The 288358-nt window shown below is 43.6% G+C and overlaps 2 protein-coding genes across 2 annotated transcripts; one reads left to right on the forward strand and one right to left on the reverse strand.

Annotated features, from left to right (window-relative positions):
• Nucleotides 1-28009: 28009 nt before the first annotated feature.
• Nucleotides 28010-153959, reverse strand: LRRC1 (leucine rich repeat containing 1). Its single transcript, XM_068558983.1, has 14 exons — nt 153744-153959; nt 109788-109905; nt 81661-81739; nt 78733-78822; nt 56942-56998; nt 56589-56652; nt 56125-56199; nt 53286-53430; nt 50698-50816; nt 48911-48994; nt 39567-39682; nt 32410-32582; nt 31449-31585; nt 28010-29505 (listed from the first exon to the last, which is right to left on the reverse strand). The coding sequence occupies exons 1-14, from the start codon at nt 153900-153902 to the stop codon at nt 29347-29349; spliced, it is 1575 nt and encodes a 524-aa protein (XP_068415084.1). The 5' UTR covers nt 153903-153959; the 3' UTR covers nt 28010-29346.
• A 98597-nt stretch (nt 153960-252556) lies between these two features.
• KLHL31 (kelch like family member 31) lies at nt 252557-265974 on the forward strand. Its single transcript, XM_068559235.1, has 3 exons — nt 252557-252633; nt 262332-263528; nt 265242-265974. The coding sequence occupies exons 2-3, from the start codon at nt 262357-262359 to the stop codon at nt 265972-265974; spliced, it is 1905 nt and encodes a 634-aa protein (XP_068415336.1). The 5' UTR covers nt 252557-252633; nt 262332-262356.
• The last annotated feature ends 22384 nt before the right edge of the window (nt 265975-288358 follow it).

Consider the following 288358-nt stretch of genomic DNA (forward strand, 5'->3'; position numbering starts at 1 on the left):
TTAATACCCGTGTGTAGTAAAATGCTTTTTGTTTTCGATTTTTTTTTGGTGATACTTTCATCTTCATAAAGATAAAAATCATGAAATAGACCCGTGTTCTTCAAAGTGGAGTGCACACACCCTGGGGAGATGCACACAACCCAAAAACAATCCACCAGAGTGCAGGAAAGATATGTATGTCTAATGATGGACATAGTGTATTAGTGCAGTATTAGGTATATATATATACGTCTAAATAAATAGACACATATGTATCGGGTTTGCATGTTCAAAAGTGATAGAAGTACTCTTGAAAGATTTAGGCCACTGAGACAGCCAAGAAATCTCCACTTTTCCTGACCTGTCGGCTTTTCAGTCCTAGAGCACAGTGCCATCTAGGGGTGCCTGAGGTAATACAGTCATGCTATTTGAGTAATTTTTCTAAGAAAAATAGTCTTGTCACTCAGATGGCAAGACAAGTAATAATGTTCTAAATAAGAGACACACAATTTTAACTATATTATGGGAAGCTTTGAAAACAGTATTTCTATAGTTTCCTGCTGCTGCCCCGAGGCTTTTTCCTCTGTCCCCCTAAAGGTAGATGCTTTCCTAAAGCTGCCACACTTTCTTCCCTGCCTTATGCATTCTTCTCTCTCTCCCTGGCTTACCCTCCTTCCCCCCTTGAATCTGTTTCTGATCACACCAGCGAAAGGGCTGCACCCTCCTCTACGCTTCATACCTCTTTCCCTTAGAGCACTTGTCCTGGTGACTTCCAATGATTTGTTTCCTTGCCTGTCTCTCTAGTCTATTATCTTCTAAAGCAGCAATGTCCAGCAGAAAGATAATAGAAGACACAAATGTAAGTCACACTTAATAACTGTAAATATTCTAGTAACCACATTTTAAGAAGTAAAATGAAACAGGTAAAGTTTACCTTAATAGATTATATTTAATGTATTCAAAATATTATCATTTCAATATGTAATCAATATAAAAAATTACTAATGAGATATTTTTCACTTTTTTCATATTAAGTCTTCAAAATCCAGGGTCTGTTTTACATTTATAGCACATCTCGATTTGAACTAGCTACATTTCAAGGACAGAGTAGCTACATGTGTCTAGTACACTGTATTGAGCAGTGATTTCTAACGGCAGGGTCTGGTATCTCCTTACATTTAGTAAATGTTCAATAAATGCTTCAAAGATAAATAACTTTAAGCTGATAATGCTGCTAGCTGTTCTCTGGGAAAATCTGTGCTTTTTGTATCATGCATTGGGTCTCTGTAAATAGACACCACAAAAAATCTACAAACAAGCTTCTCTTCCAGGAGAAAAGGAGTCTAGCAAATCTTATCAATCGCTCATTTTGTTCTAAAAACTCCTTTTAGAGGTAAGTTATGCACATGGATTTCAATGTGTTTAATAATCGTAAAATTAGCAATTGTCAGACTCCTAATGATGCACCTAGATTTCTCCTTATAATATGAAATATATTGTTAATCACTTTTTACAAGTCTTCTCACCCTGCCAGCACAGCACACCTTTTAAAGGCAAAGACTGCCCTGTTTTGTGCGTTGCTATACAATCAGGGCCTATTTATGGCTGGCACACAGTAAGCATTCTAAAAAGATATTTGTTGATTTGGAAAATTTGAGAGCTTGGATCCATGTGTGTTCCACTTTTCTCTGGATTTGTGAGTTTCATCTATTTTTTTCCATTCATCTCGAAAACAAGGAGTTCCTCACTCTGTGCTAAGTGTTGGAGGCAGGGAGGGTTAGGAACACTGCTCCTTCCTTCAGTCTGAGCACAACCAATGCAAAATGTAATCCCTTCTCAGGACTCACCTTCGCAGACCACTCCCACATCCCTACTCACAGCGAGGACTGGGCCTTACCCATACCCATAGCATTTCTGTCTGCCACTGTCTCCGGCAGCTCTTGTGAGCTTCCTACAGCCCAGGGAAGCGGGTAGGCCCTTCTTAGAGGCTCCAAGAAGTTAAATAACGCCCCCCATCAAGGGTCAACATGTTAATAAATTGAACCCGTAGTAGAAGCCAAACACTTAAACCATGTTTCCACTATAATGGCTCCACCTCTGAAGTTTGAGAATGCATCTTCCAAGTCATCTAATCTGTAGTTTATTGTTGTCTTGTATTTAAAATGAACTTCTGCTTTTTCTTTTCTGTCATTTGTGTCTTATAGGGTTAGTCCATGGGGATAAAAGTTAAGGCGACCTCCTCCAGAACGCTGAGTATGAAACCAGTGATACCAATACAAAATAAATAAGATTGGCGATCTGCAAAAATCATCTAGACACAGTGTTCAGGGCCGCCATGTGCTGATGTGCAGGCTGGGCACTGCACAACTGTGCAAAGTGCCAATCGGGTGCACGGCTTGCAAACCACAACCGGCAGCCTTGCGGGTGGTTACCTCCCAGGTCCACAGGGAAAACAACCCCAGAAATCAAATCTAGGTCCGGCAGAGTGTAAACAAAGGTTGAATATTATCAAGGGTACTGAGACATCTGAGGAAAAACGTGTGGCTGACAGGTGGGCCTCAGGCCTAGTCTGGCCTTCACACCCAGAGGGCAAATGCCTCCAGGGCAGGAACCAGGCCCAGGTTTGTTTAGACCCAACTCTGTACCCAATAGGTCTAGTTCATGACCCAAAATAAACAATCATTTATTTCTTTCAAAGTGTACGTGTGTCTCTAAGGGCTTTGCAAAAGGCAAATTTTATGCAGGTTAATAATAATCACAAAGTAACTACAGGTCATTCTTTTCACTTATAAAGTCCTTGAAGAATACCAGAAAATGCTATTCAACACTAAGTTGGCACATAACTTGAGATCCATATCCACTTTTTAAAAGTGAATGGCTCCTACTGTACAGCACAGGGAACTATATTCAATATCCTGTGACAAGCCACAATGGAAAAGAATATGGAAAAGAATACATATATGTATAACTGAGTCACTTTACTGTACAGAAGAAATTAACATAACATTGTAAATCAACTATACTTCAATAAAATCTTTTAAAAATTAAAAAAAAATATTTTTAAGAAAATGGCTCTTAAGAAAGACGGTTTTGCCTAAACTTATAAATAATTTAAAGTAATCTGAAAACGCTTCGGAAGACGTTTCATTCTAGGAAGAGGAAACAATCAAAAACCACAATTTGTGATGCAGCTTTAAGTAAGCCTGTGACACAATTCAGTGGGTTAAGTCATATCTTCTCCATCATCCCTCCAGCTGTTTGCCTCTTCCTGGTACACCAGGCATTTTGGTGGAATTTTTCTTGAGCAGTCCATCAGCCAGGGCCCCCCTGAGAACACAGAAAAATTGTATCAAACCTTTCTGCCCACAGCTCACACTTGGCTTCAAAAGAAGAAGAAGTAGAAGAAGAAGAAAAAAAAAAAAAAAAAGTGGAAAAGAGTAATTGCATTTTCAATGATGGACATTCAGCTGCAACTTCTAGAGTCAAGGTGAATTATTTGCTGACATGCAGGCCTTAGCCAAGTTCACTTTCCAGCCACTGCAAAACGCAGGGAGAGGTGTGCAGGCTCGTTAAGCCCTCATTACTCTTCAGACTTCAGGTGTCATTTGTGAAATGATCAGACTCCACTGAACCCAAGCCCTGAGGCCAGGACACTGGCTTACTCCTTGGTTTTTTTACCTTTCCTTTGGGCATGACTTAGATCTGATTTTGAGACTATCTTTTCAATTCATGAAAATGAGCTAGATCATCTCAGGAATAAAAAAAGTCTCCATAAACCATTCAATGGAAACATTTAATGTTTACGGAAGCACACAGCTTTCTGCTGGGCCTTCTGGAGCATGCATGTGAGTTGTGGCCCCTGCCTTCAAGGGGCATGCAATTTAAATGGGAAGGCAACACACATACAAATGTGCACACACAAGCAGTGTGCAACAGCAGTGGAAGGCAGTGCCTACAGGGAGGCAGTGATGGGTAGATAAGAGGTCAGATTCTAAGCCACCGTTTGGATTCAAATCCTGGTTCTACCATCCTGTGACCTTGGGTAAGTTACTTCACCTGTCCATGTCTGTTTCCTCACCTGTTAAATGGAGGTGATAACTGGACTTACTCCACTCATTGTGTGATGAATAAGTGAATTATAACAGCTTAGAACAGTGCTGGGGGCATAATAGGGACTCAGCTCCATAGAAAGAAGCTATAATTTTATAATTAGGAACCAAATACATGGGATAGGAAGGGCTTTCAAAGTTGAAACAAGGGGAAAATTGCTGTGGGTTGGTTGGTTGATTAGAAAAGGTTTTACAAAGAAAATATTGCATCTGAAGTAAAACTGGAAGGGAAAACGTGAGCCAGAGGAAGAGGGGGATTCAGAGGAGTGGATATAGGACATCCTAGTTAGAGGGATGTTTTTTCATTGGAAAATAGGGGAAGATGAGGTTGAAGGATGGCTGGCCCATTGTGGGAGGGCCAGGCACCAGGACGAGCATGGTGGATTTTATCCGTTGGACAATAGGAAGCTCCTGAAGTTTCCTGAACAAGAGAATGATGGATAAGAGTAATGTCTTTATGAAGGTTAATTCTGCAGCGCTTGGAAGTGAGGCTTGAAGGGGAAGCCATCCATGAGACAACTGCAGTAATTTAAGCGCAAAAGGGTGAGAAACAAAAAGAGTTAAGAGTCAGCACAGGGGACTTCCCTGGCGGTTCAGTGGTTAAGACTCAGCACTTCCACTGCAGGGGGGCTGGGTTCGATCTCTAGTCAGGGAACTAAGATCCTGCAAGCTGTGCAGCACGGCCAAAAAAAAAAAAGAGTCAGTACAGATGCTTTCATGCAAGAACTACCAACTGACAGAGGTTCCAGAACAGAGATGAGAGAAGGAGTTGGTTGACAGCATTAGTGACAAAAAGAACGATGAAGCCAGTGACATAAACAGGTAAATCCGGAGAGTTGACCTTAATTTTCTTTTTTTTTTTGAGTTCAGAGGAGGAAACCAGAATTCCCTTCTAGACATAATGACTTAGAGGAAACAGAGTGAAAAGAAGTCTCATAAAGGCAGATGGAGACGTGAAATTATTACAGAAAAGAGAGCTGAGATCAAAAAACCGGTAGGGGAGCCTCAGATCATGGGAGCCAGAAGAATGGATGGATTCACAGAGCAGGATTCATGGATACTAAGAATTAATGGATAGTAAAGAAAAAGACACACTTGGAAGAAAGAGCACAACTTCTTCAAGGAAGGAGTTTTGACCTTTTTTTCATCCACAGTGGCCATGATGGAGAAGTACTCAAAATGGTAAAGGATGACAATTGATGCTGGAGCTTTGGTCTAAATCAATAAACAAGAGTGTGCAGGGCAAGACCCTGAGCTGGCAGTCAGGAGAGCAGGGGGTTCAGGGAAGTGGGGGGGGGGGGGTGCCAACCACGGGGGCTCTCGGCCCTAAAACTCCACAGGATTCTGTTCACCTCAAGGTGTGGTGCTGTGGATACCTTCAGTCGTTCTTCTTTGCATTATTTTTATTTTCCAGTATTCCCTAATTAGAATGTTTAACTTTGTTAAAGTACAGGGGAAACTATCCTAGAAGCTTATAAGACATCTGTCTACCGGGGTAGGCTTCATTTTAACAATTTTCAAGGAAAATGTAGATGCTTTGGACTACTTCTATAGGTATTTATAGATATAGGTATATTCTATTTAAGAGGAATTTACATATCACCTTTATGGAGGAAAATCAAATGCATGCCAATTATCTTTTATTTCTATTTTTAATATAGAAGATGCCTACAGCAACAAATTAATTTAAATTTTTTTCTTTTTTTTTTTTAAAGGAAATTTTTCTTTTTTTTAAAATTTATTTATTTATGGCTGTGTTGGGTCTTCGTTTCTGTGCGAGGGCTTTCTCTAGTTGTGGCAAGCGGGGACCACTCTTCATCGCGGTGTGCGGGCCTCTCACTATCGCGGCCTCTCTTGTTGCGGAGCACAGGCTCCAGACGCGCAGCCTCAGTAATTGTGGCTCACGGGCCCAGTTGCTTCACGGCATGTGGGATCCTCCCAGACCAGGGCGCGAACCCGTGTCCCCTGCATTGGCAGGCAGATTCTCAACCACTGCGCCACCAGGGAAGCCCTACATTTTTTTCTAACTATCCATCTACATATGTATGCCTAGGTCCTTGCCATAAATTCTAAAAATACTCAGACACCTCATTTATTTAGTCAGTGGATACTGAATGCATTGGGGAACACAATGGTAAGGAAAAATAAAAAATATGTACCCTCTCTGTGGAGAACAGGGAACCCTCCTACACTGTTGGTGGGAATGTAAATTGGTGCAGCCACTATGGAAAACAGTATGGAGGTTCCTCAAAATACTAAAAATAGACTTGCCATAAAATCCTGCAATCCCACTCCTGTGCATATATCCAGACAAAACTATAATTCAAAAAGATACATGCACTCCTACATTCATAGCAGTACTATTCACAATAGCCAAGACATGGAAACAACCTAAATGCCCATCGACAGATGAATGGATAAATAAGATGTGGTACATATATACAATGGAATACTACTCAGCCATAAAAAAGAATGAAATAATGCCATTTGCAGCAACATGGATGGACCTAGAGATTATCATACTAAGTGAAGTCAGAAAGAGAAAGACAAACACCATATGATATCACTTATATGTGGAATCTAAAATATGGCACAAATGAACTTATTTACAAAACAGAAACAGACTCACAGACATAAAGAACAGACTTCTGGTTGCCAGGGGGTGGTGGAGGTGGAGGAGGGAAGGATTGGGAGTTTGGGGTTAGGAGATGCAAACTATTATATAGCACAGGGAACTATATTCAATATCCTGTGACTAAACCATAATGGAAAAGAATATGAAAAAGAATGACTATATTATGTATAACTGAGTCACTTTGCTGTACACCTGAAACTAACACAACATTGTAAATCAGCTATACTTCAATAAAATAATTTTTTTAATTACCCTCTTTACACAGAGTATGATGGATTTTTTCCCTTTGGCGTCTTCCCCTTCCTTCCCCACTGCACCACACAAGTTGGTCATGTAAAACTGACGTAAACTTACAGCAGAGTATCACACATCACCACTCTTAAGAGTTCTTTGGTCATCCCTACCTGTTGGAAATTCTTACCAACTCTCTTCCCCCTCAGACCCTCGCCTCTGCCACATGGCTGGGCTCCTCTCCCCTCTGCAAACACTTCCCCTCCGCCTGCCCTTCTCAGGGACCTGTTTTTTTCCACCTTCCAGTGGAAAATTTTAAAGTCCTATTTCTTCATGATGCTGTGCCATTTAGCTGTTTCCCGGACTTGTCTTCACTTGTAAACTCTCCATCTGTGGTTCTCAGTTGGAGCGTGTGTTGGCCTCACCTGGAAGGCTTGTTAAAACAGAGGGTGCAGGCCTCACCCACAGAGTTTCAGAGTCAGTAGGTCGGGGTGGCGCCTGGGAATTTGCATTTGTTAACAGGAGCCGCTGCCATTGCTGGTGACTGGCCACGCTCTGCAAACCATGACTTGGAAGGCTTCTGAACAAGTTCTCCTAACAACAGCATCACCTCTGAGCTCCTGGCTTCGGTACCGGCCCCACAAAGGGAGAACTGGACTTTTAAATAAGTTGTTCTCTCTCTTGGGCCTGGGCAGGACCATCTCCCCTAGGAACATTTTCTGTATCATCCTTAAAACATTTGTTCTGCCCTCTGTTCAGAGCTGTAAGGAGGATTCTGACGCCATCGTTGGACGTCAGACTGCTGGCAGCTCTCTGATGATGAAAATAATCAATAAGTAATCAATAATAAGAATAGAAAAATATATATATGTATAACTGAATCACTTTGCTGTACATCTGAAACTAACACAACATTGTAAAGCAACCATACTTCAATAAAAAAAAATTTTTTAAGAAAAAAAAGGATATATCCAAAGCAATGGACAGCATATCTAAAGTATCCCATCAATGCATAATCATTTTTTAATGAATGAACTTAACCTTTATTTATCAGCATATTTGAATCTTGAAAATATATTTACTGAGAAAAAACAAGTTGCAGTGAACAACCACAATATGATGCCATTAGTATAAATTTTAAACCACAGATCCATACTATATACTAATGCATATTTGTTTTTGAGGTCTATCAATATCAACTACATCTCCTTTTCCTAGTAGAACTCTCTGCACCTGCAAACATGTAAAACATGCTATGAAAAAGTGGAGGTTGCTTTTTCCTGTGTTTATTTCAATAAAAGTTAATGAACTCTGAAAAAAAAAAAAAAAAAGAATAGAAAAGAGTTTTATTTGAGTCAAACTGAGGACTATAGCCCAGAAGCCCACTTCCCAGATTACTCTGAGAAACTGCTCCCGAGAAGCAGGGTTTTCAGCACAGTTTTATATCTTGTCAGAACAAAGAACATTAAACAAGTCAGGGAAACATTTCTCCAAGGTTTCAAAAAAAAAAAAAAACAAACAGACCAGCACGTGCACATACAGCATGTCCAGCATGGCCTTGGTACCTGGGAAGGGAGTCTTATCATCCAAGGAGGACCAGCATTGGCATCCCAGGAAAAGGGGCATTTAAACATTATTTTTAACATGGACTTTCTTTACTTTTCTTTAATAATTAAGGCAGACGTACAATGTATGTTTGATAGGCCACAAACAGGCTATTTTAGTTGGCATCAAATTCAAGTTAACTCATGTATAAGCCAGAATGACTTCCCTATAATCTCAATATGTGAAAATTTCGTTTATCATCTCAAACCTCACCCTTCCCTCTTCCCCTTGTGCCAGCATCTGAGGAAGCAGGTAAGAAAGCCAGGGAGCTCCCTGCTTTGGTGTGGGGGGAAGATTCAAACCACAGCATCCTCTCTGCACGTGAACCCTTGCCCCAGCCCACCCCCCTGACCACAAAAGGCCAGGCTCCTTCCCTTGCTAGCTCAAGCCATTCTGGACCTGCATGAGAGGGCTGCCTGCTCACCCTCAGAAATCCCCATTATGTAACTAACAAACCATTTCACACCCCTTTCGTGTGTTTATGATGTCATCAGCCTCAACACCTGAACCAAACTCTGAGTGAGGGTCCCTCCTGCTTTTGTAGGATGACCATAGAAATTCCCCCAGGGCTTAGAGGCTTTTTCCTTTTCTCTTTACATCTAAAGAAACCAAAAAAAAATCATTCTATGCAACCGTATAGGTAGAATTAAGCAAAAGTTAACGTGGAATTTGAGATACCTTCCTCCTCCTTCCCCACCAGCTACTGGAAACTGGGTACAGACATTTCAGGAAAAAAATTAGAGGAAACCACTCTGGTAATTCACACCAGCCCAGTAGAAAAGTTCTAAAGATACTGATATGACCAGACTGCCTTACAGGGCAGACCATGGCAACCAGTCCCATTCACAGACATAGAGCTTCCAGCCAGCTTAATGCCCCACTTAAAAATGAGCAGACCGAGGTTCAGTCCCTGATCAGGGAACTAAGATCCCCCAAGCCATGCAGCGTGGCCAGAAAAAAAGAAAATAAGCACCCAAATAAGGATCACCAGATATTTAAGGATAGTGTCTCATATGAAAGACAGAGACCAGAGCAAATAACAGAAAAAAAGTAACTTATAGGAGACAGATACAATGCAGGAAGAAAAAAAAATTCTTCACAAAATATCATTAATATCCTCAAAAAGATAAGAGAACATATTGCAACTATGAAGAACAGGACACTGTTTTTTTAAGTGAGCAAAAAAATACTTCAAAAAAAGGAGCTCCAAGAAATCAAAAATATAACAGCAGAAATAAAAAACTTCGAAGGAAGAAGAAATCTTCCAGAAAGTAAAACAAAAATATGGAAAATAGAAATTAAAAGATAGAGAATTAGAAAGTCCAATAGCTCAAAGATCCAAATAATAGAAAAATCCAGAGGGACCTCCCTGGTGGTCCAGTGATAAAGAATCTGCCTTCCAATGCAGGGGATATGGATTCGATCCCTGGTCGGGGAACTAAGATCCCACATGCTGTGGGGCAACTAAGCCCACTCCCTGCAACTACTGAGCCCCTGCGCCACAGCTAGAGAGAAGCCCACGCACAGCAGCAGAGGATCCCGCATGCCACAATGAAGATCCCTCGTGCCGCAACTAAAACCTGATGCAGCCAAAAATAAAATAAATAAATAAATATTAAAAAAGAAAAAAGAAAATCCAGAAAGAGAGAACAGAGAAAAAAGAGAGTAAATAGTCAAGATAATAATTTTTTTCAATTCCCCATATTTGAAGAAAATTAATTTTCACCTTGAAAGGTACACAAAATTCTAATATAATAGATGAATATAGACCTACATGAAGCAACAGCATTGTGAAATTTCAAATCAACGGGAAGATCCTGAAAGCTTCAATTTTTTTTTTTTTTCCTTGCAAAAGATCAAGAATCAGAACGCCATTGGAAAACCCAACAGAAACTGTGGAAACTAGAAGTCAAAATTACAAGGGAAAATAATTTCCAACCTAGAATTATATACCCAAACTATTGATTAAAAGTTACAGTGAAATAAAAAATATTTTTTGATAAGGTAAGTCTGAAAAACCTTTTCTCAGATATACTTTTCTCAGAAAACTACCAGAGATTATGTCTCACCAAAACAAGGAAGTAATGCAAGAAACAGGAAGACAAAGGAAGCAAAAAACAGGTAATCCAACATAAGAGCAAAAAAAATCACCAGGAAGATGGTGCAGGAAGCTCCCAAGTAGATGATTCTGAAGCAGGTCTTGAGAGAAACTAGGAGAGTTTAGAGCAAGTTAGGAAACACCATGGGGGATTTCTTCAAGAAGATGAATAGACAGGACTTAATGCAGCTGATCAAATCTGGATAACTGACAGAGTATGGGATTGAATTGGTGACAAGCATAATAAATAATGAAGCAAACAATTATTAACTCCAAGGAAAATAAAGCATTTTACAAAAGAGAAAAAGTAACCATTGTATGTCACTTGCCTTATCTGTAAAATAGCATTTTTAATTTTTTAAATTTATTGTATTGAAGTATAGTTGATTTACAATGTTAATTTCTGCTGTACAGCAAAGTCATTCAGTTATACATATGTATACATTCTTTTTCATATTCTTTTCCATTATTGTTTGTCACAGGATATTAAATAAAATTCCCTGTGCTATACAGTAGGACCTTGTTGTTTATCCATTCTATATATAATAGTTTGCATCTGCTAATCCCAAGCTCCCAATACATCCCTCCCCTACTCCCAAATAGCATTTTTATAGCAAAAATAATAGCATTGAATAATAGCATTGAATATTCCTCTAACCAAAATTCTTGTATATCTGTATTAGGAGGGAGGGGAGAAGGCAGACTATCAATCAATACATGATGACTAAAACTGCAAAACTTTAGTAATAATAAAGTTGTAGTAAAGAAGTAACAACAGAAATCTGCCATATAGGGATATGGAAATAAATCTCAATAAAACAGCTCGCTTGGTTGGAAGCGGTTGTTGCCAAGGAGTGGAAATTTGGGAGATACCCAGTGGAATGCTGCGTTTTTTATTGGAAGCCCTGTATACTTGTCTGACTTCTTAAGCTCTGTGCATGTGCAGTTTTAAATAGTTTAAATGTAAACTACTCCTAAGTTTACAAAGTAACTTACCCTATAAAAAATTCCTAAATTAATTTTCTTTTTTAATACATATACTCTTCCCACAAAGAATCTGAGGTGGCATATCAAAATACATATGTAACTAAAAAGTCGATACGAATACAGAAGAAAAACAAGGGAAAGGAGAAAAAGGAATACAAGTTTCTTGAAGAATTACCAAATTCATAGTAACTTTTTTATTGCTTTATTTACTCAACTGAAAGAAATAAAAATATAATGGCTACCAGCATTTTGTGTGGGGTTTCTTGTTTTATTTTGCTTTGTTTTGTGGGACGGAGATGTCTGTCGCTCTTTTTAGATGTGAAAAAGGTGTTCCCAACCCATGGTAAAGCTGAGAGCCACTCAGCTAGAAAATTGTTTCTGACTCACAATTTGGAGCTGAGCTACTTTTCAAAAGTGAATCTATGCCATTAATGTTCACATATCAGCTCTGCTTCTCCTCCAGGGACAAGCACACAAAATAGGGGCAGTTATTTTTCCTGTAGGCCCCGGGGTGTTTTTAAAATATTTATATGTAAGTGGAATGTCTGAGCCAATACTTCTGATCTCAGGCAAATTTCTGCAAATGGGAATATCTGTGAATGCGTTCCTCTGCAAAATAACTGTGTTCACAACTGGGCTGCTTTCTGTTTGTCTACATTGTAGATGCAAAAGCCTAGGAAACTGTCCAGGAGTTGCTTTTGTTTCTTAAAAATAATATTCAGATTACCATTAGGGACACGATTAGCTCTTAATCAATAGTCTTCCATGTTTTGTATTTTCTAACATTTGCATTTTAATAACTTCTAGTTTAATAACTAGAAGCTTAATAAACTGCAAACCACCCAGGTCATGAGTTTAGATATAAGAAAGTTCTCGGGTTTTTTTGGTTCTAAGTTGTTATGTTTTATTTTCTAACACTTGTATTTTTCTTCACAAATAGCTATAATTTACCTAGAAGGAAATTCACCAAAATATTAAGAAAGTGTTCATTTTCTTTGTGTGGATCAGCATTTTCTAAAAGAAGAGAGGAAGGGAAGGGGGTGCCAAGAGAGGAGAAAACACCCCTGACAGAAATGAAGCAACCGTGTGCATCAGCCCAGGCATGACTTTCTGAAAAGTTTTTATAAAACTCATTGAGATAGTGGCGTTCTCTATGTCTCTATGCTACTCCTGTAAATGCCTGACTGTTCAAGAGCTTGAAAAACCTAAGAGAAAGATCTTTGTTTCCCACAGATTCTGTATGGGGGACTTCGATCTAAATCTCTTAAAGATTTAGAGACTGATGTCCAGAGCAGGTAAGCTACCTACTTCGGGACACACAGCCAGTCAGTAATAGGTCTCAGACCAAGACAGAGCCACCATCTCCTGAGCCAGTTCTGCCCTTGAAACCCCACTTCAGATGTCAGAGTGCAAGGTAAACTTTTTTATATTATACTATCAAACTAAGAAAATTTTATTTTATTTTTCAAGCCTGAAAATAACTTGTGGTTTCTAAATTTGTGGGTCCAGAGAAATCGACTGCAATGGATAAATACACTGTGTATTTCAACTCACACACCACAGCACATGCATGTGTGTGCATACACACACGTGTACACGCACACGCATACACCAACACCCAATGAGGCCATTTGCCATCTAGCAGAATGCTTCCAAGTGGCAAGATGGCAACATATTCCTGCATGGATAGCTTTACCTTGAAGGATTGCTATATCTGTGTGTCATTCCTAGAATGTGAGTAACCTTGAGCGTCTCCAGAGACGTGGCCGGAAACTTGATGCAAACTGCTGAAAGCAGAATCAGAGAAATCACCCTCTTCTTCTTGGTCACAACCAAATCCTCACTGTGCATGTAACTTCTTCGATTTCTCATGAAAACTTTCCAGGGATTTCTTTGGTCACTGCTGTTGACTCTAATAATCAAGAGGTTGCCAAAGGACTGGCTCCTGCTTCGGATTTCAAGAAGAAAAATAAATGTTCTGCAGCCTCTAAAAAGGTGATAAAGCAGAGTGATAACATTCATCTAAAAATATATTGCTCACTCTGTTGGTGAACAATATTCTAAGGCATAGAGAGCATCTTTAATAGATTATTTTCACTCTTTGCCATATTTTATTCCTGCACTTTCTTCAGACATTCTAAAGCTAGCAGCACTTTAACCCTCCCAAGTGGTCCTCCTTTCCGCGTCTTCACCTTGTCTTAAGAGAGATGCCTGGGCAAAGCCACATCTTTAGTACATTCAAGTTTAAAGGCTTAACATTTTTTTAATATAAATACAGAGGGGAAAAAAGTAAAGTGCTTAAAAATAGAATTAATTATTTCATTAAGCCATTCAAAGAGACAGTGATTTGGAGGGATTTTGCTGACTCTGTCTGTAAAATTTTTAAACCTGGAGTTACCGAAATGAGAGACAACCTACTAAAAGAATCAGTAAACAGCCTTAAAAGCTAGGTAATGCTGCCAACAATGAATAATTGTAGCAAAAAAACTTGTTTAGGATACACAGAAAAAATTTTAAATCACTATAGAGGAAGCACCTTCATTTGCAAAAGTGATGTCCTATAAGAAACAATACAATGTCAACTGACTGTTAAGATATAATAAGAAGATGATCTTCTAAGTCCTCTGAGGCAAACTCCAGTATTGGGTCAAGCATTGGAAAGTTCAAACCAAACTTAAAAAAATAAAAAGATAATTTTTAAATGCACAATTGGAGCACACTGTGCATGAACAGTATTTTGCTGAGGGATTATTTTTAACTCTTCTGCATACAGATATGTTCACCATTATTTCACTGACATTCATGAGACTTATTCAATTAATTCGAGTCATTAAATGATATTCTTCTCCCTCCCCACTCCCTTCCTGATCCTGAGAACAGAAAAGTCCATTAACAGGTCACGGCAGGAAAGTGCTTCTTGATGGTACCATGGCAACATGCCACCAAACACAAAGGGGACCGGTGCTGAGAGGATGGGGAGAATCGAGGCAACCCACACTAGCCGGGGGGAAAGAATCACCCAAAATGGCAATATTATCATCTCCATTCAGAGCACACTTTTTGGGGGCTATTAAGTAGAAGCATATTTCTTTAGTTAATATTTCATTTTATAGCTTCAAAAATAAAGGCCTAAAACTAATTTTTTAAAAACCTAGTATGTTCTATTTCCAAGGACCTATTCTCTCACGTTCGCAGGTGGAAGCTCTACCTCCTCAGCTTCTTGCACTGGACTGACTCTTCCTTCCATTTTTCATTAGCTGAGCTGAGCATGTCCAAAAAACCACCTTTCCCTGTAATGAGCCCCAATGGGAACCTGGCAAAGGAGCTCTTAGGAGGTTTCAGGAGCCTCTTACCCACATCCTGGGAGGCAAGACGGGACCAGGTGATTGACTTCCCCACTAATTTTATCCTACATGGAGGGCATTGGCACCAGTCCAGCTAGGCTGGGGCCGGAAAGGTTTAGGATGCTTACCAAGAAGTGCCTATTAAAACAGAAATGCAGGTATCCATGCCCCTTACTCTGAGAAGGGGAAAAAGGAAAAGAACTCACTGATTTTACACACACACACACACACACACACACACACACACACACACGCACACATCATCCTGCCATTTTTCAGAAGCCATCTGTTAGAAAGTTTCCTTAGCTCATTGCTTTGTCTCTTGACTTTCTTTCCTTTAATTATGGCAGAGATCACGAGGAATAATAAACATTTCCCATACTATACAAGTTAAAAAATAGGCAGGAAAATTTGAATTATTAAACAAGTCTGACATGGGGAAATAGAAGCAGAAAATCATTTTCGTCCCCTAGCTTCTCCAGGCCCTTTGAAAATCCAGGCTGTCCCTCTGATTTTTCTAGTCTCTTATAACTAAGGCAAATATCCCTGATCCAGAAGTGTGAAACCCAGGCCCCTGTCCGATGGGCGTGAGATGGGAACCTTCCTCGAGGGAGGCCATGCTCCGGGCAGGATGCCAGCCCTGCAGAACTGCCCCCTGTAGTGGTGAAGAAAAATCTGTGAGAAGAAGAGGATGAGGTCAGGAGGAAGGAAAGTACTCCCCTGACTGGCACTGACGTCTGGCTTCATGCCCTCTGGGCCGGGCCATGGGGAGAGCTGACTGTCCCCCTCCCTGGTGCTTGTGTATGTGTTTTGGGAACCCTCATCATCAATGTGGACCTTCCCCTGTAGTTCTCTCCACCCCAACACAAGCGTCTCCATCCTCAAGCTCCTAGGAGCCCCTCCCATCCTTAGCTTCTCTCTGCTGAGCCGTGTCAGCCCCTCCAGGTGGCCCATTGGGTCCCTTCAAGGGGACCTCTCACACTCGCACCCCCATCTCAGCAGGAGAAAACTAATGACAAGCTCTGGGAAGTCTGGTCCATCCCTACCCCGAAGTAGCTCTCTTTAACTCAGCTGTCCAGCTGGTTTCTTTCTCAGGAGGGTCCCTCTTCCACCTACTTAGACTTTGAGACTGAGAGGCCCAGACCTAGAAGTCTGGAGTGGGTCCCTTTGAAGACCCTCCTGCAGGCCTTGAGGAGGGGGCAGACACCTGGGTGGGGGCTACTGGGAGAGGGGAGAGTCCCAGCAAATTCCAACTCTTTCTAAGGATAACTGGGGCTCCCTGAGTCAGGGCCGTGTCTCCCCTCAGACGGGGGCTCCCTGAGGGCGGGGCTGTGTCTCCCCTCAGACTGGGGCTCCCTGAGGCAATTTTTTTGTGTTTGCATAAAGTGAGACAATTTTGTATAGTATTTTTTGAAATGCACATAAAATATAACTGTATATTGGATAAAAATCAAAGTGGCCATTGGCGCTTTTAAACCTTTTTAGCGGAGTAATAAGGAGCCTTTGTTTCTCCTGGCCAATCTCTCACTGGATGCTGAGCACCCACATTGACTTTGGATTTTTTCGGTTGATGATGGAGAAACGGAGACTTCAGCAAATCAAGGAAACAGGAGATCATGGACTATTTGCCATTTTGTACAACTACTTTTTTAAATATTCCCTAAGAAAAAAGTAAAAGAATCCAACCTCTCCAGCCCTTTGATTAGCTAAAACCATTACTGACAAATTGTATCCTGAGTGGTTTAGTCCTAATTCACGATGTAGAAGACAGTGAAGGCTCTCCTGGAATTAACAACCGGAAAGAGGAGAAAAAAAATATAAACTATGTGCTTCAGGTTCAGAAGACAATTTAGGGCATTTGGAGTCAGGATACAGTGTTGTTTAAGAAGTCAATAATTTCCTAATCTCTTGCCACAAGATACAATAAATAATATTTTTTTTAAAAAATGAATCCCAGGAGAAAGTTTGAAATTGAACAAATACCCAGACAATAACCAGATATTTAAGATCGCTGGCGTGGACACAACATCTGCAGAGAGGGCGGCACAGATGCTCATTCATAGGTGGGGTGCTGCCAGCCCAGCTGTCCAGTGCGTTGGCCACTGATGTCTGCCCGTGGGTCCCCACCCCAACCCAGGAGCTGACCTCCACTGAAGGCCACATTAATTACTGGTCATGGGTGCAAAGGCCACCTTCCTGCTTCACTTGGGCTCCCAAGCACCCATCGGACGGGCTGAAGCCTCTGCCCCAGTGGCCTTGCTGTTTGGCTTCCCCAGATGCCCAGTCCTGCTTTTCACACCCCCTTCAGCGGTTGCCACGGAGAACATTTCCCAGCAAACCTCCTGCACGCAAATCTCCATCTCAGAGCCAGTGACCCAGGGACTCACAACAACAGTAAAGCAAACCAGAAGTAAAGTGGTTTCTAGTTTGTCTTCACGCGGTCATCTACAGTTTCCCTGTTTGCCATTCCAAGATGGTAAAGAAACGACTTCAGACAGTAAAAGTCAGAGTACCAGGCGCCCACAGGAATAGAAACAGTGCCTACACGCTGTGCAACTCTCAAAAGATGGGCTGTGTCTAGAAAGTGAACGGGGGAGTTTATCTCAGCCGTAGCTCTGGAAAATCCTCAATTTCTTAGGCTGAAATACTGTCAGACTGAGAGGCAGGCAGAGATTAACTCGATACGATGCATAAACGTAACGGGGAAGCCTGGCCCAACAGAGCGTCCAGTGGTGGGGAAAATGGGGGTCGCCACTGAAAATGCCCATTTCGGGTAGGCTTTTCCCTGGCATCTTCAACATGCGGGGAACACCCGCCTGCGATTCTTATTCCATGATAACATCGTATCTCTCTTCCAAAAGTTCACTAGATACCAGGAAACTACATTTCCGCTTCAGAAGTTTTCACAACAGGCCTGTCAAGTAGGCAAATGCCTTTCCTCTTCTTCTGGAACCAATCTCTGTACCTCCCCCACGTGTTCTATTTCCAAGCCCAATCTCCTCTCATCACCGCCCCTTCCTCACCACACCCACGTCACAAACACCCACTACACCTCACCTTCCCCTTCTTTCCTCCACCCCTCCTTACAACACAACTTCCTACCAGTTGAACCACAGATGCCAATCAAGTGTAAGAAGCTTCCGGGGGCTTCATCACCCTCCGCCATTTTTATTCAACTGGACTCCCCCGGCCCCCCCCCCGCCCCGCCCCCGCCGCAGTTGATTGGCCTGGAGCCTGACCTGGGGGACCAATCAAGAGGCGGCGCTGGAGTAGCTTGTATTTCTGCGTCTCTCTCTGACTTTCTGTCAGCACCAACCCCAATTTGGCTTTTGAGCTGAAGAGTTTTGCAAACACTGGGGCTGGTACTGCCTTTGCAAGTGACCGTTGGAGGAGTCGAACAGGCCTGGTTCAAGCACGAGAGCTGCCACTGTGAGCAAGTCAGTTATCTGTTTACGCCTCAATGTCTTAGTCGTTCAAATGTGGATAAGACCACCAAGCTCCGAGTGTTGTGGGAATTAAAACTGCATTGAACTAGTGTGTGTTCTGCAGCCTGGATAGTGCCTGAAACATAATGGCGGTCACTCAGTAGAGGAGAGGTATTATCTCTTCTACTGATGATAAAGCCAGACGAGTCCCCTAGAGTGTGGGCTGGGCTTAGCGGCTTACTTCTAACAAAAGAGCAGGAAATGAGAAACATAGGGAAGAGAAACTCGGGAACTCTACAATGAGAACACTGGTTCTGTCTAAGGTCCATGCAGAAAAACCCAGATGGCTTTTTTTATTTTGGTTTTGCTGGTGGCTTTGCCCTAGATCAGCCCCAGGTTGTTTCAACCCGATGACCAGTCTCCCCTGACCTGACCCAGGGCAGGGCTCTGGGAATCGAATCTGGGGCCGACATCATTTCCTGCAGGAGCACAGTGTGTGGGTCTGGAGTGGAGACGGATTTTGCAGGCTGCAGCATGAAGAGGAAAGATGGGACCACCTAGGGAAAATGCATACGTAAGGAACAGAAAGCTGAAGGCAGAATGCTGGGAATATCAGAAAACACCAAGGAGGGACCAAGGGACCCCTCCAAGGGACCAAGGAGGATGGTAAGAGATATGTGAGGAGAAGCAGAGAAAAGAGAGTCAGGGGCGGCAAAGGCACGGGCTTCAAGCTACAGAATTGGACCCATTACTGGGTTATGAAATCAATTACTTGGTTGTGACCAGCACTGAAGAAGAAGGAAACTGGAATTAGAGTTCTTGCATATAGTTAAGGATAAGGACTCTGTTGGGAAAGGTTAGTTTCAGCTGAGTAACCCATACTGGGTTACTACGTAGAAGTTTCCTTCGTAAGTTGATTTGCAATAAAAATAATTGGAAGAAGCATGGATGGGAGTTCCGAGGAGGCGGGGGCTGTCCACAGAGCCAAATCCAGCAGACCAGACGGGGCTAGAAACACAAGAGCCGAATCAAAGTGTCCACCGGCGTGGGAGCTAATGCTACGGTGGTCATTATTTTGCAAATATAAATGTATCACATCAACACATGCTACACCTTAAACTTACACAATATGTCAGTTATATCTCAATAAAGCTGGGGAAAATGTCCATTGAATATGGCAACACGGAGGTCTGGTGAGCTGATCAGAGCACTTTCCACAGCGTGTTGGAGGAAGTGCCCACGGAGCTGGGTGGAGACGGGTCGGGGGGTTAGAAGGAGAGAGAGCAAGGCTAGACCTCTTTTTCAAGAAACTTGGCAGAGAAAAGAGGAAACGGGTAGTTATGGAGGGGACTTAAGTTCAAGGTTTATTGCTTACTTAGGATACGATTTAAATAAGTTTATAGAAGTAGCTGAAGTTAAGGGGCAAAGTGGGTCATTGATGGAGCAAAGTCAGGAGAGAGGCTAAGGAGAGCAGGTTGTGACCAGGAAGTGGGGTCTGGGGAAAGGAGAGCCCGGCATGGATGCCCAGTGGGCGCCCCTAGTGGGGGATGGGAAAGCCTGCCTTTTCCCCCATAAAATAAGGCGGGCATTCGGGTATCTAAATATGCTGCCTTTCCAATTTTTTAAATATTGTAACTCTTCCCGAAGGATGCTAAATAATTTCAATTATGGAGACGACAAGTCACAGAAAACGATATTGTTCAGCCAGGCCTAGGATGGTCATGAGGCCCAGGAAGGGCACCAAGGGTTTGTCCTAGCCCCTGAGCATTCTGAGAAGGGGTGGCCCTGGGACGCATGTCCCAGAGCATCCCATGTTGGCAGAGCAAGTGGCAGGCAGGCTGTACTGTCAGAGGCGGGGACCAAGGTGCAGGCTCTCTGAGTTCAGCCCCTGCCGGAAGCCGGTGTGTCCAGATGGGCCTCTGGCTGTGATAAGCAAACAGGACACTTAGCGCCCTCTGGTGGCAAAAGTACCACATGGGACCTATGACTAGAAGCAGAATCGCCTGTAAACTTTATCCGTAAAGGGTCAAATAATATTTGAAAAGGCTTTGAGGGCCAATCTCTGTACATAAATAAGTACACACAGCTGTGTGACGACATATTTACAAAAAAAGGCAGTGAGCCACAGTTTAAGAACCCCCCACACTTAAATATTTTGGTAGGAATATTGTCCAAAAAAAGTTTGTTATTGTTCCCAAAGCAAATCATGGCTCAGAGAAACGCATCATTTAGTGACCGCTACATTAAACAAGTCTTAAAAATGCACAACTTATTTGGAAATTATATGATAAATGATTAGCGCCACCAGTCAGATCTCTGTGAAAGTATTGGCTTGGCCAAAAAGTTCGTTTGGGTTTTTCCACCAATAGTTTTAATGATATATATAATTTTGTTTTAGATAATAACGAGGCATATAATTTAATTTATGTATTGATTTTTTTTTTCCCATACCAGATACTCATTTTGAAGATCATCTTTGCAATAACAAGGAGGAGGATAATGGATTTGGGGAGAAAAATGAAACCTTGGGACACTCCACTAAAGCAACATGACTTTAGTTTCTTAAGACACTAAAATGAGCGCATGAAGAACACAGGTGAGGTTTAGGACCCTGAAATGTTTAGAGACATCGCGGTTGGGAGATTTCCTCCAACAGCCCAGGTGTAAGAGAGGTTATGGGTTTGGAGATTTGGGGCTGCAGTGTCAGGCACAGACACACAAACGAATAGGACACAGTTCCCGCCATCGGGCAAGTGAGGAAGTGTTGATCTATCCTAGCCCCATCTGGCCATGAGCATTCCCAGGCTTCCTCTGGGGTGCTGCCCCACAGGTAAGCAGAGTGTCTAATTCTGGTGGCACCTCCTCGACTCCCATTAGCTTGGTTATGTTCACAGAAGCCTCAAGCCCAGCCCTTGGCTAAAGAGACCAGATGCCCTTCTGCCCACCTGTGGGACCACTGCGCACACACTTCAGGTTAGCCGAGGAGCTGGCAGTTCCTGAAAGCCTACTCTGTGCCAGCTTTGTCCCCTAATTCTCTAAAACAAATCTTCCACTAGGTATTATTCCCATTTTAAAACTGAGTCAACTAAGACTTGGGGAAATTAAGAAAAACCTCTCAAGCTCTCAAAATTAAGTAAGTGCTGTAGCTTTTAAACCCAGCTCTGCTTAACTCTAAGGCTTCTGCTCCTCCCAATACACAGAGCAGTGATTCTCTTAGTGTGGGCGCTGGGCCAGCCATTACACTGGGAACTTGGGAATTTGGGAACTTGTTAGACATGCAACCTAGCCCTCCCCAATCAGACTCTGGGGGTGGGACCCAGCAATCCAATTTAACACGGCCACCAAGCGGCTCTGGTGCACGTTGCCTCCAAGACAGACAGAATGTTGTAGTGGTCCCAGGTCACGGGATGGTGAGCAGGAACGGGTTCGCCCCCGCACCCCACCCTGAGCACCGAGGGGGGAGACGGGGCTGCAGGCACTGATTTTTCTGGCCGCCCCATGCCAGCTCCTTAAAGAGCAATGCGACCCTATCACCAGCAGCTGTGATTAGAGGGAAAGAACCAGGCCAGAGCTTCAGCGTAGTTTGTTGACATGTTTCTTCTAACAACCTATGTGCTACACGGAATTGTACACCAAGATGAGGAAGAGGAGGTTGGGTAGCTGGCTTAGAGTCAATCACCACAGGTGACAAACGCTGGGTTTCCAAAGGTCTGCTTCCATCCAGGCCCTGGGCACACCACCTTCATCCGATGGCAACATCAACACGGGGTGTCGGCTGGAGAGGGATGAAGATGCGGAGACAGGCAGCCGCTGATGGGAGGGGGTCACCATCAAGCAGGGACCCCATCCAGCTGGTGATTTTTCAGGTGTCCAGGTGAGAATACAACCCAGATGAGGGTTCCCTCCCATCCAGCAGGGATAGGGCTAGGATTAGGGTAAATGCCTATCCAGGTGTGTCCGCCCTCATGGGAGAAAGAGGCAGGGCCAGAACCTAACGACCCCACAGTCATCTATGGGGGATGCTCCCTGACCCTCAGACGTTCCAGAATGACAAAGCCAAGAGCGACCCCCACCTGACAGACCCAGCCCACAGCCCATTCCCGAAACTCCCCAAACCAACCCCGAAACTCGCCCCACCCAGAGTGCCTCTGGGCCAATGGGCAGGACAACAATTCAGGAAGAATATTCTATGCCCAGACAAGTGAGTGTGTTGTTTTGTTTTTCCAAGCAGTGCTCATCAAGATTTAAACAAACAAGCCCTCACACCTACGGCCGGGAAGGATGGGAGGCCGCAGCCAGGTGTGTTAACACAGGATGCTGGGGTCCAGACAGGAGCAAACCTGTGTGCAAACAGCCAGCCCTTAGCTTGAGAAAGCCCATCTAGAGAAGCTTCTGTGGAGTCTATTTACATGGTATCAGGTGTCCATCAGGCCCCGATGCTCCCGGTTTCCTGCCACGTGAAGACTGCCCAAGGCTGTCTCTTCCTACAACCAGGATGATCGAGCCAGTTTCCAACAAAATTAAATGCTGCTCAGTCACACAAGTTTTCTATTCTTCTGCTTTGCTGCGTCTATGATTAAACGAAAATTCCTAAAGGGGAGTAATCACTATTTGTCAAATCTTTCACAACACGTTTTAAGGGGAGGATCTGAAATAATAAATCACGAGTCACCTTTCCTATTTCCCCTCAAACTGCATCGAGATCAAGCTGCAGCACTCTTGATCTCCAAGTCTTCCTTATCTGTCTTTTCTCCAAGGGGAGGCTGTGAAAGGCAGTGAGGATGAAGATCGTAGCTGATTAACTAGCTCACGCCAGGGCCAACTGCCAATTTTTGAAACATGTTAGAGCTCTCTCAAGAGCCAGTTCCCCAACTGTCACTTCAGTCAATATTAAAAATATATATATCAATTTTTTTCTGGTCACCCACTAACCAAATACTTTTTCTCCCAAGTTTCTCGAGGATTGCACACAGTCTGAGGTGGTAGAACAGAGATCCCATGAACGTTTTCATAGCCCTTGCCATAGGACATGATGTGGGGTGGGCAGGGGGACGGGTGGAGGGGAGGCGTGGAGGGGAGTGGGGGGCATAGCATTTGCTACCCAAACTGGGCACAGAGGAAGATCCAGGTCTGCAGAGATGGTGCTAAATTTCACTGAGTTCTATGCCAGTCTTTGCCCATAACCTAGGCCTAAATGATCCCAGAAAATTAAAACAGAACCATCACGTCTACAATAAATACAACTCTGAATATAGTTTCAGCTTCACAGTGTTTTGGCTGAGGGAGGGATGGGGGCAAAGGAAAATAAGGGAGTAATGGAGATGAGAGTCTAGTCAACGGAGATGTGAATCAAATTCCAACTTTGTCATTTACTGTTTGATCTTGGAAAAGTCGTGAAAACTATCTGAATCTTGCGGGGAGAGATCAAGATGATGGCATAGAAGGACATGGAGCTCCCCTCCTCCCACAAATACATCAAAACTAGCTGAACCCTAATTCTCTCCTTTGCAAAACGGAAACGCCACAACCTACAAATACATCAAAACTAGCTGCATCCTAATTCTCTCCTTTGCAAAATGGAAATGCCACAACCTACCTCATGGGCTGTTCTGGAAAACTGAGACTGTGTTCAGTCAGCCTGGGCTGTGGCACATAGTAAGTGCTCAGTAAACAGCTGCCATCATAACTGCCATTTCACCATACCAAGGGGCAGCTCGTCATTTGCTTAGAAATTAAACTCTTGATGCCCTTGGAAGGCCCTTGGAGGATCAACCCAATTAGATTCTCACCCAGTCAGAGCTCAGGGGTCTGTCACAGGGAGGGACTGCCCACTCGCACAGTTTACACTGTCGATGCCAATTGTGAGACACAAAAGCTCGTCTCGAACCTTCCCCACAGCCTACTGAATGAAGGTAACCAGATCAGGCTCTTCTGGTCGGTCTCCCCTTCCCACCAGCTGTCAGCTTTTTCAAAAAGAAAACACTCCAGCAAGATGGGAGTGGACCGCACGTGCACCAGCTCAGGCTGCATTGATTTCTTCTATCCAGTAGGTTTTTTCCCCACTGCTGCTCCATGTCTTAAGTCTACTTGCCCGTCCTGGTGCAGAAAAGCCTCAGAGGTCTCCCTTGGAGAGAGAAGAGACAGAACACAGCAAGAGGGGAAGAAGGAGGGAGTTATGAAAATCAAAGGTGAAATACAGTTAAGATACTAAATGGGCACAACAGACCAAAGCCTAGAACACTGAGGACTTGGCAGAGAGGGGAACGTGGCCTGGAAACCCAGGGACCCTTTTCTCAATTAGGCGTTTAATGGTTTCTTGGTAGAAACTAGCTTTCCCTTGAGGACAGCTAGCTTAGTAAAGTCCAGTTACAATGAAGGGGTTACCGGGGCACCACTGCCAACCTTACCATTAAGTGAGCTGACCAGACAAAACTGCCCTCGCCCATTACATAACTCATGGGTCTCTAGAGAATATCGTAGAAGAGAGAGTTTTCAGATGAAGTTTCCTTCACCGGAGAACCAGCATGTGTCCTCATTTCCGGTGAACAAGACACTGGTGATCACACACTGCTGAGTCCGTGGTAGGAAGTGCAGAGCCGCTAATAACACCATTATAATAACAACAACAGCAAAGACCTGTAATAGTTGCAGCCACACACTTCCTGAGAGCTTGTGTCCTATGCAACCCATTTCATACTCACTCTGAGCCTGTAAGAGGTATCACTGCCCCATTTTAGAGACGAAGGACTGGGGAGGTTAAGTCGCTTATCCAAAGTCACATGGCAGGGCTGGGATTCAAACCCACGTCCATATGATTGCGACGGCTGTGCTGTGCTGACTCTCAAAATTTTGAACTCCAAAGTGCTACTTTAAAAGTTACACTTGCTCTCTGCTCCCCCCAAGTTTTTTAATTATTTCATTGTACAGTCTTCTCCTTATGGATGTATTTTAAAACATAACTTGGTTCCTTTAAAATGGCTTAGCATTTGCAGCAACATGGGTGGACCTGGACATTGTCATACTAAGTGAAGTAAGTCAGACAGAGAAAGACAAATATCATATGATATCGCTTGTATGTGGAATCTAAAAAAAAAAAAAACTTATTTACAAGGCAGAAATACAGACACAGAAAACAAACTTATGGTTACCAAAGGGGAAGTGGGGGAGGGATAAATTGGGAGGTTGGGATTGATACTACTGTATATAAAATAGATAAACAACAAGGACCTACCAAATAGCACAGGGAACTCTACTCAATATCTTGTAAAATGGCTTAGCATGGTCTCGTGTTGGTAATTGCTGACTCTGGGGGACAGGTATATGGGGGTACACTACATAATTCTACTTTTGTATGGTTTTGATTACCCATATTTTAAAGTTTTTTTAATTGGCTCTTTGGAAGGTTGGGTGAAGTCAACACTAAAGGCTGATGTGAGATTTTAACTCTCACCCAGCTGCAAGGTCTCTGCTTGCCTCCCATTAACAAGCAGCTCCAAGGCCGTCCCTGGTCAGACTGGTCAGACTGTGTGTGTTTGTGCAGCCTTGCCGCCCGCCAGCCAGCATGCCGCTAGCAGGGGTGTCAGTCATCTTGTAAGATTAGAACTGGCTGCTCAGAGTAACTTTCCGACAAAGAAGGAATTTTCCCAGCCTCCACCCCATCCATTATGCGTGCCTTCTTGGGTGTGGTCCATTTCACAAGCGATGGCAGGATGGCTGTCAAAGGCTGGTGCAAACGACTTACCTGTGCTTCTTTACCCCGGGAAGTTTTTAGGTAGAAAGATTGGGTTGGTCAGGACCATTGCTCCAAACTCTCCAGAAAAAAACAGAAGATCCAGGCAAACTGTTCTATCACTAGTTTTCTCACCTGCCCCTCTTTTCATCATCAATGATTTCATGATTTTATCCCCTCTACATTTTGAAGGTTTTATCCGCTTAGGTATAATTTCCTTGCTAAAAAAGAGGAACTAGGGGCTACGAACAAGTGGATGAACAGGTCATACTAGTCTTCCCTGCTTTTACCTGTCACTCCCCCCAAGACAAACAGTCAGGCCTTACAGCTACTCCTCCCTTTCCTAAAGGAAGGGCCAGACAGGGGGTAGAGGCTGACAGGGCTGTGGAGCAGGATTCCTCAGGAAAAGGTCAGGAACTTCCGGCACTGGCCTCACAAGGCATCCTTTCACGTTTAAATTTTCCTTATAACGACAAGAAACTTGGCTCCCTTATCTGTGGGCACCCCTTTCCTTTTCTCCATTTTAAGATTCTGGCACACTCGGTTTTATTTTATAAATATGATGCTTATGCCTGTTGCCTGACACACCTGATGGCTTTAACACTTTGATGGCCCTTGAAATCGCTTTGTAGAATCACTCTGTTTTCTACCAATAAAGGAAGAATTTTTTTAAATGAAAAAAAACCATGATGCTTAGGCTCATGGGCTGACAGAGAAGCAGATTGGCTTTATTTAAGGAGAAATCTTGACCCTGAAGAACAGAGAGAACTTCCATGGTGGTTTTTGTTTGTTTTCATATAAAGCCCACCCTTTACTATTCAGTACACCATGGCTTTGGTGGAACAGAGGTGGACAGAACAGTGTGTGTGTTTAAATTTTTCTAGGAATTTCTATGTACCTAATTATTTGTTTCATTTTCCTTGGAAAAGGCTGGCATGTTCTTGGGTTGGGTCTGACTGGTGGGTGCTGTTTCCATCATGACGCCTACACCTGCCCCAGCATCTGGAGGGTAAGAGCATCGTAGTGTCACCCAGAATAAACGACTAAGGTGAAGGTGACTTTTCCTGCTCAAGGAAGGGGGAGGAAACTAATCCCAAGACTGAAAACTAAAAGCAAAACAAAGCAAAAAACCCCAAGTGAATGTAAAGTAGAAGAGACAGGCCAAAGGAAACAAGTAATTAGGTACGTAGAATTTTCTAGAAAAATTCAAACACACACACTATTCTGTCCACCTCTATTCCACCAAAGCCATGGTGAACTGAGTAGTAAAGGGTGGGCTTCTGATGAAGACAAACAAACAAAATACCAGGGAAGTTGTATCCGTTCCTCAGGGTCAAGAAAACTCTCCTTAAATAAAGCCGATCTGCTGCTCTTATCAGTCTTATGAGTCTGTGGCATCATCTGTGCAAAACAAAACCGGAATCTTAAGATGGAGAAAAGGAAAGGGGTGCCCACAGATAAGGGAAGGAGAGAGAAAACTGAGCAGCCGAAAACCACTTATGTGCCATGTGCTTTCAGGTCAACAGTCTTAGAAATGTACACGTACATACAAACCACCGAAAAAGCAAAGTGAAACTCCTGGTAGTAAAAGAAGGTATCCAGTTGGTTGGTTGAACGCAGGTTTCTAAGGAATCTGACTGGCCAGACAGCCCCAACCCAAGGTGAGGAGCCAGACTTGAAGGCGATGCTGGGCTTCGCCTCGCGTGGGAGGAAGGGGTACTCAGACCCACAGGAGGTTAGCATAAAACCACCGGCGGCTCAGGTATTTGAGGAAAGGGAGGGCATTCTTAAAGAACTCGGCTGCCTTCTATCATTTGAACATACGAGGAGAAATCAGCTTTAAAAAGCTGCAACGGCTCATGTCCAGGGTGACTTTATTTCATGGAAAGAATAAAAAGACAACACCAACAGCATGATTTTCCTAAACACCACACAGGGACAGGCGCTTTTCATTCCTCTTTTATCACATCATACAAAATTTAAAAAAAGAAACCAACAGAAATACACCAAAACATACCCCCAGACCCCTTAAATTAGCAGACTTAAAATTAAAACTTGAAGCAATATTTTGTTATACTTTGATCCAAACTCTATTTACAAATTAAATTGCACTTATAAAGACAGCAACATTTCTAACGGGGTTGTAGGTTATTCTGCTTTATTGTGGTTTTATATCTCAATATAAAACTTTTAAAGCTTTCTTCAGTAAAAACCGTACTTTCTTTAATAGTACATAATGTATTTCCCCACTGAATTTCTGAACCGGTTTTCTCTTTTTGTGCTTTTCTGCTCTGTTTTATTTTACAAATGGCACATACCTTCTGAGCAGGTACAAGCAGACACAACACTCATCCTAAGAGACTCATTCATGAAAAAGTCGGACTGTAAAAGAAATGAAATATTAGCAGTCTAATCCTTTGGTTCATCTTTTAAAAAAAAAAAAGTCAACTGGTATAATTTACAAATTGGTGGTAACTCTTCTTTTTGGTTAAAAACAAATCCACCTGGTAGATTACTGATTAAAATCCAACACTGCTTTCAAAGTACCACCTTTCCAGCCTCCTCTCTGCTCAAAGATGCCATTGTGACAACTGGTTTGACAGGACACGGGCTACAGTAAGGCACAAGTGGATGGTACAAATAAAAACAAATACTTTAGGACTGGTGGTTGTTTTCTTTCCTGCACGTACCGTTTCCAAGATAAAATCACAAAAAGAAATACATATTTTTTGTTATGAAATACCTATACAAAACGTTTAAATGTACACCATCTGAGCTGCCAAAAAGGGTTTAAAAAAGTATCAATTTTTTCCCCCATACATAAAACTCTCTCTCGTCAGTAGGTCCAAGAGAACTTGGGTTCACAATGTCCCAGCACTTTATGGGAGGGAAGAGGATCAAAATTCCCCTTCCTGCTCTCCCTGATCCCAACACAAGACAAAAACAAAGGTCAGATGTTGTCAGTAGTGTATTCTACTTATTACAAACAACTGAAATTTAGGAAAAAAAAAAAACAAAAATCAGGCCGGAGACCACGGGTGGGTGCTGGATCAGAGTAAGGCACTTCGCAGGGTCGCAGCATCCCGACGCGTGGGTGGGGACCGGTGCGGGGTCCGCTGGAGGCCAGAGCCTCTGGGGGCTCCACGCGGGGAAAGGCTGGCTCCGCAGCAGGATGACTCGGGAGGTATGACGTGGACGCGCCATCTACACCGACGTGGTCACGCGGTCAATGGTGTGGTTGACCTCGTTTTTGTTGGAATCCAGTCCTTTAGCAGCGTTCCTGTCGTTCCGTAAATTTTCCACCGTCTTTTTCATGTTCTTGAGCTCGCCTGGGTGGGGCGTGGCTCGTCTCAGGAGTGTTCTCTGAAAAGCAAAGAGCGGGGTGAGCGTCTGGGTCTTACTCCAACACTCCTTCAAATGCGAAGCTTCCCGGGTAGCTTTCCAACACAGGTCTCCCCTTCCTGGAGGTTAAGAGGCAGAGTGGGCGAAAAGCTTGCTTTGGAGGTAACGTGCATTTATCAACTGCTCCCTCGCGGTTAAGGGAAGATGAAAGTGTTGAGTATAACTTACCTAGTCAAGATGGAAGGGCTCCTTTCAGAATAAAAGAATACTTTGTAAAATACGAAATGAGTGTTACAATAAGAACAAAGTTCCATGTACAGTAAGAAAAAGTAAAAGATTTGTGAGATAGAATTGTGGGGGGGGGGGGGGGCGGGGAGGAAGAAGAGAAAGGAGTCAAAAAGAATTCTAAAATTAAAATCCCTAGAATGTTCCACTATTATCTGAAGCGGTTCTGGCTTTCTTCAACCCATGAGGCATGGGAGGTGAAGGAAAAGGGAAGCGAGAAAGGACTTCTTTTCTAATTTTGCTGCTGTGTTTTATTTATGACCTACTGAAGAAAGTTCACATTTTTCTAATAAAGACCACAGGGTGGGAAGTGAAGTGACAGGGTATGGGCAATGTTTTTAAAATTATATTATTTAACATGTTATGTGTTCTTTTGCTCCTAAAACAGCATTTACATCTTATAAATGGCCAGTCCGGGAGTTTCAGGAGGAGCTATGATAGGTTAACAAAGGAGGAGCAGTACTAAGGCAACGAGTAACTGGTGAAATAATCATGCTCCAAGAAGTCATGAGATACGGTGCTTTGTGACCACCTAGAGGGATGGGATAGGGAGGGTGGGAGGGACGGAGACGCAAGAGGGAAGAGATCTGGGAACATATGTATAACGGATTCACTTTGTTATAAAGCAGAAACTAACAGACAATTGTAAAGCAATTATACTCCAATAAAGATGTTAAAAAAAAAAAAAAGGAAAAAAAAAAAGAATGAAGAGTGCTGAAAAGGGTAAATATGTGGGTAACTATAAAAGATAGTGTTTACTTATTGATAAATATTTTAAAATAAAATTTAAAAGCACAAAATTAAAAAAAAAAAGAAGTCATTAGATAAAGTCATTTACATTGGAGTCATTTTGTCATGCCTAATTCCTACTTTGCCCTCTACTACTGTAAGTGAATAAAAGCCCACTTGGGGACAGCTGGAATAACAAAAACTCCAGGCAGTAATTGAAAAACTGCCCTTTGTCTTGGGGGCTGCAAGTACTCCCTCTGAGTTCTGCTTATGAAAATCTCAATTAGTGCAAGGAGTTTAAGAAGCCAAAGCCAAATTGCAGGAAGACTCCAAGAGTTGTCCCTGACTCAACTGAATGGCTGAGACACATATGGAGGATGGAGGCAAGTAGGGCTGAGTGGTCCTTTCAAACCTATTCCTGATTTCTGAATGAAAACCCATAAGGGAATCCTACTAAGATCACAAGCTCTCTGCATGAAGGTGAAGGCTCCCGGTTACGTGAAGGTGAGCAAGAAGTCCAGGAGGACAGCAGGCAAGCTAAGCCACGTGGTGAAACATGGATGAATCCACATGGTACGGCTATAAAGGGGGGTGGAGGGCAGGGAGAGACTCAGTTCACTGGGAACAGCAGAAAAGAAAAAATTCCCAACCAATTTTAAGAAAGCAGTGGGGGCAGGAGGGGTAACTATCACAAATAAAGAAAAAGAAGCACCCACAAACTATTCAAACAAACAAACAGAAAAAGTCTCATTTGCCTTATACACATCTGGTGAATCAGAACCTTAGAAACTCCCAGTTTTGCCTTCTAAAAAAAATTCTTAAATGCTGAAGGCAGAACAGAGAAAAGACTATTTGAAAATAAGAGAGATCTTTATCAGGTGTCACTTTCAATCTCGGAAGGCTTTTAAATTTTGAACGTCTGTGGAAGCCAAGAAGCTCGAATCCCATACCGTTTCATTATCGTCCTCATCCTTTTCATCTTCCAGAAATCGGATTGCGCTGACTCTGTTCACTGCCCGCTCGTTCCAGGCCTCATCGGACACATCGTTCACCAAGCTCTCCAGGGCACCACAGCGAGGCAGGTTCTCTGTTGGACAAAGACCACGTCAGCAGGGTTCCTGTGACTGGCAAGGTTGCCCTTTCTTTTCAAGGATGCGTAATTCTGTTTGAGATCATAAGATATCTGCTAAATCAATATTTACTATTTCATTCCAGAATGTCACCATGATTCATAGAGTTGTCTTTCATGATTCTTTTTTACACGCTCACTTCAGAAACTTCCTCTTGACCGTGATTTGGCCGCACATGTTGGATCTAGTACTTTGCTTGGCAGCGCAATCTACTGCATGGTTCTCTTGGGGTCTTAAATGCTCCTCTAACGAGGCTGGGATAGGCAAGGTGGCTCCGTTCGCCTAGACCCTTCTCCCTTTTTTCTATCGAAACCAGCTCCCAGAAGAGGATTTATGACAGTCATGTGATATGAGTGTGAATGCTTCTTTAAACCACACATAATTTACAAAACAAAGGTACAGTCACTCAAAACAACTCCCTGCCTTAGAAACAGTTTGCTGGAGATGTTCAATTCTAATCCTCCAAACTGTCTGTTTGGATTTTAAGGGACTCTCACCTCTTTTGGGAGTATGTATTTGCATTTTCAGCCTTAGCTTGAACTCAAAACCAGAAGGCTGTTTAAAGAATATCACATGTGATACACGGGTATGAGCAGCACGTTTTTTTCTGCAGAGATCCAGGGGAAGCTTCCCAGAAAAGACCCACAATGACCTCACACCTGGGCTGGCTCTGCAGGCAGATAAGACACAATGCAGTCCCGTGTGGGAGTGAGAGGCCTTAAGGACAGGCATTAGCTGCTGCTAATTCTCGGGGCCAAGGGAACCTGGTCCTTCAATTTACCTTGGCAGGCAGGTTCAGAAGGCAGCTGAGGAAGTAAGACACAGGTGAGAACCTTCTCCCCGGTGGTGTGGTCAGTGTCCGTCTGGAACGTGAGCAGCGGCTGGGACTGGTTGTCTGATAACCACAGAGCCTTCAACTTCAAAGCGGTCAGGGATAAAGGCAGGTGCGACAGCCTCGATGAAAACAAAGGGAGACATGGGGAGCTTACAGTCTGTGATTAAATCAAGTCTCGTCCAAAACAAAACAGGAAAAAAAAATAAAAACCGCTTCCTGGGATTGGGTTCAATATGTGAAAAGGTATTATGTTTATAATAAGATACTCGATTCACCCTTTGCCAGTGGACGCTTCAGTGGGTGACTGTGCTTCCCTTTTCTGTCATCACCTCTCTCATTAGCACCTCCAGGCCACGGGGCAAAAAAGTGAGGAAATTACAGCACACGCTGTTTACTCTTGGGAAGTTTCCATTTAAAGGCCGGGGTGGGGCGGGGGCGTGGGGAAGCCAGTGTAATTGTGGAAGAACCCAGAAGCCAAGTTCTTCCTAAGTCAATGGGGACAGCCTCACCGGCAGGGCTGGAATAAGATCATGGCATCACCTGCTCCCAGTAGTACCTGGCAAATCGGGATGTGAGGAAGGTGAGGCCTTGGGTGCTGCAAAGTTTAAATTGCAGTTAAAATAAAGATTAAAAGTGTTTCTTTATGGACTCCACTTGCTCTCTCTGGGGAGATTATTTTAGGTATTCCATTTTAGACTTTTAAGTTTCTGAAAGCTCCCACTTCTCAGACACCTACGTGATAATTAATTTCCACCTCAGATTGCTTCAGTTTCGAAGGAGATAAAGCATTTTAAAAATTGTAATGTGATGCCTAAAGATTAGTTTTCTATCTATATTTGTACAAGTATTTGACCAGTTACATCCATTTAGTGACGACCGTCACCAGAAATCATATGCACTTGGTACTTGGAGAAGATTACTTGGAGCAGAGGATCTCAACTAGGGGCAATTTAGCCCCCGGGGACACACCTGGCAATGTCTATAGACATTTTTTGGGGTGCTATTGATATCTAGTGGGTCAAGGCCCGGATGTTGCTAAATACCCTACAATGCATAGGACAGCCGCGCAACAAAGAACTATCCAGCCCCAAATGGAACACTGCCAAGGGTGAAACGCTGCTCTAGTAAAAACCAAGGCTTTACAAAAGTTTTAATTCACTCTGAAAACACCCGAACCCCTACAGATACCAGGAATTTAAGTTTTAAAGAACTTAAGGTTATATTTGATCAAGTATTTTCACTCTAAGGATGGCTCCATGGATTAAAGGATAGCTCCATCTTAGAAATGACTTCATACGTTAGCTAAAAATAAGCTAATCACAGTCTGTTACCTACAATAGGAGGCACATTTTCTTAAAAGAAATCTCTGGCCCATTAATTCTATAAGAAACTATGTGACAGCGTGTATTCCTGGGGTTCTTTCTTCTATGAAATGGTACCTCTATCTCCATTTAACATACATGGGAGAGGTGCCTAAATGTCTCACCAACAGATTAATGCAGACTTATCAGACGTATTTTGACCTCACAGACTTACGGGAAATAAACTAGAACTCTAGGAAAAGCAGTTATACTCCAATATTATACAACTAATCCAAGTAAAACGTAAGCACAGACCAACTAAGTTACTTTAACAGATGAAGTTAGAAATGATCAAAGAATGCAGACAGCATATTAACAAACTTTCTATAAGAACAATGAATACATTTCACAAAAGCCTTCCCATGTCCTAGTTATGGAGGTGAGAAAATATTTTCTTTTCCTAAAAGTTAGTCCAGTCAAGGCTGACCCATCCCATACACACGCAGTGGGTGCAGTATTGGTTAAATACAGGGAACTGTGCCCACGTGGGAGTGAGGTTCTCAAGTCGATGCCATGAGAAGTGCCTACGTGAAAGGACCCTTGAAAAGACTCCGTGTGTTGTACACGCCACTATTTCACCAATGACAGCCAAACTGGGTGGGAAATACGTGTTTTTAAATCCCAGAATCCACCCAGTGCAGTGACATGCACATACCAGAAGGATGCCCGGAGGGGTCTGAGGGCACAGCAACTCACAGCCCCACTTCCCCTGATTCTGAGCTATTGGTTCTTTGAGGGGGCTAGAAAGTGAAATCTCTGTGCTTATTTGTATAAGCGTACAAATGATCTCTCCCTCTGCCCAAAGGCTGTCACACACATACTCAAATGCAAGGAAGTTAAAGACACAAGGCAGGTATCTGCCAGACACTGTGACAGGACTTTTTAAAAAAAATATCCTAATACACTGGGGGGGGGGGGGGTGGTGCTTAAAAGACATCAAACCCTTTTTCATTTTATTGAACCAAAGGGTAATTTCTTTTGAAAGTGTGTCCCTATTTCTTTTTTAAAAAGGAATTAAGCTAATATCCTCCAGAATGTTTCAAGTTTCAACGTCTTGGGCAAGAAATCTCTACCTTCGAGAGAGTAAAGAAAAAATAAGTCAAGATTTGAAAGCTGGCATGGCACACAGATACTAAAAACACGGTCATCGTGCCTTCTCAGACTAATAACTGGCTTCCCAGATAAATGCTAAAGCAAAGGTATAGACAAAAGTTTAAACAGAGCATCAATAATAAATAACAGCTGCTAAGGATGCAAATCATGTCATAAAAGCTAAAATAAATTACTAGACTCCATAACAACAGGTCTTAAAATCACACGCCACCAAGCCAGGTAAGACGGATGCATGGTCTAGAACACTGGTTTTCCTGCAAAGAATCAACGTGCCAGCTTGGATTCGGCTGCTGCCGGCCAAGCACACACCACACACGAGCTCCTTCACACATGTCTTATGGACAGAGGTGTTCCCAGTGTAAAAGAGGAAAAAAGCCCCTGCTCCCTGCCCAGTCTGCAAACAGAGACTCTGCGGGCTGGGCCGACCCTGTTGCTGACTCACTGCGGCCTGGGGGAGAAAGACACACACTCCTGTGTTTCTCTTGGGTGAACCATCCCAGATACAAGCCAGAAAACAGATTTTTTTTAAAAATCTGCTTTCCAGGGGAGTTAGTAACACACTTTTGGTTTATTCTGGTACCTTCTGTTCACTACAGGATCAACACAAGAAGCCGCAGCCCCATTTGTACACATCTCTGTGCTACATTTAGGACCACATTGTCCCAGAAATAAAAAGCCCGTGATTACTATTTACATCAACAGTACAAGGAATAAAGCAAATGAACAACCAAACCGTGAGCTTCTCGTTTCCAGATACATCGGTGACCAGCCCGCTGAAGTGAACTTCCCCACCTCTGGCTATGATAGCAGTTGCTTTATCAAATTTATTTAGCAACTAAACGTGGCCTACTGATTAACGTAATACTAACTAATAAACCTATGGCTGAATGCTTCTTACAATTGAATATTTCATCTGTTTGTTACCTCCTAGTAGAATTGTTAGTTTTAAGCACAGTTTTCAAAAATGTTTAAAGAGATACACAGAGAGAACATAATCAGTGAAAAAATGTACACAATACCAAAATATCTAAAGTGAAAGCCACCTGTAACCTCAAGTTTCCAGCCCTCCTCTAGGGGAACCACTTAATATTTTGGTGTTCTCTATAGGTAAGACTTTTTAAAAACAAAAACAGGAATGAGAGCACCAGGTACCGTCCACACTTGCTCTCTGCCCTGGGCATCGTGGGTCACAATGCAGAGAAATAGATCATTCTCTAGCTGCTCAGTATTCCCCAGTCTGGCTACACTGTTGTGTTGTGTTTTGTCTTTTAATATTTTTTCCAGCTTTATTGAGATATAATTGACATATACCACAGTGTAAATCTGAGGTGGACAATGTGATGATTTGATACATAAAGTTGGTTCTCAGTGTCTGAGGATGCAGGACCCGCGGATGCGGAGGGCCAACTATGCTGCGGCATCTTATATAAGGGGCTGGGGCGTCTGCCCGTGTTGGTACCCTCGGGGGTGCTGGAACCAATCCCCCCAGGGATACGGAGGGATGACTGTTTCGGGAAATGATTACCTCAGGAGGCTTAGTATCTCCATCTCCTCAAATAATCACCATAGTGTGTGTGTGTGTGTGTGTGTGTGTGTGTGTGTGTATGTGTCTGTGTGTTGGAAACGTTTAAGATCTACTCTCTTAGCACCTTTAGAGGATATAATACAGTGTTGTTAACTACAGTCATCATGCTGTATGTTAGATCCCCAGAACTTATTCATCTGCTAACTGGAAATTTGTACCCTTTGACTGGCATCTCCTAATTTCCCCCAGCCGCTGGCCCCTGGCAACCACCACTCCCCTCTCTGTTTCTATGAGTGCAGCTTGTTTAGATTTCACATAAAAGTGAGATCACACAGTATCTGTCTTTCTCTGTCTAACTTATTTCACTTAGCAAAAGGCCCTCAAGGTCCATCCTTGTTGTCGTAAATGGCAGGATTTCCGACTTTCTCATGGCTGAATAATATTCCATTTCATATATACGTATATATGTGTGTACACACTCACACACACACACATCTTTATTCATTCACCTGTTAGATGCTTAGGCAATTTCCATATCTTAGCTACTGTGAATAAAGCTGCAATGAACATGAGAGTGCAGATACCTCTTGGATAGCCTGTTTTCTTTTCCTTTGGGTATATATATACCCAGAAGTTGAACTGCTGGATCATATGGTGGTTCTATTTATAATTTCTTGAGGACACTCCATACTGTTTTCCATTGTGGATGCAGCAACTTACATTCCCACCAGCACTGCACAAGGGTTCCCTTTTTGCTGCGTCATCACGAACACGTGTTACCCCTTGTCTTTTTGATAAAAAGCCATCCTAATAGGTATAAGGTGATACCTTTTAGACTTTTTAATTTATTTTTTGGATCATGAAATTCCAAGTTACAAACTATTTCTCCGTTGACAGCCATGGTTTGCAGTATTTGGTACTAGTAATATTGCGAGGAAGATTGCTCCAATACCCGATTTTGTGTACTTGGTGGATAGTCATATGGGAAAGAACCTAAGAGTTAAGGACATCTGTATTCTGGGCCCATAGCTGGTTGCTGATACAAGGCACCTCCTCTATTACTGTACCAAAAGGCTTGGTGCTTTAGTCTCCCAAGTGGCATTTTAGCGTTATCCCTGCTATAATTTTCCTATCAAACGTGTCCAAAAAAGTTTCTGGGAACCGACATGCAGTCTCCCTGTGCCGTTTGCTATTTTTATATGCTTGGGGGGAGAGGCAGAAACTTCTGTTGTATTTGGTAGGACTTCCCATGGTGTGGCATTTCTGCAAGCTGGAAAGCTAACATGGTAGCCTCTTTTCACCTGGAGGGTATCAGTTTCTCTACTGATACTTTAAGTAAGTAGTAATTAAATATTTTAATAAGCTTAAAATCTGGTTATGCATCTATATATACAATGGACTAAATCACACACCTAACTGACTCAGATGACAGCTATGGCACTCGACTTTTTAATTGGTTTTTTTCCACCCTGGCCCAGGCATAATAAATATCGAACTTTCCCTTCTCCTGAGAACTTGAGAATGGGGGGGTCTTCACTCGTGTGAAAAACAGTTTTTAGAGGTCAGAGCCATCTTTCTGCTCGAGAATTAGCGATGCAAATCCGTGCTCCCCAAAGTGGCAAGAACTGGGGCGGGTGTGGAATCACTGAGCTTCTACTGCTGTAGGGAGAGGTTAGGAGGGAAGGGCCCTTCCCAAGCTGCATGTCTCCTGTTGGGCTTTAATCCAAGCGGAAATTCAACATCCAGCTCAAATTAATTCTGAGTTTCCAGTCACCAGTGAATGGCCTTAAGAATCTATCAGGATGTCCTGAAAGCATCAGCTTTAAAACGGTGAGGGTTTCCTGAGGCCATAACTCATCACCAGGTTCCCCCGAGTCCTGCTGTTTGTTTAGCACTACTGTCCACGATCCATTAGCAGGAGTGAAAAATGGTGGCTCGTGCCTGACCTGTGAGCAGCGGATCACGTGGCACACAATCCCCCAGACACTCTTTGCATGGCTGGCCTTTACCATTTTGAAGCATTGATCATCTTCCCCTGGTCCAGCGCGTTTTCTCCCATCTAACTATATAACACCCAAAAGCATTTTTTAAATTCCTTTTGGCAACATAGCCTGTGATATCAGGCCCCCTGCAGTGGCCTGCCAGCCATTCTGCAAAAAATGAACATTTTTCACATTTCCATTCAGTCGACAAATATTCACCAGGCACCTACTGAAGGGACAAATCACAATGACACACAAACCATCACATCTAACTTTAGGGAACTTTAATTTCAGGAGGGTTGCATGCAGGTAAACAAGCAATTATCATCAGGGTAATTCAGAAAGGCAGACCCAGAGAGGAGGCTTCCTGGAGAAAAGAAGAGCATGAGTGCCAAAGGATATAAGTGGGGAAACAGAGAAGGTGTCAGAGGTGGAAAGAAGAGCCTGGGTAGGCGGGCTCAGGGGAAGGAAACTGCGGTGACATTCGCAGTGACGAAATTGGTTCAGAATGGCTGAAATGACTCTAGTCCACATTCCAGAGTCTGGCAAGCAGCCCACGGGCCTCTGACCCAGAACTCGAGAGATGGCGCTGCTGTGACCTTGGGGACACAGACTGGTGGCTCGTCAGGTTTTTTAGACTATGAAACACCTGGCAATTCTGACATTAGCTGTGGATCTTCTCACCAGCAAAGTGTCCCTGAATACAATTTTGCTCACAATGTCAGGGGGTTCAGAGTCACGGGCAGGACACATCAAGACCCCTGGCTAAAATCTAGCTCAGACTCATGGGAGCTCTTTTTTCAGATGAGGAAACCAAGGTCCACAATGACATACGGAAGCCAGTTATAAAAGCCAAGACCTAGGTCTCCCTCCCCCTTCCATCGCAGTACCGCCATCTGGGAAGCAGGTGTCCGGCCGTGCCCGCCGTAACCTCAAAGGACTCCACGCTCTGGCCGCCCTTGACCTTGTCCACTCCATCCGGCTCCATCACTCCAGCTCCCAGACTGGGAGCTTCCAGGCCTGGCTAATGCGACCAATCAGTATATATTTTACAAGGTGGAGCAAAGGTACAAGGTACAGCCAAGGCTGGGGTGGATGACCGTTTGCTTGTCTCGGGCTTACCTGTTCCCTGCCACGTCCAGGACGTGCAGCTCAGCGGCCCGTGACACCTCCGCAGGGATCCGAGTCAGCCTGTTGTCGCGCACGCAGAACACAGTGAGGCTGCTGCACCCGCCGATCTATGATGGGAAAGAAAACATGACTGTTTTCCAGGTTTTTCTGGGAGATGGGGGTGGGACTGGAGGGTCTTGTTCATCAAATGGCATGAAAAGGATGCACAAAATAACATCACACGATTTTAAGTCTCACTGATGACCAACTATGATTGATTTAAATCATATAAAACACTGAGTCATCCAGTAAGCTTAAAAATCTCTGCAAAACATTAAACACGTATGTTCTAAATTAAGTCAAGAAAATAAACAATCCAGTTCAAAAACTGCATTCTGAACAGAAAGTCATTTTCTACTGCTACCTAATGCAACTGCATCTTTTAAATATGTTAACCAGACAACACATGTCCAGACATATAGTATCTGGTAATACGGGAGTTTAAGAATTCTAGGTTGGAAAAGAATATGAAAAGAATATGAAAAAGGAGATGTTATATATATACATATATATATATATACATATATATATATGTATATATATATATGTATATATATAGCTGAATCACTTTGCTGCACACCAGAAACTAACACAACATTGTAAATCAACTATACTTTAATAAAAAATTAAATTTAAAGAAAAGAATTCTAGGTTTCAAAAGTCAGGCCAAAGGTGATACACACACACACACACACACACGCACATACACACACCCCTCTGAAGACCTGCCCATTATGTTAACTTCAGTGTTCCAGTTTCTTTAAAAAAAAAAAAAGAAAAAGAGGAACATCTGAGAGGTGATACATTGATTTCTACCATACATCTTTTAATAGCCTTTGGTCATTCACAACTTAATTTGATAAATTCATTGCCCTTTGACAAATGCAAAATGAACCATCTTTTAGCAAAAAGTGAATTTGGTCGGCTATGACCTACTGCTGAAAGCACACGTCGATATCTGCGTCCACACCAAATTTGATTCCCCTTTTATTTTAAGTAACCGATTCAAAGGTGATTGAGCTTAGTATGAGTCTAGTCTTCACAAAAGAATTCAAGGACTCTCTTGAATAAGCTGTCTGTGGTTTCTACAGTCAGGAAAGCTGAACGAAGGGGTTGCAAAACCAGCTGGGTCCCAGACACAACATCCCGCAGGCCTGCGTCCACGTTACACTCTCCGCACATGCGCTGTTCTGACTCAGGGCGGCTGGGGAAAAGGGCTGATGAAGGGACCTATTGATTCTGATACATGGAAAAGTACCCCAGAGCCTCCGCCAGAGGAGAAGCAAGACACCCGGCTCTTCATCAGTATCTGAATATACCTTCTGCCCTTTTCTATTTATCTCTGTGTTAAATGTGACGACTCTATCTTAAAAAGCGGAATGCACATTTATGAAACTGCTACTTAATTACCTGTGTGCACAATCTTTTTATGTCTTCCCTTAGGAGTTAATATAAGGATTTTGAAATAATATAATTAACCACAGCATGTAACCATAATGAATGTAAAAGAAAACTAAACACACAAGAAAACACAGACTAACATTCCTCTCTGGTCACCTGGAAAACACCCAGAGATGTACTGTTCCCCTCGTTTCTCAGTATTCACATTTCCCAGCCCAGAAAAACTGGTTTGCTCACTGTCCTCTAAGAGACATCCTGCATTTTCGGTCGCACTGTTTCTTATAGATACACCCTTCTTCTTTCTGTCTTTTTTAAATCTGACCATCACCCCCAATTAGCTAAACATCCTCTACCCCGAAAAGCCTTCCCAGAACCTCTGGTCCACATCAATCCGTTTCCTTCCCAATTATGGTCCATACAAACCCTCTGACAGATCGTTTGATGGGGCTGTTTAATTTGCACGCTTACATGTCATCAGGTTGCTTGGCATCCCCTCTGCCCAAAGGTGAAGCCCAGCTACCTGCCAACATTCCTCATGAAGGTATGTCTACACGCTTGTATTTGTTTACTTACTACTGAAAGGCTGCTACTTAAAGTTGTCATCTGCTTCTATGTGTAACAATGGAGACCACAAAACTCTTTTCCCTGGTAAGAATTACTAGGGCGGCCTCTCATGTTTTGTAAATATCATGTCCTAAGAGGCATATCTTCTGTGGGGCCTGGCATTCTTCCCTCCCTTGAGGAAGGGGATCAGTTTAATCCAGGTGCCCAGGCACCTCCCAGAAGGAAAGGAATCAAAACCCTGGACACCCTGGATCGTGTGAGGACCGACACGATTAGATTCTCTCTGATGAATTTAGGTGACAAAGATCGACCCATGGGGAGGTCCCCGTGGGGCCCGGCCCCGCTCCATGTGGACGGGGATCCTCACTGGGTCTGCGAGCCAGGAGGGGGGCCTTCTGGGTCAGCACGTGGCTGAGGCCGGTCACGCCTCATGCCGGCCTGGCTTTGAGGAGACAGGGCTTATCTGGACTCCGGGGAGGCAAAGCAGGTATCGGTTATTTACACACAGAGCCGAGGCTGCATCGTGATTTGGGGCTTCGCTTTGTCAGGAAGCCGCCCACTGCCCCGGCCACCGGTGGGGTCTTTGTTTGGGGGGCCTACTGTTGCATACACCGTGTGAACATTTTCAATTTGTACCGTGTGCCTATACCATCTACTCCTAAAAATTAATTAACTAACGAAAGTGGGCCAGAGAGGTCTCTGAAAGTCGTCCGTGCAATAAAAGTTCCGGACAAGTTCACACCGCTTACGTACTTTGGGGGAAAGAACGGGAACTCCCGGTGGAGGGTGTGCACTGCCTACGTGTTTACAGCCTGCGATTTATTGTTTTCTCTTTCCTTCCCCGCTCTACTCTCACACCATTTGAGAGGTCAAGGGGAGGAAGGCAGTGTATCCAAGAGCCTCAGGCGCTCTGGGTGGACAAGGCCGTGAGTGGCCTCTGCGCACCACTGGCCATGTTTTCAGGAAACAATGAGGACAAAGAGCCCGTCTGGGCTGAATGTGTGAGGGCTGCCTAACGGGGCAGAAAGCAAAGGACACGCTCACGCCAAGCCAGCCGGGAGGGCATGGCGCAAAGCTCTGGCTTTCGGAAAAGATGATCGAGCAGCCAAAACCATGATTCAAAAGACAGAGTCCTTCACAGACGTCAGAGGGGGATGCGGGGTGACGGAGAGGGGGGGGCTCTGCGATCTCACAGACCAGGGGTGGAACTTAGGCTCTGTCCTAGGTTCTGTGGATTTGGATATGTTACTTTAGCAAAAGTAACAATAAGCATTAGATTGAACGAAACCACCTATCACAGCCCCTATCCTAGGACCTGGCCTATTGCTGCTGCCAAATAAACGTAGCTGTGGTTTTTCCAAGAAGTGAAAGTCCCAGGTCCCAGTGACAGGCTGTCCACACCTGAGCCCCTGCCATGTTGCTGGAACTGTGCTGAGGTTGCCCACCTCTGCCCTGGATGCCCCCAGAACCTCCTAAAACACTGTCCCCCTGACGGTGCATCACAGTGACATTCTGTGTTCATAGGAGTGAAGAACTGGCCTGAGTTCAGTATTGCATTCTGCATCATTCGCATGTATTTCTGCTTTCTCTTTTGGGTTCAGGAGGCAGAGTTTACAGGCTCCTTAGGGGTCAACAGGATAAAATGTCTCCATCACTTAGAAATTCTGGGAAGCAGAGCCACTGTTTAAATAACTTATTACCAGTTACGTAGGAAGCTGATATTTTCAAACTCCCTTTAACCACAAAGTAGCACACAAGGATAGCAGCACCAGAGAAAAGAATATGAGGGCTTGGACTTGGATTCTCTGAGAATTACAGAACGTAGCTAAGGACCCTTGTTAAGCTGTTCTGTGTTCTCCTAATTCAAGACAATACTGTCCTTAACTCTTTGGCACTGATCTGATCCATCTCAAGGATATGGGACCTGCAGATCACAGAGCAAACCTTCAGTCAGGTCAACTTTCCCTGAGTATTAACTGCCTGCAGGCGACAGCTTAAAGGAGATAATCAGACAGATTGCATGACTCAAAGAGGAAGCCTGTATTGGTCACCTTCGCCTATAGCCTGCCTTGTGAATACCTGCCCCGAGTGGAAAGGAACTTTCATTTTCCTTCGGCATCTTCCTTTTGATATTATTTGTAACAGAACTGAACCCACATTTCACTGGCAAGAGGGAAAATGTACAATAAGCAAAATCTGGTCAAAATCCTATTTGAACAGAAATAACATGAGGTATAATTTTAGAAACCAAAGACTATTTTTTGCCTTTCCCATGATCATCTGTGGCATATTATTCAAATGTTCCCTGCTCCAGAAATATTTTGGAAATCATGTGCTTTTGGGACTCCCTGAATTGTTGGGCCACTGACATCAAAATATCCACTAACAGCGACAGCATTCTTCTAATTATAAGAAAGTAACTTAGTTGACTGGAAAATAAAAACCACATACACACACGCACGAAAGCACAAGGAGAAAATAACTCAAACCAAATCCTGCCACGAAGGGATAATCAGTCGTAACATTTTGAGGTTCAAATGCCATGCGTTTGGGATTATAAGAATTGCACTTCAACAGAATTAGGACCAGCCCTATCATCTTTAGCACCTTTGTTTGCATACGGAATCAAGAATGTCTTCCCATGTCATTTTGCTTCTAACAGGATTTTTACTGACCACATAGTTATTTCCTTCTACGTATGTATCACAGATTACTTAGCAGATCACCACTGTAGACACTGCTGATTAGTTCTACCATTTCTTTGCTGTGTGATCCTGGGCAAGTTACTTAACCTCTCTGAGTCTTAGCTTAGAAATCAGTATCTGTTGGATGCTGATGATTATTTACCTATACCTTATTGAATTGTTGTGAAAATCAGACCAGAATTAGCCTGAAGGCACTTGGCACAGGGCCTGGCACATGTCAGCTCCCTCCGGACATGTTTGGCATGGTGCCTGGAACACGTTAGACCCTCCTGCATCCACTGGGAGAAATAATCTCGTGCATGATTCTCAGTGTACATCCATAATTGTTCTCCTAGGATAAATTCCTAGAAGTGGAATTACAGAATCAAAGGGTATGCATATTTTTCAGATTTTTAATACTACTACCAAATTCCCTTCCAGAGAAGCCATAATAATTTATATTTCCATGATAACAGGCACTTTCCTGTACTCTCACCAATATTTGGTATATTATTATATTTTTTAAATCTTGAAAATTTGATAGGTGAAAATGCTTCAATTAACATTTTGTGAATAATGATTTCACATTAAAAGTCATTTCTATTTTTTTCTCCTGTGAATCACTTACTGGTTTTTGTGGGGGGTTCTTTGCTTTTCTTTCTGTCCACTTTTCTAGAGTGGGTACATCTCTTTTCTCAATGATGTGAAAGAATTTCTAACAGAGTAAGGAAAGACAGCCTTCACGTGTGATGCTGTAAACGTCACCTTGCCCCCAGCCTGTGTTTATTTTCTTGAAGGTCAGAAATCTCATTTTCACGTAGACAAGTCCATCAACTGTTTCTTTTATGAGTTATTTCCTCTTTCAAGTTTAGGAATGCCTTCTCTATCCTGAAACCCAACGGTCAGCTTTTTTTTTTTTTTTTTTGTAATTCTAGCATTTTTAGGTTTTGTCGTATCTCTTTTATTTATCAGTAATTCACTTTAGAACATCATGGGAACTTACTCTAGAAGAATTTTAAATTGTACTAATAAGAAGGCAGAAAGCTATCCACAAAATGAATACTCTATCACCATGGGCATTTCTGAATAGCACAATAATATCTGTGGGTGATCCGTGTTTACAGATTGCCTGATAAAGGAAAGCTTTGACGAATGATCTGCAAATCCTCCCTTGTCCCATCTGACTGGACAGGTATGATGTAGGTAGAGTCACTTCCATTTTGACTTAATGGAGACAAGAGACTAAGCCCTAAACTTGGATATATACTCCATTTCTTCCAGCCAGAAACTCTCCGTGGTCTAGGTTATTTAACGATAAGATGTGGCTGGAAATACTATAAAGTTTGTGTCTATCTTCATACCCATGATCACGCATACACCGACTTCCTGTCTATCCACGAATCAGAGTCTCTTCCCCTTAACTCTTCCCTCCACCAAAAACAGGGTTTTTTAGGGAACTTCCTTATCACAGAAACATACATACTTGAGCAACGGGATGAGAAATAAAAAACGCAAGTAAGTGGTTTGAAAAATCAGAAGCATGCCACATGTAGCAAATAAAGCGAATCTAGCCTGTCCCTCAGAGACAGAATCGTGCCAACAAAGTAGAATTTGGTGAAGGCAGATGAGCCCCCAAGGTATGCCTTTCAGAATTTCTGAATAACTTAAGATGTAATTCACAGAAAAGCATTCTTTTGAGAGAGAATAGTCGGAACAAATCTGACAAACACATAGCAAAACCAGGTTCCAGGCCATGCAGTCATTTAAAGAAACAAAAAAAAAACTGAGTTTCGAGGAAAATGTCCAATGTTTTACAATGAAGAGCACACAAAGCTGTCAGCCGATCTGAATCTTCATGCATTTGAGAAGCAGAATGGAAGTCAGAGATGCAACTGTGGTCTGAACAATACTTACAAGACTGCAAGTTTACCTGACTTTTCTAAATTTCCAAGCAGCTAACAATTAAGAAAACAAGAGACATTCATTGATTTGCAAATGTTTACTACACATAACACCACACAACACAAACAGAATCTATTATTGTGACCCACACAGTGCAAACATTTTCCCCTCAACCATTTGGGGAAAAAATGCAAATAAATGCTGCTATAGACGAAGGAACTGTGCTGTAAAACTGACAATATGTGATACTATCAAATGGGGGGAAAAAAAGACAAAGAAGAGGAAGAACTACACAGCACACCAGACCAATGGCCATTAATACAACTATGGATTGGGGGCATATAAATGGAATTGGTCAGCATTTCAGTTTAGATGTGTCATGCGTGCAACTTAATTGTTCAAGAGGAAGTAATCACGTTTGGAAAGAAAAGAATCCAATCAGGAGAGTGCAGGATTTGATGGGATGGTATCAAGCTTGGAGGCAGAGTGTATGCACACACGTGGCATTCCCCCTACACACACACTCACACTCACACTAGACCAACAAACAAGACCCCGTTCAAGGTGAGGGGCCCATCGATGATTTGGCAGCTCAGCCTGAGGGTCAGAGGCCAGCACTGCCCGTTTCTGCAGGATCACCAAGCTGGGACCCACAGCAGAACTGGGACACGTCCTAGCCTGGGAGCTCAGAGTATGTGAGTCGGAGTGAAATGGGCTAGAAAAGACCCCGTCCCTGGGGTCCTAAACAGCTTTCTCGGGCAGCTGAAGGAAAAGGCACAAACTTCATTCCTTGATGAAACTCCAAATGCCAGGAAAGCGATCATATCAATAATTTCATTCTCTCAGAGTGAAAACAGGGCTGATGCTAATATGATGGGGACAGTTTACAAGAAGAAACTCCTCACATTCTTGTCTAAAATGTGTTCCTTTGAAAGAGCAGATCCAAAGAGAGGGATGGGGACATGGCAGGTGGGTGGTGACCTTGCTGGGGATTAACATCATACTCAGAAGCCCTCTCTTTGGCATTTACTGATACTATTCCTCAAATGTATTAATTTTCTAATGTGTCCAAACTAAAGATGATTCGACCTTCCTTTACCCAATCAAGGTCCTGCCTTACGTCAAGGTCACAGCGATGAAAAGGTAGGTTCAATCTGCTTTTATGGGCTTGGCCATCTGGGGACACGTCTGGAACCCATTCTCCCGACTCCCAGCTGTGTGAGCCCCGGTGGGGAAAGCTTCTCACCAGCCTCAGTTTCCTCATCTGTAAATTGAGAAAATCCTCACGGCCTCAAAAGCTGTTGTGACGATTCAATGAACATACACAACAGCACCTAGTGTAGTGCAGGGCATTGAGAAAGGAAGTCATGAATCTTTTCTACTTCTCTCTGCATGTGTTTATGTGTCCAATCTACACCCATCCACACGTGCTCTCCAACAAGAGTTCAATTAAATACTCAGAACACCAGCTCTGTGTTTCGGTTTATTGCTTTGAGACTGGAACCAAAACATTTGGATGAGCAGATTCTCTCGTGTCCCAGTTTAGCTGAGATGGAGGTTTAGGTCTTTCTGCTGGAAACAGAACGGAGTCACATTTATAACAAACATCCTTATGCTTCCACTCAGGAAGGCTGGCCGTCCTCACCCAGGGACAAGCCTGGGCTGCCGAGAGTAGAACACCCAGATGGGGAAGGGATAGAAGAGACCAAGCCAAGTCGGACACCCAGAGAAGCGGCCCTGGGAGCGTAAGAACCCCTCGAGCTCTGGCTGGTTGGAGGGCAGCTTTGAAACTATTCCAAAACAGATGTTAGAAAGGGTCAAACAGAGAAATAAGGAGGAAACCGCGCCTGGCCAGTGGTCATCACATCAGAGGACACAGCACCTTTTCATATGAGGCCTTGGCCAGGGGGAGGGGCTCACTTGACGGGTGGAGGAGGGGGCGGGGGGGAGAGTGGAGAAACGGCATCTTAAACTTTATTTTAGGCTCTATTGTTAATAAAAAATCAAGCTCAGTACAACCCATTTCCAATCAGGTTCTCCTGGTTCCAAATAGAAAGCGAGCCTTCCTTTTAAACAATGGCCCATTCGCCTCCCTGTGTGATCTGTCTCAGGTTTCCTCCCCATTCTCAGTACTGGCACCTCTTTTGCCAGAACTGAAATGCCACTAAGCTGCACAGCTATGCCTGCAAACGATGGTGACTGTCTCCTTTCTCCTGCTTGGAGCACTGACCAAAAAAATCCTAAGAACCTGGCCCGACCTTCCCGGGCGTCCTCCTCTACTTGGACGGCTCACTCCCTCTCTCCCGGAGGCGAGCCTCTGCCCAGGAAGACACTCCATCAAGATCCGTTTTTACGACTCCAACGGCTATGGGACGGTTTAACTCCTCATTAAACCCAGTCAAACCCAAAGTCATCCCCTTCCGCTGCCCAACTCCCAGATCACCCCTTCCTGTCCGTGGTGTCACTGTTCTCCTAGGTCAACCCCAAAATGTCATTCTCTCTGTCCACCTACGAATTCACCTTTCCCAACTCTGCTCACAGCCATCTGGACCCACCTACTCTCCTTCATGTTACTGATGGTCATTCTTTGATACAATTCCTCCAACCATCCCTGAATCCACAGACGAGAGTTTACACCTTTAAAAAGCATCACATAAGTCTTTTAAAGTAGTTGACATCTTTGACCCCTTATGTGTTATTATATCTTTATAACTATTATTATATTATTTTCTTAAAAGCACGTACCTCTTTTGGTAAAGACACTAATTTATTTCTGTCTGCATTCAAGTTGCTCAGCTTCTTAAGTTTTCCAATGCTCTTAGGTAAAGTCTGTTAAAGTAACATTTTTGTTATTAACTTAATGCATACTTTTCACATGGCTCAGAGTAAAACAGATCTTTTCAAGAACTGAGAGAATCTAATCTCATCCAGTAAGAGAAGTGACGGTTCTTCCTGAATATCAGGTGCTTATAACACTCACTTGGGGGATGTGGCATCTAATATTTTGTATTTTTGTAGAAATGAGAGTATGTTCAATGAAATGAGGTCAAAGGCACAGGCCTGGGAACAGAGAAACACCTGCTAAAAGAGATAATGAAGGCTCTTCAAGTCAACAAAGTGAAATTTGCAACCTCGAGATTCATCCCTTCCCCGCCTGCACCTCTGAGAACCCCAAGAGATGGTGGCTTAGATGCCTGTGGAGGCCAGAGAGCTCAGCAGGCAGTGAGAACCCGAGCGGGGGTGCCATGAGGCTGGGGGAAGGAGGGGGGCCACCCGGGCTGGTGTGGGAGCCCACGGGGTGGGGGGGGGTCTTGAACCCTGATGGAATCAGGGATGAATATTATTTTTCTAACTGTTATGACTACCATCTGCAATTCTTTTTTTTTTTTTTTTTTGACGTGGACCATTTTTTAAGTCTTTATTGAATTTGTTACAATATTGCTTCTGTTCTATGTTTCGGTCTTTTGCCCGTGAGGCATGTGGAATCCCAGCTCCCCGACCGGGGATGGAACCCACACCCCCTGCATTGGAAGGCGAAGTCTTAACCACTGGACCACCAGGGAAGTCCCTACCATCTGTAATTCTAAACCCGGAAACAAGGAAGGAGAGCCTAGTCCCTCCCACCCAACCTGCCCGAGGAGGCCGCTGTCCTGTCTGAGGGGAGATGCTCCCGGCACACCCCGCACTACCAACGCTACACCCTTCACCCACTCTTGCTGTCTTCTTCTGATCTTTTCACCTAAAGAGCATTACTTACTCTGTTTATAAAGAAAGGAGAAAAGGGAAGAAAAGAGGAAAAAGGAAAGTAGAGTAAAAGCTAAAGTGACAAAATATAGAGAAAAGAGAATGGCAGGAAAATAAACTAAAGAAAACAGCGGCTACAAGACAACGACAAGAGGAGAAGGGGGAGCAGCTGGAGTGGGAGGTGAAGGACGATGGGCGGAGAGGAAGCAGCAGGAGACGAGAAGCAGCTGAGGTTTGCCGTCGCCCTGGGAACCCGCCCCAGCAGGTGCTGTCCCGGGAGGATGCGGAGGCCTGGTCCAAGCCCGGGGAACCTGCACCGCCTCACCCAGCTTCTCAGATGGGGTGAGATCAAGGTCAAAGCTGTGCTCTGGCTCCTCCGAAAGAGCATCCCCCCAGCCCCAGCGCTCCCAAGGCTTCCCGGGCCAACCACCATTCCCTCCCCCTCTGGCCCGTCCTCGGACTCCCCGATGGAGGCATCAGCACTTCCACCGACAGCGCCGGTCCCCCCCCACCCCGCCCCCACCTCCCTGGGCCCCCTAGTGTCCAGCTCAGTCCCTGTACCCTAAGCATCACAATGGGGACACACTCTCTGATGGGGGACCTGGACACGTCAAAACGGATGACCTTTATGTCACATGCTTGCTTCTCAGCTCCCTTTGTTAGTTACAACGTAAGGCAATTTCCATCTGGTCTACCCAAATTACAAATAAGTAGAAGCGAACCTAAGGAGCCTTTGTGATACAGAACCCACATCGTAAGTCTCCCTCTGACCCTGGAACCACACTCACCAGGAGCCGGTTTTCCGTAAGAACCAATTCCGTGAGGCTTTCACAGTCCCCAACCGCCTCGGGTAACTGGGTGAGTCTGTTCTGATCCACCTTCAAGATCGACAGTTTCTTTAGTTTTCCTGTAAAAGCGTTATTCAAACTCATTAGTTATCACTGTTTTCCTGATCACCACCTGGTATTTCCTATGGGCTATCCTTGCTCATTTGATTTCCTCACCCAGCTTTTCAGATTATGAAACTGTACCATTCTCACTTCGACCACGAACAGTTGAGAGTTAAAATTGTTTGTTCAGGATGTCAAAAACAGTCAACAATTAGCAGCAAATCCTTTGGAAAGTCACTACCTAAAACTATGTCAAAGCCCAAAGATTTCAGGAAAAAACAAACAGCTGGCTCTTGATGGATCTTTAAGAACAAGAAATGTCTCGCGTACAGAGGAGAGACTTTAATGTTACTCTAACAATCATCCTCACTAAAAACAAAAGACAGCACAGTGCAGTTTATTCTATCACCTGTGAATGACAATGACTCAGTGAAGATCCCTACAATGAAGTATTTCTATCAATGCAGAGTCAGATGGTAATCTTTGGGCTTCCCTGGTGGCGCAGTGATTAAGAATCCGCCTGCCAATGCAGGGGACACAGGTTTGAGCCCTGGTCCAGGAAGATCTCACATAACGCGGAGCAACTAAGCCCGTGAGCCACAACTACTGAGCCTGTGCTCTAGAGCCCGTGAGCCACAACTACTGAGCCCTTACTCTACAGTCCGTGAGCCACAACTACTGAGCCCATGCGCCACAACTGCTGAAGCCCACGCACCTAGAGCCTGTGCTCCACAGCAAGAGAAGCCACCGCAATGAGAAGCCCACGCACCGCAACGAAGAGAAATCCCCGCTCGCCGCAACTAGAGAAAGCCCGCGCACAGCAACGAAGACCCAACGCAGCCAAAAATAAATACATTTTTGAAAAAAAGATGGTAATCTTTGAAAAGCCACATTAAGACTGATCTATTTCACTCTGGGCGGGGAAAACAGACTCACGGGCAATGCCCTCAGCCCCCGCGGGATGGAGGAGACCCTGCATCACCAGATTCTCACTTTCAACTACTACTTCGTCAGGGGCTGAGCCTACAGAGCAGAGGTCCTTGTTATCCACAGAGAGTGGCCGGCATGATGATGCTGTCCCCAGGAAAATCGGAGAACAGCCTCTATCATAAAAGAGACATAAAGCTGGAGACGTGGAGATGCTGAAAGGATGAACTCGCTTTGCGTGCGGTCACGGGGCAAGGCAGGGGAACTCACCGATTGCTAGGCTCCTTGTGTAGCATAATCAGTACCAACTAACACTGTCCCCAGGGAGTCCCCCCCAGTCCTCAGGCCAGGAGACCCATATCCTCTGCGGGGCATGGAACCCTACAGCTGACAGAGCTCACTCCAAGAGTCTCCTCAACAACATCACTGACAAGTGGTCCGACAGCCTTTCCTCGAATACTTCTAGTGACAGGAGGCTCATTTCTTCACTAAGCAGCCCAAACTGATTCATAACAGATGTATTTTAAGCTCTTTCTTGAATCAAATTGAGATTCGCAACCCTTTCCTTTCACCCACTTGAACTAGAAGACGGAATAAATCTCCTTCTACCTGACAGCCTTTCAAAGGCTTGACATCAACCGTCTCATGCCTCCTATTTCTCCCTTTTCCCAACGACAAAACATCCCCAGTCCCTACAACTGCTTTCCGATGCCATATATGATTCTCAGCAAACGTTTCTACCTGGAGTCAAAGTCCCCATCAATTTCCCAACCAGCCTCAACCAAAAGGCAGAGTCTGTATTTCCACCAGGTCGCTATTATCGTCTGGACCAAATACCAGAAAGAAAGGGGTCCTCTGTCACACAGCTTCTCCAACTACTGAAAATCTTTCCCAAACTCCCTTTGACGTTCTGAATCCAAGTTAAGTGAAGGTCAAAGACAGCTATCCTATGACAACCACACAGTTAAATATAGTTTCTTATAATTTCTAGGCAGCTTGGCTATGGTGGAGCTGACAGCCTATGTCTGTTTATACCTTCTCTGTTTGCATTTATTTTCTCACCCTGGGCTGTGTTCCTTTATGGTAAAGGAAAGGTCTAGACTGTTTTTTAAAGGAAATGGCAAAGAATGGTTCAAGGAAAAGATGATTCTCGATAGACCAGAAAAGGCTCCATACAACACCCACTCTCCCTGTAACAGCCCTTACCTGGGTCGCACCATAAGGTCAAAGGTCGTTTCGCATAAACTATTTACGACGCTCAATTAGAAATGTCTCAGCGGTTGTTCATATATCCGAAACACATTCTGTGATTTGGGCTAATCCCTTCCGAAATCATGGAAACAAGATGCAGAGGAAGTAGACAGGGGCCAACACTTAAAAGTAACAACACGTATAACTGCTACCAGACCAGGGCGACAGAAACGCTTGCATATGGAGAAACTTTCATTGTATTAAATATTCCTTGCTTTCCTTCTTTAAAAACAAATGACTGAAGGAATCACGTCCCCAGCACCTGAGAAGAGCCAGCACCTTGGTAGTTAGTTATTTTCAGTACTCACCAATGCCATCTGGGAGTGTTTCTAACAAGTTCTGGGAAATGACTAAATCCGTTAACGAAGTCAGGCCACTGATTTCTTCGGGAAGTCTTTCCAACCTGTTTTCAGAGACATCTAAGCAGAGCAGGTTCTTCAGATTTCCTATTTCCTACATCAACGACACAGGAAAAGAAAGCCATGCCTGAACCTGCCACGGTATGGAGGAATTTGTTACAGCGATTTTTCAAAATCGAATCCCAGAGTGGTCCTAAGGATGTTTCCTTAGCGCCGGTGTGAGTGTGAAGGCAGGGGTAAGTTTCCAGACCCCCTTCCAATGAAAACCGAAAGCGGTGTGAATCACACACACGGAGCTGGGAGGGACGCCAAGCCCTCCGACGTCACGCAGGTGAGGAATCACTCCCTTAATATGATGATGAGGTTGGCACCAAGAGAAGATGAGTCATTTTAAGGTCCCACAAATTAGGGGAGGAAAAAAAAAAAAGGAGGCTAGAATCCAGTTCTCCAAGTTTGGAATCAATCACTCAGAAGGCAGCTCGCACTTGAGAGTGAGCCTGAGATGTCCTGGGAGGAAACCGTCCACTTTCTGTCTCCCATGACAGACAGCGCTTGTTACGACATCGGTGTGTCTGCTCCCCAGCCAAACCGGAGCACACAGACCCGCCGACACCATTAACACCCGAGACAAGAAAGGCAGACTGCTTTGAAGCAGAAGAGCCAACCCAGGAGTGAGGGAGGTGCCTCTATGAGTCTCACATTCCATTCAAGAGAGATCGTACCCTTCCGCTCTCCAAGGGCATAGTTTCTCTCTGATAACCGCCTCCACTGTTCCGTGCCATTGCCAGTCTGTTACGTTCCCACTCACAGTACCCTCCCACCCGGACTGGTCTGGGCATCCTCTGCCCACGTCTGTTCACAAACCATGCCTCCATCTTTCCCTCCTGGAAACGTCGCTCCGGTCACGGAATCAGACCCCTCCTCTAACTCCAGTGGCTCCCTGATGGCTACATAAGCACAAACTCCTCAACCGGCATTGAACTGGGTCTGATCGATCCTTCCAAGTTTATCTCCCACCTAATATACATCCTGTGAGCCCCACCCCTGCATTTCCTGCCTGTAGGAAATCAGACTACATTTCTACTAATTTCATGCCAGGCCCCTGAGGTTCTTCTACTTTTTCGTTCATTCCTTTTAACAATGGCTTTGTCTCCTTTTCTTTCTGTCATCTGTGAAGACAGGAAAATAATTCTGATTATCTGGGACTGTCTGATGTGTTTAGTCCTGGCTTAATAGAAGGTTATACAAGCGGGCAAACGAGATGGTGAAATAACCATTAATAACATGACCAGTGGCGTGTTAATTTCTTTGTGTTTGGGACATGGCATTTTGCACATAATTGTTTATGTACATCTGTCCACACATATACTCTCCCCCTGCATGTCTAAGAGCTGATATTTTCAATTTTATTAAAGTATAGTTGATTTACAATGTTGTGTTAATTTCTGCTGTACAGCAAAGTGATGCAGTTATACACATATATATATATATATATATATATATATATATATATATATATATATATATATATTCTTTTTCATATTCTTTTCCATTCTGGTTTATCACAGGGTATTGAATACAGTTCCCTGTGCTATACAGTAGGACCTTGTTTATCCATCCTATATAGCTGATATTTTATTACTTTCTTAATAACTTCCTGGGATCTTCCCCCAGCCTTTGACTCTTAAGTAACTAGAATCCTCTCAATCAAGATTTCTCATAATTTCCTAGAGAAATCTAAGTGTTAATCAAACCCTTGCCCACATCAGTTACTGTTCTGTCCTATCCTTTTCCCAAATGCAGCCAAGACCTCAGAAATAGACTCAGATTAGTTCCTTAGCTGCATTAGTCGTGGGTGATGTCAATGGTAATTCCAGCACTATTAACTACAACAATTAGAATTTTACTTAAGTGCTTTTTTCTAGTGTTAGGCTTCCCTGCACCGATACACATTCCCCACCCGAAGTGCACGGTCCCATCACGGCAGGTTCACACGGCCCAGCAGACAGCTTCTGAATTACAGTAAAATACACACACCTAGACCATCATGAAATATATTCTGACTTTAAACCCTGGCTGTAAGAGACACCACAGAGTAAAATTCAGTAATAGTTGGAGAAAAACAAAGTAAGGGGAAAATGCCCGTGTGTTGTTTCTTAGTTCAAGTTTCTCTTTCAACTGACCAGAAAGTGGGTCCTGCTTGCTGGGACCCACAAGGTGACCACGACGTACTCAGAAGCCCACACGAGACTCCATTTCATTCCGAACATGGTTCTCACACTTGGTAACAGCAGGAAAAACATGAACAGTGTGTGACATTCCAGCTAAACCATAGCAACACTTGGAAAAAATATGAAATAAAAGCTTTTTGCATTGCTTTTACATCAACTATTACAGGGCAAACTGGGGTCAACTTATCCCAAAGCACTAGGCACATCACAAACAGTGGCAGAAACTTCTACCATCACAATCGGGCATCCTGGTAACTTCCAAATTTGCTGGGCTTCGAGCAGGCAAGCCAAGCATAAAGCAAGGATGAAGTAAAATGCAGACTTCACACACTAAAGGATATATTTACTATCTTTAGAAACGGTGGGTTGAGGCTTTCAGTTTTTCTACAGCAATGCAGCACAATGAATGCTCAATATATTTTTCCAAATCTGCTTTTTCAACCGCTGTTTTGGTTTTCAAGATCCCTCCTACAGAAAATCTCATGTAGAGGCAGGAAACACATGAAGGTGGTGGTGGTTTTACATTTTGGGGGAGACAGTGTGAAATTACCGCTCACCTGAGGTAATTCTGACAGTTGATTTCCATCCAACCAGAGATCCTTTAGATGTAAGAGAGCGCCAATCGATTCTGGCTAAAACAAAAAGCAATGTTATGGCAACAAAGCTCCAATTTCCAGCCTTCCATTAAGAAAGAACCCTAATTCAACAGTTAGTAATGGGGTACTGTAGAGGTCGTTTGTTGGTACTTCTCCAATATCAGCCCTCCCTTCCTAAAAGCATCCCCAACGCTCCCCAAGAATGCCAGCTGTTTCCACTGATGCCCATCATCTCTAGCCGTGACCCTCCACCCCTGAATCATAACTCTTAACCTGTGTGAACTGAAGCACATTCTCTAATGCTGCCAAGCTGTATCCATGGAAACACTGGCTTACAAGCATCCCTACAGATCTCCCCCAAAATATTTTGTGATCGTGACTAAGGTACAAGGTGAAATTCAAATCTCTCTTCAGTACAGACTTACCAAATTATATATTTCATTGTTTCCTAAATCAAGTTCTTCTAGTCTCCGTAGCTGGGTTAGAGAGCTATTAAAAAAAAACAAAAAACAAAGGGAGGGAGCGCTTAGGACTTAGAAATGCTGAGCAATATGGCATTCCTCACTTGGACTAGTTCCCCAAAATAAGATTCATCTGGATTTTATGGTCATAATTATTGCACAGGAAGGACTATTGAGAGAAGGCTGGCATCTCTCAAATTTTCCAAAAGACACAGAATTTCTTTTTGACAAGATACTGTAGTACTTTTTTTTTTTTTTAATGCTTCAAGAAGTTCATTCAGTACATAACCCCCCTCTCCTTTTCCCCAGAGACTCACTCAGGGAGATACGTAAGAAGATTCTCTCTCAGTTCCAGTGAAGCCAGGTTATAAAGACTAGAAATGAACAGAAGGAAAAAGTATAAGGAAAGTTCCTGAGATTCTTCCTACTCCACCCCCCCAAAGTACACACCCCACAAGGAGCAACTCTTTATTTTTTTTTTTTTTATAGACTAGTGTTTTGGGGGGAGGGTTTTTTTTTTTTTTTTTAATTTATTTTTTGGCTGTGTTGGGTCTTCGTTTCTGTGCAAGGGCTTTCTCTAGTTGCAGCAAGTGGGCGCCACACTTCATCGCGGTGCACGGGCCTCTCACTATCTCGGCCTCTCTTGTTGCAGAGCACAGGCTCCAGACGCGCTTGCTCAGTAGTTGTGGCTCACGGGCCTAGTTGCTCCGCGGCATCTGGGATCTTCCCAGACCAGGGCTCGAACCCGTGTTCCCTGCATTGGCAGGCAGATTCTCAACCACTGTGCCACCAGGGAAGCCCAAGGAGCAACGCTTAATAAGACCTTGTACGTCACTTCCCAGGGGAAAACATCTATGACCACCCCCACCCCCACTGAAAACAGCATCATCTCCACTTCCCAAGTTTTAATATTAAAATAAAAAGAGCAGTGTCATCACAGTAAGGCACCCTCATGCATATACTTTGTACAGTTGATATGTGAAAATAACTCTCTAGCCCTTGAAAGACAACCACTCCCAGAACCAAGATAGCAGCCGAATATGTGCTTCTAGGCTTTAGAATGTCGAAAATGTGCTGTTGCCATAAAAACAGGAAAGCCTTTAATCTCACGGAGCTCTTCTTACAAACATCAGTGAGAAACCATGCCCGTTTGAAAGCAGTGGGCCTGTCGGTCCAGAAAGTCCATGTGCTCTACTTAAGATCACAAGTTTACAGGGCGAGGGAGCACTGAGATGCAGGAGGACTCAAGTAATAACACACTCCAAGCGGTGCCCACGATGCGAGACTGATTCAATAAGCAGCGACTGTGGTAATGTTGCTTTTATTCTTAATAAACCCCGAATGGCACTCCTTTCAGCAGCTTCTCCTGCCTCTCGGCTGTAATCCATGCCTATTAGGAACACGGTGCAAGGAGACAGATGGTCTCCCCAGATGCCGACGATCTGGGTGGCAGTGGCAATTCTGAATCAGCAGACACCACACACGTCCAAGTATGTCAGCACTGGCACAACGTACTGATTCAGTAGATCACCGGTTGGTCTATTTCTCCAGCAGGCACTGTGCTAAGCTCTAACCAATAGAGAACTCCAGCTTTTGCTAATGTCACCAGAGTAACGACCAGATGTGGAGGGCATTGACGTGTGAGCGCACAGAACACGGGGAGTCAGACATCATCCCAACTCTCTCATCTGCCTTAATCCTCTGTACTCCTTCCAACATCAAAGCCAGAATCACGGGCACTGACAAAGCCAGTTTCATAATACCAGAAAATGTAAATTTGATTTTCAGGAACAATACAATACACACGTAAAGCCCATGGGCTTGAAAGTGTATTTGAACTATACCAGGAAATGCACAGATAGGTATCTCCTCCTCCAATTTTAGAGAACTAAAACTAGTTTTAGAAATTTAGAAACTGAGTAACGGTTTTCACAATTAAAGCAAGAGCAAACAAATACAACTCTTTATAACATACTTTTTTTTAAAAAAGTCAATATCTCTGCTAATAAGTAATTGTGAATTTAATATCAATTAGTCTTTCCCCAAAATGCACCCAGGTGGGAGTCGCAGCTACCCAGTTCTACTGCCTCTGGGCCAAGCCTTTACGTAGAAGAAATAGAACATGGGAGGGAGAGGGTGCAGTATCTGCCCCCAAAAGCAACCTGTAGATAAGGGGGAGACTGACATTAACTCACTGTAAAAGTAAAAACGTAAAAACGAAGGGCTTTGTTTTCAATTTTAAATGTTCCTGGAACCGCTAGCCAGTTTTATGGGGAAGGTGATCATCATTTGGCTGTTTTCACATTTCTATTTTAAAAACCACTGATAGAATTGTCATTTTATCTACTTAATGTTCATTACTTTCATGCCTCTTTTGACCCACTAAAGACATCCACTAATGAAAGAAGGGAAAAAGTCCTTCTTTGCTTCAAAATCTTTACTCCCTGGGCATCATCAAAAGCAACTTGCAAAGAAGCAGTGTCACCCAGGTCCAGATACTGAGTGTTGCACCAAGGTCTGCAGCCCTGGTCTGAGGCCTCCTGCCTGAAACAGAACAGAGCTGGGACCCGCCCGCCACCTGGGACACCACCTGGGGCAGGAGACGCTGGGTGGGGCACCCTACCTGTGTCATCTCCGGACCAGGAACAACCAGCACATTGTCAATACCACTGGGACGACACCATTAGGAAAGTGAGGTCCATCAGACAGCGGCAAAGCCACAATTCAAATCTGGTGAAAGCCAAGACTCCGCCCTCGCCCTGGGGAACGCCATTCTCTGGAACTCTCTATACTTTACATTTTAAAAACACCTGTCAGGGACCTCCCTGGTGGTCCAGTGGCTAAGACTCCGCGCTCCCGATGCAGGGGGCCCGGGTTCGATCCCTGGTCAGGAAACTAGATCCCACATGCCGCAACTAAGAGTTCGCATGCTGCAACTAAAGATCCCGCACACCACAACAAAGATCCCGCATGCTGATCCCATGTGCCACAACTAGGACCCGGTGCAGCCGAATAAATAAATAAATAAATATTAAAAATAAAATAAAAACACCTGTCAATTTAGGGCAAATACAGAAATCTTACCTCCTCAACCACACCAAGGACATTGGGGTTTTTGTAGATTTATGTCACTTTAAAAATATGATCACACATTTTGAAATTATCTCTAAATTTTGTCTTAAGGGGGAAAGGCACAGGCCACAGTTACTGAAAGCAAATCATTCTTGAGCAAAAATGCTGCAAAAACGCCAACAGGCTTGTGAATATACAGAACTTATAATAACAACATCACCTATCGTGCTAACACCCAAATATAACACCCTGTTATGTAAGAAGGTCCTGACTATAAAACCTCTTAGTTTCTATCATTTTGGGATAGTAGGGAAATGTGGATGCATGGGTGTTAGTTACAGTGACAACAAAAAATATCCTATTTTTGTAACCTTTCAAAACTCAAAAATTAATTTAAAATAAAGTGTATAAAATAATATCCTTTCTGGGGTGATGCTTCCCCGTTATCTTAAACTATTTAAACTGAAGAAACTGGGATATTATAATCAGACTCTAGGGACCCACTGATGAAAGGTTATCTAAAAAGAGTCTGAGAGGAATGAGGGCCATCCCTCACAACTACTTGGATTTGCTTGGCTGAAGTGTGTCACCACAGCGCCTCAATTCCCCTAAAATGAATACAATCATATCTATTGCAGCAAATAAGGCATGATATATATTCCCTTCAAGTTAACAGAGCCAGTTTGGTACCTTGGTTCCTTGAGATAGCCCTGTGCCCAAGCACAATCAGGGGCCTCACAAATACGTGTGCCCCAAGTCAGGGTCTCTGAAAAGATTGCTGTAAGATGCTATCAACCACAGGAGTCATCCTCTCTGCCCAAAACCTCCTCAAAGGACAGGCTTACAGATGGGGAGCGGCTGGCACTGGCCAATTTTGAAGGATACATCATCCATAATTGGTGACTTGAGGGACAACAATGAATAAAAAGCAAAGACAGTGGTTTGACTACAGACACCCACCTCCCATGTAAGCCCAAACCTCGGAGTGTAACCTGGGCTGGTCGTTCTCAGTTCGGTCATTAACTGATTCTCGAATGAAACCATGGGTTTGGTTCTCATCAGTAACTTGCCCTGGACAGTCCTGGACCAAACACAGAATCCTACCAGCCCCTCCAGAACGTGGCTCTCCTAGGCCGTTCTACGAAGAACTGACATAAAACAGGGTCTGCTTGAATGCAGGTTTAGACCAGAGACATTAAGACCAAAATGAATGGACGAATGATCTCCTCTCCTGGCTTTTCCAAATACGGCATCTTCAATCAAGACTTCAGGATGGGAAGACGCTGGGGAGGTCGTGAAGGAAGAGCCGGCTGCCGCCAAGAAGGTTCTGCTACAGCTCCTGAGTTTACCGCTACCTAACCTGAGGTCGGGACTGGTCTGAAGGTGCCAGGTGCCATCTGTGCCCTTTCAGCAGTTCCCTTCTGAGACTGGAGCCCTCAGCCGGCCCTGAAGACGGGTCCACAGCTTCCACTGCTCAGGCCTCCGACAGTGTAAGGAATATAGAGATGGAACTCCCATTGTAATACATAGCACGTAAAAAATGGATAATTGCCTATTCTACTAAGAAGATGTCTTATGGAATTTTAAAAAGTGATTTAACTGCATGACTAGAAGACTTTCTAATGAAGATGTTCTTCCAGAAAATATTTTTTTGAGACAGGCAATATACCTGTAACTGCCATGTGGATGACAGGCTCTTGGTGCTCCAGCCAGGCGTCAGGGCTGTGGCTCTGTGGTGGGAGAGCCAAGTTCAGGACATTGGCCCACAAGAGACATCCCAGCTCCACGTAATATCAAACAGCGAAAATCTCCCAGAGATCTCCATCGCAATGCCAAGACCCAGCTCCACTCAACGACCAGCAAGCTCCAGTGCTGGACACCCTATGCCAAACAACTAGGAAGACAGGAACGCAACCCCGCCCATTAGCAGAGAGGCTGCCTAAAATCATAATAAGGCCACAGACATCCCAAAACACACCACCAGACGTGGACCTTCCCACCAGAAAGACAAGATCCAGCCTCATCCACCAGAACACAGGCACTAGTCCCCCCCACCAGGAAGCCTACACAACCCACTGAACCAACCTTAGCCACTGGGGGAAGACACCAAAAACAATGGGAACTACGAACCTGCAGCCTGTGAAAGGAGACCCCAAACACAGTAAGTTAAGCAAAATGAGAAGACAGAGAAACACAGCAGATGAAGGAGCAAGGCAAAAACCCACCAGACCAAACAAATGAAGAGGAACTAGGCAGTCTACCTGAAAAAGAATTCAGAGTAATGATAGTAAAGAGGATCCAAAATCTTGGAAATAGAATGGAGAAAATACAAGAAACGTTTAAAAAGGACCTAGAAGAACTAAAGAGCAAACAAACAGAGATGGACAACACAATAAATGAAATTAAAAATTCTCTAGAAGGGATCAATAGCAGAATAACCAAGGCAGAAGAACGGATAAGTGACCTGGAAGATAAAATAGTGGAAATAACTACTGCAGAGCAGACTAAAGAAAAAAAAAAAATGAAAAGAATTGAGGACAGTCTCAGAGACCTCTGGTACAACATTAAACTCATCAACATTCAAATTATAGGGGTCCCAGAAGAAGAAGAGAAAAAGAAAGGGACTGAGAAAATATTTGAAGAGATTATAGTTGAAAACTTCCCTAATATGGGAAAGGAAATAGTTAATCAAGTCCTGGAAGCACAGAGAGTCCCATACAGGATAAATCCAAGGAGAATCACGCCAAGACACATATTAATCAAACTATCAAAAATTAATTACGAAGAAAAAATATTAAAAGCAGCAAGGGAAAAACAACAAATAACATACAAGGGAATCCCCATAAGGTTAACAGCTGATCTTTCAGCAGACACTCTCCAAGCCAGAAGGGAGTAGCAGGACATATTTAAAGTGATGAAGGGTAAAAACCTACAACCAAGATTACTCTACCCATCAGGATCTCATTCAGATTTGACAGAGACATTAAAACCTTTACAGACAAGCAAGAGCTAAGAGAATTCAGCACCACCAAACGAGCTTTACAACACATCCTAAAGGAACTTCTCTAGGCAGGAAACACAAGAGAAGGAAAAGACCTACAATAACAAACCCAAAACAATTAAGAAAATGGTAATAGGAACATACATATCGATAATTACCTTAAATGTAAATGGATTAAATGCTCCAACCAAAAGACATAGACTGGCTGAATGGATACAAAAACAAGACCCGCATATATGCTGTCTACAAGAGACCCACTTCAGACCGAAAAATACGTACAGACTGAAAGTGGGGGGATGGAAAAAGATATTCCATGCAAATGGAAATCAAACGAAAGCTGGAGTAGCAATTCTCATATGAGACAAAATAGACTTTAAAACAAAGACTATACAACAGACAAAGAAGGACACTACATAATGATCAAGGGATCAATCCAAGAAGAAGATATAAGAATTGTAAATATTTATGCACCCAACATAGGAGCGCCTTACTACATAAGGCAAATACTAACAGCCATAAAAGGGGAAACCGACAGTAACACAATCATAGTAGGGGACTTTAACACCCCACTTTCACCAATGGACAGATCATCCAAAATGAAAATAAATAAGGAAACACAAGCTTTAAATGATACATTAAACAAGATGGACTTAATTGATATTTATAGGACATTCCATCGAAAAACAACAGAATACACTTTCTTCTCAAGGGCTCATGGAACATTCTCCAGGATAGATCATATACTGGGTCACAAATCAAGCCTTGGTAAATTTAAGAAAATTGAAATCGTATCAAGTATCTTTTCCAACCACAACGCTATGAGACTAGATATCAATTACAGGAAAAAATCTGTTAAAAATATAAACACATGGAGGCTAAACAATACACTACTTAATAACCAAGAGATCACGGAAGAAATCAAAGAGGAAATCAAAAAATACCTACAAACAAATGACCATGAAAACACGACGACCCAAAACCTATGGGATGCAGCAAAAGCAGTTCTAAGAGGGAAGTTTATAGCACTACAATCCTACCTTAAGAAACAAGAAACATCTCAAATAAACAACCTAACCTTACACCTAAAGCAATTACAGAAAGAAGATTAAAAAATCCCCAAAGTTAGCAGAAGGAAAGAAATCATAAAGATCAGATCAGAAATAAATGAAAAAGAAATGAAGGAAACAATAGCAAAGATCAATAAAACTAAAAGCTGGTTCTTTGAGAAGATAAACAAAATTGATAAACCATTAGCCAGACTTATCAAGAAAATAAGGGAGAAGACTCAAATCAATAGAATTAGAAATGAAAAAGGAGAAGTAGCAACGGACCCTGTAGAAATACAAAGGATCATGAGAGATTACTACAAGCAACTATATGCCAATAAGACGGACAAGCTGGAAGAAACAGACAAATTCTTAGAAAAGTACAACCTTCCGGGACTGAACCAGGAAGAAATAGAAAATATAAACAGACCAATCACAAGCACTGAAATTGAAACTGTGATTAAAAACCTTCCAACAAACAAACGTCCAGGACCAGATGGCTTCACAGGCAAATTCTATCAAACATTTAGAGAAGAGCTAACACCTATCCTTCTCAAACTCTTCCAAAATATAGCAGAGGGAGGAGCACTCCCAAGCTCATTCTGTGAGGCCACCACCACTCTGATACCAAAACCAGACAAAGATATCACAAAAAAAGAAAACTACAGGCCAATATCACTGATGAACATAGATGCGAAAATCCTCAACAAAATACTAGCAAACAGAATCCAACAGCACATTAAAAGGATCATACACCATGATCAACTGGGGCTTATCCCAGGAATACAAGGATTCCTCAATATATGCAAATCAATCAATGTGATACACCACATTAACAAATTGAAGGAGAAAAACCATACGATCATCTCAATAGATGCAGAAAAAGCTTTCAACAAAATTCAACACCAATTTATGATAAAAAATCCTCCAGAAAGTAGGCATAGAGGGAACTTACCTCAACATAATAAAGGCCATATATGACAAACCCACAGCCAACATCATCCTCAATGGTGAAAAGCTGAAACCATTTCCACTAAGATCAGGAACAACATAAGGGTGTCCACTCTCACCACTATTATTCAACATAGTTTTGGAAGTTTTAGCCACAGCAATCACAGAAGAAAAAGAAATAAAAGGAATCCAAATAGGAAAAGAAGAAGCAAAGCTGTCCCTGTTTGCAGATGACATAATACTATACATAGAGAATCCTAAAGATGCTACCAGAAAACTACTAGAGCTAATCAATGAATTTGGTAAAGTAGCAGGATACAAAATTAATGCAGAGAAATCTCTTGCATTCCTATACACTAATGCTGAAAAAACTGAAAGTGAAATTAAGAAAACACTCCTATTTACCATTGCAACAAAAAGAATAAAATATCTAGGAATGAACATACCTAAGGAGACAAAAGACCTGTATGCAGAAAATTATAAGACACTGATGAAAGAAATTAAAGATAATACAAATAGATGGAGAGATATACCATGTTCTTGGATTGGAAGAATCAACATTGTGAAAATGACTATACTACCCAAAGCAATCTACAGATTCAATGCAATCCCTATCAAACTACCAGTGGCATTTTTCACAGAACTAGAACAAAAAATCTCACAATTTGTATGGAAACACAAAAGACCCCAAATAGCCAAAACAATCTCGAGGCAGAAAAACAGAGCTGGAGGAATCAGGCTCCCTGACTTCAGACTATACTACAAAGCTGCCGTAATCAAGACAGTATGGTACTGGCACAAAAAAAAAAAGAAATATAGATCAATGGAACAGGATAGATAGCCCAGAGATAAACCCACGCACATATGGTCACCTTATCTTTGATAAAGGAGGCAAGAATATACAGTGGAGAAAAGACAGCCTCTTCAATAAGTGGTGCTGGGAAAACTGGACAGCTATAGGTAAAAGAATGAAATTAGGACGCTTCCTAACACCATACACAAAAATAAACTCAAAATGGATTAAAGACCTAAATGTAAGGTCAGACACTATCAAACTCTTAGAGGAAAACATAGGCAGAACATTCTATGACATAAATCACAGCAAGATCCTTTTTGACCCACCTCCTACAGAAATCGAAATAAAAACAAAAATAAACAAATGGTTTTTTTTGTTTGTTTGTTTATTTTTGTTTTTACAAATGGGACCTAATGAAACTTAAAAGCTTTTGCACAGCAAAGGAAACCATAAACAAGACGAAAAGACAACACTCAGAATGGGAGAAAATATTTGCAAATGAAGCAACTGACAAAGGATTAATCTCCAAAATTTACAAGCAGCTCATGTAGCTCAATATGAAAACAACAAACAACCCAATCCAAAAATGGGCAGAAGACCTAAATAGACATTTCTCCAAAGAAGATATACAGATGGCCAACAAACACACGAAAGAATGCTCAACATCATTAATCATTAGAGAAATGCAAATCAAAGCTACAATGAGATATCAACTCACACCAGTCAGAATGGCCATCATCAAAAAATCTACAAACAATAAATGCTGGAGAGGGTGTGGAGAAAAGGGAACCCTCTTGCACTGTTGGTGGGAATGTAAATTGATACAGCCACTATGGAGAACAGTACGAAGGTTCCTTAAAAAACTAAAAATAGAACTACCATACGACCCTGCAATCCCACTACTGGGCATATACCCTGAGAAAACCATAATTCAAAGAGTCATGTACCACAATGTTCATTGCAGCTCTATTTACAATAGCCAGGACATGGAAGCAACCTAAGTGTCCATCAACAGATGAATGGATAAAGAAGATGTGGCACATATATACAATGGAATATTACTCAGCCATAAAAGGAAACGAAACTGAGTTATTTGTAGTGAGGTGGATGGACCTAGAATCTGTCACACAGAGTAAAGTAAGTCAGAAAGAGAAAAACCAATACCGTATGCTAACACATATATACGGAATCTAAGAAAAAAAAATGGTCATGAAGAACCTAGGGGCAAGATGGGAATAAAGACGCAGACCTAGTAGAGAATGGACTTGAGGACATGGGGAGGGGGAAGGGTAAGCTGGGACGAAGTGAGAGAGTGGCAAGGACATATATACACTACCAAATGTAAAATAGCTAGCTAATGGGAAGCAGCCGCATAGCACAGGGAGATCAGCTCGGTGCTTTGTGACCACCTAGAGGGGTGGGATAGGGAGGGTGGGAGGAAGGGAGATGCAAGAGGGAAGAGATATGGGGATATATGTTTATGTATAACTGATTCACTTTGTTATAAAGCAGAAAGTAACACACCATTGTAAAGCAATTATACTCCAATAAAGATGTCTAAAAAAAAAAAAAAAAGACTTCAGGATGGAGCCTTCCCCATCAAGGCAACCTGGTCAATTCCACTCCAGCATCTCTGCATATTTTTCAGCAGTACCGAGTAAAGGACACGCTGCTGAGAACTGACGCATTCGGGGGACCTGAATGCAATTCTGTCTACTTCAGAGGCCAGGCTCTTAACCACAGGCCAAGAGAAATTCCACATGCATTTATCAGCTGCTTCAGTCAACACGTGGTATTATAGAGATGAAAGAAAGCATCCGGTACTTCTAATACTTTTACAAATGTGACCAAAGATTAGACACTGAGATGCAAAATGAGAATGACTAGTCATTAATCCTCTGACTTCTAATAATGGTATCAGCAGATTACTATACAACAGATACTAGTGCAAGCGCTTTCCAAGAATTAACTTTTATGGATGAGAAAATGGAGGCACACAGAGGGGACCTGAACAAGGTCTTCCACAACTGGGAAGGGGCAGAGCCAAGATTCACCAGGGAATCTGCATTTTTAATCACCATCTTCTGCCATCTCTCACCCTTGAGTTTGTGAAGTCAACTTTGTGAATAGGTAATACATGAACCTACATGTATGTAAAACAAAGTATCCAGTAATAAGTTTCCTCCTACTTCTGTGTTTCATCTATCTGGTTTCCTACCACCTAGACCCTCTCACTAGAAATAACCCTTTTTGTTAGATATTTATGTGTCCACCCAGAGTTGCCTTTTATGCAGAGACAAACAGGTATGAATATATAGGCTTATCCTCCTTTCTTTTCACACGAAAGGTAGCATCCTATACAGAGCAGATATTTGTCTCCTTTCTTATCTGTACACCCCAGTATTTTTTTAATTGCATAGTATCTATCTATATAGACCCTAATTTTTTTAACCACTCCCCTAGTAACAGATATTTTACCCTTCAATTTTAATTTCTGGCAAATTAAATTTCTGTGTGATACCATCAGGAGGACCTCATCCTCCTCCTACAAAAACCACTATTTTCTATCCTCCCTTCACACCCACCATTTTTATCACCAAATGGGGCTTAAAAAAAGAAAAGAAAGACGAACACCTAACAAGCTCCTGCAGAAAGAGTGTGCACAGAAGCCTTTCTTTCCAGAACACTGATCTTAATGTTCTACACGGTCCCTGAGAGCAGGCACAAGAGTTATACTCTTCTGTAAGCCAGAATGTAGGCCAACTATATTTTTAGGATTCTATTTCAGGGACTGGATGAGGGGTTACTTTAAAAAAATTTACATCTGTTCTCCACTATATTTCAAAAATTCCTTTCTAAACCACTTGGATTTTTTTTCCACTTCGGTGGCCAACATCATTAAGAAAGTAAAGAATAAAATAAATTAAGGTGCCCCAAGCAAACAAATGGCAGTGCAATATTAAACCATTAAAATATAAAATCTGTAAACATTTACAGCAATAACATTTGACTGGAATGGGGGAGAAACACACACTCATAGTGTTTCTGCTTTTTTAATACCAGATTAGTATTTAAGAAATCTCTAGTTACAAACTTCCTTATGGTGGCTTTGCTCTAGAAATTTTTCTAAAAATTGTTCATTTGGTTTTTGGAACAACAAATATTTTACAGAAATTTCCGGGCCTCAAAAAAAAAAAAAAAAAAAAAAAGACCATTATATACAGCAACAGTTTTCAAAAAGATTTATTCCTCTCAGGCAGCACATACTAACAGGTTACCATTCCCAAGGGCAGCAGACACAAAATCACAACCACACACTTGACTTCAATCTGCCAGAGAACCCAGGGCTTATCTGCTTCTTCCACTTCTATTAGCAAACGGTCACAATCAAATCTTTATTGATAATAACCATTTAGTGACTGACCACTGGGTTTTGGGCACCATGCCAGTCCATTGCTTATATTTCTTCTTCTTAAAGAATGCTCTTTCTCGAGGAGAAAATTTAATTAAACAGAGTAGAGATGTCTAGACATACTGAGGCTAACTTAACTTTTTTTTTTTTTCCTGATGGCACCAGTTTCTTTAATGGCAAAGGATATGGAATCTCATGGAGCCAGATATACAAAGTCGAGACACAGCAGCTCCCGATGGAGGCAGAGCCTCCCCAGATTCTCAAAATCCTCCACAAGTTCCCGATGGGGCTTCTGTATCCTCCCTACCCCACCCCCACCCCTCCACAACACCTGGACCTTTGGGAGGCTCTGGCTGTGCAGACCTGCTGATCAACAGGTGCCAGTAACTGAGACAAAACGACCTCAGCACATTGCCTGTAAGGCTACCTTAGGGAGGAGTTCCTGTAAGAATAAACCTAGGTCCATTTCCCGGGTGTAGCATAATCCTTCAGCAGCACCAGGCTCAAGTTTGCCTAACGTCCACTCTTTTTATTTTTTTCATTGAGATACATTTCACATACTGTAATATCCACCTTTACAATGTGTACTATTCAGTGGTTTTCAGTATATTCATAAGGCTGTACAAACATCACCACTACCTAATTCCAGAAAATTTCCATCATACAAAAAGAAACTTCAGACCCATCAGATGCCATTCCTTATCCGCACCCTGTTCCCCTCACCCTGGCCCACCCAACCCCTGGCCCTGGCAACCACTAATTTAATTTCTGTCTCTACGGATTTACCTATACTGGACACTTCATATAAATGGAATCATACAATATGTGGCCTTTTCTGTCTGACTTCCTTACTTAACATGTTTTCTAGGTTTATCCACATTGTAGCATGTGTCAGTACCTCACTACTTTTTATGGCTGAATAATATTCCGTTACATAGACATAAGCACATTTTGTTTATCAGTTCATCACTGATGAAAATTTGAGCTGTTTCTGCCTTTTGGCTATTATGAATGATGCTGCTATGAACATCCGTGCACACATTTTTATTTATTTATGTATTTATTTTTGGCTGCGTTGGGTCTTCGTTGCTGCGTGTGGGCTTCCTCTAGTTGCGGCGAGAGGGGGCTACTCTTTGTTGCGGTGCACGGGCTTCTCATGTTGCAGAGCAAGGGCTCTAGGCCCGCAGGCTTCAGTAGTTGTGGCACACGGGCTTAGTTGCTCCGTGGCATGCGGGAATCTTCCCGGACCAGGGCTCGAACCCATGTCCCCTGCATTGGCAGGCGGATTCTTAATCAATGCGCCACTGGGGAAGTCCCCGTGCACACATTTTTTTATAGACGTACGTTTTCTTTTTTTTAATATAAATTTATTTATTTATTTATTTATTTTTGGCTGCACTGGGTCTTTGTTGCTGCACTCGGGTTTTCTCTAGTTGCGTCGAGCGGGGGCTACTCTTTGTTGCGGTGCGCGGGCTTCTCAATGCGGTAGCTTCTCTTGTTGTGGATCACGGGCTCTAGGCGTGCGGGTTTCAGTACTTGTGGCACATGGGCTCCAGTCGTTGTGGCACGCAGGCTCAGTAGTTGTGGCACACGGGCTTAGCTGCTCCGTGGCATGTGGGATCTTCCTGGACCAGGGCTCAAACCCGTGTCCCCTGCATGGGCAGGCAGATTCTTAACCACTGCACCACCAGGGAAGTCCCTAGACATATGTTTTCAATTCTCTTGGGTAAACATAACAAGGAGTGGAACTGCTGGGTCATATAGTAACTATGTTGACCTTTTTGAGGAAGGACCTGCTCCCTCAAATGAGGGGCTGCATCTTTTTTATTGAAGTATAGTTGATTTACAATGTTGTGTTCATTTCAGGTGTAGAGCAAAATGATTCAGTTATATATATATATATACATTTTTTTCAGATTCTTTTCCATTATAGGTTATTACAAGATATTGAATATAGTTCCCTGGGCTATACAGTAGGTCCTTGTTGTTTATCTATTTTATATATAGTAGTGTGTATCTGTTAATCCCAATCCCCTAATTTATCCCTCACCACCTTTCCCCTTTGGTAACCATGAGTTTGTTTTCTATGCCTGCAAGAGTGTTTCTGTTTTGTAAATAAGTTCATTCGCATTGTTTTTTAGATTCCACATAAAAGTGATATCATATGATATTTGTCTTTCCCTGTCTGACTTACTTCACTTTGATAATCTCTAGGTCCATCCATGTTGCTATAAATGGCATTATTTCATTCTTTTTTACGGCTGAGTAATATCCCATTGTATACATATATACCTCATCTTCTTTATCCATTTATCTGTCAATGGACACTTAGGTTACTTCCATGTCTTGGCTATTGTATTAAATAGTGCTGCTATGAACACTGGGGTGCATGTATCTTTTCAAATTAAGAGTTTTCTCCAGATTCATACCCAGGAGTGGGACTGCTGGATCATACAGTAACCCTTTTTTTGTTTTTTAAGGAGCCTCCATACTGTTTTCCATAGTGGCTCCACCAATTTACATTCCCAAGGCTGCATCGTTTTAAATTCCCACCAATAATGTATGGGGGTTTCAATATTTCCACCAACATTCATTCATCTTTTTGATGACAGTCATCTAATGGGTGTGAAGTGGTATATCATTGTGGTTTTGATTTGCATCTATCTGATGACTAATGATGTTGAGCATCTTTACATGTGCTTATTGGCCATCTGTATATCTTCTTTGGACAAATTATTCAAATTATTTGCCTCTTTTTAATTGGGTTATTTGTCTTTTTAGTGTTGAGTGGTAAGAGTTCTTTATGTATTCTAGATATATGATTTGCAAATATTTTCTCTCACTTGTAAGTTGTCTTTTCACTTTGTTGGTAGTACCCTTTGATGCACGAAAGTCTTTGATTTTGATGAAATCCAATTTACCCATGTTTTCTTTTGTTGTTCAGACTTTTCATGTCATATCTAAGAAACCACTGACTAATCCAATGTCACAAAGATTTACCCCTGTGTTTTCCTATCAAAGTTTTAACTCTTACATTTAGGTCTCTGCTCTATTTAGAGTTAATTTTTGTATGTGGTGTGAGGTAGGGGTGTGACTTCATTCTTTTGCACGTGGATGGATATTTAGTTGTCCCAAGAACATGTGTTGAAAAGACTATTTGTCCTCATTGAATTGTTTTGGCACTCTTGTCAAAATTGGTTAACCATAAATGCAAGGGTTTATTTCTGAATTTCCAGTTCTATTCCATTGATCTGTATGTCTATTCTTATGCCAGTACCACATAGTCTTGATTGCTGTAGCTTTGCAGTTAAGTTTTGAAATCTGGAAGCATGACTCCTCCAACTTCACTCTTCTTCTTTAAGACTGCTTTGGCTATCCTGAGTCTCTCATATTTCCGTATGAATTTTAGGATCAACTCATCAATTCCTACAGAAAAGCCAGCTAGAATTTTGATGGGGATTGAGTTGATCTGTAGATCAATTTGGGGAGTACTGTTATCTTAACAATATTAAGTCTTCTAATCCATAAACACAGGGTGTCTTCCCATTTATTTAGGTCATTTTTAACTTGTTTGAACAATGTTTTGTAGTTTGCAGTGCACATGTCTTACATTTCTTCTGTTAAATTTATTCCTAAGTATTCTATTCATTTTGGTTCTTTATAAGTGGCATTGTTTTCTTAATTTCATTCTGGATTGTTCAATGCTATTATATAGAAATACAACTGATTTTTGTACATTCATCTTGTATCCTATAACCTTGCTGAATTCATTTATTAGCTCTAATAGTTTCCTGTGGATTCCTTAGGATTCTCTATATACAAGATCATGTCTGTCTGCAGGCTACCTCTTTTGATAAGCAAAAAAATGCAGTTTGTGATTTACTTGAGTAGAAATTGATACAACTGGTCTCAAGAAAAATATTTTCACTATCAACAAGCTCTTTTGAGAGAAAAATTCATTCACACTTCATACCAACGTTTGAAAACTCTTTAAAGCAAAATTATCCTTTTGGGCTTGACCAGTAGAATCTTCCAGGTGTGTTTAGCGATAGTAAAAAGTCATTGGCACTTGGCACTGTTTTCAAGGGCCTATCTGAAAAATCCGTTCTATTCGGACAGTTTTCTTAAAGCCCATCCCGGACTTGGAACTCTACTCTCAAAGGTCCTATGAAGGTCTCCCTCCTCCTCCACCGCTGCCCTTCTGTGCTAAGTGGCACCTTCGATGATAAAGTCCTTTATTTAACTTTACCCCAACTTTTTCTAAGAGGGATTTAAAGAGGTCTTTAAAAAGTGCAAATATGCAAAAAGTTTCATAAATGAGGGCCGGGGAAGGGAGGAGGAAATTAGTGTGCTCAGTGGGGCACCTGCAGCAAAGGAAATGCAGCTTCTTGCAGGGAGAAATCAAGTTCAAACCCCCCACTCTACCACCCACCAGCGACACACACACACACGGGCAGATTACTTACCCCATTTTACAGACAAAGCTAATGAAGCTAGGGATGGTTCATGCTAACCTGTGAGTAGGGTGCTGTAACAGGACAGGTGTGCCCATCAGAGCACCACCCCGCCCGCCCCCCCCCCCCCACTGTGCATGCTACGCAGCACCTCTGCCCCCAGGTCTCCGGGTCCCTTCATCCCATGGAAACTAACACAGCTGCTCCCGCTGATCGTGGGAACCAGCTCTGAGCTTTCTGGCAACAAAAGCAGAAAGGGAAATGTGATAAATGTCAGAACTGTTATTAAAAGGAAGACGCTTACAGTTCTCCCGGTGAGGCATTTTTCCCCCTAAAAATAAATATTTTAAAAATCTCTCCCTAGTGGCTCCTTATATGGGGGAAATTAAGCAATACTGATGGATAATAATTATTCTTCAGTAGAAGATTTCAGGGCAATGGAAGCAGGTTCTTTTCATAGTTGTTTCTTTATGTCAACCTTTTACAGAAACTATATAGCATTTAGCCCAAAAAGTGACCGTGGAGGAACAGGCTAACGAGGTCCCAGCACAAAGCTTCTAGAACCTAACTGGATCATCTATGATGTCAGCTTGGAAACCAGCAGCATGCAGGAGGTAACACTGTGCACCTCGTCCCACGAACTTGTTCAGTGTGTCAGAGCCACGGCAGGGTCAGTAGAGACACAAAGAGGGTCTCAGACCCAGAGCCCCATGGCTACAGGAGACAAGGCGGCCTGGGTGCACACGCTAACAGACACACACACACACACACACACACACACACACACACAAACACTGAACTAGCCTTCTGTGTGCAGACAAAGCACTCAAGGGCTGATTGTGTGCGCGATGGGGGCGGGGGAGGGGCGGTCAGGGAATCTGAGTCTGGGATCTATTTCACCTCTTCCAATCACTGGAGAAGGTTTCATGAAAGAGGCAGAATTTCAACCATTAGGTGGGGGAAAACCTCAGCCAGTTTGGAAAGAGAGGAGGCAGGTAAAGAACTTTGAAGTTCACTTTCATAAAAGGCTTTGAAGCTCTCTGCTTGGTTTGAGCAGAGCTCAGCGGGATCTATAACCCAGGGGAAACTCCCCGGTGCATGCTGCTATAATAATCAAGCACCACCAAGCATCTGAAACAGGGGTCTCCAAACTTCGAGTGAAACACACATACAGCAGACTTTTTAAATGAAAATATTATATGTAACGCCAATACAAAAAAAAAAAAAACTTTAAAGCTAATAGCAGAGCTGCGCTAGTGCAAACAGGGACCAGCAGAGACCACCCACCAGGGCACTGGTCCACACTCTCCACAACTCCCGGCAGAGACTTCCCGGGAACACCTGGGGGCCCAACAAGGCAGAGTTTGAGAACCACTGGTCTCTGGCTTAAGGGACTCCCCAAAAGTCTGCTCTAGAGTGGTGGTCCCCACACGTTTAAGAGTAAACCTTCATAATCCTTCTATTTATTTTAAAAATATATATAGATGCACTATGCGCCATTATATTGTACACATTATAAAATATATAAAAACAAAAAATTTTAAGTAGAAGATAAAACAAAAGAAAAAATATTTTTAAATATTTTACTAAAGATACAAAAATCTTTCTGGCTCTCATTAGTGAAAGCAATGAGACTGAAAATACTGTATTATGTAGTAAATCTTTTGTTTTACATTTGGGAACAAAACTGATTCTAAATGATTTGTTTTGATACTTGTTTAATGGCTGTAACAGGTGAAAAAGACACCTCACAAAGTTACACTGATCCAAGGGCTGTGTCATCAGCTGCACTTATTAAATCACCCTATGACAAATTTTTTAAAATTTCTTCTGATTATGGAAAGGTCTTTGCTGAAATTCAGCTGATAAATTCCCATCTTCCCCAACATCAAACACTTGCTCGTAAAGACTAATAAGAACGTGTACTTTTCTATCTTAACAAAGGGGTTTTAAAACACCCATTGAAGGTGAGTTCGTTTCCCGCTCTTTGTTAGGTATCACCTTTCCTCTGAAGGACCAAGTAATGTACTCACGGGCCATCACAGAAAAGAGTCAGCAAATTTGAGACACTTTTATTCTAGTGAAAGAAAAATGTGTGCTTTTGCACGAAGTAGCCCGTATAACTCTCTGTGGTTCAGAAGATTTTCCTGATCATTTCTCATCTCACCACAAGTATTATAAAGATTCTACTACTTGAGAGACTTGCTTTATCGAGGTAACTGCACTGATGGTTACCTGGCGTGTAGTCGCGCCCTGTAGGACATGAACCACCTGGGCGATGCTGGCTGCTGCTCGTCACCAACAGCTGATGCTGCAGACTCCCAAGCACCCAAACAGTGCACTCAGCAATTCCGACGGCGGCAAGCTACTGTGCACTGAGGCAAACTCACGGGAGCCCCGCAGAACGTCCTGCATTAGGGAGACACACAGCCAAACGCCACCACGTGAAATGGCAGCTCAGGCGGCTCCGCTCCAGTACTGGACAGCTCTGCACGCCTGTCGAGGACAGTGCATCTCTGCAAAGCGGTGACGAACGCCGAGGACGTGGAAAAGGAAATGCCGTGGTATTTTGAGAAGCTGGGCAGGTGCCCATCGGGTACCCACCTCCCACAGCACAGACTTGGGGATGTTTAAGAATGAAATACAAATATTCAGTCTTTCAATGTATACTGCTACTTTTTCGAACAGCTGCTAGGTTGTTAGGACAAAAATGCTTATTGAGTTGTTTGGACCTGACTACTTAAAAAATGGACTGTTAGGTGTCGCTAGGGGAATGAGGAGAAAGTCGCTGAGCCCCTCAGGGCCGCGGGAGGCGGCTGTCCGACGGTGATGGGGGTGGAGTGGGGGAAAAGTAGGCCTGGGGCCAGGAGAGCCGGACCCCAGCTCCAACTCTGCCATCAACGCCCGAACGCTCTTCAAACTGCCGTCAGCAAATCACACGGGATGGGACAGTGTGCTCTCAGCTCCGAGGCCCTGCAAGGCTGCCTGTCCTAAAGGCTGTGCTCTCTCCTCCAGGCGGGACACGCCCACCCGATCCTGGAGAAACCCACAGCTCTCCCAGTTAAGGCCACGTGCCGTGCCAGGTGCCGAATCGTCAACTGAGGCTCAAAAGGCCAACGCTGAGGTGGCTGTCCCATCTGACCAAACAGGCAGGGTTAATTTATGCCCAAACCTCCACTTCAGAATCCACAGAGACAACAGTGAGTATCCGTCATGCAAGTGGCCATTCGATGTCACTTTCGTATTTTTTGTAATACCCGATCTTTGTGCCTTGTTTACAATACCATACTGTCTCTGAGAAGTATTCTGGTTACTAAATATTTGGTTAAATGCTCCAGAGCAACCATGTGGGAATCTTCGGGAAACTGAAGAGTCCCTCCCAAGAGGAAAGTTGGTAAGTGTCAAATAACAATTTGTTTAAAGAACATTATGCTTATGCAAACAGGAGATCTCCTGGACAGTCACCGACTCAGCCGTTTCAAGTGCCTTTTCAGCACCGTCCAGGGCACCAAGGGGTCCAGTCTTCCCCAGGGAGGATTCTGCTCTCCATTTCTTTCTACTAAGTGAGAACGGACACATAAATCCTAAGTCCAACAGGAAGAAACCATGGAGTCTCTTGCTACGGTAACAAAACCAGGAATAGGAAACTTCCCGTTTCCCATTAATTTTCCCCAGCTGACCTAATAAAAATCAGTTGATTCACTCATCCGCCCAATATTCTTACTTTCTGGGTGATTATTCTCCACAGGGTTCAAGTTCAAAGTGGCATTTTATTTTGGAAACAAGCGGTATATATGAGGCTGTAATAATAGCACAAGCTGATTAAATCTAAACTTGGAACAAAACAAAAAACTGCCCTTATTACTGATCAAAAAAGCAGATACACAAGAAATGCTGAACGTTGACAAAAACAAGCATAGATATTAACAGAAAAGTGGCATAAAGACTATTGTAAATTATCCTGAAAGGATTGTTAAGTAACATTTTCCATAAAAACAATTCAGTAGGGAGTGAGAGGGAACCCTGGTTTAATAAGAACATATTTTCTCTCAAAGCATGAAACATGTTTAAAAAGACATGAATGAGGGGATGGAAGGGGCAGCCATCAGGCCAGTGGGAGGCCAGGGAGAGTGGAGGAGGGTCTCTAGGGAATTAGATTCCAGAGACCCCGAGGGGCAGGAGGAGGGCAGCAGCAGTATTTCAGTGGCTATTATATTAATTAGAAATATATGAAACTTGACACAGCAAGAGTGCAGTGCATGAAATCCATGGCAAAACACTGTTAATTTCCTCCACAACGGGTACCATGAACTCAGGGACCCTCTTGTCTCTGTCCCCTCCCGAGAGCTAAGGGGCGCAGTTCTTAATCAGCACGTGTGCTGGCCCAGTGTCCAAGCATCAGCGTGAACCTCAGAGGAACACAGACCTGCAGGCGGAAACAGGGCAGCCAGCCGTCCTCCTCCTGCAAGGAGGGGACGCAGGGGGCTTCAGATGTCTGGCAAGAGAACCTTTGCAGAACAGACCCAGATACACTGCAGTTCCCCAAAAGGCGAGCTTCTGTTTTATCTTAGAACTTAGGCAGGATGGGTAAGGCCGAGGGAAATCCTTTATGACAGTAGGACACACCGGTCCACCAGTGTCGGCTGGCCACAGTGGGCTTTTAAGTGGTCAAGCATGAGCCACCAGGCAGCTTTAAGCCAATGTCTGTCCTGAAGGGATGGAGAAGACGAGAAGACCTACTAAGATAATTCCATCAATCAGTTCATCTGTGGGAATGTGCAAAAGAACACTGATTCACCAGCGTACAGTTTCTCCACAGGATTTTATTTCTTGCCATGGCTGTCCTCCCCGACCTCCGAGCCAGCATCGTGGACACGTGCCCGTCCCATCCCACCCCTCTCCCCAGCCCACCCCCCCCACACACATACACACCACGCCTGCTCTCCAGACACACCGCCCTAACTCCCTGTTCCCAGGTCCACGGCACACAAACGCTGTCAGACAGAGCTGCTGTTTAGGCACATGCCCTATGTTTTCAATGAAATTACTAGGAGTAGTCGTTTCTAACAGTATTTGATAACCACCTATATGACACATGCTACTTCGCTTCAATTAACTACTCTGGAATCCATCGGTTTAGAGAAAACTTCAAAACAAATTAGGTTTTTCACTAGTAACAAGCAGCAGCATTAAAATTTAGGGGCAACTGGATGCACAAACGCAGAGGCTGGCTATGATCTTTCTTGAGGGAGATATTGAAGACTGGCTGAACGGCTTTCTGAGTAGAAAAACAAGACCTGTAAAAGCGAAGGAAGTGGAGTTGATGATATAAACGCTCTTTCACCCTGTATACGCAAACGTCACATAAAAACTTACTTGCCAATATTTTCAGGCAGAGACTGCAGTGAGATGTCATTTACAGAAAGACATGTCAAATTCTGCAATTCGGGAAAGCTTTCTGGCAATCTAAAACAAAAAAAAATGTTGTTATAGTTGAAAAAGAGAAGTGCATATATGGTGTATACTAACATAAATATAAAGAATTCTTCTGTACGCTGACTGAAATAACCTCCTAAAATTACATTATATATGGCACATTTGTCTTGTCTTTCTATTTATAAGGAAAAAAAGTAAGGACTTGGTCTACCTAGCAGTACAGGGGTATGATAAATACTTGTTGACAGGGCGATCCAGAAATAATTAGAGAGGAAAGATATTCAAGCTGTAAGAATAAAGGAGAAACAATGTTGTGAGCCTACTGAGTGTATGGCTATGAAAGAAAATGATAAATAGTTCCTGCAGCTGAAAGTGCCTAAGAGTGAAAATACTTTATTAACAGAAAATAGAAATTTTAGTCCACAATATTATAATAAAACACAAGACAGTTGCTTGATTTTTTTTTTTTTTCCTGTAGCTTATAATACCCAGAGCAAAGCTACGGATTACTTACAATTGATCAGCTGACAGCCAGTTGCTACTTTCTTAATATTTTTCTTTTGATTTGATTTAATATGCCAATCATGTGAGATGATTATATGTTTCACAATGTTCTACACAAAGAGAAATTCTGTATACTTCCCTTAGACGACTGAAGAGGGAGGATTCAAAATAAAAGTATTATTTAAATACCTGCAAAGAAAGTTTACTTTCAATATTTCTATGGTTACTAGTATTTGGAGAGGAAAAAAACACAAACTGAAAGCAAAAACAAATCTCATTGCATCTAAAATGCTGAAGGTCCTTATACATAAATCTGCTAAGATGGAGAAAAGAACACATAACATATTTTTGCAGGGGGTGGTGAGGACTTCTTGCCTTAGTGATAGTCTCTAGATTAGAATCTTTCATTTCTTTCCTCTTTCTAGGTTCCTTTTTTAAAAAACAATTCCTATGCTGTTTGACATCTAATACAGGTAATTCCAAACTTCAAAACCAAATCCAGGCCCCGAAAGACGAGAGTATTAACTAGGATTTTCATAATCGATGAAATACATTCTCAGGAATGGTTTTTACGAAGTTGCAACCTCTTCCATAGTGTAATAGAGCTAAGATTTTTTAAATTTATATTTCAAAAGATGCAACTTAACTGTTCTGAGTGTTTACCAGAAACTATATATAATTTTAAAACTAGCTAAAATGATCGTAAATATAAGGAAATTGTATCTTTAAATGGCTGATTTGCTTTTTCCACTGGCTCTTAACATTAAGAGCCAAACTAGTGATGTGACCCGATGAGGAAGGCCAGACTTAAGGTCGGGAGAGAGGAAAGCTAGTCTGAGTTGCTGCTCAGAGGCTGCATGATCTTGAAAGGTCATTTCACCTCTTGGAGCCTCAGTTTCTTCAGCCAAAAAATCACTAGGCCACGCTGAATAATTTTTAAGGTCCCTTCAACTCACAGACATCGTCTGAATTCTTAGAAGAGCACACCTGCCAGATTAAAACGGCTTTCCTTTAAGAAACCTGCCAAAAACGAGTCCAGGGTGAAAGCTGAGTAAGGCCTCATACGATGCAGTGTGTTCTGGTCGAGAGAGTTTTGAAATGATGATAAAGTCACATATCAGCAGACATTAGGGGGAAAACACTAAAGAAGTAGACAAGGGGGTTAAGCAACCGAAGAGTTAACAAAAAAACTCCAGAGCAGCATAATATTTCCCAGCTGCCCAACCCTACGAGCTGCCTTGAGCACAAATAGCTCAGCTCAGTTCAACAAACACTGAGGGCTCACTCCATTCCAGAAAGTACAGTAGGGCTGCAGATAGAACCGTAAATGACAGAGGCATACATCTCGTTGGGGGGCCTTGGTCAAAGTGACCATTTACGTGTAGGTTTCGAGTGTTATGAGAAAAGTACGCAGAGAGCATTACGGGGCCCAGAGGAGGGGCCGCGGGGAGTCATCAGGAAAGGCCCCCTGAAGAAATGTGATGCTCAGGCTGCATCTTAAAGGAGAGCGAAAGGGTTGGCACAGTCAAAACAGAGGGGGAGTGAAATCAGAGACCTGGAGCCCTTTATTACAGAGGACGCAACATCAGACAAGGCAATTGAGGGCCATGCAGGTGGAAAGGCCGGCCAAGGTCAGACAGAGGGCGGGGGGAAGGCTGCACAGCACACCAGGAGCTCCCACTTGATCTTACAGGGATGGGGAGCTACAGAAAGGTTTGAGAAAGAGGGACAACCGTATGGATGATGGTTAAGAAAGAGGACGAGATGTGACAACGGTGGTGAGTTAGAAAGCTATCAGGCTAGAGCTTACTAGAGTACTATTTTTCATAAAAATAAACATTACTAGTAACATAATAACTAAAATTCAAAAGACAAGAACCAGAATTGTTTTTAAGACATACTTATACCTCTTAAAAATAAGCAGATGTGGGAAAAACAAAACGAAATAGGGCATTCCCCAGCACTCCATACCCAAGAAGATCCAAGCAATTTTGAGACAGATGAGATGAATCCCAAATTTTAGCTCAATCTCAATTTTTCTAGACACTTTAAAAAAAAAAAAAAAAAAGGAATGGAAAGGAAAGGAAGAGTACTTTCCTTTCTTCGAGGTTGCTTAAAGAGTCTTGAGAAATTTTATAAATGGGCCCACCTGGCCCAGAGAGACAGCTAGAATGGACTCTGGAGGGCTGTCCCTGCATTGCTGTTTGGGCATCAACTCGGTTACCCTGGCAACGCAGGCGCCTGGAATCCACTGGTCAGTGGGCTCATGACTGAGCCAGGAGCCACAGGAGGGGCTCCCGACGTCCCCGTGTTCAAAAAGGGTACCCTTAGTACTATGGACAGAAAAGCAAGCAGAAAGGTTACCTAGTCAGTGGGTTTCCGCTGAAGTCAGCGATCTGTAGTGCTTTACAGAATGAGATGCTCTCTGGAATTTCAGGAATATCTGCAGAAGGAAAGAAAATGTCTATCACTGACCACCACTGTTAACAGTTTTCATCATCCTCAAGCAAGGGAATATCTACAAAGTACTAACTCTGCTCAAACATGGCATGGATTCCTAAAGTACTTTTCTACATTTATTTTACATTTGCTTTCCTAATATAAGATATATTCTAAACAGAAGCACGTTCAAGAAAAACACAAAAAACAACCACCCCACCAAGTCCCATCACCTCACCAAAAGTCACTGAGGGCGTTCGGTTGTAATTCCCTCTAGGCTTTATTTCCCCTATGTTTTCATATGGTTATATCAGTACAAAGTATTCTAAAGTATGCATTTTAAAATTATGGAATTTCTTCTGATTATAAGCATAATTTGGAAAATACAGAAAACTCCAGTGAAGAATAAAAAACCACCAACATTCCCATCACCCAGAGAAAATATTTTATTCTGATGTATGTTTTTAATTGTCAGACACACATACAGAGTGTGTGTATAAACAGATCATATTTCAAAATACTAGGTTCATGCTTTACTTTATGTTGTTTTGCAAACTTTTTCCCCTGTCATTATTTTTCCAAATAGTTTCCCATTCTTAGTGGCAGAAAAGCCCACTGCACACATTTTCATACCTCATGTAACCAATCCCCAGTTGTTGGACATTTAGGTTGTTTCCAAGTTCCTAACGTTATAATTACATTTATGTCCATTTCTGGTTATTTCCTTAGGCTAAGCTCCCAGAGCGTAATCACTGTGTCAAAGGCGCTAACACCTCTGCAGCACTTGACAAATACTGCTAAGTTGCCTTCGAGGGGGCAAGGTACACCTTTATACTTCCCCCACCCGATTCAACATCTTTCCCTTCTTCCTTTCTCTCTCTTACATTTGAAAAACTGCCCATGTTATTGGTAAAACAGTCTGGCAACATTTTCTTTTATATTCCTTTGATTACTAATGAGGCTGAATATTTTTCCCCATGTTTACCTGCCACTAAACATTGCGATTCTTGAAATGACCAAAAATGCTATTTTAAATTCCTCCTTCTCTTGGTTTAAACCCTGAGGTTACAGCTTTCAGGGCTGGAAAAGGTTAGTTCATAGCATTTAATTTCAAGAATACATTTAGTTTGGACATACTAATGTTAAGAAGGACTAAAATAGAAAAGGCTCTCTTGACCCCATTCCGTTTCTTCCACCAGCTCGACAAAGGCAAGCAGAGCCAAAACATACCTAATATTTCTAAATTGGGGGTGAAAAGGAGATGGGAGAAATAAAGGGAAAAATGGATGCCCTGTTCCAACACCACAAAATAATCAGAAGCTACATAAAAGCTCTAAGTACAAATTTAAAAGCTGCAAATATTTAAATTTGTGGTAACATTTGCCTCACACAATTCTCTGCCTTGCATGGTCATATAAGGTAGTGAAGAATACATACTATTCATGATCCTAGTTTCATAAATATGATAGCAGTATATATATATACACGCACACACACATACACACACACATACATACATATATACACACAATACATACATATGTACACATACATGTGTGCGTGTATGTGTGTACATACATGTGTGTGTATATGTACACATACACACATACATACACACATATATACACACACGATATATATATATATATATATATATATGGCTTATCCACATTAAGAATAAACAAACTAGCGAATATAACAAAAAAGAGGCGGACTCACAGATACAGAGAACAAGCTAGTGGTCACCAGTTGGGTGGGGGGAAGTATAGAGGGAGGGGAGCAGGAGGTACAAACTATTAGGTATAAAATAAGCTACAAGGATATATTGTACAACACAGGGAATATAGCCAATATTTTATAATAACTATCAGTGGAGCATAAGCTTTAAAAACTGTCAATAACTATATTTGTACACCTATAACTTATACGGTATTGTACATCAACTAGACTTCAATTTTAAAAAAAAGGAAAAGACCAAAAAAAAAAAGAAGGAACGAACAATGGTACATCCATCCATCATTACAGGACCAGCACGGCTATCCAGGGTGTGAGGCCTGCCCAGGTAAAAGGTGCTGGTCAGCCCTGCCCTCCTGACTGTCCCTCCTCAGCCACCACTTCAGGTCCTAGTGAGCGGTTTTTATAAGGCTGAAAAAAGAGGTGCAAGGGCTGCACCCGTCACCTCACAAGTGCTAGGGAAGATCAAGCTGACACCCACACACACACTGTACAGCAGCTTTCTGCTTGATCTGAGGAAAAGATCAAGGAAACAGAGAAAGAGGAAAGGCACGTCAATTTGGTAGAAGTCTTTAATATTTCTCAGAGCATCACAAACATCCCTGAAGCTCAGGAAGATGGGCCTACCAAGGAACACATGAACTCTGGTCGGGGCTGGTCTGGAGTCAGGGTATCTGAGGGTAACAACAGCAACTGCCAGAGAACACAGCTGGACCCAGTCCAGACAGAGCTGCCTTGTAGGAAGACATTCCATCCCTAGGCAAACCTGCTTGTACACAAGATCAGCAACCAGAACATAGGTCTCAACTCCAAAGACCATTTCTTTCTACCATATGCATGTTGCTAATTTAACTGAAAAGAAGGTATTTGCCTGTAAAAATAAGAGCTTTAGACAAGGAAGGCAACAGTGTGGCTAGAACAGTCCTGCTTACTGGTTTGCTTTAAATTACTAAAAATATCAGAGCAGAAAACTAAGGAAGGGAACGTCTGTTCCTTCTTAAACACTTAGCTAAAATATCACACCCTCAGGGACACCTCCTTTGGGCCCCAAGATTCGGCTGGATCCCCCTGCTCTCAGGTTCCTGAAATCTGTTACAGTTTTAATTAAATAATTGTTTGGTGATGGTCAATCTCCCTTATTAAACTCTAGGCTCACTGGGAAGAAAGACCATGTGGGCCTTGTCTGTTGCTGTTTCCCCAAAGCTGACATAGTACAGTCGGCCTACAGGTTCCACATCTGGGAATTCAACCAACTGCGGATCAAAATATTAAAAAAATATTCCAGAAATGTCCAAAGAAAGCAAAACTTCAATTTGCCTCATCGGGCAGCTATTTACATAGTATTTAAACTGTATTTACAACTATTTACATTGTAATAGGTATTATAAGTAATCCAGAGATGATTTAAAGTATATGGGAAGATACGCAAAGTTATATGCAAATACTATGCCATTTTATAGAAGGGATTTGAGCATCCTCGGATTTTGGTATTTTGTCCTCCACGGAGGCCGAGGGGTGACTGTACTAAGCTTAAACAGCCCATGGGCACCGAATGAATAACTGAGAAACTCACATTGCTAAATCTCTGCAAAGACAGTTGCTCTCTAATCTGAGTCATGAAATATCCCCTGTAGGGTGGGTATTACTCTCTGTTTTACTAGTAAGAAAACTGCTTGGTCCCAGATCTCTTACAAGAGATAGTATAAAGCCTGCAGGTTATTCCCAGCTGAAATCCCCTTTAACTGTCTTCTAAGTGTTTTGCTCTGGACAAACGTGAGGGTTAAGACTAAACATATGAAAAACTATAGACAAAAGCCACTTCTCAATGAGGCCAAGGCTGACCACCGACCTTTTCCGCATTTATGAGGTCTGCACCCTCGGACAAACTATTTAACCTACCTGTGCCTAATTTCCTTATCTGTAAAATGGGTCATCAACAGATATTTTCAAATAATGCCAGTATATCATGCCTTAAGTGCTGCAGAAGTTCAGAGAAGGGAGAAAATGAAACAAAGAAGGACACAACGCTTTGAACCAAATAAATAAGAGTAGAGGAGCAGCACAGGCAGGAATGTGACACTGGATGCAAAGTGGGGAGAGGGTAGGCCCTGGGCACAGTTTGCCTGAACTTCAGGATATCAGTTTGGGGGTATCTGGAGAGAAGGCCAGAGAGATCTCTTGACAGAAGGTTACCAATGCCAGGCTGAGCTGTTTACAATTAATTTGCCAGACGAGGAGTTTCCTCTTCTCTGAAAGAGGGATAATCACAGCTCCAGCTTAGGGTTGCACAAGAATAAAGGAGAGTCACACAAATAAAAGCACATGGTACACTCTACGGGACCTCTTTTTTATACTGGGTGGGGGATCAGTAGAGAGGACCACTATTTTCCATTCAAAGCCAGATAATTTTTTGATTGAAATATAACTGACTTACAATGTTGTATTAATTACTGCTGTACAGCAAAGTGACTCAGCTATACATATATATATATATTCTTTTTTTATATTCTTTTCCATTATGGTTTATCACAGGATATTGAATATAGTTCCCTGTGCTCTACAGTAGGACCTTGTTGTTTATCCATCCTATGTATAAAAGCTTACATCTGCTAACCCCAGCCTCCCATTCCATCCCTCCCCCAACCCCCTGCCCCTTGGCAACCACCAGTCTGTTCTCTATGTCTGTGATTCTGTTTCTGTTTCATAGATATGTTCATTTGTGTCATATTTTAGATTCCACGTATAAGTGATATCATATGATATTTGTCTTTCTCTGTCTGACTTACTGCACCCTAGTATGATAATCTCTAGGTCCATCCATGTTGCTGCAAATGAATGCTGAATAATTTGAAGAAGAGTGGCGTTATTAATAGAGATGAGAAGCCTGAGAGGGCTTTTGCTTCTATCTGAGAAGGAATAAAACCCTGAATGAACATCTATTTACATACAAATATTAGATATAACTCATGAGGTTTTTCCTCTCATTAAAGAAGGTACCCCCAAACTTATAACTGCCAACATTCAGCTTAGTTCAAGCTTCTATATAAGGTGAAACAAAAAAAAAATCTTTACTCATACTTTTCATGTATTTAAACTGGCTTTGTCTTATATACATCCAAGAATAAAAGCATAAAATTTGATATTTACGAAATGTCTGAAAGTGATTGTAAAATTAAGTAATCTCTTCCCTACAATTTTCATAACATAACCTTCAGTTCAGACCCACTCTAAACTACCATCATTTCTGAATCAGAACTGCTTTGAGTTAGTGAGATGTGGTTGTACTTAAAAACTAAAAATACTGAATCTGTTGTTTACCAATACAACCATTACTACCACCTGTATACAGGCGACTGATAATCAGTCCTAAACTCTGCAGTGCCAAAAATCTTCACCACCACCAAGCAGACAACCATCCTGGCACCATGAGCCCAAGGGCTTCTGAGAGAGAATACACTTTTCACCGCAGATACTGTCATTTAGAAAGTGATTTAGAAGGACAGTTCTTGCCCTTCCTGGCCCTCCTGCTATTTTCTCAGCATCCATTTTTAACACATCAGGCTGGGGTTCCACCTTCCCCAGCCCCCTAACTCACAGAAGTAATACAGAGCCTTAGCCTGAAATCCTCTATAAGGAATCAGATGCCCAGAAGCCTCAAGGTGGACCACGCTCTTTCCTGAAAAGCTATCACCATCTCAGGGCCCCCCTTGGGATAGACACAGGCTGGACTGTGTGACCTTCCTTCTGACTCCTTCTAAGGAGTTTAGAACCTTCCAGGGCATTTCCTGTCACAGAGAACGGTGCACAAACGGCCTGTCCAGTCCATGATCGCAGCCCCCGTGCGCAGCAGAATAAGTTCTTTCTGAATAACTGAATTACTCACTGGCATTTCTTCTGGTTCTATATAAACAGCATCTCTTCTCCTGGGTTCAAGACCTATCTGATGTCCGCAGTCTGATGTACTGTCTGATGTTACAGTACGAGGCTCTCTCCACCAAGAGACCATGAAATGCGAAGCAGAACGAAAGTCTGCAGGCCCGCAGCAGGCGTGCAACACTACTGAATTACCAACTGCGCTGGGCCTGGGGTCCGGAGACAGACTCCAGGCCCTGCACACGGGGATGACTACATTGCCGGGCGCCCCTGCTCTTCGCAAAGGGCTGCTGGCCTTCTCTGCCGCGTCCACCACCCCAGGCTACTGAGAGGTACGATGAGATGATGTACAGGGTAACGTGGTAAAGTACACAAATGTAAAGGACTAGGCGGGGGGAGGTGTTCCCCCCCGAGGGGCACAGGCTGGCTTTGTCACTTTTTCTATCAACGTGTGGGGTCTGGGGCACATGGTCCCCCCCTCCTCTCACCCCGACACACTCAGACCAGAGGGGAAACTGTCCTCAAGACCTCTGTCAGCACAGAGGGAACTGAGTCTTTACCTGAGCATTTTGTTATCAGTATCCCATCTCAGAGAAATGTGCAGCTGCACGAGCCATCAGGAGCTGAGGGCAGTACCTCAACGCATCACTGATACTAAACCACATCAGAAACAAACAAAAAATAAGACAGCACAAGCAAACAGCGCCATGGCAACGACAGCCACCCCTGAACTGCCCTCAGAGATCCAGGGGCAGAGGTGACCCAACAGCAACCTGGCCGTCCCAGAGGCACCCGGGTACTAGACTCTAACCTCCCCTGACCTCTGCGGTGACATTCAACAAGCCACCTCGAGACTTGTCCTGGGAATAAATGTGCATCAGGGCCCACCAGCCAGTGCTGGTCGCCATGGAGACGTGCGCACACACACCTCCCTTCAACCACATGTACACCTATACTTTTTAGCACAATACCTCTACTTTAGAGGAAGATTTGAAATTGCTCCCCACTGTCTGGAGCTCAGAGAAGCCCCCTTTGGAATCGGTCACCTGGCAGTTGTTGTCACCGCCACCCTGGACACAAGTAGCAGGTCTCAGGCACTGAGAGGACAGCAGGGGACAGACTCAAGGTCAGGAAGTGACAGGTACAGGTCTGAAAGAGGAACTCCTCCGAGCCCTGTTACACCACTTGACTGTGTGGCCCCAGATAAGAAGAGACGCCTTTCTGAGGGTCTTCATGCATCACCTAATCCCAAAAACAAACAGTGGGATGGATGGTGGTTGCCCCGCAAGCAGATGCAGAAGCAGGCCTGGAAACATTAACTGAACAGCCCAAGGTCACTGTGCTCACGTGTGGAGGAGCAGAGCTTTGAAATTCGGGTCCATCTGCTTCACGGCGAGGAAGAGGACAGTCAGATTCCATCGGCTCCAAACGTGCTGGAGAAAGAGATGCTGGAGGAAATGCACCTGGGGAGACAGACGAGGTGGGAACACAGGCCCGCGGTTCCGAGAGAGGCCTGGGCAGTCATCTCACCCAGAGACAGGGTGGGTGAACTCTGTTGTGAGGGCCCCCGACAGGCAGCTGGAGGCAGAGCCAAGAGGTCGAGGGAGCAAAGGGGTCCCCGAGAGGGTGGGTCTACGGGGCGGCCAGCAGGTAGGGGACGTGGGCTGAGCCTTAGGGGTCTGCTGCCACGTTCCAGAGGCGCCAACAGAGAGAGTGGTTTGAGGGGAATCAAACCGCAAAGGTGGAGAAGCCAGGTCGCCCGCCAGTTCCTGCGGACTGAGAGGAGCGGAGGGCACACGGCAGCTGCCCGACTCCAGTCTCAGACACGGGGCTCCTGGCCAGCAAAATCGGGAAACGGGGAGACGGTGACACGACTTTCTGACCATGAAGCCAGATGTGTGTATTTACAAGGGTCACTGTCCTCTGGGCTCTGTTTAATCAGAGATTATAGCCTGACTGGGGCCTCGAAATCTCCTGGCTTTTTACTCAATGACAATGAGTTCTTCTTATCAAAATAAAGACTTAGCAATCCTGTGTCACAATCCCTCTAAAATAAATCCTGCTGCTCCATTAAATCTGAAAGTCTGCGAGCCTGGAGCCTTTGGAGTGTGCCGTCAGAAAGCCTGGCGATTCAGGGGAAAGAGGAGGGAGGGGCTTATGGCTTGAGGAGAAAACCAAGGTCAAGGGGAAAGTTCACTGTAGCGAGTTTGGGTCTGATCTTTTTGTCTGGGACATCTGCGGGGTGGGCGGGGAGGCAGACAGAAGTAGGATGAAGGAGCGTGGATGCTCATGGCCGTCTTTGCTCAGAAGGCAGCACGGAGGGGACGCAGGGCCGAGGGGAGGCTGAGGGCGGAGGCTTCAGAACGCCGTCCCTGTCCACATCCACAGGGAAAGACGGAAGGGGCACCTGGAGGCGCGGGTGCAGACGAGGGAGAAGCCCACAGGCTGGGAGATGCCCCTTCCCACAGCAGAGGCAAGTGACAAAACCCCCAACATGAAACATCCTCAGCAAACAATGGACCCCGCATCCACGAGGCGATGCAGCCTGCAGTGGGCAAGGAAGACGGGAGGGTCACCCTGGCATGGAGAGGGGGATCCCGTCACGTATAAACACCATGAATGCAGGCCTGGCCAAAGACAGGATTCAAACACGACAAGGACTAAACAACCAGCCGTGAACAGAATGAGCGCGTGAAAAGAGATGCTGCCGGGCCGTGGTGAAATACTGAATGCTGTGACTTCAGGCTCGCTCTGTACATCATGCTGCTTCATTGAGGACTATTTACTGCTCAGGTAAAACAGGGCCCTGTGTGCCAAATGGGCTGGCTGACTGCCGGCTGCCTGATACCGTCCTGCTTAAAAATACCTGGGATTGTCAAGAAAGGCTCAGTATGAACGCGTGATCCCAGTCTGCATTTGCTGCCCCAACTGTTCCTCAGGGTGTGCAGGGAAAAAAATAATAATGTGAAGTGGACATTTTTTGTTTTCAAAGGCACCATCTCATTTATCACATTATTCCAACACCCAGGGACTCGCCCAGGAGGCAGCCGGCCTTTGTAGACAAAAGACGTGATTCCTGCCCCGGCAGCTTTTCCAGCGTCTGGAAGGAAAAATGGGAACACACAGTGCAGGGCAGAAAGGCTGGCATGGCCTCTGAGTGGTGCATGGGGAAGGTGGGACACCGGCCCTTTGTCAAAGTCTTATTTTGAGTCTTGGTAACTTGTGCTGGGAAAAAATTTTCCCAGCCCAGAGGGTTTTCACCTAATTCCAGCCACAAGTACAAAAATAACCTTTACGCCTCAGCTTTTCCTCCCCAGCAGAGTTGGCTCAATAAACACAAATATGCCCCGAGATATAAGATCTCCTGTTTTGGAAAAAAAAAAAAAAAAATTCACCAGAAAGAAAGAATTACAGAAAAGTAAATGTTAGGTTTCATACAGAATGAGAAGGGGGGGTGGAGGGAATGTGGACAGTTTGGCATTCTTTCTACTTGCCCTCCTCCCAAAATAAAATATATAGGATTTTGAAATGTCTACTTAAACCTCAAGATAACAGCAACTAAATATCGAAACCAAAAAACAGTATTTGTATTCATCAGCTATTTTAACAGTCACTCAAAATTACCGCTCATTTTAATTACTCCCATTTAATATGGACAAAATCACAACTCCTGGTATTTATGCACAAAAATTCTCTAGGGAAATGAGGTCTTCCAATGGATCCAGGATGCTGTGATCCAGAAATGAAGGCTTCTGCTCTCCCCCAAGCTCCTCCATCTTCTGAGACCACAGACCCTTTCCCTCCCCTGAACTGCAGATAAGCACCTGGGGTCAGGGTCCCCCTGCATGTGGATTCTGTGGGTCTGGCCCCGTGCTGCTCGTGACACCTTTATAAGTGTACTTCACCTTTCCAATTAGCATCTGTGACCGTCAGCTGAGATAAACATCCTCTCACACCACCACTCCACACACGGTGTCTGCCAACTGACAGACCACAGGCTGGGGTGAGTCATTCAGACTCCTAAAGCCACGCTCTGTGGAACACAGACAACAGAGGACAGGGCGCAGGGCCGGGGGGGACAATGTGTTCTCCACAAGTGCAGGGAGAAGCCTCCTGGCCCAGATGAACTCGCCAGAACGCTGACGGTCAAGAGTTCCCACCAGCCCCTCCCAGGGCACATCCCTAACCCGGGGCCAAAAAAAACACTGAGGAGCCCAGAGGCTGGGGATTACCAAATTTCACAGAACAGAAGAATCACTCGGAGTGCTTATTTGCTGAAAGGGCTGGGCCCACTCCGAGCCAATGGATTCACAGGGTCTAGGGTCTGGAGAAGGCATCTGCATTTTAATCCAACTCTCCTGGAGATGCAGAGTAAAAGGGTCTTCAAGCCCCCAAGAAACACTGAGGCGTTTAACCTAATTGGTTCTCAGCCCTGAATGCACATCAGAATCACCTGGTGCCATCATCGCCCGAGATTCCAGTAAGTCAGCCTGGGTGGGATCCAGGAAGAAAGACAAATATCATATGATATCACTTCTATGTAGAATCTAAGAAAAATGATACAGATGAACTTATTTACAAAACAGAAGCAGACTCACAGACACAGAAAGCAAACTTACAGTTAGCAAAGGGGAAAGGGTGGGGTGAGGAGAGGGATAAATTAGGAGCTTGGGATTAATAGATACACACTCCTATATATAAAATAAATAAACAACAAGGTCCTACGGTATAGCACAGGGAACTATATTCAATACCTTGTAATAACCTATAATGGAAAAGAATCTGAAAAAGAATATATATTTTTTTATATTTATTTACATATATATTTTTATAACTGAATATATATTTATATAACTGAACCACTTTGCTGTACACCAGAAACTAACACAACACTGTAAATCAACTATATGGCATTAGAAAAAAAACAAAACACAACAGGGCCTTCCCTGGTGGCACAGTGGTTGAGAATCTGCCTGCCAATGCAGGGGACACAGGTTCGAGCCCTGGTCTGGGAAGATCCCACATGCCGCGGAGCAACTAGGCCCGTGAGCCACAATTACTGAGCAAGCGCGTCTGGAGCCTGTGCTCCGCCATAAGAGAGGCCGCGATAGTGAGAGGCCCGCGCATCGTGATGAAGAGTGGCCCCCGCTTGCCGCAACTGGAGAAAGCCCTCGCACAGAAACGAAGACCCAACACAGCCATAAATAAATAAATTTAAAAAACAAAAACAAAAACAAACAAACAAAAAAACCCTACCTCAGGTGAATATAAGATGCAGCCAGGTCAGGGCCCGCTGATGATGAGGCCCTGGGCTGTGCTGGTGTGGTACCCAACTTACCCGACAATCACTCACAGCTCCTGTCCACTATCCACCTCCAGAGTAAAGCTATTTCTGCTCTTAGACGGAAGCCCAGCCTACAACACGTAAGGCTGCGTGTGCTGAGGGCTTGCTTGATCAGACTGCTTCAAAGGGAGCCAGAACAGTGATGGGAGGTAAAGTAAAGCTGTCTTGTTGTTTGGAAGAAGATGGGGACAAGAGTAGGGGAAAGAGGCAGGGTAAAGATGGAAAGGGGGTCTGTTTGAATCTAATTAGCAGCCTCCTTCCCATTTTTAGATAAAATCAATTTTTAAGAACTCCCTCTACCTGTAATACAAGTACACTTTTTCAACATTAACCCTAAAAAGAAAAGAGGTTAAACTAGAAAACGGAGTGCAAAAGTATTCTAAAAAGGGCTCAAAAACATGTTTATGCTATTCCAAAAAATACTGTAGAAAAAGAGCTTAAGGGCTTAAATATATAAGCTGTCAACTCACAGATGAAAAGGTATATTAGTAACAATTTCAGGTGTACAGCAAAGTGATTCAGATATATAGATATATACAGACAGATTCTTTTTCAGATTCTTTTCTCTTATAGGTTATTACAGAATATTAAGTAGAGTTCCCTGTACTATACAGTAGGTCCTTGTTTGTTATCTATTTTATATACGGTAGTGTGTACCTGTTAATCACAAACTCCTAATTCATCCCTCCCCCCGTTTCCCTTTGGTAACCATAAGTTTGTTTTCTATGTCCATGGGTCTATTTCTGTTTTCTATATAAGGTCATTTGTATCTTTTGTTTTTCAGATTCCACATATAAGTGATATCATATATTTGTCTTTCTCTAACTTACTTCACTTAGTATGATTATCTCTAGGTCCATCCATGTTGCTGCAAATGGCATTATTTCATTCTTTTTATGGCTGAGTAGTATTCCATTGTATATATGTGTATGTGTGTGGGGGGGGGTATATATATATACATCTGTGTATCTGTGAGATAGATAGACAGATATATCAATCACATCTTCTTTATCCATTCATCTGTCAATGGACATTTAAGTCGCTTCCATGTCTTGGCTATTGTAAATAGTGCTGCCATGAACACTGGGGTGCATGTATCTTTTCAAATTATGGTTATGGTTAGGTTCTTAAATGAGTGGCTCCTGGCCTCAATTTAATTTACATGAGTTTCCCCGGAGATTAAAATGCAGACTCTGGGGATCCTGCTCTGGGAATTCTGAACGTGTAGTCCTTGGGGAGGGTGGGAAGTATGCAATTTTAACAAAGATTCTGACGTAGGCGGCCCCAGAGCCCACCTGGAGAAACACTGCTCCAAGAGAAGGAAGGAAGACCAAAATCCAAAGTCTAAATTTCCGGGTAGAAAGAATTCTTGCTCCCATCATACCTGAAATCCCCTTTCTCTGTGGTCTGATGGTCAGCAGGATATTCTGATTTGCTGGACTTTGTCATCTTTTTCTCCATCCTCCCTTTTAAACCTACAAGCATGGTTTTGCCCACATGGTTTGTAGGCCTCTGGGGAGAGACTGTAGCTTGTCGTTTCTTGGACAGGATTCTTCCTTCTGCTCTATCTGTGATAACATCCCAGTTCCTGACGTGCAGAGAAAGCACAATAAAAGTTTCTCGAAGTTCCTATGTGCTTCTTTTCAAGAACTTAAAATCCGTTATAAAGATCACACCTTATGATGCCATGGAAGTGCTAAACCTCACATTTCATTGATTCTCTGCCAGCCATCTACCAGTTTCTGAACTGATTAATTCACATAATTCAAGAAATCTGCACCTAAGGCTGGATAGAGGGGCTGCAGACCCTGCACCTTGTTACAAAGCACCATTCAGAGAATAAGCGCTCCTACAAATCAAAAAGTGACAAAAACAGGGGCTCTCCTCTTGTATCCAGTTTCTCTCTGAAGTTAAAACGGAAGCAATGGCCCCAAGGGCAAAGCCTAAGACAGCACCCTATTCATTCACGTGCCCATATATCAGACTATTTATGCAGCTAACACTTGGTGAACCCTGGTGACTTATGTCAGGCTGTGTGGCAGAAGCTAAGGAGGCAAAGGTGAGTAACAGAGGCACGCCCTTTGCCCACAGTGATCTCAAAATGCAGTGGGGAAAAGAGGTGTCATAAAAATAAGCCCCGTGTAGTGTGACACCCAACACGGGCAACCTCACCAGGGCGGGGAGAGTCTGCGAGTGGGAAGGGCAGGTTGATGACTTAAACTTTGCCTCCATTGACTTTTTTTTTTTTTTTTAACATCTTTATTGGAGTATAATTGCTTTACAGTGGTGTGTTAGTTTCTGCTTGATAACAAAGTGCATCAGTTATACGTATACATATGTTCCCATATCTCTTCCCTCTTGCGTCTCCCTCCCTCCCACCCTCCCTATCTCATCCCTCTAGGTGGTCACAAAGCACCGAGCTGATCTCCCTGTGCTATGCGGCTGCTTCCCACTAGCTATCTATTTTACGTTTGGTAGTGTATATATGTCCATGCCACTCTCTCACTTTGTCACAGCTTACCCTTCCCCCTCCCCATATCCTCAAGTCCATTCTCTAGTAGGTCTGTGTCTTCACTGACGTTTTATAATGAACCATATGCTGCTTTCCTAATTATAAAAAAAAAAAAAAATCCCAAGGTGAAATAAACTTGGAAATACAATGGGTAAATGCAACCATTAAAGGATCTTAGAAGGAGGAACACTGTCTGTGGTCCTCAACACTTAACATGGAATAACCAGGCTTAAAATGCCAGAGTCCACTCTCGTCCCAACCATCGCTGACGACGAGACTCCAGAAAAAAGAATATTGGTGACTGGTTCCCCCCACCTTTTGCCTTCTGGGTGTGCCTGAGACGGCTCATTCCCATGCCAGACACCCATCAAACCCATACACATTATGACCCAACTTATGAAACTCCCCCATTAATTATATCATGGTCAGCCATCCAAGACACACATCACGTCAGGGTCGCTCCCGTGCCTTAGAACTGGCAGATCCAGCAGGAAATCGTGATGGCTGTTGTCTCCTCCCGGAATTGGGGGCTGCAGGTGTTTTTCAAGCACTTCTCTGATCTCGCAAAGAGAGTCCGGAGAAACGCACAAAACAACAAGCAATGAATGCCATAAACCACTCTGGCGTCGCTTCTCCGGTCACAGATGACCTCCCAGATGCCAAATCAGCCCACGTTTACTGCCCATCCAGCCCCTTTTTCCAGGCAGCCTTCCCGGATGTGCTTCCCGCATCTGGCTCCCAGGCAAGGTCTTGGGATGCTCCCGTTTCTCCGCCTGCTCCTTCCCAGCCTCTGTCTCAGGTTCCTTTTCATCAGTCCTTTCACAATGGTGCTCCCCAAGGTCCTGCCTTCCCGCAGCCGTGCCTGGACCGTCTCATCTGTGGTGACAACTTCATCCATGATCTGCAAGCGTTAGCTCCACCCGTGAGGTCAGTCCTCTGGGGAGCCTGACGTGGTGGCAGTTGGCCACGCTCTCACTCGGCTTGTCTACGACACCAGCCAGCACTGCTGAGCAGCCCTCCCGCCGCTCCTTCTTGGATCTTCCTCTGCTCTGCCTTCAACAGTGACATCCTGCGCTCACCTGCCCTTCATTCCCACAGCCCCGACCATCCCCTCCGCAAGGATGCCTCCCAAACCTTCACCTCCCCTGAGCCTCAGACCCTGATACTCAGCTGCCCACCGAACACCTCCACGGGGATCTTCCAAAGGCATCTCCCCCTCATCTTTGCCCTCAGTCCTGTCCTGTCTTGCGTCTCCCGTCTCCCCACGGTGGGAAGTGGGAGTTTATCCCAGTCGCAGACCTCTCACTCGCCCTTCCCTCCACATCCAACACATCCCCTCCCCATCTGTCACCCACACGCCTGGTCCAGTATCTCCCTTTTTCCTGCTCCCCCTCCAGTCTCTCCATTACCCACATGGAGGCCTAGCCTCCTGCCTCCAGGCTGCCCCCATTCAACCCCATGCTCCCTGCTGGTGCCGGGTGACCTGGGAGTCACTCCCCGGCTGGACACCCTTTCACAGCGCCAACCCTACCCCCACCCCCCGGGTTTCAAGAAAACACTCCCTAGCCGAGCCCACAGGCCCCCGTGATCCCGCCGCCATCCACCTCTCTCCAGCCTCATCTCTTGCCATGCGCTACAGTAATATCTTGCATTTCCCAAATTTCAGACCTTCAGACACACACACACACGCTGTATCATCTGCCCAGGCACATCCTTCTTGCATTTCTTTGTCTCTACCTGCAACTTGTTCCTCAGAGCTTGAGTAAATGTCATCTTTCCCAGGAAGCCTTCTTAATACTCTTCCCTTCCCCAGGAATGATGGAGACCCCACCCCACCCTGGGCTCCTTCAGGCACACCTCTGACACCGTCCTGTCATCACAGATGGACCTGGTCCTTTCATTCCTGTCCCCTAAATCCCTTGAGAGCCATCACCAATCTACCACTAGCCAGCTACCACTGGCTCCTAGCACAGAACTCGAATACCTGGTGCTAGTTAAAAAATTCAGGAAATGAATACAACTCATTGTAAAACTCTGTTCCTGCTCCCTTGTCCCTTATCTCAGTGAAGTGTGCGTTCCAGCCAAGACTTCACCAGTGCTTTGTTGGGCCTTTCACAAGGAAATACTCTGCCGTTATTTAGAACACTTATTTGAGTTACTCTCTTCCCATCTGGATCCCTGAGGAAGGTCAGAACAGTTGCCAGCACAGTCAAGAGGCATTTTAGAAATAAGAATAACTTCAGCTGGCTGCAGGGAAGGTCTCCAGAAGACCAGAGCATCTGCTTAGGAAATGCCAACGAGCTACAGGGAGACCTCCTTGCCATGGTCCAGTGGGTCACACATAAAGGCTGAATGGTCCACGACAAAAGCCCAAGGCAGGGACCTTGATAAGAAGGTCTGACTTATGGATAAAAAAGATGTGGTACCTACATATAATGGAATATTAGCCATTAAAAAGAATGAAAGAATGCCATTAGCAGCAACATGGATGGACCTAGAGATTATCATACTAAGTGAATTAAGTCAGATGGAGAAAGACAAATATCATATGATATCACTTACATGTGGAATCTAAAAAAAAAAAAAGATATAAATGAACTTACAAAACAGAATCAGACTCACAGACATAGAAAACAAATGTATGGTTACCAAAGAGGAAAAGTGGCAGGGGGAGGGATACATTAGGAGCTTAGGATTAACATATGCACACTACCATATATAAAAATAGACAACCAACGAGGACCTACTGTATAGCACAAGGAACTCTACTCAGTATTCTGTAATAACTTACACGGGTAAAGACTCTGAAAAAGAATGGATGTATGTATACGTGTAACTGAATCACTTAGCTGTACACCTAAAACTAATACAACATGGTAAATCAACTGTAGTCCAATACAAGATAAAAATTAAATTTGAAAAAAGTTTCGAAGGCCCGAGTTAGGTGAGGGAGGGAGGAACACCCATGACCCACTCAGTTCCCGGGGTGCCTGCTGCCACCCCGACTTAGTTGAGGCCTCTGTGGTGTTACTTGGGGCTCCCCCACCCCACTCCCCAGCTCCAGGCCGCCTTTTGCTGGGGACGCGTGTGGAGTCATTGGCACCTGGCCCTCCCATGTTTGTCTACCTTGCTCAGGCCCCCTTGTTCCTCTTGGTCCACCACTCATCCACCCCACTGAATGGAGGAAGCCTATGCTTTCACATCCTGCAACGCCATCAAACAAAGGGTGAAGAGCAAAGTTAAACACTCCAGGGCATCAACCCTTAACGTGCAATGGCACTTCCACTGAGCACCTTCACAAACAAAACATATGTTAGGTAAACACGGAGCTGATTGCTTCACAGAACCTTAAAAGCAGCGGAGCACTAGGGCTCGGTCTGCTTCTGCCCACGTTCTTTCCCGTGGACCTCTCTCTGCAGCCGCATGGCCCTGGGGGTGGCTGTGTCTCCCTGACTGATTTCAGCACGAGAATCCTAAGTCAGGTAGAGACTTCTAAACTGCTTACTCACCTCTTACCTCACTCTGTCTGGCTGCCTTTAACTTATCACATCCTCTGGAAATGTCTCCATCTTGTTGGTTATCTACACCAATCCTACCTTTGAAACCTAAAGCTAGCTTCCTGTTGGTATTAAAGTTACAGATCAATTCGTGTTTTCTCCAGAAAGAAGACAAAAAGGCAAGAGTTATTGATGAATCTGCCTTGTTAAAACAGTTAAATGTTTAACAATAAAGGTTTGGGAAATGTTCGCAAACCTATGTGAAGTGAACGAAAGCAAGACAGAAATATCTATGTGGTGCATAACCCCAATTTTTGTGAAGCAGGTTATGAAAAGGAAAAAGATAAAGAGAATACATAAAAACATTAATGATGACTATTTCTGGGTAGTAAGATATACAATTTTTCTACTGAGGAGACAGAATTGTGATTTGGAATCTAACAAACCTGGATCCACTGCTCACTCACCCTGCCACCAAAGACAAGGTTTTTAAACCTGAGACTCGGTTTTCTCACCTGTTAAAAAGGGGGATGCAAATTTCCTTCTTGGAGGTGGTTTGACGGTTAAAGGCGATAACACACGATGCGCTTGCTTGGCCTCACAGCTCGTACACAGTAAGCCCTCAGTAAGTATTCTGAGGATAAAGATTCACACTGTTCTCTTGGTTTTTCAACAGTGTTTCTTTACATTTCCTTATTATGAATTCTCAACAAGCAACATGTGCTTTAAAAAACATAAGCTGGAAAAGAAATGATCCTGATAATTCCTTGCTCTACCCTTCCCCAGTCTTCTCAAGGACAGGTCAAATGGAATTCACTTTAAGTACAGCGAGAAAAAAGAAAAAAAAAGGACACCAGCTAAATTGGGGCTACTCTATGTTGCAAAGAAGAATTTCCCAGAGGGAAGCCTGCTGGCTAGCCCAGGCAGAGCCTCAGGTGTACTCCATGGGTGAGATGAATGCCGGTGGGTTAAGCCGGTGAGTCACCCAGTTGCCAGGTCAGTGACAGTGTGCTCAGAGAAGATATGGTTATGAAAATGTGTGCCACGCTAAGAAAATTCACGTGGGACCAGTGATCAATCTGTATGCCGATGGAGCCGGGTACTAATGTCAACGAGTCAGCGTATCACCTGTCTTCAGCATCCTTATCGAGAATTAAATGCCCCATCACAGTGCTTGCAGAATATTCACACTCTGAGAAAAGAACATGGGATGATCTTAGCCACTGGCAGTTAGAGACAAAGTCCTCTCCATAGGAGAGGGCCACACCTACTTCCAAGGGACCTGGGACCTTCACGTTGTCTAATCTCTTTACTCTTCTTTCAAAGGTAAAGCCCCATACAGTCTTCATTTTTGGCTTTCCTTGTTCTACGCTTCCGGCAACACATCGGTCTTTTGCCAAGACGGCACAACGATGACCTTAGAAGGGTCAAATCAGAGCATCCCAAGAAAGCCCTACTTTCTTTCGTTAGATGATATTTCCTTTTTGGCCATAAAAGATGGACAAATCACCTCATAGGGTGGACCACTTCTACTGGTGGTTGAATTCATTCACTAGGTAGAATTTCATGAGTTTAAATCTCTTAGGATGACTTTCTCCTATTTTCATCTCCAAATGCAAAGAGTACTTAGTCATAAATATTGCCTATATTCTTTCTCTCAAAATAGACTACAGCTATCAGCCCTACCTTTATCATGCTCAATGTTCCCCAAGTAATGAAAAGTGCCACCCCTCTGGGTTTCTTATTTCAGCTCCATCACTAACTGGAAATACAACTTGGAGGCATACCACAACTTCTTCAAGCCCCAGCTTCCTCATCCTCATCAGTCATCCTGAGATGCTTCTACCCAGCTCCCAAGGTTGGTGTGTGGATTAGATAAAATACAGGTGTGATGAAACAGCACAATGCCTAGCATAAGGCACACAGTATCTAGACATCACTTCAGGTAGAAACCTCCCTCACCTGTGTCACTCTAGCCTTCAGACGTGCTCGTGTCCTCACCCCTGCCCTGCATACTTATTCTCACAGCCCTAGTGCAGATCCTCATGACCCAAAACAAAGGACAATAATAGGGTTAATTCCAGCAGCCAACACTGAGTGTTCATTACGTGCAAGACACGGTTTTAAGCCCTTTACACACACAGCCTCTATTAAGAGTCACAATACCATTTCCCAGATGAAGAAACTGAGGCACAGAGAACTGAAATAACTTGTCCAAGATGGTGACCCCTGTCCTGAAAATCTTTCAGGACCCCATGTTCCCCAGAGCAAGTGCCTCAAACATCCTTCATACATAAAACTCTCATTTTCAAAATATACTTTAAACCACTTTCTAAAAATTCAAATTAAAAAAAATCATGCGTACTTGCACAGGTTTTATGCTAACTGTTAGCAAATGGGTGGCCAGGCATCATGTCGATCCGTGTCTGGGTTTACACATTTCTGTGCAGATGTGGAAAGGAGGCTACCCTTCCTCTTTGGGGGCACACATCTGAATTTCCTACAAATGGGTCACTCACTGGAAGGTTGTGACAGTGCAACAGAATCGTGTGTGTGTCTGTGTGTGTGTGTGTGTTTACTAGGCCTGTATGTGATCAGTGACATAAAACCGTACAATTCCAGGATTCAATTAAATGCCAGTTGGGGCAGCTGCTGCTCACGCCTTACCAACAGCTGGATTTCTCTTTTTCTTGTGTAAATAGCTAACTGCACTTCCCACCTCCTTTCAGTTAAGTTGGGGACATGAAACTGGCCAACAGAACATGGATGGGGATGATGTAGGCCACTTCTCAACACAGCCCATAAAAGTCACCCAGGCACAAACCCTGCTTTCCCCTCCCACAAGGACCCTGGTGGCCGCTAGTTGAAGCGACATGTGCATCCAAGGAGGAAGATATATATATCCCTGAATATGTAGAACAGAGCCTCTCACAACCCACCTCCCCATTCCACACACCCCCACCAAACACACCCCCCCCCCACACACACACACACACACACACACGGGAAGGGACTGTAAATTGATCAGCAATAAAATTTCTCATTCTGTTGAGCCCTTGAGAATTTTTTAGCCGCGCAGCACGGCTTGTGGGATCTTAGTTCCCCAACCAGGGATTGAACCCAGGGCCACGGCGGTGAAAGCGCCAAGTCCTAACCACTGGACAGCAAGGGAATTCCCTCTTCTCTGATTTTGGATGAATCTTAAAATTTTCAGTGAGTCCAACAGACAAGCACTGAGATATTTGCATTTGTAATGATATCATTGACTCCATAAATGTATAACAAACATTTGAAAAAATTTTCCAACAAACAACAACTCAGCTGAGGAATCCACTCGTTAACTCCCTCCAAATTTGCAACTCAAGTATGAGAATTGTTAAAGACTGCATGATTTCAACTTCAAACCAAAAATCCCCATTATGCTCTCAAGTCTCTTTCAAATCAGTTACACTGTAACTGACACCTCTCTGTGTGCCCTGAGCACTTTATTTGTATAACTGTATAAGCCATTAATGTTAAATTACTTACATATGTCTGTTGTGCCTGTAGAATTACCTCCTTAAGGGATAGAAGAATTCAGCAAAGAGCCTTACACAAACACAGTAAGTACTCAATAAATGTTGCTTGAACTAAAAAAAATAATAATTATGAGCTATAGTTGATAACCACAAACAGTAAAAAAAAAAAAAAAATGGCCTGGATCCAAGGCTTTTTCAAACTGAAAAGATGTAAGAATCAAAATTTATTATTAGCTTGGAGCAGGTGTGTTAGATTGAGGATATATTCAATACTTAGAAAGCCAATTTGAAAACCAAATCATTTCTGGGCTTCCCTGGTGGCGCAGTGGTTAAGAATCCGCCTGCCAATGCAGGGGACACGAGCCAGGGTTCGAGCCCTGGTCCAGGAAGACCCCACATGCTGTGGAGCAACTAAGCCCGTGCGCCACAACTACTGAGCCTGCACTCTAGAGCCCGCAAGCCACAACTACTGAAGCCCGTGTGCCTAGAGCCTGTGCTCCGCAACAAGAGAAGCCACCGCAAAGAGAAGTCCGCACACTGCAAGGAAAAGTAGCCCCCGCCCGCCACAACTAAAGAAAGCCTGCACACAGCAAAGAAGACCCAACGCAGCCAGTTAATTAATTAATTAATTTAAAAATAAATAAATAAATAATAAAATAAAATAAAATAAAAACCAAATCATTTCTATATATAACCCTGTAGTTTCAGTTCTCAGTCCTGCTCCTCAGTCCCCCTTTCCTCCTCGGCTTCTTCATCCTTTTCTAAGACGTGTCTTTTCTAGCTTAATAAGCTCAGAGCATTGTTTCTGGTCATGGCAGCATATTGCTGTCACCATTCTTACGGAGAGATGCCATCCAGCCCTCAGCTGACTGGAGGCTTAGCATCTCTTGGCTCCAGCCCAAGTCACGTGACAAAACAGGTGACCTCAAAATCAAAAATGAAGCGCCATGGCCACTCACCCTCAACCACTTTTACAGCTGGAAACTGTCAACCTGATACCAAGGAAAACTGCCTAATTAGAAAGTGAGCAGAGACTGTCATTCCACATGTTGGGTTTTTTTTTTTTATTACTGAAGTACAGTTGATTTACAATGTGTTAATTTCTGCTGTACAGCAACGTGAATTCTGTTATGCATATCTATACATTCTTTTTCATATTCTTTTCCATTATGGTTTATCAGAGGATACTGACTATAGTTCCCTGTGCTCTACAGCAGGACCTTGTTGTTTATCCATCCTGTATAAGTAGTTTGCATCTGCTCATCCCAAACTCCCAATCCATCCCTCCTCCACCTCTATCCCCCTTGGTAACCACAACTCTGTTCTCTATGTCTGTGAGTCTGTTTCTATTTCATAGATAAGTTCATTTGTGTCATATTTTAGATTCCACATATAAGTGATATCGTACGGTATATGTCTTTCTCTGTCTGGCTTACTTCAATTAGTATGATCATCTCTAGGTCCATTCATGTTGCTGCTAATGGCATTCTTTCATTCTTTTTATGGCTGAGTAATATTCCCTGTGTGTATATATGTATATATACACATACCACATCTTCTTTATCCATTCATCCATCGATGGACACTTATGTTGCTTCTATGTCTTGGCTACTGTGAATAGTGCTGCTATGAACATAGGGGTGCATGTATCTTTTCCAATTAAGAGTTTTCTCTGGATATATGCCCAGGGTTTTGTTTTACTTCAGGAGAAACCACTACAATGATGTGCCTTCATCTTAGCCCATTCTGTGTAAATCCAACACTGTTTTGGCAAATTCATCACCCAGCCACAGAGCAGTGCAGGACTGAGTGAATGACTGAATGGGGGAGGGGTGGAGGGAGGATGGGTAGCTACTGAAAATCTCTAAGCATTTAGAGAACCCAGGACTGACTGAAGTTCGTACTGACCTAAAAAATATATTCAGAGGTGTTGACCTCAAACTCAGGGCACCATCTCTATTACAAACCTGCTAATTAAAGAGAAGACAAGAGAGAGGAAGTTACATAAACCTACAACTTATTCAGCACAGCCACAATTTTTCTGGTAAGAGGAAGAGAACCATATGAATTAATAAAGAGTAACAATAGTTTACTCTTTTATACTTTTTTTGAAATTGCCATCTGAGGCAGATTTTGAGTACTATAAAATTATCAGTGTCCTGGTTTATTTACCTAAGTTGGCCTTAAGTAATGCATGGCTGTTTTTGAAAACTGATCCACTTGAAAACGTGAAACCACTGGTCTGAGGATACACAAAATGACAAATTCTGAAAGAGTTCCAAAATCATTTTGAGCAGAGGCATTGCTGTCAAAATTTCCCTTCGGACTTAACAATTTGCATCATTAATTTGTGATAGATTTTCAGGTTTATCTGATAAAATATCATGGATGTTTCTTTATGGTACAAAAAAAAAAGGAAGGAAGGATCTGTTTGCATAATTTATTCCAACTCTTTCAGTGTTTAAAATGATTCTCATACATCCTCATATCTAAACAAGGCTCCTCGAAAAAAACTGTTTGTAGCATGGAAAGGTGATTAGAAAATGTCACAGACGCCAAATTTCTTTCCACCTCCACTTTGAAAATAATCATTATTATCTGTAATTAAAATGTGAGTGGAAGGCAATTATATGTTTTCTGTGATTAACCCCTCTCCCTCACAAGAGAACAGGTAAAAAGTTAAGACAGAGAAAGGTCCTGTGTTAGGAAAGTGGCAGTACTTGTAAAGGCAACCAAGCCAGGTCTGGGGTAGAAACCGTCAGCTCTCCACCCACAAGGCAGAGTGGCACTGCGGGGCTTCTCTTTGAGGGGTGTCTCCTGTACCATTTTCACAGTGACTGTGACAAAGAAACTCACCGACTGATAACACAGATTAAGTCTAGCACTGGAGCGGTGTGCTAGGCAGAGCACTAAGCCTGGGCCCGAATTAGGCAGAGACAGAGAAGGGAACAATGGCCTGACTGTGGAAAGTCTCAAGTCTGCGTGGGCGAGAACTGGCCTCTGCCACACTTCTGCTGTGGGTGTATGTAGTTATTACCCCCCAAAAAACACTAACTGTTCATAACCAAGAAGGAGGACTTCTAGGCACACTGGATGCCTTGCTTGCCAGAAACAGCTGTTTTTCAGGGCACACTCAGAAGCACCAAGACTTGCTGTAATACAAGGGCATTTCAGCAGGCTTCAAAATTGATCTTAGATTTCATTAAACAAACCCACTGACACAGACCACAGACACTGATCCCCATCTTGCAGCTGTACAGAGGGCGACTAACCCAAACATTTAATCCAAGTCTAGCCTCTCGACTTTGTGGAACGATGATCCTGCTGGTGGATTGGATAAGCTGTCCCTCTGCTAACTCTGAAGCTCTGCCCCAGTGCCAGTGAGGGTTTTGTACTAAAACTATCTTTTAGTTTCTTGTTCACTCAAGTTTGCAAAGTAATTCGCCAGAATGTGCAGTCTCTGGCCATGTTTGTTCCGCATGCAGTATTATTTGCCCCATAAGAGAAATAAACTCATGACCTCTTTGGCTGTGCTAATACTGAGAGCGTTTCCTTAACTTCATCCATCCCTGTTCTACCTTCACAATTTTTGTCATCCTGGTAGAGCACCTATGTTCTTTATTATTTACCTCACTCTTTTAAATCAACTTTGTTGAGTAAGATTTATTTTTAAATCACTAACATGAATAGAAAGCTATTATCATCACCAGATATAAAAGATAAATATAACAATCAATACAATATAGTGCTATTAAGTTTTACAGAAAGCAACCTAAAGGGAGTAAAAATTTTTTAAATAAAAAGGAAAGAGGATAACTTCCTCACTCTGATTCAATATTAAAAATTGCTGTTTTGCAGTACCACTTAAAATCTTCTCTAGCGGTGCTGGTGGCGTATGCCTTACACTTTGGGGGAAAAAAAAACTGAACTAAACAGATAATGATACAGTACTGTGATGTAAGTCGAATTACAGCATAGACTATAAAATTCAAATTACTAACCCTCTGGGCAGGACTCATGATGCACTAAGAAAGTCTGCCCTAGATTTGTGGACAGCAAGATAGTACTCTGGGGTAGTACCTCTTCTCGCATATCCGGAAAGCATTTGTCTCCAAGAGCTAAGAATCAGCGAGCAGAGAAAACAGACAAAAAGTCCGGGCATGAAAGCGGATGCGCTTCACCACAGAAAACTGCATCAGACCTTAACTTGAAGCCTATAGTACTATCTCCCTCCCTTGAGCAGGGAACATTAGGAAACGTCTAATTTTGCTCCTGGAATCAAAGCCAACTTGAACTTCAGTCAGCTCTAGCCTCTTACCCTTTCGCCAGGAATATCCTGGAGGTTTCCCACCTTCCACATGGGCAGGTGCGGGACCAAGAGAAACAGCCAATCTGGGCTCAAAACCACAGGAAGCTGCTGAGGGGCTGTTGGGAGCAGGCTTGGGGGTGGGGACGGCTAAGATCTCGCCCCTCGTGGCATCCCTGGGGAGCTTCTTAGCAATGCAGCATCTCCAGACCCACCCCAGACCTACTGCATCAGAATCTACATTTTAACAAAACCCAACGGTAATTCATGGCACGGTCAAGTTTGACAAGCACTGATCCAAAGGGCTTGAGTGGTCTGACACCCAACATCTCGCTTGCCTCCCTCCTCCATGGGCAAGCGACACTCTCTGGAAAATCAGGAACTGAGGAAGCCAACAAAGGTCCTACCACAACAGTGGCCAGCACTGGCCGTGGCCCTGCTACAACCCAGGGACTGGGCAGGAACAGCCTCTGATCACAGAGAGGGCCGTCTCCGCTGGGGCTGCAGAAGACACACGGGGCTCCAGACATGAGCCCCAAACCTTTACAAACACCTGCATCCACGCAAAGTGCGGGTCCTCCCACTGTCTCTCAGGCTGCAGACACTGTAACTTTGATTCACCTACTCAGCTGCCTAGGAAACTCACATTAATGGGATTTTATCGGCCAAAAGAATGAGCCAGGAGACATAGGGAGATTTGCCTGACCTGGAAACAGCTCAAGACCCACGTTCCTGTTGGTTATAGTAAAACCATGACCTTGTTCTGCTCTGTCATCTGTGCAGTTTTTTCACAACCACAAAGAAAGCCCCCTCTACCACCACCACCCCCATTCCCACCACACACACGAGCCAGAGCAAGGCTTTGCCAATAGGCGAAGGGGGAGGTTAACTCCCCCAGCATTTCTACAAGAGCCTGATTAAAAGGGAGCAGATCTGCAGGATCCGTCACAAAAGTCCAACACCTGCAGAAGGAGAGGTTGAAAATGAGGGGGGGGAGAAAAGGAGGGTAGGCAGCCCAGGGAGATAAAACACTGTGTGGCCTGACGCGACTACAGTGAAAGCTCACCTCCTCTTATCAACATGCTGGAAGGTATAAATGGACACATGGAAAGAGGCACGTAGCCCTTCTCTCTTCCTCTGAATATTTGAAAAGACACAGCTGATGTGGAATCTGGTAAAACTGGCCGCTGACCATGCTGAATTCCCACAGAGCATCTCTTCCCATCAGAGTCAATAATAGGACTGCAACCTTCAAGCTCTATGCGTTCTCTGCTCCCAGATAATTAAAGCCAATACTTCTCCTCTTTCTCAAGTATTTCTGGACCCCTGCTTCTCTTCCCTGCTAATGCCAATTTCAAAATGACTACTTGATTTCTTGGGATTGTGTGATTTCAGCGACCATTTTTCAAAGTCACTGCTTCCTTGCAGAGTTCATAGCCAGCCAGTCTTTACAACTGAGATCATCGCTAAGACAAGAGAGAGCAGTTTCAATCACATACGCCTTAGGTAAGGGAGATGCAGGACAGCCTTAGAGGCAAGGCTGGCCTCAGAGGCCCGGCCCCTGCCACACTGCAGTGTGAGGGGACGCTGCCTATCAACAACTTCTGCACTGAGGGTAGGGCCGCGCTCTGTACTGCTTGCCACCCCTGTACCAGGGCAGCCAATACCTAGAGTGCCCAGTGACCGGGAGCTATGGCTTACGGTTGGCTTAAAAAGATGAGTTGGGTCAACCAGGCCTCATTTAGAAATGGCAGCCAGATGCCACAGCAAGGGCAGAGGCCCAGAAGTGCATGGTGAGAAACCACAACAAAACAGGTCTGCAGAGGCCAGTTCCAAAAAAACAGAGCACCCATAAACAGAAGAGAGAGGCCAAGAAACCACTAAAATGGTGTCAGATGCGGACTCCGGGGCAATGCTTTTAGCAAGTCAGCTCCACCCCACCCACCATCCTTACCATCAAATCCCTTTTACTTAAGCAGAGCTGACCCCCCTGCAACCAAATAAGCCATTGTAAACAAGCCTCCCAAACTAATTTTTTCACTCTTTCTAGGACCTGCAAGGGAAGAAATAATTCTCATGACAAACAAAAGTAGACGCTATATCAAGAGCATATGGCTTGGCCTAAAGACAGTTTCCAATGGATGGGATCTGAGAGGTGGTAGCAATTTAAAAAGTGGGGGGTAAAATCATTCTTTCTTCACCACGTTTTCAATCAAGTACTGATTATTATTGCTGCCTTATAACAATGACCCACAGGAAAATACTGTTATCTGGGCTTTGGGGTTTCTGCAGAGGACATCAGATTGAAAGAGCCAGACCTGAGGGTCATTGAGAAGGAACCTACAGATTTTTGTAGGAAAGCAAAACAAAACACAAAGCAGGTGTGTAATAGGAGAGACAGAAAAGGATTATCATTTTTATAAACAATAGATTACATATGGGCTTATCCTCAGGACATTAAACCGGAGTTCTTGCAAGAACTGAATTCCATCACTAAAGACAGGACCCCTGGGAGCTGCCACTTTAACTTGAAGTAATTAATCAAACATGCTCCAACAAGCCATGGGACCAGCCCGCCCGGGGAATGCTCTAAGGGCTATAAAACCCAAGGTAAAAACCAGGGTACCCATTTAAAAGTAAAAGGTTAAACAGGATATAAACACCCTGCTAGGGCGTTCAGTTAAAAGGAAGCAACATTACAGTGAAATCTGAAAATCAAAATAAACTCACAAATATGCCACACAAATAATTCAAGTGGGCAGACCTACCCGGGGCCTAATCAGAACTGAATGAAACTGACAGAAATGCCTGGACGGCAAGCAGGTCCGTTCACTGCAGCAGGGAGACAGATTCTCAGGGGAGCAGCCCAGGCAGCCAGGCCATAGCCAGGAGAAACCAACCCTTCCCTAGGGCGCTTTCCCCGCCACAGCAGTCCCCCGAGATCTGGACAAATGACCATACTAGCAGCCCTCAATGTCACCTCCAATCAAACGAGGGGGCAAGCTGCGGATTTGCCAGTCCGCAGCTCCACCGCTGTGAATCAGACTGAACCAACTTTGAGAAAGTTATCGCCTAAAAACTGTGTCATGACATTTTGGGTAAATACCTACGAGGTGACTAAACTATTCAATAACGGCATTAATTTCATCCCAAAACATATACATAGCTTTCCTCCAAGAACATTTATCCAGCCATATTTACTAAAAATTGTAAGCATCAGCATCAGAAGAGACAAATGAACAATTCAAGTGGAATCATTTTTTCTTACCATTTCGGGACACATCAAGCTCCACCAGCTGCATGAAGTTTGCTATTTCTGGAGGGAGCCGCTGAATTTCATTATCGCTAAGTCCAAGCTTTCGTAACTTGACTAGCTGGAAAAATTGCTGAAAGACAAAATAGTTTCATGTAGGTCTCACATCTACTTGCAGTGTAAACTTTTTGCCCAATATGAAATTTAAAACAATAGGTCTTTTAAAAATTAGTGACGATTGCACCAATGTCAATTTCCTGATTTTGATATTGTACCAAAGTAATGTGGCAATGTCACCAACAGGGTAAACTGGGTACACAGGCCATCTCTGTGTACCATCTACAATTATTTCAAAATTAAAATGTTTTAAACAATGAATAACTCCATGAGAATAGTAATGACTCCTTTAAATTATCCAGTAGGTGGTCACATTTTCTACTTATGGAAACTGATATGAAATCTGCAATGTTAAATAAAGATATTTGAAAATTAGAGTAAAATATTTCTTAAACATTTTTAAAAGAAATTACTGTGCATCAGAAAATATATAAATATCCCACAAATGTGTGGAGGAGAAAAAAATTATTTTTGGCCAATCTAAAAAAGAGCCTGCACTGGATCCTTCCATTAACCACAGTACACAGAGGTGCCTTTTGCGCCACACCCTTTAAAAACTGTACTAAAATAGCATTAAAGGAATTTATAGGGAGATAGATATAGCTATAAAAATATGAAATAAAGGCATGAAGACAATTCAAGATGAGAGAGAACGAGAAGCAAACTAGACATGCAACAAAATCCTTGAAGCTAGAAAACAGATAAATAAATGACAGCTAACGAAAGAATCGATACAAAGCTGAAATTTAAGCCTATGGAGTGAGTAGCCAATAGGAGATTAGGTCCAGGTACCTCTGAAGGAAGGAGAACTGTTTGAAAATGGATATAAAGACAGTTAGGCCCCCATAACCCCTCCTCTCCCCTGCACAACCAGGCAGGGGACTGGAAATTTCCCCCAGAAGAGCTGACTGTAAGCACAGCTAAGGGCAAGGGTGAGGCACCCAACTGGAAACAGGGGGAGGGGGTCAGAGCCTGCTCACTGAGATCCACCCCCTTCTCCCTGCAGCCAGGCTCCCAGGTGGGAAAACAGACAGACTTACAGACACGGATTATACAATAGGGAAGCCCCAGGTTACAAGCCCCACCCATGCACTCAGAGCTTCAATTCTCTTCTTTTTTACTTCAAGTGCCTGGATCTCATTTACACAGAGCCAAGCTTCTCCAGACACTTGAGGAAAGCCCTTTCCATGCAAGAGAGTGGGCACCCACACACATCTCAGAAGAAACAAATGTGATGTTGATGTAGGGAGCAGGAAAAACTTCCCCAACCAAAAAAAATATAATTAATACCCACGGAGAAATAAGAGGAAGTGAAGCAGCATGATGCCATAAAAGGCAAGCTTCAAAGAATAAACTCTCAGAAATTAAAAACTAGTGCAGCATCAATATAAGAATCCAATAAAAGAGATGAAAAATAAAGTTAACAGAAATCCCTCAGAAAGTAGAAAAGAAAGACAATGAGGTGGAGAACCAGGACAGAAAAAAATAGGAAAATTAGAGGATCAGTCCTCAAGGTACTACATCCAATGAATAGGTATTCCAAAGAGAAAGAAAACACAGGGACTGCAGAGCATGAGTTTCCAGTCTGAAAGGGCCCAACACGTGGCCAATAAAATGAATGACACAAAACACATAGGGATACCAAGGAATATTATAAAAGTTCATAACTCTAGAAATAAGACGATTCTAAAAGCTTCCAGAGACCAAGGGGTTGGCGGGGAAGGGAGGTCATAACAAAGGACTGGGAATCAGAATGGTGCTGGACTCAACAGCAACCTTGAAGGTAAGAAGGCAATGGAGCAATGCCTTCAAAATTCCAAGAAAACATTATTCTCAACCTAAAATCACATACCCAGCCAAACTATCAATCAGGTATGTGACAGAATAAAGACATTCTCAGACACGGCATGGTCTCAAAAAATTTATCTTCCTTGGACCTTTCTCAAGAATCCATCGAGGGACTTCCCTGGTGGCACAGTGGTAAAGAATCTGCCTGCCAATGCAGGGGACACGGGTTCGAGCCCTGGTCCGGGAAGATCCCACATGCCGTGGGGCAACTAAGCCCGCGAGCCACAACTACTGAAACCTGCACGTCTAGAGCCCATGCTCCGCAACGAGAGAAGCCACCACAATGAGAAGCCCGCACACCACAACGAAGAGTAGCCCCCACTCGCCGCAACTAGAGAAAGCCCACACGCAGCAATGAAGACCCAATGCAGTCAAAAATAAATAAATAAAATAAACAAATTTATTTAAAAAAAAAAGAATCCATCAAAATGTGGAAGTATTGGGTTGGCCAAAAAGTTCATTTGGTTAGTGACTATGTTGTTCAATAAAATTCTTGGTGAAAATGAAAAACGTATCTCTTATTTTCACTTAAAACTGAATGAACTTTTTGGTCAACCCAATAAATCTAAAAGGAGGAAGATCTGAGATCCAGAAATCAGAGAATCAACAAAACAGAGAGAGACAAAGGACAGAACAGTGAAGGAATTCCAAGATGGCAACCAAGCAGCAGGTCCCAAGAGCAACCTGTCTACACTGAAGAAAATATGAGGGCTCCCATAAAAAAGAATAAAAATAAAAACACACGTGAGGGATTATCTGACATGTTTGGAAGTATCAGGAAGATTTACTTGGTGACAAATTAGAAACTGAAATAGAGAAAACAAAGCAAGCAAAGAAGGAGGGAGTTATTAACTCCAGAAAAAATACAGAGTAAAAGAAGATATAGTCATAATATAAATATAAAATTTGGTTATGATCAATACTTATACAGTCATAATATTTTAATATTTATATACTGTTAAAAACAAAATTTATATTATGTCAATACTGAGAGGATGGGAAAGAAACTGTAAGTGCTAAAGACTCATCTTCCATAGAAGGAAATCAATAAATAACTAAAAAGTGTGTGTGTGTGTGTGGGGGGGGGGGGGGCGGAATCAAACAGTAAAAGCAAGCCATTTAGCAATGTGGAAGCTAATGTCAATAGAAATATCCCAGAGCTGGGGGTTCACAAAAGCCAGAAATTGAAGTGGGAGGGGGGGGGCAAGAGGCTTATTGGATTTTTAAAAAATTATTTGCATATATTACCTTGCTAAAAATAGAAATTGAATTTACAAAGGAGAAAGTCTCTACTAAGATGACAGGGTGCTCCACACGATAGTTGCGAAGGATGCTAACATTTAATAAGCTTCATCATTTCTTTTCCTTTGGTAAAAGGGATTATAACTTATACAATCAAAAAGAAGGCATCGTCTTTGGAAACCAGTTGGGCAATACACAAAACGTAAAAAGTTTTTCAAGTCCATTGACATCGTAACAATACTTTTGGGCATCTATTCTCCTAACATAATTGAAAATAAGAAAAACCAGCTACGGTGCACAATATGTCTTTGCATTCTTATCACTACAAATGAAAAGCATGTCAAATAAGGGAAATGTTTAGCATGTTATTAATAACTCAATACCAAGCAAACAACAAAAATAATTACTGTAAAGACCAGAGAACTTGAAAAAGATTGACGATGCAAATATAATTTAAAAAGAAGACAAAATGGCAGGTACTCTATGGAAAAAAGCACGCATGCATGTTGAGAAGGGAACAGGGGGAAAAAAATGTTATGCTAGGCAACAAGGGAAATGCATGAACAACTTTATTTTTTAACAAAAAAGAAAGATGTTTTAAAATAAAACGAACTATGAATCTCAGCAAATGAATGCTACCAATTAGCTATATATGACAATGAGCGTGCTCAACAAAAGGACTAATCCTCTGGAGTTCTTTAATCATAGGGATGAAATTTAATTTCTTAAGGAAAGGTATTGAAATTTCTTTATGTGGGTTATACTAAAGCATTAGCTGACACAAAAGCCATTCAAAAGAGTCACATTTGAATAACTGAGCTTATGCCAGTTGTTCAAAGAGTCTGACAGTTTAATAATGCATCGATGTGTTTACTCAGGCATGAAAAGCTCACTTTGTTTTCCAGGAAAGGCATAACAGCAACAGCACAAAAACCATCACCAAATCCATACATTCAAGGACCGTTCAGAAATAATACAAGAAACCAAGTCAACCAAGGACTTAGATCTACAGTGAATAATAAGCTAGTTTTATGTCTGTGGAAATGACAACCTGCAAATCCCAACGTCCAATAGAAATCCTAATTTAATCCTAATCCGAATTTTAAATCCTAATTTAAAGCAAGCAAATTTAAGTTTTGTTCTGCATATTAAAAGCATCCTCAGAACCTGTCACAAATACTACTTTATTCAACTAGGGATGCACATACCAGATGGAAAAACAACCCTGTCTGACAGCATCCCACAACGAAAACAGTGATTCCTCAATCCTTCCCTTATTATCCTGATGGGATCTTAGTTTGGTGTCCAAATGCTTTAAATTAACTACATTCTATAAGATAGACACAATGCCACTAAGACTGATTAAATCTTCAAGTTTTCAACTTCCGCAGATCGTCATGGAAGAAAACTCCACAAGCTTATAAACCCTTCTGCCTTCTCTCTGAGATGAGCCAGGGCACATGAGGAACAATTCCTGTGGCCCTCTTGGCAGGATGCCTCAGCAGGGTGATCATGTGACGGGCTACACAGACACCATTCTTCAACCACACCATGTTGATTACAGCGCACTGGCCCACTTAGAGCACATTTTGTACAACGACATGCAAAGAAACCCAAATTGCCTTGGCTTGCTTTGCTACGCCACAGTCTTCTTATAGCCACCATTGTTTTTAGTAGATACAGAGTCTCTAATCTGGTTGAACAGAATGTTTCTTTTTCCCATTCTCCATTTCTGGCAAGATTCTTTTTCCTTCTCTTGATAGTGTGAGTTCCTCTCCCTTCTTCTTAGGAATACTCAATCCTAAGAGAGCTATGTCCTTTGCTATCACTATATGGCCAATGATCAATTGTCCCCCACTGCCCAAATGTCCCCATAAGGTGGAGGAAACATAAACCACTGTTACAGATCCACCTGGGGGATGACAATATAAAGAATGTTATTAAACTCCTGAAAAAACTGTTTGAGCTGTCATGACACCAAATTTACTCGCAGACTTCCTTCTGGGGGTCTTCTAACCCTTCAACTAAATTTGACCCCTTTCCATCCTACGTAACTCTCATCACATCCCTACTCCTGTCCCCAAAGACCTGAACTGCCTTTGTGGTCAACCTCCTTGGTAAAGATGCTGTAAACCAATGGTTCTAATCTCCACGTGAGAATAACACTTGCTACAGTATTTATCATTCGTATCATCTGGCAATGTTCTTTTCTACGAGACTTACAAAAAGTAACTGTGACTCTATTACCCAGAAATTCTACTCCTAGGTATATACCTTATAATTCTTTTTTAAAACTCTCACATATTCTATTCCAGAATATATACAAGAACGTGCTTGATAGAATTGTTCGTAATTGCCCAAAACTGTAAATAACCCAAATACCCATCAATAGTAGATCTGACAGAGGTATATTCTTGTAATAAAATTTTTCACAGCAATGAAAATGGAAGCTTACTCTTAGTCATAGCATGGAGAAATCTAGAAATAATATTCAGCAAATGAAGCCAGACACAAAAGAAGGCATACTATATTATTCCATTTATATAATGTTGAAAAATCACCAAAACTAAACTGCTTTGTTAGAGATGCATACAGGGGCGGTAAAAAATATTTTTAAAAAAGGCAAAGATGTGATTACTATTAAGTCAAGTTAGTGGCTACCTCTAGGTGTGAGGGAAATATTATGATCAGGAAGGTCATGCAATGGGCATTAGGAGGCCTGCCAATGTTAAACCTTCTAAGCTGAGTGGCAGTTACGAGTATTCATTTTATAATTTGTTATATACTGTAAGCTGTACATTTATGCTTTATGCACTTTTCAGTATACATGAAATGTTTTTATTTCACAATAAGAAAAGTCTTTTTAAAGCTTTAAACTACTTACTAATCAGGAAGAAAAAATACCAGACAATTAGCACCATGACATCAAATTCTTTAACTCATCAGCGTTAATGATAATGAAAAGCAATGGCATTATGTCTGGAGGAGGAAGAGAAATAAAACAACCAACAGCAACCAAAACAACAACGTTAGAATGATCATTCTGTAGCCGTTATGATATAGCTGTCAACCTTTACTGAGGGATTCTCTGTGCTCGGCAGTGAGCTAAGGACTTTACCTGGATCACATACTCTAGTCGTCTCAATGTCACCACAGTGCTAACACCTACATGTATCAGTCAGCCACTGCTGCGTAACAGACCATCCCAAACTTAGTGACTCAAAAGCAACATGATTTTTTGAAATTTCTCACATTTCTGTGGGTTTGCTGGGAGGTTCCTCTGCTGTTTTCACCCGAGCTCACTCATGCAATTACAAGCAGCTGGAGGGCCGGAAGGGCTGGAAGACCACCCTGGCCTCACGCTTATGGTCTGGCAATTAGTGCCAGCACCCAGCTGGAGTGCCTCTGTTCTCCACAGGTCTCTTTCCTCTCCCTTACGATCGAGTGGCTTCTTGCCTGAAGCTCTCTGAGTACCATTTAAAAGGGACAAAGAGTCTGGGAGGACTCCTGGGGCCAAGACCTTGAAATTTGCACCATGTCATTTCAGTCCATAGTCAGGGGAGTGGAGAAATAGTCTCCACTGGCAGATGGAAAGAGCAGCAAAAATCACACTGAAAAGAAGCATGGGAGGGGAGAAATCTGGTAGATTAAATGGTCTACCGCAAAATGAGGTAGGGGCCTCAGGGGTGCCACAGAAGAACACGTATAAAAACTGCACAGATTATCCTAGAAAACGCTATGGTTGATCACAGAGTAATGATTTTTCCAAAGGAAATTTAAACAGAAAATATAATAACATACTGAATAAACTTTGGTTAAGACATGACTTTTGATACACAAGAAAGTTAGGGATAAAAGGAAAAGCCCAAGAAATAGTCACAGAATAGTTAAGAGATCCATTGGCTAAAGCAGAGAATTCAAATAATCATATCCCACGTCCAGAATTTGAATTTGAAAGGGTTTCAGCAAACACTCAAAAATAAGAACTATTGATGAAATAAGCGTCAATAAGATACTTTTTCTAGTATGTTTTAGTAAAGAGGGATGAAATGGGAATGTCCCCAGATGAATCACTTGACTTCCCTGGTCCTCTGTTTCCCTGTGTAAAAAATAAGCATTAAGTGATCGAAGGGCTGTTTTTAGTGCTAAAAATATTAGGACTGCATTTCAAAATACCTTCAATGTACCATAAGAAACATGAAAATCCTATTAACGTGCAATACAATAAGCATGCAGTTAAAGATGCATAAAATTACAGAAAGTAGATTAGTGGTTGCCTAGGAAACGGGAAATGACTGCTAATGGGTATGGGGTTCCTTCTGGGGCGATGAAAACATTCTAAAATTAATTGTGGTAATGGCCGCACAACCCTGCGAATATACTAAAACCACTGAATCATTCACTTTAAATGGGGGAACTGTACAGCCCGTGAATTACATCTCAATAAAGATGTCAAATCATGCACAGAATTGGTAGACAATAAAGAAGGAATCCCCTTTGGTAATGAAAGACTAAGCTAGGAACACACAGACATTTTATTTTAAATTGAAGTACAGTTGATTTACAATGTTGTGTTAGTTTCAGGTGTACAGCAAAGTGATTCAGTTATATTTACATATATATACACATATATATATATGTTCTTTCTCAGATTTTTTTCCATTATAGGTTATTACAAGATATTGAATATAGCTCCCTGTGCTATACAGTAGGTCCTTGTTGGTTATCTACTTTATATACAGTACTGTGTATCTTTTAATCCCAAACTCCTAATTTATCCCTCCCCTCCACCCCACTTTCCCCTTTGGTAACCATAAGTTGGTTTTCTATGTCTGTGGGTCTATTTCTGTTTTGTAAGTAAGTACAATTGTCTCATTTTTTTAGATTCCACATATAAGTGGTATCATTTGGTATTTGTCTTTCTCTGACTGACTTCACCTAGTATGATAATCTCTAGGTCCACCCACGGTGCTGCAAATGGCACTATTTCATGCTTTTTTTTATGGCTGAGTAATATTCCATTGTATATACGTACCACATCTTCTTTATCCATTCATCTGTCAGTGGACATTTATAGTAGGTTGCTTCCATGTCTTGGCTATTGTGAATAGTGCTGCAATGAACATTGTGCATATATCTTTTCATATTAGAATTTTCCTAGACACTTTTATTTAATCAAATCCCTATATGCACCAGTGAGGTAAAGTTTCTTATCTTCAGTTCACAGATGAGGAAACTGAGGTTTCAGAAACATTTCACGGATCCCTGATACTGCTGCTAGTTAATAACATTCTTTCAGGCATAACAGCATTGGAGGATCACAGAATAATAAATTCTCAAGTAACTGGCAAACAAAAAACATTTGTGAAACTATATTCTAAAGAGCTAAGTGAAACAAAGTCATGGGAAGGGGGAATTGGGGCTAGGATAGGTGTTACACTAAAATGTTGCCAGCGCTGTAGGAAAGAAAAGAACATGCTAACAAGCCCGCATGGCAGGGGCGCTGTGACCAACTCAATCCAGGCAGAGAGAGCAGACGTGAAAGAGAAGAAATCTAGACAGATAAGAAAGTGAGTAACTTCTAGAGGATCCTGGGCCTGGAGAGGTAACTCCAGATAAAGCCTAAGGCCAGGGGAAAGGCTGAAAGAGACAGGAAACCAGGAGACAGAATGTGATACAAGTTTATAATATGACAGAGCAAAAGGGGCACATCAAGAAGAAAGGCTTGGTCTACTTTTGGAGGCAAAGTAGGAAACATCACCCAGCAGCAGGGCAGCCCTGGTGGAATTCAAAAAAGACTGGCTACACTGTCTATTCAACTGGCAATTCGAATTTTCTGAATGATTTTCAGATAGATATAGAATGGAATTCAAAAGAGAGTCACAAATACTAAAGAATTTGAAACGCTGGTTCACAAAATGGGAAGCTTATATCCACACACTACTGCGTGGGCCAGGGTACAGATAATAAACATGAAATGAGATAAAAGGTTCAATCCCTTCAGTAAAACTAACCGCTTCCTCTATAATGCAAAGCAGGGAGAAATATATTTCCTTGCCCACTGATTTGCCCATAAGACAAATAAATGAAATAGACCACACGGAAAAAAGTCTCCTGTTCGAAAATACAATGTTTAATCGGTTCCTGATTGAGCAGCACAGGTAGTACCTTTTCTTTTGGCAACAAAAAGAGTGTGGATTCTTTTCCTTGCGTGGCCCAGAAAGTCACAGGCAAATCAAAGTTCAGAGAAGCAAATGAGTTTCCCACTGAGTGCTGACATGTATACTTGAGCATTTATAATAAGGATGTTCACTTTGCTTGGAATATTTCTCTTCCCAATTTTTCTGTCTCTGGTCTCCACTAATCATTTTACCCTCTCTCATTTGCTAATTATGTTCACAGTTTCATGGTGTTTTCATTACATTATCAAGCTGGCATCATGAATGAACACTAACGAGGATATGAATGCCTCAAGGGTGCACCCCTGGTAATTAAAACAGCTCAGGTGTGAATCACTTTGAAAAATCATAAAACCAGGAATGCATCATTTATGGTGCTATGATCAGAAGCCTGGATGAGGCTGGGACTGGTATTGCAATGGCCTGGAAAAGAGAAACCTTCACTGAAAGTATGATGGATTAGGACAGCGTTCCTTTACTGAGAACCTGAATGAGGGGAAAGCCAGGGCAGGCTGATGGCACAGAGGGAGAAGGGACAGATTTGGACTGAGCAGGAGTGGTCCAGCATGGGAAGGGTCAAACATGCCATGGTGAGAACAAGGTATCAACCTGAAACACTAACAAAGGGGAAGGATTAAACACAGGCTGGTAAAGTCAAACAATGAACTATTGTATGGCCATTGAAAATGTTTCTGGAGAATGTTTAATAATACGATAAATCCAAGTGTTCTAGGATTATGAAAAAACAATGTAAAAGTGTATAAACTATACAATCCCTATTATGTTAAAAAATATAATATAGTTTTAGGGAAAAAACTACTTTAAGGGCTTCCCTGGTGGCTCAGTGGTTGAGAATCCGCCTGCCAATGCAGGGGACACGGGTTCGATCCCTGGTCCAGGAAGATCCCACATGCCGTGGAGCAACTAAGCCCGTGTGCCACAGCTACTGAGCCCGCGCTCTAGAGTCCACAAGCCACAGCTACTGAGCCCGTGTGCCACAGCTACTGAAGCCCGCACGGCCTAGAGCCCACACACCGCAATGAAGAGTAGCCCCCGCTCTCTGCAACTAGAGAAAGCCCACGTGCAGCAACGAAGACTCAATGCAGCCAAACATAAATAAAATTTAAAAATTTAAAAATTTTTTTTAAAAAACTACTTTAAAAAGGTAAATCTGCTGAGAAAAAAAGAACTTAAATTCAATGATTAAGGATCACTCAACTTTGGGGTATTGATATTTTGTACCACAGAAAACTAAAGACCATTTATCTGAAGAAAGAGTTGTTTTTCCTTCAAACTTGAACCGACTTCAAGCAAAACTTGAAAGGAAGGAGCTAAAACCAGCTTACACACCAAAAAACAGCTCTTCCAGCAAGAAGGCAAACAGATATTCAATTCAGGTTATTAAAGTGGTTTTTTCTATTATATTTTGACACAGGATTTTTGAATAAGGTTGAATTTTTCACACATTGTACTCACGAAGGCATTACATGACTCAAATGGAATAAAACTGTGTTTGGGGGACGTTTTGGCTTAGATTCAATACAACTTATCCAAGCTAACAAGCAGTAGCAAGCACTACATAGAAAATGTGCCTACCACGTGCAGGGTTTTGAAGTGGAGGAAAAGATGATCAAACAGGTGTAGTCCTTAATCTCAAGGGACACCCAGGGGCTGACACAAACAGGTAGATCAAGAAGTTAAGATACAAGAGAGAAAGTACAAATCATCACAAGTGAGGCTCAAAATACTAAGAAAGGATAATAAACGTCTTGTCAGAAACTACATCTATTATGCTCCTTCAGGTTTAAAAAAAAAAAAAATGGTCAATTAGGCTATTTTATGGTCAATCACACCACACCAATAAGATCAAAGATTCCTATGAGACATCACTTAAGAATGGATTATTCAGAGAAACTGTTAAGAAGGTTGTTTCTGAATTTTCTCAGGAAATTCACCAACATTTAGATCAATGTTCTGAGTTCTTCCAGGCTCAGCTAAGAAAAAAGATATGGGCAACACTAATGAACGCATATCTTGTATGAAGAGAATACGGCCAACTGCCTATTCGTTAATGTTTTCCATCTTCTATAGTAATAAATCGATAGCACCCCTAGCCAAGGATTGATCTTTCTAGAGAGAGAGCAAGAAATGGAGGAACTCAGTCACTGACACAGCATTTAAAAAAGTAATCTGAGTTACCAGATCACAATCACTCAAGAAACTGGTAGAGACTCTCTTTTGGTAACCAGAAAGCTCATCAATACCTCTTTGGCTTTACATTTTTAGAGTAATGACAGGCCTAATTTGTGAGTCTTCTTCTATATAATCTGAACAAATCAGATTGTACTGTGTCATTTCCCCCTGAATATTCTGCAACGTCCCCAGTCAAATCACACTACCAACTCCACGATGCCCCAAATCAGCCTGAGTCCGAAGACGGAGGAAGTGTCCATTAGAGAAACTTCACGAAGACTCCAAGCCCTTCCACAAGGGAACACTTTGTTTGGAGATACCACATTGTGAAAACGGTCACTGTGTGACTTTTTGTTATAACGTATGCAGAATATCTTAGAATTGTTCATATGAATGTCAATATAAAACCATGTCAGGGTCTGCCGTGGATTTGAAGCCTGAAGAAGTGTGAAGGTCAACACAGCACATCCCGGGCTATCGTATACTACTTGCCCAGTGCCCTTCATGCCACACTTACCTTTAACTGAGAAAGGCAGCACTGGCTTTACTCTCTGGTTGGCATGAGAGCCCGTGTTTGATCCGATGCTGACAGAGGATGTAAGGTGCTGGGGCAAGATTCAAGGCCCTTAATAGAGAAGGGGTTGGGATACCCAAAGGAGGAGATGCACTGAAAACAATGCACAGGACGTTTGATTGTAAGGGAGGAATTTTATTTTTTATCTTTTTTTTGTTTTAATCTATTTTTGGCTGCATTGGGTCTTCGTTGCTGCAGGCGGTCTTTCTCTAGTTGCGGCGAGCAGGGGCTACTCTTTGTTGCGGTGCACGGGCTTCTCATTGCAGTGGCTTCTCCTGTTGCAGAGCATGGGCTCTAGGTGCGCGAGCTTCAGTAGTTGTGGTGCGTGGGCTCAGCAGTTGTGGCTCCCAGGCTCTAGAGCACGGGCTCAACAGCTGCGGTGCGTGGGCTTAGTTGCTCCGCGGCATGTGGGATCTTCCTGGACCGGGGCTCGAACCCATGTCCCCGGCATTGGCAGGCGGATTCTTAAACCGCTGCACCACCAGGGAAGTCCCAGGGAGGAATTTTAAAACGCCCATCAATGTGATTTGAAATAAATTAAATCAAAACAAGACAAAAGGATGGCTCCTAATCTTCTAAAGTGACATATAATGGCACTTTTGGTGCATACTCATTATAAGTGAAGGGAAAGAAAAGCACTTTATCTCTTATCCTCAATAACACTTAAGATGACCAAACTGTTATAGACCACTATCGCGAGATTTCTGAAGGGTGGGGGAGGGACCTGAGTCACCAGTGAATTTGACGTATTTCCACCCAGAATCTGTGTCCAACAAACTGCTGCAGGGGCTGAGCCCTGCGGTGCTAGTCATCACAGTACCATATTTATTGTGGAGAGTTTGTTTCGAGCAATTGCCAAAGGACTTTTCCACAAGAAGAGGGGGCGCATCATCGAGCAACAGAGTAAACTCAAGAGAAGAAATAACCCAAGCACGGGACGCACATCTGCTGAGGCCCCACAAGACTCCAGACAATTTAAATATTGCAATTCGGTCGTTGCATAGATGAAGAAGTCACTGTTAGGCCCCAGCCAGATTTCAGGCATTTAGAAACATAGTGATCACTGTCAAATTTAATAGTGCAGAAGGGCTTACCTTGCCCCCAAACATTTTCTAATATATTCTAAATATGCATGAGCTACAACATGTACTTTGGCATCTGTAATCACAATTTAAGATTAAAATTGCATAATTCAGGAACTTTAGGAAGAGCGTGTCTCTCCACCTAGAGAGGCTTGGGTTCCAAAGTGTTTCTAGCTCCTATGAGGGCGGCCTTGCATCTTCAAAAGCGATCATCTCTCGTGTTCAAGCTTCTCACGCACACTCAATGCATACTGTTTCCTACCGGCTGCCCCAGACAGCTGAGTGCAAAGCAAGATGGAAAGACCCGAGAGTAGATTCCCTGGCAACTCCCACACAGTTATGCAAAAACACAACGGAGCACCTGCCAATCCTTGCATTTTCGCTCCACGAGCTGAACGAGATATTAAATTCTAACATTAATCCAGATGAAGAAACACAAGGCCTAATTCTGAAAACTTTCTGAACTGCCTACCGCGTAAGGAACAAGAGAAACCATCAGGGTCTCCCAGAAATGCTGCACCCCCATGGTCTCCATCCGAGTAAATGCTTTGTGTGTGGAGAGGACAGGCAAAGCTCTCCCCCAGCCACTTCTTTAAGCTGCTCTTTTGGACATTCTTTAGATGTTATTGCTACTGTTTGCCAACAACCTTGGTCAGAGGCCACACAGACATTCCTGGTGTTCGTTCAACATTGGCACGTACAGCGGTGCTGGGTGGGGACCCGAGGCTGCCGCACCAGCCACTCCACTTGCTCAGCTCAGCAGCTGAGGACTCAGCTCTTCCATCGTCACCAAGCTCTACAGAGAGGTCCCCGCAGTGTGCTCGAGCCGCTGACCAGCCGCCTCCTTGGGATAAGTGCTTACTCAGTTCATCACCTCAAGAGCTCTGAGTCGAAAACCTCTCTTTTCGGCATGTGACCAAAAAGAACATTCGAGAAAAAGGGAACTCCTGGATGAATCCCAAAGCGAAGTAGGAGAGACAGCCACCTTCCTTCAGCTCCTGGACCCCAGGAAACAAGCAAGACCTCCCAGGTGTCCGGACACAATGGCATGGACCATCCCCCGTAAGTTCTTGGGGCAATTTTCTGAAGTAGCTCCAGGGTCCCAGTAGCTTCCATGCTACCACTTCCCCAGCCCCCCAGCCTCCAACTCCCAACCCTGAGTCCAGCTTTTTACCCAGATGCGTCTAATAAAAGGACATCAGGTCATCCCTTCATCCCTGTCATGGAATCCCATCAGCACCAACAGGGGCTGACCCCGACCCAGCACCGCTTTCTCTCTGGAAAGCATCTTCCACAGCCTGGCACTGCGGCTGACTATGCATCAAAGACTTGGGAAGAGCATCAAGTATGCATAGGTCCAAGCAATTTAAAATTAAAATGCTACATGACCAGAGTAGACTTTGAAAGTCTAATTTCAAAAAGTTTCAGCACTTCACTTTTCACCAAAGTAGCTCTAAACTAAATAAGAGATGCCTCTAAAGTGCCAGGTACTAGGCTAGGGGCTCTGTAAACATCACCCCACTTAATCTTAAAAACCACCCTGAGCCTGACAGCTACCAGGATTTCACAAATAATGAAAGTGCAGCACAGGGAGGGTACACACCTGGGACCCATTTACACAGGTGTGTCAGTGCCAGGATTCAAACTCAGGTCCAAAGTCCCTACCTGTTCACTATAAACAGCAAGGCCAAGAAGCATTGTGGAGTCCAAGGTCTGTAGACCCGGCTCCCCAAGTTACTGGCTGGCTGTGTGACCTCATGCAAGCTGCTTAACTGCTCTATGCCTCAGTTTCTCCATCTGTAAAAGGGGGTCATAATAGTACCCATCCCCCACAGAAGTGCAGTGACAATTATATGAGTGAATCGAGGTCAAATATGTAGAACAGTGCCTGGCGTATAAGAAATGGTTAATAAATGTTAGCTATAATTATTACTATTATCTCACCATAAAGCACTCCCTCCTATATATCCAAGCTACTAAAACTTTTCAAGTGTAAGAAATGTAGATCCAGTTATAACACCTTGCTGCCCTTGGATTATACTGTTAGGATGAAGCTAAGTGCTAAACGAGAACCATGCCCATTCATTTCAAGACTTCTGTTATTTTCAAAAGCAGAGAAAGACCACAAACAAAAAGACATTATTACACATAAATCAACAGACTGCTGAGACCAAATGCTGACAGGACCTGGAGAGGTCCTTACACGTTAGTTAACATTACATGTTAGTTAACAAGTCCAGTCATCCCCGTCTACCCAGTACTCGAGCTACTATCCAAACACAGCAAGTAAATTCAAAAGCAGTATTTCCTACTCATCAAATCATCGAAAACAAAATAAAGCAAGAGTGAACTAAAACATACATGAAAGGGCTGGAAGGATTTGGGGGAAGCTCAGTGACCTGGCAAGGGCAAAGTCAGTCAAGACTTCAGGGTGGGCCAAGCCCGGTCCTGAGAGGCACACAAGTGGGAGGGGAGGCCAGGAGGCCTGCCCACGAGGAGGGCTGAGCCCACGCAGGTGGAGACGGGTTCTGGGAAGCAGCCCCTCCAGGGCTGCCTGGCTCAGGCCCGCGGGTGCTGCCCTGGGGCCCGACTCCTCCAGGCCTGGCCCTGTGATGACCAGCAGCAGAGGCCTGGGCACTCCAGATGCCAAAGGGACTCCATTAGGGCTCCGGGCTCTCTTCCAGGGCCCACAGCCTGGGAGTCTAATTATGAGAAAGGAAGGCGAGCGGGTGATGCAACTGCCCACGTCTCTCCCCCTTGGCCTTGAACCAAGAGCCTCCACCTCTCAAGCGGGTCAGCTTCCAAACATGTACTTGCCGGTCAGGGGTGGAGCATCTCTGCACACACGGGGGCAACACTGCACATGTGGCCGAGTCTCCAGGTCACCCCACGAGTCTGCTCGACCCCCAGCCCCTGGATGTGTCTTCCTGAAGCCTCCAGCAGCCGGCCACTGCTTACAGAACGAGGCACAGGCCCCGGAGGGGCACAACTGGGGCTCTCCTAACCTGGGCATCTTCTACTAACAGCATCAACATTTTCTATAGGTTTTGGCAGCTTGCGAAGTGCTGCCTCGTATCTCACGCCACCAACAGAACCGCCCAGGGAGCAATCAGTCATTCGAGCTGAACTTGAGAAGGACAATATGGTACGTAAGGTATCCGAGCCGCAGCTCACACCCAGCCTCCCTGGCTGCAAGTCTGGTGTCTGGTCTGACCTCTGCCCTCAACTGCCCAGTGGCCTTTCTGACCTCAGTCCCCACACCCACAGCCCCAGGGAACTATCTGCTCCGCACCAGGCCCTGACTGTCTCCAGCACCTCTCTCCGGCTAGCAACAGCTCACTCACCCCAAATGTCACAACCTCTCGGAAGCCTTTTTACCCAATCAATATCCTACAATGAACCTTAGTGGAAAAGAATATGAAAAAGAATATGCATTTATGCATATGTATGTATAACTGAACCACTTCGCTGTACACCAGAAACTAACACAACATTGTAAAGCAACGATACTTCAATTTAAAAAAAACAAAGTGCATTCCTCTCCCACCACATATGCAAGATTTGGAACTGACTGCCATTATGAAGTATCAATATATCTAAGAACCATACAGACCAAAGGTCTAAGGACAATGTCACACTCTTTCCCATGCATGCTTGCCAGGCAAAAACGAGAACTGCACAAGATACTGGAACAAGCTCAGTACAGAGCAACCAGAACAGCAAGGCTGGTGATGAGCCCTGATCACACCCCATGAAGAACCGAAAGGGAGTCAGATTTGCAGGGATTGTCAAATAGCTTATGAGTATCTGAAGACCTATCACGTGGTAAAAAAAATCAGACTTGCTCAGTATGGCCCAACCAAAGAAAGAAAAAAGTCCCTCTATATATTCAACTAAAATGTGATGGGGTCCTCTGGGGATACAGTGAATTCCCTGCTCAAGCACAGGGCAGATGACTGCTTAGTGTGGTTTCCTGACGGGAACTGATGGATTAGATGGGAAGTGGATCTAGAAAGTGCCTTTCTGGCCCCGAGATTCTGCAAGTTCAATTTCCCTCGGCATGCTCTTCCTCCCACTCAAAATCTACCGAGGTTCTTAGATAACAGCTTGTGACACATGCTTTGGCCTGTAATTAGCTAGCACCAAGTACAGTATCTGCAAGAAGCAGCAAAGCAATCTCTCGTTATCTGGGGTCAGAATTCAGCATCCAAAATTCAAGTCAGAATGTGATGTCACATCCCCTGGTGAATGGGAAGAAAAATAAGGAAGCACTGACCAAGTCAGGTGGCAAAAACACAGCACGACTTTTCACAGGTATCGGAAGGAAGGAGAAAAGAAAGAGTTTGGCAAGACAGAATCACCAACTTGGCTTCTTCACAAGGACGCGGGCGTCAATATATTAAGTTCTTCACGAAAGGATCGTGTCCTCCCTCAGGAGTTACAAAGAACTTTGAAAATACGGAATTTTAATTGATTCCTATCAATACTTTCCATGCTAACAGAAGGTTTCTGTTCTGCTTTGAAATCCAAAGATCTGACCTCATAGATGAAACTAGCATTAAGAGTGGGAATTGTTACTGAGTCCAAGCTCGCACTGCTTGCCGCACAACAGGCCAATAAATCGAGAGATGAAGTGTTGGGGCAAGGAATGGTGACTTTATTCGGAAAGCCGGCAGACCGAGAAGATGGTGGACTCGTGTCCCAAAGAACCATCTTGCCTGAGTCAGAATTCAGGCTTCTTTTATACTAAAAAGGGAGGGGTCAAGTCAAGCATTTCCTGGTTCCGGTCAGTCTCCGGAGGGGGTGTGTTAATTCCTCCCTTCCTGCAGTCATTCACAGGTGGGCCTGGTCAGGACGTTTCCTGTGAGCTAAACAAAGGTATTTTAGCTTGACGCTCATTACCGGGGAGGCAGGGTTCCCAGACATGGGCCATTATGTAGAATTTAAGCTTATAGGCAACATCCCTTTAGTGATTAACTTGTAATGGAATACTACGGTCCTTCCCTAGTACAGAACAGCAGGTCCAGGTGAGGCGCTGTGATGCCTCAGACCAGGAGCAGGCGGGCCACAGCCTTAAGGCTGGCGTGATAACCCCAAGGATCACGGGAGCGGAGAATTCGGAATCTGACCTTGGGAGATGCATCCTGGCATCCAATCACCATCCTTACACTGGTGATGGCTGAGCTGGAGGAGCCAGAGAGTACCTCACACAACCGCACCTGCTCAAGCCCTTTCTAGCGCCCAGAGGCTCCCACCTAAACTGGGCTCAACCTTCCCCACTGCCGGGAACAACACTCACGTCTCCCAAGAATACACACGTGGATTACACGTCTGCAAGGACAAGAACAAGAAGAAGAGAGAATGAATTCTTTGTGTAGCCATTCTTCCCACCCATTATAAAGAAGCACATTCCACTAGGACCTAGGATGCAAATAAGAAGTGAAAGGGCATTTAGTTCCAGTCAATGAGATTTTGGTACTTGGCCAGGTGGCCATTTGTCTACTAATCCTGAGTGAACCACAGAAAACTGAACCAAGCCCTCCGCCGTCCACGAGCCCGGCAGGACCTGGATGGTGCCCAGCAACCACCCGAGCGCTGGCCGCTCGCCCTCCCCAGCGCCCTTAGGAAGACACGCTTTCACTGCTCCAGGTCGCTTACCTGAGAGCACAATGGAGATGCCAACAGTGTTTCTGGCTCTCAAAATGCCAAAGTCACCTTCCTGATTAGGCCACAGCGAGACACAGAATAAGCCTCGTCCTATTTCTCCCTGACCTCTTCCAGTCCGAGGGTGGACTTCTTCATTCAAGGGTACTTGCTCTAGCTTTTTGCTAGAGCCTTTATTTTAGTGTCGCCCATTTGTTTAAACACTCAACAAGCAAGTTTAAACCACGTTCCCTGGTCTCTCACCGGTGTCTGAGTCTTTGCTGCTGCTGCGTCTTCCCCAACTCCTCTGCAATTTTCCTCCCTCAATTGCTATGTTCTACTTGTCAAGGAGCCGTACCCCTCACCAGCCATCTGACACTTGAATGGTGGATGCACTGTTCCTAACAGGGTCTAGAAGTATACAGCTGGGTTAAGAACCAAGAGCAAACGGTCTCTCAATCCATGACAAGTGCAGTGATGATATTTTCTTTCACGGGTTTTAGTTCAAAATAATTATTGACGAAAACCTAAATATGTTTGACGCGCTCCATTCAAAAAGGAAAAGAACAGAATGGTCTCACAACATTGAAAAGAAATTTTTTTTAATGTTTTAAAAGCCTAGCATTAGAAGGCAAAGCATTAACCTTAGAGTCTTTCCAAAGTCAGCCTCGCAATGGGCCAGAACGGTTACTGAAAAAAATGCCCCCTTTACAGCCGTCTTTAATAGCGCAGAGGTCTGCACAAAATCTGAGAAAGGCAGCCAGGGCCCGACAACCTGGAAAAGAGCAGAGAGAGAAAATGAAGATGGGAAAAGCAAGTGGTGACTTCTCAGATGGTCATCGGGACCATCCAGTATTCTCAGAGTAAATGAGGATACGAAATGGACAGGCACAGCCACCAGAAATCGCGTGGCCCTCAGGGTGGAGGGGGCACTGCTGAGCCTTTCAGCCTAGGAGGCCCGGTGCCGAGGGCCCAGGATACTCTGAGGGGCTCAAAAAAATTTTCATTTAAGATCAAAAGAAAAGAAATGAATATAAGATTATATATCACACTCATAAAATATAGCTGGTAATATTTTTATGAAGGAAGGGGCCCATGAAGGAAAAGTGTCTGCAGCGGGGCCCAGAACAGTCATGCCCGGCTCCGTCCGCAGAGGAAAAGCAGATGCCAGTGAGGCTGGTTACCCAGGGCCCGCGGCAGACACATGGGGACCCAGGGGACGGTGACACAAATGACTTTCTGCAGTGAGGGCTCAACTCTGCAGATTACAACAGGCACAGAGGAGAGGAAAAAAATCATTTTGCTTTCAGTTGTTCAAAGAAAGTTTGGTGCTGGTGACAGATGCTCAAGTGCTCCCTGAACAGCAGAGAGAAAACAAGCTCTGGCACCTGAAGAAAGAGCAAAGAAGCCAACAAGCCCTTAAGGAGCTGCTCTGTGTGGCCGCCACCCTGGACATGGAAGCACAGCCGACGTGCCCGTAACATCAGTGCTGATGTTGAGTGTGTTGCCTCATACTTCTCTCCCCTGGTCATATCTACTCCACTTTGAAATTTTTTGTTTCATCAAACTGTGATTTGTACACTCCAACATCTTGCCTTTTTCCTGTAAGATTGCATCCTGAATCACCTCCTATGTCTCCAAATAGAGCATCTGGAATTCACCAACGTATGTGGGAACACCTCGTAGGGTGCCCTGGACCAATGGAGGGATGAGTTGAAGAGAAAACGGGGGTGATTGGAAACTGGCGGAACAATCTAGGTCAACTCAGAGATGGCTGGCCGGTGGGCATGTCATCCAACTGCAGGAGTGACCACAGCGCACCAGTCAGGCTTCACGCTGCGCAGTGCTGTAATGAATGAGTATGAGACACGGATGTTCCTCCACAGGGAGCCTACGACGTGCAAAGCTCCATTCTAGATGCTTGCCGTGCGTGGACTCACCGCACCCTTATTTGTAACAAGCCTGGGAGAGACAGAGGTTTCCATTTCATACCAAGGGTAGCGTATAGGATGGAAGTTCACAGGCCTGAGTAATCTGCTGAAGGTCAGACAACCAGCAAACAGCTGAAATCTAAGTTCAGCCCCCAGCTCCACCTTCTTTCCATTTGATGACACATTTTTCTTTCATTTTCAGGGTCCCTGAAACTAGCTGGTAAGTTGTTAGAAAATCCGGTGGAAAAAAGATCTCTCGAAAGGCAGCTACAGTAGAGCTAATGTGCTGACCTAATGAGATTAAATTTAGCCCCAAGAAATGTGAAGTCTTGCATTCGGATCCATTAAAAACTAAAATCCTGTACAGAATTATGGAGACTCAGCCTGAAAGAAGCAACATGCATGAGCAAGACTTGGGGATGGTGTTAACCAAGCATTTTATAACCCAAACTATACATATTAACTAAGCCATAAACACAATACTAGGGACTTCCCTCGTGGTCCAGTGAGTAAGACTCCACGCTCCCAGTGCAGGGGGCTCGGGTTCTACCCCTGGTCAGGGAACTAGATATCGCACGCATGCTGCAACTAAAAAGATCCCACATGCCGCAATGAAGATCCCGCGTGCCGCAACTAAGACCCAACGCAGCCAGAATAAATAAAATTAAAAAATAAATATTTTTTTAAAACGTTTCAAAAAATAAACACAATACAAATTCAATAGTTAGGAATGCACTGATATGCTCTCAGACTGCATTTATGAGCATGTTATGCCCAGAACGAGGAAAGCAGCCCTTCTCTGCGCTGGCTGGTAAATCTCACTTGGGCACCGTGTTTTAAAAAGGTCTCTGGTGAAATGCAACATCTCCTCTAGGAGCATAACGAGGCAAAATAAAGGAACTAGAAAGTTTAAATCGAAGACCAAATTCTATAGAAGGGGATGGGGAAAATCACGGCAGAGGGGATGCTGGTATATATCCCTTCACACACAGGCAGAGCCCCCGCTGCCCACATCCCTTCCATCTGACATTTACACTACTTTGGTCCAGAGCAGAGGTTCTAGACTCCTTTACAGATGTCTGAGCAGATAAGGTACCTCCTCAACGAAAGACTCAATAATTTAGGGTCCCGCTGATAGCAATTTAGACTTTTTCCCAGGCCTTAATACACAGTCACTCAGGAAGCATGTAGGAACTTCTGTGAGGGCGGGGGAGGGACACGATGTCTTCAAGCACTTTCCAAGTCTCCCCTGAACGACACCTACCTCCCACTCTTCCCAGTTCTACCTGCCCCAAGCATAAATCCAGGCAAGGCTAACAAGATAAATGTGAAAGGCCACAAAGGGATGTGTTGAGATGCAAAGCCAGCGGAGACCCCCAAACCCCCTTTTTCTCCCCGACGCCTTTCCATTCGTTGCCTTCATCATCGGGTCACTATGCCACTTAACTCACCTTTCTGGCAAGACCCTCCAGTGACCATCGGACCCTCAATTATCTCTGGCTCTTCCACAGCCTCAGCAATTCTTTTTTCTGGTCCCACAGAGCTTTCATGCAGGCTCTGAGCATCTCCAGCCGCTCAGCCCGCAGGGCAGGACCCACCACCTGCGGTGCCAGGGCAGTTAGCACTCCATGGGTGTCCCTGGGCTCTGCTCCCTGGGCTCCCTGGTGACTCGGACCCCAAAAGATAAAAGCACTCGTGAAATGAGATTAAGTGAGGATTTAAGTACCCACGGCCATCTCCTAGAAGTGAAAGGAAGGAGGTTTGGCAAATCACTTCAATGACCAGGACGCCTCCTATTCCAGGAAACGTTCAGGGCATATTTTAAGAAGACGAAGAAAAAGAAATTTAATTTAGAAAGCGTTTTTTGACTTGACTCGCCCCTCCCTCATCTTTCTCCACGCTCGTAACGTCACACGTAAACATACAGACACACAGCCACATTCAGAGTTTCTCATTATTTTGTAAAAAGGAGATATTGTACGATCTTCTCTGCATCTTTCCTTTCTTAGATAAAAATATATCAAGAAAGGTCCTCCATAACAACTACTTAATAAAGCGCTACCTCATCTTTGCAAGGACGGCAACGTAGCCATGCTGTGTGTGCATCACAATTCATTCAATCATTTCCCTGACAAGCATTCACTTTATTTCCTTTCCCTTTTTTTTTTTTTTTCTGTTCCTTTTCCCTTTCTTTGGCCACCACAAAAATGCATTAATAAAAATCCTTCAATCTCCATCCTGACACACTGGTATTTCTATATTTAAAACAGGATGTCAGAGCTGGAATTGCTGGGCTGGGCTTCCAATTTTCATCGATAGTGCAGGAACAGCTTCCAGAAGGGCCCTATCACTCACATGTCCACCCCTGCCCTGCATCCCAAAGGCAGGTTGCTTAGAAGATAATTGGCATTGGTGTTTGTATATGCACAGACTACCTCTAGAAAGATACAAAGTAATAAAAGAGTGGCTTTCTCCTGCTAAAGGGAAGTGCAGGCCTGGGACTCAGGAAGGGGCACTGCTTTTTGCTTTTCGCTCTACACGTTTTTGGTGCTGTCTTAATGTTTTACCACGTCCATACACTACATATTCAAAATATAAAATGCTCTCTAAAATATCTCTAGACATTCCAAAAAAAAAAATAAGTACTGACGGTAGAGCACTGGCCGTGTGTAATTCAATGGTGTGAACTTAAAATGCATGGAATTTCATTTCAACTTTACCATTTTTGAGTGCCTCCATTACTCTAGATTCTAGGGATACAAAAACTAAGGCAGCCCTTCCCTCAAGGAGCTCCGAGTCCAGTAGAGAGAAAGATATCCACAATGCCAGGTGGCAGCCAGGATGCTGGAGGGTGAAGGATGGCCCCCTGGGCTCCTTGGGGAGCTGGCTGGATGCCCTGCAGTGGAGCTCTAGACAATCGCCACCTCTCACTGAAGTCAGGGACTCAAATCTTAGGTGCGATTATGGGGGACTTTCTTCTGCCTCGTTAAACATTTCTGCATTTGTCAAGGTTCCCAAAATGGGCATCAGTATCACTTCTGTAATCAGAGGCAGGGGGAAAAATACTACCCCCCAAAATCAATTGCCAGCATCAAAAATATCAACCCAACTGAATTTTTTTAGCTTAAAAGTTGAAGCACTAATTAAAATTCTGGCTATCTTTTCTCTGCCTTACCATGAAACTAATGTGATGAAATGTTTGTAAAGAGGAAGAGAGCTGGGTTTTTAGCGAGCCCTCACACTGTTTCAGATTGTTTGGCACCTAGGAAAGCATTCACAAGATGCGTGAGTCAGAAAGAACAGGAAAGAAGGGCTGGTACATATCCATCACCCTTCCCTTTAGTCCCCATGAGCTGACTTTCAAAGAAATATTTAGTTTACAAAGAATCCTAGAAAATTATTAAAATCTTGAATAAGGAACTGTAACATACTATTTAAATATTCTATGGAAATAAGCTATATTCAAAAGCATTGACTACAAATTTAGCTCTATTTTGATTTTGGTAACTCAAAATGAACACCAAAAAAAGGCTTTTGACTGATTGCTATAGGCGCCAGGCACTTAGAATTTCCACCTCCATGATTTCTCTCTCCCCACGTGTTTCTTTTGCTTAAGATTCAAGAGCCTGTTGGGAGAGAGATGAAGGGGTTCGATTCCTAAAATACATTTGGATAGTCCATCAGGTAATGAATGCAGAAGTATTAGTATATAACAATCAGCGAACACAGACCCAACATCTATTTTGTAGTCCAAGCCTAAATTATACCGAATATAATTAGCAAGCCAAGAATGAGGAAATATACCAAACAAGAAACAAAAACGTGCCCTTTGGTACTGTGCTCACCGTAATTTGTATCCTCAAAATATCTAATGAACAGCCCAGTGACAAAGGCATTGAAGATTAAAGCCTCTTTTACTTAAAAACTGCTTCTGAGACTGGAATTACATCAGACACACCTTCATGCATTTGCCAAAAGAGCTCACGTTATGAAAACCAAACTTTCAGTTAAGATTTTAAATGATTAGCGAGAAAAGAATGCGGAGTTATTCAAAAGTCACAAAGGGGAGATGGAAACTCAACAGCAACATGCTCAGGTCCTCGGCAAACCTCCTTCTATCCTGGATATGGGAAGGGTTTTGTTTTGACAGCAACCTGGGCCAAAACCAAGGCATTCTTTTTGGGGGCTAGCATTAAAAACCAATAAAAACAAAACATTTTGTAAAAGCTGGCCTGCCTGTCTTCCAGGAAGATCAAGGTCACGTTGGCTGAGACGAAGTTTCATGGAGACGGCTGTCTGTGCGTTGAGCCTGCTTCACTAGCCTGTGGACGCAGGGGATGGAGAAGAGAACCCAGGTCTGTCCCTGAAAACTGGAGCCTGAGTTCCCTGCAGGCCCAGCAGGCAGAAGCCAGCTCTGACAGGCTGCAGAGTTCCCCTGGCAGGCCAGGCCCACAGACAACTGTCACCATGTTTCAGGGACCTGGGGGGAGAGGACTGGGCCTGAGCCAGGCCTCAGATACAGCTCCTTGGGACCAGCTCAGCTGTGCGTGCATGTGTGTGTGTACATGCGTGTGTGCACACGTGCAAGCACGCAAGAGGAAGGGCCCAGTGGGAGAGCAGAATAGAAAACGAGAGAAGGGCACATCTCAAGCTGTGGCCACTAAGGGCCCCATGGCACACCTGGACCTATAGGCTGAGCCACAAACACCAGGGACAACAGGACAGGGGGCCCATCATCAGTGGGCCCCACAGAGGAAGGGACTCTAGGCCAGAGGAGAAAGCAGCTATCCACTCCCTCTGACAAATACACCAGAAGTTCAGAGTATGATGGAGACCCTTGACTTCCAACCCCAGGTGATGAGCACCATGGCACGTGCCAAGCAGAGCAGGTGCCCTGTGTATACGGACTGCACTCCTCACAACGCCCTCCCCGGATGGCATCACCAGCCTCACTTAAAGGACGAGAGAGAGTGGCATGGGCATATATACACTATGTAAATGTAAAATAGATAGCTAGTGGGAAGCAGCCACATAGCACAGGGAGATCAGCTCGTGCTTTGTGACCACCTAGAGGGGTGGGATAGGAAGGGTGGGAGGGAGACGCAAGAGGGAGGGGATATGGGGATATATGTATACATATAGCTGATTCACTTTGTTATACAGCAGAAACTAACACACCATTGTAAAGCAATTATACTCCAATAAAGATGTTAAAAAAAAAGGCTAAACAAAACAAAAACAAACAAACAAAAAGGACGAGAGAACGAGGCTCAAAGATGGCGAAGTAACTTGGCGAGACCACGGAACCAGTACAGAGGAGGCCGGGCAGGAACCTGACCCATTCGACCCAAAGCCCACCGCACCCGTGGTTCTCAGGGTGTGGCTGCGGGACCCCGAGCACCACTCACCTGGGGCGCCCCCCCCCGGGCCCCCCCCTCCCCGCCCCGGGCACATAATGCATCAGAATGTCTGGAAATGCAGCTCCGGAATCCATAGGCTTCCAAAGAACTCCGCAGGTGCTTCTGATAAAGAACCAAGTCTGAACCCCTGTGGTGCCTGCCCGGGAGCAGCCAGAGGAGGCAGCCCGGTCCCCAGCAGACACAGGAGAGGCGCGGTCGCAAGCCTGCTTCGAGAGGCGTGGCCGCAAGCCTGCTTCGTGCATGTGCTGGTCACCAACCAACCGCGCCGGCGTGTGGCCACATGCACATCATTCTTTACAGTCCCCACTGAGGGAGCCCAGACCCCAGGGGCTCCCAACCTACAGCCTAGAGCCCAAAGGGCCCATGAAGACAGTAACACCGGTCTCAGAGTCCACTGCAGTATTTCAAAGGCCAAGAGAAATCATACCTTCGTTACCTGACTCCAGGTCTAAGTAAAATGTCTTTGGAAGAGGGAAAATTTAGCGGTTCATCACTTCACAAATACAATGTGTCTGGACTCAAAGCGTTCACAGCCAGGCTGAAAACGGAACAGAGAAGTGGCACAGACCCCAGGCAGGCGCCATTGCTCCAACGTCTGGGCACTTCCCCACTGGAGCCACCTCAGGGACCACCTTGGGGCCCCTCCCCCCACCCAGCAAGACAGAAGACCTGGGTCAGTGCTTCAGGGAACTACGGTATTTCCCAGACAGATCCATAACCTTATTCTCTAGACTTGGTCCCAGCCTGTCCCAAACATCAAATGTCCCTTCAAAGGAACAAAGACCTGCAAACTCCAGGCATGGTCAAAGGTATGTGTGGGTGGCCTGAGGATAAACAGTGTTTTTGAAATTTGAGTAAAAGCAGCAGGGTGATTAATCTGAAGGGCAAACCATGCCTTTGGATGCACACGTGCCTACGTTACAGCTCATTCGCCAAGTTTGAAAACTAAGAAAATAGAATATAAAATCTTACTGAATCAACACCCAAAAAAATTGATCTACACGTTGCTTTAGCCAACTAACTGGAGCCGAACTCTGTGAGAAAATGAACTGGGGAGAAAGTAAATATGGAAAGAAGAGATGGGCAAAAGGGTAAGGAAAGAAAATGCTGTAAGGAAGCAAAAGAGGAAAGACAAGTCAAGAAGCAAACTAGAAAAAAGGAAAAAGAAACAGGATTGCCAAAGAGGGACACTCCGTCCAGAGGAAAGGAGCAGGACTGCTCACACATTTTTATCAGGATCTGCGGTTCGCTTGAGCCAAAGGCTTCAGATTACTATCACCCCCCTATTAGCTCCCACTGGGAAACTAATTAGCTAGTTAGGTCTTTATCTTTAAAACCTCCATCCTCCAAACAGAAGGAGATGCCCAGGAAGGCGCGGAGCTACCGAGACAGTGGGCTCCAGCTCACAGTCACCCCCCAACCCCTGCAAAGCCCTAGTGTCTGCAGAGCAGAGGGGACGACAGGAGCCCAGCCAAACCCAACCTGTGCACTTGATACACGGTGTGGTTTTTAAATTGTTTAATAAGATGTCAACAATGAGAAATCAGGAGACTTCACATAGAAAATCTTGTTTTCCAGCAAAAGAAAAAACAAAGCACTGAGTGAGGCAGTAGCAGGAGGCCCTCATCCCCACCTTGGGTTGGTCAGGTGGGGGCATCCCCTCCAGATGGGGCGTGGGTGCCTCCTGCCCACGGGCCTGTCTCAGGCTAGACCTCCCCATCCCACGCCCCCCACCTGCCCCTGCACAGCTGATCCTGAGACAGGCGAGCCTTGCAGCACCCCCGGCTTCCTTGAGGTTAGTGACCGCCACACCCTGGGCATCACCATCCTCACCTGGTCACACCCTGGAACGCTGACCCCGCTCCGAGCTGCTTCCCGTCACTCACCTCGACTCCGATATTCCAGACCTGCCACGACCTCTCCCACAACCTCTCCCACGACCTCCACCTCTGCTTCTCCTGGACCCTCTCCCCTTGCGGGAACCGCCCCCTCGCTCCACCGAAACAGCATCCCAAACCTTACGCATCAGAAACCTCAGGGGCCTCACACCCTCTCATCCTGCCAGCCTCCCCCGCAGGTGGACGGGGCACCCACATCCCACCCTCCTCTATCCCAGGCCAGTAGAGCTGAGCCTTCTGGAGGAAAACAGAACTACCCACGAAGGCCAACGGCACCCCCGGGAATTCACACCCACCCAGGAATGCCCTGAGCCCCCCCCTCCGCCCCCTCCTCCCTCACCTTGCAGGTGCCCCACCCCATCCTCCACTGAGAATACTGAAGCCCCCAGCCCTGATCTTTTATTAACCACACGCACCCTTCCCCTCGGTCCTCAAATTCTGAGGGCGGTACCCAGTTCCTCAAGCTGAAAACTCAGCTGTTATCCTTGAGCCCAGACCCTCCAAGCCAGTCAGTCACCAAACCCTGCCCCCGTCTGCCTCCAAAGTATCCCCCCTGCCCCTGTCCCTGTCCCGCTCCCCTGAAAATCCATGCACAAGCTGCCAACAGACTGAGCTGTCTCCACACAAGTCTGATCAGAGCCCCGAGGCTTACTGAAACTCCACTGATGATATGCCTCCACGACAAAATAAGGACCAGCCTCCTGAACCTGGCTTTCACAGCCACTCACAGCGGGGCTCCGGCTGTCCTGACCCCTCTCCTTAAAAAGGTGGCTGGGGGCTTCCCTGGTGGCGCAGTGGTTGAGAATCTGCCTGCCAATGCAGGGGACACAGGTTCGAGCCCTGGTCTGGGAAGATCCCACATGCCACGGAGCAACTAGGCCCGTGAGCCACAACTACTGAGCCTGTGCGTCTGGAGCCCGTGCTCCCAACAAGAGAGGCCGCGATAGTGAGAGGCCCGCGCACCGCGATGAAGAGTGGCCCCCACTTGCCGCAACTAGAGAAAGCCCTCGCACAGAAACGAAGACCCAACACAGCCAAAAATAAATAAATAAATAAATAAATTTTTTTAAAAAATAAAAAATATAAACAAGGAGGCCTTTCAAAATAAATTAAAAAAAAAAAAATGTGGCTGGGTTGTACACCCCTCCCTCCACCCCTAGGAAGCCTGTGCCACCAGCTCCACAGGCTTGGCACAACGTGCCCAGGTGTCAGATGCCACTGCTCATTTTTGCACGCCCAGTACCTAATAAATGCACTGGCCTTTCAGTGCACGTGAGCTGCGTGTTGATCTCAGGGCCCCCGGCCTGGCTCTGCCAAATGAGAACATGGCATGAAAAAGCAAGGCCTCTGGAGCCCCCGGACCTGGACTTCCCACCAGGTTGTTTCCCACGTGGGTGACCTCAGGCAAGGGCTCAGCTTCTGTGTTCTCATCTGTAAAATGGGGCCTTTAAAAACCCTCCCATATAAGGCTGACCTGAGGACCAGGCAAATCTTGTGTACGTGCCTAGCTGTGCGTCTGAAACACCGTAGGCGGTCAGCAAAGAGCTCCACTGGGTGTTTTCAAAACCGTAGCTGAGGTTTCCCTCCGCTCTTCCAAGGCGAGGGCAGGCGGTCCAGCACGTGGGCAGACCTTCCGCACCACCTGGCCATCTCACTCCTCATCCACGCCTCTGCAAAGACACAGGCCTGAGCAGGACCAATGCTATGTTCTCCCTGGACCCTGCGCCAGCAGGATGCGCTGCCTCAGCCCTAGCCTCCCACCCGAGTGCACAGCAAAGCCCCACCACACGCCCCGTTGGCTGCCGGCTGGTCCCTCCAGGGATGCCGGGCGCAGGCTGAACTTGACTGAGGCTGGGCTGCGGCACCGCCGGCCCCTCGGAGTAACTCACCACACTGTGGCACCACAGGGAAATGTCCGAGGGTTTATGTATCTCAGCTACCCCATAAAAAACTTTTTCAATGCAACAGACATTTTTTGAACATTTCCTGTGAATAAAGCACTGAGTTCCCCGCTGCCTGAGACAGAGATGCATAAAACAAGTCCCTGATGACAAACCGAGAGAAACAAACAGATGCACAGCTAAGTCTAACCCTGAGGAACAGAAGGAGAGAGGTGAGCCAAGAGGGACTGTGGCGGGGACATGGGGTCATGGGTATGGCTGCAGAGCTGGGAGGGCTTCTCAGAGGAGGCAGCATCTGCCCTGGAGAAGAGGCTTCTGAGCGGAGCGCACAGCGACCGACAGGCACGGAGGTCTGGAAGACGCGAGACCACTGAGTCACAGAAATTTAACCATTAAAGACCACAGTCAGAAAGTACTAAAAAGTACTCAGCATGTTAGAATTTAACAACTTAGAAAATAAGTATATCTGGTAATTTAATCTTTATAATATCTTCTTGACTTATTTTTTCTTCTCTCACAAATTTTCTCTCACGCATAGTGAGAAGGAAACCTAGGGAAAACATCGACATGTCCAAGCTCTTCTTTTTCTTAAGAATACCTTGGAACAGAAATCAATCCTGCCGGAGACTTTTCCTGAGCAGACGGTCCCTGTGTTTCTGGCAGAAGACACAGGGTTAAACTAGAGAGACGTCACAAAAGGAGGGCATCTGCAAGGGCCAGCAGGCGGGCACTGTCTCTGGCCCTCCTCCTTTCAGGAGCACTGCAGCCACACCCATCCCCACCCCGTATTCCTACTCCTCACCTTCCCTGCCTCCCTGCCTCCCACTAGAGGCCAGAAAAAGAGTCCAGGGTCCACCCGTGACTCTGCATATGCCCATCCCCGGGTGCCACCATACGAGGAGCTGCAGGTCACTCAGGAGTCCCCTCAGTGCCCGGCACTGCCGACCTGCTAAACCAACCCTAACTTTCCTTCGGGCCTCCTGACACGTGAGGGCCCTAAGTGCCTCTGTCACTTAAGGCATCTTAGGTTGAGATGTTTGTTACTTGCAGTCAAGAATATTCCAAAGGCGCTCCTGTTTCTTCAAGGCTGAAACCCTCTATGAGGGGAAATGACCAGTGAGCTGAAACCACAGAAGTTACCTGACTTACTTTGGACCTAAACCTGAATGTCGAAATCAAACATTTTAGAATACAGAAATTTTTAAAGACTATAGGGACTACACCTCACAAGCAATTACCCCCTGCTCTATTTGCCTGACAAAGACATCTTGAGACAGATTTTCTTTTTGAACAGTAAGTTCTAAAGAGGGGTGGGCACGGGTGAGGTTGAAGAGTGGGGGTAGGGCTTGCTTTCTCCTGGCCTCTGTGTAACTTCAGTGAATCACCACCATTATCAGAGAGAACGTGACACTTTCCCCTACCGCCTCTTGCCATTATAGAACCAAGTTATCGCAAATCAAGGTAGGTGAATTACTGTCATATGCTACTAGGTAAGGTGCATCTCCTATAAGATGCATAGCTTCTATTAACCTAACCTTATTAGCGTCCATGTGTAGCAGTACTGGAATGTGTATACTTCCAGAAAGTACATTAGAACCTCTTTATGATTCTGACCTTTACAGTCAAGACTCATAACTTGCCTCATCTAGTCACTTGATATCATGCTTTGAGAACAGAGATCAATAGTATAATAGCTGAATCATTGGCAGCAGAATTATAATGGAGACACTCCTAGGATAAAACCAGCGCTCATTTTCTCTCCTGAAGGTAAAAAAAATCCAGTCCCCAAAAATGGGTGCCACTAATCTTCTTTGAAAGATTATGCGTGAATAAGCACATTAATATTTGGTGACCTAATTTTTAAAATATTTCAGCTCAGTGCTCTTTTTCTTAACAATGCAAAAATAACCCAGGGGGCACAGGTGTCTCTGTCCCCTTTCCCAGAGTGGACGCAACCCCAGGCCCATCAGGTGGCTTTTGGTGCCAAAGACGTGGTCTCTGTGCATGTGACCTTGAGGAAAGACGGTCCAGTGGTTAGGAATACTGGCTCTTGAACCAGACAGCCCCAGTGTGACCCCCAGCCCTGCTCGTACTAGCTGTGTGACTTTAGCAAGTTAAGTCATGTCTCCGTGTCCTGGTGTCCTCAAGAGGATAATAAAGCTATTTATGTTTGTTGTGAGGACTGAATGAGTTCATCATGGGAAGTGTTTAGGCAAAGCACAGCTCAGGGCACATTGCTCAAAAAATGTCTGCTGTCTTTATTATAATTATCGATACCCAGGCTTCCACCCCTAAGTTCTGGGTCTCATAAACACTTCACCACACCCCAACTCAAGGACTTACCAGGTCCTATGCCACTATACTCCCTTTCCTGGTCCTCCCAAACCCCATAAAGGCTCTGCCAGCGCCCCAGTTGAGAAACCCAAAAACGTACATCCAGTACATCAGCAGGTCCTGTTGACTTTACCCCCAAGACAAATCTCATCACTCACTGCTACCACCCCGGTCCGAGTCCCCATCAGTTCTCCAGGTCTCTCTGCTCTGTGAACCCTTCCTCCCTCGAGACTAAACTCTCACCTGCCAGCAGAATGAACTTTCTAAAACACAAATCAGATATCTATAGACTTACGATCTGCCATACTTTCAATTGGTGAAAAAAAATCCAAACTCCTCACCGGGGTCTCTGAGCTCTGACATACATTAACCCCACCAACATCTTCACCTCATACCAGCCACACTGACCTTCGTTCTGCCCACAAACACCCCAGACTCATCCCGAGCCTTTGCAAGGAGCTCTGTACTGTTCACACAGCTGCCTCACCGCATCAGGGCAAGGGTCACCTCCTGGGAGAGGTATTCTCGGAGTAAACAGAAACCTCTCCATGGCTCTCAACCACATTTCCCCATTTGGTTTGCTTTATAGCTCTGATCACTATCTGAAATTCTTATTTGCTTATCCATTTACCAGCGGTCTCCCTTACCTGGAATGGAAGCTCCGTTAGGACAAGGCAAGATAGCCACCTTGCCAGACGGAAGGATGCCTGTAGCACAGCAGGCACTCAGTAAAGAGGCAGGGTGCATAGGGGAAGGGGGAGGGAGGGTCTGCCAGGACCCAGCAGAGATCGACCCCCCCAAACCCCCACTCCTGAATCACACTGCCTGGGAAGCCTGACACCAACATCGAGTCAGGAAAGCAAATTTCAGCAGAAGAGTAGAAGGCTGTAGCTTTTGATCCTAATATACTCCTCGAAAAGCCACCTCAGTCTGATTTTAACCCATAGCTATTCCTTAATCATCAGTCCCCAAATTGGGTTTCCCAAAATACAGTCTCTCGGGTGCTCAAATCAACCCAGAGTGAACTTTCAAACAACCGCCTCTGAACTCTGCTTGAGTTCATTTAAAAAGGAGACAAAAAGCCCCAGCCAAGTTGCCTATTTTACCTCACTTCTAAAAGCTGGGAGAATGCAACTGACACAGGGGAAAAAAATTCAGTGTTCAAAGGTTGTTGGTGTGTGTGTGTGTCTGTGTGTGTCTGTGTGTGTGTGTGTCTGTGTGTGTGTGTTTTAACCAAAGAAAATCTGCTGATCTTTTTCCCTTAATTGGTTCTGGGAATCAACAACTGACCACAGGCGGGTAAGCGTTTGGAACAGCTTCTCCTTATTATCAAATCCTTGATTATAATGATTAAGCCTGGACTTGTGGTTCTACTAAACCTCACTGAGCAACCTCACGGGTCACGTGCACAAGTGGGGACCACTCCCCTCAGGTTAGCACTGTGGCATCGAGTCATAAAATGTCATAAAATTAGCATCCAGGGAGGTCAGAACTCAAAGAGACCTTGAACATCACTAACACCACCTCTTCAAGACAAACAAGGAAACTGAGGCTCGAGAGATTATGTGAATTGCCCAAGGTCAGTGCTAGTGTCAGTCAGAGCACGGACACAAGCCCAGGGCTATCCAACTGCAAGACCAGTGCCACCACCATGACGCCATCCATACAAGCAAGGATGGCAGAGAGCCCGGCTCTTCATGGAGTAATCGGTAAGCTCGATTTACAGTCTGCCCCCAACCCATTTCTAAATCCACTTGCCAAAAGGGCTGAAAACGTCCCCAAGAATGCTGCTCGAATATGTCTCCAATGTCTGCTCTGTGACGCAGCAGGAAAGCAAAGAAGAAAAGGTGTGTTGTGGCTTCGATGGGGGACAGAGATCATTTCAAAGAGGTAACAGTAAGGACACAGGTGTCCCCAGAAACCAGAGAAGAGGGAAGGGAAGTGTTCCCAGAGGAACGTGATCGCCTGAGCTGTGTCCCACGGGATGACCAGCAGGGAGGCAGACAAAGAAGCCAACAAAGAGGAACTCCCAGGAGACAGAGCACAAAAATGAAGACTCTGAGGCATGAAAAGACTGGTAACCAAGGGCAGCTAAGTGCTGCTGAAACGCAAGGTTCAAGCAGGGAAGAGATGGGAGATAAGGTAGAAGAGCCAGGCTGTATCCTGCAGGCGAGGAGCCACTGCAGCAGGAAGTCACCCATCACATCTGTGTTTTAGAAAGATCTCTCCCGCCAAGAATTGAGACAGGATTTGAAGAAGACAGGACGAAGGAGTTTGAATCCTCTCTCACAAAACAGCCAAGAATGATGACAACAACCAGCAGATTTGACTGGGTGCTGTCTATGTAACAGACACTGTTCGCAGCACACATGGTAACCCATTTACTCTTCACACACATGAGGTGGGGTCTGTTAGTACCTTTTTACAGATGAGCAAACTGAGGCCCAGTGAGGCTCAGTTACTTGTCCCAGGTGTCACAGCTAAGGGGTCGATCTCCTAACCACGCTACACACTTTCCCGACAAGCAAGAGATCCAGGCCAGAAGCAACACATCAGTAGAAGGGACGGAGGGAGGGGCTGACCGGCCCCCCACACCCTGCACGCTGCCCTGCCCCCCTGCTCCAGAAACCAAATCAACCCACATTAGGAATTCCGTGACACCAACCTCTCTGCCCGACTAAACAGCATAAGCCGCCTGAATGCAAGCATTAGATGTCAGTCTTCCAAAGAGCCGGAACGAATATCGGATTGACGGAAGCCCACCCAAGGGTCTTCCCAGGTCTCTGGGAAACAGCCCCAGTCGAGGAGAGAGGGGACAGAGATGACAGAACCCGTCTCCCCACCTATTTCTCCAGCCCCCAGAAAGAGCACAGGACCTGGAGCCAGGAGTGGGAGAGGACCGCCCACATGTTCATTTTGCTCTGATCCATCACTTTACCTCACTCGTCTTGCACTTCTTTAGTTGTAAGGTGGGTAGATGTCTCCTATCACTAGGCCTCCATCCAACTCGGATTTAAAAAGTAATCATCTTTGACAAGCTAGCAACATCTACTGAAATTTGTAAAGTATGTACCCTTTCATCCTGTGATTATGCGCCTTGAACCCACGCAAAGAAACGTTCGCATATGTGTACAAAGTAATATGAACAAGAACATTCAATCTAGCGTAGTTCATCGCTGCAAAAATTTGGAGCAATTTAGATGTCCAGCGATAGGAGAATGGTGAAATAAATAAATCATGGCATATCCTATATAAGGGAACCTACAGCACCAGCACTGATGTTAACATACTGACACAGAAGACATCCAGGATACAGAGTTAAGTACAAAACAGCAAGTGGTGAAACAAGTTATATAGTAACTTATATAGAAGTAATTTACATAGGAGTCCCCTTTTCCTTTTAACAATGATAAACATATGGTGGTATGTGAAGAGGAAAAGTCTATAAAGATACGTTCTAAAATTGTTCATGTCTGGTATCACTTGGAGGGAATCAAGGAAAATGTCACATTTTTTATTCTTTGAATTCTTCTCTGCATCCAACACATAATAACAAGACAAAACAAGGCCACATCATAGTCAAATTCAGGCAGGTTGCACTAACAGCATGAGCCTCAGAGGCCTCAGTATCTTCCACATCAGGTCAGGCAGTCAGAGCCCAAGTCACAGTATCTTCTACATCAGGTCAGGCGGTCAGAGCCCAAGTCACAGAATCTTCTACATCAGGTCAGGCAGTCAGAGCCCAGGTCACCTCCTCAGAGGTTTGGCAGCTCCTTTCCGGGCTTCACAGCTGCTCATCTGACTCAAGCTCCCCACGTCCACCACAAGTCAGCTGATAGTGCCTCCGACTATCTTTCCCCCAGAAGTGGGTGTGGATTGTGGAAAGAAAGGTGACCAGAGCGGTCAGGGTGGAGAGGCCACGCTATCCAGGAATCAGTCTGGAACACACTGCAATTAGGTGTACCACCTTCCACCCACCACATGACAAATCCATGCCTTGTGGTTCTCGGAAACAGAAATGCCAAATGTCTCCCAACTGAGTCAAATTCTCTGGAATCTAGAAGTTACAGCCTAGATAAGGAAATTCTTCCAAACAGTGATAAGCAAAAAAAAAAAAAAAAAATTAGTATTCCATCTTACTTCTAGAAATTCAAAGTATTTTACACTGCAGGCACATACACACACACACACACACACACACACACTCGATTAGATCTTCTAAATTACCACATGCAATAGGAAATTACCATCCCTGTCCACTAAATAATACCCAAGAGAAAGTAAATGGACATCCAGCAGTTTCCCCTGTGCATTTACTAAGATCTGGCCCATGATCTCATCGCCCCTCATAACTATCCCGTGAAGTGGAGGACAAACATCTAGCCCCGTGTTCCGGGGAAAATCCTAAAATAGGCAAACTTCCTTTAGACTTCTGTGAGCAAAGAGAGAAGCCTGCAGCCTCACTGGATCCACACCCAGAAGAGCCCAACGCCTCCGTTCATGGCTCGGCAAGACCATGGTTGGGATTTTTGTCATCACTGCTGAGAAATGTTTACACTGCTATTTCTGACCCTCTTGTGTAAATATCAGCTATGCTTTACCCCCCAAATTTCAAGCCTGTGTAAAGGGTCCTTTTTAAGGAAATCCCAAGTACCCAAGTATCAGAGTTACAGAAGTTGCAATTTTTGGCAGAGAGGTTAACGCTCCAGAAGCTGTGAGGAGGGGCCGAAGTGGCCCCTTCTCTCTGGAAGCCCCTGGGAAGAGGGGAGGGGGGCTGGGGAAATGGGTTCATTTTTCTGTTACCAACATGACTCAACTTTCTCAACTCTAGGAAAGGTTTATTAAGTGAATAGTTTTACTTTTTCTCAAAGAACTGAGCAATTTTTTTTTGAAAGATTTCAGCAACGAGTCGACTTCAAGTGACTCTGGAAATCAAAAGGCTCCAAGCATCAGTGTTTTAAAGCATCAGCAGAGGACAGAGGAAACTGAGGTCCGTGGTCCGGTACACACATAGCACATACTCACGTTACTTGGGAAAAAAGAACCCACAGGATCTCCAGTGTTACTATGGCTGCAATTTTATCAACTTGATGACCCAATTCAACTGAAACCAAAAAAAAACAAACAAACTCTTCCCACCCCCAGCACCTCTGGCTGTCCATCTCTCCCCTAAGCCAATGCCTACATACACAGCTTAGCGAGCAATTTACAAGTTCAATGCCGACATGCCCCACAATCGCGGAAAATGTATCCACAACAAGGAGGTAAACGCTTTGTGTTTAGTGTACCCCGAGCCCTGATGAAGGGCCTCAGGCAGTCAGCACAACACGGCAGGGGGAAGAGGAGAAACGGTGCTGGACCAGAGGGCAGGAAACCCCCCGCCTGAACGTCCTTGATGACATGATCCATCCCACCTTGCCCACCCCACAGGTGCCGAATGGTTTCCTCCCACCCAGACCACCACAGCGGCTCCTGACAGCATCCTCTGCTCGTCCCAGGACCACCTTCCCAGAAGAGAGGTCCACCTGTGCGGCGCCTCTCCTGACACACCGTCCAGACCCGGCCTGGCCCCTCTCCAGTCCCGCGACCACTTGGGCAGCCTCGCTCGAGCCACCTGGCGAGGACGGGCTTTGGCGACCACGACAGGTTTTTCCTTCCTTCTAACGTGAATGTCACCCCCTCTGAAGTCTTCCCTCAGCTCCCCAAAGAGGGAGATGCCTCAGAGCTGTCACAGGGCCAGGCCCCGTCCCCAGGGGCAAGTGACACGGAGCTGGAGGCACGCCCTGGCTCCACAGCTGACCTTGGCCAAGTTCCTTACACGAGCCTCCGAAACAACTCCCTAAGTAAGTCTCGGTGCCCACACTGGCAAAACTGGAATTATAAGGGCTAAAGTGAGTGGTGATTCCATTTAAGGGAAATAATTTCTAGAGAGAACTTAACGCAATGTTTGGAGCTCAGTAAAATCTCAGAAAGTGGCATCTAGTAGAATATTATTAATAAGTAGCAGATGCTCAAAGTTAATCAAAGACACTCCAATGTCCACTAACCTGGGGCAAATGACATCTTCCCCAGGCCTCAGTTTCCTCACCTGTAAAGTGGGGGTGGGGGGGGGAGAGGGAGCAGGAGATGAGGGAGGGGCACTGGACTAACACGGAACAGAACAGGAAAACAACCAAGAGCTAAACTGTGTAACAGCAGCAGGCTCTCTGAGAAAGCAGAGCTGAAGTTAGTTTCCCTAACTTGAGAAACGTGCAGGTCACGGCTCTAAGGGGCAAGTGCTCTCTTGGACGCCCTTCCTCCTGGGCTTTGCCTTAAATTATTTTCATTATGATGCTACTTAAGTCTGTCCAAATATAAAGCTTCATATGCTTTAGCCCTTATAAAACTGTAAGGTGAGACAATGTAAAACTTGGATAAAAACCAATAAAAGAGCTCAGCTTTCACTGAACGTGACGTATGACAATGATGCAATTTTGTTCCGTGTGCTCAAACGCTCACAGCGTGTTAAGTACAAGACTACCTGGAGCGAGTTCCTGGCAACTCTGTGTGGCTCTACCACCGCGGGGCTGGGATCCCCTCAGCCAGCCAGCCACCGCTCTTCTCTAACGGACTGTCGTGAAACCTTTGTTCATGAACTTCCAGCCCTCATCTGACCCAAAAACACAATTTCTGCGATAAGTCCATATCTGTCCCTTCCCCTTCGCTACAGACAATCAAAGGGGTGCGCAATCTAACACTGGCAGGAAATCTTTATGACGTGCCTCATTTGGAAGGTCATCTAGGTGTTACAGAATCTATGATTTTTTTAATTATTATTGAAAAGAATGTTAAAAATTTACTTTCGGTTTTAAAAAATAACTTGCAAATTCCCAGGAAAATGTCTTTAAACTCTAGTTTAAAACACATTGTTCCCTCAAAAACCAAGAAAATATTATATTTTGGTGAAAGAATTGGGGAACTGTATAAATATTATAAGTTTGTTATATGGGGGAAAAAACATTGTTTCCTAATAAAAGCGTCTTGCCATAGTATCCAGAAAGACCTTAGACATCGCAGACCTAACTGTAAGTGCTCTGCGTGCATTCTCTCTTCAATCCCAAGAACCACCGTATAAAGTAGGTGCTACTGTGACACGTGAGGAAAGCGAGGCTTGAAGAAAGAATGAAAGTGACAGAGCAGCACCTGAACTGATTCCAGCAGCCTTGCCCCCTGCTCCTTCCAGACCAGCCCTGAGAGCCTCCGCAGAGGACAGCCAGCCACGCACAGCAGGGATCCAGGGGAAACCGGCTGGGGGAGAGAGAGACACAGAGGGAAGGTGGCATCCTCAAGGAAGAAATGACAGCATCTAGTGACAGGAGGGACGGAGACAAGAACGTAAGTCCCTGAACCTGTGAGCCAGGAAGAACGGCTGGCCCGGCCTCCAGAAGTGGAACTGCTGGGGAGAGAAGCCAGTGCAGGGGGCCAGACCTAAACTGAAACACGGTGGGTTTAAGACAAAAGGGACTCATTCCAAGTGGGGATGGATATCCTCTCAACAGATCACAGGTGAAGAAGTTGAAGTCTCGTTACACAGGAATTATGTTTACAAGGCATGAAGATTATTTCAAAAAGACAAGGCGGTCAAAAGTGTCCAGCACGAGGGAATTCCCTGGTGGTCCAGAGGTTAGGATTTGGTGCTTTCACTGCCGGGGGCCCAGATTCAATCCCTGGTTGGGGAACTAAGATCCCACAAGCCTCACGCACGGCCAAAATAAAAAAGCGTCCAGCATAGAAGAGATGGAGAACAAAGATAGGCAGGACAGGACCACTGAATCCTGAACATCTGTGTCTTTACTTATTCCAATAGACCAGTGCACAGTTCAAGTCAGGCGTGGGACAGGCAATCACGATGGCGAAGAAACAGGGCTGTCTCCCCGTGACAGCACGTAAGGACTCATCCAGGCAACAGGCATGCCCACTGTGTCCCAGATACTGTCCTAGGTTCAGCCACAGACAAAAACCCCCCTGCTGGCATGGAGCTTAAGTTCTGGCTGAGGAGACAAAGAACGAGCAAGCAAGGACACAGTCTGGAATCAGGGGGTGATGAACCTTCTAAGGGCTAGGGAAAAAAAAAAAAGCAGGATACGAGAAAGAAGGAAGGGCAGGGGCAGGTATCTGAGATAATGTCATCTGGCAATCACGGAAGGACTGACTGAACTCTAAGAGGAGGTGACAGGATGAAACTCAACTTTTTAACCTAGAGAGGCTTGAGAGCATTCACTCCAAGTGTCTGCTGCCTAGTAGACCAGGCCCTGCAATGGTCTAGAGAGACCACAGCAAACACATGTTCGAAGGTATCTGAGCATCGTGCACATTGAGGGGAAAACTGATGTCATCAGGAACACAGAGAGGAAGGCAGGAGAGGAAGACAAAACAACCGCACCAGGTGGATGACCTTCACTTCTGAAGACCTGGATTATTCTCTGACTCCATTAGAGAAAGACAGATGCTGGAGCAGTGATGAGCTTCAAGGGACAAGAAAGCAGCAGAGGAGAAAGATCTGCATCAGACTCAGCAGCCTTCATTCAACAGATAAACAGGGGTTTACTCAGCAGGACCCACTGGACGCCGAGCTCGTGCTCCCAAGGGGGCACCTCGAGGTGTCTCTGTTAACACACACCCCAAAGGGATGGGGCTGGGGGAGGGGACCAGCTGGAGGATGGGAAGGGGTGGTGAGGCCAAAGGTGAGGGCTCTAAGTCCCCTGCAGCCATGAGAGGCTCACAGGGTGATGCGGGTTCAGCAAAAGGTCGGCAGATTAGGTCAGTAACCACAGTGGCGTCTGATAACTGCAGTGCCGCTCCAACCACACCCACCACACCTGTACTAAAGTCACTGTCTCCCCACAAAGCTGCTGATTAAACCTTCTTTAATCTCTGTATCCCCCACAACTAGCAAATCCTGGAGGGTCAATAAAGGCTCTACTGAGGCCAAGCTTTCATGACAGGGGTAAACCAGGAGGGGCTAAACAACTGAGGGTCTGATGGAGGTGAGAAGCCCAATAGTCCAGATTCCTGCTCAGTTGGCAGATGCATGAAAGGGGAGAGCTGGGGGGGGGGCGGGGGGAGGGGGAGGGCGGGCAGGGGCCGGCCATAGCAACTGCATCACACCAGCTGGACAGCCCTGAAAGTCACTTCAATCCTGAGTCTCAATGTGGAAAACAAGGGGATTGGAGCAAATCAGAGGCTGCAGACTTTCAGGGAGAGGAGATGCTTTTCTCAGTGCTGAAGGCTGGGGAGCATGTGTACTTTTGCTATTGGGGTTGGGGGATGCAGGCTTCCCCTTTGGCTGCAAATGAATCGCGGAGACGAGAACATAATGCAGGTATGGCCACCACCACGAGGACCTTGGAGGTTTGTCCGCAGAAGAGGCCCACTGGTGACGTGGCAGGTAAGAAGACAGGGGCTGGGGGAGGGGGCCAGGACTGCAGTGAGCAGCGGTAATGAGTTATGCAGAACTCAAGACGGGAGACAACGGATGCCCAAGCAAAGACTGTGAATGAAACATCCGTGTTTTGAAGGCGGTTGCTGGAGTCTGGCTTGTACACACCTAGGCACACAAAAAGTCAGGGAGAAAGAGATTTTACACAACTTGAAAACTATGAAACTACTTTAAGAGCTGTAAGAGCAATTACCCATACGCAAGACCACTTCTAGCCTTTGAAAAGCTTGTTTATTACCATATTTACTGAGGGTGATCAGACTGTATTTTGAGCTTCTGAGAAGTTTCCATTTAGAATCAGTAGAAATACCTGACACATCCAAACCCCACAATTTCCCATACCAAGCTGAATCCCCCAACATTACAGAAAAACCCACAAACTTTGCAGAAGGGAGTGAAAAGCCAATCCAGTCACAGGAAATCTTCCAGCTCTACAAAAGAAAACAAACAAACAAAAACACCACAAAGAGCACTGAAACATTTCTAGTCCAACAGCTTTTCACTCAAGCTTTAATAACTTCATGCTGAAGCCCTTGAAAAGTATTAAATTACATACAGTATTCTATATTCGTGGCAGTAGCAGTGCCTAAAACTTATTATAACTTAAAGCAGTAAGTGAGCTCATGACTTTTAAGTCAAATTTAAGGAAGCTAAACGCCAGATAAAACCATGTGTTTGAAAATGCCCGCAAAATAATAAATGCCGGAGGGAACTGGATGGCTTTTCTGCTTCTAAGCTAAATAAAGCCTGGGGGGCTTTGCAAAGATCCTAGTGAGGATAATCACCGCCCCCCCCCCCGCATTGCACACAGCAAACCATCCAATCAATTCTACGCAGACCAAGGAAAGTTAATCCAAGAAGAATAACAACACTTGAAATGTTGAGAAAAACACAGTTCTGCTGTTTAAAACACTCTATCGGGCTGGAGGACAAATCGGGTCATTCTAACATGCCAGAACATTTGACTCGTGAGCGTTTCTGTGAGCACGTCTTGGCTTTGCGTTAACAAAGGGTCCAGCAAGACGTCTGAGTTCCAACGCTCGGGCCTTCAGGTCCTCTCTCGCCTGCCAGCAGCCTCCCTACTTCCTGCACACCTTCGGATTAACTGCCCCGACTTCCTGCACAGCCCTAGATTTGGGCTACCTTCCTCCTTCAGGCTTACTCAAACTAAGTTCCCCGGGCAAGCTCGAAGGGTAAAAGTTCGCAGTCCCCGACCCTCCATTAAAGCACAATCAGCTTGTGTCGCTTGACAAGTCTGGCCGCGGCAGGGTGATTAATTTACATAAACAACTCGGAAGAGGTAACTCATCACTGCAAGGGCAGAAGTCAGCAGGCTGAACCTGGCCGCTCTGGGAGCGGCGGCGGCTGCAAGGCTGGCCCACCCGGCAGAGCCTCTGCTGACGTTCACCGCGGCTCCTTCCACGCAACAGGTCCACGCAGGCAGGGCACCGGGGCACTTGCCCACAGCTCCGCGGGCGCAGCCCGCCTCCTGCCCCGCCCCCCACGGCCGGTCCCGGAGCCCGGGCAGCTACGGCTCTTCCCGGCACGGCCCACCCGCGATAAGGCCCGGAGCACATTCTTCGGAAGATGCCGAGATAGCGCGGCTTGCTAGCGCGCTGCCCACCTCCTCCCGGCCCAGTCCAGGCCGAAGGGAAAAGGCGCCCCGGCCAGCGATCGGGGAATGCGAGACAAGGAGACCGCCCCGAGAGCCGAATGCCGCGCTCGGTCCTTCCAGCCGGGAACGGCCCCGGCCACCTGGCTCCTCACCTGCCCGGTCACAAGTGGCGGGCGCTAGCACCTAGATATGTACATAAACTACATATCGGCACAGAACGTTTTCCCAACTGCACAAGCTACAGCGACTACTCAGAAAATAGCAAGTCGCTTTGTATAGAAAGAAAAGGAACTTTTCGGGAGGGGGAGGGGGAGGAGTATGGGAGGAAGAAGCAGGTGAATGAACGTAGACGTGGTTCCCGCGGGACCTGCCTGCCGGGTCCCGAGGTGGAAGAGGGGGCGAGAGGGGAGGGGAGGGGAGAGGAGGGGACGGGATGGGGGGAAGAGGAGGGGGCGAGGCTGGCGGGGCCCGGCCGCGCTCCCCCAGCGCGGCGCGCAGATGAGGCTGGACACTCACCTCCGGCAGCTCGCGGAGCTGGTTGGCGTCCAGCAGCAGCTCCTCCAGGCTGCGGGCGTAGCGGTAGATCTCCTCGGGGACGTAGACCAGCGAGCAGTGGCGCTTGTCGATGGTCTCCACATGACGGTTGCACCGCCACAGGGGGATGCAGTGGAACATCGCCGCCCGCCGCCGGGTCCCGAGCCGCGGAGACCCAGGCTCCCCGCCCGCTCCGCCCGCCCGGCGGCTGCGCTCCGCCCGCCGCCCACCCCGCGCTCGTTGGCCCCAGTGCTCGCTCACACCTCGCGCCGGGCTCCACGCTCCCAAGAGCGCCCAGAAACCTCGGGCGAGAGCAAGCCCCCCCCAGCCCCGCGCCCCCGCCCCCGCCCCCGCCCGCCCGCCGCTGCGCCCCTCCCACCCTCCGGCCGCGCCGCAGCCGCCAGCGCCGCGCTGAGCTTCCTACTCGCCGCCGCCGCACGACTGAGCATGCGCGCCAGTGGGCTCGCGCCCAGGGCGGCTCCCGCCCGAGGGATGCTCCGCTCCGGGTTTTCGCGGCGACCTGGATCCGGAGGGTCCGGGTAGCAGCGGTCAGGCGCTCGCGGTCCCCCTACTCAGGCTGGGACCCAGGGAGTGTCGCGGCATCGGAGGGAGCTCCTCTGAAGGAGCCCGGGGCAAAGAGGAGGCAGGGGCGAAGCAGCCCGGGGGGAGCAGAATAACTTTGTTTTTACTTTTACTTAACTCGCTCTCCTCGCTCCCCTTCCCCAAAACCACTTTCCCTTCCGGGGTCAGGCGGGACCGCCCCGAAGCGTACCTTGCGCGCCGTGGGCGGCCGGAGTCCCAAGGTTCCGTGTGGTTTTTGAGGTGCCTCCACCGCCCTGGCTGCGACTTTCTTGGCCACTTGCGAGCGCGCTGCTCCAACACCCCCCGAAGTGAGCGGGCTGCCCCCGGCCCCGCACGGCACCCCGGCCCCTGCCCTGGCCCTGGTCCTCGGGCACCGCCTGCAGGCTGTGTAGCATCCTCAGTAATCACCGTCTCTGTCCACAGTAATAGGAGATCCCTCTCGGCAAACCGCCAGCATAGGAGTCAGAGAGTCTGCGAGATTCTCACAGATGTGGATGCAGCCCATCAGAAGCCCACATACAAAAACGAGCTGGCAAAGATTAGTTTCTGAGCCCGTTCCAGCCTGGCCAGATGTTGGTCCCTGGCGACTAGCCTGGACAGGTGAGGAGGGAGGAGCGGGAGAGGTGGGACAGGTCGCGTGGGGGCTGCCAGCTAAGCATCCTCCATCCGGCTCCTGCCTTTCTGCACCAACACCCAGTCTCTTGCAAACGGTAGACTGCAGCCCAAGCAGTAGCTGGGGAGGACCCAGGAGGCTCACTACTGGGTGATAATGACCATTCCCTTGCCCCTGGTTCGTATCAAGGGACTAGGACCAGAACCCTGAACTGACCCTCTTCCTGTCTCCAAATAACCGAACTGGCTCCTTCGCAAAGGGTTGCTGACCAGGTGAGAACCAATCACATTTATGGATTGTTTTTTCGGGGTCTACTCTGACCCCCGACCTGGCCACCTTCTGTCTGTCCTCACACCTTCTGCTTCAAGCGAACTGGGCCTGTGACCTCTGAGGAGACACCACCCAGGCTCTTCCACCCCCACTACTGCCCCCAAACTGCTAAAATCTGGAGCCATGAATCCACGTTTCTGCAGAAGACTGAAAGCTGAGTGTGCTCTGTGGCCAAAGCAAATCTGGGTCTGAAACTAGTTTTTGCAAGGCAGATGTGGTCTCAGTTCCAACCGTGCACCAGACAGTTTTCCTGGGGTGAGTGGGGAGGGGAACATTTCATCATTTCAACTCTACTAGGACAGCTTTTCACTTCCCAGTGGGTGAGGATGGGTCCAAGTACCATTGCCTTGTCTGTTTCTACCCTAGCGTTATCACCTTAACTCTAATTCAAATCAATCCCTAAACTCCACTGCCCTACCCACTCCACCTTGTCTTTTGTTTGTCCTGGCTTGATTCCTACATTCTCAAGGGAGGTTACCCGGACTTTGAACCTTAGTCACTCTTCCTTCATTCTTGAATTCCAGACACCCACTTTGTGCCACCTTTAGTGGAAGACTGTGGTTCCTGCCTGAGAGCCTGGGTCTGGAATGGTAAGCAAGTCACTGGCCTTGTAAGTTTTCCAGCTGCTTAAAAATAGTAATAAAAATAAAGAAGGCCTGGCCCCCCATCTTAATCTTCTATTGACTTCCAGAGATTATCACACTAGATTATTATAATAAACACCAAATGTGCCTTCAAAATGTGGCTGATCTTTTTAAAAAATTCAAACCTCAAGAAGCATTCCCTGTGTGCCTCTCCATGGCACTTATACTTCCCTGTGTTAGGTTATTTTTGTATCACCTTAATCCCCAAAAGACTGTGACCTCTTGGACATCAGGTACTGTCTCACTTGCTCTGTAGACCCCTGCAACTACCATAGTTCCATATGTACACTGAATGACCAGCTTGTCTTGGCTCTTTGGAAAGTCAGTGGCAGAATTCTTGACTTTCCTCATTTTCAAAGATCTACCAAGAATCTGAAACATTAGTCTGGTAAGAGAGAAAGAATGAAAACACTTTGCCAAGTGGAGAATTAGGGAAGCAATTCTTTATCCTCCTGAAGAGTTTGGGGGTTTCCCTACTGATATAATTTCTAGTTTCTTTCCCCATCTGTATATGATTTGGACTCAAACAAAATTTAAACGACCATAGAAATCTAATTTTTTTGGAATAAGGCAATTCATTTTCAGTGTGAACCATTTTTCACATCCATTGGGGCTAGAGAGGTCTGACTTTCAACTCTGGCTCTGCCACCTAATAGCTTTGTTGAACAGGTTGCTTCACTTTTATAAGCCTCAGTTGTATCAGCATAAATGAGGACAATGGTCCACGGGTTGTTATCAGGATTAAATAAGATGGTGTAAGTAAAACGCTTAGCATAGTGTCAGGCACACATCTGTTCAATCAGTAAATATTCACTATGTACTGGTTTGTCTGTGTAATCAACGTCTATCTTTGTTTTGGGGGTCACTCACTTTGGAGAAACCAGCTGCCGTGTTGAGCAACCCAACAGAGAGACCCACACGACAGTCTTGCCCATAGCTATGTGAGTGAGTAATCTTGGAAGCCAACCCTCCAGTTGTTCTCAGTCACTCCTTCAAATGACTGTAGAACCAGCCAATCCCCTAAGTGCAACCTCGTGATAGACCAGGATCCAGGACCACTCAACTAAGCTGCTCCTGGATTCCAAACTCTCAGAAACTGTGTGAAACAAATGTTTGTTATTTTAGGCTGCTAAGATTTGGTGTAATTTGTTACACAGCAACAGATAACTAGTAAATGTACTTACCACGCTCCACACATGGTGCTGCAGATAGGTCTTGTCCTCATGAAGCTTATACTCTAAGGTTAAGAATGATAAATTCTCCATTAATGGTGTTGTTGTTGTCCTATTATTAATTTTTAGACTATGATGGTTGTCATTCATTTCTTTTAAAGTGAAAGTCCAATGTGATAGCGGGTAAGATGGGGTAAAATGGGGATTCAGAGGTTTGAGCATGTGAATTTTAAAGGGAGACACCACCCCCATCCACTAGAATGACTAAAAAGAAAAAGATTGACAGTTTCAAATGTTACTAATATGGAGCAACTGGAACTCAGGCTTTGCTGGTGGGGGTGTAAAATGATAAAACCACTTTGGGAAAACAATTTTTAAGTTTTTTTATAAGCATATACCTACCTTAATGATCCAGCCATTCTACCCCTGGGTATTTCCGTACAAAAGCTTGTTTACAAATGTTGATAGGAATTTTGTTAAAGATAGCCAAAAACTGGAAACCATCCAAATAGTCATCAACAAATAAATGAAATACTACACTGAAACAATGGAATAACAACAATAAAAAGAAGTTTGTTCCTTTTCTACTACTTTTCTAATGTTACTAATACTTGTAACAATGTGGATGAATTTCAAAAACAGCATGCTTAGCAAAAAAGCCAGACACAAAAGAGTATATACTGTATGATTCCTTTTATATACATATAAATTCTAGAAAATGCAAACTAGTATAAGTGGTACAACCTAGATCACTGGGTACCTGCAGCCAGGGATTGGGGAAGAGATGTGGATAGAAAGATTGATGGCAAAAGGCATGAGGAAACTTTTTGGGATAATGGAAATATTCTACGTCTTGATTGTGGTTGTTACATGGGTGTGTACATTTATTAAACTCATCAAACTGTGCACTTAAAATGGGAACCTTTTATTGTCTAAAATGTATACATCAATAAAATTAATGTTAAAAGTTAACAAATAGTATACAGGTAAATGTACCCAACATGCAGTTGTAAATTACATCCAGGGCCAAGTAATGTTGTGTTATTTATTTATTGAGTGGCCGCTATGTGCCAGTCACTGACCAATTTACTGAGGAGACAAAAAGGAACAAGACAGAGATTTCAGCCTTACTAGAGACAATTATCAAGGAAATTATAACAGTCATAGTAGTATTCTTTTCTTAATCTAGACAGGCTGATCTTTATTGTCCTATAAAGTGACCCTCTGAGGTATTTATATGCAAATCAAATAGGCAAATTAAATCTTATCATATGCAATGCAATGCTGGGAGAAATTTTCATAAGAATTGCAAAGCACTCTGGGAGAGGGAGCACTCAGACCTAAACCTCTGCTTCCCCAAACTTGAATTTAAAGATATTTTCTAGAGATTATACCTCCTTGCTGTAAAGGAAAGACACCCAAATCATTCAAGAAGCCTGAGAGCCTATACAATCTCATGGGTAAATTAGTTTAGAATTCAGCCACCTTTGTAATCAGAACCAAAGTCACCACCCTAAAATCTCTTGGATTTCCTGTTACTATACATTAATATTCTATCCCCCATCTCTTATATTTTATTTGAAATGTTTAACCCATTTAGTGCCTTTTATTTAAATGTGGGTCACATTTTCCTGTCTCTTCCTATGCTTAGTAATTTTGAATTGTATCCTAGACATTGTGAATGATAGAGTCTCTGGACTCTGTTATATTACTCCAAAGAGATCTAATTTTATTTTGTTTTGTTTTGTTTTAGCACACAGTCAGCTTGGATGAACTCAAACTCCAAACTCTTGTGCCTTAGTCCATTCAGGCTGCTATAACAAAACTACCATATACTAAGTGATTTATAAACAACAGAAATTTATTTCTCACAGTTCTGGAGGCTGGGAAGTCCAAGATCACGGCACCAGTAGATATGATGTCAGGTGAGGACCTGCTTCCTGGTTCACAAATGATCGTCTTTTCACTGTGTCCTCACACAGTACAAGGGAACACGGAAGCTCTCTGGAGTCTCTACTATAAGGGCACTAATCCTGTTCATGAGGGTGCCACCCTCATGATCTAAGCATCATCCAAAGTCTCTGCCTCCAAATACCATCACATTGGGGATTACATTTCAAAATATAAACTAAGGGGGACACATATTCAGTCTATAGCATTTTATCTTCTCTTCTGGATGGCAGCTGAAATTTTGTGTTGAGTTATTTTATGCTTAACTGAGATGCTTGAAAACTGAACTACACATGCATAATTAAAGGTCAGCCAGAGATATGGGCAGAGTTTATGCAGAATTTGGAGCATCCACTGTCACTCAATCCTCTCTGAGGTTTCCCCCTCTCACTTCCCAACTGCTGTGGTCACCCCGTCCCTGTCAGACTGCTCTAAACGTTAGTGGTTTTAATTTATACAAGAAATATTACCCGTTCTGTGCAGTAGAGAATAGTGGCTACGCTTGTTAAAACCATGAAAACAGAACCTCACCTAGTGTTATTTCCTCTTTCCAGTGTAGACTCCCCTTCAGTTTCCGCTTGCTTTTGGTCACTCTCCAGGACCTTCAGATAGTTTTTTCTTACTATTTTGTCCAACATTATAATTGTTATCTGTGGGAAGGTTGGTCTGATAACCTTCCCACTCAGTCATTACTAAAGATAAAACACTATTCCCTGCTTTTTATTAATCAGAATCATTTATTCATTCAGCTTTACAGGTTGTAATAGTATGTAAACAGTCTAAAATTTTACATTACGAAGACTTAAACTGCTCCTCCATTCAGAGAAGTTACAGATGAGCAGTTTGAGTTTATCTGCTCTTTTGTTTTTCTCAATCTGATAAATGTGCTCATGATGAGACAAATATTGAACAACATTTTGCCTTGATGGAGATGAGCAAACACTGTCTGTCATGTAGGCTGGTGGAAAAAACTCATAATTTTGCATTGAATTTTTGCATCTGCTGCTAACCAGGGATGAAATGTTGGGTGATTCATATTAACTCCAGTATTCATTTTCTTTATTTCTGCAAAAGAGATGAAAAATGCCACCCTCAAAAAGCTGTCAAGAAAACTGTGTATTAATGTAGTCAAAAGAGCTTTCCGTGCCCCAGAAAACTACACATTAGGCATTAGTCACTGTCAGTACTCTTTTCTCAGTTACCAGCCAAAAGAAAGCCTATCCTGTGAGTACTCCATTTGGGTAAACAATATGTAAATTATTGGATTGGGAGAAGTTAGACTGTAAAGTTTTCAACATGAAAGAGACTATACCAGAGGAGCCCAGTACAAACTATAGCACCCACCACTGAATCCATCTTTTCCTCTACCTCTGTTTCACACCCTCCTTCTCCAGTAAACAGAAACACGTGGGGCGAAGCCTAAAGGAGGCTCATGAGCACGCTTCCTCGGGTTGGGGCGATGATTTCCATTTGTATAATGCTTTTTTAGTTTAAAGAGCCATAACGTACACCATCTCACTTGATCAAAATGTATTTTCTAGTCATTTAGATAAACGCAGAGCCTTCATTTATTGCTTCATTTGTTTTCCACCTTGATCCACAAAGGATTTAAGAAGAGCATAAAGATTATCTTTTTCTCATATCACTCTTATTTTATAGTTATGGTGCCTACAGTATAAATTAAAGTATTATGGACACTAAGTCTTCACTGAAAGCCAAGACCTACTGCATAAAAAATAAGAGAAAAAGATATCAATGAGCAGAACTGTGTTCCTTCTAACAACCAGGGTCATTCAGACAATTCAAATACCACTGCTAATAAAAGTGTGTTGATCAGTTCACTAGAATAAACCTAGAAAAGGTCATGTTTCTCCAGTGAATTTTGCACCATCCATAACATTGATGTAAACTTGACTGGAGAAATAACACCTTTTAAGCCCTGTCAGAATAAAATGTTGTGAGGTTACTGATAAGGATTATTTTTAATTTCAGTTTTATTAAGGTATAATGGACATACAAAATTGTAAGATATTTAAAGTGTATATCATGGTGATTTGTACACATTGTGAAAGGATTCCTTCATATAGTTAATTAACACATCCATTACCTTACACACTTAGCTCTTTCTTTCTTTTCCTTTTTTTTTCTTTTTTTTGGTAAGAGCATTTATGTTCTAATTTCTTAGCAAATTTTAATTATACTTTACATTAGCTCATAAGACATAATTCATCTTATAACTGAAAGTTTGTGCCCTTTTACCAAATTCACTCTTTTCCCTCTGCCCCCTGGCAACCACCTTTCTACTCTCTGTTTCTATGAGTTTGACTCTTTTTTTCAGATTCCACATGTAAGTGATACTATGTAGTATTTATCTTTCTCTGTTTGATTTTTTTGTATGGTATAAGAAATGGGTCCAGTTTCATTCTTTTCCATGTGGCTCTCCAGTTTTCCCAGCACCATTTACTGAAGAGTTTATTGTTTCCCCATTTTATATTCTAGGCTCCATTGTAGTAAATCAATTGACCAAATATCCATGGATTTATTTCTGGGCTCTGTATTCTGTTCCTTTGATCTATGTGTCTGTTTTTATACCAATACCATACTGTTTTGATAACTATAGCTTTGTAATATAGTTTGAAATTAGGACACTTGATGCCTTCAGCCTCATTCTTCTTTCTCAAGTTTGCTTTGACTTTTCAGGGTTTTTTGCGGTTGCATACACATTTTAAGATTGTTTGCTCTATTTCTGTGAAAAATTCCATTGGAATTTTGATACAGATTGCATTGACTCTGTAGATTGCTTTGGGTAGTATAGACATTTTAACAATATAATTTTTTCAAATCCATGAACATGAAATATCTTTCCATTTATTTGTGTCTCATTCAGTTTCTTTAATCAATGTTTTTTCAGTGTACAGATTTTTCACTACTTTGTTCCTAGCTATTTCATTCTTTCTGATGCAATTGTAAATGGGATTGCTTTCTTAATTTCTCTTTCTGATAGTTCATTATCAATGAATAGAGACACAACTGATTTTAGTCTATTGATTTTGTATCCTGAAAATGTACCAAATTTGTTATTAGTTCTAACAGTTTTTGGTGGAGTTTTTAGAGTTTTCTATCTATATAATATCATGTCATCTGCAAATAGAGATAGTTTTACACCTTTCTTTCTGATTTGGATGCCATTTATTTTTTTTCTTGCCTACTTGCTCTGGCTAGATCTTCTAATACTCTATTGAATAAAAGTGGCAACAATGGGCATCTGGTCTTGTTCTGGATCTTAGGGAAAATCAGCTTTTCACTATTGAATATTATGTTAGCTGTGGGTTTATAATATATCGACTTTATTATGTTGAGCTACGTGCCCTATATACCCAGTTCTTTGAGAGCTTTTATTATAAATGAATGTTGAATTTTGTCACATTCTTTTTCTGCATCTATTGAGATAATCATATGATTTTTATACCTTAGTTTGTTAATGTGAATGTCTATTTCCTTCCCCAGGTTAGGAAAGTTTTCAGCTGTTGTTTCTTCAAATAAGTTTTCTGACCATTTCTCTCTCTCTCTTCTCTTCCTGGACCCCTATAATATGAATATTGGTCCACTTGATGTTTTCCCATAGGTCCCTCAAGCTGTCTTCATTCTTTTTTTTCTTTTTGCTCTTCTGATTGGATGAGTTTCTCTGCCCTTTCTTTGAATTCTCTAATTTTTTTCTTCTTCTTTACCTAGTCTGCTATTGAACTCCTCTACTGAATGTTTCAGTTAAATTATTGTTTGCTTCAGCTCTATTTTTTCTTTTTGGTACTTTGCTATATTCTCTCTTTGTTGAAATTTTCACTTTGTTCATGCATTGCTTTCTTGACTTCAGTAAGCATATTTCTGACCATTATTTTGAATTCTTTATCAGGTAAATCACTTACATTTCATTAAGGTCTGTTTCTGGAGTTTTATCATATCTTTGTTTGGAACATACTCTTCTTTTTCTTCATTTTCTTTGACTCTCTGTGCTGAATTCTGCACATTTGGTAAAACAGCCATCTCTCCCAGTCTGCACAAAGTGGTCTTGTGTGAGAGATTAACCTTATTGCTCAGCCTGGCCTGAGCTATTTGTTGTCTCTGAAACCTTTGTGATTGTCCAAGCTGCCTTCTTTGTTCTTAGTGGCTCCCAGTAATTGAGGGTGTGCCAAGACTCATTACAATATAGGTATTTTCCCATTTGCCCAATGTACAGACATCACTCAACTAGTTTCTGGATTTCTTTTAGAGGGAATTGCTCTGTGTGTAACCATAGATTTAGTGTATCCAGAAAAGGAGGTGAGTTTAGGAGACTCCTATATTGCTGTCTTAGACTGGGACTCTAATGAAGCTTTCTTAAAGAAAAGAAAGATAGCTGTGAACTTCCAGGCTGACATTTACCAAAAAAAAACCACTTTTTAACTGTATAAGAATACCAGGTAGCTTATTTTTCATCTTCCAATTATATTACTAATCAAACAATAAAGAAATATGTCTTATTTATTTATTTACTTATTTATTTAAAAGTACAGTATTTATATTTTATCCAATCATATTTCTTTACTTCAGAAACCATCTAGAGGTCTCCTCAATTCTAATTTATTCTTAGTATTTTCCATTAGTGGATCAACTAACAAATCTTTTTTTTTCTGTTTCCCCCCACAAAACACAAGGAAGAAATCTTTCTAAAGAGCATTATCTTGTTGTAAAAAATTTTATTTTCTTAATATGTTGAGTAGTTTGTAAACAAATACATTTCTTTTTATTAATTCTACTGGCACCTTAAAAGAGGTAAAAAATTAAAATGTTAGTGTGAAAATATCAGCAAGTAATATTATTATAAATCTATCATTTGGATAAGCTGAATCAATTTGTAGGAAGACAACACTACAAGTATATCTGCTATAAGAAAATCAAGCATGAAGATACCTAATCTTACAGCAAATTTCAATGGGGAGATGCTTTTTCTCAATTTTGTTGCTTTGCCAAAAAAGATTTACTGCAGGATTTAAATGGATCATTATTTTAATGCATTGAAATTGAATTTTACTTACCAAAAAAATTGTTTCATACAATTTTGTAGGTAGACATCTAATGCACAAAGCTAAGTATAACTGTATTAGTCTTGAATATGATTATTATTCAAGACCTGTGCTTAACAGTGAAGACATTACTCTGTGAAAGTCCGGAGCCAATCAGAACATGAACGTTCACCAGACAGTTTGAATCTCTCTTAGACCTGCTGTGTAAGAAGAATTGAGGAAAATTCACATTAAAAGCACAGCTTGCTAAAATGTATAAGGAAAGTTCACTCGATAGGCTTGTTTCATATTTTTTTAATTTATTTTATTGAAGTATAGTTGACTTACAATGTTGTCTTAATTTCTGCTGTACAGCAAAGTGATTCAGTTATACATATATAGACATTCTTTTTCATATTCTTTTCCATTATGGTTTATCACAAGATCTTGAATATAGTTCCCTGTGCTATACAGGCTTGTTTCATATTTTTAAACGTCTTAAGTGATATAGAAAATAACAAACTTCACATTTATAAGAAAAACTTAAACTAATTCTCTTCTAGACCATAAAGTAAAATTATTAATAAAAGCCACTGAATTAGGAATTCAGTGAGTCTCAGTCCTGGCTTTTCAACAAAATAACACGGGACATCAGAAGATTCATCTCTCCTGTGCCTGTTTCTCATCTCTAACCAGAGCAGATGGGATGACAAAGTATTATATATAAGGTCTCTGACAACTCCTTTTAAAAGGACGATAATTCCTCTTCTGCACAATGTTCTGCTCAGTATACCTTTTAGCAAGAGTAAATGGCACAAAATCCATCATAAGGAAATGATCCTTCACGTTTTCATTTTTGTAAACATTTCTCTTTCAGGGTTCACAGCCAGTGCATCTCCATTTTTCCATTATCACTTTTCCTCTTCCCAATGTAACTGTCATCATCAAATCTATTTGCCTCAGAATATTCACCTTTTCATAGTCCCTTACATTCTTTTCTTTGTCTGTTCATCTGGCTCCTCATTTCTCTCTACTTTACTGAGAAAGAATACTTCAAAAACAGAAATTGTTAAGTTTAATAGAGTGATTGGCTGTCACAGACAGCCCAATAATTAAATACTGTCCCTAATAAAACAGACTCTCAGTAATTATTAGAAACAGAAGAACACAAAGTGTCAAATTGTTGGATTGACCTTCTTAATCTCCAAGCAAGTCGTATTTATATAAAAGATAGGTTTTTCTACTTGTACAATAAAATACAATAAAATGTTAATATTTATAATACTAATTTAGTATTTATGATATGTTTGTCTAGTTACATCATACATAGTTTAGTATTTACATAATCTGTCTTTGAAACCTGAAAGGATGCAACTGTCAAATTTGATCTACATGGTTCCCTCTTGGGAGGCTAATGCAGCTAGGCAGTGCCATGGCTAAGGGGCAGCCAGCAGGAAAAAGAGGGAAGAAGAGCCGAGATCATCCAAAGGCAGAACACTTCACCCTGGGGAGGTGACTGGAGCACACTGTGGCTTAGTTGGGAATAATAAACAAGTTGCCTTCCCACTGTGGGCTGGGAGTGGTATTTATATGTCACCATGACTACCTTCCTGATCTTTAGGGCTCCCTGAGGAAGGAAGCTGGAGTGTGTGTGTGTGTGTGTGTGTAGACCAAAGAGGAGGACGTGGAAAATGTACCAGGGAGACAGCCAAAGGGGAAATGGTTCTTAAGAAACAAACCAGATCAGAGGAAATGTATAATTAGGCTTAGAGTGGGAATTGAAAGTAGCGATGGTGTGATAAGTTGTAACACTATGCAAAAGAAGTCATGATTGTTATTATTTCGTGGGGTATGTTGAAGCTCTTCTGATACAGCCGGTTACGCTGCTTAGCAGTGTTTTTGTTCCCAAAGGGTGTGAGTCTCTTACAGAAAGACAGGACTAACTTTCCTATGAAAGTGATGAAATACAACTGGACACATCACAATCCCCAGTCTAGCCCTGTGAGACTAAACCACATTGTAGGCAGACTCTCTTATGGCCCCAATGATCTCCACATCTCTGTATACAATAGAGGTTCTTGTATTATTCCCTCCTCTTGAGTGTTGGCTGCATTTATTGACTTGCTTCTAAGGCATAAAAAGGCAGCAAAAGTCGTGGGATGTCACCTCTGAGATTCAATTATAAAAAGACCATGGCTTCCATCTTAGGTGTCCTGTCCCCTTCTGTCTTAGGTGGCCTGCTCTGGGGGAAGCCAGTGCCATGGCGGGAGACAGCCCTGCAGAGACACCCACTTGAAGAAGCTTGGAAGCAGATCTCTTGAAACACGTCAGCAGCCACGTGAGTGAGCTCGGAAGCAGATTCTCCCCGAGTTGAGCCTTGAGTTGACTGCAGGTCAGCTGACATCTTGACTGCAATCTCAATGGGAGGCTGAGCCGGAACCAACCCAGGAAGCTGTGCCCAGATCCCTGACCCACAGAAACCTGGAGATGATAGATGTTTATTGCTTTAGGCTGCTAAGTTTGGAGTAGTTTGTTGCTCAGCCATAGATGACTAATTCAAACCATGACAGGTAACACATAACATAGCTGAAATGCTATATAAGGTGCAGCGGAAGAGTTAGAATCAAGGCAGGCAGGGGATGGGACAGGAGAGATGTGGACGGTGACACAGCTCACGGAGCAGCTGTGTTGTCCTGTGTGCCAGGCACCTTACAGACACATCTGAGGTTATTCTCATTACTCTGGAACACTGGAAACGTTCTCCCCACATCACACATGCATAACCTAAGGTTCAAAAGGGTTAAATAATTTGCCCGACTCTAGGGAATTCCCTGGCGGTTCGGCGATTAAGACTCCGCGCTTTCACTGCTGAGGACACAGGTTCAGTCCCTGGTCAGGGAACTAAGATCCCACAAGCCCCACGGCACAGTCAATAATAATAATAACAATAATAATAATTTGCCCAACTCTATAGCGCCAGTAAGTAGCAGACGCTGGTTTTGAACTCTGATTTGTGAGCAGATATGATACATATACATGAAGGTCCTGCTTCTATTACACTAATTGCAATGAATGACACTGGTAATGAGTGAAAAACGCACCTGATTGCACCTTCCAGACACATGCCTCACATTTCATGTGATAAGAGCTGAAGTCTGGTGTGAGCAGATCTCTGCAGGAACATGAATGGTGGTGGTGTGGGGAGGGGATGGAGGAAACCCCCATGTGGGTTACATCAGACACAACAGCACAGCCTCTGTTACCCCCCGGGACGGCTCTGGCTCTGGTATCAGAGCGACATGGGTTCAGACCAGTTATTGGTTCTATGACCAGGACAGGTTACTTCTTGCTGCCATAGTTTCCTTATTGGTACTGATTCAACGAGGCCACGCATAGAAACTGCTTGGCAGAGAGTCAGGCATATGGCAGACACTTAATAGATGTTCACAACTGATAATACTATTATTATGGTTTTCTCTTCAAATTTGCCTTTCTGTTAATAAATATGTAATTACTAATACTGCCTTTTATGCTCATTAGTCAGAGTGATTGTTTTTTTAAGGGAGGGAAAACTATTTCCCTACAATAATTGGGTGAGAGAGTTGAGGCGGAAAAAAAAAAAACCAAAACACTAGAATATGAGAAATGGGAAAGGTGAATAAAAACAAAAGGTCTGTGTTTGTGAGATAATGATTGTGAGAACAGTGCTGGGAGCAGAGGCAGGGAGGCATGTGGATTCTGTCTGCAAGCAGCAAAGGCTGCATTTTATCCATCTTCCTATTGTCCTAACACCATCAGGCCCACGGTCCTTCCACGAATGCACAATGAGCTCTTTCATTCAGCAAACGCTACGCAAACTTATCGCGCACCATCACGCTTCCACGAGGGTAGCATCGCAGAGCTTCCGTTCTAATAAGGCAAGAGAGGCAATCAACACATAATATACAGAGTAAATCTACATACACAAAGCATGAGTACATTTGGAAAGCAATAACGGCGAGGGAGATTTTAAAGCAGGAAAAGGGGCTGGAAAGACCAAAGAAGGGGTCATGCTGCCTAAACCAGGGTGATCAGGGCGTTGGTGGCTTCCAAGGCTGCCTTCTGAGTGTGGTGGGAGTGGGGAGCCTCTTTGGAGGGGTGCAGCCTGGGCGAGTCCACAGGGGAATGCTGGGGCGCGCGGTGCTGGCAAGGCGGCTGGCCAAAGCCAGAAGTGGCACCCCACCAGCTAGGTAGAGGGGGAACCCACCAGTGATTCGGTCCCTTGCAAAAGTTCCACCAGATCCTTGACCCCTTGGCACTCACCCTAAAAGTAGTCAACGAATCTTTTTCACACATGGACAGGCACTTTTTAACCCGCTGCCTCTGCACTGGGACTTGGCGCCAGTGAGTATGGCTGTGAAACCTTCAAGAGTGGAGTCTCCACAGACACAGAGAACACACTTGTGGTTGCCAAGGGGGAGGGGGCGGGGGAGGGATGGAGTGGGAGTTTGAGATGAGCAGATGCAAACTATTATCTATAGGATGGATAAACAACAAGGTCCTACTGTAGAGCACAGGGAACTATATTCAATACCTTGGGATAAACCATAATGGAAAAGAATATAAAAAAGAATGTATATATGTGTATAACTGAGTCACTTTGCTACATAGCAGAGATTAACACAACATTATAAAACAACTACACTTCAATTAAAGAAGGATTAAAAAAAGAGTGGAGTCTCAGTTTCCCACAGCTCCCCAGCCCTCCCATACGTAAGCACCCCTAGTTTTCAAAGCTAGGCGTTATGCAGTCTCGTCTTCCCTGTGTAGGTCTCCAGGGCCAGGGGGCCCAATGTGGGGCTTGAACAGCTTTCTCCTAAGGGAGGACCTCGCCTTTGTGGTTTCCCCTCCTGCTTGTGGGTCCCCTCACCGGGGGTGTGGGTCCAGCGAGACTACATTTCTGCCCCTCCTACCCATCTCCATGTGATTTTTGTCTTTATATCCTTAGCTGCGGAAGAGTTGTCCTCCTAGTCTTCAGAGAGAGCTGCTCTCTATGGAGTCGTAGTTTTGGTGTGTCCCTGCGAGGAGGTGAGCTCAGGGTCTTCCTACTCTGCCATCTTGATCCTGCCTCGTACCTTTTTCTGTTTATTCTAACCCACTCTTTTAGATGTATCGTGTGTGTGTGTGTGTTTTAGCAATACATTAGCACAATGGTAAATGAATACAGTGTATAAATAAGTAAAAATATATTGGGGGAGTTAAATGAAAAAAAGAGAAAGAGAAGTTTGGTTCTTTAAAAAAAAAAAAAACAAGTAATTTGTAGGGTGATACTTAGGCACCATGGAAATATTATTCTCCAGTGACCTTTCACCTAGTAGTTTTAGCATTCATTGATGATCTTTGGCTACATCAATTATTTAAATGAGAGCTGCAAAAATGATGCATTTTCTAGTTCTACCCTTTCTCCTAAATCTGTTTGCTGGCTTTGTTCTGGGAAGAAAGAGCTTTCTCTTGTTAACTGGGAATGAACTAGGACCCCTGAATTTTAAAATTTCAGACTTTAATGACCATTGTTATTTTCACCAAAGCTGCTTCTTTATGATTTTGTAGATTGTGCTTTGCGCAACTCGAGTGGTGGGGGGCTGATATAGTAGTCACTGTAGATTGTGTAATTATTATGACAATTTTCTGGAAGACAGCAGAAAAGCTTCTTGAGGAAGGGTCCTCTTTTCTAATTTAGCCCGAGCTGCACTCGGGCTGGCGGCTGGGACATATGTACCCCCATCCCTGGCCACTCGCCTTCAGACCTTGGAAATCAGCCTCTGGAAACCATTCTGGGGTGTTCCCCAGCTGTGTGCTTCTCCCCAGAACTCTGTCCCACCAGACACGTTTCTCCCATTCCCAGTTTCTTTCCTACCATCCTTTATCATCTACTGGAAGAACACTGAGGCAACACTGAATTGGGGGTGTTTTCAGTGTAGAGGAAGAAAGGGAAGGTACCTGCCATTCACTGATGTTTTGTGAATGATTCCGGATGTTTTGTGCGCTCACCGGTTTTCAGAATCTTCTCTCTTCTGTCCTGTGCAGGAGTAAACAGTACCCACCATTCGTTTCTTTACCTCCTTCTATTTCTAACAGACTAGAATTCTACAAAGGGGTACATTTTCCAATGTATTTATAGGCAACCAAGAGAAATGGCAAGACATTTTACTCAGAAACATTTGCACACCTAGTCAGTGATGCTTAGTGAAAATCGTCTACATCTAGTGGGATGGAGCAAAGTGTCTTCTTATGGACTCATTAAACATCTGCGGGGTCGCTCTATTCCCAGCTCACCTAGAACAGCTGTTTGCTTAAAAGCTGTCACGTCCACCTCCCCTTTGTGCTCTGTGTTTCAGCAATTCACAGAATGATGGAAATTTTCAGCTCTTTCTCTCGCCCTCTTGCCCAGGGAACCTGTTGGCAATTACAGCCTTTCCTTGACAAGGTCCTTTTGACACAGCACGCTGATGGCAGTTGCCTCCAGGAGGGTTCAGCTGTTTTAGGAACAGGGTGACAGTCAATTGCTTCGATTTCCACTGGCTACCACTTTTGTTGTTAAAACTTTTCCAGGACTTTTCAAGGTGGTCTTCTTGTACCATCATGACAATTTTCTTTTCTCACCATGGGTGCTGTCATGTATAATTAAGCTCTGTGCTCCAAAATGAAGTCAGAAGTGGTGATTACATTACCATCAGCTGAATGCCACCAACTCTATCCCTATGAAATTTAGAGAAGCTTCATGTGGTGACTTTTATTTTTTGCCCTCTTTTAACAAGAACTGAGTTCATACACCTATGAAACATTTCACTTTAGAAACTAGAAGACAGGTTTGAGCCACACTGTCTGTATCTGGAAATCAGAGTTTTTTCACCTTGGCACTATTAACATTTTAGGTTGGATAACTCTTCGTCGTATAGGGTGTCCTGTGCATTATAGAATGTTTACCAACATCCCTGCCTCTACCTGCTAGATGCCAGTAGCACCCCTCTCCCAAGCTGTTACATCCAAAAATGTCTCCAGTTATTACCAAATGTCCCCTGGGGGGCAAAATTGTCTCCAGTTGAGAATCATTGTTCTAAATGATAAAGTATTGATATAACTGTGTTCGGTTTGGTAACATACATTTCTTTTTTTGACATTTTTTTTTCTTTTCCATTATGGCTTATTACAGGAGATTGAATATAGTTCCCAGTGCTATACAGTAAGACCTTGTTGTTTATCCATTCTATATATAATAGTTTGCATCTGCTAATCCCAAACTCCCACTCTATCCCTCCCCCTCCCCCTTGTCAACCACAAGTCTGTTCTCTATGTCTGTGAGTCTGTTTCTGTTTCATGGATATGTTCATTTGTGTCGTATTTTAGGTTCCACATATAAGTGGTACTATATGGTATTTGTCTTTCTCTGTCAGTCTTACCTCACTTAATATGATAATCTCTAGGTCCATCCATGTTGCTGCAAATGGCATTATTTCACTCACTTTTATGGCTGAGTAATATTCCGTTGTATATATGTACCACATCTTCTTTATCCATTCATCTGTCGATGGACATTTAGGTTGTTTCCCTGTCTTGGCTATTGTAAATAGTGCTGCTATGAACATAGGGGTGCATATATCTTTTCAAATTATAGTTTTGTCTGGATATATGTCCAGGAGTGGGATTGTTGGATCATATGGCAACTCTATTTTTAGTTTTTTTAGGAACCTCCATACTGTTCTCCATAGTGGCTGCACCAACTTACATTCCCACCAACAGTGTAGAAGGGTTCCCTTTTCTCCACACCCTCTGGTAACATACATTTCATTGTTTTATTCTTACCTTTAAAAGCCTCACAAAATCTCTGCCTTGCCTAAAGGTATAATGGAAATAAAGTTCTTAATCTTACTTATTTTTCTACAGAGTTATCCAAAGTGATTCCTAATGAGTGTAACCAATTAAAGGGGTAATAGGGAGGGGAATACTTTTATTCTGTATAATAGACTAAGCAATGCCAGTTTATTCACTGTGGGTAACTTTAAAAATACCAGAAGAAATGGGTAAAAAATAAGAACTTGTGCCATTTTGTCACATGATTAACCTGTTGATTTGTTTTTAAGAGTAAGATATTTTGGAAACCTAAGTTTAATAGCAATTCTACCACCATTAAGACTAGGTTCCCTCTAAGATGATTATTCCAGGACCTAAGATGATACAATGATACAGGCTGATGGGATCTTCCAGGCAACCTCAACACAACCCTTCACTGGCAGCCAGGATACTGAAACCCCTTGTGGTACAGTAGTGTATGTGTGTCTGTGTGTGTGCCTGTGTGTCTCTGTGTGTATGTATGTGTGTGTATGTGTGTGTGTGTATGTGTCTGTGTATGTGTGTACGTGTATGTGTGTATGTGCATGTGTGCCTGTGTATATGTGTATGTATATGTGTGTGTGCCTGTGTCTGTATGTGTATGTGTGTGCATGTGTGTATATGTGTATGTGTCTGTGTATGTGTGTGTATGTGTATGTGTGTCTGTGTATATGTGTATGTATATGTGTATGTGTGTACATGTGTATGTGTGTATGTATGTGTATGTGCATGCATGTGTGTTTATGTCTGTGTATATATGTGTATGTGTATGTGTGTGTGCTTGTATTGTGCGTGTATGTGTGTGTGTGTTCCTTGCTGTCATGGTTCTCGAGCATTCTCTTCCCTCCCTGGCTCTGCTCATCTGACTGTTGCCGATCTCGGGAGGCTGAGCTGCTTTTCCTTTGCTTCCCTGAAATGCTTCCCTAGAACAGTGATTCCAGCCCAGGGTGATTTCTTCCATCCTTAAATCCTCAGGGTGTATCCTCTACAACAGCATCTCCCCATTTTCTTGGAATGTTTCATTGGTTTTTTACAAAAATGTGTTCCATGTTCAAATAAATGGGGAACTTGGCATTAACAAAAGGTCTGCAGATTACATTGCAGCAGACACCCCCCAGCCTTCATAGGCTAATATGCACAGAGAATCTCCAAGGAAGGGGTCCCCTGTGAGTGTTTCCCCAGCTTAATGCACTCTGGGACACTTCACAGAGCATCTAATGGGACTAGAGTTTCTCAGAAGACTTCTCTGCACCACTCATGTGACACTTAGCATATGCTATGTTATATTTTTATCTCTGCATTTCATTTCACCTTCCCTACATCATATGGGAAACTCCAGGGCAAGAATAAAATTCTAGCCATATACACAGGAGATGCTCTGTAGCTGTGTTGATATAAAAATGCAAATCCACTTAACAGCTGACCTTTGATTTAGGGCCCCCACAGATGGCTGTGCAGGTTGAGAACATGACACTTTTGGGGGTGACATTCACCTCCAACGTGAGGAGGGCTTCTGCAGGCAGCGCATGACCTGGACAAACACACCCAGGGGCACCCATCTTCCAGCCCTTCTGCCCGGGAGTGCTCTGCTTTCTTCACATCCACCAGAACCTGGCATGCAGCGAATCTTCACATGCTCTTACATATTGCATTCACACAAAATCGTCAGTCAGAACCATATCCTTTACTGAAGATTTTATGCGACAAACAGCAGAGGGGGTTTGCATTGCCTATGGTCAGAGAACATTAAAATTTACCCATTAGACCTTTCTATTCTCCTGAAGACACTCTTCAGCTTTGCTACTAGGGTGGGCCTTGTTTCCTCTGTCCTTCCTTCTAGAAGCACGCTGACTTTCCCCCTTGTTTTAATTTGCTTTCTCTGAACCACTGTGGCAAGGCACAGAAAAAGGAAGCAAACAGCCTCAAGCCACCACAGAAAGTCTTTATGACATCAAGGAGGAACAGCCGGTGTTTGAAGTTTGGGGCGGGGATGAAGTGGGAATGAATGCCAACAAAACAAATCAACATGGAAAACAATTGCTATGGCTTAGTTAGAAATATCTATACATGGCAATGGGCTCAAATTACACAATGGGATAATGTCTGCGACGTGCATATGGTTCCTGCGCTGAATTGGGAAATGCGGAATGGTCCTCGCCATTGCCTGTCTGAGACCTTCAGCAGCTCATAAGATGCTACTGGCAGCCCTGTGTGCTCTGAGCACCCCCAGCAGGAAAACTGGGGTTGGACTGGTAGAACCTTTCAAAGGGCAGCATGGAGGGTGGTCCTCCCCACTAAAATATGAGCTGGGAACTTTAGGGTCAATCTTCAGGCAAGTGCAGTTTTACATGACATCTACTGGAGGGTGGGAGATGGGGGTCCACAGGAGGCAGGATCAGCTGATTTCCAGGCCCCCTGAGTCCAGAAAACAATGCTCTCATGCAGCTGCTGTTAAAGGCTAGTGACCAGTGGGGAGGGCAAGGCCCCACCTCAGGAAAGCCCTTTCTTTTATAGAAACAGAGTCAGAAGCCTAACAAAAGTGGAACCACCCTTCAGCTCTGAAGTGCTGAGAGGCCTGCGAGTCTTTGGACCATGTTATGAAGCAGTTTTCAGTCGAATCCTGTAGCTTTCCACAGAAGGGGAGAACTATAAGTCGATTTACACCCTACTATATTATGTTAGGCACTTGTTTCTCTGACAAAGTTACTGACTGCAAAATAGAAAAGGCTGGTAGAACATGCCATCTTGTGCCAGTGAAGTCCTGACCCAGTAATTAGCACAAATCTGCAGAAGAATCTTCTTAGGCCTTTTAGGTACCCACAGGCCGATTCTAGCTGCTGTGGACACGCTCAGATAAGCTTCTCTTGCATTTTAACTGTGTTCGCATGACAAGGGACTGTGCATGGCAGGCAGTGGAATTTTTGCAAGCTTGTCTAAAGACAGAAGCCACCGCAGAGTGACAAAACTCTCCTGCTCTCTTCCAAAATAAGCCCTCAGAGCTGCAGCGTGGGGTCAGACCCCCTGACACACAGGAACATTAAAGATCTCCTCAGGCCAGGAGAGCAGGGCTCGTCAAGTTTGGATGCCATTTGCTGGACCCTCTGGAATCCTGCAATTCCTTCCAAAGATGCTGGCTGTGTCCTTAGGATGTGTCATTTAGTGCCTTGGGTTCTAGTTCCTGCCTTTCAAATCTGTATTTTCCTCTCCAGCTCTGTGGGTTTCTGAAGGGCTTAAGTTTGGCCAGCATTGCACATAAGGCAGCAAAAGGATAATGTGGTTCTTTCCAAACAGGAGAAAATAATTTTTTTCTGATTATGCAAGTTATGCTAGCTAATGAAAGAACATTTAGAAAGTATGAAAGATGAAAGAATATTTAGAAAGACGAAAGAATATTAGAAAGGATGAAAGAATATTTTTAAAGGTGCCTATATTTCCACCACGTTGAGAGAATCAATTCGGTCTTTTCTCTTGCGGAAATTTGTAATTAGTTGTAATTAAGATACAAGCAGTTGGAAGAGGAACAGAAGCTACAGGTACGTGGAGAGACACAGAAACAGAGAAAGAACCAGGATGTCGGTCAAGCACCAAAACAGGGAATTGGGTAGCTCTCGTACTAAGGAAATTTAGATCCTCTCTAAGTGTGGTCTGTACACCAGCAGTGGCATCACCAGGAGTTTGTTGGAAATGCAGAATCTCAGGCCAAATTCCAGACTTGCTAAATCAGAATCTGCATTCTGACCCCACCCTCCTCCTCGCCCCCAACACCCCGGTGATTCACACATTAGACTTTGGGGAGTTCTGTCCCAGGTGACCCAGAGGCCGCAGCTGTGGTGGGTCCTGACAGCCTTCATCCTGAGGTTGAGGCCTGATGGTACCCACCTTCCATGTCCCGTGAATCCTGGTCCCAGGTCATGAGGTTATAAGTGGAAAAACTGGGACCCAAACAGGAGTCGGCCTCTCTAGTCCAGCTAGTTCACTGTGATGTTCTATTTCTAGTCCTTTTATCCAGAAACACTATATGGTTACCAGGAAGACAAATCACGTGATTAGAGGGTTGGACCTTTCAGTCTCATCCCTGACCTCCAGGGAGAGGAGAGGGGCTAGAGTTTGAATCAATCAACAATTGATTCGATCAGTCGTGCCTGCGTAACACAGCCTCCATAAAACCCAAAAGGACTGGGTTCTGAGAGCCTCCAGTTGGTGAACACATGGAGATGGGGGCGGGGGTCCTTCCCAGAGAGCATGGAAGCCCCACACCTTTTCCCACCTACCTTACCCTCTGCATTGCTGTCATCTGGCTGTTCCCAAGTAACATTCTTTTATGATAAACTGGTGGTCTAATAAGTAAAATGTTTCTCTGAGTTCTGTGAGCAAATTAATAGAACCCACGGCTGGGATCATTGGAACCTTTGACCTCTAGTGGGCCAGGCAGAAGCCTGGGCGTTTGATTGGCATCAGAAGTGAGGGGGGAGGGCCCCTAACCTATGGGTGTCTAGAGAACTGCTTGTTGGTGTGGAGAAAAACACCTCAGCCACATGTTGGAAATTGGGTCCAGAGCCCACTTTTATGATCTTACATATTTTTACAGGAAACTTTCATTACCTGTTTACGAAGAAGTTGTTAATACTGCTTTGAACTGTTCTTTGTTCTTTGCACCACTTAGGATTATACTTAGCAATATAGATTTTATGTCACACTACACAACTAATTTCTTCTGGCTTTGCTTCAGTATCAAGATTGGCCTTTATCATAATAGGAAAACGTAAGAGTTAAGTCCTAGAAAACATTTCAGAGAAACTCACAAAAAATGGGTATAAAGTGTTTGAATTGAAAGCTCAGAAGTTCTCTTTTGGTGGGAGGAGGCTCAGGGCTCAGGCAGATCGAGGTTTCTATCTTGACTTTGCTAATCACTTTCAGAAGTTACGAGATGCAGAGACAATGATAGTGGCTATTAGATCAGTGGTTCTTAAGCTTTGCTGTGCTCTAGAATTTCCTGGGGAGCTTGTCAATTCCTATGGCCCCCCTGACCAATTAAATCAGTGTGTCTGGGGGTGGGGGCCAGGCAGGAGTAGATTTTTAAAGATTCCCAGGTGATTGCAGTGTGAGCAAAGCAGGGGACCCGATGTACTAAACGATGCATTCCTTACAATAGCAAATGATCGGCTCCTGGTTACCTGTTTAATAAATCCAGATTTACCATCATTGAGTTTGCTTGCTTCAAGTAAGGCACATGTGTAAAGTATCTGATATGACTAATAATTACTCTTTCTATATAGGAGAAAATGGCCCCACCCCACAACTATGAGATCAGAATCTGCATTTGAATAGGATCCCTAGCTGATTCTCTTGCACACGAAGGTTTGATCAGACTGTGACTCCTGGAAGGCCTGGATGAGACCAGAACTATCCTTGTTTCCCTCATGGCCTCCTGGTCCTTGCAGACAAGGGCATTTAAGAACTGATGGCTGATCGACAGATGAATGGATAAAGAAGATGTGATACACACACACACACACACACACACACACACACACAATGGAATATTACTCAGCTGTAAAAAAGAATGAAATAATGCTATTTGCAGCAACATGGATGGACCTAGAGATTATCATACTCAGTGAAGTAAGACAGACAGAGAAAGACAAATACCATATGATATCATTTACGTGTGGAATCTAAACTATGACACAAATGAACTTATCTATGAAACAGAAACAGACTCACAGACATAGAGAACAGACTTGTGGTTGCCAAGGGGGAGGTGAGTGGGCGGGGGGATGGATTGGGAATTTGGGATTAGCAGATGCAAACTGTTACATAAGGATAGATAAACAACAAGGTCCTACTGTATAGCACAGGGAACTATATTCAACATCCTGTAATAAACCATAATGAAAAAGAATATGAAAAAGAATGTGTATATATATATATATATATGTATAACTGAGTCACTTTGCTGTACAGCAGAAATTAACACAACATTGTAAATCAACTACACTTAAATAAATTTTTTTTAATTCTGCATACAAGTTTGTAGACCCCCGGAAGCCCACACGTGAGCTCCCTGTGTCCCTGGCAGATAAAACTTGAGTCTAAAGTGATCACTGAGATCTTGAGGTGTGTATGCAACTTCCCCGCATCTTCAGAATCAACAGAGGGTAGAGTGGGATTCTAAAAAGGTACTGATGACAGGTTAATTAAAAGGCTAAACCAAAAATAGTTTGACAAGGACAAGGCAAAGATATTTATTTAGGCCTTTACACATGAGTCTCAGGAAAGTGTTTTGACTAGCACTTTGGTTTTCCTACTTCTTTCTTCATGCTGTGAATTTCCTCAGCTTTTTTTTAAAGCTTTAAATAGAGCTATGATCAGAATGACTATGAATTGTAACAGAACAAGAGAATCGTGCCTATTACCACAAATATCCAGACCCTGTCTAAAATAGATTGGGCAGTCTTTATAGGGAAAAAAAAAAGGCTTGCTTGCATGGGCTCCACACCCAGGCAATTAGTTCTGTTATTGAGACGTAAAGCACCAGGGGAGAAGCAGGCTGTCAAATGTACCATGAATATGTATGTCTGGGAGTAGGATTGGAAAAGATGCATACATTAGGTTTGACTCACAAAGCCAAATTAATGGTGATTGGCAGTAAAAAAACACTTTCTACGTTTTCCCTGCCTTTAGCAATTTGAGTCATAATCTATTTAATGCTTAGGGAATAATAATTTTCCTTATTTACCTTCTGGTTTATTCCATGTAAGACATAAAATGGATTATACGGATATATGTGCCATGGAAGAAAACACAATTTTGAATAAAAGAATGAAATATGTAAGCCAAATGAAAAATAAGTGGGAAAATTATAAGACAGCAGTCAAAAACTGCATTCTCTAGGTCCTGTGTATGTGAGACGTGAGAGCCGCTGATGGCTAAGACAGAGGGTTACTCATTGGACTCTGAGTTTTATTGTATGAAAACAAGGAGTATTTTCACAATCTGCTAAAATAAAAAGATCTATTTCTGTAACTGAGACTAGAGGAAAAAATGCCTCCTGCATTGTCAAAAAGAGGACCTAGTAAAAAATTGAAAAAATTCTTTCAACTTCTGTACAGCCAAGAGTTTTGTAAGATTACAGCATCAATCAAGTCGTTGAAGCATAAGTTTCAAGGAAGGGCAGACAAAACACGTTTTGTTTAAAATACATGTGTATTTTATCCACTGCAAACGGCTATCAGAGCTGCCAAGACACACTGTCCATCCCGACCTTGACCCCTCTGGGGGGAGATTCTGGTACAGCTCAGTGACAGGGGGTCCGTATGCCTCTCATGTAACCAGCCCACAGCTGAAGCACTGGTCATAAAAACTGCACACAATCTTGTATCAATATTATTTCTAACATATTTCTCAGCAAGTCAATAAAAATATAGTAAAGATTAGTTATGCAATAACTGTCAGCTCCCTGCCTGCCCCCTGGGCAGAACCTCAGAAACCCACACTGACAACTTTTCAAGGCAGAAAATATCTTAAAAACTAATAGGATTATAATTTATGGGAGAGTAAAGAGTGTTACTATTTTTAATTAATTTATTTTTTATTGAAGTTTAGTTGATTTACAATGTTATGTTAATTTCAGGTGTACGGCAAAGCAATTAAGTCGTATAAATATACATACACACACATACACACACATGTATATATATCGTCTTTTTCAGATTTTTTTTCCATATAGGTTATTACAGAATATTGAGTATAGTTCACTGTGCTATACAGTAGGTCTGAGCCCACCACCTTTGAACCTGCGAACCACTCTCTGCTGGTGGGAAATCTCCCCCAGGTGTCTCATTGTGTTGGAGGTGGGGACTCGGTTTTGATTTTTAATTTAAGTGTTTCCCAGATTTCACTAGCATGTCACTTATTATCTCTGCAAACTTTTCATACTATTTGTACTGTTATTAATATTTTTCTTGGAGCTGACTTTTAAACTTTATTCATCTTATGTAAAAACATTTGTGACATTACACTTGTGCAAGAATTTTTTTCTAACAGACATGAAAGACATGGTATTTTTAAAAATTTCTCCAAGAACCACCTAAAATTGTCTCACATCCAACACTGTGGAAATCATAGCTTAAAGCCTATGAAAGAACTTTAGAGGCAGCATGGCACAGGGGTTTGAAACTACAGGTTCTAGAAACAGACAGCCAGGGTTCAAATCCCAGCTGTGTTTCTTGTTAGCTTCACAACACTGAGCAAGTCACTTAATCTTTCTGTGCCTCAGCGTCCTCATCTGCAAAATGGGAGTGATAGCATCATGAATTTAATATATATAAAGTACTTTTTTTTTTTTTTTTTGGTTGTGCCACATGGCTTGCAGGATCTTAGTTCCCCAACCAGGGTTTGAACCCTGGCCCTGGCACTGAAAGCGCTGAGTCCTAACCACTGGACCACCAGGGAATTCCCAGTATATATAAAACACTTCTAACAGGGTTTGGTGCATAGTAAGTGCTGTGTGCTGTGTACTATTATTATTAGGACACAATAAGCAAGATAGCCTTTGCTCTAGAAAAGTCCGGACTGCCAACTCTGTAAAGCTGGGGAAAGTGAGCTTTTTGGGTAACCCTGGAACTAACTCTTTCCTGGTTCTCACCCAATTCATTCCTCAGATGACTTGTGCTAGTAGTTACCTTTCATATCAGATTTGTTGGGCAAATTCACATCTTCACCTGCAGATCTGTCCCACCTAAATTTTCTGAGTTAATACAATATTCATAGCGACGTTTACAATTTTAATTTGGGGGAGCGGTTTGTTATTTAGTGCTGAGTGGCAGATGTAAAGGAAATGGGGGAGGGGAGAGGCAAGAAGCAGGGCAGAAGGATGGAGGTGGAGGAGAAGGCCAGGCCTGAGGTCTTCAGAAAATCCAGTCAGTGAGCTTCAAAAAGTTGTCACAGGGGTCAAATAAAATGTGAAAGTGAGTACTTCCTTGGCGGTCCAGTGGTTAGGACTCTGCGCTTCCACTGCAGGGGGCATGGGTTTGATCCCTGGTCAGGGAACTAAGATCCCGCCTGCCTCCAGGCTCGGCCAAAAAAAAAAAAAAAAGTGAAAGTGGCTGCCCCTGAGTGTAGGATAATAAATGCATTTTATTTCCTTCTTTCTCCTTTTCTGTATTTGCTGAGTCTTGTACAGTGAACAAGTATTGCTTTTATAGTGAGAAAAAAATTAAAAGTGTTTTCTAAATTAATAAAATGTGTCCTTGGCAAACTCCAAACAGCAAGCTGTTCAGGGAGAAAGGAATTCAAATTAATAGCAACTGAATACAGAGAAGAAGAGAAAAACTCTGACAGGGTAAAATTTTACACTTACACCCTTGCTTATTCACTCCTGTAAAAGACCACCAAGAATCTCAAATGCATAACTCAGTAAACGTATTAACATCACAACAACTTTCTCACTGTTCTCTGGAAGTGCTCAGAGTTAACTCTGCTTGGAAAGTAGGGACTCACCACGTGGATAGAGTTAAAGTAGGAGGCTGGGGGCAAAACCCACAAACCTTCCAAGGCCTACCTTCTACTGACACACACAACAGTCCCTCCAGGGGTGGGGTAGGGGTGTGGACCGGGCTCCCCGTACTTATAAAGTTGTCATGTCCTAAAAATTTTTTTGAACTCTCAAAACCTATATATCCATAGAAACTATGTTATAACTGTTGAATAGAATTCCAGTCTCCTTTGAGTTTTCAAAGATATGTTGCATTTTTTTCCCATTTAAATCTGGCATAGACTTACTTTTTCTTTTTTTCCTGATCTCTCAGCTTCAAAGGGAGAAGTATTGAAATCTTTCTATCAGCCTCTGAGGTGCATTAAAAGCTCCCACTATGACTTAGAGTTTGCCCATCTCTCCCTGTGGCATCAATTTTTTTTCTTTATATTTCATGTCTCTGTTGCTAGGTACATATAAGTACATGTTTGTTAGAGTTTCTTGGATTATTCCTATTGCGACATATAATGTCTCTCTTTATTCCTTGCCTTGGTGCTGTCATTTTCCTTGGGAGGTGAAAGCCAGGGCAGTGCAGGTGAGGAGAAAAGGAAGTGAGGTAAGGAAAAATGCAAGGCCAGGTGAGGCAATGAGTTACCTTGCTGGCCACCACTTCCCAACCAGCTCAGAAAGCAGAGCTCTGTGCTGAGGGTGGTTCTGTTCTCCAGTATCAGGGACCTTCTCCACAGGGTTCAAGAAAAGAAAGGACAAGATTTATCTGCCTGGCTCCCTCTTCTCTCCACCTACCATTGGTTGCGTTTCATCCCACTGGGACCTAATTCCCCCACATTTCAGTCTTGTGTCATCTGGCCATTCAGCCAGCTCCAATGTCCTGAATGTGACCTTTAATCCAAATTCGGAGTGGAGGGAGTGGAGTGGGGGACGGTGGGGGAGGCAGCTGAGAGAATCTGAGAAGAGACAAGATTTGCATCTGGTACATCCCTGATAGCATACGTTCTCAGGGACCCTGAGGTCAATTCAGTAAAAATCGACACCCCCAAAGAAAGATTGACCAACTCAAAATCGATTCAGTAAATATGAGTCGAGCGTTTACCACATGCAGGTTACCATGCTGGGTACTCTGAGCGGAAAACAAGATTCTAGACATGATCCTGGGCCTCGTGGGACACAGGCAGTGTCTGGAGGACAGATTTTGGATTTAGAGAGACCTGGATCTGAATTTCTTCTCTGCTCCTTGGTGCTTTGTGAATCTGAACAGAATGTTTATCTTTCTAAGCCTTGGTTTCCTGGAGATGGTGGTAGTTCTTGCCCTAAGGATTGTTATAAGAATGAGATGAAATAATTTTCAAAGTAGCCAGTATGTCTGATTAACGTTAAGTGTTATTTCCCTTCGTGGGCTTAAATCAAGGGGCCAATTCAGATAACTACAAAAACAGCTGTTATAGGTAGAGGACGAACAAGGAACCCTGAAGGGCAGAGGAGGTAAAGGAAGGACGCAGGAATGTCCGTAAGGCTTCCAGGTCTGCAGTAAGAGAAAGAGAATTCTTTCCCCTTTCCTGGGGCACGGTAGGCCGTTAGCAAATTTTCTGTAATGTCACAGTTGGCACCCTTCTGACCTCTGTACCCCTCTCCTGCCTCAGGTCACCTCTGTCCTTCACTTCCTCCAGGGCGTTAAGCCCGCCCCAACTCAACCCCCTCACCTGAGGAGGCACTATTATTTGTTACACAATGAACTGATCATACTAATTCCAATGAAGTTTGAGTGACTGCTGGCCTTTTACCCTACTGATTTGTGCCTCTTCCTAACTGTCTTATTTCACAAAGACAAGTCTCCAATTGGCATCCCCTCCATGAGAACATACAGGCTCAGACAAACTCCCTCAAGCCTCCCTGGCTTCTCAGGGTCTTCCTGTCTCCACTCGGACCCACAGGCTCTGGAAGCTGCAGGCTTCCTCAGGGAGCTCTGGCCAGTGGAGAATCCAAGTTCTCTGACAGGTATTAAATGTTTCCACCTCAGAGGAGCCTACTGCCCCCTCTACATTTTTCAGTCACAAAATTTCCATTCTAGCCCCTTCCTCCTTTCTCAGCACTTTTCTCTTTTTCCTTTGTGTATATTTTCTATATTAAATCCAGCATCCATCTATCAATTTTTTGGTTAATGAGAGTCTTTTTTTTTTAACAACCGTTTATCAACTTTATTTTCTTCTTTTTTTTGTTGTTCAATAGTTTTTTTAATTGAAATATAGTTGATTTACAATGTTGTGTTAATTTCTGCTGTATAGCAAAGTGATTCAGTTACACTTATATACATTCTTTTTCAAATTCTTCTCCATATGGTTTATCACAGGATATTGAATATAGTTCCCTGTGCTATACAGTAAGACCTTGTTGTTATTCCATCCTATATGCAATAGTTTGCATCTGCTCACCCCAAACTCCCACTCCATCCCTTCCCCACTCCCTCCCCCTTGGCAACCACAAGTATGTTCTCTGTATTTGTGAGTCTGTTTCTGTTTCATAGATAAGTTCATTTGTGTCATATTTTAGATTCCACATATAATTGATATCATATGGTATTTGTCTTTCTCTTTCCGACTGACTTCACTTAGTATGATCATCTCCAGGTCCATCCATGTTGCTGCAAATCTCCCATCCCACCTTTTGATGGTGGTGGCAGGTCAGGAATGAGCGGAGGCCGTGTGCTACAGGGGAGAGTCCTGCACTGACATCGGGGCAGAAGATTTGCTGAGTCACTTATTAGCTGTATGACATGACCAGATTACTTCATCTTGTGGGGCCTCCTTTTCTCACATCTAAAATGTCAGTGACAAACCACACCTCATGAAGTCAACAGTAAGTGAGATCACCTGACTCATAAAACACTTGAAAACCTGCATGCCAGATCCTATGCTAAGTACTAGGGATATACTTTGAACAAGACAAAGTTCCAGCTCTCCAATAGGGCAGAATCTAGCAGGAAAGTCAAATCTGTGAATGGGTGTATTCTGGGTTCTAGAAGTGGATTCCACAGAGGCTCACAAGATGGGAGATGATATCAGACACACACAGGGAGCCACCCCTGGGGGAGGTTTCTATGCTCTCAATAAGTCTCAATAAAGCTGCTACTGCCCATATGGAACACGTATCTAACGTGTTCTTTAGGTCGACTAAACCTAAACATTTTCAGATGGGGATATTCCCATGTAACCTCTTCCCACTCCAGACCCCCAGAACCTCTGCTCTATACAATATTCGGGCAAAGTCAGTCATCACCTTATCTTCAACTTCCACTTGCTAATGACTCTAAAATCTGCATCTTCAGTCCAGATCGCTCTGCTGAGTTCCAAAACCACCATCTGCTGGTGGGTACCTATCTTCTCGTTGATCCACAGGTTCCTCATTTGCAATAAAAGCAACACTGAACTCAGGGCCCTTCTCCCTCTGCTGTTGGACCTCTTCCTCCCATATTCCCCCACTGTGTTGAAGGACACACAATCTGCCTGAGCTAATGACCTTGGAGTCATCCTAGATTTCCTCCGTCCTTTGCACCATTATTAGTCATCCACCAAATCCTGTGAGTGCCATCTCTGAAATATATAATATAGATCCCAAGTCTCTATTCCCACTGCTCTGATCCTAGTTAAAATCTGTAATAATCTGCAATCATTTTTTTCTGGACTGTCCCCATGACCTTGTCTACTTCTAAATGTTGTTCTCTCTAAACTATAATGTTTCTTTCCCACAGGTGATCTGATGATGTCAGTCCCAACTAAAATCCTTCCAATGGATTAACCCATTGGAAGCACCCAACACCCAGAATTATGTCTTCCCCCTCTCCTTGCTTGATCAATTTTGGGGCAGAGTGAGGGACTGCCATGCACGAGAAATGGAAGACACATAAGTAAAGAATTGTAAAGGAGATCATCCTGCATTGAAGTAATTTATAGTCTGACTTGGAAGGCACTGGAAGTGTCAAATAGCATAAAGGTTATTCCGTGATCACTTACTGAATACCTGTGGCGTGTCTGGCACCAAGCCAGTTGCTTAGTGAAAATGATTAAAATACGTGGTTCCTGCACTTAAGTTGGGGAACAACTGTTGTGTCATGATATAGGTATGAAGTACTGCCCCAGCCTGGAGCCTGATTTGTGACTTGAAGGTTGAGTAGGGACTGGCAAGGTGATGATGGGCTGTGTGGGGCAGATAAGGAAGCCAGAAGTTACAGCAAGAGGAAGCATGATGTTTGGGAAATCGCATGCAGTTTGTTGCTGCAGGATTACAGGGACGATGACCAGGGGAACATGAGAGTGAAGGGTTAGTCTGAGGCACTCATTTATTCACTTACTCATTCACACGTTCATCAGCAAATATTTATCTAATATCCTTTCCCATGTCTCCTATTAGTTCCATCAGCCCCAGAGAGCTATGGCTATGTCATGGCTTAGTTAAGACCTTGAAAGTTAAGACCGGTGAGTAGATAAAGATTCTAAGGGAAGTCACCATTGATCTATTGCTTCCTCCTCCCCAACCTCCACTCTCAGTCCCCATAAAATGCCCTTGAACCCTTCAATAATTTTTTTTTGGCTGCACCATGTGGCATGCGGGATCTTAGTTCCCCGACCAGGGGTCAAACCCGTGCCCCCTGCAGTGAAAGCGCCGAGTCCTAACCACTGGACCTCCAGGGAATTCCCTCAATATTTCGATCTTGTGTTCCAGCCACAGATTTGAGATGTCATCCTTTAAGTGAATTAGAATGAAAGACAATAAACACATTTAAAGAGAAAGAAAGGGCTTCAGCAGTTGCACAGAAACCTCTTTGCTGCTATAAACATTTAGGACAGGAAGACACACAGCTGAAGTCAACTCCCAGCCACGTTTGGTGTATAGTTTTCATGTTTTAAACGATCAGCGTTCAATCGTTACTCCTGTACTGGCAGTCTTTTCCTTTGTGTATGTGAGTTTCTTCCTATTAAATAAGCCTCTCTTTTGGAAGCATTCTTATGGCAACAACTATAATTACAAACCCAAGACTGAGCTGCAAAATGCGGTGATGTGACAGCTTTTGTGAAAGGAAGGGTGGAGAAAGAATGAAAGCTTATAATTTTCTTTGAGGTGTCTTGAAAGCTGCCAGTAGTCCTGCCCTGATGATGTAAATGTGCAGTGACCTGGAGATTCAGGGGAGAATAAGCCAGACAGACACACTAAGTCCCTGCTCCATAGGCCATAAGTCAACAAGCAAGAGCTGGATTCTTGATGGCGTCTTTCAAAGGAATCATCTAGAACAATAGTTCTCAATATTTTGGAATAGGAAGCCTGCTTTTTCATGTCAAAACTTTTCATTCCTCCTATGAGTTGAGTTGTTCTTTTTGAATACATCTTTGAGGAAACATATAAATGATCACTAGCAGCTTCACCTTTGCTGTGACTTTGAAATAAATTTGTTTGCCTCATGAATCACAATAGCATTTATGCTATTGGAAAATTTCATTGAAAAGTATGATTTCTGGGCTTCCATGGTGGCGCAGTGGTTGAGAATCTGCCTGCCAATGCAGGGGACACGGGTTCGAGCCCTGGTCTGGGAAGATCCCACATGCCACGGAGCTACTGGGCCCTTGAGCCACAGCTACTGAGCCTGCGCGCCTGGAGCCTGTGCTCCGCAACAAGAGAGGCCGCGACAGTGAGAGGCCCGCCCAACGCGATGAAGAGTGGCCCCCGCTCACCGCAACTAGAGAAAGCCCTCGCACAGAAACGAAGACCCAACACAGCAAAAAATAAAAATAAAAAAAAATAAAAAAAATAAAAATATGATTTCTTTGGTCGACCAACAAAGCTTGGCCCCTGATGAATTGGATGCAATTTGCAGCAGCCCAGAAACCTATGATTTCCTCCTCCCCTCTCTGTCCCTACTTCAAGGTCACAGACTTGAAAAAGTGTGTTCCTTGTATCCATTCATTTAATTGTTTCTTTTCATAAAAACAATAAAAAGTATCAGGAACCTATTATATTTTGAGCATCATGATTGGGGTCATACATACAAAGTCAATACCTGGCACCTGCCCTCAAGGAACTTAAGTCCAGTTGGGGAGACAGATATGAGAACAGTAAGACAGGATGATGAGCACAAAGGAGGCATGGTCAGTTCTATCAGGGGAGAGGAGTTAGAAAAGCTTTCCTGTATGGCCACGGTAATGCTGGGCAGCTCATGGCTCAAAGACGTGGTGACGTAAAGCAATAATCCTTAGGCTCATGGTCTACAAGACAATGGCCAAACCATTGGGCCAAGCTTGACTCCAGGCTTTGGGTTCCAGCTCTAGGCTGCTGACTGTGTTGGGGTCCACTCCTCCACTCCACATGGCTCTCCTCCTCCTTAGATCAGAGTCTGTTCTCAGAGTGGGTCTCTAAAGAGCAGGAGAATTCAACTGTTCCAAAAGAGTTCAAGTCTCAACTCTCACTGCAGTCACTAAAATTCCACTGGCTGAAGCAAGTAACATGGCCACACCCAAAGTCAAGGGACCGGGCAGCATACTCCACTCTTCCATGACGTCGGTGTGGATGCCCTACAGGGAAGTGAAGAACTGGGGCCCGAAACTCAATTTACCAAAGGAGAGGACCTTGGCTCTACATCCTGAGGGATGATTACAGCTGACATAAGGATCAAGAGACATCAAGGAACATTTGTGCACAGTATTTGGCCTCCAAGAAATGTTCTGAGGGGTAGGAGTCGGGGATGCTCTGGGGGATCCACGCTCAGCGCCTGTCTTGGAATATTCCAGAGCCACTAGTACATAGTGATGAGCACAGCCTTGTGGCTGCCAGAGCTACACTGAGCTAGAGGAAATTTAATGAAAGGCCTCCTCCTGCTGAATCTAGGCCCAGATCGACCTGGGGCTATTTGAAATCCGTGTCTCTGGTTTGATGGACAGTGACATTTAAAAGAAGAAAAGTAGGACACACATTCTGTGCTACCTTCCACACTAATCCATTCTTCATGCTGTTGTCTTCAAAGGATTGTATTTATTTCATATTTCCACTGTCGGGGAGGGGGACAATTTCCCCCCTCCCTTCTTGAATTCTCTTGGCTGGCCTAATCATTAAAAAGACACAGGACAGATTAACAGGAGAAAAAAAATTTTCAATTCATACCTATGAAGGTCTCATAGAAACAGACCTAATTAGTAACCAAGGCAGGCAGCTTTCATACTCTTTAGACAAAGAAACAATAAATTTAAGAGGAATGGAGAGGACAAAGAAATTTGGACTTGGGTGCTTAATTAGTGAAGAATGGAAATGGAATTGGGCTTGGATGGCAAATTAGTAAAGAAGTAACAAGGTTTGTTTCTAGAGCCTTTTTGGCCCTGAATTCCCAGTCTCTGGTGATAAGGATGCCAGAAGCAGGGAGGGCACCTTTCACATGGGAAATTTATTTCCTGTTTTCAGGGAGACAGGAAGGAGGGTCAGATCGTCCTTCTTACATTGGCTGTTTCTTAAGTAACTTTCATTCAAAATAATCAATATACCACTTTGGCGTATTTGGGGGCAGCCTTCCCTGGGCCCCAACACCACTGTAACCCAATTACCACAAACTTAATGGCTTAAAACAACACACATTTAGGATCTTACAGCTCTGGAGGTGAGAAGTCTGAAATGGTCTAATGATCTAACGTCGAGCTGCTGTCAGGGCCGCTTTCCTTCTGGAGCCTCCAGGAGAGAATATGTTCTCGCCTTTGCTGGCTTCTGGAGGCCACCAGCATTCCTGTGGTTTGTGACTCCTCCATCTTCAAAGCCAGCAGTGAAGCATCTTCAAAACTTTCTCTGACTCTTTTCCCTTGTGATGATATTGAACTGACCAGAGAATCCAGGATGAGATCCTTATTTTAAAACAGCTGGTTAGCATCTTTTATTCCACCTTGCTAGGTAACATGGGGACATGGACATCTTTGACAGGCCATTATTCTGCCTAGCGAACCGGTGAGGGGAATGGGGGGGGGGGGGTGGAGCATGAACATTGCCTCCTACTGGTATTATGCTTTATGACATATCAAGACTTTCATTTTTTATGCTCTCACTTTTCAATCAGGAGAATAGTAAGCAGAGAGCCATTTTATAAGTGAATAAATTGAAACCCAGATAGTTAAATGGTAACACAGTATAGCATAATAGTTACTTGCTGCTGTTTCAACGACCTCAGAGACCTACCAATGTATCTAGTTGGTCCTTATCTGACTCAATTGCTATCTTTTGTTACTTGTCTGTCTCATCACCTCTAGGCAGGCATGGAGTGCCTTTATGCTCTGTGCCTCAGCTTAAGGAGGATGAAAGAAAATAACATTTATTAGACACTCATTGTGAACATCATTTGTCAGGGAGGCTATATGTGATTTGTACTTAAAGATGAGTAACCATGGGTCCAACAGAACAAGGCTGGAACTCACACCAAGATCTGCCTGACTTCAAAGCCAGTGATTTTTCTTCTTCCTATGGATACAGGAAGAGCTGGGACTGGGACATAGATTTTGTGTTCAAAAGGGGGCAGCTTTTTCTATCATCCCTACTAAGTTTATGGAGTATTCCAGTTTTAAGACAGAACTTTGAAATGAAAAGTACATGATGAATATATTTGTCCAAACCCATAGTATGTACAACACCAAGAGTGAACTATGAACTTTGGGTGATATTTATAAATATTTAGAATATTGAATATTTGTATAATATTCTAAATCCTTTGTTGCCATTTCAATAATCTTCACAGCATCTTAACCAGGAGTAGATTCCATGTCAAAAAACCACTTTATTTGCTGATTCATAAGAAACAACTCTTCATCTGTTCAAGTTTTATCCTGAGATTGCAGTAATTCAGTCACATCTTCAAGTTCCACTTCTAATTCTAGTTCTCCTACTTTTCCCACCACATTTGCGGTTACGTCCTCCACTGAAGTCTTGAATTCCTCAAAGTCATCCATGAGGAATCAACTTCTTCCAAACGCCTGGTAACAGTGATATTTTGATCTCTTCCCATGAATCAGAAGTGTTCTTCATGGCGTCCAGAATGGTGAATCCTTTCCAGAAGGATTTCAATTGATTTTGCCCAGATCGATCAGAGGAATCACTATCTCTGGCAGCTATAGCCTTATGAAGTGTGTTTCTTAAATTCTAAGACTGGAAAGTTGAAATTACTCCTTGATCCATGGGCTGCAGAATGGATGTTGTGTTAGCAGGCATGAAAATAACATGAATCTCCTTGGCTTTTTTTTGGAGCCGTAGTTCTCAATAGTGGTCTTAAAATATTCAGTAAACCATGTTGTAAAGAGATGTACTATCATCTGGGCTTTGTTGTTCCATTTATAGAGCACAGGCAGAGTATATTTAGCATAATTCTTAAGGGCCCTAGGATTTTTGGAATGGTAAGTGAGCATTGGCTTCAACTTCAAGTCATTAGCTGCATTAGCCCCTAGCACGAGAGTCAGCCTGTCCTTTGAAGGCAAGCATTGACTTCTCCTCTCCAGCTATGAAATGAAAGTCCTAGATGGCATTTTCTTCCAGTATAAGGCTGTTATGGCATTTTCTTCCAGTATAAGGCTCTTATGGCATTTTCTTCCAGTATAAGGCTGTTTTGTCCATATTGAATATCTGCTTAGTGTGGCCACCTTCATGAATTATCTTAACTAGATCTTCTGGACAACTTGCTGCAGCTTCTACATCAGCACTTGCTGCTTCACTTGCACTTTTATGTTATGGTGACAGCGTCTTTCCTTAAAGTTCATGAACCAACCTCTGCTAGCTTCAAACTTTTCTTCTGCAGTTTCCTCGCCTCTCTCAGCCTTCACAGAATTGAAGAGAGTTAGGCCCTTGCTCTGATTGGGCTTAAAGGAATGTTGTGCTTGGTTTGACCTTCTACCCAGAGATTAAAAGTTTCTCCATATTGGCAATAAGGCTGTTTCACTTTCTTATCATATCATTTCTTATTATTCACTGGAATAACACTTTTAATTTCCTTCAAGAACTTTTCCTTTGCATTCATGACTTGGCTAACAGTTTGGCACAAGATGCCTAGCTTTCTGCCTATCTTGGTTTCCAACATGCCTTCCTCACTAAGCTTAATCATTTCTAACTTTTGATTTAAAGTGAGAGACATGCAACTCTTCCTTTCACTCAAACACTTGGAGGCCACTGTAGAGTTATTAATTGGCCTAATTTTAATATTGTTGTGTCTCAGGGAATAGGGAGACCCAGGGAGAGGACGGGATAGGGGAATGGCCTGTTGGTGGAGCAGTCAGAACACACACATTTATCAATTAAGTTTGCCATTTTGTATGGGCCTGGCTCATGGAGCCCCAAAACAATTACAATAGTAACATCAAAGATCCCTGGTCACAGATCACCATAACACATATAATAATAACAAAAAACCTTGAAATATTTGAGAATTACTGAAATGTGACAGAGACACAAAGTTAGCAAATGCTGTTGCAAAAACGACTCCAATAGACTTGCTTGACACAGGGTTGCCACGAACCTTCAATCTGTAAAAAATGCAATATCTGCAAAGCACAATAAACTGCATTAAAATGAGGTCTGCCTATAAATGACATCATACAAGAAAGATTCTATTGACATTTTCTTTTTTCACTCAGTGTTTTGGTTTCAAGATTTATCCATGTTAGGGACTTCCCTGGTGGTCCAGTGGTTAAGACTTTGCACTCCCAATGCAGGGGGCCTGGATTCAATCCCTGGTTGAGGAACTAACATCTCCCATACCGCAACTAAGCCCGCACACCACAACTGACCCCACACGCTCTAGAGCCCGCACACCACAACTAGAGAAGCCCACACGCCACAACAAAAACTCAGCGCAGCCAAAATTAATTAATTAATTAATTAATTAATTAAAAGATCTATCCATGTTAATATGTGTAGATAGATATAGTGTATTTATTTTAATGGCTGTACTGTATTTCATTGTATGACTATAATGTTTATTTTCCCCTATGATAGTAAATTTAAATTTTTTTCTATATTTAATACAGTGCAGCAATGAACAATCTTCTTTAAATGCATCTCTTGTTGCCATGGGCTGGAGTTACTGATAGCACTGTTCCTCAAATTGGGGACTTCAGACTGTCAGCAGTTCATGGCTAGAAACTACAGAAGTGTAGAATAAACATTTAGAAACTTTAAAAGTAATTCAACTGAGACTTTTACGTCTTTCAAATCTAATAATAAAAAATTAGGGGCTTCCCTGGTGGCGCAGTGGTTGAGAGTCCGCCTGCCAATGAAGGGGACACGGGTTAGAGCCCTGGTCCGGGAAGATCCCACATGCCGCAGAGCAACTAAGCCCGTGCGCCACAACTACTGAGCCTGCGCTCTAGAGCCCGTGAGCCACAACTACTGAAGCCCGCACTCCTGCAGCCTGTGCTCCACAACAAGAGAAGCCACCGCAATGAGAAGTCCGCGCACTGCAACGAAGAGTAACCCCCACTCGTAGCAACTAGAGAAAGCCCGCGCACAGCAACAAAGACCCAACGCAGCCAAAAATAAATAAATAAAATAAATAAATTTTTAAAAAATTAGTCAGGCTTGTATTTTGTAGATCTGTTGTTAAATTTCATTTGTTTTATGAATTGCTTTTTCTTTTATTTTATAAATATATTGATCCTCAATAGGTTGGAAATTCAAAAGGAAAGCACTGGGTTTTCATGATAGTGTTTGAGAATCTCTGCACAGTTTCTACCCAGACGAGGCATTTCTGGGCAATGAGTAGGTGCATCATTAACTCTTTAGGGTGTTTACACTCCAGGATGGTCAAACCATTTTCCAATCTCGCATGCAGTGTATGAGTTTCCTTTTTCCCACAGTTGCATTATCAGACTTTAAAATCTTTGCCAATATGATTGATACCTGCAAAATAATATTGCATCTTAATTAACACTTCTCTGATTAATGAGCTTGAAATCTGTATGTCTGTTAGGTTCCCATTTGTGTGACCTGAACAAGGTAGATTTCTTCAGTTTGCCATTGCGGGAGTGGGGGTGGGGGTGGCGGATATTTCCTTAACAATCAAGCTCTAGGAGGTAAAGTATTATAACAGGTAGAACTGGTTTGGATGAGGAAAAGCCTAAGAATAGCTGGTTCTGACTTGATGAAAAACAGGAAATGCTACTTGTAGCAAATGAATGCTCAGGCAGGGACGTTCCTGTATATGCATCTTCCCCGGTATTTTGCGTTTGGGACAATCATTCAGTTGTCACCACTAATACACTTCAAAGGAGCAGTTTTCACTAAGAATTCTGTACCTAACATCCAGTTCTGATCATTCTGTGTTTTTCTGGTGCTAATGAGGCAGGCGATAGATGGGCCCCAGGCCAAGCAGCTATAGTTCCTCCCCTGTGGACAGATACTCCAAAATAGCTGGAGGTAAGAAAAGCTGAGCCCTGCGCAAATTAGAGACAAAAGACCACATATTCCTCATTCTCGAAGTCAAGGAGACCTTCCTGACTACACACGTGCAGAAGGACTCCTTGAAGGTCAAAAAGGGAGCAGGCGCCACCCCATAGTAAGTGATGTCAACCTACCCATAGGCCTCTTCGCTAGAATCCATCTTGGCTAAGAGATGCACATGCACACATGGGAGGACCCTTAGATAAACCAAATACAGACTCAGAACCAGGCAAGATGATTGGACAAAGGAAACCCAGAAGAAATGCCCCATATAAGTGATTCAAACTACCACGAGGGTGCTACTCTGTCTCTGAGTCCACCCGTGTATCTATCCACTCTTTTTCCTCCTAATAAACACTTTACTTGTTTCACTACTTTCCGTTTCTTTGTGGAAATTCGTTCTCTGCAAAGCCTATGGAACCAGGGCCTTGTCACTGGCCACTCGTCTAGAGGCTAGGATTCAGCGCTCTCACTGGTGCAGCCTGACTTCAGTCTCTGGCTGAGAACAAAATCCTGCTTCAAGCCGCTGCAGGCTGAGGCCACCTGAGATCACTAATAAGACAAAGGACACAGATGGGACTCAGAGGGTCTGAGATGGAGACACAGTGGAGAATGAGGGGACCACCTGGCCAAGAAATAGGATGTTACCAGTCCTTCTCCCCACTAACTGGTACTTTATACTAGTTAGTCAATGTATCATCTGATACATCAGAAACCCACAGGATTTTTTAAGAAATGTGTTAGCTCAAGCAGAGACATGCCAAAATGAAAAGAGCCTCCAGGTCCTCAGAATTCTATGGGGAGAAAGCAGGGCAAGGTTTCTCAGCTGCATAAACACAGGTCATTTTAATGAAAAAGGCAGGATGTCTCAGAGGCTTCCCAGAGGCTGGCCTGGAGAACCGTGGAGAACTATTCCAAGAAGCCGAGCTAGCAGCACGTGCCCAGTGGATTCTGGAATTGCTGTGGATCACTGACTGCTCTGTACCTTCTAGCCACTCTCCCCTTTTGAATGCAAGTGTCTACCTCTAGCTTACAGATGTGTGTTGAGTGTGTGTATGTGGGGGGGGGGGGGGAGGAAGGAGATAGAATAACTTCTCTTTCTGATTCACAATCTACACAGTCTGTATCTGCAACCCAGGAACCACGCCCAAGGAGCTGTGCCTGAGGGAAAATTTCTAAAGAGCCCCATCTGAAATTGAACATGATTTAGATGACAAGACGCCATCGTGGGGTGAGGCTTTGGGAGTCCAGAGAGAGGTAGGTGTAAGTACATTTTGCTTGTGAGGGATGTGACTCCTTGAAGACCAGAGAGTACACTGTCATAGCTGGGAGCTTCACCTCCTGGGATTCAGGCCCCTAGGTGGCCAGTCCCCGCCCACATTAAACGTGGTGATTTGCTTTCACTGTTAGAGCAGGGCAGAGGTAACGTCACGGCAGTTCTGCGCACAAGCCTCAACAAGGCCAGGCAGCTTCCACTCTGTACTTTGGGGATCCCTGAGCTGCTGTATAAGAATATCAGATGCTCCGCTGGGGAGATCATATGGAAAGGCCATGTGAGGAGGGAAAAGCCCTGGATTACATGAAAAGGAAGAGTGAAGCCTGGACTCCCAGCTGTCCCTCAAGGCGTCAGACAGTGAATGAAGCCGTTTTGGACGTCATAGTCCCAGCTGCCATCCAATTGCAGCTGCAGGAGGGACCCCCAGTGAGACCAGCAGAGCGGTCCAGCTGAGTCCATCAATCTATGGAGTCATCAGCAATGATAGAATTGTTGCTGATTTCAGCCACTGCTTCTGGAGTGGTAACAAAACAACATCTTTTTAATGTGAATCTACCCCATGAATATGCTCGATCTCTCCTTTATTGGATGTTATTCAGTTTCTCCCCACGACGTTTTGTAGTTTTCTGTGTCATGGTCTTGAACATATTTTTAGTTTGGTTCTTAGACATATGTTTTTTGTGTTCTGTTGATAAATAGTATTATGTATAACATTTTATTTTCGAATTGCTTATTGTCAGTTTATAGAAAGTTAATTATATGTAGAAATGAACTATATGATTTTGTTTATTGACCATCTATCCAGTGAGCTTGTTCAATTCCCCAATTAATTCTAATAGTTTATCTGTAGACATCTTTGATTTGTCTACCTATGAAATTATATTATATATGAATAAAGACAGATTTATTTCTCTTTCTAATCCTAAAGATGTATTTCTCTTTCTAATCTAATTAGAATTTCAAATTCTAAATCCTAATCTAATCCTTTTTTCCTGTTGCTCTGGCTAGAACCTCTAATATGATGTTGAACTGAAGAAACCATTCTTGTCTTGTTCCTGATTTTAGGGGAAAAGCTTTCAATATTTACCTATTAAATATGATATTACTTGTGGGTGTGTTTTTTAGATATTTTGGGGAAGGCAAGAGTTTTTATTATAAATGAATGTTGAGTTTTATCAAAAGCTTTATAAAAAACTTTTTCTGCATCTACTGAGATAGTCATATAATTTTTTTTCTTTTATCTGTTACTGTGGTGAATTTCAACATTGATTTTTAAATTCAAAACCAATCTCACATATTTGAAATAAACCCAGCTTATCTTTTTAAATCTATCACTGGACTTGATTTGTTATTATTTTTTAGCATTTTTGCATGTATGTTATAAGAGAGAGTGACCTGTAACTTCTTTCCTTGTATGTCATTGTCTGGTTTAGGTATCAAGCTTATGTGGGCCTCATAAAAAGTACTTCTTTTGCTATTTTCTGGAAAAGTTTATGTAAGATTGATTTTATTATTTCTTTAAATATTTGGTAGAACTCACTAGTAAATCATCTAAGTTGGGAAAGATTTTCATTATAGGTTCAGTTCCTTTAACAGATGTAGATTTATTATTTTTCTTTTTTTTTATTTGAAGTATAGTTGATTTACAGTGTTGTGTTAGTTTCAGGTGTGCAGCAAAGTGACTCAGTTATACTTATACAGATGTAGATTTAAATCCTATTTCTTACTGTGCCCGTTTAGGTACACTGGGTTTTCTAGGAATTTGTCCATATCTAAATTTTCAAAATTATTGGCATAAAATTATTCACATAGACATCTTATGATCTTTTCAATGACTTCATTCCTGAAATTCTTTATTTGCATGTTCTCTCCCTCTCTCTCTCTCTCTCTTCTTGATTAGACTGGCCAGGTGTTTGTCAACTTGATAGTCCTTTCTTTTAAATGACGGAACTTTTAGATCAGACAAACTTCATTGTGTGTTTGTTTTGTTTTCTACTTTGTTCTTTATTATTTACCTTCTCTACTTTCTTTGAGTTTTCTGTTCTAACTTCTTGAAATGGAGACTTAGATCATTCACTTTCAGTTTTTCTACTTCTCTAGTAGATGCAATTAAACCTATAAATTTCCCTTGAAGCATAGCTTTGGATGCAGCCTACAGTTTTTGTTTGTTTGTTTGTTTTTAATTTATTTAATTTATTTATTATCTTCGGCTGCGTTGGGTCTTTGTTGCTGCACATGGGGTTTCTCTAGTTGCGGCGAGCGGGGGCTACTCTTCGTTGTGGTGCACGGGCCTCTCATTGTGGTGGCCTCTCTTGTTGTGGAGCACAGGCTCTAGGTGCGTGGGCTTCATTAGTTGCGGCACGTGGGCTCAGCAGTTGTGGCTCACAGGCCCAGTTGCTCCACGGCATGTGGGATCTTCCCGGACCAGGGCTTGAACCCGTGTCCCCTGCATTGGCAGGCAGATTCCTAACCACTGTGCCACCAGGGAAGCCCCAGCCTACAAGTTTTGATGTCTCATATTTTCAATACATTCAATTTAAAATATATTCAAATTCCTACTGTGATTTTTGATTTGATCCACTGGGTTATTTAGTAATGTAGCATTAATTGTTAAAATTGTGGGATTTTCATATTGGTGTATTTTCATATTGGTATATTTATTAGCAGCTTAATTACATTGTGGTCTGAGAACATTCTCTGCACTATTTGTTTCTGATGTTTGTTAAGACTTCCTTGATGGCCAAGTATATGGTCAAATTTTTTATAATGTTCTATATGTACTTGGAAAAAAATGTGTAGTCTGCAGTTGTTGGGTGCATTTTCCAATATGTATATGTCAATTATGTCAAACTTGTTAATCATGTTGCTTAAATCCTCACATTTTTACTATTTTTTGTCTGCTCATTCTATTTATATCCTTTAACAAGGGACAGTCTCTACGGTACTCTACAGTACAGTACTATACAGACTTATCTAGTATCCACAAGTGAAGATCCTAGATAAGTCTTACTTTTCCTCCCAAAGCTTAGCTATTTAAGACATGGTTAGAAATCAGGTGCGTGTGATTCCATACAATTTATTGTCCTGACTGGCACGTTTTATAGGCATCATGGGATGGAGTACCTCTCCATCAACTGAAGACACTTAACTAGAGCAAGTAAAACAAAACCAGAAACGCAGCATAGCTGCATCAGAAAGCTTTTCAGTTCCTGGTTTGTGTTCTAACTTGTCCTGAAGTGCATAATGAAGAGAGTCTGACAGGATGGTCAGGACGGGGACACTGAGACAACACTGTCACTGAGAAAAGTCACGTGACAAGTGCTCATAGTACAAATCCTAATATTCCATTTGCGGCACTGACACTAAGATTAAATTAAGACTGCACCTGCGGAAAACACGTCTGTGCTGGGATGCTCCTCCTAAGGGATGTTTGTGTGTCTAAGCTGAATGTTTTCAACATCTCTTTCCAGTTGCTCAACAAAGGTTTAATGTACATTACTCCATTTAATGTGATTAATGTCTCAGAAATATATCTTATTCTAGAATTCATAAAAGACCCTGACTTCCTATCGAAAGGCCTTCAAAAAACAAGGTAAAGAACATAAAATCATATCTAAGTATAAAAATTGAAATTTTAATTTAGATATTAGATTCAATAACGAATCTTGGTCAATGAATGTTTACTTTTTTTTTTTTTTAAGTTTTACTCTTTTTTTTTTTTCAATTTTATTTATTTCTTTATTTATTTATGGCTGTGTTGGGTCTTCGTTTCTGTGCGAGGGCTTTCTCCAGTTGTGGCAACTGGGGGCCACTCTTCATCACGATGCGCGGGCCTCTCACTATCGCGGCCTCTCTTATGGCGGAGCACAGGCTCCAGACGCGCAGGCTCAGTAATTGTGGCTCACGGGCCTAGTTGCTCCGCGGCATGTGGGATCTTCCCAGACCAGGGCTCAAACCCGTGTTCCCTGCATTGGCAGGCAGATTCTCAACCGCTGCGCCACCAGGGAAGCCCTGAATGTTTACTTTAAAAGAAAATTCATGCACCGCAGCCTTCCTACTAATGGTAGGAGACTACATAGCTATTTAAAATATTGAATTAATGCAAATTAAGTTGTAAATGTGGATGCCCTTCACTTAGTACAAATATTTTACCCTTCCTCTATTCTCAGAAATATTTTGTGTTAGGCCATCATGGACAAATCTGTTCCCTTTATGGACTCACTTTTCAAATCATTGTAAAAGAAGGGAAATAAACTACTTAGCTTATATGATTATTATGAAAATAAGGTGAAATCAAGTAAACAATATTTTAAAAGTATAAAGAATATGCAGTTATTAATCAGTAATATTATAAGAAAAAGAAGACTCAATAAAATTCCAAAGAGTTCTTTTTCTTTTGAGACTATCATATAAATACATATACACCTGGATGTGTATATACATTCTTGTTAACTTGAAGCCGCCGTATAGATCTATACATAAAAAAAGTGGATGGGAATTTTACAATTAAAGCTAGAGATTTTTCTATTAACATACCAAGAACTTTCTTTGTTTCTAAAACCATAACAGCAAATTTTATATTTATTATACCAGAACATAATTAGTGGTTGTTCAAGTGAACACACACGGAATCACGTAAAAATAACAGGTGCAAGAACTCACAGAGTCATTAATTGCAGAGGCTCTGAGGATTTGGAACAAGAGGCACAAAATAACCGAGAAGCAGGCATTCCAGGTATCCGTGTGGCTCATGTGGGCGCTTTGAATTATTTGATGTGGGAGATGACAGCTTGTCTAAAGACAGGGCCAAGCAGGACAGCTGGCTTGAGGATTAGCCGCATGTGAGAGGCTGGGGATTGGAGAAGAGCAGAGGTAGGATCAGAGCACCAGGTAGGGCCAACTCTGGCACAGCTGGACTCTGGGTTCTGAAACCATGTGTCTGCTCTCGTTTCTCACTTGGGTTCCCTCCGCCAGTTGAACTGTAGACTGTCTTCCTGCCCTGACTCTTCTCGTAACTGATTTCTTCTCATGGTTTAGGGTCAGCTCATTGTTGCTTCTTCATAGAAGCTGATACCTCCCCAGCTCTCCGTCTATTTCTCTGCAGCCTCTATCACCATCTGCAACTATGTTACTTAATCATTTGTCTACTGTTCACTGTGTGCTGCTACCTATCAGAAGATAAGCTTTATAAGAGGAGTAACTGTATCCCCAGCAGTTTCTGGGTCATTTTAGTAAACATGAATCAAGTAACTGATGGATGGATGGATGGACAAAGAAAAATATTCATCTCCAAGGTCCCCTTCAGCTGTACGATTTTCCTACTACTTGTGTGTGTGTGTGTATCACTGAATCACTTTGCTGTACACCTGAAACTAACACAACATTGTAAATCAACTATACTTCAATAAAAAACAGAAATCTTGATCAAGATAAATAAAAGTAAATCATAAACACACTGTAGTGAGCAGCAGAATAGCAAAGACAAAGACTTCTTTACCAACCAAAAGTCAGAGGGAAAAGTCAGATTACGCAAAATGTACAATGAAAAGATTGATATAAGAATTCTCAACAGCAACACTGTACATCAGAAGACAGTATACTCCTGTCTTCAAAGGGCTGAGATAATAGAGTCATCAACCTAAAACTCTGTGCCGGACTGAACTATCATTAAAATAATAATAATAATAGAGAGTGTACCCCTAACAGACCTTATTATTCCAGAAAGAAAAAAATTGAACTCAGAAGGAAGGACTGAGATACAAAAATGTATAGTAAGCAAATAAATCACTAACTATTTAGATAATTCTTTTAGATAGGCCTTGATGGTATAAAGCAGCATAATAACTATATTGACTCATGGTTATAAAAAAAAGGATGGAGTTATGACAAGACAGAGGAGACTGTTGGCTGAGAATGCTCTAAAGTCTATTAGGAGGTAGATGCATTTGTTAACCTCGGACTTTGAAAGTCACGTATGTGTGATCAGACTGTAACCATCACCACCAAGAGAAATGAAATATATAGTTGTCAAATCAACAGGTGCTCTCAAAAAGCTTGTGGTTGAGTGCAGCTAACAAGGTACTTCACGGCACTAGAGCTGATATTCTACCTTTTTTGTGAAAGGCCTCCCCCTCCAACAGACCCAGGAGTTCTTTCCTCTCTCTTCTTTGGTGTCATGTCTTTTTCCTTTAGCGCAAATTGTCATGGCCTGTGCCATGGGGCCATGTCCTGTGCCTTCCTCACTATTGCATCCCAGGGCCTGGTACCCACAGGCACTCATGTTCGTAGAATGAATGGATGCAACTTGCTCAAGGCCACACAGTGCCAAGTGGCAGACGAAGATGAGGACCCAGATCTTTGCAGGCTCAGGCTTGTTTCGAAAAAATTGTCGCGTCTGAAAAACGCTGTGTCCCATGAAAACAGTAGCTGTTGGATTAAAGCAAGAAGAAATCCCTCTGAGATCAAAAATCAAATTTGATCAGAGAAATTCACATGGGTAACTATTGTCAATCTTCTGTTGGTAACTTTGCAGGTGATGCTGGCAGTAGAGCAGAGTCCTAGAACAGGCTGTCAGAGCAACTGAGTCGTCCAGGAAGAACTTGACCATATTCATCCCAGGGCAGCCTCCACAGGGGCACGACCCCAGGGGACGGAGAGAGTCCCTGCCCACCAGCTTGTCACCACTAGGGATAAAGACCCCTCGTTAAATGCAGTGCGCCTCCCGGCCTGCCGGTGATCAGCTGAAGAGGGGGCAGGTGGGAGCGCTGCAAATTTGCTCCTGGAAGGTTCTGCACTGAATGAGCCAGGAAGGAAAGGAATTGAGGGAAGGGAAGAAGAGCGGGTGAGAAACTAGAAGGTGATGGAAGACGCCAAGTACTTGTTCCACAATTCCGCCTGGGGCTACCTCTGTGCAGATCTTCAGCCTCAACACCCACATTTTAAACTGGGAAACACCATACAACAAGATTAAAGGTTGGGCAAGAACTGGGGCATCTTTCGAGATTCTCTGAAGGGCAGCAGACAACTGAGTTAGAAGGAATCACTCAGACTCACGGCTCTGCTGTCCACGTGGTATTTTCTCCTGCCCTTTCCTATCAGTCAAGCACCAAGGGAAGCAGATAGAGAAGGAAACTGGTCCCAAAGTCAGCTCCCTTCAAGAGGAGGGGGGCAGTCAAGGGAAGGAAGGAGTGGGGCAGCTCCGGACAGGAGGGGAAGGAGGTGCTGAGGATGAGAGCTTTTGTTTGGGTTCACGGCTAAATTGAGTTACCATCGAGGTGGGAGTCATGCTACATCCAGGTACATAGGCCTTGGGTACAAGATTCAAGTTCTTAAATAGAACCCACGCCTCCACTTAAACAAGAGTTTCTCTCTTTAACCTGCCTCCCACATAGAGGACCATCAGCAAGGAAACACACTCTGCTAGAAAGACTAAAGGAGGTTAGGGTGTGTGTGTGTGTGTGTGTGTGCGTGTGCGTGTGCGTGTGTGTGTGTGTGTTATCAAGAATGGTCTGGGGACTTGGGGCAGCAGGAATATGTAGCATTTCTGTCATACTGGAGTGACTAAAGTTAATGTTCTACTCCATCCTTCAACTCTGAGGTACAAGGTGAAGTCCTCCTTTTGCATTAATTAATCCTTGACATTTTTCATAAGATTGTGGAGCTTTACCAGAAAGGGACTTCATAACTGTCATAACATTTTAATGTCCCTGGGCCTGGAACGCAGTGGAGCCCTACTGGTTCCTAAGGAGATTTTTTTCTACAATTAGCATTTCGGTCAAAGCCTTAATGCTGCAAAAAGAAAGCAGAACGTGAACAAAGACTTCCCAAGACACCAGTTCTGACTCTAGCTCCCTGGGGTGCTGAAGTCGGTTGTGATCTAGCCCTGAAATCAGAGCTTTGTCTCTTAAGCCTTGCTGTCTCTACTTGTTCAAAATGCATGGACTAATACTTTCATCTGTGAATACTTGCATTTTTCCAGGTGCCTTACTGTACACATTTTCTGGGGGGAAGTCTGTTTTCTCCCACATAGGTTTGAAGTGAGAAGAATCCAGTTCATCGCTACACATTTCCTTAGACTGGATCAGGGTATGGAGCTACCAGCATTTGCCTGTGAGCTACTGCTATAAAGAAGCCCCGGGTTTCCCTGGTGGCGCAGTGGTTGAGAATCTGCCTGCCAATGCAGGGGACACGGGTTCGAGCCCTGGTCTGGGAAGATCCCACATGCCACGGAGCAACTAGGCCCGTGAGCCACAACTACTGAGCCTGCGCGTCTGGAGCCTGTGCTCCGCAACAAGAGAGGCCACGATAGTGAGGGGCCCGCGCACCGCGATGAAGAGTGGCCCCCACTTGCCGCAACTAGAGAAAGCCCTTGCACAGAAACGAAGACCCAACACAGCCAAAAAAAAAAAAAAAGAAAGAACCCCTATCACACTCACATTAGTTTAAAAAAAAAAAAAGAAGCCCCTTGCAAACGTTACCCGTCAGACTGCTGTCACGTCTTCGTTGATAGCAGACACTTGGCGTTAGCGAATCAACCACTGGGTTAATGAGAACTCAGACTTGCAGCCTCTCCTCAGCTCATAGAATAAACACTGTTTTCCTTTGGCCTAATTACTAGATGTTCTTAAACATCATCATTTTGTAAAAGAAACCAGGACTACAAATTACTTCGTGAACCACACCGTGGGAACTCAAAAATGTGCCTGCAGTTTGGAGATAGTGTTTGTAACAGTCCGTAAGTCACAGCGCTGGTCACGGGCAGCAGGCACTCTCTGCGGATACCGTGTTATTTCCCGCAATGTCCCTCATTGTCCGCACAACCCCTACCTAAAAAAAGGCCAGATGGGAATCAGAATGTCTTTTTCCTTTATCAACAGATTTTGTGTGGTCAGGTCCATAAAGCTGCTGGCTTCGGGGATAATCTAGATTTCTTCCCCAAAGCCCCACAACCGATTTCTGTTGTCATGATTAAATGAAAAAATTCAACAAACAAAAAGTCATCACACCACCACCACCATGAACAACAACAAAACTCAGAGACTTACTTTTGTAACTTTCTTAGATAAACAACAAGGTCCTACTGTATAGCACAGGGAACTATATTCAATATCTTGTAATAAACTGTAATGGAAATGGAAAGAAAGAATATAGATATATACATATGTGTGTATAACCGAATTGCTTTGCTGTACCCCTGAAGCTAACACAATATTGCAAATGAACTATACTTCGATTTTAAAAAAGAAAAGTAATTTTCTTTAACTCAGTGAAGCCTGATGAAATACCTCAGGGTTCATAGTGGGTCAGTTATGTTGAATTATTATTATAGAATTTTATTTGAATATTTAGCCTAAAGGAGCCTTGCCTAGTCAGATCTGCACAGGTGCCCCTATACCAATGGGAGAATATCTGGAATTGGGAAGAAAGAAGCGGCCTATGGGTTGCTGCTGGGACCCCCAACATTTAGAGTGGTGAGGACTGGTCTTAAACACAAAATCTCCTGCTGGGTATGCCTGCAGACCCTGACCATAGGATCCCTCACCTCTTCTGGAAAAGAACAAAAGAACGCTGAGAGAACAGCCAGATACGTCATACACAGGTTGTTACACAGGCTGGCATTCCAATACTACCGTGGAGAGCTTATTATTATTATTCTACTACTATTATTATTATTATTATCACTACTACTACAGAGTGATAATTCCTGAAGGTATTCTTTGGAGGGGTCCTGCGGTGCGGCCACCACTAGAGGGCGCCGCAGACCCTTCCGTGTTAAGCGCTGTCCCCGGAGCAGAAGTGGGAACCAAGGGCTAAGGGCGGGACGGACCTTACTTCCACTCAGGACTCTCTCCATCCCTTAACTCGCATCCCATTGTGGGAGTCACCTCTGAAGGCGAGGGCCGGCGGGGTGGCCAGGCAAGCACTACTTGAATTGCTTTGAAATTCAATATTTCTTTGGAAGAAAAGATTCTTGCCTTTGATAAATTTTATTCATTAAAATATTCCAGCCCTTTGCATGAGCCGAGGCTGTGCTGGCCTCGGACCCCAGCGCCTCTTGGACACTCCCCGCCGCAGGTGTATGATGGCGAGGCCAACAAGTGAGTTCATCAGGAGACTGCAACGTCCTAAAGGCAACGTGAGGGAGTTCGGGGGAAGGGGGTGTAAGTCAGATGGGGGGTGAGCCAGCAGGCAGTGTGTCCCCAAGGCCTCAGTGTGCTGAGGCTCAGAGACCAGATCAGAAATCACCGGGTGAAGAAGAAAAACCAGGCAGGAACAGAGATGGCTTTTTGACAAAGTGCTTTCAGTATAACAGAATACATGACAGAAAACCAAAATCCAAATGAAAATAAGAGAAAAAGCCCATAGCTAGTAGCTCGCAAAAAACCCACCAAAAAAAAAAAAACCCCTGTTCTTTTAACCAGAAACTTTTCTAGTTTTCAGGTTTGGGATTAAAAACAATCTAGGAAGAAAACAACAGCATAACCACTCTGGCCTGAGATAAGGCATTGGAATATCATCTTTAGAGTGTGTGCCTTCCCCAGGGGGTGACAGGGCTGCTGGCTGGTAGTGGGGACGTTTCCTCAGAGGAGTCATGTGAGAATATGTCCCCACTTCTCCAAAACGTCCACCTAATCCCCCCGAAGTGCAGGAGTGCTAAGTGCTCAGGTTCTCAGTCCTGGCCACTGACACCTTCAGATCACTCGGGGAACTTCTGAAAAACACAAATGTCCTACCTGCTGCCCCTCCCCCAGTCCAATTTAATTTCTGAAGATTCTCTAGAAGATTCTAACGTGAAGTCAGGGTGGAGACCTCTTGAGTTATATGCAGATGACATTTCGTAGGGAAAACACAAAATTCCAATTCAGGATACCCACCACATCCTTTTCTTCTCTAGAGCACCAGGAATGGATTAAAACCTCTATCTAACTTTTACTTGCACCTTCAACACCTGAGATGGTTTGTAGGTAAAATCTGTTTTCACAAAGAAAGTAGTATTAAAATTAAAATGAATACATAAAGGGTAGCAAGGGTGCCAAAATATTTATTTTTCTTGTTCTTATGAGTCACCTTTTAATCCCCCTCAGATGGGCATCTGACAACTCCTCCCTTTGGTCCTTCTTTGGCGCTCTCTTCAGGATGCTCTGAGGACCTCCCTGCCCTTTCCTGGGGGTCCCAGCCTCATCTCTGAACAGTAGACTGAGATGCCCCCATCTCTGAAGCTCCCTCTCGGCTGCATCTGGGACTTTGGGCGGCAGCCTCTATTGAGCTTATGAAGTATGTGTGCTGACCGTGAGCAACTTAGAATTTTTAATCTCAGAGCATCTTCAAGACTGACAAGCCTTCCTTTTGCCACCATTCATCTCCTCTCATTATTATGCTAACACATTCCTTAATTTTTTCCTGTTACGTTGTCATTGAAATAATTTTTCCCTGTGATGATTCATTTTACTTAGCAGCTTGACTGGGCTGTGAGATGCCCAGATAATCGGGTTAAACGTTATTTCCAGGTGTCTGTGAGGGTGTTTCCGGGAGAGAGAAGCATTTGAGTTGGTGGGCTGAGTAAAGCAGACTGTCCTCCCCAATGTGGATGGGGCCCACTGGGGCCTGTTGAAAACCTAAACAGAGTAGAAGGCAGAGGAAGGTTGAATTCTACCTCTGTGCCTGACTGCTTGAGCTGAGATCCAGGTCTTCTCCTACCCTTGGATTGGTACTTACACCATCGGCCCTCCTCGTTCTCAGACCTTCAGATGCTGACTGGAATTACACCACCAGCTTTCCTGGGGTTCCAGAAGGCAGATTCGGGCAGTTCTCAGCTTCCATAACTGCATGAGCCAACTCCGTATAATAAATCTCTATCTCTAATATATATAGTATAATTAATCTATATTTATATTTATACATAAAATCTCTTATTTCTTCTCTGGCTGACTAATGCACTCCCCATCAGGAGAGAGTGTGAGAAAGATACAGGCAGTGGTGAAGAGGGGGACCTTGGCGCTGCCACAGCTCCCTGACAGCTTGCAATCAGCCACCACTGTGCTGAATTGGAGACTCCGTCAAGGGGCTGGATCCCATCATGGTTACTGCAAAGTGGCATGTCCTTTGCAGCTGGAGGCCCTACATTTTTTAAGCACTTTAACTCAAACTAGGGTCCAAGACGGCTGCTGCCCATTAAAGTTGATCCTCTTCTGGCAAGAAACAAGAATGCGAGCAAGAACTCTCATGACTGGAAGGGAAAGGCTGAGAAACAAAGAGGGCTGAAGGATTCATCCCTGGCAGCCCGGTGCAGCTGGCAGGCAGAGCAGCCGCTGCGCCTACACCTTTCTGCCACTAGAGGGCGGGGTTATTTCTGCTGCAGCAGCAGTGTTGGCCCAGGGTTTGCACCAACACGTGATAAATGTATATAATCCTAAAAATAAACGCCCCACATTCTGTGATATCTTACATTCAAAGCAACATGGCTCATGGAGGAAAAAAAGAGAGAGGCAGGCAACTCAATCAATGCGACTCTAGGAACAAACAAAATACTGATTCTCATAAAAATATAAATGGTTGGAGCCACATATTACATGCCAAAAAAATAAGAAATACAATAGTCAATAGAGAGCTTTCGTAGAAAAGGTGAAAGTAGCCTGACTGAGGAGGATGAGGAAGGGGTGTAGAACAAGGACCCCGAATATTCATAGGCTGCTGCTGGAGATGCAGCCACAGCCGAGGCTGTGTGTGAAATACGGTGGGGCCGGAAGTGATGCTCTGGTCCTTTGTGCTTTGTTTTGCACGAAGATGGAGGGGACTCGTGCAGTCAGCACTTCTAAGACAGAACAAATGACCAAACTGGGTAAGAATTCAGGGTGAATGCATTTCCCCTCATTATGGAATTTCTCCACCACAGTGTCAGGGGAAGCTGACAAAGCATTCACATCCTGGGGGCAGAAATCTTGTCTGAGCCAAAGAGACTTCCACATTTCCAATTTACTGACATTTCTCAATTTACAGCCATGGTCAGCGATGACTCGTGTGTAGGAAGCAGGCACAACAGATCAGCTTTGCCTGGGCTCCCAGGACAGCCCTTTCTTCCCATGCTAGTTTCTGGTTTGTTTTTATTTTTAAGATTTTTGCCTTTAGGGATTGCCTTACTAGCTTGGAAGTTCAGCAACACCTGGAAAGGTTAGTTTGCTGGAATTTATCCCCCTTGTGAATGGTTTTAGTAGGGTGGCATTTCCAAACGCCTGGCTCTCTCATCCTCTCTCTTCCAGCTTGTCCAGCCCTCTCTTCACCCCCCTGTGCTCTGGGAGACGCTGGGTTAGTTCACTGAGAAGTTCGGTCACAACAGTGGCCTTAAAATAACCACAGAGGGGCTTCCCTGGTGGCGCAGTGGTTGAGAATCTGCCTGCCAATGCAGGGGACACAGGTTCGAGCCCTGGTCTGGGAAGATCCCACATGCCACAGAGCAGCTGGGCCCGTGAGCCACAATTACTGAGCCTGCGCGTCTGGAGCCTGTGCTCCGCAACAAGAGAGGCCGCGATAGTGAGAGGCCTGTGCACCACGATGAAGAGTGGCCCCTGCTTGCCACAACTAGAGAAAGCCCTCGCACAGAAACAAAGACCCAACACAGTCATAAATAAATAAATATTTTTAAAAAACCACAACCCTAAGAGGTACAGAAAATATTAAAAAATAATAATAATAACCACAGAGCCAAAGCCAAGATGATACAGAGTACTGAAAAACAAGGAGATAAAAAGGGGCAAGAAATCCCTAGCATAAAGGGCCAACACTCCTTCCCCTAAAAAGGTGAGAATGAAATGACCCTTGAAGGGTTTCAAAGATTATCTCATATATTACACATATATTACATATATTTTACAGTGTCACATTACCCACAAAATCATGGAGTATCACACTAGACACCTTATCCTGGATTTCTCACTGTATCAAGCAGAAGCTAAGATCAGAATCAAATGAGACATCACTTACATAGATCAGTTGATGTAATAGCAGAAAGTGCTAGAAGGCTTCAGCAGAGCCCCAAAACTCTGACACCACTGCTGGAATCAAGATGAAGCCCATCCCGCATGTAAACTGGTGCAACCACTATGGAGATTCCTTAAGAAACTAAAAATAGAGTTACCATATGATCCAGCAATCCCACTCCTGGGCATATATCTGGAGAAAACTCAAATTCGAAAAGATACATGTGAGGCAACCTTCAAGATGGTGGAGGAGTAAGATGTGGAGATCCCCTTCCTCCCCACAAATACATCAAAACTACATCTACATGTGGAACAGCTCCTACAGAACACCTACTGAACGCTGGCAGAAGACCTCAGACTTCCCAAAAGGCAAGAAAATCCCCACAAACCTGGGTAGGGCAAAAGAAAAAAGAAATAACAGAGACAAAAGAATAGGGACGTGACCTGCACCACTGGGAAGGAGCTGTGAAGGAGGAAAGGTTTCCACACAGTAGGAAGGCCCTTCGCGGGCAGAGACTGCAGGTGGCAGAGGGGGGAAGCTTCAGAGCCACGGAGGAGAGCGCAGCCACAGGGGTGTGGAGGGCAAAGTGGAGAGATTCCCGCACGGAGGATCAGTGCTGACCAGCACTCACCAGCCCGAGAGGCTTGTCTGCTCACCCACCAGGGCGGGTGGGGGCTGGGAGCTGAGGCTCAGGCTTCGGAGGTCAGATCCCAGGGAGAGGACTGGAGTTGGCTGCATGAACACAGCCTGAAGGGGGCTAGTGCGCCACAGGTAGCCGGGAGGGAGTCCGGGAAAAAGTCTGGACCTGCCAGAGAGGGAAGAGACAATTGTTTTGGAGTGCGCAAAGGGAGGGAATTCCTGCTCTGTGTGCCCGCAGATGGCAGAGCCCTGCCTAAGTGAGCTCCAGAGAGGGGTGCAAGCCGTGGCTATCATCTCAGATCCCAGAGACGGGCATGGATTGCTTCCGCTGTCGCGGCTGCCACCAAGGATCCTGTGTGCAAGCGCAGGTCACTACCCACACCCTCCTGGGAGCCTGTGCAGCACCCCACTGCCAGGGTCCTGTGATCCAAGGACAACTTCCCCAGGAGAACACACAGTGTGCCTCAGACTGTTGCAACTTCACGCCAGCCTCTGCCGCTGCACACACTCCCGGCATCCCAATTATGACTACTGTACCTCTCCCTCTCCCCAGCCTGAGTGAGCAAGAGGGCCCTAATCAGCCACTGCTTTAACACCCTCTTGTCCGGGTGGGGAACAGATGCCTGAGGGCAGCCTACATGCAGAGACAGGGCCAAAATCAAAGCTGAGCCCCAGGAGTTGTGTGAACAAAGAAGAGAAAGGGAAATCTCTCCTAGCAGTCTCAGAAGCAGTGGATTAAATCCCTGCAACCGGCGTGGTAAACCCTGCATCTGCGGAATACCTGAATAGACAACGAGTGTTCCCACAATTGAGGTGGTGGACTTTGGGGGCAACTGTGGACTTGGGGTTTGTTTTCTGTGTCTGCTTTGTTTTTGGTTTTATGTTTATCTTAGTTCAGTTTTTAGTGTTTGTTTTCATTTGTGGGTTTGTTTATCGGTTTGGTTGCTCCCTTCCTTTTTTTTTTTTCTCTTTTTGTATGTGTGTGTATGTTTCTTTTTGTGTAATTTTGTCTGTTTAGTTTTGCTTTTACCGTTTCTCTTGGGGTTCTGTCCATTCGTTGTGTGTTTTTTTTTTTTCTTTCTTTTCTTCTGTGCCATGTGGCTGGCAGGGCGTTCGTGCTCCAGCAGGGTATTGGGCCTGAGCCTCCGAGGCGGGAGAGCCAAGTCCAGGACTTTGGACCACCAGAGACCTCCCAGCCTGATGTAATATTAATCAGCAATAGCTGTCCCAGAGATCTCCATCTCAACACTAATACGCAGCTCCACCCAATGGCCAGCAAGCTCCAGTGCTGGATGCCCCATGTCAAACAACTAGCAAGACAGCAACACAACCCCACCCATTAGCAGACAGGCTGCATAAACTCATACTAAGTTCACAGACATGCCAAAACACACCACTGGACGTGGCTCTGCCCACCAGAGGGAGAAGATCCAGACCCACCCACCAGAACACAGGCACCAGTCCTGCCCACCAGGAAGCCTATACAAGCCACTGAACCAACCTCACCCACTGGTGGCAGACACCACAAGTAAGAGGAACTATGAACCTGCAGCCTGCAAAAAGGAGACCCCAAACACAGTAAGTTAAACAAAATGGGAAGACAGAGAAATATGCACCAGATGAAGGAGCAAGGTAAAAACCCACTAGACCAAACAAACGAAGAGGAAATAGGCAGTCTACCTGAAAAAGAATTCAAAGTAATGATAGTAAGGATGATCCAAATCTCAGAAATAGAATGGAGAAAATACAAGAAATGTTTAACAAAGACCTAGGCGAATTAAAGAGCAAACAAACAATAATGAACAACACAATAAATGAAATTAAAAATACTCAAGAAGGAAGCAATAGCAGAATAAGTGAGGCATAAGAATGGATAAGTGACCTGGAAGATAGAATAGTGGAAATAACTGCTGCAGAGCAGAATAAAGTGAAAAGAATGAAAAGAATTGAGGACAGTCTCAAAGACCTCTGGGACATTAAATGCACCAACATTCAAATTATAGGCGGCCTAGAAGCAGAAGAGTAAAATAAAGGGTCTAAGAAAATACTTGAAGAGATTATAGTCAAAAACTTCCCTAACATGAAAAAGGAAACAGTCACCCAAGTCCAGGAAGCGCAGAGAGTCCCATACAGGATAAATACAAGGAGAAACATGCCAAGACACATATTAATCAAACTATCAAAAATTAAATACAAAGAAAAATATTAAAAGCAGCAAGGGAAAACAACAAATAACATACAAGGGAATCCCCATAAGGTTAACAGCTGATCTTTCAGCAGAAACTCTACAAGCCAGAAGGCAGTGGCAGGACATATTTAAAGTGATCAAAGGGAAAAACCTACAACCAAGATTACTCTACCCAGCCAGGTTCTCATTCAGATTCAACAGAGAAATTAAAATCTTTACAGACAAGCAAAATTAAGAGAATTCAGCACCACCAAACCAGCTTTACAGCAAATGCTAAAGGAATTTCTCTAGGCAGGAAACACAAGAGAAGGAAAAGACCTACAAAAACAAATGCAAAACAATTAAGAAAATGGTAATGGGAACATATGTATTGATACTTACCTTAAATGTAAATGGATTAAATGCTCCAACCAAAAGACACAGACTGGCTGAATGGATACAAAACCAAGATCCATATATATGCTGTCTACAAGAGACCCACTTCAGACCTAGGGACACATACAGGCTGAAAATGAGGAGATGGAAAAAGATATTCCATGCAAATGGAAATCAAAAGAAAGCTGGAGTAGCAATACTCATATCAGACAAAATAGACTTTAAAATAAAGACTATTACAAGAGACAAAAAAGGACACTACATAATGATCAGGGGATCAATCCAAGAAGAAGATATAACAATTGTAAATATTTACGCACCCCACATAGGAGCACCTCAGTACATAAGGAAAATGCTAACAACCATAAAAGGGGAAATCGACAGTAACACAATAATATTAGGGGACTTTAACACCCCACTTACACCAATGAACAGATCATCCAAAATGAAAATAAACAAGGAAAAACAAGCTTTCAATGACACATTAGAACAGATGGACTTAATTGATATTTATAGGACATTCCATCCAAAAAACAACAGAATACACTTTCTTCTCAAGTGCACATGGGACATTCTCCAGGATAGATCATATCTTGGGTCACACATCAAGCTTTGGTAAAGTTAAGAAAATTGAAATCATATCAAGTATCTTTTCTGACCACAATACTATGAGAGTAGATGTCAATTAAAGGGAAAAAAACTGTAAAAAATACACACACATGGAGGCTAAACAATACACTACTTAATAACCAAGAGATCACTGAAGAGATCAAAGAGGAAATCAAAGAATACCTAGAAACAAATGACAATGAAAACATGATGACCCAAAACCTATGGGATGCAGCAAAAACAGTTATAAGAGGGAAGTTTATACCAATACAATCCTACCTCAAGAAACAAGAAAAATCGCAAATAAGCAACTTAACCTTACACCTAAATCAATTAGAGAAAGAAGAACAAAAAAGCCCTAAAGTTGGGACTTCCCTGGTGGCACAGTGGTTAAGAATCTGCCTGCCAATGCAGGGGACACGGGTTCGAGCCCTGGTCCAGGAAGATCCCACATGCCGTGGAGCAACTAAGCCCGTGCACCACAACTACTGAAGCCCACGTGCCTAGAGCCCATGCTCCAGAACAAGACAAGCCACCGCAATGAGAAGCCCACGCACCACAACGAAGAGTAGCCCCCGCTCGCTGCAACTGGAAAAGCCTGCATGCAGCAACGAAGACCCAACACACCCGTAAACAAACAAATAAATAAATAAATAATTTATATATATAAAAAAAAAAACCCAAAGTTAACAGAAGGAAAGAAATCATAAAGATCAGTCAGAATTAAATCAAAAAGAAATGAAGGAAACAATAGCAAAGATCAATAAAACTAAAAGTTAGTTCTTTGAGAAGATAAACAAAATTGATAAACCACTAGCCAGACTCATCAGGAAAAAAAAGAAGACTCAAATCAAGAGAATGAGAAATGAAAAAGGAGAAGTAACAACTGACACTGCAGAAATACAAAGGATCATGAGAGATTACTACAAGCAACTATATGCCAATAAAGTGGACATCCTGGAAGAAATGGACAAATTCTTAGAAAAGTACAACCTTCCAAGACTGAACCAGGAAAAAATAGAAAATATGAACCGACCAATCACAAGCACTGAAATTGAAACTGTGATTTAAAATCTTCCAGCAAACAAAAGTCCAGGGCCAGATGGCTTCAGAGCTGAATTCTATCAAACATTTGGAGAAGAGCTAATACCCATCCTTCTCAAACTCTTCCAAAAAATTGCAAAGGAAGGAACACTCCCAAACTCATTCTATGAGGCCACCATCACCCTGATACCAAAACCAGAAAAAGATACTACAAAAAAAGAAAATTACAGACCGATATCACTGATAAATATAGATGCAAAAATCCTCAACAAAATACTAGCAAACAGAATCCAACAACACATTAAAAGGATCATACACCATGATCAACTGGGGTTTATCCCAGGAAGGCAAGGATTCTTCAGTATACACAAATCAATCAATGTAATACACCATATTAACAAATTGAAGGATATAAACCATATGACCATCTCAATAGATGCAGAAAAAGCTTTTGACAAACTTCAACACCAATTTATGATAAAAACTCTCCAGAAAGTGGGCATAGAGGGAATCTACTTCACCATAATAAAGGCCATATATGACAAAACCACAGTCAACATCATTCTCAATGGTGAAAAGCTGAAACCAGTTCCTCTAAGATCAGGAACAACATAAGGGTGCCCACTCTCACCACTATTATTCAACATAGTTTTGGAAGTTTTAGCCACAGCAATCAGAGAAGGAAAAGGAATCCAAATGAGAAAAGAAGAAGTAAAACTGTCACTGTTTGCAGATGACATGATACTATACATAGAGAATCCTAAAGATGCTACCAGAAAACTACTAGAGCTAATCAATGAATTTGGTAAAGTAGCAGGATACAAAGTAATGCACAGAAATCTCTTGCATTCCTATACACTAACAATGAAAAATCAGAAAGAAAAATTAAGGAAACAATCCCATTTACCATCGCAACAAAAAGAATAAAATACCTAGGAATAAACCTACCTAAGGATGCAAAAGACCTATACTCAGAATACTATAAAACTCTGATGAAGGAAGTCAAAGATGACACAAACAGATGGAGAGATATACCATGTTCTTGGATGGGAAGAATCAATATTGCAAAAATGACCATACAACCCAAAGCGATCTACAGATTCAATGCAATCCCTATCAAATTACCAATGGCATTTTTCACAGAATTAGAGCAAAAGATTTTACAATTTGTAAGGAAACACAAAAGACCCTGAATAGCCAAAGCAATCTCGAGAAAGTAAAATGGAGCTGGAGGAATCAGGCTCCCCAACTTCAAACTATAGTAGAAAGCTACAGTAAGCAAGACAGTATGGTACTGGCACAAAAACAGAAATATAGATCACTGGAACAGGACAGGAAGCCCAGAGATAAGCCCACGCACATATGGTCACTATCTTTGACAAAGGAGGCAAGAATATACAATGGAGAAAAGACAGTCTCTTCAATCAGTGGTGCTGGAAAAACTGGACAGCTACATGTAAAAGAATGAAATTAGAACACTTCCTAATACCATACACAAAAATAAACTCCAAATGGATTAAAGACCTAAATGTAAGGTGAGACACCATAAAACTCTTAGAGGAAAACATAGGCAGAACACTCTATGACATAAATCGCAGCAAGATCCTTTTGGACCCACCTCCTAGAGTAAGGGAAATAAAAACAAAAATAAACAAATGGGACCTAATGAAACTTAAAAGCTTTTGCACAACAAAGGAAACCATAAACAAGACAAAAAGACAACCCTCAGAATGGGAGAAAATATTTGCAAATGAAGCAACTGACAAAAGATTAATCTCCAAAATATACAAGCAGCTCATGCAGCTCAATATCAAAAAACCAAACAACCCAATCCAAAAATGGGCAGAAGACCTAAATAGACATTTCTCCAAAGAAGATATACAGATTGCCAACAAACACGTGAAAGGATACTGAACATCACTAATCGTTAGAGAAATGCAAATCAAAACCACAATGAGGTATCACCTCACACCGGTCAGAATGGCCATCATCAAAAAATGTAAAAACAATAAATGCTGGAGAGGGTGGAGAAAGGGAACTCTCTTGCACTGTTGGTGAGAATGTAAATTGATATAGCCACTATGGAGAACAGTATGGTGGTTCCTTAAAAAACTAAAACTAGAACTACCATATGACCCAGCAATCCCACTACTGGGCATATACCCTGAGAAAACCATAATTCAGAAAGAGACATGTACCACAATGTTCATTGCAGCACTATTTACAATAGCCAGGACATGGAAGCAACCTAAATGTCCAACGACAGATGAATGGGTAAAGAAGATGTGGCACATATATACAATGGAATATTACTCAGCCATAAAAGGAAACGAAATTGAGTTATTTGTAGTGAGGTGGATGGACCTAGAGTCTGTCATACAGAGTGAAGTAAGTCAGAAAGAGAAAAACAAATACCATATGCTAACACATATATGGAATCTAAAAAAAAAATAGTTCTGATGAACTTAGTGGCAGGACAGGATAAAGAGGCAGATGTAAGGGACTTCCCTGGTGGTGCAGTGGTTAAGTATCTGCCTGCCAATACAGGGGACACGGGCTCGAGCCCTGGTCTGGGAAGATCCCAGGTACCGCAGAGCAACTAATCCTGTGTACCACAACTACTGAGCCTGCACTCTACAGCCCACGAGCCACAACTACTGAAGACTGCAAGCCTAGAGCCCGTGCTCCACAACAAGGGAAGCCACTGCAATGAGAAGCCCGCGCACCGCAACGAAGAGTAGCCCCCACTCGCCACAACTAGAGAATGCCTGCGCACAGCAAAAAAGACCAAACGCAGCCAAAAATAAAAATAAATTAATTTTTTTAAAAAACCTAAAGAGAAATATTTTTTTTAAAAAAAGACGCAGATGTAGAGAATGGACTTGAGGACACGGGGAGGGAGAAAGGTAAGCTGGGACAAAGTGAGAGAGTGGCACGGACATATATACTCTACCAAGTGTAAAATAGATAGCTAGTGGGAAGCACCCGCATAGCACAGGGAGATCAGCTCAATGCTTTGTGACCACCTAGAGGGGTGGGATAGGGAGGGTGGGAGGGAGGCTCAACAGGGAGGGGATATGGGGATATGTGTATACATATAGCTGATTCACTTTGTTATACAGCAGAAACTAACACACCATTGTAAAGCAATTATACTCCAATAAAGATGTAAAGAAAAAATATAAAAATAAAAATGAAATTAAATCTCAAAGAAAAAAAGATACATGCATCCCAGTGTTCATAGCAGCGCTGTTTACAGTAGCCAAGACATGGAAGCAACCCAAGTGTCCATCAACAGAAGAATGGATAAAGAAGATGAGGTACATATATACGATGGAATACTACTCAGCCACAGAAAAGAATGAAATTTTGTCACTTGCAGCAACATGGATGGACCTAGAGATGATCATACTAAGTGAAGTAAGCCAGGCAGAGAAAGACAAATATAATATGATATCACTTATATGGGGAATCTAAAATATTATACAAATGAACTTATTTACAAAAACAAAAACACTCACAGACATAGAAAACAAACTTATGGTTACCAAAGGGGAAAGGAGATGGGAGGGATAAATTAGGAGTTTGGGATTAGCAGATACACACTGTTGTAAATAAAATAGATAAACAACAAGGACCTACTGTATAGCACAGGGAACTATATTCAATATCTTGTAATAACCTATAATGCAAAAGAAAAAGAAGAGGAAGCCCACCCCACAAAATCCACATCAACACGTCACCCTCATTTCTCCATCCTCAAGGAGATAATCACCTTCGCTGCCTCCAACGACTGGCTGGCCAACACATATCTGACATTTTCTGATAAAATAAGTTCTTGTGGATGAATTGCTGTGGCTTTAACAACAGTTTGCTTCCTAAAAACTGTTAACTCTTTTCCTGTTCCAACTTTCAGGTTTACAGGGTAGAGGGAAAACCACACAATGGCAGTCACATTTTATTGTGATCAGTATAATACTGACCCTATTCCAAGAAGATGCAATTCTGATTTCAAAAGATATTGCAGTTCAAACAATTAGATCTCGTTGGACTCTCAGGATAATAAATGAAAGCCTATGCAGGAGAAATTTATTCTGAGATACAATCCCCCCCAAAAGATCTCTTTATCTTAAGATTAGTAAAATGTAAATGCAACAACTGTTTCCAATGAAGATTTCACCTAAAATAAGTAAATGAGAATTATGTGTCACTTATGTGGCATGTTAAGACTACAAACAACATTATAAAATTTTTTAAAAACAATGAATCACAAAGTAATGTCCTTCACATGAGCTGGACAGTGTCTGGGGAACACAGGGATAGTCTGTGAATCCCTCACCATCAGCACCACCAGCATCTGAGTGGAGGGAGCCCCTCTGACAGTACCTGGTCCAGAGACGGTGAGACACCAGACAGGTGAGCCATGCCTGGCCACTGGCCTCAGGAAGCCAGATGGTCCAGGCCAATCCCCGGGTTCAGCATTCTGACTTGGGCAGGACAGGATGTGTCCTCAGTCACAGAGAGGTCTCGGCTGTACACAGGCTCCTGGGGAGACCAAGTACATCCCTTCAGAGAACTCATTCTCCCTGGGATATACCTGGCCTTTCAGGGAAATCTAGGAACCTCTGAAACTCAACCTAGACAGAGCCTGTACCCAAACCCAAACCCAAACTACTATCTTTCTACACACACGTGCACACACACACACACACACACACACGTTCATTGTGGAAATATCAGAAGACAAATATGACCCAGGTATCAGCTGGGGTCCCCTGCTTGAGAGGACATGGGGAAATTGTCCAGAACCTCCAATTCCAGAGCCTGTGGAAGTCCTGATTCCAGTGCTAGCTATTTCTGTCTGCTTCTCCCGCTCCACCCCTCCCTGCCTGCTCTGTGTCCCACGGGGCTGAACTTTGCAGGTGGCACCTGCAGGGTCCCTGGCCTCCTGGCTTCTCGGTAGGGTTTGGCCAATGGAAACACATACAGGAAATCAGTGAGTGGAAAGAGCAAAAGGAAGAGACACGGATTCCCTCTGCTTCTGTCCTCTGTTGCCTACATTCTGTAGTCTTAGCTCCAGGTGAACAGTCTGTCTTCCAAGTTTCCAAGCTCTCTGTGGACTCGGATAATGCAGTTGCCTCCCTCTGCCCCCTAAGGACTGCACGTGTACCAAACCAAAGTTGGGTCTGCTCACCCGACGTGTAGCAAAGCCCAATCTACAGACACTGGGTTATGGTGAAGGAAAGTACAGAGTTTAATGCAAGGTGCCAAGCAAGGAGAAAGGCAGCTGGTGCTCAAAAGAGCCAAATTCCCCAATGGTTTTCAGGGAAAGGTTTTTAAAGACAGTGCGAGGGAAAGGGTCGTGGGGTGTGTGATCAGCTCTTGCAGAATTCTCTGATTGGTTGATGGTGAGGTAACAGGTTCTGTTTTGGGAATCTCAATCATCAACCTACTGGTTCTAACTGGTCTGGGGTCTACATGCTGGTGGCCAGCAGTCAACTTCCTCCACCTGGTGGGGGTTTTAATATCTGCAAAACAAGTTAAAGATATGACTCAGGATAGCATTTGTAACCCCTGAGGAGGAACTAAAGGTCCTTGACTTTGTTTTATGGCTAAACTATTATTATGTTGTCTTGCTTGACTCTTTTCCTTTGTTTCTGCATTTTCTCACGTCTCTGATTAAATTTGCTCTTTGGAACTTAGGGAAGGCCTAGGTGGCTAAAGTTTTTTACAAACAAGGGGTGGGGATGTGGAGGTCTGTCCAGGGAGGGCCCCACAGGGTCCTGCTCAGTTTCAGGAGTGTGAAGGCTCCTTTTGGTTGCTAGTCCCGTGTGTCACCTGTGCTTGCTGGTTCCTCTAACACTGTCCCCCTCTTTTCTTCATTAAACTCTTCTCAGTTAAACCCCCTGAAGGTGTGGTCTTTCCCTCTTGGTGTCCTGACAGATGTACACTCCTTCCCAGTGATTCCTTTGGACTCCAGAAGGTCTTATGGTCACATGTGCACTGCATTCCAGGCATCCCTGCTTCTCCACTTTATGGATCTAAACAAGAAGCAGCTATTTTAATGGTTCCTTAACACAGTAAGATTTTTAAAGTCAGTCATTCATGAGTATGGGGGGAAAGTTGCAGGTAACAGAAATGATCATAACTCACACCATGCAGTCAACAACTTAAAAATCCACGCTAGACACATGTGGCCAAGTGTTTCAGACCATAGCCTCTGGAGTCAACTCTAGGAACCAAACCCTGGCTCTACCACCTCCTAGCTGCTGTGTGATCTTGGGTAAGTTACCTAATTTCTCTGGGCTCCAATTTTTTTCTTTCCTCCCTCTCTCTTTCCTTCCTTCCTTCCTTCCTTCCTCTCTCCCTTTCTCCCTGCTCTCTCTCTTGTAGATTGGGGTGGTCATAGCCTCTACCTCCTAGGGTTGTTGTGAGGATGGAACAAGTTAGTATCTGCAAAGTTCTTAGACACCTGGCCACGATAAGGATCCTGTGTGGGAATTAGCTATCATTTATTATATATTATTATTATTACTGGACATTCTCTAAAATCCTTCTCAGCTGAGTTTCTTGGCCTCTCTCAGCCCCTTTGGCAACTTGGCACCCTCTTTTTGTCCAGCTTCCCCATTCCTTTCTCCTTCCTCTCCCTTGCTTTCTCCGGGACTGCCCCTAGGGTGCTGGTGGGAGAGGACAAATATTTTTTGCCCCCTTGTCTGTATAAACCATTTGAGTCACTCAAAATTAGCATGTCAGCCCCATACCAGCTGTCCAACCTTATGCAGTTCATGAAGGAAATACGGTGCTGGGCAGTGGGGGTGACCCGCCTGCCAAGCCTCTGGAACTGGCGCCCGGCCCCAGGGCTCCCAGAAAACCCCACAGGCACAAAGTCTCTGAGATCCTCAGGACATCTGGTCAACCCCACGTGTGGGAAGTGGGGGTGGAGGATCAGAGGGTGACCCAAAAGGGAGAAAGAGGGGCCAGGGCCCTCAGGGAACCTGGGACTCTATACAAGCCCTGGTCTGGGCTCAGGGTCCCCCACCTGGAATGTTCTGCTGACCCCATCAGTCCCAGATGCTAGAGGATGATGGACGATTTTGAGGACCCTATGAGGGGCTGGACTGGTCTTCTCCTCACCTACTTCCTTCTGCATTTCTCCTTCATATAAAGCAGAGTAAAGAAAGTTCCACATTCTCCCTCCCAGGCTTCCATGGCCCCACCAATCAAGGTCTTCTATAGATACAGAGGCCTTCCTTTGGCAGGACCTACCCTCCCTATAAGGCGCTTACAGTGATAGACTTCTGATAATGACAAAGGAGGAAAAATAAGAAGATAAATATTACCCTTAAATCTACTACCAGGAGATATTGCCTGGCCACATTTAGGCATGCGGAAAAGTATGGCAGCTCTAAACAAAGAGGTGGATCTAAATGTGTGGATACAGAAACAAATTTGTAGTACACAATACAGGATGCCCCATTAGATTTGAATGTCATATAAACAATGAATCTTTTTTAGCATAAGTATATCTCATGCAATATTTGAGACATACTTACACTAAAAAAAAAATTTTTTTTTTTTTGGCTGTGTTGGATCTTCGTTGCTGCACGCAGGCTTTCTCTAGTTGCGGCAAGTGGGGGCTACTCTTCGTTGCGGTGCTTGAGCTTCTCATTGCAGTGGCTTCTCTTGTTTTGGAGCACGGGCTCTAGGCTTGCAGGCTCCAGTAGTTGTGGCACACGGGGTCAGTAGTTGTAGCTCACGGGCTCTAGAGCTCAGCCTCAGTAGTTGTGGCACACGGGGTTAGTTGCTCCGCAGCACGTGGGATCTTCCCTGACCAGGGTTCGAAGCCATGTCTCCTGCATTGGCAGGTGGATTCTTAACCACTGCGCCACCAGGGAAGTCCTACACTAAAAATTTTTGTTGTTTATCCCAAATTCAGATTTAACCAGGCATCCTGTATTTTTATTTACTAAATCTGACAACACAAATTACATTGTTAAGTGAAAAAAGCAAGTAGCCAAACCTTATGTTTATACTGATCTCATAAATGTAAACAAAAATTATTCTATACATAAACATGCTTATATAGACACACACACGCATAGATAAAAATCTCTAGAAAAATATACACAGGACCAGTATCTCTTGGGTATAGGATACGGGAGGGAGCTTTACCTTTTTACCCTACACATCTGTATGTTATTTACATTTTTAAACATGTGACAACGTCATTTAAAAGATGTAATGAATGTATTATGGGTGAAAAGACTTTTTTTTTAACATCTTTATTAGAGTATAATTGCTTTACAATGGTGTGTTAGTTTCTGCTTTATAACAAAGTGAATCAGTTAATCACATACATATGTTCCCATATCTCTTCCCTCTTGCATCTCCCTCCCTATCCCACCCATCTAGGTGGTCACAAAGCACAGAGCTGATCTCCCTGTGCTATGCGGTTGCTTCCCACTAGCTATCTGTTTTACGTTTGGTAGTGTATATATGTCCATGCCACTCTCTCACTTTGTCACATCTTACCCTTCCCCGTCCCCATATCCTCAAGTCCACTTTCTAGTAGGTCTGTCTTTATTCCCGTCTTGCCACTAGGTTCTTCATGACCTTTTTTTTTTTTTTTTGAAAAGACTTTTAAAATAGGTGAAAAGGCAAAAAGCATAACTGTATAAACAGTATAATTACATCTATAATTATTTTAAACGCTGTGTCAGAACATGCACTAAGAACTTAACAATGGTTCTGGACACAGTACTCGGGGTTCCCACGTATGACATCAGTCCACGCAAATGGATTTGGTGCTGCTGCTTGATTTGCTGACCCCTCATTTAGATCACCCCCAATTTACTGAGAGGGAAAGGAAAATTGGAAGCCCACTGGGATGAGGGGAATGCCTGGGCCAGACTTCAGGCTGTGAGCTCATGGATGGAGTCCTGGGTGGCTGGATGCATCAGGCTGGAGCTTGGTTTATTTCAAGGTGATACCAGGAATCCCGGGAGTGGAGAAGGTAAATGTTCTCTGAAGTGGACACCTACAGTCCCCTGACACAATTCTTAAGGCCTGAGTTTTACTCTGAAAGCTTGAAATTGTGTCCCGAAGATACAGAGGACTTTGCTGTATATAGGAAGCATCATGTAAAACTTTAAACATTGGGTTGTATCCAATATTGACAATTTTATACGTTTAGTCTCTTAGAGGCAGCACAGAGCCATGAACTTGGCCAACTGAAACTCTTTGTAAAAATCACGCCCCCAAACTTCTCCAAACTCTACATGCTTCTCTTCCTACTTGAAGACATTCTTTCAATTTTGGATCCTCCAACCTCCTGTACCTCAAAATAGTCTATTAGGCAGACCACTTGTTCCCTTTGATTCTATTTTGAGAGTGGCTTTCCCTTGGACAGAGCCATTAGAGCAGCTGCGAGAGTTGATGTCCGTCCATCTGTGACCAAAAAAAAAAACTTACACAAGTGCAGTAACACCAAGGCTGTCCCCAAGCTGCTCCGAATACTGCTCTGAGCAAGGGAGCCCCGCCGGCCCACAGGTGGAGGGTCCCCTTTCCCCATCTACATAGCGCTGGATTGAGGGCTATCCACAATAAACATGTGGGATGAGGACTCATTTGTAGCAGTTACTATTAAAAATCACTTTTTTAGGATCCATCATCGGATAGTATTAATGACTTAGTGCAAGTGAGGAATGTATTTATGCCACCTGCTAGGTTGCAATCAGGAAAGATTCGATTATAGTTTCTGCTCTCAAGGAGTTAATAGGCTGAGACACAGAATAGTAAGTGATGAACCTTATACATAACACCTAATATTTTTGCATGCTGCTCTGTGCTTTCACTCTGCCAAGCCTTTTAACCAATTTGAGCTCATCTTCCCAACCACCCTAAGAAGCGGGCTGCTGGGAAAACAGACAAGAGAAGCAAGAATCAAGCAGTGACCAGTAGATTAAGTGACATTAAAAAACGTGAAATTTCATTTCTTCATTTCCAAGTAATGGAAATGAACTTTGTAAACGGACTTTGTAAACGAATCTGAAATAGTACCAGTTAAATAGAAGCTCAGGGGAAAGGAGTCCCCGGGCTCCACCTGCTGGGTGTTGGGTCACCCAACCTGTTCCCCGCTCCTGCCAGCAGCCCAGCCCACCCCCAGGACCCGAGGCCAGTCTGCACACTTCCCTCCAATGGCCACAACCAGCAGTGTCAGTTTGAGCTTCTGAGATGAGGGACAGAAGTTAAGGGCGGGTCTGGAGTCCAAAAGGCAAGGAGCCACTGAAGCTTGCTTCCTAAGAGGGAAACTCAAAGTTCATGGCAAGCTATTTTTACCCCTGGTTGCCTTAAAGGAACCTTATTTCTTCCCAGAGAGTAACGCAGGCATGGAGAATCTGGCCCATGTAATGTGATCTCAAATTATATTAAAATACTTTCAACTCATGAATGGCTTTGGGGCAGAAAGTTGTCAAATCATGAACCAACCCATGTGCCTCCTTGCTGTGGATGATATAGTTTTGATCTTGCTTCCCACAGAAATTTGAGCAATACACACAGAGACCCTGCCTCCAGTCCTTGGGATCTTCCAAAGCATGGGGCAGTGCCGGGACACCCAGTGCAAGTTCATACATCTTGGATGAATTTATCACTGAGTCATAAACATAATACATCCTGTGTCCTAATGTGAGAGGGGAATCAAAGACTCCAGCGTAGAGGATGTGTCTTCTTTTTCCGGGTTGGCAGGCAGAGGGTGAGAACTTTGCCTTGCCCTCTCCCTTCTTACCTTCCCCTCCCAGGGGCCCACCATCTGTTCTGGAATATCACCATGCATGCAGGGTTACCCCAAGCGAGCCTTTTTAGACAGGGTTTCGTCATGAACTATAAGTAGCAGTGATCCAAAAGAGAGATTAGAGATGAATTTACTCTTCATCCCTCCCCCCAGCCCAAGCAGTGCTTTACAGAAACACAATGCTTACTCAGATAGCTGAACATCCCCCAAAAGTGCTGGTTACAAGCAAATCCATAACACTAGTTTGTATCACCCTTTCAACCGGCGCGTGGACATCACCCACCCACGAACACAACACGCCTCATTGATGAAGTGTTTGTTGAGCTGCCTCCGTGGGCAGGTAATTGTGGGGGCACCGGATGAGTCAAATACGGACATTTCCCCACGGAACTTCCGAAACAACATGGGAAATAAAAGGTGCAATTATAATCCAGGCAGGAAGTGATGAAGTGCCAAAAGAAAGATACACACACCAGGATGGGGGTTCTTGCAAGAGACCAGTTCCTGTGTTTGGGAGGAGAGGGGGGTGCCTTTGAAGGCATTTGAGCCAGGCCGCGAGCAAGGGCAGGGTTTAGCCCTGCACAGTCTGGACCCGGCAGGGATTGGCAGAGGCATAAAGGCAGGGAATTGCATGCACGCCCCGCGGAGATGGTGAGCGAGGGATCTGGATTCATCAGCATGAGGCGGAGTAAGAAGAGATCAAAGTTAGATTCCTGCCAGGTCAGGAACTATGTAAAATTACAGGCGACAATTGTAGACTCACTCCACGGGCACGGTTTTTTGTGCCCAGCAGCAACACTAGAGCTGCGTTTGCCGAAGTCTGAACTGACGTCTGCCCTCCTGGGAGGGGGCTGTGCAAACCGACCTCTGGGTGCTTCCCACGTGGAGCGGGGCTGCCTATTGCCTCCGGAGCACAGAGCAGGGCTGGAGAGGGAAGGGCGCCACCTGGCGAAGCACTGGATAAGCTCCAATCGCAACCGGTGCTGTAGCCCCGTTTGACAGGTAAGCAAACTGAGGCGTAGAGGGACTCCTTTGTCTAAGGCCGTGTAGACGGTCAGAGATCAGAATCAGGACTGGAACCCGGATCCATCTGACTCCAAAGCTGCTGTTCTCAAATAGTAGCAGCCTTGACATCTGCAGAAATGCAGCTGAGCTCTCCTGCACCCTCTCCATTCAGCAACCTACCTTAGGTCCTAGTGGCAGAGAATCCAGCATAGTGGAGGATGTTACTGTAAAGTGACAGGCTAGAGCCCAGGTTTCGTAAGGAAAAAAAAAAAAAAGAGAGAGAGAGAGAACCCAGAAAGGTGCTGATCGTCTATTAAAAATAACCAGGGCTCCAGGGACTGGAAGATGAAAAAAGAAATAACAGTACATATAATAATAGTTAGCATTTTGGTAAGTGCTAGTCAGTAGCGAAACACTTTATGTATAAATAGATTATCACAATTTTCACAGCAGCTCATTGAAGGGGATGTAGTTAATATCATCCATGGCCCAGAGAGATTGATTAACATGCCTCAGGTCACACAGCTAAGAGAGTGGCAGAGGCAGGATACAAATCCAGACATTTCTGACTTCAGGGTCTGTGCACTGAACCTCCACAAACTGTCCCTTTGAAAGATGTCAAGTAACCATAAGGAAAAGACATAGACCCTCTAATAGAAAAGAAGACTCTAGGATTTTGGAGGTTTGTGCTTACCACAAAGTCACGTAGCCCGTGGCTATCTAGAGATGATTTCTTCCAAGGTAACCATTCATTCTCTATGTCCAGTCAGTTTGCTTCCTTTAAATTTGCCTCCACCAACTTACCCCCAGCCTCACCACCAGGACAGTATTGTAGGTTCTGGTCACTTCTCCTCCCCCCAGATCTCCCACGTCTGTCTGCCTCCTTCCTCTCACACCTGGAAACTAGCAGTTCTGCTTCTGTCACTTTTTGGCTGGCAACAAAGAGATTGGGTTTCTTGAAGCAGGAATGTTAAGGCTACACTTAGACGTGTCTCCCTTTTCTTCAATAACAGCATTTTTCTCCCAGTGGATTCAAAACTACTTTTAACTTGGAAAATTTCATCTCTCACGGCATCTCTCTATCGTGGATCAGGATGGTTGACATTGTTTGGGGATTATGGTGAGCCAGGCGTGGTTCTTAGTTCTTTACCTGTATTAGCTCATTTAATCCCCATGCATTACCTGATAGGATGATACTACTGTTAGTTAGTTCCAATTGTAGATAAGGAAAGTGGTTCAGAGAAGTTAACATATCTCTTGTTTCCTGGTTAGGTAACTGTTGGAAGCAGCAGAATCCGTGTTCTTGGATCCTAGAGTTGAGTTCCGGTTCATTTATGGTTTACTAGTGCCCTGGTGAGACCCACGATGCTGAATATTAACGTGGTTCTAGGAACTCTAGGGTGATCGTTGGTAGCCCTAGTTCTTGAGGACATTCCAAAATGCGTGGAACCGCATTTAAATCACTGTAAAATCACGTTTGTAGACCTGAAGGCATATAATCCACCTGCCAGTGCCACCATATTATATAGTGGAGGCAGGAAAACCGACCCATATCACTTGCAGGCGTAAGCAGGCCAGCGTCCAAGCTGCCACGTTGCAAAATCACATTACTTACAACAGTTGCCATGGACAGGCAGGGATTTGTGACTCCCAAAACAGCACCTTAAATAGCAAGATCCACCAAGACACGTGGTTTGGATTCTTTTTTTAAACGAAAAAAAATCTCTACATTCTTAACAAATGGCCTTATCATATTTGGAATCAACTAAGATATTGGCTAAACTAATAATGCTTTATTTTTATTTTTACTTTGTTATGGACGTAGGCAGAAAAAAATATCCATTCAGATAAATAAGTTGATTTGCATACTCAAAAAGAACAATTAAGAGGAATTCCTTCAGGAATACCGAAAGAAGTAACAGTCTCCCATGTGTGAAATCCTCTTTTATGCAAAGTCTAAATAATACTCTCCTAGTGCCGTCATCTGATTATTTCTTTACGGTAAGTTCCTAGAAGCAGAACTATTGTGTCAAATGATATTAAGGGGCTTATCATACACTTGACCAAACTGTCATCCAGAAAGGTGTCCCCAGCTTCCTACAAGAGCCCTGATTTCCCACACTCTCACCCTGGCTGATATTATCCAGGTGTTTTTGAATTTTACCATCAGAGAGTATGTTCAGATTCTGCTGAATCTATTTTTCCTTACTTCTTGGGTTTGTGTTGCACAAAACCCAACCCCACCTATCCTCTGGTCTTGTTTCACCCTCTAGGTCCTCACACCCTGACCTCCAGCTTCACAGGCCACCCTACAATCTCTGCACACGCTCTTCCCTCTTCCTGAAACCTCTCTCCCTGAGCTCTGCCTGGGGGACTCCTACTCGGCCTTCAGCTCTCTGCTTAACCATCTCTTTCTCAGGAATGCCATCTCTGTTTCCCTAACTAGATCAGACCTCCATGAAGCTCCCTTCAAAGCACCCCTCTCTGTTGGAATGTAATCTACTATGTGATTCACTTATTAAGGGTCTATCTCCACGACTAAATCATAGCTCCATGAACGCAGGTATTTTTTAATGTTACCCATTGGATTCTTAGCCTAAGAGTGCCTAGGACATCCTAGACACTCGACAAGAATATTTGAACAGGGCTTCCCTGGTGGCGCAGTGGTTGAGAATCTGCCTGCCATTGCAGGGGACACAGGTTCGAGCCCTGGTCTGGGAAGATCCCACATGCCGCGGAGCAACTAGGCCCATGTGCCACAACTACTGAGCTTGCACGTCTGGAGCCTGTGCTCCACAAAAAGAGAGGCCGCGATAGTGAGAGGCCCGTGCACCGCGATGAAGAGTGGCCCCCGCTTGCCGCAACTAGAGAAAGCCCTCGCACAGAAATGAAGACCCAACACGGCCAAAAATAAATAAATAAATAATAATTTTTTAAAAAAGAATATTTGAACAAATAAATGAATGAATATTAAGAAATAAATAGAACTTGCCTTCAAGTTGCTATTGACGCAAAAAGAGAAGTAAATGCAAAAAAAAAAAAATTTGTAATACGATGTAATAAATATGCTACTATAGAAATATACAAAGGTCAGTTCAGAAGAGAGAAGGGGCAAGTGTCTAACTTTGGAGCAAACTGAGAAGGCATTATTGGTAAGGTCACCTGAGCTGAGACACAGCGGGTGAGCTCCTAAGAGAGAATGAGGGTGGGGTGAACATCAGGGATCGAGGAGGAGGCCGTGCAGAGACCCAGCCAGGGAGCCCTGGGAACTCACAGGCACCAAGGGAAGTTTTCGGAGCGAAGCGGAAGGGAACACTGGAAAATGACAGGGCGGGAGAGGTGACTGGAATTTTATTATGCAGTTTGCACAGGCAGAGAAGACACCACTAGAATCTGCATTTTTAAATCTTGCTTTTGCAGACTGGAGCAAGCATTGGGGTGGAACGGCGTCAGGCAGGACTCAGAGAGACAGGGAAGAGGCTGTTGAAACGGTCCAGGAGATAGATTAGGGCCGGAGCCAAGGAAGTAGCCTCGGGTTGGAGATGAAGAGGTTGAGACGGGGGTGAGGGGGGGTGGTGAGGAGGGGTTGGGGGGGGGGCCTTCAGAATTTGCAGGACTCGGTGTCAAACCGAAAGGCAGGGCCCCTTGTTCAAGGGACAGTGCCAAGAAGTGCCATGAAAGGTGCAAGTGTTTTCCTTTCTTCCATAGCCCCCCACCTCCACCCCAAACCTCTCTCAACGTAGGGTATTTTTTATTTGCTATTTAATGCTTTTCCCAGTAAAGAAAAATTAAATTCTACGTTACTATGCTGAATTTTACCCCTCATCTTTATATTGTGAGATGCCAGTGTTAAATACAAACATCAGAGTTTTTAACTGCAGAATTACACACTTTGAATTTCGTGGCTCATTCCGGAGGGTTCCTCCAGGAAGGCTGGAAGGAGGAAAGAGACTCCCGAGGCACGAATTGCCCTCGGGCGCTGGCGGGGCTGAGACACGGGGTGCTTTTGCTCCCGTCTGAGGGCCCCCGGGTCCCCAAGGTGCTGCTCCCGTCCAGGTGGGATCTGGGGGAATCAAGCCAGGCGTTTCCCTTCCCACCGCCTGCAGCCCCAAGCCCTGCGGGACAGGATCTCCCAAGGATCTTAAACCCGCGCCCGGAGGCGCTCCTCCTGCTTGGGGAGGGGAGCGGGGGCGGGGGCGGGGGCGGGGAGACTGCTGCACAGAGAGCGTCGCCCTTTAGCCCCCCGCCCGCCGCACACGGCCCCCAGCCCGGGATGGGGACCGCAGCCGCCTCGCCAGCCTCCACCCGCACCCCCGCCCCAGACGGCACAGGGCCTACGTGTCTGATCCCGACGCTCCCGGACAGCGTGGGAAATGCTGGGGGCCCGGGGAGCGGTGGGAGCGCTCCCGGCGGGGAGGCGGGACCGCGGTGAACCCAGGCTCCGAGGCCCCTGGAGCCTGCTGCACCCTCCCCTTAGACTTCATCACAAAACACAGATTCAGACAAACTGGTTAAGACTTGCGAGACAACAGCTGCAGAGCGTTAAACCCCAAGTACACGCTCCTCTGACAGCCCGGCCCTGTCGGGTTGCAAAGCTGTGAAGCTGGCCCCAGGCAGAGGCAAGAGACATGTAAGAGGTTAAGAGTAAGATGATGGGTTACATTGTGCGTATGTGGGAGGCATAAAGGAGAGGGGACCTTTCACAACCAATAGTTCTATGTCTTAGGTGACAGACATGGGGGTGCCATTAGCCCAGAAAGGGAATGGAGAAAAGAGCAGGTGTGTTTCCACCTGTGACTCCTTCACCGTGTAGCGTTCTCCACTTAACCTGTTCTCCCAGTAGATTTGCCTTGTCAGGGGGGCAGTTGCCTTTAAAAGAAAAAAAGTTTCCCATACAATATGCAAGACTTGAGTATGTGAAAAATTCCATGGAAATCTCTTGGCCCAGAGAGTAAAAGAAAAATTAAACTACTCTTTAACTTTCCACTAAAATTTAAAATTTGGAGAATTTTCTCATGCTTTTATAAAGAAAGGGAAAAAATCTTGACTCCTATAATTTCCCTCTTCCCTCAAAGTATTCAATAAGTATGTGTTCCCATTTGATGCCTGGGTCATACTCTTAAGTAACGAATTGGCTGAAAGTAACATTCCCGTTAAAATATTTAGCATAACTGTTTACAGTAGCCAAGACATGGAAGCAACCTAAATGTTCATCAACAGATGAATGCATAAAGAATATATATATAGTGGAATATTACTCAGCCATAAAAAAGAATGAAATAATATCATTTGCAGCAACAGGAATGGACCTAGAGATTATCATACTAGGTGAAGTCAGTCAGACAAAGACAAATATCATATGATATCACTTATATGTGGAATCTACAAAATGATACAAATGAACTTATTTAGAAAACAGAAACAGACTCACAGACATAGAAAACAAACTTATGGTTACCAAAGGTGAGAGGAGGGGGATAAGTTAGGAGTTTGGGATTAGCAGATACAAACTACTATATATAAAATAGGTAAACAACAAGGTCCTGCTGTATAGCACAGGGAACTGTATTCACTATCTTGTAATAACCTATAAGGGAAAAGAATCTGAAGAAGAATCACTTTGCTGTGCACCAGAAGCTAACACAACATTGTAAATCAACTATATTTCAATAAAATAAGTAAATAAATAAAATATTTAGCATAGAAGTGTTGAGTTAAAATTTAAGGTAGAAGTTTTTTGAAGCTTTCTGTGTTTTCAAAATAGGTGTCCAAAAGATGAAAGTGAAAGTGTCATTCATTCATTCAGCAAATATTTATACTGAGAACCTATGGTGTGCTAGGCTGGAGGTGCAGAGGAGAACAAATAACACATAGGCTGTTGTAGAACAAGATCATTCTAGTGGCAGAAGACCTCCAAAAAAAGGTGAATACAAAAGCACAGTCATTTCTAGGTGTATTTTCCTTGCCCTTGCCCTGGAATCAGCCGAATTCTTAATGACCCCCGGTTCCTTTTAGTAGAAAATGGTATTTAGAATTCAGAGTCTTATCGTGAACGTAACAGAGCATCCCTGCTCCCAGGGTCTCAGCAAACAGAACTCTAGCCGGTTATCTCCACACACACACGCACACACACCCACGAATGTACAGCATCAGTGCCAATTCTAATCACACACCACAGGGTTCCTTCTGCTTCCCCCCTTTTTCATATTTATAGCTCCCTTCGCTGACAGTGAGAGACCTGGCACCCACCATTCTTGATACGTTTACTTATCGAATCGATCCCCTCCTTATAACCACGTTCTCACTGCCGCTGCCACCCCTTTCCCCGATGTTTGCTCCCTTCCTCCCACCCTGTTTCCACTCCCATGTCAGTCCCACGGGAGGGTGGGAGCTCCCCTCCCTCCATCTGTGCTCTGACGGTCTGCCCTGTGTGGACACCTCCCTCACTCTGCTTGGATACGATACCCTGAGGCACGCTCTTCTACATCGTATGCCCTCTTCCCTCCACTTGAGCCCTGATCCCCAGACCTTACTGCCCCTGCATAGACAGACCTCCTGACCCCCACAGGCTGCCCCTCCATGTGGACACCTCCTCACTGGGTTCCGGAGCCTGTGCTCTCATCTGTGTGGTCAAATAGGCCACAGAAGTTAGGAAGAAAGAACACCAAGCTAGCGTGTGCCTTATTTAAGGGGCTGGGGCAGGAGAGGATGGGTTCGTGGCAGCAGTCCTCCTGCCCTAAAGCTATCGTTACTCTCACTTTCCTCCTGCCCAGTTTATTGAAGACATTCATCTTCCGTGAATTGAATTGGAATGTATTGGGCAGCAGGCATCATCATCAGCCAGTGCAATGCGTTAGATGAAGTTCTTTTGTCCTCAGAACATTTTTCCACCAAAATAAGCCACGTCTTAGGATCTTGTATTGCTATTTTTCAGAAAGTTTCTCTGGGGTCAGGCTAACCCGCAAAGAAATCAGGTACTACTTCAGTGGGTCCCTTGAAAAGGTTTTTTGTTGGTCGGTTTTTATTTATTTTTATCCAAACCCCACCCCACATACACACAGCTTATTAGGTATGACGAATAAGTTAAAGAATAAGTCACTAAAGTAGACTGATGGATGCAACCCTGAGTAGTCTTCCTACCTTTCAAAGATCCTTTCATTTAAAGAGTTCTCCTTTTAATTACTTGCTACCCTCTGATTGCTCTCACTATATCCATCCTTGATATTAATGCCCTAACTTTTCCCATCAGCCTTGCTTTCCAACCCAATCCTGGATTTCCTTCCTAACTCAATAGCAAATTCTGGGATCCCACCCAGGGACGAGAGTACTTGACCATCTTTAAGTCCCAGACACAATCCGTCACAGCCTGGAGTCCATGTAAAGAAGAAGAAGGGCATGTGTGTGCACACGTACGCGCACAGGTATGTGCACAGGTGCGCGTGCAGACTGCACAGCACAAGCCAACAAGCCAGCTCCCTCTTCTCGCCACGTCCTGAGTCACTTTTCCGCCTGCACAGTCAAACCCTGAGCATGGCTTTGGGAGAAAGAGAAGATGACACAGACTTAGAAGCAACCCTATGTTTTCTTCTGCCATTTCTCCCATCAGAGATCTTCTGCTCAGCACTGACCACAATTCAAGTTCACTATGTATTTGGAACCACCCAAGACCCAACCAGATTCTGAGGGTTTGTGTCAGGGGATTCAAACTGACTGCCCCTGGGCTGAATCCAGCCCCATAAAAAGTTTACATTTGTCCAGAAGAGCATTTAAGAAGTGCCTGTGAATGTCTGCAGGTGGGGTCTGCCCTCCCTACCTGGCTCGGTGCTCATCACGCTGTCTTACAAGGCAGCCTCCACACCCTTTCCACATCCTTTGCCTGCCGTAGAGGCCCTGGCATAAACCCTGTACTCATGACTTCCACTGCCCATAATAAAGACTGCTCTTCCCCACACACGTATTTTCCTTTACTTGTTATTCCGGGATCTTGTTCCCTAGCCCCGTTAAGAGGTCTTATAATATTTTCTTCCCAGGCTCTCCTTCCACCTTTCATCACATATTCCTTTTTACTGTTCACTCAGCCACAAAATTCAATTGTTTTGGAGCCTGACTCCGTCCACAGGTTTTGTAGGGAGGGTGCCAGATAGTCATGAGACCTGGCTTTATTCTGGTCTCTGCCTCTGGTGAGCTGTGTGCTGTTGGGCAAATTGCCTTGGAACTGCAACCTCCAGCTCCCCATCCCAACGTGAGGGAAGGGGAGTGGGTCGTCTCAGTTTCCTGTCAACTGTCCCACGTTACACTTCTGTGATTTGGTGGGGGGGCAGGCAGAGAGGTCACAGTCCAAATAGAAAGAAGTGGCAAGGAAAAGTAGCATCTGTTTCATTGACTCAACCATTATTAGCTGAGAATGAGTAGGCGCTGGGCACACGGCAGCGAATAAGACAGACAAAGTCACTGCCTTAATTAGAGGGAGACGGTAAGCAAACGAAGAATGTTGGGTTGTAACAAAGCTATAAAGGGAATAAAGCGAAGTCGCTCAGTAGAGTGACTGAGCAGTGACTTAGGCAGCGAGGGAGGGCATCTCTAAGGAGATGATGTCCAAGCTGTGAGCTGAGTGAGCAGGCACGCGAGGAACAGTCAAGGCAGAGGGAACGGCAGTGCGAAGGCTACGAGGCACGTTAGAGAATCTAAAGCATGCAGTGTGTCTGACATGTACTGCGCTGGGGGTAGAAGGTACAAGCAGAGGGGAGGGAGGGAGGCAGAGGTCAGATTGTGAAGGGCCCTGTGGGCTCTGATGAACTGGAGTGTGGTAAGCAGAGAAGTGGCCTGGGCTGCTGGTATGGCTGTAAGTGGGGTGGAGAGGAAGCCAGGGAAGACTCCTGGTGATGGAGAAAGCAGGCGAATCTGGTTGTATTTTGGAGGTGGACCTGGCAGGACTTGCTGAGAGATTGTGAAGATGGAGGTGCGGAGCAGGAACCCAGGACCACTCTTGGTGGTGTGGTGACACTCTGGTGTCAGCAGACCCTCCGGTCACATGCATGAAATCCAACAGCCCTTCCAATGCTCTCCTTACGTCTCCCTGTTCACATGTAAACAGCAGTTCAGACGGCTCTGTGCTTCCGTTCAGCATATATTTATTGATTGCCTATGACATGTTTCTTTTAAAGTAATGTGGCTATTTGGTTAATTTCAGTGCGGTTGTTTTAAACCGCTCCAGTCGGAGCCGACTTAATCAGCAATCTAAGCTGTGGGTGAAATTAGTTCCTTTTTCATCATTGGCAGGCTGTTTGCAGCAAGTGAAGACGCCTCAGCTTCATGCCAGCTGTGGTCATATAGTTTGGTTTCTCAATCCAAAATGTTCTAGAAATTCAGAGGAGATAGCCAGGTTGAGGCTCGGGGATGATCTGTGCTCGTCAAACTCTGTCCTGCTGCGTGTCTCAGCTCTCTCTCCATCACAGATATCATTTGCTGGAGAGGAAAGGCCTCGTGTGGGGTCTGTCACGGTGTCTGTTAGTAGGGGCTGTGTTCAGTCTGATCTGCTCCTTTGAACCGAACGCCCTCCTTGCTGCTCTTGTGGGTACAGACCTGGGTCTGCTCCACGCAGGGTTTTTAGATATTCAAAGCTGCCGCTGAGATCAACGCTTAGTAAAGCTCCAATCCATGGAATTATGCTAAAGTGGGCCCCTTCGTAACTGAGGCAAAAGAAAAGTGAAGCCTGTCAACTGGCTTGAAGGAAAAAGATATGAAATCTTCACCAACTCATCAAAACCTCAAAAAATGTGGTTGTTTTATTCCACCCAGGAAACCGGACTTAGTCAAGTGTAGGACTAGTTCTGCTCCCTTGGGATTATCTTTTTTTTTTTTTAAGTATTTTGTTTATTTATTTATTTATGGCTGTGTTGGGTCTTCGTTTCTGTGCGAGGGCTTTCTCTAGTTGTGGCAAGCGGGGGCCACTCTTCATCGCAGTGCGCGGGCCTCTCACTGTCGCGGCCTCTCTTGTTGCGTAGCACAGGCTCCAGACGCGCAGGCTCAGTAATTGTGGCTCACGGGCCCAGCTGCTCCACGGCACGTGGGATCCTCCCAGACCAGGGCTCGAACCCGTGTCCTCTGCACTGGCAGGCAGACTCTCAACCACTGCGCCACCAGGGAAGCCCGGGATTATCATTTTAAGATTCTTCAGATGGACAGGTACAAAGTCATTCATCCAGCTTGGCTCGCTTCCAAATGGCAAAAGCCTCGTCTAGACTTTGAACATCTTCAGCGGCCATTTGCTGACATTTCTGCTCATTTCCACACAAGCAAGGATGGAATCCCAAGCCCACGTCCCAAGTTCACTCCTCACATCGGTCACGTGAGTGATTGCAGCCACACTGGAAAGTCATCAACTTGTCATGGCTTGAGTGGCTCACAGAAGCTCCTGACACCCCAGATGTCACCCTCCAATACTCCCAAGACAATAGCTAGTCTAGCAGAGTAATAGGGTATCAGGTAAATGCTTTCTTTCCTGTTGCAGGGAAGTTTGCTAAAGCCCAGAGAAGGCGGAAAAGGCACCATCACATCCAGCAGCGGGAGCCAGCCACCTCCCCATAGCGTTGATGGAGAACCAGCAAGTCTGCCCCCCAACCCACCCATGGAAGAGCCACATGAGAAATGGTTTTTGAAAGTGTTCTTTGGAAATCTCTATCATGTCACAGTCTAGTCAGCCTTTTAAATGGAATCATAAAGCCCTAGCCATCTCCACGTCATCTATGCCCTGAGAGTGACTCCGCAGAGGCCTGCAAAGGGACAGCTGAGTGTGAGGTGAGGTTAGCAGCTATGTGTGGAGTGAGGGCTAGAGGGCCTGGTTACACTGAACCGTAGCCGGGCGGTGCAGACGTCAGCAGGCCAGGCTGGCAGGAGAAGAAGGACTGACCTGAACTCAGTAATCTCAGTGCACAGGTTACATTAGCATTTCTGCCCGTTAGTGAGAAGCACATGGCTCCTTGTAAGACAAATATATCTCCAGCAAAACAATTTTGGCAAATAGAAGGCATTTATTCATTTAAAAAGTACACCCAGTCAATTATGCTGTGTGACTACAATTATGTAGAAGAAACTGTGCAAATATATCTTGTCATACCTTTTTAAAATTTGTAAAGTGTTTTTATTGAAATATAGTTGATTTACAATGTTTCAGGTGTACAGCAAAGTGATTCAGTTATATATATATATATATACATCTCTATTCTTTTTCAGATTCTTTTCCATTACTGGTTATTACAAGATATTGAATACAGTTCCTCTTGTCATAACTTTGTATGGTGACAGAGGGTAACTAGACTCATAGTGGTGATCATATGTAAAAATATTGAATCACTATGTTGTACACCTGAAACTAGTATAATACTGTAAGTCTACAATACTTCAATTTAAAAAAAGATTTTAGAAAAAAAATTTCACAATTTGTATGGAAACACAAAAGACCCCAAATAGCCAAAGCAAGCTTGAGAAAGAAAAACAGAGCTGGAGGAATCAGGCTCCCTGACTTCAAACTATACTACAAAGCTACTGGCACAAAAACAGAAATATAGATCAATGGAACAGGATAGAAAGCCCAGAGATAAACCCACACACATATGGTCACCTTATTTTTGATAAAGGAGGCAAGAATATACAATGGAGAAAAGACAGCCTCTTCAATAAGTGGTGGTGGGAAAACTGGACCACTACATGTAAAAGGATGAAATTAGAACACTCCCTAACACCATACACAAAAATAAACTCAAAATGGATTAAAGACCTAAATGTAAGGCCAGACACTATAAAACTCTTAGGGGAAAACATAGGCAGAACACTCTTTGACATAAATCACAGCAAGATCCTTTTTGACCCACCTCCTAGAGAAATCGAAATAAAAACAAAAATAAACAAATGGGACCTAATGAAACTTAAAAGCTTTCGCACAGCAAAGGAAACCAAACCAGATGAAAAGACAACACTCAGAATGGGAGAAAATATTTGCAAATGAACCAACTGACAAAGGATTAATCTCCAAAATTTACAAGCAGCTCATGCAGCTCAATATCAAAAAAACAAACAATCCAATCCAAAAATGGGCAGAAGACCTAAATAGACATTTCTCCAAAGAAGATATACAGATTGCCAATAAACACATGAAAGGATGCTCAACATCACTAATCATTAGAGAAATGCAAATCAAAACCATGGGGTATCACCTCACACCGGTCAGAATGGCCATCATCAAAAAATCTACAAACAGTAAATGCTGGAGAGGGTGTGGAGAAAAGGGAACCCTCCTGCACTGTTGGTGGGAATGTAAATTGATACAGCCACTATGGAGAACAGTATGGAGGTTCCTTAAGAAAAACTGAAAATAGAACTACCATATGACACAGCAATCCCACTACTGGGCATATACTCTGAGCAAACCATAATTCAAAAAGAGACACGTACCACAATGTTCATTGCAGCACTCTTTACAATAGCCAGGACATGCCACCAACCTAAATGTCCATCCACAGATGAATGGATAAAGAAGATGTGGCACATATATACAATGGAATATTACTCAGCCATAAAATGGAACAAAATTGAGTTATTTGTAGTGAGGCGGATGGGCCTAGAATCTGTCATACAGAGTGAAGTAAGTCAGAAAGAGAAAAACAAATACTATATGCTAACACATATATATGGAATCTAAAAAGAAAAAAAAAATGGTTCTGAAGAACCTAGGGGCAGGACAGGAATAAAGATGCAGATGTAGAGAATGGACTTGAGGACACGGGGCGGGGGTGGGGGAAGGGTAAGCTGGGACGAAGTGAGAGAGTGGCATGGACATATATACACTACTAAACGTAAAATAGATAGCTGGGGGAAGCAGCCACATAGCACAGGGAGATCAGCTCGGTGCTTTGTGACCACCTAGAGGGGTGGGATTGGGAGGGTGGGAGGGAGACACAAGAGGGAGGAGATATGGGGATATATGTATATGTATAGCTGATTCACTTTGTTATAAAGCAGAAACTAACACACCCTTGTAAAGCAATTATACTCCAATAAAGATGTAAAAAAAAAAGACCTTGGAAGGCAAACTTTCAACCAATAAAAAATAAATAAATAAATAAATAATTTAAAAGATTTTAATAAAGGAATGAAAATTGATACAAGTAAAATAATATAATAGTAATAGTTGTCCCTGTTTGTTGGGGTAATTTTTTTCTACGTTTCTAATTGTCTTGATTTCATACTTGTTAGTTTTATAGCTGAAAAGAGAAACTAAGAGTTTTGTAAAAAGAAGGCTTAATAACTCCAAAGACAATCAATTAAATTATTAGTGTTTATGAGCCTAGTAAGATTTATATTTAGGAGATAAATATATTTAAATCAGTAGCTGTCATATACTGTTAATAATCAATTAGAATGATGACATATCTCTCTATCTGTATCAGGAAGAAACTTAACAATAAATGTGCAAGATCTATGTTTGTGAAGAAAGTATTAAAATATATATGAATAACATACATGAATAAATGGAGAGACAGGCCTTGTTTCTGCATGGAGCACTAAATATTATAAAAATATCAATTCCACTCACATTAATGGATTAAAATGCAATTTCAGTAAAAATTCCAATAAGACTGCTTTAGAACCTGCCATGGGAATTCTAAATCCATCTGGAAAAAAGTAGAGAAGAAAGTTGTTTAAAAAAAAGAAGAAGAAAATGAAAACTAAACTTTCTAGAAGTTCTATGAAACTGCAGAAATTATGGCAGCTTGGACAGTCACACAAATGAAGAAAGAAATGAAAAGAGGAACCAGATTATATCTGTGGGGTTGATTATATGATAAAGGAGGTATTTCAAATTCAGGAGACCTGTTCGATGCTGAGGATGGAATTTGAAAATAAAAGAAACAAAGTATTGTGGGTAATCCCGAACAAACTTTCTGGTCAACCCAATAAGAGCTCAACTTTAAGTCATAAGTAAAATATGTATTTTGGGCATGGACTAACGATCAGATGGATTAATAAATGACAAATCTATGCAAGTAGTAGATGGAAAAACCAGGGATATATTTTATAATCTTGGGATGAGGAAGTCTTTCTTAAACAAGAAGTAAAACTCAGAAGTCGTGAAAGATAATTGACAGACCTCACTATATAGAAAGGGAACACGTCTGTGAACCATTGTCAAACAGACTGAAAAATGAACTATAGTCTAGAAGGAAAATACTTGTAACATACAGTAGACAAAAGATTACTGTAAAAAGATAAGCAACCAAACAGCTAAAGGGATAAAGGCCATAGACAGGCAATCCCAAGAAGAGATCCTTAAGTCTAACAGACATTCATCTTCATGCCTTCATCACGATGTGCAAATTAAGACATCCATGGGAGCCACTTTTCACATATCAGATCGGTTAATCTTGAAAATATTGATAATACCCATTAATTGCAAGGTGATAGGGAGAAGGGGCACTTTTATATGAGATGATGCGTATGTAATTTGGTGAGCCTTTTAGAGATGTAATTTGGAGGGCAATTTGAGAAGAGCTATCTAAATAACCCAGCAATTCCACGTCTACAAGTCTGTCCTGCAGAACATCATGTACACGTGCCCATGGATGTGTGCACACAGTATTATCTGTAAAACAGAAAAATTAGAGTCAACTGAATGTCCCCCTATGAGGGGTTGGTGAGATGAATTATGGCTCAACCGTGCTGTAGAATACAACACCATGTCGATAAGGACGAAGTAGGTCTACAGGTACTGACGATAGAAGAGGCTCATGACACGCTGAGTTAGAAAATTGTGGCATACGTGTGTGCAGGGATAGCTTGATTTTTAAAAAAAAAAAAAATTCTTTATACTATGTGAAGAATGGAGGATTCTTTTATTTTATAAACTTTCATAGTTTCAAGTTAGATTACTCTTATCTTTTCAGAACACTTGCTTAACTGAAGTATTCAAAACTAAGCATCTCTAGAGCAGTCCACTTCTCAATGTTCCTGCCCTCCCTAGGGGCTACTTATCACTTCTACTCTGTTCACAAAAGAGCCCTGGAAAGCTTTTAGAACATAGCGACTGCCTGGGCTCCATCTCGAGCAAGTAAGTCAGAATCTCAGGGGTAGAACTGAGGCATCTCAGAGCATGGTGTGCAGACCAGCAGCATCACCAGCCTCTGAGAGCTTGTTAGTCACGCAGAATCTCAGGCCCCACTGCAGGCCTTCGCCAGCAAAATACGCATTTCAAGAGAACTATACTCAATATCCTATGATAAACCATAATGGGAAAGAATATTAAAAAAAGAATATATATATAATTGAATCGCTTTGCTGTACAACAGAAATTAACACAACATTGTAAATCAACTACACTTCAATTAAAAATATATACATTAAAACAAAATACGCATTTCACGTCGTACACTCTGGGTCATCCCTGGGCACATTAGAGTTTGAGAGGCACTGACTATTCCACTTATTGGCCTAGAGTAAATGACTTAATCTCTGCAAACTCCACCTTCCTCGATTGTAAAATGGGGGAAAATCATATCTGTGAAACCTGAAGAGCTGTCACATGCCCGGGGTCCTGCCAGGCACATGGTAGAGACTCAGGAAATGTGGATTTCTTAGGCTGGCTACTTCCAACTTTGCACCTGAAAGTGGGGGCTTGCCCAAGTGACCTCCATCTGCCAACTCAGCAGAGCATCCACGCTTTCCGGTCCCTGAGATGTGCAGGCCACGCTCGGGATGCACAGAGGCTCTCAGCAGTGGCTGTTCTCCAGCACACCCTGGCTTCTGCTCCCACAGGTTCAACCGTGTGTTTACCAAGAGGCAGCTGGGTGTGTCCCCAAGCCTGTTCATGCCAGAACTACCTGTTACGGAATTTAATAATTTAATTAAATAATTTAATTAAATATTATGTGAACCAATTGAAATATTAGTACAAAAAGAAGGTTGTTGTTTCTATGAAACACTAAATTGAATGCTTTCTAAAAAACAGTTAAATGCAAGCTTCTAAAAATGGGTGTGGATGAGACAACTGTATAAGACAAGAGAAAAGAAATCATATACACTTATAACTATATTTAGGTCTCCTTGCAAGTTTCTCAAAATTTTCAATCCAATATAAGGAAACCAAAATTGGAACTCACAGTCAATGTTTTGTGGGTGAGTTAAAGAAAGATCTATTCACCTGTGCTCACACGAAAGGCCTTGGCTCTACATTGAAAAATTGGGGGTGAGTGTACATTTTTAAGTTTCAAGTGTAAATAAGATGCTTCAGGAATTGATAGGCATCTCCTGAAGGGTTTCACATGTGGTCTGGCTAGGAAGGCTTGGTGCTCAATAGGGTACAAAGAGAAACTTTGGGGTCTGCTCCCCAGCCTCTGCTGCTTTGCACTGGCTGCACGGGCTGGTTCTTTCCCTGTCCTTGTGTGAAGTCTCAAACGGTCACCCTTGGGTGGGTGGTAATGTCCTGAGGTCACCTTTGGTCTTTAGGAAAGTCTTGTTTTAGTAATTAAAATGTTCAGTTTAGTATAATAATCAAATTCCAAAATTTTTCCCTTCCCTGAGCTGAGGCCTGATTTAGGCCAAGAAGCCTGGAGTGGGAGTCCTGGGGGTCAGGGGCACAGGGGCCATCAGGGCAGGCGGGCATCTTTCCTCTTCCACTGCCTTCCCTCACTAGCTGCCTTTCCCACTCCTCCAAGTTGGGCCCAGGGCAAGAGGGTTAGGACGAAGGGCACAGTCTCCTGTGGATGGTGCCTCTGGTCTGGAGCTGCTGCTCATTGGACTTGGCGTTCAGGGCTGACTCTGTTACAAGGTGCTTCCCTCATAAGAATCCCCACTGGGAACTCCATGATGACAGCGTAACTCCTCGGCCTGCCCACTTTCACCAGCACTCAACCCTCAGGCTTCTATTTTGAAGAACCCTCTAGAAAGCCTTTCCTTTGGGCAGTCCTTCTTAAGAAAAGAAGGCTCCAGGCCAGGTCCCTCCTAAGAACTCACACAATCAATCAGAAAAGCATTTACCTCCTTGTCCCATTGTTGGAGAAAGTACAGCTTGCTCCCAGTGCTATTACTTAACTGCAGCTCCAGCCACAATAGCTGGCCTCGTGGAGAGTCAGACACCCAGGGAGTTCAAGCACAGTTTTACAGGTTATAAACATTGTCATCTCTGTGAATGGGACCTGTAGACTTGTACAGCGTGCAACCTAAACAGCCATCGTCAGAGTTCAGACATTAGTCCACTGAATTCCAGAGGGCACAGATCAAGCACCTGAAGTGACTCCCTCAACGCCTTTCTCACTTGGATTGAGAAGGGAGGATGCACACTTCTCCCCCTCCCCGCAAAAGGGAAAATGCCACAGCTCCCCCAAGAACTTCCTTCAGAGGAATCCTCTCTCTTTGCTCTCTTTTCTCCTCTTCTCAACCTCCTAGCTCCATCTTAAATTACTTCCAAGGGTCACAGAAACAGTTTTTGTTTTTGTTTTTTTGACAATGCAGCTAATGAGAAAAATGAGAAACTAATCTTTGGGGTCTTGTTTAATCTTGTTTTATTCTAGAGCTAATGGGTCACCCCTAGAATGGCAAACTTTCTTGAGCATTGATCAGGTATCAGGCACCATGCTGGGTACAGAGATTCAAAAAACAAAAGGACACTACAAGGACCTTGTCCTGCAGGGTCACATAGGCTAGGGAGGGGAAAACCACGTTAGTATAATGTGGCAGGTGTCACGAGACACAGCTATACCCGTGGCATTGCGGGAACATGGAAGAAGGCACATAGAACAGTCTGGGAGGTGGGTGGGAAAGAGGCAGGCAGACACGTCAGGGAAGGGGTCAATGAAAAGAAGGTCACTGATGGAGAAGATACACTATCAAAACTTGTTGGTAAAGAAACTTATATTATTTTAACCCTGTGTGGCCACAGGACTCAGTATCTCACTTTTATTAAGCCAAACGCTGCCAGGAAAGCAAGTTCTCTGATTAGCAGGCATCTACATTTTAGAAGGTGGACTCTTCATTGGTGCCGCCGCAAATGAGAGCTGGTCCTTGAGGCTTTCATGTGTATACTGTTTTCATTATTTGACACCAAAAGGCAGCCCTCAGTGACTATACGCTTACAGTCGGAGAACTCGTGCCCCTTGTTTTGCAAACTGCCTCATACTTTCAGAAGTGCTTGCAATGTACATGTTTTCTCCTTTCCAAGTGTGTCTTATCCAAAACAGTGCTGCCGCCTTTAAAATGTCACAACAGAGCATATGGCTCGCAAGTGTCCACTTACGTCAAGAAGCTCTTAAGTATATTGAGCACAGCCCCAGCACAGCTGGCATTTCTAGAAGTTATTGGGACGAGCAGTGGGAATTCACTGGGTTAGCTGCAGTCTCCACGAAAGTTTTTACTTCATTGATGGACCTCATGTTTATTTTCCAGAAGTCAGAGTTTGATGGGAACTCTGAACACATCTGTGCTGCTGGCCTGAACTTATCTTAGCCAGGGCTTCCTGCTTCAAACTTACACGTGTCTGAATAATAAAACATCTCCCTTTGGTTCCCCTTGAAAAGGCAATGCTTCGAGTCTGTTATCTGGAAAATCTTGGCATGTGGTCTCTGCTCATTCTGTGCGTCCCCTTTGTTTGCAGAGTCGCTCCTTTACAGGCAGGTTCCACCTCCCACAATAAAGATGGAGACAATGTGGAGGGGTGGGGGTGGCATGAACTGGGAGATTGGGAATGACATATATACACTACTATGTATAAAATAGATAACTAATGAGGACCTGCTGTATAAATAAATTAATTAAAATTTTTTAAAAAAGAGATGGAGACAGCATTGCTGTTCCCTGTGGCCCATCCACGAGCACGTCCTTCTCAGTGAGGACAAGTGGATTAACTCTGGTGTGGCCCAGACGTCATCTGAGGTCTCCAAGCCTTTTTGATATTTATTTATTTATTTATTTTTTGGCCGCATTGGGTCTTTGTTGCTGCACAAGGGCTTTCTCTAGTTGCTGCAAGCGGGAGCTACTCTTAATTGCAGTGTGTGGGCTTCTCATTGCGGTGGCTTCTCTTGTTGCAGAGCACGGGCTGTAGGCACACGGGCTTCAGTAGTTGCAGCACGTGGGCTCAGTAGTTGCGGCACTGGGACCCTAGAGCATGCAGACTTAAGTAGTTGCAGTATGTGGGCTCAGTAGTTGTAGCTCGCAGGCTCTAGAGCGCAGGCTCAGTAGTTGTGGTGCACGGGCTTAGTTGCTCCGCAGCATGTGGGATCTTCCCGGACCAGGGATCAAACCCGTGTCCCGCGCACCGGCAGGCAAACTCCCAACCACTGTGCCACCAGGGAAGTCCCCTGATATTTAAATAAAATTGGCTTGACCTCTCAAAGTCACTGCCATTGGGAAGTTCCACGCCCTCACCTGCATTTCAGGGACTGGCCCAGGGCCTTAGGCTTGTGTCTGTCACCTCTGACCCCAAGTGACCCCTCTGTTAGACATTCCATCACAGCCTATCTCCATAGCTCTCCTGTCATCTCTGCACACCTGGGTGACCCTTCATTGATTTCCGCTCAAAACACCCACCCAGTGTTTATGGAGAGCAGGCTTTACCGAAACTTCTGTGCCATGGACAGTCCTCACCCCACAGAATGCAAACCACTGAAAACAGATCATGAGGCACTTTTGCTGTTCCAGGTACTTCAGCCACTGGCCATCAGAAAGTCCTCCAGGGCTCTTTTTCCCCCACAGACTCCAGTTCATGTTGTGCAGCTCAGCTCTCGTCTCCCTGAGTCCCCATCTTCCAGACGGCCTGCTCCCGGCTTCTCGCTTCTCATTTCATGAGCTCCTGAGCTAGTAAACCACATAACTAAAGAGGAAGGGAGTCTATTGAAGGGGGGGTGGGGAGGGGAGGGATAAATTAGGAGTGGGGAGGGGAGGGATAAATTAGGAGTTTGGAATTAATAGAGACATACTCCTATATATAAAATATATAGATCAACAAGGACCTACTGTATAGCACAGGGAACTATACTCAATATTGTGTAATAATCTATAATGGAAGAGAATCTGAAAAAGAATATATATATGTATGTATGTATGTGTGTGTCTGCTGTACACCTGAAACTGACACAACATTGTAAATCAACTATACTTCGATTAAAAAAAAGAAAGAAAATTTGAAAAAGGAAAACATTATAAAAAAAAAAAAAAAAGATCCCGTGCAGCTCAGGGAATCGCTGTTGGAAGACTAGAGAAACGGACCAGGGAAAGGAAAGGAGCAAATGGGGGCTTTGCAGCCAGAGCCACAGCCAAGAAGAGATTCGGTCACCACAGCTGCCCCCACGGAACCGTGGAAGCCACAGCTGGATGTCCCAAAGCCTCCAGCTCTTGATCCCGAGGCCATTCCTGCAAACCAGTGCCACCCCCATTGCCAGAAGGGCTCCCAATTTCCAGTTGGGGGCGCAGGCATCTGATCAGACAAGCCCTTATCTTGTGCCCATCTGTGCCATTGCTGCAGAGAAGGCTGGCAAATCAAGCATCTGGCTTTTTGGCTTCTAAGGTGGGAGACAGACTCTGCTACATACTTAACCTCATACAGTAGAAAAGCACACAACCATTGGAAAGGGGTTCAGAGGTCCCGCAGCCAGAAGTAAAATGTTCTGCTTCACCTTTCCACTGCCTATTGGTCTCCTGGCCTTTCTGGCTCCTTGATGACTTTGCACAACCGAAGACTTGCTATAGCCTTTGCTCAACAAAGGCTATCTTCTCCAGTCTCGCCTTCTAAGAGCACAAAAACTGGCAGCTTTGTTCTCTTAACCTTTCCTGTCTCCAGCCTGAAATGAAACTGCATATTTCAGGGAACCCAAATGTCAGAAACACAAAGGCACAAGCTCAAACCCCTTTCCCAGGCTACTGTTCAAGATGACGAGTCAGGATTTATTTTCCAGTTTCCATTGAAAGAGCAACTTTAAGACAACTTCTGTCCCTAAAGTTCAGTTTTTATTTTGAACGGTTTCCAGTGTATCCAGAGATCATAACAGAAGTAGTGATGAGAATAACAGACACCCTGCAGACTCTCACTGGCTGAAGCTTCTTTTCAAATCTTCTTTACACCTGCGCTGTCCACACACCTGCACAGTCCATACACCTGCAGTGTCTATTACTAGCTACTGGGCACTTGAAGTGAGGCAAATCCAAATTTCAGCCCTTGAAATGTGCTGAAAGTGTAAAAGACAGACCAGATTTTGAAACCTTAGCACTTACTTAGAATGTAAGTTTAACTTATATTGATTACCAATATTATACATATACTGAGTTCAATAAAATGTATTGTTAAAATTAATTTCACCTGTTCCTTTTTACTTTTTTTAGTGCAACTCCCAGAAAATTTAAAGTTACATATATGACTCACACAATGTTTATATTTTGCTGCTCTATACACTGAAATGCATCTCTAATTTTCAGTCAGTTAGTACACAGCCCATCCCTAGACAATCCACAAAATGAGAAGATGCCTCTGAGACCAAACAGACACTATTCTGCCTAAAAATACACTTATAAAATTCCCCAGCATGAACCAAAAAAAAGTTATTCACTTAGCGATTTTCTGAATTAAGTAATCAATTGATTAACCAACTAATTTATGTGCCTAACACTGTGTTAGGACTGGGACTACAGCTGTGAACAAATCAGACACAGCCACTGCCTCCATCAAAGTCAAGGGTGAGCAGCACAGACTCTGGAGCCTGACAACGGGTGGGTCTACGTCATGGCTCCACCCCTTACCAGCCACGTGCTCTGGGAGGGAAATTGAAGGCACTGTGGGAGCACAGAAGCTGAGCTGAAGGTTCAAGCGAGCATTTCTCGAGGAAGTGATACTTAAGCCACGATGCAAAGGATGAGTTAGGACTCAATAGGCAAAAATGAGGGAAGAGACCACTCAGGCAGTTGGAACAGCAAGTATGAAAAGCCAAGGCAGAGGGTGAGTGTGGAATATCTGAGGCCCTTGGAGAGCGAGGGCTGGTTTTGCATGAAGAGATCACGGAGATAGACAGGGACCACGTGTCTGAAAGGCACTGCAAGCCAGAGAAGGATTTGGCACTTTATCCTGATGAAACGGAAAGCTGTTGAATTTCCTGCAGGGGAGTTACATGATCAGATTTGGAAAGATCACTTTGACTGCACTGTGTAGAGGATGGATTGGAAGGAAGCAAGAGTGGACACAAGAAGGCCGTTTAGGGGATTTCATGATGCTCCAGGTGAGAGGTGTGATGGCTTGGACCAGAATGACAGCAATGGGAGAGAAATTACAAGTATGTAATACGAGGACATGGTGATCAATCGGATGTGGAGATGAGGGTGCAGGGTGGTGAGGAAGGGGTAAAGAATGACCCCAGATTTACCATTTAAGGAACTGGATGATGGGGTGGCTTATTCACTACCAAAGAGAATACTGTAAGAGGAACATATTTGGAGGGAAAGGATGACTTCAGTCTTAGAAATAATGAGTTTAAGGAGCCTGTGAAATGCATGAGCTCATCTTCCAGACGCAGTTTTGAGGATGGAAGGGAGTCTAGGACAGCTCTGAATCTTCAAGAGTTGGGCAGAAGAACTTCTGTAAGGAAAGGAGAATGAGAAGAAACAGCCAGAGCAATTGGAGAGGAAGCAAAACCAATGGGAAAAGGGCATTTTTAGTAGGAGCGATTGGTCAATAGTGTGGAATAATTCTGAAAGGTCAAGCACTGACAAATGTCCAACAAACCAGTGACTTGGGATTATTTATGACCTTGGCAAAAGGGCAAACAGGGAAGCCTGGTTGGATTTAGTTGAGGGGGAGATGGGAAGCAACAAGATAGAGGCAGCAGGTGAAGATATACAACATATCTCAGAAGTTTGCTGTGAAGATGTGGAGAGAAATATGACATTAACTGCTGGGGAAGATAGACTAAATTGATAGTTTTGTTTGTTGTTTTTTTTTTTTAAATAGGAGAGTTTGTGTACCATTCAATGGTGGTAGAAATTAGCTGGCAGATATGGAGGACTGGGTACAGAGGGGGCAGAGCTGAGAGAGCAAGGTTCTCGAACAGGTGGCTGTGTCTGTGATCCAAAGCTGGGTTTAGGAGGGCTGGTCCATTTTTAATGAGGCAAAGAAGGAAAGCTTGGGGACTTCTTCCAGTAGATCTGAAGATGTGGTATTGGAACACTGAGTGAGTTCTGATGGAATGGCTTCTATTGCCCTTTAACAAACCCTTTCCTTTCCGATATTGAGTAACCAAGCATTCCAAATCCTTGCTCCTCAAAGTTGGTCCTTGGACCAGCAACATCAGCATTACCTGTGAGCTAGTTAGAAAGGCAGAATCTTGGGCCCCACTCTAGATATACCTGATCAGAATTGCTATCTAACAAGGTTCCCAGGTAATTCCTGTATCCATTAAAGTTTGAGAAGCAGCATTCTAAACGACTTCCTACTGAGAGTAGGAATTGAGAACTGGCTAAGTGATCAGAGCTATAATCTACAGCAGATACATATACTTTGGGGACCAAGGGTTATCGTCCAGTGGTTCTTTCAGCTATAAAAGCTTTTTTAAAAGACACGTTTTACCTAGAGAATCCCTGTGAATTGTTGTAGGAGACAACTACGATGAGTAAAAAGCAAAATATCACAATACTTTTCATCTTTGTAATTTATTGTGTAGTCAGTATTATATTTTTATGCAACAAACGTTTATTGAGAACCTATTATGTGCTAGGCATTGTCTTGGTTCTGGGGTTGCAGCAATTAACAAGAAGAATTCCCTGCCCTCGGGACTTCATATCCACCCTTATTCAACTCAGTTTTATGGTCTGTCATTATAATACTTCTTGGCATACACTCTCAATTCTCTTGTTCTCTAACTTCATCTTATTCATTCAAAATTTATTTATTCATTCATTTATTCACCTAGTCAGTTAATAAACAATGACTCATCATTCCCTATGTGCCAGGCACTGTTTTAGGCACTTGGGGCTCATCAGTGAACAAAACAGATAAAGATCCCTGCCCTCACGGAGCTTACATTTGAGTTGGTCTGTGGCAGAGGGTCAGGGGAGGTTGGTGAAGGAGAGGTGGGCACTAGCAATGGGAACAAATAAATTACCCACATTGCAAAACCCCTTCTCCAGTTAAATCCAGGTCTCTGGTTTCTCTGCAGTTGAACGTGGCTTAAGAAAAACACACAAGCAGGCTGACAGGTCTCAGACCAACAGTCACGGCCATTGACCTCAACTGGGCCTTCTATCCTGCTGGGCAATCCTAGCTCATGTTCTCCGTCACCAATACCACCTACTCTACCCCAGTCTTTGCTGATAACTCACCTAATATTTTCAATCTCTTTCTAAACCTCTATATTCTACAAAGGTTATACTCCCCAAATGCCAGAGCATTCTTTCCAAAATACCAATCTCATCATGGCCATCTTTTCATTAAAATAAACTTCAACACGTAGGTCCCCATTGCTTTAAGAATAAAGGTCACATTTCTTCAGACACAGACATAAAGATCAGACTTGTGGTTGCCAAGGGGGAAGGGGGGAGGGAGAAGGATGGACTGGGAATTCGGGGTTGCAAACTATTACACATAGAATGGATACACAACAAGGTCCTACTGTATAGCACAGGGAACTATATCCAATCTCCTGGGATAAACCTTAATGGAAAAGAATATTAAAGAGAATGTCTATATGTGTGTAAAACTGAGTCACTTTGCTGTACAGCAGAGATTGGCACAGCATTGTAAATCAACTCTACTTCAATAAAAAAAAGATCGAATGTCTTAATATACACTACAGCCTCCTTTCCAGGCTCCTTTTCTACCCATGTTCCATGCCCCCTATTTCCAGCATACCAACCACAGCACTAGTTGAATCCTGGCATGTGCAGCTACTCTGTGAATGTTTTTCAATTGAAGTGTCTCTTAGATTTTCCATTTCTGCCATTTATTCTTCCACTTGGGTTCATACCTCTACCTCAAACATACTATTGAAAGAATTATCTCAGGGTTGTACCCATGAACAATCTGAAATTAACAGTCTTGAACACTTGAAGACAATAGTGTTGGTTCCCACACCTACCTCTTGACGGCCCTTTCCATCATTATATCATCATTACCATAAACACTGATATAAGGCTGACTTTTTATCACAGTAAGAATAGAGTTGAGTGCTCTGGTCCTTTGTTGGACTCAAGGAGGTAGAAATAAAAAGGATCATTTTGGAGTGAGTTGTCCTCCATTAGCTTTATGTCAACCATAGGATAAAGAGCTTTCTTTGATTTACTTCTAACACATTCTGGGCTGGAGATCTATGAGTGGAAGTAAATTTTTAAAAATCAAAAGAGTTTTTCCTACAAAAAAGCTGGCTGGGTGCTGTACACCTGAAACTAACACAACATTGTTAATCAACTATTCTCCAATATAAAATTTAAAAAAATTTTTTTAAAGCTGGCTGGAATTCAAATAGAAATGGTAACTAAGATGCTATCCAATGAGTTGAGAGGGGTCAGGAGAGCTAGAGGCAAATACATATAGAATCATACAGTTTTAGAGTTGGAAAGACACCAGAGATGATCCAATGTGAGCAAGAATCTCCTCCGTGTCACCTCAGTGATATAGCTTTTCTTACGTCCACCCTTCTAATCATAGGGAACTGGTTCTTTTTCATCACTAGAACCCATTTGTTATCAGAGTTCTCCTTCCTTATTTTTAATTTTTTTCCCTGGAGTTTCTACCCACGGGCCTAATTTTTGACATCTTAAGCTACAAAAATTTTAATTGAACCCCCTTGCTACCCAACAGCCCCCAAAACACTTGCACCCAGGAGACTCACTTCTCCTAAGTCCTCTCTTAGTTCTCCTTTTCTGCAGATGGTCCCAATACGCCCAGCTTCCTTCCAGCCACTTCCTTCAGGATACAGAATAACTTCTTAGCGTGCCACAGCGGCCAAGCAATGCTGAATGCATGATCTGACTAATGAAGAATAATTAGAACATTTATTTTCCATGATCTATTTTTCTTTTATTGCAGCCTAATATCAGGGTAACTTTTTTAGCAGCCATTTCACACTCTTGGTGCCTATTTAAAGCTTGTGGTCAGTTATAACCCTCTACATTTTTTTTTCCACAGGAAGCGTTGCCAGAGCATTTCCCCAAGCTGCATGTGTGCTGGAGTGTGTGTTCATCTCAGGCCTCCCTGTGGATCACCGGATAATAGGGACTGGTCATGAACCTTACTCTGTTGAACTGTACGATGACTCCAGTGATTCTGGTGCCACATGTGAGCTACCCCAAGTTCCTTTTCTAAAGAACAGTCTATTTAAAAACCCAATCTTCTCAAAGGACCTGAGGTGACCAGGCTATGAACCTTTCTAGTAGCTCACTTTTATCCACAACCTTCCCTTTCTCTTACCAAGTACACACACTCTAATCTGCTTCCAACAATTAAATACCCACCTAGTTAATTTTCTTTCCACATTCCCAGGTTGATTGAGCTCTTGACTTTCTTGTTTTTAAATACTGGGCAGGTCAAGAAACCCAAGCCCTCTCCACCAACCAGCGCTCCGCCCTCTGCCCCGGGGTGACCTGAAATTGAAGCCAAAGAGGGGGAGGAGGGCTCAGAGCGCAGGCTCGGGCGGCGCTGCAGCCAGAGGGACGGCAAGAGGTCACTCTAAAAACTGCTGCTGCTGGGACGCGTCAGGTGGCTGCTGGTGGTTCCCCAACGGATTTTCCTTCTCCCTGTCTCTCTCTCCACAGATTGCTTCTCAAAAGGAATCTTCTGCTGAAACTTCACCATCACAAGTCGGGGACGCCCCTCACACAGGACGGTAAGGAGCTGGCGCCTCAATCGCCAATTCTGGTCTTCTAATCCTGGGGTTTGAATGGTGGGGTGGGGGGGGCATCTGCGTTCGCGGTGGTAGAGTGATTTCATTGACAGTGGTCTACAGCTGGGTCAGATCCTCCTGTTGGAGCCAGAAAACATCTTCTTGAAATGCAAGGGATGCGATAGATGAGAAGAATGTCATAGCAATAGAAATGCATGCTAGGGATGCCTTATGAAAGTAAAGTGACTTGTAATTTCTAACAATAATTTTAAGTCTCTAAAGCCTAATGTAGGTTTTTCTTCCTCTATTTTATAGAAAGGGGAGGGGGAAAATAAAATTCTTGGGTTTTGTTCATAAAGTTTAGAGTTTCACCTCCATTTTTTATCAGGAACCATCAGGAACATTTAGTATCTGATAAGTTTAGATAAAATGTAATCAGTTTTGTTGAAATGGGTAGCAAACAAATCAGACAACTTTTTGAATCCCCAGAAATAGAACCTATTGACAAAATCCCTCCTGCAAAAAAAGAACAGCTTTTAATTTAACTGTGAAACAAGTTTTTGTTCCAAATGTGTACCTATGGCAACGCTGACATATGTTTTATGCTAGAAATCCTTTTGGAAATGAAACAGTAAAGTAGAAAAGCCCCCTAAAGTTGGACTTCACTGAAAATGGCAAGAGGCAGAGGCTGGGTGTTTCTATTCCGGGGTCAGGCTGCCAGCCGACACACGGGGGGGCTGGAATGTGGCGGGGACCCGGAGCAGGCGCAGCTGACGCCCCCTTGGCAAGAAGACCTTCTGGGACCCCAGCTCATTCTGGCATGAGAGTGACAGTGACACTTTGGCACACATGGCTTCCCAGCTTGCCCTGGGTACAGTCTCTCCCAGGAGGCCGGGGTGGAGGGCAGCAGGAAAGAGAATGTTCTTACTTATAAAGTGACAGTTCTTTTCTGTAATTGGTTCTAGGAGTTTTCATCTGAAATCTGTTTCAGGCCAGGAGGGACAGGTGTGATCCTGTCACATGCACTTGCCCCCTTGTAGAAGAGGGTAGAATTATGTTACCATGTCTTGGCAGCCTCATTTCAGTCCAACGGTTCTGGGTCTATTTGGGGTTATGTACCTTTTTGTGAACCTCTGAAAGCTCTGGGCCCACTTTATAGAAAAATACACATAAACACACATGCACAACATGTTTTCATAATGTTCCAGAAATGTTCATGGAATTCCTGGGCTCACCTGAAACCCAACCCAGAAAAGGGTTGCCTGATAAAATACGGGACACCCAAGTACACTGAACTTCAGATAAACCACAAACCAGTTTTTATTATAAGTATGTCCCAAATATCACCTGGGATATATTTAAATACTAAAATAGATTGGTGGTTTTTCTAAAATTCAAATTTATCTGGAGATCCTATATTTTTATTTACTAAATTTGGCAACTCAGACCCAAATGCATGACTTGCAGATGGAGAATCCCCTGTCTCTGTTGGTTTATCCATATCTGATCATGAGTTGATGCTAGGGTTCTAAAAGGCCATATTGGGGGGTGGGGGGAAGAGGGGAGAAGTGATACAGACCGGACTTTGACAATTCTGACAGCAAAAGCCAGCTGTTTATTTTTAACTCTCTGTAAAATTTTACAACTGAAAGGTACACATCTCATCTGACAGATGATTAAACTGAAATCCTAAAAAGTTGAATGTTTTGCCATAGGTCTTTCAGATGTTTAGAGCAAAATTAACATCAAAACACAATTCTCAGTTCTGTGACCACCAAAGGGACATTAGTCTTACAAACTAGATTTCTAACCCCCCCACTTCCTGCAACCTTAACGTACACACACAAAAGACAAGTAAAAGAAAGAGCTATTTTACTAAAATTTTCAACAAAACCAAAACCAAAAATCTTAGCACAGGGTCCTTACATCCTGTATCCGGTTTTGGAAAATAGAAGTTAGCTTTATGTATAGAGTGTGTATATGTTATAGATAGCAGGCCTCTAGCTAAGTTGAGCCATCAGAAATTGATAATATTTGTCTTTAAACAAAAACGGATAATTCCGTATTCAACCTAACACTGAAAAGGAGGTGTCTGATTCTCTGATCAACAAATTCATACAAGATGTCCTTGAACCTACTTCTGTTTTTGGCTTACCCAGACTACTAGAGTTTCATAGCCTTACAACCCCTAATAGGATAAAGAAACCCACAGGCTCTGAATGTCCCCGAACGAATCTGTCTTACAGTTAAAAGGGCAGCTCTTTTATTTCAGTGTTTGGAGCTGTAAAGAACCATTTCATGTTCTCCATATCCAAACTTTGATTTTATAAATTTGAGTTCCACCTCACGCAATCTCAAACTTCCCATGTTGGAAGGAGTTAACTTTTTAACCTGTGACAGATTTCAACCTGCCCTGGATATAAGGGCTATATAGGGGGTCAGGGTTCAATCTAGGTTTGAATCTTTGCCCTACTACACGTTATATACCCATCGTGTGACCTTGGATATGTTTTTAAAACTCTCTCTGAACCTTAATTTCTTCATTTGTAAAATGAACATAATATTACCTGCCTTTTAGAATTTTCATGATGCTTAAATTTAAAAAAATAAAATCATGTCAAGTACTTACCTAGGCTCAGCACACAGTTATTCCGCAATTTATACATGCTAGCTCTACAATTATTATTTTAGGTAGAAATGAAAGTAATAGTTTACATTGAATACATAGTCTAGATTCATGCTTGGTGATTTATATTTAGGAATTAATTATTCACATGCTTAGATTGGCAAATACAAAAGATCATGGCAAATTTGACGGCTCACGTAACTGCCCAGCTGTTGATCACGTGTTGAATACACAACACTATCATCATAGAAATGACACAAGAGCCAAGACCGGCAGTGGGCAGTGGGAGGAGGGCGTGGAATTGTGCCTCTGTTGCCCTTCCGCCCACTTTCTAATAGGCAGCTCTTCCAGGGGACCCGGGAGGCTGCTCTGGGCGCTAGTGGATGGAAGGGGGAGGGAAGGAGGCGTGGGGTCCACGACCAGAGAAGAATTCTCTGAGTTCCCTCCACAGAATGAAGGGATAGCTCCGATAGCCTGGGGAGCCTTCCACAACCTTCTGCACTGTGTGCAGTCGCCTCTTTTACCCAGAAAGGGAAGGGACGGGGGGGGGGGGCGCTGCAGTGCCTCCAAATAGCTGCTCACCCCATCCACAACCTCAGCTGCCGGGGCTAGACCTGCTCTGTCTAGCGTGTCCTGCTACGGCAGGGCCACTGACTGTCCCGGGGCACCTGTAAAGCTCTTTTTTGATCCCAAGGGGGCAACTCACTAGAGCCCCCTGGCTGGGGAGGGAGAATCATGCCCTTCGTGCTTCAGCAAAAACGTAGAAACAGTCTTGAAACTGTCCCAGTTGCAGGCAGCTCAGATAGGCTGTTCCCCTCACCATGCAAACCCCATGCAGACTGACCGTGACCCCAGTCAAAGCCATCCCTGGGGTGTGGAAATCACAGCGACTGCCGGGCTACCAAGCCCGGGGTGGGGGGCGGTCCCTAAGCCGCTGGCCACAAGGCCCTCACTCATTAAAAAAGAAAAGAAAAAGACAAAAAGCTTTGAAAACAACAACAAGAGTAAGTAAAACCCCCATCCAACTTATTGGATCAATAAGAATGGAATGCTTTCGAAACGGATTACTCAACACCTAGGTTACACTCTGGATTGTATGAGAACATGTACAGGCAACTCGTTGTAACCACCGCTTCTTCCTTGTAGCCACATTTTGGTATCACTGTGACCACCATTGTGATCATTTACAGTATGACCCAGGGGTGCATAGTGAACATTTGTATAACTGTAAAAATTATATATGTTATAATTGAAAAGACAATGAGACTTCTGTGCAAATTGCTTTGACTACTTGTTCACATATGACCTTGGGGCTGAGTAGTACGTTTCTGTGAATATTCCATTTTTTTCTAATCATCCTCTACAAGCCCACACCATCAGCCTGGCAGTCCAGCACTGTGACCAGATGAGTAAATGGAAGTGAGTTAAACTGTTCCCCTTTCCTTCCATTCATGACTCCTTAGGCTGCCCTCTTATAACTTCTTTCCTTTAAGGCTGCCTTTGCTTTTCATTCAAGTGTGATTGTAGAAAAATGCTGGTTGGTTGGTCAATTGGCGTGGGGTGTGTGTGTGTGTGTGTACCCAGCGTGACATGTCAGAAAGGCCTCAGTGTGAGGGTCCTAGAGAGTCATCAAAGGCTTCCCAGTCTGCCCTGTGAGAACATAGCCTCTGGGTTTTGATCACCCATGAAGAGGGAGCTGGTCTTCCCTGCAGTAGGGCCTGGAGCACACCCTGTAGCTGTCCTACCATACTTGCCTTAAATTGAGAAAAGCCATGGCCAGAGCCCCATCTCCCTGGGAGATGGAGGAGCAGGGCCAGAGGAAGAGCATTTCTTGTGATGTAGGGGGTCAGTGAACACCTCTGCAGCCTAGAGGACAACATCAGAGCCCAGCTTCCAAGGAGTGAGCCTGGTCCCCAGACTTCTCTGAGGGGTCTGCAGCGTGTTATTGAAGGAATATGGCCCAGACTGAGAACACCTGGGCAGGTGGATGGAGAGCCTCACCTTCGAGGTGCAGACCTAGGAACAGGATGTAATGGCAGCTCTAGTAGAGAAAGACTGAATTTATGAGCATATCTGGGGAAATATGGCCACCAGGAAGTGGTCTGCAGGCTCTGATTTCAAAACTCTCTTAAATGGTCTCCTGCATCTCAGAGCTAAAGAAGCCAGTTACCTTTACGCAGTGATTTTGAGGATTCTAAAAACCCTCTCTTATTAAGAAAAAATATATATATTTAAAATATTAATTAATAATATTAAGATTAAATTAATTTGATTTGATTAATGTTAAAATATTATTTAAATAATAATATAATATTAGTTTAAAGAATATGCATATATGTTCCACAGTGGTAGCTCTGTTAGAAATTTGTATGTGAGTCATAGGAGTACACTGATTAAAAAAAAACCCAAAAAACTCCAAAAAACATGCATATCTGGGAGAAAGAGTAGATTTGCCCACTGATGGATTAGCTTGGATCATCTGTCAGACTAGCTAATGTGTCACCCAGTAGGGCCCTGGAGAAATGGGACAAGGGCAAGAGAATTCATATAAAGGGTCATGAGGGTTTCCATGGGAACACCAGGGGCAGCAAGAAGGCCAGACCATGGAGGAAAGAGAAGGCAACAACAGAATGTAACAGAAGGAAGCCGTGGAGGAAATATGACTGATTTCACTAGGGCCTCAGTGCGCCCTCTCCTTCCTGGAGGTTCCTTAATCCTTCTCAATTGCATAGCAACTCATCAAGTTCAAACCCTTCCTGGCATCCAGCATCCGTTCTGTATCCTCATGTTACCTGCCTACCCGTCTCCCTCACTCCAGCAGTTTTCTTCATCTGCACATCCTGTGCTGAGTCACCCCTCCCTGCTTTCACAACAGGCATTTCCTCTGCTTTAAAGGCCTTCCCCATCCTATAACTACTCCTCTTAAAAACCTTTCATTCCTGGAACCGGCAAGATTCCTGTTATCTACAAATCTTCCCATCCTAACTCCGCTCCAACAAAACAGTTCCTTTCATTTGAAATCTGAAGTCCAGGCTCATAGACTCAATCTGTTCCATATAATCTGTTATTTTCCTTACATAACCTATGTCCCAAGTTTCCTAAACTTCCAGGGTTACCTTTCTCATTCATAGCAAAGTAAATAATCTGTTCTTCAGCCTATGTCATTGCATGAGTTCCATTTCTCTCCCTGGCATTTTCAAAAATCCTTTAGAAATGTTTACCTGTTCCAGAAATCTCCTCTTGATCCCCATGACTGCACCTCCATCCTGTGGCCACTTTCTCTGATTGGCTTCACCCCAAAGCTTAAACAGGTTACTTCCTTCATTCCCCATAACACATCTAAGAAGGTTATTGATTTTAATGAAAACACTTCAAATTTTTTGAACATTCACATTTTGCAAGACACCCTATTAAATGCTGTACAGACATTTCTCACTAAGCTTTCATGGACCACCCTACAGGCAGGCACCATTATTATCTTTACTTTAGAGGTAAGTCAGTGGAGTGGAGACTCTAAGAGGTTAGTAATCTATGGAAACTCACAGCTCAGATAAGTAGTGGAGCTGGTATTTACACTGTATTTTCATTTTCATTCTCATTCAGTTTGAAATACTGTCTAATTTCTTCTTTGACTCATGGATTATTTACAAGTGTATTGTTTAACTTCCAGGATTTCCTCCAAAACAATGAGTGGTTATAAGCCCCACGTCCAAATGAGTAAAAAATTGCCCAGAGGGCTTCCTCCAGGAAAATAGACAGGGCTACTTCCAAAAACACATTTGTACTCCTACTGGTAGAATCTACTGGGTTTTTGTTTTGTTTTGTTTTGTTTTGTTTTTTTAAGTTACTCTGCTGTGATTCCCTACTTTCTTGTTGTCATTTTGTACTTGTCATTGTTTATCTATTTAACACAAATTACATATTGTATTGCTCCATCATTCCCAGTACAGTGCCGCCCACACAGCAATAGGTGTCTGATAACTACTTGCTGAGCAAAATTTTTAAAATTTTCCCCAGAAAAATCCAACAAGGGGACACTTACCACCTAAGTCAAATGCATTTGAAGACTAAAATGATGGTGGGTTGAAAATGTGTTTCACAAGGTAAGGATGCATGTGGCTTTGCCTGCAAGAAAGAATGAGGAAGGACAAATGTGCTACAGTCTTGTAAACAAAAATAAATGTGAATATGACAAAGCTTAACGAGGAAGAAAAAAAGCCCTGGCAAAGCAAAAGACCTCTGTTTCCTACCTACTTGCTACTCTCCTTCCACATGGAAAAGAACAGGAACAAACACAATAGAAAGGTTATGGAGTTGTTTTTAACATCTATTCCAGTAATTAAACTGAAGACTTTCAAGGGGCATCAAAGCTAAGTTTTACCCCTCAGGATGAACTCAACAGTGAGACAAAACAGACACACACACACACACACAAACCACCCCTCAAAAACTATAAAAATATAAAACATCTAAATGTGCATCAACAAGAGAATAATTGAACAAGTTTTATATATCCTTACTATGGGAATCTATGCAGCTGTTAGGGAGAATGATATAAATTTATGTATGTGCTGATATGGAAAGATGTACATGAGTACATCCGAGTGAAAAAAGCAAACTGCTGAATAATATAGCATAAACTTGTTTTGATACAAGTTCTCTTATAGTGGTATGCTGGAGCTCATGAGAACCAATTTACATTTTCAGGAATTTAGCAAACTGGTTGTTGGTAGCTTAAAACCAACCACAACGAGTGTATTTGTACTAAAGAAATTAGCACCTTACAAATACGGGATTGTTTCCCCCCGCTGGAGAGTTGATTTACCAGCACACCACTGCTCAAACTATGCAAATATAAGTTTGCATAAGCATATACAATTATCTGGAATGATATAAAGCAAACTGTGAGTTGTTGAACTACACATACTGATTTTGTTATTTTTAAAATGAAAATTTAAAAAAAATGGATGGCCCTAGAGATTATCATACTAAGTGAATTAAGCCAGACAAAGACAAGTATCATATGATATCACTTCTATGTGGAAACTAAAAAAACAAAAACAAAAACAAAAAAAAGATACAAATGAACTTATTTACAAAACAGAAATAGATCCACACACCTAGGAAACAAACTTATGGTTACCAAAGGGCGAAAAGGGAGGGAGGGATAAATTAGGAGGTTGGGGTTAAAATATACACACTGCTATATATAAAATAGATAAACAACAAGGACCTATTTTGTAGCACAGGGAACTATACTCAATGTTTTGTAATAACCTATAAGAGAAAAGAATCAGAAAAAGAATATATATATCCTGAATCACTGCGCTGTACACCTGAAACTAAGATGACATTGTAAGTCAACTATACTTCAATAAAAAATAAAAATAAAAATGAAAAAATGTTACACCAGTAATTTCACAAGAAAGTGAACGGCTATAGATAAAATCCATTTAAAAGTCTAAGTGTGGCATCTTCTAATGACTATGCCCAATATTTTGAGAAGGGCTAAAATAATTTAATCTGTGATACTTTAAGGGCTATGTATTTATTTGGTAAACTTAATATATTTCAAGGCTACATTTAATATTAGAGCTGTTCAGAGCTACGTAATAGAGCTAAATCTACACTTCCTATAGATTTAAGAACTGGTTCAAATATTTATAACATTGATAATAGGAAATGGTTACTGTCCTTAATATGTCAGCATCTATATAAATATATTTCTAAGAGGCACATTAGTAGATTTAGAACTTTAGTGTCAAAGCATAAAAATAGTTTTTATTCTTAATGGGCTGCTAAATTATTATTCAAAAGACTGTATCAGTTGTACTCCCATCAACAATGTATGGAGAGTACCACACCAATATCTGATATTCTGAATATTTTAAAATATTTTAACCACTTGATAAGCAAAATTTGATGACAAAAATTAAAAAGGCTCTCTGGATTTCAGTTGACAGTTCTCTGATTATTGTTAGTTTAGCGTTTAAAAAATATTAACTGTTTGTATTTTATTTTCTGTGAACAACCTAGTTACCTAGACATAGTCTTTGTCCACTTTCTACTTGGATTACCTTTGACTTATTAACTTTAGGAGCCCTTTAAATAGTGTTAGGGAATTCCCTGGCGGTCCAGTGGTTAGAACTTGGCGCTTTCACTGCTGGGTCCCAGGTTCGATCCCTGGTTGGGGAACTAGGACCCGGAAAGCCTCCTGGCAAGGCCAAAAAATAAATAAAAATAAATACTGTGTTAACTTCACTTTAACCTTTTATCTGTCAAAAATGTTACAAATATTTATCTTCACAGTCTGTTGCTTGTCTTTTAAATAGGTGGTGCTGTTTTATAGATATAAGTTTTCATTTTTTTAATATTCAGATATTTCAGTCTTCCCCTTTATGCTTCTGGATTTTATGTTATGCTTAAGAGGGTCTTTCCTACTCTAAGATTTTTTTTAAAACTACTTTGTTCTAGTTCTTGTGTAAGTTTGTGTGTGTTTGTGAGTCATTTAGAAATTCAACTGGAAATTATTGTAGTGACTATGTAGAGTAGAAAGCACGTGACTATCATTACAATTCCTTATCCATTGATTGTTAGGCACATTTATTCTAATATATATTCTACATTTAACACGGATTCCTGAATTTTAGTGTTATAATATTTTATTGAGAGAGAAAAACTTCAGGGTAGTTGTCATTCGCTTTTTCCTGAACATAAACTAAGCCCTTAAAATGATGTTTAACTACTATTCCATAATAACTGTACAGGTAGATCAGAGAATATTGGGTCATTTCTGCTACATAAAATTACTTGGCCGTATAGCTATTGAGAGGTCTCATTTGATAATATAAATTTTTCTAGAATTGTCTACAATGATCGATGCTGAAGTAAACTGTGAATAAGATGTGCATCTAGTTTAATGTAAGTCTTTAAATCTAGTTTCGAGACTTAATCAATCTACATTATGCCATTAAAAAACTACTATCTTATTAAAAAAAGGAAAGTTTCTCAACGTAGCATTTCAAAGTTTAATGCACAATTAAAATAAAACCGTGTCTTTTTTTTTTTTTTTTAGCAAGTTCTTGCCTGTGACAGCCACCATGGCCCCCAAAAAGAAGACTGTCAGAAAGAACAAAGGCAACATCAATGAGATGACCATCATTGTAGAAGACAGCCCCCTCAACAAACTCAACGCTTTGAATGGGCTCCTGGAGGGAGGCAATGGCCTTAGCTGCATCTCTTCTGAATTAACAGATGCTTCTTATGGCCCCAACCTCTTGGAAGGTTTAAGTAAAATGAGGCAGGAGAGCTTCCTTTGCGACTTAGTCATCGGCACCAAAACAAAATCCTTTGACGTTCACAAGTCAGTGATGGCTTCTTGCAGTGAGTACTTTTACAACATCCTAAAAAAAGACCCCTCTACCCAAAGGGTGGATCTCAGTGATATCGCACCACTGGGCCTGGCCACGGTCATTGCATACGCCTACACTGGAAAGCTCACTCTCTCCTTGTATACCATAGGAAGCATTATTTCTGCTGCTATTTATCTTCAGATCCATACCCTTGTCAAGATGTGCAGTGATTTTCTGATACAAGAAATGAGTGTTGAGAACTGCATGTACATTGCTAACATTGCCGAAACATACTCCTTGAGAAACGCAAAGGCAGCAGCCCAAAAATTTATCCGGGATAACTTCCTTGAATTTGCAGAATCAGATCAGTTTATGAAACTTACATTTGAGCAAATTAATGAACTTCTTATAGATGATGACTTACAGTTGCCTTCTGAAATAGTAGCATTCCAGATTGCAATGAAATGGTTAGAATTTGACCAAAAGAGAGTGAAATATGCTGCCGATCTTTTGAGCAATATTCGCTTTGGTACCATCTCTGCGCAAGACCTGGTCAGTTATGTTCAGTCAGTACCGAGAATGATGCAAGATGCTGATTGTCACAAGCTTCTTGTAGATGCTATGAACTACCACTTACTTCCCTATCATCAGAACACATTGCAGTCTAGACGCACGAGAATCCGAGGGGGCTGTCGTGTGCTTGTCACTGTGGGGGGCCGTCCAGGCCTTACTGAGAAGTCCCTTAGCAGAGACATCTTGTATAGAGACCCTGAAAATGGATGGAGCAAGCTTACAGAGATGCCAGCCAAGAGTTTTAATCAGTGTGTGGCTGTGATGGATGGATTTCTTTATGTGGCCGGTGGTGAAGACCAGAATGATGCAAGAAATCAAGCCAAGCATGCAGTCAGCAATTTCTGCAGGTACTGGCTCTTTTATTTAGGAATAGAAATCGTTCAATATTATGAGGAAATTGCCCTGACATAGAGTGAAATTAATCATGCCTATTAGCTTAATTCATTGGCTCAGTAAATCAATAATAATAATGCCACATTACATATATGTAACACTTCACATTATATAAAGTGCACTCACATATATTATGCATTATAATTTTCCAAATAAGCCAATGAAGCGAGCACAGAAGATATGATGATTCTGATTTTACATGTGAGAAATTTGACACCCAGAGAAGTGACACCACTAGTAAGTAGAATTCACATTTTCTCATTTCTGGTCAGGGTGCTCTTCACAATACCCTGCCTTTTTGAAAGAAACTGGGTGCAAAGTTAGTTTTTAACATTAAGTGGCAAGAAAGATTAAAATGGTACAAAATTTCTTTTTAAGTGGACTGTTACTGATGACTTCAGATTCATAACTGGCAACTAGAACGAGATCATTAAAAATGTGGCAGCTAATTAATTTTAAATATTTCCTTAAAGACTGAATACCATCAATATTTTTGATACATGTAAACAAGAGTAAAAGCATGCTAAATCCTGCAGAAAGTGGAATTCAAATGCATGTTATTTTTGTATATTTATAATAAAAAATTAAACCTCTATATACATGAAATGTTCAGAAAGTCATGCTTCTATCATGGTAGTGGTTCAAAGGCAAACATAACTAATGAGCAAGATCTGAAAATTCATCTAGTTAATCATAAAAAATATTCTTTATTGTTTCATTATATGTACATGTGTGTCATTTAAACGAATCCAAACAATTGATTTTTAGCCCTTAATTTATAGCTATGGCTAAGTTTTGATTTGGAGGTGAAATGAGACAAACATGAATGAACATCAGACAGAGTCAGTTCTGTGTTTACAACACTTGGAACTATGGAAAGTGTTAATTTACTATGGGTGCTTATTTTCCTCCTGCTGATAACTACTTGTACTCAAGTCACTGTTTTTGAGGTATTGACTTCAGTGTTTATGGTATAATAACTGTAATGCTGAACACTGAAAAATATATACCCCTACACTAAAAAGTCGGACCTACTAATAAGTGCTAGAAAATAGAGAAGCATCAAAAGTTAAGGTTTTGTTGATGCACTGGGACATGAGTTCTATTGTTCTCATTATAAACAGATGACAGAAGACTTAGTGACAGCTTTACGGCGGCAATGGCCAGGAGAGATGTGTGAACAAGAAGGGGTTTGTGAGAATGTAGGAACTCAGTCAACTTTCTTGATTAAGCCATGAGAATGAGCTAGGGGTGGCTGGTGTCTGAAGATACGTGGAATTGACTTTAATGTGGCCATATTCCCTTCTCCGATTCCACAAATACCCAGCTTCCACCCTTCCTCCACGTGCGCATCCCCCAAATCCTACGGGATGATGGATTTGAATATGAAGGAAAGGGGACTGGAGGTCGGTCTCAGCGGGGTGGTCTCCCAGTAGCTGCTTTTATAAACGGGAGGAGGGGGAGTCACCTATGCCTGCCCTGCCTTTCCCAAGGGTCACACTTTTTTACTGGTCGAGAGGATTAGCAGCCTCCAGGCGAGGAGCTGCGATGGGTCCCCAGCCTCCTCGCAAGGATAGTGTCGAGACTCCCACGTCCTGGTTGGCGGCGTCACCTGGGTTCCCCGGCTGCCGCCCACAAGGCTGTCACGCTTGCTCTACCACTTCCAGATACGATCCCCGCTTCAACACCTGGATCCACCTGGCCAGCATGAACCAGAAGCGGACGCACTTCAGCCTGAGCGTGTTCAACGGGCTCCTGTACGCCGTGGGCGGCCGCAACGCCGAGGGCGGCCTGGCCTCGCTCGAGTGCTACGTGCCGTCCGCCAACCAGTGGCAGCCCAAGGCGCCCCTGGAGGTGGCGCGCTGCTGCCACGCCAGCGCGGTGGCCGACGGCCGCGTGCTGGTGACCGGCGGCTACATCGGCGGCGCCTACTCGCGCTCCGTGTGCGCCTACGACCCGGCCCGCGATGCGTGGCAGGAGCTGCCGGCGCTCAGCACGCCGCGGGGCTGGCATTGCACGGTGACGCTGGGCGAGCGCGTGTACGTGATGGGCGGCAGCCAGCTGGGGCCGCGCGGCGAGCGCGTGGACGTGCTAACCGTGGAGAGCTTCAGCCCGGCCGCCGGCCAGTGGAGCTACGCGGCGCCGCTGCCCGTGGGCGTGAGCACGGCGGGCGCCTCGACGCTGCACGGCCGCGCCTACCTGCTGGGCGGCTGGAACGAGGGCGAGAGGAAGTACAAGAAGTGCATCCAGTGCTTCAGCCCCGAGCTCAACGAGTGGACGGAGGACGACGAACTGCCCGAGGCCACCGTGGGCGTGTCGTGCTGCACCCTGGCCATGCCCAATCACGTGACCCGAGAGTCCCGCGCCAGCTCGGTGTCCTCCGTGCCCGTCAGCATCTGAACCCGGGGAGCCGCGGGCTCGCGGGGAGAGAAGATAGGCATCGCGGTTCAGCCGTGAGCTAGCGGAAAGGAAACTATCTAACATTTACTGCAGGGGAGTCTTTTCAGATCCATCGAGGCATCTGCCTTGGTGGTTTTCAGTTGCTGGTGTGGCATCATCTACCTCTCTGTCGATTTTTTTTTTTTTTTTTCTTTTTTTAAGCAAAATACAGGGCCGGAGCCAACAAAGGAAAGAAGCCATTTATTTCAGCGGCCACTGGGTGGCAGACAGAACTCGCGGTGGTCACTTCCATCGCGGCCTCCTTTCTAAACATAGAGCGGTTGCACCCACATTTGAGATTGTGCTTCTGCACTTTAATACACACGAAGCCTGTGTGAGTAAGAGATTTCTCGTACAAAAGTTTATTTTCCTTTCTCTTTTTTTTCTTTAGGAAGTTTAAAATAGTCCTTTATAGGCTTCATTTTTAAATGGAAATCAGTCTACATCCATAAGGACTTAAGATTTAATTCTGTGTTTCTATGCAGTTTCTTTTCCTATACATGCCTGAGTAAAGGATTTCGAAAGGCATCCCAGGAGAAAATCATAAAGCTTAAGACAAATACTGACGGGAAAGTAACAGGGATTCCACCCAGGGGCTGACAGGTTGATGCCTTTGGTTTAGCGGTGATTCCCTCCTCCCTGCCTCAGGCCCCCAAAAGTATTTCCTATCATAAAATCCTACTCTCAAAGAAGGAACTGACATCAGTCATCTAATTTATAGGTAAATTTAAACCATTTTGTTGTTTCTCCTAGAAGTATTCGCATTTTACTTTGGTCCCCCATTAAAAGAATTGCAAGTAGTACTCTCACCCTAAAAACTACATCAAGATGGTTAAAGGCAACCTTGACCTTCATGTAAGCCCCCAGAAGAACACCAGATAAAACTCTGTCTGTAAGGATCCTTAACATATAGCATATACAGCCTGAAGGTTATGCAACCAATAACAATAATTTGATTTCTTCCAGTCTTTTAGATGAGTGAGAATGAAGGAAACATTTGGAATTCCTGGATTTGGCAATAGCGGGATGAATGGGTCCCCCTGTTGGTAAATTCTATTGTTTACCAATTGATTTCAATCCTGATTTCTTAATTAAAAATCTAACACGTTCATTTTCTATAGAAATGTTAAGATAATATATGCCCATTTGATTATATATTTTTAAAATTTCATCTGCTCCAAATTAGCTTTGCAAATTAAACTATATCCACTCCATATCATTTTTCTTATATGTTCGCCAAGTTTGGAAGCAAGGGAATGATGGCAGTAAATGATACATATTTTCCTTTCTTCTAATTTATCCTTTTATTCTTTGATAGTTCACTTGTTTTGGAGAGGAAGGGCCTATCAATTATGGGTTATGTGCAAATGGATTTTGAAAAATAAGACAAACTATTTAAATGGTGAAACATGACATCTATGACAGTATAACCGGGTTTTCATGAGCCCTGTCCTCTCCCACTGTGTGTAGATAGGTTATGGCTAGAGTTACAATATTTATATTGAAAATATTTTATTCGAACTGTGAAAAGTGGTTCATATAGTAGTACACTTTGTGGAACAATTTTATATCATTGCCCCTTATGGAAAGTTCAATCTCTGGGTATTTAATGGTAACACTCGGGTAAAGGCTAGAACATTGCGGGTTGAGAAAAAGACGTTATTAATGTAAAAACACTGGGCTGTTTCCTAACCCCACGCAGGGCAGGAGGAGCTTCTCCAAGTACAGAGCAGATCTGCTCCTTGATTCTTTATTGGCCCAGGCTGAAAAATAAACCTGTGTGAGAAACCAGTGTATGGAGCTGGTTATATCACTGAGCTCTTAAGTCACAATGTACAACCTATAGATAGACTTTTGTCCTTGCAGCACCATGGGTAAAATTAGCTTTTCATTTGTAATAAGTTGTTTAGGCCACAACTTCCAAAGCCTGTATGAGGGTGACTGTAACATCTTTTAGTTTGGTATAAACATATATTTTCATACAATTGAGAAGCCTATAGCATACCGTTAGTTTTGAGAGACAAAAGGTGATGTATTATGGATTACAGGTCATAAGTGGGCAAATAGACATAATCTCTTGATGCTCACCAAGAGATGTATCTCCCATTGAGATCCTAGAAGTATTGTGAAGTGGGGGGCTTAAGGCTGGAATGAAATAAGAATCAATCAACTGTAATATTTTATCATGGACAAATGAGGAAAGATGCTGAAACTAGAGGATTTTTCATCTCTCAGAGCTTGATAAAATACAGTGCACAAAAACTCGGCAGTGGCTTTCCAGAGGTGACCCTGGAGATGTGTTAGAATGGATAAAGCATTTGAAATGACCATTTAACGTAGTTTCTACATTGGTTATCTGAAGACTCAGAGGATACAAATATTGGGGCTACCCAGGTTCCTGGGTGCATTGCTGCTGTGTCTCCTGCTTCAACCATTAGGTCAATAAACAAAGACCAATAGGAATTTGGAATTCCAGAATTTCTGACATAACAAATTGGAAGGGAGCATGGAACCTAAGGGTGGGTGAAGGTTTTACCTCCTGGAACATCCTGCACGGACCACTGAAAGACATGAAAATATGCAGCATCAAAATAATGCCTGTCATCTTCCACGTGTCAGCGAAACACACTCTTTAACCCAACTACTGAAGCAGGTACCTCTAGAAAACTTGACGACTTCCCCATGTTTTCCAACTGGAAAATTACTTCATTTTCATTACGTTTTAAGCTTACATTCAGTCACACTCCCAAGTCTTAGGAGCCAAGCCGATACCTCCTTTTATTTTTCCAAAAGCAGACGACTTGTTATTTTTGTAATACCAGAGTCCTGTGATGAAATAAAAGCATTGGTTCAATGTATCAGAGAAACAGCAGGTTACCCAGCAGCTGAAATAATAAAACTCAAGCTCTCTTTTTTGGAATGGGCCAGAGACCTGACGTAAGACTTTCCAGGGAGCCAGCCTGTAGTCTGTCCGTTTTTAGTTAGGTTCTTGGTGCCGAGTTGCTAACCCTCCTGCACTAGTTGCTTTCAGTGGCATTGGATGAGTTTTCTTTTTACTTCCTATGTTGTAAGAATGGTTATGAATAGGAGGTCAGGGATGGTACAGATGAATATAATTCTAAACAAGGATTAGATGGTAGTGGACTGTTACGAGTGAGGAGGCATAATTGAGGTAAGAAGAATGTGAGAATGTACTGACTGGGTCTGTGACTTAAGGCAGAGCAGCAATTATAGTAAGTGTATTTTACAAACACGCATGTAGATAGAGGTTTGCTTGGAAATATGTAAGTGTTAAGAGGTCCACATTTTGCTGGTTATCCTGGCCAGATAGCTTCCGAATTCAACCAAGTTACTAGATAAAAGAAACTAAAATCACTTAATTTAATTAATGTTTTCCCTGAGTTACAAAGAAGTTAATTTATGTCATCCACTCTGAATGACTCTTCTTTGAATGAGCTAGATTCCCAACCCAGCCACTGATGGATATATTCTCTAGCACAAGGCAGCATTCAAAGGAATTATTTTTCAGTATTTCTTTTCATATTTTAAAAACTATAGACTAGTTTCCTAAACAGTCCTCCATGGTAATTATGAGAATTAAAGATTCTAAAATATTAACAATTTACCCTCCAGCACATTCAGAGGGTCAAGACCATTCAAATGTCCCTCTCAGGGAACTTGAAATAAAATACTTGTCTTGAATACTCCTAAAAATCTTTGTATTATTTAGCAAATTTTGACCCAAAATTTCTTTGTTTGCTTAAGACATTCTTGTACTGTATAAGGAACAACAAACTAAAAGGTATGTCGTGTTTGTCACCTCCTCACTATCAATAAAGCTGCATTCAATAAGCGCTTTGTCAGTGATCAGATATGGGTAGTTTCGAAGTGTTCTTTCTGTGATGGTTGGGGTGTTGGTTTCTTTCTCTTTTTTTCTCTATTTAGTTTTCCTGATGACTCACCTCAACAAAACACAACAAAAAAAGGAAACGACAAATAATTGAAAAGCTGTTCCAATAACTTGAAGACTAGTGAAAAATAAAAAGGAATAAAGCATCACTAGTGACTTGCTCTGTAACTCAGACAGAAGCCTAGGTCTGTCTCTCAGTCCTGACCATGTAGAAGTCATGGATTAAGTGTGGTTTCTCATCTCAGTTCCACCCTGACCACAGCCAGCCTGGCGCAGACTCAGGTTCATCATCATTTGCAACGAAACCACTTTTTAGGAAATGAAATTGTGTTGTTATGCAGACCAACCCTCACGGCCTTTCTCTTCCACCTCACCGTCCAAATGAGCAAGTGACATGGAACCAACGTGAGATGCTCAACCTTTGATCTGAGTTAGCAGTAAAGTATTAAAACTCAGTTGAAACCATCTTGGTCATTTCTAGAAAATTCTAAATGGCAGAAATACTTTTTCTTAAGGCTCTCCAAGCTGTGTGACCATGTAAAGAGAGTGGATTGGCCTCCAAACCGAAACAGAAGCCACGTTCCCAGTTTTGAGCATCCCAGCCAGGGGCCCCAGAGTTTCTTTGTGTTTTCTTTGAACTCTCACAGAATTCCAAGCTTCCCTACAGGTTAGCACCACCCCCCGCCCCCACATTCATATACCATCTATCCAACTCATAACACACATGAAGTTATTTCATCCCACTGAAATAATTCCTTTGTGTGTCAGAGGAACAACCATTTTGCACATGCTGTACTTGGCAAACTTGGTAGAAAGACTAGAGGCGAAAAGACATTCAAACACTCCTCTGGGCTTTCCTCCATCAAGGTGGTATGGAAGTGCAGTGAAGGTCCATTTCAGGAAAGGGAACAGGCCTTGAGGGAGAGAGAGGTCCAACCCATGACTCTGGAAGCACCCTACTCAGCCCCTTTGCTTTCCTTTCTAGCCACATTCGCAGGCTGGTCTATGAACGTGGGTATCAGACGCATTACCCCTTATGCCAGCACCAACCTTCCACCCAGTTTCAGACCAAACCTGCTCTTTAGGGAGTGGTGCGGAAGAGAAGGCACTTTTCCTGAACCTTTGGGCAGGCACATTAGCCTCAGGTTAGCCTAGAGATCCTATGCGTCTTCTTTCCTTATCCCTTTCAGAGAAACGCCTTATAAAGTCAGGCTGACTCATGCTGACCTCCCATTCGGACTTTGCCTTGACGTTCAATCATGCCTATAGAAGTGATTGCAATCTTCAAAAAGAAGACCCTTGTAAATTACCATTATTTAGCCCAGAAGGGGTGATATACCAAAATGGAAGAAGCAAGACCTTGATTATAGTAACAAACATTTCTCCCACTGCACCCCCATCCCAAGCATTTCAACACGTACCCAAAGGAGGGAAGTGTCCAGTGACATGATTGGAGGACTTAAACGCCCTTTATCTGGCTGTCTTTGCTTTGTGCTCATGTTTAGGTTATCACCACAGGCTCCACATTCAGAAATTCTCTTTCCATGTTGGGGATACCTTTCCCCCTCAATGAGAGGGGGAAACTGAGCAGGTGGGCCAGGTATGGAGGTGATTTATGTCTATTTTTGGTGGGCCAGGTATGGAGGTGATTTATGTCAATTGCATCTGCATCACTTTGGCTGGAAGTAGGCATACGGCCCTACCCAGATGCAAGGGAGCTGGGGAAGGATGTCTTCATGTGACACCGGGAGGAAAAAGAAAAATTTTCATCGAGGATTGTCTCTGCACAATGAATGATTACATTCAGGAAGCCGTAGCTCTCATCTCCCTCCCTGGCTGTCCACGGAGCAAGGAGCTTGCCCGGCGAACCACCTGCCTCCACCACACCCCTAGGGATCCGCTCACGCTACACAGGGCTCTCCCCCACCGCCAACCCCTTGCCTGGGTCATAAGTCTTGCACTCAGCTCCCCTGTTATATCTTGCCTTTCCCCTTCTGAAGGACAAGCTCAGACAACTCTTGCAGCCTTTTCTCAATTCAGGGCCCTTACAGGTCTACAGCATACATTAAATGGGTTCTGTAAGCCTTGGGTGTCTGCATAAATCCGGTTCTAATGAACTCAAGGAAATCCGTCTAATATCACAAGCCCCCCACACACACCTCTGCCCCCCTGGGTCTCCCTGTCCCTCTACTTCTAGAAATGCTCTACACTCGTCTTGATTTTACCTCTTCTAAGACAATATGGACTGTAGAGTCCACATCTGTGACTAAATTCCTCTTATTCCAGCCACACAAGAAGGTTCCCAATGCACGATGGTTTTGGGAAAAGAGAGCACATCATGGAGAGTCTAAGAGAGGGAATACATGCATCGATTCTTTTTTTTTTTTTTTTCCTTTTTGTGTTAGTTTCATGTGTACAGCAAAGTAATTCAGTTATACATATATATATGCATATATAAAAAATATATATATTCCTTTTCAGATTCTTTTCCAACATAGGTTATTATAAGATATTGAATATAGTTCCCTGTGCTATACAGTAGGTCCTTGTTGTTTATCTATTTTATATATAGTAGTGTGTATCTGCTAATCCTAAACTACTAATTTATCTCTCTCCCCTCCATGCATCGATTCTTAATCACCACAGCAAGAGAGGATTCCTCAGGGACAGAGGGAGAAGGAAATTGAAATGATTATAGTCTGTCCCCCAAGTCTTCTTCCCTAACCTTTATGAAACTTTTCCATTTATTGCAGGCTTGAAGTTGAGAAATGTTTTATTCTATCACAATTCTGCATATGGGTAACAAAGAAAATTCTGCATGCAAAAAAGAATCCTTGTTTAGCAAATGTTCACTGGCATAACTGTGCACCGGGCACATTGCTGTAATGCATCGTGAACAAGATGCTGTGTTCCCCAGGGATAGTGAGGAACCAGAACCCCCATGGGGTGACCAATGCCTGAAACACACATTTAGATCAGGCAGAGCCAACCATACAAAACAGAGTTAAATTTATTTTTTGAATTTTATTTTATTTATTTTTTTATACAACAGGTTCTTATTAGTTATCCATTTTATACATATTAGTGTATCTATGTCAATCCCAATCTCCCAATTCATCACACCACCATCCCCCCGCCACTTTCCCCCCTCGGTGTCCATACGTTTGTTCTCTACATCTGTGTCTCTGTTTCTGCCCTGCAAAGTGATTCATCTGTACCATTTTTCTAGGTTCCACATATATGCATTAATATACGACATTTGTTTTTCTCTTTCTGACTTACTTCACTCTGTATGACAGTCTCTAGATCCATCCACGTCTCTACAAATGACCCAATTTTGTTCCTTTCTTTGGCTGAGTAATATTCCATTGTATATACGTACCACATCTTCTTTATCCATTCGTCTGTCGATGGGCATTTAGGTTGCTTCCATGACCTGGCTATTGCAAATAGTGCTGCAATGAACATTGGGGTGCATGTGTCTTTTTGAATTATGGTTTTCTCTGGGTATATGCCCAGTAGTGGGATTTCTGGGTCATATGGTAATTCTTTTTTTAGTTTTTTAAGGAACCTCAATACTGTTCTCCATAGTGAGTGTATCAATCTACATTCCCACCAACAGTGCAAGAGGGTCCCCTTTTCTCTACACACTCTCCGGCATTTGTTGTTTGTAGATTTTCTGATGATGCCCATTTTAACTGGTGTGAGGTGATACCTCATTGTAGTTTTGATTTGCATTTCTCTAATAATTAGTGATGTTGAGCAGCTTTTCATGTGCTTCTTGGCCATCTGTATGTCTTCTTTGGAGAAATGTCTATTTAGGTCTTCTGCCCATTTTTGGATTGGGTTACTTGTTTTTTGATATTGAGCTGCATGAGCTGCTTGTATATTTTGGAGATTAATCTTTTGTCAGTTGCTTCATTTGCAAATATTTTCTCCCATTCTGAGGGTTGTCTTTTCGTCTTGTTTATAGTTTCCTTTGTTGTGCAAAAGCTTTTAAGTTTCATTAGGTCCCATTTGTTTATTTTTGTTTTTATTTCCCTTACTCTGGGAGGCGGGTCAAAAAGGATCTTGCTGTGATTTATGTCATAGAGTGTTCTGCCTATGTTTTCCTCTAAGAGTTTTATAGTGTCCTGTCTTACATTTAGGTCTCTAATCCATTTTGAGTTTATTTTTGTGTGTGGTGTTAGGGAGTGTTCTAATTTCATTCTTTTACATGGAGCTGTCCAGTTTTCCCAGCACCACTTATTGAAGTGACTGTCTTGTCTCCATTGTATATCCTTGCCTCCTTTGTCATAGATTAGTTGACCATAGGTGCATGGGTTTGTCTCTGGGCTTTCTATCCTGTTCCATTGATCTATATTTCTGTTTTTGAAGCACAATTAAATTAATAAGCATGTGCTTCTTGCCAAGTTTTGTGTTCCTTGGGTCCTATGGGGAAGAGAAAAGTAAACCCAACTTAGAGCCTGCCCTCAAGGTGCTCAGACATGGTAAAATCTTTCTAACTGACTACATTTGGCCCCTGATCATGCTCTTTCTCTGCCCTGCTCTGTGCTCTGGGAGGCTGACCCCCAAGGATTCCATCATCCAGACTCAGACTCTTCAGCCAAGAGGTTGTATTTATCCAATAGGAGACCTCAGAGAGGTCAGAGGCCGGAAGAGAGAGGCTGGGGTATTTCTCTCCTGTCCTTTCCTGGCCGTGGCTATAATTCTGAGCCTGCATCTCCTGCCAGGAGGCCTCTCCCCACACCGCCTGGACTCCAGCTCTCACTGGACTCATACCACCACACTACAGCTACCACTTCTAGATATTTTCTCACTGGTTTGTTGATGCTCTGCCACTCTTTTTAGAATATGTTCCTTCAGAGCAAGGAACTTGTCTGTCTTATTCACTGCCATGAATGTCCAGTGTCTAGAACGATGCCTGGTGTGCAGCAGGGGATAAGTACTTTTTGTTGAGTAAATGAGTGAATGAATGAAATAACAAAACCATCATGACTTACCACTTGCTAGATTCCTATTCCAATATCATTCATTTATTTAATCAATAGTTATTGCACATCTACTATATTCAAAGCACTTTCCCTTGCCCCAAGAAGATGGGAGCACAATAAAGTACACAACCATGACAACGAGGACTCCCCCAAACTAGCTGGAAGCCAAGAATTCCATTGCTGAGAAACATCACAGGCTAAAGGAATTATCCAACCAAGCCTTACTCTGTATTTACCTTTTTTTTAAAATTTATTTATTTTATTTATTTATTTTTGGCTGCGTTGGGTCTTTGTTGCTGTGAGCAGGCTTTCTCTAGTTGCGGCGAGCGGGGGCTACTCTTCGTTGCAGTGCGTGGGCTTCTCATTGTGGTGGCTTCTCTTGTTGAGGAGCGTGGGCTCGAGGCTCGCGGGCTTCAGTAGTTGTGGCGCACAGGCTTAGTTGCTCCGTGGCATGTGGGATCTTCCTGGGCCAGGGCTTGAACCCGTGTCTCCTGCATTGGCAGACGGATTCTTAACCACTGCACCACCAGGAAAGTCCCTACCTATTTATTTTTAAATTTCTCAGAAGATTGATAATATTTCTATAGTTATTTCTCCATTAATTTTTTTTAATTCCATACTTTCTCTCTATAATTGCCAAATCTTTAAAAGCAGGTTAGGACTAGTTTCAGCAGTTAGCTGGTAAGTGTTTATTTAGTGCTTACTATATGTAATATAATATAGTATAATAATATATAATTATATATAATTATAGACTATATTTATGTTTATATACTTATATATATTCTATCAAATAATGTGTACATATATGAATATAAATAAATATTCTATTGAATTTTATAGATAGATAGATCTATATCTATTTATCACTAAATAAATACCAGCTAAATGCTGAAACTAGTCCTATATATAGTTATTTATACAAACATAGTTATATTGTTATAGACTGAATGTGTCCCCTCAAAATTCATATGTTGAAGCCCTAATGTGATGGTATTTGGAAGTGGGGGCCTTTGGGAGGTCATTAGGTCATAAGGGTGGAGCCCCATGATGGGATTACTGTCCTTGTAAGAAGAGGAAGAGTTAGCCCTCCCTCTCCACCATGGAGGACACAAATGAGAAGATGCCATCAGCAGACCAGGAAGAGGACCTTCACCCAGAATCCAACCACACTGGCACCCTGATATCTGACTTCCCAGCCTCCAGAACTGTGAGAAATAAAAATATTCGTTTATGTTTAAGCCACCTGGTCTATGGTATTTTATTACAGCATCCCCAGCCGGAGAGAACTAAGAGATAGAGATGGAGATTATAGAGACAGAGATATGTCTCATCATGTTGTTACATGATTGCGTTCTGAGACTGAGCCGTTCTGATTCCATCCCCTTGACTTACATGACACCTGAATGAGTTACTAGGTTATGTTCATTTCTTTAAATACGTCTTGAGGACAGCCATGTTCCTGGCCACATGGAGAAACCTGAGAAGGTTGGAGCCTACCCACTGACACCCAGATGACTTTTTCTGGTTCAGGAATGAGCCATAGATAGAGGGACCCCTGGGAGCAGGGCACCTGCAGCCTGAACCCTGGAGCCCTTCAGAGCCCCCAGACAGGCCTCCATTGATGGTTCTCTCCTTTCCCTCATGGATAAAGATACTGAGGACAAGTCAGGACTCATGGCACAGTCCTGGGTGACGGACAATAAAGCTCTGGGCTTGAGATACTAGGATATCTTCCAGAGATACTAGGAATGTGGCATGTATAAAAAAAAAAAAAACAGAAGTCAGCAAATTCAGCTGGAAGAAGGACCTGCCCACTCTTCAGAGGCTCTCCATGGAGGCACACTTCTGAAGGTGATGCAGTAGACTGCAGACCAACCCCAGGCAAGCGTGGGAGCCACGTGCTAAAGGTGGCAGGGCCACTGGAGGAGAGCCTCACCATCCAGGAATGCTTGGATGGAACGGAGACAAACTGGCTCCACCGAAAATCCATGAAATATTAAACACTTCAATTTCTCCTGAATTCTTCCAGTTGAAATCCAGCTCTATAAGTTAGTGCCCTTGGTGAAGCCCTTCTGTCCCCTGTCCCTGCCTGCACTGACCAAACACAGACAAGATAGGGAGTCCTCAGTGGTGAGAGGTCCCTGTGATGTCCAGAGGTAGACCAGGGTGCTGAGCTGCAGCAGGAGACTTTAAATCAGGAGAAGAGTGAGCTTCACCCAGGGATGGAGCACACGAGTCCCCTGCTGCAGCAAATGCCACCATAGGCCCTGCCACACTCCTGTGCAGAGAATGGGTTATGACCCAGCCCTGCTTTGATGCCTCCCAGGTTTGCCATTGGAATTTAGCAGTAGGGCTTTTGCTGTAGGTTTGCCAGGCAGGGTCTACGGAGGCCAGTGTTTCTCTGGCTGCAGTCAGCCATTTGTGTTTTTCCCCAATGCACCACACAAATCATTCTACTTTCTCTTCATGCATTTTCTCTTTGCTCACGCAGAGCAGAGTTAGAGAGCCCTGTTTTACAGAACTTGGCCTCCCCGTCTCCCAGCCCCACTGCTGGTCTGCCCTGGATATCAGGCACTTGTTTGGGTCAGAACTCTGCAGGATTCCATGCCATCAGTTGTGGTTCACAGGTCACTGGCAACCAGAGACAGAGCTGCAGTGTTCTCTGGAGCCAGAGAGGGTCTGCTGACTGCCACAAAAATGTCTTTCCAGCAGCCCTGGAACAGCTGTGTGGTGCTCTGCCTGTGTTGTCAGAATGCTGGGGACGATGCCCAATTCTCTGTGAGTTTCCCAGTAATTCTGGTATCTGCTCTTTATATACTAAAGAGCCCACGTACTTTAAGGAGGGAAAAAGAGTGAGCCAAAAGGTTTTGTGCCCGGGATTAAGACTATGGTAAAGTCAGAGAGAAGATCAGACTGCTTACAAGACCAAGAAGGCCTGAGTCACCTCTAGTGGACATTGGTCCTCTGAAGTTATGAGCACTCGACAAAAATCTGAACATGTCCATCTCTTCCCTTGAGGATAAGTAGACCTTCCTGACAAATGATAGAAAAGCGAGACTCCTAACCTTTCATTTCATGGAGTGACGTTGCTAGCCTTCAAGGACAGACGCACAGTCACTTGAAGAGGCATCAAAATCCTCCATTGCCTAGTAACACACACCAAAAATATCTTAAAGGCATCTCAGAAGAATGTAGAACAACTCTGGAGAGAAATGATGGGTGGTTTGGATGAAAACACTCATCTTCAGGAAAGCCTAAAACTGCTTATCTGAGGGACTTCCCCGGTGGCACAATGGGTAAGAATCCACCTGCCAATGCAGGGGACACGGGTTCGATCCCTGGTCCGGGAAGATCTCACATGCTGCGGAGCAACTAAGCCCATGTGCCACAACTACTGAGCCTGCGCTCTAGAGCCCGCGAGCCACAGCTACTGAAGCCCGCATGCCTAGAGCCCATGCTCCGCAACAAGAGAAGCCCCTGCTCGCCGCAACTAGAGAAAAGCCCGTGCGCAACAACGAGTACCCAACATAGCCAAAAATAAAAAAAAATTTTGAAAACCAAAGAACTGCTTATCCGAGAAGTTATGAGATGGAAGAAAGTGTGGGAATTAAAGAACAGAAGAAAAAAACAAACCCTTGAAAACTCAAACCATGAGAATGAAACAGGTTGTGAATGACAAAGCAGCCAGTTAAAATCTCTAACTGAAACTATACTGAAGGTGATACATTTGTCTGCTCTGTTTAGAGAAGATTATGGATGATGGCAACTTCGAATGAGATGAAATGAGATGAAAATAGTGAACCGCACGTGGCTGCCTAAACTGTCAGTCAGAAGTCACTTTGAAGAAATTCACTGATGCTGCTAACTTAAATGTTTCCTTAAAAGGGTTTAAAAGAGAAGACCAGGAATTATTTTAAATTATTTGAATAAAATCAAATGGATGAAGAGCTTACAGGTCAAATGAAAAGTTTCCAAACTGAACAAATATCTTAACGTTTAAAAATTCACAACCTAAAGGTGAAAGTCAAGAACTTCAACTGAAACTTCAAATACCGCCTGAACTGTGTCAAGAACATGCAGTGAAACTTTGAAGAAAACCAATCGAGGAAGTAATTTACCTCTGAGGGAAAAAACTTCCTAAAACATAGGAAAGCATCAGCAGCATGAATTGGAGACACAGCTCCAACTGGAAGATGGCTGAAGATCTGGAGAAAGAATTACAATGAACAACTTCCTTCTTGGAAAGCTAGGTGGACTATCTCCCACGGGAAAAAAGCTCAAGAGAGCTGGTTGGCAGCTGCATCAACTGAAAAAAAGCTCAATGGACTAAGAAAAGGAAATGGCTGTACCAGACAAAAATCGGCTGAAGCTGATTAAATTTCCAATTTTCTCAAGCAACCCTACAGTGGGCTGATTAATGGCCACACCCTACTGTCTGGATCCTGTGTATATGTCATGTCACGTGGCAAAAGGGACTTCACAGAGGTCATTAAGGTTACGGATCTTGAGGTGAGGACTATCCTGGACTCACCAGATGGACCCAACCTAGTCACTTCAGACCTTAAAGCCAGAGAAATTTCTCCAGCTGGAGCCAGAGAGACGCAGCCAGAAGAGGAAGTCAGGGAACTTCCAAGTGGGAGAAGGATTCACTGCACTGCTGAGGTGTAGGTGTCCAAGTGCAAAGATTGAAAAAGGCCTCTAGAAGCTACAGCCAGCCCCCGGCTGACAGCTGGCAACAAAACAAGGACCTCAATCCTACAGCTGCAAGGAACTGAGTTTTGCCAACAACCTGAATGAGCCTGGAATGAGCCTCTCTATAAGAGCCCAGCCCGTCAGCACTTTGATGCAGAGAAACCAGAGAGCAAAGCCACACCACTAACTTACAGAACTAGAATGAATGTGTGTTGTTTTGAGGGCTAAGTTGAGGCCTAATGCCCTTCTATTCAACAAGCAGCCCTGGGCATAGGTCCAAGAGGATCAGTGCATCCCCCGAGCAATCAGGTCCCTGGGGGAAGAGGAAGGTTAAGGAGTCTGGAATGCAGGTCACATACAGGTTTGATTCAGCTTTCAAGGCATCTGACCCCTGCATACCCATGGCCACGGGAAATTTTCCTGCATTCTCTCTCTTTAAAAGTCATTTTGAGGGCTTCCCTGGTGGCGCAGTGGTTGAGAATCTGCCTGCCAATGCAGGGGACACGGGTTCGAGCCCTGGTCTGGGAAGATCCCACATGCCGCGGAGCAACTGGGCCCATGAGCCACAACTACTGAGCCTGCGCGTCTGGAGCGTGTGCTCCGCAACGGGAGGGGCCGCGATAGTGAAAGGCCTGCGCACCGCGATGAAGAGTGGCCCCAAGAGTGGCCCCCGCACCGCGATGAGGAGTGGCCCCCGCTTGCCACAACTAGAGAAAGCCCTCGCACGAAACGAAGACCTAACACAGCCATAAATAAATAAAATAAATAAATAAATAAAGTAGCTATTAATTTTTAAAAAAAAGTCATTTTGAGTCATCTGTTTTTAGTTTAACTACTATTTTTTAATTGAGGCTACATCTGCTGATAAAATTACAATTCCTAAGGCAGTGTTTTTCAAATATAGGTGGTTGTTACGTAATTCTTATGCATACATTTTTTCCACTTCACTGGACCCTGTAGAGAATAAGTCATATAAATATTGTATTTTGTTTAAAATAAAAGGTCTAATTTATTTATTTATTTATTTATTTATTTATTATTTTTGGCTGCATTGGGTCTTCGTTGCTGCACGCGAGCGGACTTTCTCTAGTTGCGGCGAGCGGGGGGCTACCCTTTGTTGCGGTGCACAGGCTTCTCATTGCGGTGGCTTCTCTTGTTGCAGAGAAAAAATAAATTAATTAATTAACTAATTAAAATAAAGTAAAAGGTCTATTATCACTTAAGCCATCATTGAACTTCGACATGACCAGATGGAAACATTCGAAAGAATAAAGATCATTTCTATATCCTATGAGCTGTTATTAGAAATCCATAAAAGTAGGCTGATACTTACCTCAAAACTCTTTGATTGTTTTTAAAAACAACACACACACAGACCCGAATGACAACACCACCCCCAGCTAACCTTAGTCCTATAATATTTTTATAATCACTAATTCGTAGATGAGAGGATTTGACATTTGCATTTGTTTCTTATTTTTCCATTTTTTAACCTTTATTTTGTTTAGGATATTCTTTACTGTTTAAATGTCTCTAAATGTTATGCAGTCAACAAGTTTGCCTTTTGTGAAAAACATAAAGATACTTCTTGAGCTGTTGTTACATCTAGCAACCTGCTAGGTGCTGGAGATCCGAGATGACTAGGCCTTGGCTGGTTGTCCCTGGGGGCCGGGGGGTGGTGAGGGAGAGGCTGGGAGACAGACGTGTAAACAAGTGATTGTTGGATGATGCAATATGTGTAACTCCAGGGTGTGTGCAGAGCCTCATGGCACCGCCACAGGACATGCAAATTCTACCTGCAGGGGTCAAAGCAAAAGAGGCAAACTTCCAGCTGAATTTTTAAAAAGATTTAGGAATTCAGTGTTTCTGTGGATCATGCACTACATTCAAAGAGCATTATAAAGTCTATACTCTTGCCTCTCTTGAATTTTGCCAAGAAATTTAGCAAGGGTTTTCCCCTCATGGCCTCTAATGTCATCTCTGGAAAGGAATCTAAACTGAGAGTTGGAAAACTGGCGTTTTATACCTAAATCCAGCATCTACTAAACAAATGGTTTGGGCCTCAGTTTCTGAAAAAATGGCACTTAATCATAACCATCCTGCTTACCTCGTAAGACGATTGTAAAGATGGAATTAGATCACGTATGTGAAAACACCAGGGCACACTACAGATTACTCCAGGTCCAAACATTTCTGTACTGAGTTGCCTGTGGCCGATGTGAATGACTGTCGTGTATTAAAAGAACAGATTAATCAGAATAATAAAGATATTTGATTCCTTAGAGTTCCACAGCACCGTTCTTCTGAAGCTTTGCACATCTGTTCTCTCTTTGGCCTCCTAATGTCTTTCCAGGATAGGCTGGGGCACGTGTTACTGCCCCAGACTTGCAGAAGAATGAAGAAGATGAAGTCATAGGGTGGAATCTGGACTTGAACTCCAGCTCTTGCCTTCAGACCATCCCTATACACATATGGTGCCCAGAGCGCCAAGGAGGAATGGCTGTGATGCTTCCTAACAGATTATTTTAATAGCCATTCAGAAGAGATAAGGATATATTTATTCCAATTACAAATGCTCAACAGTAAAGTTCATTCTCTTCAATATTCAACTGGAAATAGTAAATCATGCCTCTAAAATATAAAGGAGAAAGCACTGCCTGCCTGACTGCCCAGGCTCCCACCTTCCTCCCAGTAGTCCGCACAGCTGTGGGGACCTCCCTGCTCTGTTCTGCTCCAGACATGCCGGGCACAGAATACCCTTCCCCATCTCCACCTGTGGAAATTCCTCTCCTCCCTAAGCTCAGCTCAAATGCCACTCCTCCCTAATCCCAGATGCCAGAAATAGGTTCCTCAGCTTAGACAAGTGGGTAAGAACCCAGGCCTGAGTCTGAATCTCCGTCCTGCTACTTTCTAGCCACCTTTCTGCCTCTGGTCCCTTATCTGTAAGGGGGAAGCTATGGTGGCCACGCTAATAATGGCATGGTCATTACAGGGTTATTAAAGGGATTAATAAGATAACACATGTGGCACACACTTGATGGCACATGCAATACCCAATAAATACTAGCAGTCAAATTCTCTTCTTTTCCTATGCAGGTTTTCCGTCCTGCACCAGGTAGCCAGTTCCCTGAGGGTGGGAATTCGTTCCCTGGCACCCCTTGCCTGGTACATAAGTGTAGGTTCCAGCTCTGTCGTTTATGATAGCCGCGAACTTGGCCTATCACTTAATTTCCTAAAGTCTCAGTCTTTATCTGAGGACTGAGATAATGGGGTTAACATGGAAATCAAAGCCAATAATGTGTATTAAACCACATGGCACAGTGCCGGTAAATAAGTAATTAAGCAAATCTATTTTAGCCACTGTTTGGTGATTAAGAGTTTATATGAAAACTGTATTAAAGGGTTAAGGCTCTCATGTCACAGTGTTCCTCAGACAGTATTTTCTGACCTTTACAGTTAAAATTACAGATCAAAATTTGCGGATTGAAAAAAGAGAGAGAGAGTAGTGATAGGAGGCTCAGGGCTGGGAGGACTGCAGGAGGCAGCCTTATGAGATCTATTCTCCAAGAGAGACAAGAAGCCCTCAACTCTACTCCTAGAAGGAGGCCACGGCCTCCTCCTGATGAAGGGGGAGGAAATGTGGAAGGGAGAGCCAGTGGGGGAGAACATAAGGGACAAGTAAGATGAAGAAGAGGGAGGCAGAGGGACAGAGGATGAGGGAGACTTGGAGGAGGAAGAGGAGAAAGAAGGAGACAGACAGAGGGGACAAGGGGACCAGAGCGGCTCTGTGACTGAGCAAGCACACACCTAAATGTCGTTGATGGAGTATTACAGGCCAGGAGGGTGTTGGGAAAATCTAAGGGGGTAGTTGTCCCAACACTTGCAGGTTGCATATGGTAAGTAGACTACACAGGCAGGTCCCACAACTCAAAGAAGAGTCCCACATCCTGCTTTTTAAAATTTTATTTTATCAATATTTATTATGTTTTAAAAGTCATTTAATGGACTTCCCTGGTGGTCCAGTGGTTAAGAATCCATGTTGCAATGCAGGGGACGCTGGTTTGATCCCTGGTCGGGAAACTAAGTTCCCACATGCAGCGGGGCAACTAAACCCGCGTGCCACAACTAGAGAGAAGCCCGATCACGCACCGCAACGAAGCAAAGAGCCCACGCGCTGCAACGAAAGATCCTGCGTGCCGCAACTAAGACCCGACGCAGCCAATAAATAAATAAATTTTTTAAGTCATTTAATAATGATGGTTTATATATCCTATTTTTTAAATTAATTAATTAATATTGAAGTATAGTTGATTTACAATGTTGTGTTAATTACTGCTGTACAGCAAAGTGATTCAGTTATACATATATATATTCTTTTTTTACATATTCTTTTCCATAATGGTTTATCATAGGATATTGAATACAGTTCTCTGTGCTTTACAGAGAACTTGCTGTTTATCCACCACATCCTGCTTAACCGTGGAACTAATTCAGGAAGGTGACAGATTCAGGACTCGAGCCTATTTTCCATATTAACACATAGTATTTTTTTGCTTGGTTTTGATATAGGCTGAATATACCAGTAATGCCACTAAATTAGAAAGAAAACTGTATGTTGCTTTGTTGATAACTTTTTTTTTAAAGCAGAGGATGATTGTAGGTTGTCTTGCTAATGACTTTACTTGGCTTCCTCACCACCAAAGATCTCAGCTCCTGTGGTGAAGGCCACAGGCGGTGGGTTCATGAGTCACATACACACCCTCAATTCAGTGCATCCTTGCCCATGTGGCTTTGCCGAGACTCCGCACATGGGTGCAAGCATTTGGCTACATCACTATGACTTTACTCTAGTGGGCCCTGAGCAATAAACATCAAACTATTTCATTTCCATTTATGTTCCTTTTATTTTTTCTTTATGTTTCAGGTGGGGCATTATACTGATTGTATAAGTAGGTTAGATTATCTATGAAAGTCATTTTAGGATAAAAGAGTTCAATTTTTTTTCTTGACAGGGGGTACTGGGGAGGATGGGATTGAACCCCTGCCCTAGAAGCATTTCTGACCATCCTTTCCCTTAGTTCTCCTCCCTCTTGCCCACTTCAACAGTAGGAGGTGCTGGCCTGCAGGAGCTCCCCCAAAAGGCACTGGACCCTAGCCCTCTCTGTCCTGGGTCTCTGACCACCCCCCACCCCTGCCAAATGTGTGCTCTGTAAGGAAATAAGGAGACCTGCAAATAGTCACTGTCACTAATTTTATCATATAATAACATGATTTTTAAAAATAAAACATTTAATTTTTAGAAAGTTGTGGTATTTCTGGTGAGTGGGCCTAGCTGGAGAAAATGTAACTGCTTAAAAATGGGGCCCACATGGCCTTCGTCATTCCAAGATCGAGAGACCTCTTTAAAAACACCCAATCATGAATCCCTCCAGCTGGACTGAGAGGCCGTCTCATTCTGTCCACTTCCTGCAAAGATGATCCTGCAACCCTGGGCAAGTACATAGACCCAAATTTTGCATTAGCTGAAAAGGATATAAGGACACTTATTTTCAGTGAGGAAAACATTACAACATTCAGATCCAGGAGGGGAGTTTTTCCCAGGTAGGAAGCCAACAGGGTAACGGTGAAAGCTAAGACTTTGCAGCCAGATGCCCCAGGTTCCTCAGTTCAGCTCTTGTGATCAGCGAGTTTTACTTATCACCCCTGTAATTCAGATTCCCGGGCTGTCGAGTGAGGGCACCAATGGCACCTGCCTCACACAATGCCTGTGGGGATGAAAAGAGTTATCTGCTGTCAGCACCTAGAGGAATCTTTGGCATGGAGGAATCACTCGGTAAGTGCTAGGTATCAGGATTCTTCTTCCCGGGAAATTTCCTTCCTTTGACTCCGGCGGGCCCCCCGGGGAAGCGGGGAGCACTGCAGAACGACTCAGCAGTGCTTGTTGCGATCCTGCTATGCCAGGTGCACGGTGCTCTTTCTATCCATGTCATCAAACACAGATCAAATTAGAGGGGAAAGCTCTACAGGAAAACAAAGACACCAGAGAATTCCCCTCTGACAGGCACAGACCAAGACAAAAGGAGTTATGTGAACACGAGCCATATATTCAGAAGAGTTTAGACAATACGTTTCTTTGTTATATTGCATGAGTTCATGGCACCCAAAGATGCTGCCAATACAGGAGGACAATAGCTGACATATCAGGTTTTGCAGTCATACTACCAGTGGCTGACTGTTTGCCAAACTGCCTTCGGCTTCGGCCCTGAATTCACATAACAAAAAGAGGAGAGTATTAAAATGCTCACTTCCATTTGGCTTTAAAAGTCCCAGCTTAGCTGAAAGATAAATCAAAACTAAAACCAGAATGTAGCCCGTTGCATTTGATGCAGGATTATTAGTTTATTCCTTTCCTGAGGTATCTAAATAGGAAGAGAGAGGGTGTTTCGCAAACATAAGCAGAGGGGAAGCCTGCACAGAATTTATCTGAGTTATTAGTTTACATCAGCCCATGGGTGTTGGACTAGTTTTCTAGGGCTTAACAAATGACCACAAATTCGGTGGCTTATAACAATAGAAATTTATTCTTTCACAGTTCTGGAAGCAAGAAGGCCAGAATCAAGGTGCCAGCAAGGTTGCTTCCTTCTGGAGGGCTGCGAGGGAGCACCTGATCCGTGCTTCCCTCCCAGCTTCTGGAAGTTACCAGCCATCCTTGGCATTTCTTGGCTTGTAGCTACATGACTCCAAACTCTGCTTCTGTTGTCACATGGCCGTCTTCTCCCTATGTGTCCCTGTGCTTCACATGGCATTCTCCTCTGTGTGTCTGTGTCCAAACTTCCCTTAGGGTGCTGGATTGGAGCCACCTTAATGACCTCAACTTACCTCGATTACATCTCCAAAGACCTTTATCCCAAATAAGGTCACATTCCCAAGTACCAGGGCTTAGGATTTCAACATCTCTTTTGGGAGGACGCAATGCAGACAATAACAGGTGATGAATTTGCTAATTGCTAAAGAGAATTTAGAGTCAATCAAGTTCTGCCCACTGGCTTGAGTATCTTCATTCCTTATATGAGGAGGGCAAACAGACTTGATTTGGGTAGGGATAACTCTCTTCTAGTTTTCACTTGAGTTCTGTTTTGATATTTTTTTCAGTTTTAGAAGAAATGGTATTTGCCTTGTCTCTAAATCTATTATTAACTCTTTATGTAGATAAGTCACCCCAGAAGGTAAAATTACAAAGGCTGTTGAGTTAGTCATTGTTGGGCATGACATGGGAGAAAGAAAATAGAGGCCACCTCAGAGAAGTTCCTCCACTCTTGCCAGAGGCTGGCTGTGTGCAAAGAACTTCACCAGCTGGGAGGGAAAGTAGCAAATGGGGCCCCTCTCTTTAAAGAAAGCCTGGAATAACATATTCCAGCCCCTTCTGTATCTTAAAAGCAGACATGAAGTTTGCTTTAAGGCTATTAGCTTCCAAAATTACAAATGTAAGATCGAAGGGAAACAACAGTGACATAGTTCCATGCAGGCAAAATGGTTCCTCCCTTCCCCATCCTTTAGGAAAAAACAATAACAAAAAATTGCTTGTGGAGAGTATGAAAGTTATTTACCTGTTTGTTTTGTCTGTTTATTTATATCATGGGTCAGAAATGGGGGCCCACGTGCCAATCTGACAGCTGCCTGTTTTGTGAATAAAGTTTTATTGAAACACAGCCACCCCTATTTGTTTTATTATCTATCGCTGCTTCACACTACATGGCAGAACTGGGTGTTGCCAGCAAAGCCTGAAACATTTACCATTTGGCCCTTAACAGAAGAAGCTTGCCAATCCTTTAGATTTAGGGAATTAGGAACTAAAGGATATCACGAGGCACCAACACCCTACTCATGGATTACCAGTAGTAACTTGCAACCTCTTGGCACTGCCATTTCTTTAACAAGCCTATGAGCTTAGCGGTAAACACTTGGAATTTGTGCCTATTGGTACAAGCCAGGCAGGGTTTAAACAACCAAAAACCCCGAGCAATCATAAGAATAGGGATGCCAAAAGCAGATACTATTAAGAATCAGAATCCCAGGGACTTCGCTGGTGGCGCAGTGGTTAAAAATCCGCCTGCCAATGCAGGAGACACGGGTTCAAGCCCTGGTCCGGGAAGATCCCACATGTCGCGGAGCAACTAAGCCCGTGCACCACAACTACTGAGCCTGCGCTCTAGAGCCCGCGAGCCACAACTACTGAAGCCTGCGTGCCTAGAGCCTGTGCTCCGCAACAAGAGAAGCCACCACAATGAGAAGCCCGCACACCTCAACGAAGAGTAGCCCCCGCTCGCCGCTACCATAGAAAGCCTGCGTGCAGCAACGAAGACCCAACTCAGACATAAATCAATAATAAATTAAAAAAAAAAAAAAAAAGAATCAGAATCCCAGAACTGATAGAAAAGAAGACTGAATCACAGTCTAGGATAGCCTTCTAGGGCTTGAAGCAGGGTGTGGATGAAGAATGCCGCCTGCCATATCAGTAAACCAAGGATGTTGCAGCCATCAAGCCCTCAGCCACTGCAGCCAAGCCCAATGGTGCACCCTGAGGGGCTTCAGGATGGAAAAAAGGAGGATAATGGCCCCAGATAGCTAAGGTGCACATCAAAGGAATGATTTCAGTGAGCCCAGACTCTTGTACCTTCCCATACATGGAAAAGTGCTAAAATCCTTAACTTGAGATGTCTGGTTTTCTTTAATTAACAGTAACCTT

Source organism: Eschrichtius robustus, chromosome 12, assembly GCF_028021215.1.
Source record: "Eschrichtius robustus isolate mEscRob2 chromosome 12, mEscRob2.pri, whole genome shotgun sequence".
NCBI classification, from domain to species: domain Eukaryota; kingdom Metazoa; phylum Chordata; class Mammalia; order Artiodactyla; family Eschrichtiidae; genus Eschrichtius; species Eschrichtius robustus.

Excerpts from the sequence above, each read along its gene's own strand:
- LRRC1 (XM_068558983.1), bottom strand. The coding sequence starts at position 153,902 with ATGTTCCACTGCATCCCCCTGTGGCGGTGCAACCGTCATGTGGAGACC. Across the intron at positions 109,906-153,743 it reads AGCTCCGCGAGCTGCCGGAG|CAATTTTTCCAGCTAGTCAA; the intron begins GTGAGTGTCCAG and ends TTTGTCTTTCAG. Across the intron at positions 39,683-48,910 it reads TAGTGTCTTTACCAAAAGAG|ATCGGCGGGTGCAGCAGCCT; the intron begins GTACGTGCTTTT and ends TTCCCATCATAG.
- KLHL31 (XM_068559235.1), top strand. The coding sequence starts at position 262,357 with ATGGCCCCCAAAAAGAAGACTGTCAGAAAGAACAAAGGCAACATCAAT. Across the intron at positions 263,529-265,241 it reads GCAGTCAGCAATTTCTGCAG|ATACGATCCCCGCTTCAACA; the intron begins GTACTGGCTCTT and ends TACCACTTCCAG.